The sequence below is a fragment of the Myotis myotis genome, unplaced genomic scaffold (assembly GCF_014108235.1).
Source record: "Myotis myotis isolate mMyoMyo1 unplaced genomic scaffold, mMyoMyo1.p scaffold_m19_p_2, whole genome shotgun sequence".
NCBI classification, from domain to species: domain Eukaryota; kingdom Metazoa; phylum Chordata; class Mammalia; order Chiroptera; family Vespertilionidae; genus Myotis; species Myotis myotis.
In genome coordinates, this window is record NW_023416324.1 from 89,095,486 (window position 1) to 89,383,843 (window position 288,358).

General features: G+C 45.3%; 1 protein-coding gene and 1 pseudogene across 15 annotated transcripts; both read right to left on the reverse strand.

Moving 5' to 3' along the window:
* Positions 1 to 13,337: 13,337 nt before the first annotated feature.
* Positions 13,338 to 208,154, reverse strand: RREB1 (ras responsive element binding protein 1). 15 transcript variants are annotated; one of them, XR_004973991.1, is made up of 14 exons: positions 159,738 to 160,296; positions 97,704 to 97,821; positions 91,509 to 91,631; positions 90,684 to 90,896; positions 85,491 to 85,580; positions 84,345 to 84,508; positions 63,733 to 63,877; positions 63,062 to 63,198; positions 42,401 to 42,590; positions 38,095 to 40,993; positions 23,886 to 24,050; positions 17,887 to 18,696; positions 14,576 to 16,623; positions 13,338 to 13,875 (listed from the first exon to the last, which is right to left on the reverse strand). XR_004973991.1 is itself a non-coding variant. In XM_036349141.1 (14 exons), exons 5-14 carry the CDS (start codon positions 90,852 to 90,854, stop codon positions 16,115 to 16,117), a joined length of 5,280 nt encoding a protein of 1,759 aa, XP_036205034.1. In that variant the 5' UTR covers positions 90,855 to 90,896; positions 91,509 to 91,631; positions 97,704 to 97,821; positions 157,919 to 157,994; positions 159,738 to 160,296; the 3' UTR covers positions 13,338 to 16,114. The 15 variants fall into 15 exon arrangements, 13 of the variants coding, with proteins under 13 accessions (XP_036205034.1, XP_036205037.1, XP_036205035.1 ...); XR_004973990.1 differs by having other exon boundaries at positions 14,436 to 16,623; XM_036349141.1 differs by adding an exon at positions 157,919 to 157,994 and having other exon boundaries at positions 13,338 to 16,623.
* On the reverse strand, positions 171,977 to 172,850 carry LOC118675990 (annotated as a pseudogene).
* Positions 208,155 to 288,358: the final 80,204 nt, after the last annotated feature.

A 288,358-nucleotide genomic window follows, 5' to 3' on the forward strand; every position in this document is an offset into this window, starting at 1 on the left:
GGTCTGTCTCCGGGGACAGCTCATGGTATCAGTCAAGGTCCAATCAAGAGAGAGGAAATCACTAATTAATTTGAACAGAGAAAGCCTGATGCAGCTATACCAGGGGGTTAGAATAATGAGGTGTTGGCTAGAAATCGGAGACCTCCAAATAACAGGAATAACAGCTATATGAAGCCTCTCCCTCCGGCTGAGTTGGGCACGCGAGGAAGCCCCACCCGTGGGTGAAATCTGCTCAGTGGAGAGAGCACGCTGCAGTCACTGAATGGCCGACAAGCTGCTGGTGGTGCCATGCTGGGGGGTTGCTGGAAATCCAGCCTCAGGCTCCCGGGAGGAGTCTTCCTGGAGGGAGGACTGGGTGCACTGCCGGAGCCTGGCGCTGTAGGAACCCGCTGCCCCCTCTCTCCCCACAGGCAGCAGTCAGCTGAGTGAGCGCGGGAGCCCTCCCCTCTTGCAATGCCTCTCCACTGCCCTCTGCTGGCAGAATTTAGCATTGTGCCAGCCAGCAAAGGACAAATATTTAAAGGGGCAGGCCAGGTCCTCTTTCTCAGAGCAGCCAACTGGAAGGAGCCTTAAGAACGTCTCTGTCAAATCCCTCACATTACAGATGCCAGATGACTTGATTCAGACCACAGGGCCTGGGAGGGTGGGAGCGTGGGAGACGGCCAGCTAGCTCCCCTTCTCCCTGCCCCACAGGGCTTGGCCATGTAAATGGGCAAATAGACATTAACACCCACCTTACAGCCAGGCACCCCGAGTCCAAAACCTCACCCCAAAGAGAACTCGAGTCACAGGTTGTCTAGTTATAGGCCAGGGGAATAGGCTGACTTTCAGACAAAAACTCGCTTTCTCGTTTTTCTCATTCTGTAAAGATATTTCTAATGAATGTGAGGAAAAGACAGTGTGAGCATGCAGCCCTCTGCCTGCCGAGCTGGGCACTGCAGGCCCAGCGGCTCCTTCGGAACTGGGGACATGCGCTCCCCTCCGGTGTGTATGTGGGTAACCGGTGACAGCAAGGCTAGTACCGACCCCCAGCATCTGTCGGGCGCTTCCTGAGTCCCGACCCTCCGCTCTGTGCCTTACCGCAGGAGCTCCGAGCCTCCACTTCCTTCTCTGACCCTACAGTAGCCCGCTTGTCAGCTATCAAGTGCACCCTAACCACCGAACCAGGGCCATCTGCTAGGGCTGCCATAACAAAGCCACCGACAAGCAGGATGAACAGCAGGCATGTATTTCTCTCAGTTCCAGAGCCGGAGGTCCTGGGCCCAGGTGCCGGCAGGGGCAGCTTCTCCGAGGCCCTCTCCTTCAGCGCAGCTGCCCTCTCCCTGTGCTCACGGCCTTTCCTCCCCAGGCACATCCTGGCATCTGTGTGCCCACACTCCCTCTTCTTACAAGGACACCAGTCAGGCTGGATTAGGGCCCACCCTGATGGCCTCATTTCAACCTAATTACTTCTCTGAAGGCCCTGCCTCCAACACAGGCACATTCCGATATATGAGGGGTTGAATTTTGGAGGCATTTGATGGGTCAGGATAGGTAGACCATGAACCCTTTTCTCTACATCAGAAGTGAAACTAAGGCTTATCCTGTCCCAGCTCCCTGAAGTGACCACAGCAGCAGCATCTGATGCTTAAAAGGGCTGTGCTGTCCCCAAAGGTCCCTAGATAAGGAAGACTGGCCATCTCCTAAGGCCTGGGGACGGTCATTTTAGGGGGCTTCTACTTTTTTGAAGCTCTGTATGCACCTTACATTTTGGAAATGGGCATTTTATACCCATTTTGGAGACAGATACAAGGTCCAGAGAAGCAGAATTGCACACCGAGCGCAGGGCTGGGATTTGAACCCAGGTCCTGTTTGGCTCCAAACCCCAGAACCTTTGCACTGCATCACCCTCCAGGATACCTGTCAGTGGGCAGGTTCTGGCCTTCTGCACGACAGAAAGCCAGGGGCGGGGTTGGGGGTGTAAAACTCGCTTTGTGTTCCTAGCTCCTGATCAGTTAGTGGGAGTGTCGTCCCAGTCAAGCTCCAGTAGAGGGCGTGGAGTCAGCCAATTGATTCTCTCTCCCCTTCTTCTCTCTAAAAAAAAATCAATAAAGCCCCACTGGTGTGGCTCAATGGTTGAGTGTTGACCTATGAACCAGAGGTCATGGTTTGATTCCCAGTCAGGGCACATGCCCAGGTTTCAGGATTGATCCCCAGTAGGGGGTGTGCAGGAGGCAGCAGCCAATCGATGATTCTCTCTCACCATTGATGTTTCTATCTCTCCCTTTCTCTTCCTCTCTCTGAAATAAATAAAAACATATTTTGAAAGGAAAAAAGCAATAAAAACATATCTTTGGCTGAGGATTAAAAACAACAACTTGCAGCATGTAGCTGAGCTTCAGAGACTCTGAAGAAATCGGCCTGAGTGGAGCCCGTCAGGTGGCATCGAGCAGTCCCCTGGAGCGTGGAGGAGGCAGCGAAGGCATGAGAGGCGCTGGGGAAGGCCGCGGCGCAGCGTGCCTCCTGTGAGTGAGCGGGAGTCACGAACTGAAAACCCGCCTATCAGCTGGGCTTGTGCATACACACCAGTCCTGCCACTGGCCTGCTTCAGGGACGAGCTAAAACCTGGTTTCCACCCACTGCCCAGACCATGCAGCCCCTCATGGACCACAACTCAGGGCTTTATTTCTATATGAAAGTAGCTACTATTGAGTAATTACATGTGCAGGCACCGGGCTAAGTTTTGGAGGGGACACAAAAAAGAATAATTGTCCTCGCCTTGTCCTTCAGTCTATCTGAGGAGGCCCACCTCAGTAAAAAAGAGAGAGAGAGAGAGAGAGAGAGAGAGAGAGAGAGAGAGAGAGAGACTATCCCAGTGTATGGCAAGAACCAAGGGAGGATCTTTCAGAGCCAGAGTAGTCAGGGCAGCCTCCAGGGCGGGGCTGCAGGCACAGAATCAGATTTGGGGAACCTGGGGGCAAGGTCACCGTGGAAGGTCCATCAGGACAGGGGCTTGCGAAGTAGAGTTTAGAGGCCATTCATTCTCCAAGCCCAGTCGCCATGGGAGAGATGTGTGCCAGCAAGGTCCGGGGTGCCAGCTTCCCTTTGTCAGCGTCCCATCCACAGGCCCCCAGCCACGCGCTGCCCACAAGGGACAGGGGCGCTGGGAAGGAAAACGGTGTTCGCGCTCAGGAGCAGGTGACTGTGACACGCTCTCGCCAAGCTGCAGTGGGAAGTCCTTTTCCTTCACTGCCGCTGCTCCTGGTGGCTCTGCAGGAGGGGAGTGTCCCCCCAGGGGACCGGGCAGAGCTGCTTCCAGTGCTGCCCTCTCCCTGAGGCGGGGCTGGGGCACACAGATCACTCTCACACCTGCCCTTGCCCCACGTGGAGCAGCCGGGCCCTGCTTCAGTGAGGCCTGTCATTGGTGGAAACAAGAGCTGCCTTTGGACCTTCAGCCTCCACTCCCCAGGCAGCCAGCCTCCCTTTCCTGGAAACATGCAAACACTGGGGGTTGAGTTCATGGCTTGCACCTTGCCCCTGCCCATAGCTGATTGATCTCTGGTCATGCCCTGACTCCAGCCAGGCCAATCAGGTGCGCCTGCCCAGGCATTCAAGAGGTGGCAGGGAGCCCTAACCGGTTTGGCTCAGTGGATAGAGCGTCAGCCTGCGGACTGAAGGGTCCCAGGTTTGATTCCGGTCAAGGGCATGTACCTTGGTTGCGGGCACACCCCCAGTAGGGAGTGTGCAGGAGGCAGCTGAATCGATGTTTCTCTCTCATCGATGTTTCTAACTCTCTATACCTCTCCCTTTCTGTCTGTGAAAAATCAATAAAATACATATTTAAAAAAAAAGAAAAAGAGGTGGCAGGGAGACCCACAGTCCCTGAGGTGCCCTAGAGAGAAGGACCTGCACACCCCTGCCCTGAGCCAGAGTCCACTGCTGCTTCCCATTCAAAGGAGCTCACCACCCCCCCCCCCCCCCCCCCCCCCCCCGCCCTCCCCTCCCGGTCCTGCCAGCTCCTCTCCTGCCAGATCCCTCAGCCCCTCCCTGCGCTCCCAGCCTGTCCTGGAACCTAGGCCTGTCCTGCCTCCGCCTTGCTCCTCGCAAGTAAGGGGGACTGTGGGGAAACAAGGGAGCCCTCACCTGAACTCACCCATCGGGCAGGGGCCTGCGTGCTCTCTCCTCCCGGGCCCCCATGGCAGAGGAGTCTGGTGCCCGGTCTTTAGAGCCAGGTCATCCCCTCTCTCCTTGCTGCCTCCCTGGGACCTTGCTCAACTTCCACTGTTGCCTCCCAGTGGGGAGGGACTTTTCCTTACTTCCTCCCCCAAACCATGCTCTTTCTCTTGATCCTTAAGTCTCCCCATGTCCCTGCAATCCCCTCTGGGGACAACCTTACCTCCTCCTTCCTGTCTCTGCCAAACTCATCTTTACCTCTTCACCTCCACCCCCGCCACCCCCATCGGGTCCAGGGCTCCCATCAGGCTCCTGCCTCCACTCCCCTCCTTACCTGCGGGGGCACCGAGTCACTAAGCCCCAGGGTCTGTCTCCATCCTCAGGCCCTGGTGGGTGCAGGCACCCTGCCCCTCCCTCTTCAGGCACTACTGTTACTCTGCTCACCCCTTCTCTGAGCTTTTCATCCTCCTGTCCTCTGACTCTCTCTTCCCCGGGGTATTGTGTCTCTTTCTGGTCTCTCCCCATCCCTCCCATCCCGCACCCACTTCCCATTGATGATCCATTCTCTCCCACAGCTTCAGCTCCCGTGTGATGTGACGCAAATCCGGCCCTAGCTCCCACCTGTCTCCTCCTGGGGCCACCCCAGATCTGTTGGGGGGCTTTCCATTCAGGCAGTTCAGGGACACCTGACCCCTCCCACTGCCCCAAAAATGGCATGTGACCCAGAGATGGGCACTGACTAGAGTGGCTCAATCCTGGTGCTGTTAGAACTCCCAGCTGGCTTGTTAAACTGTTGAATGTGAGGGTGAGCCACTGGGGACAAAAGCAATACAGAGAGCAGGGGAGAAGGCATGAGGCGATCCCAGCACCACCTCCAATGTCTGCATCTGCTGGGCGAGGTGGGCCCCTGGTCCCATCTGTGCCCGGCGGGCCTGGCTGCACTCCGCCCCTCGCTGCCAGAGGCCTCCTGCGGGCCAACCAAGGCTGGACCCAGATCTCCATGGCTGGCGGCAGCTCCTCGCTGGCTTTCCTTGCTTCATTCACGCCCAGGCACTTCCCCCTCTGACCCATCACTTCTCCCTCTCCAGCCCCCTGCTCTACAGCCGAGACTATGTTAACACCCTCTTCCCTGGCCTTCCTGCCTCCGCCCCGCCCTCCCCTGCTGCTTGGATGTTTCTAGATTGCAGGTCTGACCTGCTACCTGATATGCTCCCTGACCTTCAGTGACCCCACTTGCCACCAGAATCTGGCTCCATATGCACAGCTCTCCCGGCTCCCGGGTGCACTTGCTTGGCATTTCCCCTGTCCACGCGTGGGTCAGCGTGTCCCCACCACCCTTCAGCACTGGCCCAGCCCACGGGCAGGCTCCCCCTGCATCTCCCTATCCCCCACCCGCATCCCCCTCCCTTACCCCACACCCCCAGGCCTCTCTGGCCCTGGTGCCCCTGCCCCCTGCCCAGGCTGTGGAAACTGAGCGCCCAGCCAGGAACGTCCTCTGGCCCCCGAGCTCCTGCACTTTGACCACCGTTGTCCAGCTGCCAGGCCCTGTGCCTCACGGGTATTTGCCGGATGGACAGAGGGATGGACGCGCCTGACCACGCTGCCCCTGGCCCCAGCTCCCTCCTCGCCCTCCTCCTTCCAGGTGATTCCAGCTCGGCAGAGAGCCGCTTGCCGTCCGCCGGCCAGGCTCCCACCCTCCTTCAGAGATCACGGGAAAGCCAATCCGCAGACACTTTTCTTGCTCCTTTCCCCCCAGTTAAACATAAAGCTTGCTCCTCTGTTCCCCGTGTCCTCCCGCCTCCCTGCACGCGCAGTGCTGGGACGCCCCGGTGGGGGGCGGGGGTGTTAGGGCAGCGAAACCCCTCGGTGTGAGCCGTCCGCGCCGACAGGAGGCCTCCTCCCGCGTGAGCCCGAGGCAGCTGTGGGTCTGGGAGACCAGGGGTGCCTGGGGCCTCATCCTGGTAGCAAACATCCCCTCTGGCCGGGGTGCTGGTAACGGGGCCTGGCCGGTGTGGCAGGCGGGCAGGGGAGCTCTGTATCTCCCGCTCACTTACGCTGTGAACCTGAAACTGTCCGACAAGGTTAATCTTATGAAACGGAGACAACACGTAACAGGAGAAACGGGCACCACAAAATTCAGTTCCAATAAGAAACTGCTAAGTGTCTTCCTGTTTTTGCTTTTACTGCCCACGTCCTCGCTGGCCTTCGCCGCCACTCCCGCCCTTCGCCCTTCGCCGGCAGGGCCCCTCTGTGCCTCGCCTTCCCCTCCGGTCGCCTCCCCCCCTCCCCACGCCGCAGAGCCTTTCCCACGCCGCCCACCTTCCTCCCTGGATCCAAACCCTTGAGAGCCCCGACTTACCTCACGAGGGAGGCGGGGCAGTGCCCGCTGTTGGGTCCTGGCGGCCTGCAGGTGCCCAGCGAGTGGAAGGGCGCCATGGCGAGCAGGCGCAGGCCAGAGTGCCAGTCTGCGCCCTCACCAAGCGCTCGGGCAGGGCTTGGCACGGCCCAGGGGTGAGGATGGGCAGAAGGCACACCCAACGCTACCTCCGGCGTGGCTGAGCCTCACTAGTTCTGATCATGAAACTAGGTACCGTTTTCCGAAAAGCAGCAAATACCACCGTGTGCTGACCCACGGACAGCAGTTAGCTCTGGGCTTGAGGTAGTGGGGGTACAGCAGCCCCAGACACAGCAGCCTGGCCCGAGGCGTGAGGCGGCGCTGGGCACCGGCGCGGGGCGATGGAGCCAGTCCTGGGTTCTGGACCTCGGAGGTGGGGCCCCAGGAGAATGGTGTCGTGTCACCCCCTGTGCCAGATCACAGGGCCCAGTGCTCGGAGCTCGTGCTCTGAGGAGCCATCTTCAAATCCTTGGTGACTTTAAGTTTGAGCTGGGTTTGGGGGTGAAGTTGAGTAGCGCAGTGTAGCGCTCTGGGGCTCGGAGCCTTGGCTGCACAGTGGGAGCTGTTTCTAAGGGGGCAGCCTTGAGAGAGTGAGGTGCTATTCAGACCATCTGTGACCGACCCCCCTAAGGCCTCTTCGTAAGATTCTGGCAGGTGGATGCTGAGATCCACGCATCCTGTGGCACCCAAGACAAGCCTCCTGGGTAGGTCCCCGGCCTGTTAGACCTGCCACCTGCCCGCCTGGAGTGGCCTGCCCGTCTGTGGCCTCTCCCGACCCTCTGTGTACAGGGGCGACTTACCAGTGAGCACTCCAGCCTGGCCCTGGCCGGGTGGCTCAGCTGGTTGGAGTGTCGTCCGTAAACCAAAAGGTTGCGGATTCAATCCCCAGTAGGGGCGCATACGGGAGGCAACCTATCGATATTTCTCTCTAAACAAATCCTGGGGTGAGGGTTATAAAAAAAAAAAAAAAAAGAACAGCCCCACGTGCTCCTCATTTTCTGTAGCGGCCCTTTCGGTGGACAGCACACGTCACAGACACCCCACACCATCCACGCTTGGATTTGGAAAGTTTCAGGTGGGCAATTTCATCCTAACAAGGCCACTCATTAGCTGGCAGACCTGGGAAATCATTTCACCTCTCCTCTCTGCTGTGAGGTGATAAGGATGTTTTCCTTCCCAGCTTACTGGCTGTGGGTGATTCAAAACCTACAACCACAGGAAAACACTCTGCCATGTGCAAAGTGCTGTAAAAACATGCCTGGGAATGAGGAAGGAAAGAAGCTGGGCTTAATTAGCACAGTGATGTTCAATGAATAAAAACGGTATCTGAGCCCTGGCCGGTGGTCCAGTGGTTAGAGCATTGGCCGCCCACTGAGGGGTTGCAGGCTCGATTCCTGGTCAAGGTTGCATACCTGGGTTGCAGGTTCAATCAACAGTCCCAGTCAGGGGCGTGCAGGAGGCAACCGATCGACCTCCCTCTCTCCCTCCTTCTCTCCCTCCCTCCTTCCCACTCTGTGAAAATTAATCAAAAATTATACTCAGGTGAGGATTAACAAAAACAAAGAGTAGCAGGAGAGGGAAAAATATGTTATAAAAATAGTATCTGAGAAGCAAGATGATGACTTAAATATTTTTCTTTATAGTTTCTGCAGCTCCCAAATCTCTAACCAAGCAGGCATCCCTTTTATGTAAGAGCCGGTGAGAGCTGACCCAGGCCCAGGCCCCGGCCCAGGGCTGCCCTGCGCCTCCCGCCGGCCTGACTGACCCTGGACGGCCGGCCACCGGGTGCATCGCGCCGCATTTGGCTGTGGCTTCCTTCCCCTACGAGTGAGCTGGGAGCGGAGCGCCCGCTGGTTTCTTATTTAGGACACTGGCTCTGACAGCCTAGACTCGGAGGGGACTGTGTTGTTGTTGTTGTCAAAGAGCAACCTTCAATTTTAAGTTTAAAATAAACCCTTGTCCTCCCTAGTTCCTGGGGGAGCTGGGGACGGACAGGGAGGGGCCCTGGGCACTTGGCACAGTGGTGTCCTCCTCGCGTCTGGGGTCCCCTCAAGGAGCCTTTGGAGTGGGGGGCGTGAGCAGCGGGAGGGCAGACACGCGGAGGTGCCGTGGCCGCCGCAGGCAGTGGCTGAGGCCGGAGCTGGGCAGTGGCCACCAGAGGGCTCAGACCCACAAGCTCCAAAGCTTCTCTGGCTTCGCACTCCTCCTGCTGAGTTGGTTTCTCTCTTAGAGGAGAATCTACAGCTGTCTCTGCCGTGGCTGCCCGGCCATCTTCTTAGGAACCCAGCTGTGGGCTCTGCACCAGGCTTCTCCCTATTCACCGTGTGCAGGAATCCTGGCTCCTGCGACCCTCATCCGGGTGGGGCTGCCCCCACCCACAGGCCCGTCCTGCAGTGAGGAGCTGAGACGGGGGGCTTCTGGGACGCTGCCCAGTGTCAGGGAGCAGAGAGAGCACGGCGCCTCCCCCACAGCCCAGGGCGGGTGTCTGATGAATGCCGAGTCCCCGCGAGGTCCTGGGCCCTGGAGGCTGGTGGCTGGGAGCGGTTGGCGGTGGAACCACAGGGTCAAAGGAAGCCTTGCTCCCTGGGACCCTCCTCGCTTGCAGGGAGCCTTTGTGGTGTCGGGCGAGGTTGGGACCCCACGCTTCCCCAGCCCCGGGCAGGCAGTGAGTGTGTGGGAGGCTCCAGAAGTCTCTTTGGGCCCATTCCTCTCCCTCAGCCAAACTGGCAAAGGCCAGGGCCCGTGTGTTCTGAAGGCCCCGGCTGACCTGGGACCCTGGGCACTGAGTGTGGTGCCTGCAGCTGGCCAGGACCGGGGCCCTCCGGGCAAACGCCCCTCCCCTGCTCCTTTGTCTCCCGTCCCCGCCCTGCGTCCAGGCGGGAGGAGGGGCCTGAGCCTGGGGGATGAAGGTGCCCACTTGCCTCCCTGGGCAGCAGGCGCCGCACCCAGTGCGAGCGAGCCGGCCGCACCCCGCGTGCCCACTGGGCACCAGGTGCTGCCCGAGCCCTTCAGGGTGTTCCCGCATCTGGTCCGCGGGGCAGTCCGGAGGCAGGCGCTGTGGGCCTCCTTCTTAGAGATGGGGAAACGGAGGCCATTGCTCGGGCACAAGAGGCAGAGCTGGGCTTTGCGCGCAGCCAGCTGGCCCCGAGACGGCTCCTGCTGACGCTGGAGACCCTCCCCGGCGGGCGGCCAGGGAGTGGGAGTTGGGTTTAATGGGGACAGAGCTTCAGTTTCATTAGGTGGAAAGCTCTGTGGGTGGATGGGGTGATGGTTGTACCGCAGGGTGGACTGTGCGCTGGAGAAGGCTACGTGTGCACCTGGTGTCGTGTGTTTTATCACACACACAACATGTGCTGGCCCACTGAGACCGGCCGCAAGAGGCAGGTGCTTGCTCAACGCTCTGCATCTCCGTATTTCCGGGGGGGGGGGGGGGGACAGTGATAAAAGGCCTGCTTGGGCCCACAGCTCACAGCACAGAGGGACTGACGGCCGCCTCGTGGGGCAGGCGCACTCGCCTGGCAGTCAAGCAAGTCAAGGTCAAGTCCAGCCCCACGTTTGCTGGCCGTGGCTCCTCCGCAAGGAAATCAGAAAACGTGTGGGGGAGGGATTGTTGACGGGCACCACCAGGCGCCGCCAAGCTCACCGCTGTCATCACGGACTCGTCTCTGCCTGGGACACAGGGATCAGGAAGGAGGGCAGAGCCACTTAGATGAATGTCCACTCAGCCCATCAGAGCCCACCTGGCTCCAGCAGAGCCACCAGGCCGCAGCCACGCGTGGGAATCCTCAGGCTTCCTGCCCCTCAGGAGAGGACAAGGCCGCCCCCCTCCCCGCCCCCCCCCCCCCCCCCCCCCGCCTCTGGTCCCTCCCACAGGTCCTCAGGGAGTGGCCCGCCAGCTGTGGCACAGTGTGCCCAGAGCCTCTCTGAGGACAAGAGTATGTAAGGAGGAGGAGCAGGTGCCAGGGTGCAGGACAGGCCCAGCAGCCGCACTGGGAGGAGGTGGCTGCTTCTTTGGGACCCGCCACAGAGAGATTCCCATGGCCTGGTCCCAGGGACCTAGCAGCTCCTGTGGGAGTGGGGACGGAGAAGGGGATGGATGGAGGCGGGGTGGACAGAAAGGTCCAAGGATTTCTTTTCTTTTCCTTGGCAACATATCCTCTACCAAGGTTATTTTTCAGGAAGGAAGCCCCCTCTTCCCGTGTGGCTCAGTCGCTTGGGCGTAGGCCTGAGCACCAAAAGGTCCCCAGTTTGATTCCAGGGCAGGGCGCATGCCTGGGTGGCAGGCTCCAGCCTCAGTAGGGGTGTGCAGGAGGCAGCCAATTGATGTTTCTCACATCAGTGTTTCTCTCTCCCTCTCTCTTTAAAATCAATAAAAACATATTTTTTAAAAAGTTAATTCCAAGCATCTAGAAATCACAGCCAACCTCTGAGCCTGTGTTCTGGGTGGACTCGCAAAGCGCTGACTTCTCTATAGCTCTGATCTGTCATGCACTCCCGTTGGCGCTCCTTGAAAATATACCTGAACTCAGCTCCTTCCCAGCACTGTCACATCGCTCTGCTCCAAGCCCGCCGCCATCTCTTGCCTGCATGACTGTGGCTGCCTCTTGGTGGCCTCCCTGCATCTGCCCTTGTCCCCATCACCCCACTGTTATTACATAGCTAGTGTGTCCCTCTTCACCCTCATCCATTCTGGCCCCTCCCTTGCTCACCCCCTCCAGTCATGTGGCTTCTGACAGGCTGGACATATTCCTAGGGTCTTTCTTGCCTGGTTCTCCCAGACATCTGGGAGGAGGGGAGCGGGATGGAGGAGGAGGGGAGCAGGGATGGAGGAGGGGAGCGGGATGGAGGAGGGGAGCGGGATGGAGGAGGGGAGCGGGGATGGAGGAGGGGAGCGGGGATGGAGGAGGGGAGCGGGGATGGAGGAGGGGAGCGGGGATGGAGGAGGGGAGGGGAGCGGGGATGGAGGAGGGGAGCGGGGATGGAGGAGGGGAGCGGGGATGGAGGAGGGGAGCGGGGATGGAGGAGGAGGGGAGCGGGGATGGAGGAGGAGGGGAGCCATTCTGGAGGCCCCAGTGGGCTCACACCAGAGGTGGGAGAGGCACCTGACCGATGCACCTGCTCATCAGCTCTCTTCCCGACAGGGAGAACTGGCGATTCCATCCTTCCACCTCCTATATGCCTTCTCCCAGCACAGGCGTTGGTAGGTGCGTGGAGCATTCCCCTAAGTTCCACTCCCTCCCGTTCACTCCTCACGTGGACCAGGGACTGTCCCAGCTCCGCGAGGAAGATGATTCCATCCAGTGGGGCTGGAAATGGTGCCCACTGGTGGCCAGCAGCACCCACCCCAGAGGAGGGGAGAGGCAGGAGGCTGCTTGCCTGTGGTACCACCATTCCAGATTTACTTGTTTCACTTAGAACAAGTCGGGAGCCCGCACTGGCATCTGGGCCCAGCTGTCTCCCGTGTGGGGCTAGTGTGCATGTGGCTGTGTGTGTGGGGCTGTGTGTGTGGGGCTCTGTGTGTGGCTGTGTGTGGGGGGCTGTGTGTGTGGGGCTGTGTGTGTGTGGCTGTGTGTTGGTGGCTGTGTGTGTGTGGCTGTTTGTGTTGGTGGCTGTGTGTGTTGGTGGCTGTGTGTGTGTGGCTGTGTGTTGGTGGCTGTGTGTGTTGGTGGCTGTGTGTGGGGGGGGCTGTGTGTGTGGCTGTGTGTGTGGGGCTGTGTGTGTCTGTGTGTGTGTGGCTGTGTGTTGGTGGCTGTGTGTGTGTGGCTGTTTGTGTTGGTGGCTGTGTGTGTTGGGGGCTGTGTGTGTGTGGCTGTGTGTTGGTGGCTGTGTGTGTTGGTGGCTGTGTGTGTGGGGGGCTGTGTGTGTGGCTGTGTGTGTGTGGCTGTGTGTGTCTGTGTGTGTGTGGCTGTGTGGGGGGCTGTGTGTGTTGGTGGCTGTGTGTGTGGGGGGGCTGTGTGGGGGGGGCTGTGTGGCTGTGTGTGTGTGGCTGTGTGTGTGGGTGGCTGTGTGTGTGTGTGGCTGTGTGTGTCTGTGTGTGTGTGGCTGTGTGTGTGGGGGGCTGGTGTGTGTGGGGGGGCTGTGTGTGTGGGTGGCTGTGTGTGTGTGTGGCTGTGTGTGTCTGTGTGTGTGTGGCTGTGTGTGGGGCTGGTGTGTGTGGGGGGGGCTGTGTGCGGGGCTGGTGAGTGTGGGGGGGCTGTGTGTGTGTGGCTGGTGAGTGTGGGGGCAGCAGGCCCAGCAGAGGAAGCCTCAGACCAGAGCCCTGCAGCTCTCATCCTGCTGTGACCAGCCCTCAGGGCCCAGCGTGGTCAGTGCACTGAACATCCTCTACAATTAGCTCCCCTTGAGCTCAGCTTCCTCCACAGTTGCTGTGTGAGAACAGCTCCCGGCTGAGAACATTCAGGACTCTGCCTACTCGCTGCTTTAAGGGCAGAACTTCGGACCTGCTGTCCCCAAGGCCTGGGATCACGCCGTCCAGCCCCTCCCTTGAATCACAGGCCCTCCCCCACCCAGGGGCGACTGGCTCCCTTGTAACTGGCGAGAGAAGGAAAAGGCACAGCGCACGTCTCAGGAGTCGCTGCCCAGAAAACAGAGTCCCCAGCCTTAGCTGTTGCTAAACCACAGGGCAGCCCCTGGCCTGGGAGGGGCCATGTGCACTGGGGGTTAAGTCACATCAGCAGCGGGCTCCTCCAGACTCTGTCACCAGGCCGCCCCACAACTGAGCTCCAGGGCCACCAGGTACCGGGAAGCAGGACAAACTGACAGGGTTACAGCAAATCACAGGACAACCGTGTGGCAAGCAATCTGTCGTTTTTAAAATATGACATTTATTGCTTAGATGGTTTGATACAGAACAGCGTTTCTTCTCATTTTGAATTTGGAAGTATTATACAACTGAATACAAAGAGGAACAAAAGTACCAAAACTAATCTTGTGATTCTGTTCATGTGGCATAAACCAGTTTTGCACATAACATGTAGCAGCAGTTTTTAAGTTCCCTTTAGAAAAATATGAACTCTACATTTATTATTGTTTCCTGTGTAATGCATGGGCTGAAATCACTAGGATCACTTCCTTCTTGAAGAAAAGAGAGGAGAAAAGGGGCGAACAGAGAGTTGAAGGTACGACGAATCATCCGACTGCCACAGAGCTCCCCCGGCCGCTGGGAAAGCAGCCCTCCGGGGTTTTGCTGTTTTTCACAGCCAGAGTTTCATGTAGTGACTGAATCTCAGCATTGCGTCCACAAATCAAAGAGAAAAAAAAGAGAAAAACTTGCACCTCAAAAAACTTTTCAGAAGATCCATATATATATATATTTTTTTGTAAAAGCCCTGAGAGGAGAAAGAGAATCAAACAAAATGAATAGAAACAAATTAGCTGGACATGCAAACTAAGCTATGATTCACCCAGAGTTTAAACAAATCACAAATTTCACAGTTTAATATTGGGGGAGGGGCAGAACAACAAACAATCCATTTCTCAACCTCACTAATAAAACGTGGCAAGACCATACTGACTACAGGGCGCAGAGGCGGCTAAATAAAGCTTTAAATCGATCGTGATTCCTGCGAGCTGCACAGCGTGGCGCCTCGCTCTGCGGCCTCTCGCTGCAGCGTACTTGTGTCACGGCCTCTCCACATACTGGGAGTTTTAGTGTGGAGAGTTGCAAAGGAAAAGAAAACACTAGAAACCCCAAATAATAACAACAATGAAAATAACAACTATCGTCATAAAGAATGAAGGGATGCATGAACTGGTTTAACTAAGCAGGCCCCACCAAGTGCGCAGGGAAATGGGACCATCGGCTCTGACGTGTCTTCACCTAGAGCAAATGAAACCTTGTTCTGAAACTGGTTCATACATCCCTAATACAGTTAAGAATTATATATACCTCAACTTTTTTCCTTTCACATGCAAAGATACCACTTTCATTATTTCAAGAACACATAGCTTCCTTTGAAGTCTGGATGGTTGGATTTTGGCCGCCAGAAACTGGTGAGGAAGGGTCTGTGTGCCTGTCTGCACACTTACACTGAGTGTGGAGGAGGGTCCTGGGAGGCGGCAGGGCAGGGGCTCCCTGGGCTAAGGCGGAGGATGTGAGGGGTGGAGCAGCGCAGGAGGCCCAGCGCTAGGCCTCGGGTGTCCTCGGGGTCCCAGTGGAGGTCAGGATGCTGAGCACGGAGCACGGGCTCAGCTACAGTAGGAAGTGTATTGCCTGCTTAGGATGCTCACAAAAAAAAAAAAAAAAAAAAAAAAAAAAATCCTGCCTTTTTGCACTCAGGGGTTCAGTTTATTTCAGAAACTGGAAACAAGTCTATCTTCAAGCACCAATCCCAAATCGCAGGAAGGTCAATATAAATCAATTTCTCATCTTCAATCTTGCACGTGCAGTTTCATTACCAGTAGTATTTCCTCGCCTTGCAAATGACAGTAGCACACGAGGGGAGGCCTGGCTGGGTGTGGCAGAAGACCGGTGAGTGGGTCCTCACCACCTGCTTTCTCAGGAGCCGGGGGCATGCACCCTCTCCCCTGAGCTGCTCCTCGGCCACGCGCGGGAGGACCTGCACCTGCGGGCGCTGCAGTCCGGAAGAAAGGCTTGTCTGAGTACAGTAGAACAGCTCCCACCCGAGGGTGGCAAGGAAAGCTGCAGGCAGACGCTTACACAAGGACCTGGGGCACCCAGGTCTCCAGGACAAATATTGCCCATTTGTTTCTGCTTATTGCAGAGACCAGCAAACTGATGAACTAAAAATAATAATAATAATAATATTAATAATATATATACCGAAAGGGGGAAATCAGATACATGACACCTGTGTATGTTCTCCATAGATTAAGTTGCCATGGTAACTCTTCTCTCTAAGTTAAGAACAAATGTCTTGGAACTTGAACAGGAACTAGCATGTCTAATGCTGAAAGAGCAAAACATGTATGAGGTCGAAGCTAGAATCTGTCCTGGTTTTGGCTTGAACCAAATTGGAAACCTCCATCCACCACATCCTCAATATCGAGGACCAAATTACAGCTCCACCACATAGCAGACAAAAAAAAAAAAAAAAAAGAAAAGAAAAAGAAAAAGGTCTATATGAGAAATGAGCATCTCATCCATATTTCCTCTGGTAATTTACATGAAAATTCACATCATTTTCTTCCAGTTATTGGCTATGAGTATCCAAGGGCATGTTTTTCTTCTGTTTCCAGCTCACAGAACAAATGCTACCATCAGATTAACAAGAACAAGCTCACACACACCAACACAGAAGTAATGTTAATGCTTAAATGAAAAGGTCCTTTCCAATAATTCATTAAAATATTTGCTTTGTTTTTAAAGTCATTTTGGGACAACACAACACCCAGGACGACACTGAAGGACTGGTAAGTAGTTAAGGCACTCGAATCGTCCGTGCTGCTCTCCCGCACGGGCGCGTGGTTAAGGCTATGGCACCGAGAGACGGCCCTTCCTGCTCGTCTCCCTCTCCAACAGCTGACAGGCACTGAGGAAATCTCATGAAACAGACTCAGGACACGGTTCTGCGGGCCTTGTCGGTGTGCTGGGGGCAGGAGGAGCCGTCATTCCACTCCCAGCAGCGGCGAGGCAGCCTCGGCGGCCAGGATGGGGTGGGCGGGCCTCTTGCCGTTCAGCTCCAGCAGGTCTTGCATAAGGGCTACCGGGCTCTCTGGGTCAGCGTCACCCTGAGGCGCCTGCTCCGTGGGGCTGCCCGGGCGAGCGGCCTTGGGAGCACTCCTGCCGGCCTCAGCCTGCCCGGCACCAGCTGTCCGGCCCGGGGCCCTGTCCTCCCTGCGGCCGGCATCCTTGGCCTGGCTCTCCTTCCGGCTCCGGGTGACGGCCATGTGGTTGCTGGCTAGCACAGCCGCGTCCGCCTCGTTCTCCGAGACGGGGTTGTTGCCGCTGTGGGTGGACTCGCTCTCGCTGTCCTCCTCACCCCGCTCGTCCTTGTCACTGTCCTTCCCCTGGTGTTTGGCGTGCCTGGCCTTCTGGTGGACACGCTGGTGGCGAACCAGGCTGTGTTTCAAGGTGAAGGTTCGCTCACAGGTCTGACATTTGTACGGCCTTTCTCCTGGAGCAATGAGGGAAAGAAATGTTTGTTAATGGTAAGGCCACCAGGAACCACCTCTCAGCTCCACACTAAAGCAGCCACGAGGGGAAGACGAGGGGTGGGGTGGCAGGGTCAGGACGCCCTCCTTTACAGGGAAACCCTCTTATTCGTCTGAATTGGTAAAATGGGGAAGCAGGATCGCCAGGTGCCACCCCGGGATTCCTCCCTGTCATCCTCAGCCCGGGTTTCCACACACTGATCCGGGAACCAGAGCCCCATGAGGACAGCAGTGGCACCTCCCACAGGGACAGGCACGTTTCTGAGGCTCTACGGACAGGGCACCTCCCAAGTCAAAGGCAGGAGACACTCCGTGTTCTGATATGCAGCAGCTGGGGCTTCTCTCAGCTCACAAGCCGGCTGTGAGCAGCTGAGACCACCACCTGCCAGGAGCCCAAGAATATCTCTCTGTTGTGAGGACCAGCCCAGAGCCTCCAACCCCCGCCCCCAGGCCAGGGCAGAATGGCTGCATGAGGCGGGGCAGTGTGCGGGGAGCAGAGGTGTGCACCCGGCCGGCCGGGCCGGGAGGGAGGAGGAAAGCCGAGACGAAGACCAGGGCCTGGGTTGGGTTCTTTGGGCGGAGGGGGTGGCGATGTGCTTGCATCTTTTGGCTTCAGGAGTGTATCCAGGTCTCCTTCCTACTAAACAACAGCCCCTGCTGTGGGGTTTGCAGCCTCAACCGCCGGTGAGTCCCAGGAGTAAGGGCCTGTGCAGCGCAGACCCGGACGGCCATGCAGCAGCCCAGACAGACAGGAAAAGCCCCCAAGGTGCCCCCTTCCCACCTGAAGGTTAGTAAAAAGACAAACCCAGGTGCCTCCAAAAAGAGCACCTATCCCTACTGCCTGTCCCAGGCCACACCCCGCAGTCCCCTTCCAGGCTCAGGGCTTGCTGAGACCACGGGCCCAAACGCCCAGCACGCATATTCCCCTCCTTATCTGAGGGGACAGACATCGCCCCCATTCTAGAGACAGGAAGACTGAGGCTCAGAGGGACTGATCAACGTGCTTTCAAGGACAGCACTGCTGAGGGACCACTCCACTGCCTCCCTGCAGGAGCCCATCCGTTTCGGGTGCTAAGAGAACAGCCTGTTAAATCCCCCGTTTACAGGGCTCACAGGCACGAGCAGGCTTGTTAGTCCTCTGTTTTGGCTCCGGGGGAGGGCGGCCTCCTTCGCAGGCCTGGGACCGGGTCCTCCCTGAAAGTGGCCACGGCCGGGCCTGCCCTTACCCGTGTGGGACCTCATGTGCCGGGTCAGGTCCTGCAGAGACCAGAACCTCTTGTTGCACACAGTGCAGACCTTCTTCCTCTTGTCCGCCTTGCTGGTCACACTTCTGGAGGCGTCTGTCTTCGGCTTCTTGTCATCGTCGCTCCTCTCTGAGGACTTCTTCTCGGCCGCACCCTCCCCGTCGGAGGTGCCCTCGGCCTCCTCGCCCGGCTTCTCTGCTGGGCCCTCTGACACGGCCTCCCCCTCGGCTGGGGGCTCGGGCTTCTCCGGCTCCAGCGCGGGGGCCGTGGGCAGAGGCACCGGCCCGGCAGCCCCGCTCTCGCCCTGGCCCTCCGGAGGGAGCGGGCTTTCCTCCTGGGGCACCTCACGGCCATGGGCCTTCCTGTGGCGGCTCAGGGTTCCCAGGAACTTGAAGCTCTTGCCACAGATGCCACAGGTGTGCTTCTGGTCCTGCGGGGAGCCCTCACCGCGCACGGCCCCGGCGTCGCCCTCGGCCAGCTTGAAGCCCATCAGCTTGCTGGCCAGGTTGAGGTCCAGGCTCTTGTTGCTGACCGTATCTTCCTCGGGGCCATCTTCTTCATCCTCCTCCCGCTCCTCCACACCACGCTTCTCAGGCTCTGGGCTCTCCTCGGCGGCCTGCTCCTCCCCCTCCATGGGCTCAGCGGCTCCCCGAGTCAGCTCCTCTCCGGGGACCTCTCCTCTGACCTGACTGGGCTCAGGGCCCCCCTCTGACCGCGGCCGCTCTTTCTCCCGAGAGGTGAGGTCCAGCACTTCGCCTCCTGCAGCTGATGTCTCCACGTCTGATTGGCTGTCTGTGGGAGCAAGCACAGAGCATGGATTGAACCAAACGCCACCTCACCTGCCCCTTCCAAGGGCTCCTTCGTGAATCTCAGCTGGACCCGCCCTGAATCATCACCCCCTACATCCATCCCCGAGGGCCCAAAGAATCTGGAGTTAATTTATAAAAGGCAGAAAGAGCCTCCACATACACACAGGCCAGGGTCGCAGGGCTGGCTGTGCCTTGGAACCCCTGCCCCCGCTTTCCTGCGCTGGCCACTGGCGCCCGGTGCCCTCCCCTGCCACACACAGCGATGTTCAGGCCCCAGGGAGGTGTGAGTGACTGAGGGCAGCACAGAGAAGGAACAGAGAGAGGAGAGGTGGTGCATTCCAGAGATTCACAGCGCTAGGGAGGCTGAAGGAGCCGAGCTGTAAAAGCTATTTTTGAATGCAGAGATCATATAAACATGCAACATACACGGGACTACCCCCAACATGGTGTCTGATGACAAAATGGCCCAACGCACATACTGTGCACTATGGTCCACACTCTCACCTGATGCCCGATTTCCAGGTGGAGTTCCAAGGCAAAGGAGACACAGGCACACCAGTGGACCTCCCTGGCTGCTGTCAGGACCCCACGGAGGGAGTGGAAGCACTTCCCGTCTCTCCATTTATTCCTACCTGTTCACTCGCCATAGCAAAATCAGATGTGGACTGTCCATCAGTCTGTAAGGCCTTCTCGAGGGAGGGCACTGTGGCTATACTAACGGCACCACACGGTGGTAGCGTTTATCAGAAGCACTGTCTTCCTTCAGCTTACACAAGGGCCTAATGACCTTCACATTGTGTCTACGACAGTGAAGCTGTCTGCTGAGACCTACTATTGACTATAACCCAATGGCCAATTTATTAGGCCGATGAAACGCACTGTTTCAGAGCACACACGTTAGAGGTGCCCCGCACAGGAGAGCCCGACGGCAGTGTGAGCCAGCACTCACACCGCCCTGGGCCCTCACCTGCTGTGACCACACGTACAACAATGTCCACCCCCCCAGCACTCTGAGCCACAGGCTTCATCATTTCAGCTTACGTACCACCTTCGGCTTACGTACCACCGTCTGCTCAACACTCCAACTTACACCCTTTCACTGGTTTCATTCTGCCTGTATCTTTTGGCAGCCACTGTCTATCTCAAAAGGTTTCAGAAGAAAACAAATCATTATGCTGTGACTAAAATTTCTGACAATGATTTTTGAGAATTATTCACAAGTTTAAAGAGGAATCCTGAGCTATACACCCCAATGTCGAGGCTACTTCCAAGGATAAGACAGATGCTCATGTTCTTGAATCATTCCAATAGGGAGCATCTATTAAATGGATTGTGGTATAAACTCTACAATAAAAAAAAAAATCACAAAGTGCTCAGTGTCATATTTGCTGGCTTACTACTGTAGTAGTTACATTTTAAAAAAGAGGCTTAGCCCTAGCTGGTTTGGCCCAGCAGATAGAGCGTCGGCCTGCGGACTGAGAGGTCCCAGGTTCGATTCTGGTCAAGGGCATGTACCTGGGTTGCGGGCACATCCCTAGTGGTGGGTGTGCAGGAGGCAGCTGATCGATGTTTCTAACTCTCTATTCCTCTCCCTTCCTCTCTGTAAAAACTCAATAAAAATATATTAAAAAAAAAAAAGAGGCTGAAATTCTGGCTACTTCCTACTTGCCCCAGTACATTCTAGGTTTTCTTAATTGTTAATATTTTTCACCAAAGAACATGGGTTATTTTAAAGTTTAACTGGAAAATATATTAAGACGAACGTGAAAAAAATCATAATGAGTTCTGAAACCAAGCCCACGTAAATATTCTAAGGTCAGATCATTCTCACTCCTGGGCCCTTCCTTCGTGTGAATAAGGGAGCGTTCAGCCCTAGCTGGTTTGGCTCAGTGGACAGAACGTCGGCCTGTGGACTGAAGGGTCCCAGGTTTGATTCCAGTCAAGGGCACATGCCCGGGTTGCAGGCTCGAGGCGGGCAGGAGGCAGCCAATCAATGATTCTCTCTCAACATTGATGATTTTATCTCTTTCTCCCTTCCTCTCTGGAATCAATAAATATACATTTAAAAAAATAATGGAGCGTTCACCCTTAAGTCAATGAAAGGCGGACTGACTCACTTCCTCTGGTGGACAGAGGCGGCTTGGCTGTGCTCCCGCAAACTTCCACTAGGGGGAGATTTTTAAAGGACAGCCCAGGCCCTTCAAGTTCCAAGCAACCCCAACTGATTTTTATTAGTGATTCTTGGAAGCAATAGAACCTCTTCTCATCATCTCATGAATACCAAGATCATAATAGCAGATCCTATTTTGATCTCTGCCCTCCTCAGCCACCCACACTTCTAAAGACAGGTAGCTGATGACTTTTTTTTATAAGCGATGCTACCTCCCTTACACCTGCAGTTCTCTGTCCTCATCAGTCCCTCATTTGTGATGCTAAATCTAAAAAAACTGCCATGGGAAAGTGGAGACTTTCCATGCCAGCTCAACAATGAAATATCTACGGCCTCCTAGAAGTTCCAAGTTACTCAGCCAAAGTGAAAAGCGACCCATCTAAACATTGCATCTGACTGGGCAGGGGCGAGGCTGTTGGAGCTGCTGCCTGTACTCCAGGCTGCACCCACGAAGGCCGTCCTGTGCTGTATGTCTTCCCACGGGCACCTGGGCTCCCAGGTGGGCAGGGCGGCCACCATTAAGAAAGCATTTGAGAACTTTCACATTGAGCTGATTTAGAAGTCGTGTGCAGGCGCCCACAAACAGAAGGCCCTATTGCCTGAGGAAAAACCTATTCCCCAAGGGCCAAGTGGGCCAGGGTACCTCTGCCCACAAAAAAAAAAAAAAAAATTAAGTGGAGTTTGTGGAACTCTGAATGAGCAATATGCCCTTTAAGCAGAACTGCCCCCATCACAGCATTTCAGCATTCCTTTGGGGGAACCTAGGTGTAGTTTCGTGAAAAACCTTATGTGATGGAAAAAGTCAGACCCTCGTTATAAAACACGTTTAGGGATTTTAAGAAAATGCAACCCAGGCATATAAACCTAGAAAACCCCTCAAGAACTTCCCTGGTCATTTCCTGCCTTTGTTTTTTATGGTCTTCCTCTAAGGCCCTACTTGCAAGTTCATGGGAGGGAGCGCCCGAAGGAAACTCACCCCTCCATTACGCTCACCTGGTTTTAAAAATGCTCCCTGAAGCCAGTCAACTCCACCGCCCCAACCTCTCCCCTCCCCTTCTTAAATCTCAGTCCTCTTTCGCAGCATGGACTGGGACCACAATTAAACCAACCATATATTTTCTCTTTGCTGGTTTCACATTACAACTTGCAGTGAATTCTTTTTCCAGAGGCTTTTTCCTTTAAAGAAAACCTACAGGGCGGAGATGAGGAAGGACTCTGACAGAACTTGGAAAAACAAAACTCTTAACTGCAAATTTAAAAACTAAACCCACCACAATGTAAAACCTGGTGCTGAATGGAAGCTAAGACACACACTCCAATTCGCGGGGTGTCTGCACCTCAGACTGCAGCCGGAGTCCCAGGCTGGCTCTTCAGCGCGACCCGGAAGGAAGGGGAGCTCATGTGCATCTGCCACTCGTTCTTAGACTTTATGACCTGTCTGCAAACCCCGAAACCAAGGGCACCCCTCCACCACCTCCGTTATCCCTTCTCTCCCTCCTCCGGCACCACTGTGGGCAGAGGCACAGAGCTGCTGCTAAGCCAGGCTGCCACCAGGCCCCTCAGCGCGCACTGCTGAGCATTAAGAGCCATCCTGTGCAGCTAACTCGAGTTCTGACAGCGTTGCTGGGGCTTCCTGGGGGCCGACCAGCAGGTCATCCACTTCCTTTTGCTCAAGGGGATCCAAGTCATGGCAGAATTCCGTAGGAGTCCACAACTTTACTCAAAGATTTTGGCAAATTATGTGGGAATGGAAGCTGGCCAACATTTTTATACCCTTTAGAGGGGTTGATTTTAAGAAGAGGGCCTAGCCGTTTAAGGGCTGGTTTCACTAGGGATTGGTGGGAGGTATGGGGAGAAGGCAGAGGGTTCCGGGTCACATCCTCTTCCTGGATAAGCTACCCATCCAGATGCATCCCTCCCTCAGTAACTGAGACAAGGATGAGGGGGCCTGGGATTAAAGGCGACCCCTCTAGTCAATCTGACAAGCGGGGAAGGACTCCCGGACACCACAGCTCCCCATCCCCACCGAAGTCTGAGAGAGAGCAGCACAGGACACAATTACAACTCTAGAAAAATAAATACATTTTGAGGGAACAGTCATCTGCTTCAAGCAGTGGGGGAACCTCAAGCTTCCAAGATTTGCAGAACTGAATCCATACCTGTGAGACTGTTATCAACCAACGGCCAGCTAGCTGTGTCTCAGTGACCTGCAGCAGCCAATTTTTTTTAGTTTGAGGGGATGAGGGGTGCTAAACCCCAGTATTTGGAGATGAAAAAATGTACTGAATAGAGGACATGAGTAAATGCAGAAGCTGTAAGGGGAAAGGGTGGCAGGAGAGCACTGGGCAGTGTTAATTGCTCTGTGGGGGGCTGGAGGAAGGAAGCGCGTATCAGCACAAGAGAATCACCGGATCCAGGTCAGGCAGAGATGTGATTAAGGAAAGGACATGCAGAGTGCTTTTTCAAACAAGACCAAGTTTTGTTTTACTGGGAAGAGAGTTAATGAAAAGAAAAACACCCACCCTCCCTGCCAAGGGCTGGGCATCCCTAGTTCCTGCCATGCCCTGACATCTGTGTAGCCCATCCCTGCTCTGGAGAATTTGGCAGTAGAGGCTGGGGCTGGAGAAGACAACACCCCAAGCCTTTAAAGTTTCACATCCCTTTTAGAAATGTTGCTACCAAGAGCTAAAACTGTATACCCTTCCTCATATCCCACATCCAGCAGGGCCCACAGCCTGAACAAAGGGGTCTGCTGGGAGGGGGTGGGGGAGGGGTGACAGCTCTTCCCTGCCAGCTCAGCAAAGCCTTCCAGGGGCACTGCCCTGGTCTCCCACGTGGTGACCCTGCTGCATGCTCTGCAGGGCCCCTTTCTGACTGGAGTCCTACAGGGAGGAGGGAAGGGCTGCCCTGCATGCGCCAAGGGCCAAAGTTTGCTAGGAAGTTAACGGGCTACCAATGGGCTCTCCTCTGTCCCTCTCCTCTCCATCACCTGGAAGCACTACCTGTGCTATCATGGGGTCCAACATCACTCTCTTTTGCCTGGGGAATAAGCCCGTTTCTTCTCAGGGAACAGTTGGTAACTCCATGTTTGCGCAACTGGTGGCGTTCACAGTTAGATTTGGTAGAAAAGAAGGCATCGCATTTTTGACAAGGGAAGGGTTTCTGACCTGAAGCAGGAAAAAAAATAGATATTTATCTGGCTTTCTACTGCAATGAAAAAGAAAAGTCGCTTTTGATTCATTCTTCTGGGATTACTGGCATTTGCTTCCCCCTCCTCCACCCGATTCTTTAAAGAAAATAAACAAAACACATTAAAAAAAATACTGAACACAAACAAGTCAATGATCATCTTCCCTTAGTCTGAGTGGGATGGAATGACTTCAAAGTACTACAAGTTAACAATGAGACCAAGACACACATGTTTAAAGTAAAACGACAATATCACAGTTAAAACCTTAAATAGTAACAACAAAGAGTGAGTGCAGGGATCTTAGGGCACAGCAAGAAACAGCTGGAGTTTGTCACAAGGAGAAGACACAGCTTTTCATAACTTCTCGCAACGCAAGTGCTACCCATGCTGGGAAATCGGAGGGACGCCAGGCCCTCCTGCAGGAATCTGGAACCCCTGGTATCTTTGGAGGGGTCTCCTCTTCCTGACCTACATGGGCCTGGCCTCCCACAGAGGAGGCAGGTGGGGAGCTCTGACTCTGCAGGTCTCCCCCTGGCTGACTGGATGAGCCATCCTGCAGTGACCTCTGCCCAAGTTCACTGTGTCCCTAGTCAGAGGAGGTCTGCTCACGTAAGAAAGCTTCTTTGTTCCTGCTCTAAGATCCTGCGAGTTGTGAATAAGTGACTAACATATCCTGAGTCCACACTAGAAGACCATGTGCTCCACTCAACAGCCCCTCCCCACCAACTCCACCATGGGGTCACCTGCTGAGAGGAGCATGCCCATCTTTCTCCCCAGGTCATCTGCTATGGTTTTCCTATCTTTTCTTTAAAAATAATAAATAAATAAATAAATAAATAAATAAATAAATAAATAAATAACTATATCTTATTTGTTTGCCTATCCTCTCCTTTCATTTGGATTCCTTTTGTACTGTAAACATGATGTTTTAAAATGCGAGCCAGGCCCCTCTGCAACTTGTTCCTTGTTTGCATGAATGACAAAGAAAGCAAGAACCAGAGCAGAAAGTGTGGACAGAAAGTAGGAAGGAAGGAGGAAGGGGAGAAGGGAAAGGATTAGGTGACCTCAGGATAGAGAAGATGGAGTAAAGCATTGACTGCATCACTGGATTCTTCTGTTTTCCCCAATCTCCAGATTGTAAGGTCCTAGTTTCTGAGTTTAAAGGTTTGTGTACTAAAAAACAGGACTTCAGACCTACAGCCCAGTATGCCTGTCTTGTAACCTTGGGAATGCCACAATGAGATGCACATGTTAAGAAATGATAGCTCAGCCTGTGTGGCTCAGAGGTTGAGCATCGACCTATGAAACGAGTAGGTCAGGGTTTGATTTCCTGTGGAGGTACATGCCTGGGTTGTGGGCTTGATCCCCAGTAGGGGGCATGCAGGAGGCAGCTGATCAATAATTCTCTCTCAGCACTGATGTTTCTCTCTCTCTCTCTCCCTTCCTCTCTGAAATCAAGAAAAATATATTTTAAAAATATGACAGAAAAAGTAAAAAATAGTGTTGCCATATGATCCAGCAATTCCATTTCTGGGTATTTATCCAAAGAAAATAAAAACACTAGTTGAAAAAGATATATGTACCCCTATGTTCAGTGCAGCATTACTAGTAAGCCTGGATATGGAAGCAACCTAGACATCCATCAATAGATGAATGGATAAAGAAAATGTGATATATATATATGGTGTACATATACAGTGGAATATTATTCAGCAATAAAAAGAAGGAAATCTTGGTATTTGTGACAACACAGAGGGAACCTAGAGGGAATTTAAAATAAAACAAATACATAAACAAAACAGAAACAGACCCACAGAAACAGAGAATAAGCTGATAGTTGCCAAAGGGAAGGAGGGTGAGAGGATGGGAATAAAAAATAATAACCATAAAATAAAATAAAAATAAAAACCAAAAAGGCATGATACTAAATGCAATGCATGAATCCAGACTGGATTAGACTGGGAAAAAGTAGCTCAAAAGGACATTTTTGGGTTAACTGATGACGTGATTATGACTGTGGATTAGGAAAAGAAACAAAAAGAAGAGGCAGGAAAGTCAACCTGCACACTTCTGCTGAAACACCAATCATGGGCCTTTCCGTCTCCACTGAGACAGCTGTGCATGGAGGCCTGGATTAGTGCAGGGACCAGCCCAGGCCTGCCCCTCGGGCCTTGCAGAGCAAGAAAGGACCATCATCATCATCTCCCAGTCTCACAACTCTGGGGTGCCATTCATGCAGACCTCAGATCAGGGGTGTATGACTCAGCACCACGAGAATCACTGCCCCGCCAAGTTCAAGCATCAACACTAACCAAAGAAAGGGGCGCTCATTCCCTCCCGAGCTGAAAGACTCCTTCAGCAATGGTCCAAATCACCATGGAGCTTTTTAAAAATACAGATGCCTGCACAGGTGATGTATTATAGAACTGTACCCCTGAAACCTATGTGATTTTACTAACCAATGACACCCCAATAAACTCAATAAAAATAAATTAATTTTTAAAAAAGAAAAAAAAAAGAATACAGATGCTTAGAACAACCAAAGCCCAGGGAATGTGAAACCTGGGAGGTGGGATCCGAGACCCAGGAACCTGGCACACACACTCGTAGGAGCTCCACCAGGGCCCACAGCCTCAGCAGAGCCCTCCAACTACCCTACACTTTACCTTCACAGAGCCCAGTAGGTGTTTCTGCTAAAATTAGAAAAATGACCTAAAAAAAAAAATCACACTTTTAAGTAAAGACTAGTTTTAAAAGTATGTTAATGTTAACTGTATACCCTCCCATTATTCCTGCTTTTCACTAAAAATTGAAAATATTTAATAATTATTTGGACTCTGTTTTAAGTAAGAAAAATACACTTTTCCTTTAACATTTTATTATCAAAATTCAGGCCAGATGAGAGGGAGAGAACTGGGCCGAGAGCAGACAAGTCAGAGCTATGACTATTAACTGTGATACGATTGTTGCTTTTAAATAAAACAATTGGTTTCTTGCTTCTACCTAATTCCATGCTTTACTCTGTGATTTTCAAGTGGGTAAGTGTCTCACTGTTAAGCTGGGTTGGACAGTCAGGCTGATGTCCCATGATGGCGCTTTATATTAATGCTAAATTCAGAGAACAAAATAATGACACCAAAGTTACTGTATCGCATTATGAAGATTCCCAAAGGGACACTAACGGGAGTCTTTAAAGTTCACATTTCACTGCCAGTCTTACGTTTCGAGTAGCAGCGTGCTTTCCGGGCTGCACGGACAGAGGAAAACACGAGCCCTCCAGCACTTACACTGTACAGGTTTCAAACGTGTTCCCTGGTAAGCTATAGGGAAAGCATCAAATGATTTCATTTACTTGGTAACTGCCACAAATAAATGCTTTAGGAGGGGTGTTTTAAAATGTACCTGTAACCACAAGGAGTTACCTATGTGCCCAAGACTTGAGATGACCCTCCACCCCAACGTGATACAAACCATCGCCAGCCAGTTTCCACTCTCATAGAACAGTCAAAACAAGAGGAGAGAAATTTTATAGTCAACAGTACTATCTGACAGGCACTGGAACACAGAGCAGAAGAATAAACACCGAGAATAAGGTTCATGATGTGACCTCACACCCCACACTTCTCTCCACCACCTCTCCACCCCTCAGTGAAGGTCTTTCTCTCTCTGAATTTGGCAGAGGCGTGCACAAGGCTGGCTCCGTTAAATGGCCAGAGCTGCCACTTAAAAGGAAAGTCATAAGGAGCCAAACACACCTGGCGTCAGAAGTGATTTACACACCGAGGTTTGCACATCTTACTGATTTTAAATGCAATGCCTGTGGCCCATGAGCAGCAGGTAGGAGAGGTGAGTGGGAAGGGCCCTAGGCTGGTAAAGAGAAGGAGAAAGACCCATCAGGAGGAAGTGAGGGAGCCGGAATCCCTGCATGCAGGAAATGGAGGGCAGCTGAGACCCACAGGTCCCAGCACCTCCGCGCTCTGAGGAGGAAGGAGGAGGACCGGGTAGGAGTGGCCTGGCGGTGTTTTTCTGGCACTCACTCCCCCACCTGTGGCCTAAAAGCACACAAAATGCTCACAAGGGGAAAAAGGAAGGAACTGTGACCCAAAGAGGCAACACTGTTCAGACAGAGAAAGGCAAGGAGCCAGGAAATGTCCCTGATCAACAGGACCCGGTGGCAGGGAGAGGAGCAGAGGGAGGAGATTCAGCTGGTGTGGAGAGCACACCAGGGGACATGAAATCTGACAGCTAACACCAGCCTCCTCCTGAGACACAATTCCTAGAACCTGAGCTACGCAGAGAGAAAGGGCGAAACCAGATGCTCCTCGCCCACAGCAACAGTGACCCCTAGGTCATCCCTGAACACCTGGTCTACTCAACGCTGCCTGTTCGGGGGCTGGGGTGGACTGGAAACACGTCTACGAGACAACAGACACGATGGTAGTAATTCTATGCATCTGCCCAGTGGTCAGGAGAAGGCCGACTCTCAAGATACAGACACAGTCGCCTAAATGTAACCTAAAATGGGACGTTCCTCGAAGCTGCTGGCTGAAATGCAGCTCGATTTTAATGTTCCAATAAAAACCCACAAAAACCTCTTTTCTGTATGACACTTGTTCACAGGGTCATCCCAGAGCCCACGTTTAATTTCTCTTATGTGTGAGCCTTAGTCTCATTTCAAAGTTCCTGGAGGGAGACATCATAGAAAGCAGGGGAGCAGGGGACAGACAGCTCGGCTTCTTCAGCAGCAGAGCCGCCTTCCAGAACACTGCTGGTCCGCAGGGGGAGGAGGGGGCGCGCGATCTGACCAGCTTCATCCCTCACTTGATGGATGGGGAGTGTTCAGTACCAGGCGCAGCCAAGGGCTCTATAAAAGAACTTCACAAAGGGAATGCCGAGACTGTTGCTTGAAGCTGAGGCAGTGCAACAGCAAAGAAGCTAACAGCCCAATGGGCGCCGACCTCTGTGAGTGTCTGTGCGTGCGGCTAACACCATTCTGTGGTCACTATGTGTCTGATATAGAGTATTCTGGTCCACATCTGTCTTCTAACCTTTCCTCAAACATCTTCCCAATCTCCTGCACTGAGACATTTGAGGATACAGAGAGGGAGGCGGCATGGCCTATACAAGTTCAGATAGAGGACCAGCGGCCACACCACCCTGACGCTGGGGCAGCTGCAGGGATCTGACCCTAGCCCTGAACTCTAGCTCTCTTGCTCACTGTTCATTACTCATTTGATCAAAACAAGTTACCCTTTCTAAACCTCCATTTCCTTATGGCACAATGTGGGCAGCATCGTCCTCAGGGGACAGTGAAGACTAGCTCTGAAAGTTTGCTCTATCGGCCCTGAATGCTCCCCACAGGGGTCAAGACCTGCAACCTGGCCCACTACAGGAACACAGTATATAGGATGTCAGGGAGGGGGCCGAAACAGACACTGCCACAGGGCACAGGAACTGTGAAGGCAGAAGTGGCAGAACATGCTTGTATTTACACCCACCCCACACCACCCTGTCTTCAACAAACCTCCCATTCTCTTTGTTTGGCTTCAGATGCTACCAAATTTTAAACCAACTAGAAAATTTTGATATTCCAAAGCCAGGCAATCTAAATGACTGGATTCACAAATGGTAACTTTTTAAAAAAAATTCTTTATTGTTTAAAGTGTTACATATAGTATTACATATGTCTCCCTTTCCCCCCACTGACCTTTCCCTGGCCACCCCCACCCCCCAACACACTCCCTCACCCCTCTAGTGTCTGTGTCCATTGCCCTTTGGTTGATCTCTTACCTGTCCCCCCCTCCCCTCCCCTGCCATCCCTCTGAAGTTTGATGGTCTGTTTGATGCTTCTCTGTCTCTGTATCTATTTTTGTTCATCAGTTTATGTTCATTATATTTCACAAATGCGTGATATCATGGGTTATTTATCTTTCTGACTGGCTTATTTCACTTAGCATAATGCTCTTCATGTCCATCCATGCTGTTGCGAATGGTAAGAGTTCTTTCTTTTTTATAGCAGCGTAGTATTCCATTGTGTAGATGTACCATAGTTTTCTAATCCACTCATCTGCTGATGGGCACTTAGGTTGTTTCCAAATCTTAACTATCGTAAATTGTGCTGCTATGAACACAAGGGTGCATATGTCCTTTCTGATTGGTGTTTCTAGTTTCTTGGGATATATTCCTAAAAGTGGGATTACTGGGTCAAATGGGAGTTCCATTTTTAATTTTTTGAGGAAACTCCATACTGTTTTCCACGGTGGCTGCACCAGCCTGCATTCCCACCAGCAGTGCATAAGGGTTCCTTTTTCTCCGCATCCTCGCCAGCACTTGTCGTTTGTCGATGATAGTCATTCTGATGGTACCTCATTGTTGTTTTGATTTGCATCTCTTGGATGATTAGTGACTTTGAGCATGTTTTCGTAAGTCTCTAGGCCTTCTGTATGTCCACTTTCGAAAAGTGTCTAAGTCCTTTGTCCATTTTTTGATTGGCTTATCTTCTTTTCGTTAAGATGTAGGAGTTCCCTACAAATTTTGGAAATTAGGCCCTTATCGAATATAACATTGGCAAATATGTTCTCCCATGCAGTGGGCTTTCTTCTTCTTTTGTTGATGGTTTCTTTTGCTGTGCAGAAGCTTTTTATTTTGATGTAGTCCCATTTGTTTATTTTCTCCTTAGTTTCCATTGCCCTAGAAGTTGTATTAATTGCTATGACATATGTTTGCTATTTTGCTGTCTATGGATTCTTTTAAGATGTTTATGATTTCCCATCTTACATTTAAGTCCTTTATCCATTTTGTTTATTTTTGTGTATGGTGTAAGTTGGTGGCCTAGTTCAATTTTTTTGCATGTATCTGTCAATTTTCCCAACACCATTTATTGAAGAGACTGTCTTAACTCCATGGTATGGTCTTGCCTCTTTAGTCAAATATTAATTGAGCATAATAACTTGGGTTGATTTTTGGGTTCTCTGTTCTCTTCCATTGGTCTATATGTCTGTTCTTGTGCCAGTATCAGGTACTTTTGAGAACAGTGGCTTTGTAATATAGCTTGTTATCTGATATTGTGATCCCTCCAACTCTGCTGTTCTTTCTCAAGATTGCTGTAGCTATTCAGGGTCTTTTTTTTTTATCCCATATTAATTTTTGGAGAGTTTGTTCTAGGTCTGTGAAATATGCCATTGGTATTTTAATGGGAATTGCATTCATTCTATAGTCTGCTTTGGGTAGTATGGACATTTTAATGATGTTGATTCTACCAATCCATGAACACAGTATATTCTTCCATTTGTTTATGTCTTCTTCTATCTCTTTTTCCAACATCCTGTAGTTTTCCGAGTATAGGTCTTTTACCTCCTCAATTAAGTTTATTCCTAGGTATCTTAATTTTTTTGGTGCGATGGGAGAAGGGATTTTTTTTTGTTTCTTTTTTCTGTGAAGACATTATTGATGTATAAAAAAACCCATAGATTTCTGGGTGTTAATGTTGTATCCTGCTACACTGCTGAACTCATTTAAGTCTAGTAGTTTTTTGATGGAGTCTTTAGGGTTTTCTATGTACAATATCATGTCATCTGCGAATAATGAAAGTTTCACTTTTTCTTTTCCAATTTGGATGCCTTTTATTTCTTCTTCTTGTCTGATTGCTAAGGCTAGCAATTCCAGTACTATGTTGAACAGGAGTGGTGAGAGCGGGCATCCCTGTCTTGTTCCTGTTCTTAGGGAAAATGGTTTTAGTTTTTGCCCATTGAGTATGATGTTGCTGTGGGTTTGTCATATATGGCTTTTATTATGTTGAGGTATGATCCTTCTATTCCCACTTTGCTAAGAGTTTTTATCAGGAAAGGGTATTGGATTTTGTCAAATGCCTTTTCTGCATCAATTGATATGATTATGTGATTTTTGTCTCTCAATTTGTTTATGAGATGTATCATATTTATTCATTTGCTAATATTGTACCATCCTTGCATCCCTGGAATAAATCCCACTTGGTCATGGTGAATGATCTTTCTAATGTAATGCTGGATCTGATTTGCTAAGATTTTGTTGAGGATTATAGCATCTATATTCATCAGAGATATTGTCCTGTAATTCTCTTTCTTTCTAGTGTCTTTATCTGGTTTTGGGATTAGGGAAATGCTGGCTTTATAGAAAGAGCTTGGAAGTGGTTCCTTCTTCTTGAATTTTTTGGAATAGTCTGAGGATAGGTTTTAGTTCTTCTAATGTTTGGTAAAACTCCCCTGTGAAGCTGTCTGGCCCCGGGCTTTTGTTTGCTGGAAGTTTTTTGATTACTGCTTCAATTTATTCCACAGTTATCAGCCTATTCAGATTTTTTGATTCATCCTAATTGATTTTTGGAAGGTTGTACTTTTCTAGAAATACGTCCATTTCTTCTAGGTTGACCAGTTTGTTAGAATAGAGTTGCTCATAGTATTTTTGTTACAATCCTTTGTATTTCTGTGGAGTCTTATTTCACCTCTTTCATTTCTGATTTTGTTTATTTGGGTTCTCTCTCTTTGCTTCTTGGTGAGCCTGGCTAGAGGTTCATTAAGCTCATTTATCCTTTCAACAATCCAGCTCTTGTTTTCATTGATCTTTTGTATTTCTTTCTTTCTTTCTTTGGTCTCTATGTCACTTATTTCTGCTGTGATCTTTATTATTTCCTTCCTTCTGCTCACTCTGGGCTTTTCTTGATGCTTTCTTTCTAATTCTTTAAGTTATAGAGTTAGATAATTTATTACCAGGTTTATTTTTGTTTGTTTGTTTTTTTTTAGGTAGGCCTGGAATGCCATGAACTCCCTTCTCAGGACTACTTGCACTGTGTCCCATACATTTGGGATTGTTGTGTTTTCATTGTCATTTATTTCCAGAATGTTATTTATTCTTTGATCTCTTGGTAACCCAATCATCTACACTAATAAAAGAGAAACATGGTAATTGGCGTACGACCGCTACCCTTTTCATTGGCTAATCAGCGAGATATGCAAATTAACTGTCAGCCAAGATGGCGGCCGGCAGCCAGGCAGCTTAAAACTAACATGAGGCTTGCTTGCCTCAGTGATGGAGGATCGTTGGAGGAAACCAATGATCCCTGCCTGCGGCTGCAGGCCTCTGAGAGGGCAGTTTAAGAAACACTGTAACAAATACCGCCGGACTTCAGCCAGCAGATTCGCAACATTGTAAGCAAAGGCCAGAAACCTACTTTGAGCCGTGGAGGCCTAAGAGCTGGAGCCAAGCCTCAAGGTAAAGCTGGCCCAGAATAAAAAAAAAAGAGAGAAAAAAAGGAGCGGTTGGGAACTTCAGTCACTCCCAGCCTGAAAACAGCCCTCAGCCCCTCACCCAGACTGGCCAGGCACCCCAGTGGGGACCCCCACCCTGATCCAGGACACCCTTAAGGGCAAACCAGCCGGCCCCACCCATGCACCAGGCCTCTACCCTATATAGTAAAAGGGTAATATGCCTCCTGGCACCGGGGTCAGCGTGACAGGGGGCAGCGCCCAAACCCCCTGACCGCCCTGCGGCTCTGTGTGTGACAGGGCACGGGGCCCCAACCCCCTGAGCAGCCCTGCTCTGTGCCTGATAGGGGGGAGCTTCCCAACCCCCTCCCCCCCACGGGCCCTGCTCTGTGTGTGATGGGGTAGAGCCATAACCTCCCCATCGGCCCTGCCCTGAGTGTGAGAGTGGCGGTACCCCAACCCCCTGATGGGCCCTGCTCTGTGGGTGATAGAGGGCGGTGCCCCAACCCCCTGATGGGCCCTGCTCTGTGTGTGACAGAGGCAGCGCCCCAACGCCCTGATTGGCCCTGCTCTGTGCGTGACAGGGGGTGGCGCCGCAACCTCCCCATTGACCCTGCCTTGAGTGTGACAGGGGGCGGTGTCCCAACCCCCCAATTGGCCCTACCCTGAGCGTGACTGAGGGTGGCATCACAACCTCCCAATCTGCCCTGCTCTGTGCATGACGGGGCGGCGCCCCAACTCCCCAATTGGCCCTGCTCTGAGCCCAACCAGGGGCTGCACCTAGGGATTGGGCCTGCCCTCTGCCACCCGGGAGCAGGCCAAAGCCAGCAGGTCATTATCTCCTGAGGGGTCCCAGACTGCGAGAGGGCACAGGCCGGGCTGAGGGACCCCCCTCCCCCCCGAGTGCACAAATTTTTGTGCACCAGGCCTCTAGTTGTTTAATAACATGCTATTTAACCTCCAAGTGTTTGAATTTTTGTGATTGTTTTTATTGTAGTCATTACTAACATTATGCCATTGTGATGTGAGAAGATGCTTTATATGATTTCCATCTTGAATTTGAGGAGACTTTTCCTGTGTCCCAATATTTGATTTATCTTAGAAAATGTCCCATGTGCACTTGAGAAGAATGTATATTCTGTAGCTTTGGGGTGAAATGTTCTGAAGATGTTGATTAAGTACATCTGATCTAGTGAGTTGTTTAGTGTTGCTATATCTTTGCTGGTTTTTTGTCTAGAGGATTTATCCAGTGATGTCAATGGGGTATTAAAGTCCCCTACTATGATTGTATTGCTGTTGATCTCTCCCTTGATATCTTCCAGAAGTTTTTTTTTTTTTTATGTATTTGGGTGCTCCTGTATTGGGTGCATATGTTTACCAAAGTTACATTCTCTTGTCGTATTGATCCGTTTAGTATCCCTTCTTCTGGTCTTCACTTTGAGGTCTATTTTGTCAGATATAAGTATTGCTACCCCAGCTTTTTAAAATTTATTTCCATTTGCCTGAAAAATATTTTTCCATCCCTTCACTTTCAGTCTGTATGAGTCCCTTGTTCTGAGGTGGGTCTCTTGGAGACAGCATATATATATGGGTCATGTTTCCTTATCCATTCAGCCACTCGATGTCTTTTGATTGAAGCATTTAGTCCATTTATGTTTAAGGTTATTATTGATAGGTACTTATTTGTAGCCATTTTTATCCTTTATGACTGTGTTCCTTCTTCTCTATTTCTTCTTTTTACATTAGTCCCTTTAGCATTTCTTGCATTGCTGGCTTGGTAGTGATATACTCCCTTAGCCTTTTTTTGTCTGCAAAGCTCCTGATTTCCCTTTCAATTCTGAATGATAGCCTTGCTGGATAGAGTATTCTTGGATTCATTCCCTTGCTTTGCATCACTTTGTATACTTCATTCCATTCCCTTTTGGCCTGATGTGTTTCTGTTGAGAAATCACTTGATAATCTAATGGAAGATCCTTTGTAGGTAACACTCTGTCTCTTGCAGCTTTTAATCAGTTAATTGCCATGTGTCTGAAATGGAAACCATTCCCACATGCCATGATATTTTGAATTTAGTTTAAAAAATCAATTTGCAATGAATATTATAAAAATAAATATACTACTCACAATTCAGGTGTTCTTGAATATTTTCAGTTGAAAATTCTCACAAAAAATTACTTTAAAGCTGGTCAGGGCTGCCACTCAGGGATACATTTTTTTTTTTTTTTAACAGATACACATGGCATGTGGGGAAGGTCTGCTGCTTCTGTCTACAAACATTTATGGCATACAATGGGTTAAGATTCTTTGTCATTAATGTTTCCCACTGTAATTACAATGTGGTGTGGGTCTTTTTTGGGTTCATCATTTGGGAACTCTCGGTGCTTGTGTGACTTTTTTCTTCCCCAAATCAGCGAAGTTTTCTGTCACTATTTCTTCAAACAGGTTCTCTAATCCTTGCTCTTCTTCTTGTCCTTCTGGCACCCCTATCATACATATATTACTTTGTTTCATGTTGTCCCAGAGCTCCCTTAGGCTCTCCTCCTGCTTTCTGATTTTTTTCTCCAATTGCTGTTCAGATTGGGTGTGTTTCTCTGCCCTATCTTCCAACTCACTAATTCGGTCTTCCAATTCTTCTAGTCTACTGTTGAAACCTTCCATCATGATTCTTATTGTGGCTATAGCATTCTTGATTTCCTCTTGATACTTACATAAGTTGTGGACTTTCTCATTTATCCGGTTTATGAACTGTATGACCATTACTCTGAATTCTTTACCTGACATATTACATGCTTCTGTTTCATTTAGTTCCCCCTTTTTTTTGGTTTCCTTTTTTCTTTCCTTTGGGGGTTTTCTTTGTCTTCCAATTTTTGCTATCACCAAAGTGTCCAGGTGCAGAGCTGCATGGGGCTTGTGGCGGAAGCAGAGGGCTTGGCGGGTGGGTCGTGTACCTTGAGAGTCATAGGAGAGCTCAGGTGCCAGACGTGTGAGGCCTGGGGCCAAGGCGGTGGGCCGGTGGGGAGGGAAGCACACTCCAGAACTCACAGGAGCCTGTGTACGGAAAGGCTGCAGTCCTGGTGGTAGCGGGAGCTACCGTCTAAGAGAGCCTGGTTGGCCAGCCCCCGAAAGTCCAGCAGGATCTAACTGTCCCTCACTCACATCCACACACACCACACACTTCCCTTTTGCTCCCTCATTCACACTCTCTCTCTCACTGCCATCCTGCTGGCCGCCATCTTGACTGCACAAATTGGAACATTTATCAGACATCTTTAAAGACATGGGCACAACTCGTGAAAGGAGTTCCTGGCCACACCAGTCCTATTGGGGAGACTGATGGCTCACTAGGAAGAGAATGGCCAGGAAGAAAGGCCTCACCCAAGGACAATGGCATGGGCTTCACCAACTGAGCACTGGACTCCCAGCTGGAAGAATGAGCTGGGAGGCTGATGGGGGGCAGGGAGGCAGGGTAAGAGCCACACTGTTCCTCAGAGCCAGACCATCTGCTTTCTAAAAAGCAGGAACAGAAATTCCCCTCCAGACTCCACAGGGGACCATAAAGTGTCACCCAAAAAGGACAGCAATAGAAAGTGTGGGGTCACCTTCTCTTTAAGATGCACCTCCTTTTCTGAACTGTCCCCTTCGTCAGAACTGTTACTTTACTTTGTCAGGCTTACATGACTTCAAATGGAAAGAAAACGATGGTTTGAAATGCAGCCTATACTTTACAAACCTAGAAATTCTGCTCCTGGCAATGAGTCCCCCAGGGACAGGCATGCCTGACATGCCAGCATGGGATTCCACCACACTGGAGAGAGGTGTCACATCTAGGTGGTCACCAGCCTCAGAGACCAGCAGCTTTCACTCCCCTCCATCCCCTCTCACACTCTCTTCGACTTCCCCTTTGTAGAAACAGCCTTCCTCTGTGGGTTTCTGCGGAGCTTCAAGTGATGATCAGCCCTGAACGAAGTGTTTCCACCTGGCACAGAGCATGGCTCACACCCAGTCAGTCCCACCACCTCCCTCACCACGCTGCCACCACCTTAAGCCTCCTAATTACCCAGGGTTGTCAGACTTAGCAACTAAAATTACAGATCACCAGTTAAATTTGAATTTCAGATAAAAACCAAGTAAATTTTTAGTATATCTCAAATACTGCATGAAAAACATACAAAAATATTGTTACTTATTTGAAATTCAAATTTAACTGGTATCCTATATTTTATATGGCAATCCTATACTGTCTAATTCTTTATTCAGTTTTAGGTACTACCTATTAATATTCAGGTTATCAAAATATTATCTAAAGGTTGAAGATCTCACCCAATTTGTCCTCAGTTCAATGACATACATCCTGTATGAATATTTAGTAAATTATAATTAAGAAAACAGTTGCATGGTCATTAACTTAATACAAAGCTCCATTTCTCCCTCATTGCCTCCTGTGGGTAACCAAGAGTTTAATCTTGCTGCCTTTTCCAGAAGGGACCAGAGGGATGGCAGTGAGTAACTGATTGGTCTAGGACCATTTTTCACCTAAAAACACCTTACTTTCAACACTCTCCTTTCACCAGCAGCCCTCAGAGGGATCATACAATAGCAATAGGTCGTCTGGTTACCTGAGCACACGGCCTCAATAGGCCAACCCCCTGCTTCTGAGACAGAAGGAAGGGAACCTAGGAATGGAGCCATGGGAACAGGACCCCACACTTTCAACTCCACCCTCTTTCTCCCCCTGGCCGGTGGCCAGTCTCCCCACTGGACGTAGTGTGTGTGAGGCCCTCTTACCAGTGTGTGTGAGCATGTGCCTCTGGAGGGAGCTGGCCCAAGGGAAGACGCGAGGGCAGTGGGGACAGTTGATCTTCTGCAGGCAGTTGGCATAAGAGTTCCGCTTTGTCCTCAGCAGCTTGTCTTCTGGGGGGCTGCCCTGCTCTTCATCACTGGGCCCATTGTGGTCAGCGGGGGCACCGGCCAACTCGTCCTGAGCATCGTCCTCTGCAGTCTGCAGAAATGGACTGAACTTGTTGGTGTCTGTGGTAGCCAGCATCTTCTCAATGCTGGCAAATTCCCCACTAGAGTCCAGGTCTACCCCACCACTGCTGGCCCGGGGCCGGCTCCTCAACCCCTTTTTTCGGCCCCTCTTCTTTGACAAGCCAGCTGGCCCCTGCCCAGTGGGTGAAGCCGCCTCTGGACTGTTGGCAGCAGGGGGTGGGTCGCTGGATTCTTTGGGGCTGGTGGTCTCAGTGGGGGCAGTGGTGCCTCCTAAGCTGTCTGAAGCTGTGGTGTTACTGCTGGTGCCTGTGGGCCCTGGGTCAGCCACCTTGCCTTTGAGCAAGGTGGGGGCTGAGGACACGGATGAGATGATCTGGGCAATGGAGGCCAGTGGGGGCAGCTCTTCTGTCATAGGGGGCTTTGGCAAGAGCAGGGGGGGCTTGGGGCGTAGAGGCCTCAACAAGGCTGGGCTGCTTATCAGGGTGGAGCTGCCCAAGAGAGGGGAGCTATTGATGAGGGCTGAAGAGTAAATGGGGACAGCGACCTGAACGGAGCCCTGCAAGGGCTGAGCATGGGCTTCCAGAGTAGTGGCTGTGGAGGCTGCTGCCGAAAGGGCCAAGGGTTTCTCTAAGATCCCACTGGATCCCAAGGGCACTGGCAGAGTAGGGCACGGTGGTGGACAGGGAGAGAGTTGCTCCCTGCTCCCTGGTTCCTGCTCAGGCATCTTGGCTTCACTGGGAGCAGCTGGGTCCTTTTCTCCTCTCCTAAAGTTCTTGGGGATGGACAGGTCAATGGGCTCCATGGAGCAGTCATAGGGGGCCGAGGAAGAGGGGCTCAGGAACACGGCTGCGTTTTCCTGCTTCACGTGGACTAGAGCCAGGCCCTTCTGGGAGAAGTCCAGAGGCTCGTTGAAGTCCACTGAGAAGTTGCTGGCCGGCTCCAACTTGACAGAGATGGGAGGCGGAGGCTGGGTGGGGCCGGCATGAAGATAGCCATTCTGGGCCTCCAGAAAGGTAGCAAGGGGTTTGTGCTCACCAAAGGTTCCGCTGCTCTCCTCCACCCTCCCTGAGGCCTCAGCTGCAGGGGCCTCCTTGGGGCCCAGGCCATCTGCCGCCAGGATGTAGCTCTCGATATCGTGCTCTGGCACATGTAGGTGCTGCTTAAGGATGTGGTGGACGCAGTTGCGCTTGGCTGAGAAGGTGGCACTGCACTCCTTGCACTCAAAGGGCTTGTGGCTCTTAGGGCAGCCGCCCAAGCCGCGGCCACAGTGCGTGCGCATGTGGATGCGCAGAGCGCGGTAGTGCTTCAGGTCTTCACCGCACAGCCGGCACACTGTGTCTGGGGAGCAGAAGGCGTCCACCATCTCTGCCGCGCTGCTGGTCACATACTCGATGTTCTTCTCGATGTCCTTGCGGGTGGCCTTGAGATGCTTCTTGCGCAGGTGCCGCTCGCAGTTGGCCTTGACGGTGAAGGGGTAGTGGCAGATCTTGCAGATATAGGGCCGCTCGCCACTGTGCGTGCGCAGGTGGCGGATGAGTGCGGCCTTGTCGGCCGCGATGTAGTCGCAGATGTTGCACTGGTATGGAGAGATACCCAGGTGGGAGCGCACATGAGCACGCAACACCCCGGAGAAGGCGAACACCTGGTTGCAGAAGCGACAGGGATAGAGCACCTTACGCATGGCTGGAGATTTCTTGCTGCTGGGGCCCGTCATGATGGCCTTGAGGTCTCCCTCTGTTATCTCCTGCTTGATCTTGGCTTCCATACTCAGGGGCAGCAGGGCTTCGATGATGCTGTCCTGCTCCAATTGCGTCTTCATCTCGGCCTGACCTGGCAGCTCTACCCGTGGCTGCTGCAGGAAGAGCTGCATGGCCGCGTGTGGCTGGGCCCCGGACTTGGACTGCAGCAGGTTTGTGTTGGAGGCCACCTCCACAGAGCCTTTGAGGAGCTTCAGGGCCGGCGGGGGCAGGCTGGGACTGATGCAGCCAGGGGAGGCCTGCTGGGCATTGAGGAGAGGAGGGGGTGTTGAGGTGGCCACCACTGTCCGTGGTGTGACCAGAGGCTTTGGCTTCAGAGGGGGCATGTGTTTGAAAATCGCCTGCAGAGGGGTGACAGGGGCCTTGGAGAGAGGCGGAAGACTGATCTGAGGGGGTGCTGAGGCTGCCATCTTGAGGATCTGCTGGATGTCAGCCAGCTCAATGGCGGACTCCCCGGAGATGGGCTTGACCACAATACTACTATCAGGCTGGATGATGAAGCCCTTTTGGAAAGGCTGCAGGGACAGGTGCTTCATGCTCTCCTTGGTGGCCGGGAGGACTGTGAGAGAACCGCCCAGGGAAGAAGCTTCGAAAGGAGATAGCCTCAGCATGTTGGTGCAGCCGGGTTCCTGAGGTAGCTGACACTTGAGTGCCTGGAACTGTATTGCTTGGTTGTCATCCGGCGGGGGCTCCTCGGCTGGGACAGGCCTGACGTCTTTGGTGTGCTGCAGGCCCAGCAAGGCCAGGAAGACCTTCTGTTCCATGGCGTCACCAGGTAGGGTCTTGGCTTGCAACCTTTCCCGTCCCTGGTCCACAGCGACATGGGTCTGCTTGTGCAGGGCGAGCGAGGAGAGCATGGGGAATGCCTTGTCGCAGATGTCACAGACAAAACGGTGTTGCTCGCTGATGCACCTTCGCAGGTTTGTTTCACACCAGCCCTGCAAAGCGAGGAATCAAAAGGAGGATTTAAAAATCATCACTAAACTGAGATGCAGAACGGCTGCAGTACCCAACTTTCTCCATAACGTGTAGGAGCTGACCTTTCCCTGCTCACTAATTGCTGGAGTGAATAAGGAAACCCACAAGCATGTTTTCTTGATGAATGATATCATCCCCAGGTATCTCAGCAGTGAAGCAAGTTAAGTAATAATATCACAGTGGTAGGATTTTCTTTTTAAAAAATGGGTGCCTTGTAAAACTAACTGATGGTGGAGAACCCCTGTGCTGTCAAGGAGAGAGGGAGCACCATCCGGGATTACATGAGTACACACATATGGGTGCCTACATATGGAATTGAGCTTGAGGCTTATGCACTGGAAGAATTTCACTGTTGCTATCGTCTATCAATTTTTTAAATTTGGAAAAAAGTAGTTTTAGCAGGTACTTTATCAGCAGAGAACAAATATGGCTCAGGTTAATAATGACCCAAAACATCTATCTATATATAAAAGGCTAATATGCTAAGTGTCTCTCTGCCCGTCCGACCGGTTGCTATGACGTGCACTGACCACCAGGGGGCAGATGCTCAATGCAGGAACTGCTGAGCTGGAGTGACTTGGCAGCGGCGGTTCTCAGGTGATGTACCCCAAAACCAGAGAGGAGGGAGCCCAATTCCTTGTGGGCCCACGTGATTCCACCTTCGGCTGTGGGTTATGTTGTTGCTGGGGCACTGTTGGCCTCGAATATGGTTTACTGCACACTTGCTTTTGCGTTCCACACCCTATACGACACCAACTTAGCAGAGTGCCCTCTCGCACTCTGGGACCCCTCAGGGGATGTCGGAGAGCGGGTTTCGGCCTGATCCCCACAGGCCAGGCTGAGGGACCCCACCTGCCGGAGGGACCCTGCTCACTCCTCAGACACCGGAGGGAGCGCGGAAGGTTGGTTCCAGGGCGTGTCCGGCCCTTCTCACCCAGTTCTGCCTCGTCAGCCACCTTCTAATTAATTTCCTTTCAGTGTGCATGAATTGCAGGGGGTCATTAGTTTTAAATAAAAACTACAATGCTGAAAATATTTAGCTGTAAGGCTAATTAAAACTATAAATTGATGTAATTAAAAATACAAATCTAATTCTGATAGGGCCTAAAGAATGGGCAAAAGCCCTGATGAGCTAGACTCAGATGTAAGTAACTATGAAGAAAAAAAAAAAGAAAGGCCACCTACACCTCTCAACACAACAACCCAAAAAAGACTAAAAAGGACAAAACTGAATTTCAAGAGGAAAGGTGTTAAAAACAAAACCCAAGGGACCTCATTTGAAGGAAAGGAAACCTCAGGGTGAAGAATTTAAGTCCCACCCTGTGGACCACGGAGGAGATGGCCGCTGGTTCTGCCCATCAGCATACCTGAGAAATCCGAGGAAACTTCCTACAGGAGAAGTCGGTGAATCCCAAGTCATGGAAGCCAGCAGGAATGGAAGGGTTGTTCTGGATGAAAGGCCTTCCCGTTGCATCTCTGGGAAGCTGTTTGTGGACAAGCGCATTGTGGCGTAGCAATCCTCGATGTGTCCGAAAGGTGACACAGCAAATGTCACATCTGGGAAGAAAGTGACAGAATATAAGGAGACAGCGAAGTCAGAATTTCCACCTGTCCATTAATCTTATTGTATTTTATTGTCCTTTGATCTATAAATAAATGAAAATAAAATGATAAAACAATTTATTATAATAATGAAAATAGGAATGATGTAACATCTAGAAGCCAGATTGCTCACGGTCAGCAACAAAAAACTCTTCCTTAAAAAGAAACTATAGCCTAACTTCTGGGTTTCCCATCTTTGCAGACAGCACAGGTGTGCACACTGTCGCAGGCCTTTGTTCTGTTACACTGAGTGATCCTTCCAAAGGATCCTCTCATGGTACACATAAACTAGTTACTAAAATTATGTGGCACACCAAAAAGTGGTGTCCTCACTCCCTCTGCTCAGTGTATTCTAGTCATAAAACATTTTGAAAGTCAAAAAGCACAAATTTACACAGCACCTCAGGCAATCACATCAGCATTCCTGGTACCTGATCAAGATAAAATGATAAACTCTTCAACCAAGGTTGCAGCATGTGACAGAGATTACGATTTATGTGTTATATTCTGATATTATTGCCACTCACTGTCTGAAGAATAACCGCAGTTCCCGCCTCTGAGCCCACACCAAGGGCAGTGGCACGACCCCGGCAGGTGGACCGTTATCGCAGAGGAGAACACTAAGGCTGAGGGCACACGCCTCGTAAGAAGCAAACACAAACCCCCACGTGAGGGTCCCACCACGAGGCCGTCTCCCTTTCCTAGGAGCCCCCACGAATGCTTTACTTTAGAGCAGCCCTCCTCTTTCACCCTAACTGTCCTGGGACACATGGATGCGTCGGAAGTGCCGTTGTTAAATACTTTTCTCCACTTTCACACGAGTGCTGTCCTGTAGGTCTTTGCTGAAAACCACCATCTTAAAATTTATACAATCATTAGGAGGTTGTCAACATCCCCTATCCAGCGATTTTCAACCTTTTTCCTCTCATGGCACACATTACTAATCACTATAATTCTGCGGCACACAAAAAGTGTATTTTTTGCTGATCTGACAAAAAGTAAAGGTATGTTTTGATTCATTCACACCGGATGGCTATTGTTGTGTTGGCTGTTGTCTTTTTTTCATTTGACAATCTAAGAAAAAAGAGGTCAGTGCCCCTGACTAAATACTCAGTATTGCATGTTTTAAAAATTCTTGAGGCACACCATTTGAAAAATCCCTGGCCTAAGCCATCACTAGAGCTACACATGGTTATTTACATTTAATTAATTAAAATTTCCTCAGTCACATTAGACTAATTTCCCGGGCACATTCCTATGATCACAGTACTGTGTGCCAAGCGTCATTCCAGTACTTACACATGTAAGCACATCTGCCCCTTACAAAACCTCTACGGCAGTTCCTATTATTGTTTCACAGAGGAATAAAGTTCTTAGATTGTTAAAAAAAAAAAAAAAGACAATAGCCAACACAACAATAGCCATCCAGTATGAATGAATCAAAATTATACCTTATTTTTTGTCAGATTGGCAAAAATTGTATTTTTTGGTGTGCCACATAATTTTAGTGAATAGTTTATGTGTACCATGAGAGGAAAAAGGTTGAAAATTGCCGTATTAGATGATAATAATGTCTTGTCTACATTTCTTAAAAGCCCTTTTTCTTTACAGACATATAATGAGATATTTATAAATGAAATGTGTTGCCTGGGATTTGTTTTGAAATTATCTGGGGCAGAGAAGAGATGAGACACAAGTGCCTGTGGGTGGTTAATTCCTGAAACTTGAGTGACGAGTGAGGGGTCATTAGAGTAGTCTCTGTACTTCTGCATGCATTTGAAATGTTCCTTATACATCTAGAAAAACATCTCATTACAAACGGCTAATGACAGTGGGCTTTTTGCCTCTTTTTTCCACGGGTCAACAATGTCCAAACCACTATTTGCAGTAGGTGTGTGTGTGTGTGTGGCGGGGGGGTGGGGGGGGGGGTGGGGGGGGTGGCAATCTATACAAACTCCAGAAGAAAAGCCTCTGCACTGAGTCTCATGTGGTGCGGGTAATACAAAGGAGCCCATTTATCCAGGAGCGCACTGGACAATCAGAGGGGCTAGGGGCCTACAGGGAGGTGCAGAGCCCAGGGCTCAGGAAGGCCCCACGATGTGTGATTTACAGGCTGGCAGGACGGGCTGGGTGGTCAAGCCTATGGCCTATCTGGTTTGGTACTTTATGAACTAGAGATAGTTCACATTTTCTCTCTCCCTTCCCCTCTGTCCTGCCTGGGGCGTACGCAGGTATGGTTTGGGGAACTGTGGGAGATGGGCACTGGTCCGTGCCTTCCCTGGAAAGTGAGAATAAGAGAAGAAGTAAGAAAGATTGGAGCAGCCCTAGCTGGTTTGGCTCAGGGGATAGAGCGTCCGCCTGTGAACTGAAAGGTCCCGGGTTCGATTCCAGTCAAGGGCACATACCTGTGTTGCGGGCTCGATCCCCTGTAGGGGGCGTGCAGGAGGCAGCCGATCAATGATTCTCATCATTGATGTTTTTACCTCTCTCTCCCTCTCCCTTCCTCTCTGAAATCAATAAAAATAATTAAAAAAAAAAAAAGAAAAAAGAAAGATTGGAGCAAGCTGTAGCCCAGTGGGCCCCTACAGGCATCTTTCACTTGAAGTCTACACTATCTCGAACTTCCCGAATTCATATAGCACTGCCTACATACATTTTGTGCAGTGTTTTAAATTCATTTTTACTAGTGCCAGGAACTGTCCTGGACTCTGGATCACTATATAGTTGAGTAAACCATAGCCCTGAGGACTAAGAAGGTGGCTGGCTGGGATCAAAAAAAAAAAAAAAAGAAAGAAGGAAAGAAAGGAATAAAGGAAGGGGAAGGGGAAGGGGAAGGGGAAGGGGAAGGGGAAGGGGAAGGGAAGGGAAGGGGAAGGGAAGGGGAGAGGAAGGGAAGGGGAAGGGAAGGGGAGGGAAGGGGAAGGGTAAGGAAGGGAAGGGAAGGGAAGGGCAGAACAGCCATTTCTGCACAGGGATCTCTCCACAAACTGCACTTAGCAGAGAAGCCTCCTCAGTAAACTACCTACCTCTGCACTGAACTGCCCTCTGAGCCAGCCCTTATAAGGGTTTCCTGGAATACTATTTCAACCAATAGGACTGAAGCTTTCCCCAGCCAATCAGAGCTACACAACTCTGACCAATCAGGGACCAGAGGTGGGGACTTCTGTCTATATAAGCCAGCTCCCCTATGGATCTGGGAGCACACTTTCCACCAAAGACTGGCTTTCCCTGGCTGCAGCTGAAACACTGTAGATTTCTCAGACCCAGCATTGACCAGTGGGAGGTGGGGCAGAGCAGAGTGGACCATCACAGAGTGGACCATTACATAGCAGAGCTGCCTAGCTGAAGAGGGACCTAGCCTCAGGACTGCCTGGCTCCCAGGCAGCTTCACAGGGAGCTGTTCCACAACAGTGCTATTTTCATGGCCATGTTGTATTACCTCTGAGCTGTTTGTACTGAATAAAGTTTCCTTCTTTACCACACCCCAAATTGGGGACTCCTGTTTCAGTTTGAATTGGCAACAACAACCATTGGTTGACAAAATACATTCAGTTGATCCTCATTATTTGTGGATTCTGTATTTATGAATTTGCCTATTCATTAAAATTTACTTGTAAACCCCAAATTAGTACTTGCAGCACTTTCTGGGTCATTCATGATTGTGCACAGCACTGTGAAAAACTTGAGTTGCCCTAGGCACACATTCCCAGCTGAGATCTAAAAAGGAGACACTCTGCCTTCTTGTTCAGCTGTCATACTGTAAACAAGTGTCTTTTTTGCAGTCTGTTTAGTGCCACAATCTATCTGTAGTGCTTTTTGTTGGTGGTTCTGTGTATAAAATGTCCCCGGAGCATAGTGCTGAAGTGCTGTTCCTAAGTGCAAGAGACTGTGATGTGCCTTATGGAAAAAATACCTGTTTTAGATAAGCTTTCATCAGAGATGAATTGCAGTTGGCTGTGGCTGTCAATTTCATGTCAATGAGTCAATAGTATTTCATAAATAAGCTGTATTTAAATAGAAACACACATAAAATGAGGTTATATATTCAGCTGATGAAATGTTGTGACTGTGTCATTCAGGAGCAATGACTCAGTATTAATTCTGTGTTCATGGTGCCTCTATCTATATGTAGAAAGGCCTAAGTGACCATTATGATGGAACGATCAGTCACTATGACGTGCACTGGCCACAGGGGGACAGACGCTCAACACAGGAGCTGCCCCCAGCCTGCAGGCCCCGATCACCAATGGGGCCTGCTGGCCAACATCCTGGTCCCTCCTCTCAGCTTGCAGACCCTGATCACCTGATCCGGGCCAGGCCCCCGGGCTGGGACAAGGAACCGAGGGTGGGTGGTGGTGGACGCAGCCCCTTTCCCAGGGGTGTCGAAGGCCGGCTCCCTCCTTGTGGCCAGCGGCCAACCTCCTGGGTCCCTCCCCCAATTCTGCAGGCCCCAATCGGCCCACCGCCCACCTGCCACGGTGGTAGTTGGCCCCTCCCCCCGGCCAGCAGGCCCCAATCGCCTGATCAGCGCCCGCTGCCAACCTCCCAGTCCCTCCCTCTGGCTGACAGGTCCCAATTGCCTGACTGGGGCTGGGCCTGGGCTGGGGAACCAACTGGGGGTGGGTAGCAGCAGACACGGGCGGTGAGGGGAGGAGGAGGCGGGGAGGCAGGGAACCTGATCAGCCCTGATCACCGGCCAGGCCTAGGGACCCCAACCATGCAAGAATTTCATGCACCAGGCCTCTAGTAGAAAATAACTACAGTGAATAACAAGAACTGACTGTACACTTATTCACCCATCCTATCTGTGAGTCCATGTTGCTGTCATTGCATAAATCATTCTTATAACATCTTTGATTTCCAGTTTAGATTCTTTAAGGGAGAGCAAGAACCTACATTTTTACAAACCAAACTAAACCAGAACCCCATATTTTTATGATTATTTCTCTATTTATAGGTGTCTTGCCCACCCTAAATATGACAGCAATTTTTTACAAAACAGTCCAATATGGCCAATAACCAAGTCTGCCCAACTTAGACTATTCTTTTTTTTTTTAATCCTCATCCTAGGAGATGTTTTTTATTGATTCTAAAAAGAGGAAGAGAGAGAAACACTGATGTGAGAGAGAAACACTGATTGGTTGCCTCCTGTACACACCCCAACTGGGAATTGAAACCTTTTAGTGTACAGGACCATGCTCTAACCAACTGAGCCACCCAGCCAGGGCAAGACTATTCTTTTTTTAAAAATAATATTTCACTGGTTCATACAAAATTTAATGAAATTATAGCAAATAATTACAAGTATTGCTGAAACAAACAGGTTGGGAAGAAATAATACTGACTCTTGGTAGCATACAAGTCAACTGTGAAAGGTGAGTATGTGTACCTGAGAGGTGGGCTGCAAACTCTGTGAACCATACACCACCTTATAATTAAGACATTTAAAAAAACATATTTTTATTGATTTCAGAGAGGAAGGGGAAGGGAGAGAGAGATAGAAACATCAATGATGAGAGAGAATCATTGATTGGCTGCCTTCTGCACGCCCCCCATTGGGGATGGAGCCCACAACCGGGCATGTGCCCTTGACCAAAATGGAACCTGGGATGCTTAAATCTGCAGGCCATCACTCTATCCACTAAGCCAAACCGGCTAGGGCTAATTAAGACATTTTTGAGCATGCATCTCATATCTATTTATTGTTTAACTGAGAAATATGTACGATGTGTATTTATATAAACACACAGTCCTTGGGTTATGTTGGACTTGACGTACGTCATTTTGTGGTTATGTCACCACTCCCATCCTATCTAATAAAAGAGAAACATGGTAATTGGCATACGACCCCTACCCTTCCCATTGGCTAATCAGGGTGATATGCAAATTAACTGCCAGTCAAGATGGCGGCCGGCAGCCAGGCAGCTTAAACTGAACATGAGGCTTGCTTGCCTAAGTGACGGAGGAAACCAACGTTCCCCGCCTGCCTTGCCGGCCTCTGAGCTTGCAGTTTAAGAAACATTGTAACAAATATAGAAGCTAAACAAAACCCCAGAAACCAGCTTTCAGCCGGCTGGGATCTCAGAGCTGGAGTTGATACAGAGTTTTGATTATAGAACCGAAACAAACCAGATACCTGCTTTCAGGAGTGGAGGCCTAAGAGCTGGAGCCTCAGAGCTAAAGGTGGCCCAGAATAAAAAAAGAAAAAAGAAAAAAAGGAGCAGTTGGGAGCTTCAGTCCCAGCCTGAAAACAGCCCTCAGCCCCTCACCCAGACTGGCCAGGAACCCCAGTGGGGATCCCCACCCTGAAGGGTATGTGACCAGCTGCAAACAGCCATTATCCCCTCACCCAGGCTGGCCACGCACCCAGTGGGGACCCCCACCCTGATCCAGGACACCCTTCAGGGCAAACCAGCCAGCCCCCACCCATGCACCAGGCCTCTATTCTATATAGTAAAAGGGTAATATGCCTCCCAGCACAGGGATCAGTGTGACAGGGGGCAGCGCCCAAACCCCCTGATCGCCCTGCGGCTCTGTGTGTGACAGGGGGCGGGGCCACAACCTCCCTATCTGCCCTGCTCTGTTCCTGACAGGGGAAGGCGCCCCAACCCCCTGATCAGCCCTGCTCTGTGCCTGATAGGGGGGAGCTCCCCAACACCCTGATTACCCTGCGGCTCTGTGTATGACAGGGTGCGGCGCCCCAACTCCCCCACCCCACGGGCCCTGCTCTGTGTGTGATGGGGTAGAGCCATAACCTCCCCATCAGCCATGCCCTGAGTGTGAGAGTGGCGGCGCCCCAACCCCCTGATCGGCCCTGCTCTGTGGGTGATAGGGGGTGGAGCCCCAACCCCGCCCCCGCCACGGGCCCTGCTCTGTGTGTGACGGGGTAGAGCCATAACCTCCCCATCAGCCATGCCCTGAGTGTGACAGTGGCGGCGCCCCAACCCCCTGATTGGCCCTGCTCTGTGGGTGATAGAGGGTGGCGCCCCAACCCCCCCAACCCCACGGGCCCTGCTCTGTGTGTGATGGGGTAGAGCCAGAACCTCCCCATCGGCCCTGTCCTGAGTGTGACAGTGGCGGCGCCCCAACCCCCTGATCGGCCCTGCTCTGTGGGTGATAGAGGGCGGTGCCCCAACCCCCTGATCTGCCCTGCTCTGTGTGTGACAGGGGGCGGTGCCCCAACTCCCCTATCGGCCCTACTCTGTGAGTGACAGGGGGTGGCGCTGCAACCTCCCCAATCAGCCCTGCTCTGAGCCCGACCAGGGGCTGCACCTAGGGATTAGGCCTGCCCTCTGCCACCTGGGAGCAGGCCTAAGCCAGCAGGTTGTTATCTCCCGAGGGGTCCCAGACTGCGAGAGGGCACAGGCTGTGCTGAGGGACCCCCCTCGCCCCCCGAGTGCACAAATTTTTGTGCACCGGGCCTCTAGTTTATTTATAAAAGAAAAAAAAAGTTCTTTCATTTCAACGTATGTACATATGTGCTTTATGTTTTTTATTATTTATTTACCATAAGTAAAGGTCAGGAATTGTTATCTTTCTTTTAAATTTTTTTTACTGTTTCACTTCATTACTGCTGTGTATGTGCTCCATGTGAGTGACATAGGGGCTTATGTAGGTGGGTTCCAACTTACGGCAAAAATTGCGTTACGTTGTGCCGTAGGAATGGACCTCTGACATAACTCGAGGACCTACTGTACATATATTTGTACGCACATATGTCAGGTACATTATAAATTGTAAAAACAGAAAAATTTAAAGGGTGAGATAAAAAAGTTCTATTTTTTTCTTATACCTTAAGAGATCTTTCTGAACACCCTCCATGTTTGAGACTACCACACCAGCGCACACCTATTGGCCATGAATATTCAATGTAATAGGCAACATAAGCAGGTTTTATAAAAAAAACAAACAAACAATTGGAAAGCCCAGCTGGCGTGGCTCAGTGGATGAGTGTTGACATATGTACCAGGTGGTCATGATTCAATTCCAGGTTGGGGCACATGCCCGGACTGTGGGATCAAATCCTTAGTGGGGGTTGTGCAGGAGGGAGCCGATCAACGACTCTCTTATCATTGATTTTCTATCCTTCTCTCCTTCTCCCTTCCTCTCTGAAATCAATAAAAACATATCAAAACAAAACAAAGCAATGGACAGTCTCTCTTAATAGGGCAAACAGAATTTGCTGCACTTCTATTATAGCAATTAATGACACTCTTTCTCTAGTCCAGTGGTTCTCAACCTTGGCTGGACATTAGAATCACCTGGGAATCTTTAAAATCCTGATTTCTGGGCCTCATCCTCCGGAAATTCTGTTTCTTTGTTATGGGGTGAGGCCACAACATTAGTAACAAAGAAACAGAATTTCCAGAGGATGAGGCCCAGAAATCAGGATTTTAAAAAGATTCCCAGGTGATTCTAATGTGCAGCCAAGGTTGAGAACCACTGCTCTAGTCTCTTATCCTAATATATAAAAACCCTAGGTCGTAACGACCTCTCCTGACCGAGAATCGACCAACCGGAAGTCAGTCCTGCAGTCAGTGCTGGGTGTAGCAATCCAGCGCAGACCGCTTCCATTGCAGGCGCCATGCCCCAGCACTGACTGTTGAGGGGGCTGCGAATCAGGGCCAGAGAGAGGCCTGAAGAGAGAAGCAGGGACTGATCCGTTGCCTCTGTGGCAGCTTTTGATCAGCACTTGCCTCTCTCTCTCCCAGTCTGGCCAGCAGCCACGCCTCCATTTCTCTCCAGGCCTCCACTGGGGCTGCTTATCAGCCCTGCCTTTCTTATCAGGCCCCATTAATAGACCCAAAGACGCTGACTGACATAGAAACCGAACAATCAGAACAGAATCTGGGTGCTATGAGGAACAAATGGCTGCCTAGAAGGCGGAGCTTTTGATGTTGACTGGCACAGGAACTGACTAATCAGAACCAAATCTGGGTGCTGTGAGGAGCCAATGGCTGCCTAGAAGGCAGAGCTTTTGATGCTGACTGGCATAGAAACCAACCAATCAGAACCAAATTGGCCAGAAGAGGAGGGCAGTTGGGGGTGAGATCAGGCCTGCAGGTGAGGGCAGTTGGGGGTGATCAGGCAGGCAGGCAAGCAGTTAGGAAGGATCAGGCCTTAACTGGCCGTCGGACATCCCCAAAGGGTCCACAATTGGAGAGGGTGCAGGATGGGCTGAGGGAGTCCCCCCATGAACGAATTTTGTGCACCAGGCCACTAGTCCTATATAATAAAAGACTAATATGCAAATCGACCAAACAGCAGAACGACCGGTCGGTATGACATGAACTGACCACCAAGGGGCAGATGCTCAACATAGAAGCTGCCCCCTGATGATCAGTGTGCTCCCACAGGGGGAGCGCTGCTTAGCCAGAAGCTGGGCTCACAGCTGGCGAGCACAGCAGCGGTGGCGGGAGCCTCTCCTGCATCTGCAGCAGTGCTGAGGATGTCTGACTGCCGGCTTACGCCCACTCCCCGCATCAGCTGGACATCCCCAGAGGGCTCCTGGACTGCGAGAGGGTGCAGGCTGGGATGAGGGACCCCTTGCCCCCGCCGCCCCCAAGTGCACAAATTTTGTGCACTGGGCCTGTAATTCAGTTTATAATCCCTCCTGTTCCTGGCTTCTAGGACAGAGGTTCACATGTAGTAGGTGCTCAATGAACTCATGGCAGAATAAACCAGTGCCACCCACAGCTCTGTGTCCTCTGTGGAAGGCAGCTGTGGAACAGTGCGGGGATGGGCCCAGGGATCAGAGGCACTGGGCGGGTAAGTTCAGTGGCCTTGTAGAATTTACTTTATCTGCATTTTAGCTGCCTATGTAAAATTTCCCAAACATGCCTGAGATATGAATCCCCTCAGGACCTTCTTAAGAAACCATAATCCAAATAAGGAGAGCATAGGCCTAAGAATCTGTATGTGAACAAGCACACAAGGTGACTAATAGTTAGACAACTTTGAAAAACAGATTATAGTGAGAATTAAGTGAGAGGATCTTGAACCTGTAAGATCACTCTATAAGCTACAGGCCTGTGAGAGCTCTTTCACCTTCCTTCTCCAAGCTTGTTTATTTTCTGTGTATGATGGGGATCTTTAGAGCTATGATGAATAACAGATAATAAAATCCTTGAAAAACTGCAAGGCTGCATTACAAACTTAACCATTATTTTGAATTGCTAGGAGCATTAAAAAAAAAAAAAAATCAGGAACAGCTCATTTTCTGGCAATCAGAGCAAACAGAAAATTCAGGAAAAATTGGAATTTTAATTTCAAAAGGGTGTGTTCTCTCTTGAGAACTTCATAATATTCTCTGCTACTTCTGTTTCACTTTGAGACTCCTGGGGAGAGGCATGTGTTCTTTGTGGTCAGCCTCTGTCCTACCTACAATACCTGCTTCCTCACCACTCCCCCACCCTCCTGGAGCCACAGCTCATGCAGAGGAGCTTGCACACACTCAGAGCCTTCTAACAACATCTAAATAAGGCCCTGGATCTACAGGTTCACACCTCTGTTTTTCATGGGATTTCAACCAAGGGGCTCCGGTTTCACTTCTGAAAAGATATAGAATGTCATCTCACAAACAAGCTGCTTGAAAGTGGCAGAGAAAAAAAATCTGCTTTGAAACCAGAAGTACTTCGAGAGGCTGGTTAAAGGCAGAAAAAAAACAGCCACAGAGAAACACTGCCTCCCCCTCACACTCGGCACCTGGTGACAGACCTAAATAAAAGCAGTGTGGAAACCCATCACCCAGGACATTTGGATTGGCCTTTGTTAGCCAGAGACACCCATTCAACCAGCCCTCCCAGGGAGAATGCCCTGCAACTTTGTTTCTAAGCAGCTCTTCAAGGACAATGAAGGTCATAGTAAATTTGTAAGCGATGCTGATGTTGTTGGATGCAGAGCTGGCGCAGGCATGATTCCTGGGGTATTTGCTAACCTCACTTGGGCTTGTCAGTCTTCATTAAGGCCACAGCCATTGGCCAAGTGGTTCCCCCAACTCTCCCCTTACCCCTAGTTTAGGGGATCTCTCAACTCTGCCAGGAACTTGTGAACAGCACGACTGCAAAGTATGTAGATGGAGTAGAACTGTACTTAGAGTCCTAGGAGAGGGGAGGCTGTAGTACGATTCCATTTTGCAAGTGATTTTGACGATGTGCCAGAGGGAAGTTTTACAAACCCAAGAGGCTGTTTCTGATTATCTGGTAGCAGAGATGGCCCTACATAGACAACTGAGGGTAACTTTTCCAAAATGGAAACTATGCTCTCAGTAGGACAAATGAATTTGGGAGAAAGTGTATCTAGTTGTAGGATTTAAACAAGCTAACAGAACTCCACCAACTCTTCTAAAAACAAACCTGCTTCCTTCCTTTTTAAATCTCACACAGAAATAGGTACTCTAAGGAAAACAAAAATCCATCAGTGGAAAAACCGCAAAGGACAATTTAAGTAAAGGTGAGATTAGATTCCAAGTGTTACACAGGGATGAAAGCTCACGTGTCCTCAATTTATAAAAGGAGGATCACCTGTATGTGAACGCCCATCATTCTATTCACAGACACAGTGTTTCTGTACCCTAAGGCACCTCACCAGAGCCTATTCACCCAGAAAACACCTGAACTCTAGCACGTTAGCAAATGCCTCTATAAGAGAGTATGAAACTTAATTTAGAATACTGGAGTGGATTTCAGCATCCCCCATTCCTCAAGGAGGATCCTCGACCAGGGCAGGGATCTAGCAGCTCTGTTAGGGGTGTGTGGAAAGGAGCAGCTACAGTGTCAGGGGCATGCAGAGTTGAGCTCTCTTGAACAGCAGAGGGTTGCAGCTGCTTGCAACTTCTCTCTCCCTTAGCACCACTTGTAATGTCACTGAAGGGCATGGGTAGGTGTGAAGCACACATAGGAGAGGGCTGAGGTGGGGGGGGTCCCAGGGCAGGAAAGTGCCCCCAGGGAACATGTGGGGTGAGGGGGTAGGTGAGCCCAGTTTCCACTGTGGCCCCTGGTATTGTAGGATTGAGGGCTCCCAATGCTGGCAGCTGGAAGGAGGCACCCATGATCCCAGAGAGCCTTCAACTCATACTTTAGCCCTTCTTGTCCCTTTCTTTTGGAAATCAAACAAACCAAGCAAAATCCCACAGCACACTGGCTCTGACCTTGGCATTGGCCAGGCTAGAAAGAGCACATTGTTAACATGGTAAAGACATCTGACTCCCACAAGAACAGTGAACTGGCAGGGTCCTGAAACCATGGAGAGACCTGGACCGCCAGCCAGTGCCCAAGCCCTGCCCCGGCTGCCACAGGCAGAGGGACAGCACAGCAAGGGAAGGGCTGCAACAGCCAGCGCTGTAGGCCAAGGAAGTACTCGCCTTAGTTAGCTGAGGTTTGTCCTTGCAATTCTCAAAGGACTTTATGGCAAATAAATGATATTCTTGTTCATAGCCAGGTCCCCAACTAGTCTTAAAAAGAAAAAAGTCAAAATTTTAAACTCATTGAATTGAGAGCTGACATGTACCACAGCTTGCTTAATGAGGCAGGGCACTATGGTATCTGTTCTTTTTCTTTTCTTTTCTTCTAAGAACACAGCACACAGGCAATAGGGTGGTGAAGACCTGGAGATGGGGAGACAGGGGGAGGGGCGGAAAAGGGGAGAAAATGGGAGGTTTCTGTAATACTATCAACAATAAAAAATATATTAAAAAATAAGAACACTGCATAATTCTGGGCAATGGGATTTACAGAAAAAAAAATAAGGCTTTAAAAAAAAATAAACCTTGTGGCTAAACAATTTTGGGATTAGCTCCTCCCTGGGTAGAAATGCAGTGTGACCCCCGTGGTGTCATGGTCTGGCATTCTGTGTAAGGCGTGTGGGTACAAGAAGCCCTGAGCAGAGCCAGCAGTGCTGATGGCTCACAGTAGGGCTAACAGGCACTTATCAGGAACAACTATCACCAGGAAAGGTATCAACACTGATAACCACTAACAAGCTTCTTGGGGTTTTTTTGTTTTTAGTTTTTAATATGACAGGGATATTAAAAGTATGATAGCAAGAAACTATTTTTTAAAAATATGTTCTTACTGATTTTTTTTTTTTTTTTTTTTTTTAAGATAGAGGGGAAGGGAGATAGAGAAACATCCATCAGTTGCCTCTTGTATGCACCCTGACTGGGAATCAAACCCACAATCTTTTGGAGTGCAGGGACAACGCTCCAACCAACTGAGCCACTGGCCAGGGCCCACTAACAAGCTTCTAAACAACCTTCCCAAAACACCCCAAATGGGCAGGAAGCACGGATACACATCAATGATTAAGAGTCAGGCCTGAAGGCAAATTTATCAGCCATGGGATTTACACAAATGAAAAGTAAGGCTAAAAAAATAAATGAACCTTGTAGCTAAACAATTTTAGGATTAGCTCCTCTCAGTGCTTGCTACGATAATATTTTATTCATCCGGTGACCTTAACTCTCCAGAACAAGAGGAAAATCCTGGAGTTAACAAAAAAGCTTCAAAGTAGCCCAAAGCAATAAACCACAGGCATTTGACTTTGACTTTCAAATCATTCTACCATTGTGTCAGGTAACGGACTGATGGGTGAACCCATCATCAAGAAAGGGTAAAAAATATATTTTTTCCCTATACTAAACGTATTTTCAGAGAAATGCTTTGGTAAATTTCAAATATCAGGAAATTTCTTTAGCATCTCAGATTTCTCCAAAAATCCAAGGAAAATGATGTGTGGCTCTATTATTTAAAGGTATCAAGTCCCTTCAAGCTTTTAAGTATGTGGCTCTTGGCACAGGTGTATTACAAAATTTCATTGTTAGGACTCAAACCCAATTTACTAAATAGCCACTCGGTTTTCCCAATATTCACAAAAGCAAAATTAAATAAAAGAGGCTCTTTATAATCCTATATAATAAAAGGCTAATATGCAAATTGTCCCCTCTGGAGTTCGACCTACCGTGTGTTCAACCAACCAGGAGTTTGACCACTTACTATGATGTGCTCTGACCACCAGGGGGCAGTGCGGAATGAGGTCAGGCCTTGGCCGGCAGCCGGCAGCCGGGGGAAGGAAGGCCCCAATTGGCCCTGATTGCCTGCCAGGCCTAGGGACCCTACCCATGCACGAATTTCGTGCACTGGGCCTCTAGTAATAAATAAAGGACAATCCGCTTTCATGTTCTCTGTCAAGTAAGCAGTACCTGGGAGATGTTCCGGAATTTCACTCCTTAATGTCATTGGAATGGGGTACCCAAAGAGTGTTATAAAACCATAACTGTAAATGTTGTAAGGTTTAAAATACTAGAAATGACATATTCTAAATATAGTATCAGAGGTAAATGTTCATCCAGCATTTGTTACAATATAATGGAATGTGGATTGTCCCCTTCCCCCTCACATTAGTCCTGAAATTCATTTTGCAGATGGAAAAACTGAGTCTCAACTTGCTGGAAGCTACAGAGCTGCCAGGCAGCTAGGATGGAGCCAATGGCTTAATTCCTTCTTGCAACTCTGTTATGCTGTCAGTTCCGAAGACAGTTATTTGCAGGTGCTCAGCTCCTTCTACAACTCATGCCACTGGACAGCGGCTCCACTGGGAGCCCTTCTTAGCACTAACACTCGCAAGCAGCCAGCAGGCCCAGGCCCTGACATCAGAACCTGTAAAAACCTAGCTAAGAAGGCTGCTGCTCACCCAGGCCAATTTCCTGAGATACTGGATTTCTTGCTCATTACAGTGTTTTAATCGAGAGACTGACATTATTTTTTAAAGGGATTTCATGCTTCATTTTTCCTGCTCTGTCTCGGGAGGCAAGAAGATTAAATGCAAACAACCTCTCCTCGGAGTCCTGCCTGGCTCAGACATTCCTCTCCCCTTGAGCCCACTCTCCCCTCCAGTCCTGTCCCAGCTGAGAACTGACATCCAACAGCTGCACTAATCTCTCTCGGTTGCTGGGAGCAACAGTGCAGGCCCTGTGACAGGGCCTGGCCAGCAGTGGGCGGCAGCCTGCCCTCCCTACGCCCAGGAATCCTCCAGGCTGCACACCGCGTCCCAACACCCTGCTTAGACTGTTCAACCGAACCAGTGTGGCATGAAGCCCAGGCAGATCTAGGGTGGGGTGAGCCCAGAAGCCGGTGGCTATCCCTGCCCGGCACAGCCCAAGCCATAGAGAAGATCCTCAGCAGGGTGGAGAGGGGGCAGTCCTGACAAAGGTGCCTCCAGCTTCTAGGCCCGCTGGGAAGGAGGAGGGGAGAAGGGAAGTGTACTCCCCTCCAACCTTGCCACCAACAACATTTTAAATCTGCCTCCAACGGGCCGAGCCTCAGAACCCTGAGACTCAAATACAAAATGCTGACCAATATTTTGTTATCCCTTTCCCTGTTTTTAGAATAGCATGTAACAAGTGTGGGACCAACGCCATTAAATGCGTCTGAAGGCCTTCCTGCAGGCCATGGGTGTGTGTGCGTGTGTGTGCAGTACAGGGAGTGGAACACTCTTTGGAACACTTCAGAATCCCCAGGAAAGAAGGTTCTGGCACCTCTCCACTGCCAAGACGAGGAGGGCCCAGCCCATCCACACCTACAGCAGTACTCCCCTCCCCGCCCACATCCTGCCTATTGGAGCCCCCTTGGGTTCCAGTGGACTATTCCCTGACAGGGATTTGAGGGCACTGCCTTCAAATGTGAAATCACCTCACAGACAACCAAGGCCATACCCACTCAACGGAGGAGGGCCTCCAGCAGAGGGTTGCGGGGAGCACTACCACACCTGATGTGAAATGCCCAGGGAAGCTCCACCCAGCGGGATCAGCTCCCTCTGCTTGAACAACGGGCACCATGCCCCTCAGGTCCTGAATCTGTCCCCTTTGCTTTTTTTACTCCTCATTTACTTTCTAAAATCCCTTGAGGGGTCCTATCTCCAACATCACTATTTTTTTTCTCAAGTCTAGTCAATCGCCTAAAATATAATAAGCACTCAATCATATGCTAAAATGATTGAAAAATCATTTATTACCTGATTTCTTTCAATCAAGAAGCCATGTAAGCCCTAGCCAGTTTGGCTCAGTGGATAGAGTGTCAGCCTGCAGACTAAAGGGTCCTAGGTTCGATTCCAGTCAGGGGCACATGCCCAGGTTGCAGGCTCAATCATCCCCAGTAGGGGGCGTGCAGGAGGCAGCCAATCAATGATTCTCTCTCCTCATTGATGTTTCTATCTCTCTCTCTCACCTTTCCTCTCTGAAATCAATTAAAAAAAAGAAGAAGAAGCAGCCATGTAAGATTGTACAATAACTTTTGCCAGATTGTGCCCCCAGCTGCAGCCACATCACCATGGTGACCACCCTGCTGTCACTGGTCCAGGCCCAGCCCCAGTCAGCCAGACATAAGTCATTCAGACACAAGACCAGGGGCCCACAAAGGAAAGCCGCTGCCGTGGCGCCATCCCTGCTATCGGTGGGCTTATCCTAGGCCTGCACCTGTGAGGTGGTTGCTGGGCACTTGAAACACGCCTGCTTAAACTGAGATGGGCTGTGATCATACCACACACTGTGGACTGCAGACTTGGTACATAGACAAGAAACTAAGACATGTCGCTGACAATTTTTATATTGTACTTATGTTCACATTATATTTTGGACATATTGGTATAATCAACAAAGCACGATCAATTTCACGTTTCTTTTTTATTTTTTTAAAACGTGGCTATTAGAAAATTTAAAATGATATCCATAGCTCCCTTCCTACCTGTGGGCACGGAGCTGCACTTCCCTCCCAGCTAACTTTATTCATGGAAGTGTACGGCCTGTTACTCTGTTCTATTCTTATAACCAAGCAGGAAATTCAACACCCTGCAACATCCTCACACAGGGATGTCCTTTTTGCATCCACCTGCTCGCTGAACACTCTTGCCCATCACCTCCAATTCCAAATGCCAGGTCTCCAGAAGCCCCGCACTTCTTGTCTGGGAGCCCCATAGATGGCTGGTTTACTGCTAGTCACAGGGCCCAGGCAATAACCAGCCAGAGCTAGAATCACTAGAAGCAGCCTCATGTCTTCCTGTCGTTCTACACTGACACTTCGTTAATTTGAAACACAGGGGAGTGGAGCACAACGGCCTCAGCGTTTATATGAGTTTAGATTTCCAACATTTTTTTTATTAAGAAACAATAAGCATCTTTCCAGTGGGGGTGGGGGTAAGGGCAGGAGAGACGAGAAGCCAACAGCTGTTTTGAGTTATAAACTTTCTGTCTAAACTGGTAGCATCTATCCCACTGTGGTTCTGCTGCCTTTGGTGTTTGCAAATGGAGTTGGTGCCTATTTTAGCTCTGGGTTAACAAGCAATTTCTCCCACCAGCTACTGTCACAGTTCACTGCCTGGCTGGGCCCTGCTGGCTCCTGCCTGCCCCCATGGTCTCCTTGATAGCAGGCTATTATGTGGAAAGGCAGAGCAGTGAGGAGAAAAGGGAAATTAACTATGTTCTGTAATCAGCTCCTTTTGGTTTCCAGACACAAGCCCCACCCCAACTAGCAATAACCGCTAGACAGGGCATGGCCTGGTTGTCCCACAATGGAAGCAAGGCAAGCCCTTCTTATGGTCATTGCTGGGCACTGTGGATGCAGCATCCAGGGGCTCCGGTGGGAGGGAGGACTTCCAGGAGGGGCTGAGTCCCTGCCAAGCTATAAAACTTCTCCAGTCAAGCCCTCACCAAACAAAGGGTATTACACCTGAGTAGGCAATGAAAACAGGCAGGACTTGAGGTTCAAATCACAGCCGATCGGTGGCCCTAGCGTCACGGTGAGTGTATTACCCTCTGAATTGTGCAGAACAGAACCACTGTGTCCAGTGCATTTCCCATTCTAGCCTCTCGGAGCAGCAAGCCCAGCCTGCCCTGGAGAAGCTGCTTGTCTAGAAGGCTCCACCAGGAGAACCCACACCCTGGTGCAGGTCGGCATTTAAGAAGGGGACACCTGGTCTTTATCACTGCTATACACTGTGCAGGCTCCAGCCACCCACAATCTCTACTGAGACTCAAGTTATGTTCCCTGCAGGGCAGAATTACACAGAAGGGGGCAAGTGGGTAGTTCCTAACGATATCTAAACACAGAATAAAGCATGAAGTGAAACAAAACGTGTAGGGACTCATAGACTAGCAGTGTGTTTACTTTGCAGTGAAAGGATTTTGGGGTCCCACGGCTATTACTGTCCCTGCCCACGACTTGCCATGTGACTTCAGGTAACTTCACCTCTGTTTGCTCAGGTCCTCAGTCTGGAGAGCTAATTCAATATTCACCACCCACCACAAGCCCACATCCTGGGAATGCTGTGGATGTTAATAAAACCACGAAGTCAAGTTCCTGAATCTCTCAGAACTACAGGGCTTATAAGAGTCAAATGCTGTTTCTTGGTAGACAAAGAACAACTGTTAAGAGACAGGTTTCAGCTTCACAGAACTGAAGGCCTGAAAGGGCCCGCAGGGGTCGTCTGGTCAGCTCTCCATCAAGGTTCAGATGCAGCCGGTCAAGTCCCCTGTGAGCAGACAGGAGGGGGACCCAGGGGTTGACCGCTCCACGTGTCATGCAATTTCTCAAAATGGGGGAGTTATGGAGGGACATTTTACAGCACTTCACTGCTCAGCAGTTTGAACTTGTCATAAATCCCTTTTTCCCCTAATGAAAAAAATGTCAAGCTAATGTGATTAACGATAATGATACCTGACACAGCTTTATGTTACCATACTATTAATTAGACTTCTCCCGCAACACAAAAGTCCGGCTTGTTCAGACCCCTTCACTCCTCAGTCACAACCAAACACGTATCTCAGGAAGGCAATGTGGCCCATACACAGACGTCCAGATTTCCACAACCCCCACTGTCTCCTGAAACCCGAAGCCACAGCCCTGCATGCGGACACCTGCCCTGGGTGACCCTGGCAGACACGCAACTTTCCAGCGGCACACGGCACCAGAGGCTCCCCCTGGCACCGAGTTGATTCCAATGCTTACCAATTTAAAAAGTGGCAGCTGCATAGGAAAAGGTTCCAAGCCTATCTGCTCACTAAGAACACAGGGCTTTCTACCGGATGAAAGTTCTCAGGGAAGGTTGGGAAAGAAAGCTGAGTGCCCCGCCCCCCAGAACCCCAAATTCTGCTGGAAGTCGTATCAGCACGTGCACTTTCTGCGAGGAAGGGCGGGGAGACCTAACCTTGAGGCTGACCAGCAGGACTATCACCCATCACTGTTTCTCTGGGACGGGCTTCACTTTAGGTCAAATGTCGCACGAAGTTGAACTTGGTCTCACACCAAAATACATTTTCCGTGTCCTGTGCTACCGTCAGTCCAGTGCCACCTACCTGCACCTACAGCACCTGCTCGGCCTCTCCTGCCCACATCGCACACTCCTGCACAGCTAGTGTCATCTGGGATGCAACACCTTCTGTGAGGACAGTGGGTCTGCTGCCTAAAAGCTGTGAGGAGACGCGTGTGCACGGGCCTCCCAGGAGTGAAGGACGCAGGGAACCTCAGTGAGCACGGCCTGTGACCACAGCACCTTCTCTCTAACACAGTGGTTCTCAACCTTCCTAATGCTGCGACCCTTTAATACAGTTCCTCATGTTGTGGTGACCCCCAACCATAAAATTATTTTTGTTGCTACTTCATAACTGTAACTTTGCTACTGTTACGAATCGTAATGTAAATATCTGATATGCAGGATGTATTTTCATTGTTACAAATTGAACATAATTAAAGCATAGTGATTAATCACAAAAGCAATATGTAATTATATATGCGTTTTCCAGTGGTCTTAGGCGACTCCTGTGAAAGGATTATTCGACCCCCAAAGGGTTCGCGACCCACAGGTTGAGAACCACTGCTCTAACACCTTTCAGCCCGTTGTCACACACCATTCTTTTTATTTATTTATTTATTTATTTATTTTATTTTATTTTTATTGATTTCAGAGAGGAAGGAAGAGGGAGAGAGAGTCCCCCACTGGGGATCAAGCCCACAATCTGGGCATGTGCCCTTGACCGGAATCAAACTGGGACCTTTCAGTTCCCAGGCTGACGCTCTATCCACTGAGCCAAACCGGCTTGGGCACACCATTCTTTTTTAATATTTTTTAAAATTGATTTTAGAGAGGAATGGAGAGGAAAACACCAATGATGAGAGAGAATCATTGATCAAGTGCCTCCTGCACTTCCCCCACTGGGGATCGAGCCCGCAATCTGGGCATGTGCCCTGACCAGGAACTGAACCATGACCTCCTGGTTCATAGATCGATGCTCAATCACTGACCCACACCGCTGGCTCACACACCATTTTTAATGGCCTTGCGAGCATCCTCATACCCAGGTGAAATCGTTTCAGCCCGGTGTGTAGTAATAGGGATGGGAAAGAGCTCCGAGTGCAGGCGCACTCCACCCTTCCTCCTACCTCAGTGGGTTATCTGAGTGGGTCTCCATGTGGCTCTCCAGTCCATACTTGCAAACGAACTCCTTGAAACACACTGGGCAGTGGAACACTTCATCTGCCTTCTTCTCCAAGTCACCTGACTGCCCGTCTTCCACCATCTTAGGGGAGAGGAAAAAGAAATCATGAGGGAGGCTCCCACATGGGCTGACATCTAAGGCGTTGCCAACACTCGGTCCAGAGGCCATCGAAAAGGAACGGGGGCCACCTCCTGGGTATTTAGGATGCACCTGACCAGTCCTTCACTCATGCAACGAACAAACACTCACCAAATATAACATCCACCCACCCACCCACCCAGCATCCACCCTCAGCCACTCATCCATTCAACACGTATTTACAAAGCACCTAGCGCTTGACAGGCACCGGGAGTAAAAGTCCCTAACACTGAGGCAGCTGCCACTCTGGCTGGAACAAACAAGCAGAGGAGCAATGGAACGGGCTCTCCCTTTCCTTATGGGCTCCGGGGGCTCCACAGAGGAAGCACACACACCCTCTTCTGCAGACACCTTACACAGCGTGGGAAGCACAGGCCCGTGCCCCCCGCCCCCCCCCCCCCCGCAAAAATAAAGACTAGGTGTGTTTCTACCAAGAGTCCCGTGGCTAGGCACATCGGGGCTGGGAGCAGAGAGGACCTTTTTAGCAGGTGCTGGGTCTTCTTTCTCCGACTCGGCGTCATGACTCAGTTTCCTTTTGGAGGACAGCCGCCGACGCTTCAGTGGGGACGGTGGGGCGGCAGCAGCAGTGCTGTTCGGGTCCTTCTCGTGGATCTTCATATGTCTGGAAAGCGCGCATGCACACACACACACACAATTTGATTTAGCAAAAAAAAAAAATAAATGCATTGGTTTACTTCTTTTAAATGTTTTACGTTTTATATTTAGACATTGGTAAATGTTCTTAAGAGATATGACGTATAATTTATACAGTGACTTCTCTCTTTTTAACCTCCCTGAACCCTCCTTGAACCCTCTTAAGTCTCTTGCAACTGCTACCCAAAAAATGTCACTTAATACCTTGCTGTCTGTTGGGAGACATTCATGAACTTCACTGGCACCAATGAGACGAAAGCAAAGTATCTGATGACCTGTTCTTATTCAGGCAAAATGGACTATTTTAGGACACATAATTCTACAGAATACAGAATTCCCAGAGCCCTGGCCGGTTTGGCTCAGTGAATAGAGTGTCAGCCTGCAAACCAAAGGGTTCTGGGTTCAAGTCCGGTCAAGGGCAGGTACCTAGGCTGCAGGCTCCTCCTAGACCCAGACTCTGGTCAGGGCACATCCAGGAGGCAACCAATTGATGTGTTTCTCTCACACTGATGTTTCTCTCTGTCTTTCCCTCTCTCTTCCACTCTCTAAAATTCAATGGAAAAATATCCTCAGGTGAGGATTTAAAAAAAAAAGAATTCCCAGATACCACTAGTTCACAAACCAAGTAATCACTGTATATTGACCCTCAGGACCCAGCCCCCACCTACCAGTACTGCATTTTCTCTCTTCTGCTTTCTGAAGAATGTTATGGGTCAAATTTGGGAAGTGGTGACCGAACAAATATCTGGGACGCTTATTAAGACCCAAAAGCCTTTCCATGTTGTTCATGGTATTGCATGGATTAATAGCTCATGGGAATAGCTGGGACAATAAAATGAGTAAGTTACATGTTGCAACCCTGACATCTATGAGACTAGAACTATACATATAAGTATTACATATTCATAATATATATACAATTACAATACAGAGTTTTATGGGTTCCAAAAAGAGAGTTTTATGGATAGCTGATTTATAGTGACCTAACTTTATCAAGTTCTAAAACAAACATCCTAAGAACAAGGTATCAAGACCAAGAGGGAAAGAATGACATTATATAAAGAGAGTCACTTTCAATGTCCTTGCACTGTGACATAAAAGGCTTAGTCTTTCTAATGACAATTATCACCACCACCACCACCGTCGTCTCTGACGGGTTCAACTGTGCCCGACGCCAGAATGCAGCCACAGCTTTGTATAAATAATTCCTTTATAGGGTTATTGTACTGGAGACGTTCGTAGGAATGGGAAGAACAGCAGAGTTTTCATAAATGATCCTACCACACTTGTGAAAAGAAGTTCAGTTCACTTTTGGGGACGCCTTCTTCAGGGAAGACAGGCTGAGGATGCAAAGGTGAAGAAGTTCTCGAGCCACGAGCACCACAACACAGGCCTCGGGCCACCCCACCGACTCATTGACACAGCTAAGACAATGCCTTTCCCTCACATCACCCGCCCTGCGACACCCGCGAGTCCGTGCTGAGCATGTGGGGGTAAGATGCGGACTTCCCTTGTTCTGGTTCTACAGACACGTTCTAGAAGACGGAGGGGCCTCCACATTAGCCCCTGCCCAGAGAGCACCAGCCCAACCAGCTGCCGGCAGCTTAGACATGGCCTAACCTTCAAGGAAATGGGCCTCAAGGAAGGCGGTTCAGGCCAAACCTGTGTCCTTAGGGGAATCGGTGTGGTGGAGCAGAGAGACTCAGCGGCAGAGAATGGAAAAAAATCCCAACCATAATGCCCACTTAAGAGTATCAGGAAAGGGTGCTTTGGTATTAGTCCTTGGTCACCTAAGCCTTGGGAAAGTTCATGAAAACAAACAGCCTTCCTCTAAGTACCCGTTCTGTTCTACAGGGATTTAAGGAGACCACCACTTAGCATCAGTATTTGGATGGAAAAGGAAAGGCCAACAAGCTTCTTTCCACGTTTATTGGATGGTACATTCCAACTTTAGAAATGTAAAAAGAATTTTTTCATAGCATCTAAGCCCTGAGGAAGTATAACACTAAGGGATGCGAATTAGTACCAAACCCACCCTTTCAATAAGTAAACTCAAAATTAACTTAAAAAATGAATACCCTTTCAACAGTCGACAGGTTACCTCTGCAGATGAACATGAGGCCATAACCCTGAGAAAATGAAATCAGACTGACAACTGTCAGCAGTTCACTGGGTGCCCTCTCTATCAGGTGATACTAGCATGTCTAGTTCTTAGGATTTACGACAATTGTTTCCACAGAGAGAGAAAGAGGAGGGGCGAGAGTGAGTACTCAGTGAGGATCTGGTGGGAATGTTACATAGAATATTACTGTCATTTTGCAGCTGTTGAGGTGTGGAGAGGCTGACACACCCGGGACCTCAGCTAGGACAGAACGGTCCTTGGTGTGCTAACACCAGAGTCCATGCTTTTCCTCCAAATCACTTCCAAAGGCCAGGCCTTTGGATCTGGGTTCTGGATCATGGGCTGCATTCTTAGGGATTGAACCTGAACCTGCACACTTCCATTTTGAGTGACTGTTGCCCAAGGCCTAGCAGCTGATAGCAAGCGCTAACAAAATTACAACAGGGAGTGAACGCTCAGAGGTCAGGCAAGAACATTCCCCACCTCCAGTCCTGCCTCTGTCTTATTCTGAAAAACTAGGACTGCCCTTGAACTGCATCCCTGTCACAGGCAGGGAGAGGAGACCAGATCACAACAGTCTTGAGGGGCTGGTAGGAAATATGAGGCCGCTGAACACATCAACCCACTCCAATTTTCCCATAGTGCCCAGCTGGAGCCCTGGGTTCAGAGCTCAAGCAATACTCCATAACAGGGTTAAATCTCTGGGTGATGGACAAGACACAGGGTATCCCCAATCCATCCTTTCAGCTACATGGTAATCAGCAGCTGCAGGTTCATTTAAGAACTTAACTCAGGCAATAGCTGAGCTGCCAGGGTTGGGAGTTCCAACCATTTCTGGAGTTGGCTGAGATCTGTGGTTAATGATATCCTTCTCTGGCCTCGGATAGCAGGAGTGGCTGCACTGGCTGTCCATTTCTTCCCGAACCCTCACCATAAGTCGGGCGAGTCGTCATGATGAGCCAGTCATGGCTTCTTTCCCGCAGAACATGGCCAAAACAGAGAGGAGGGCTGGTAGAGACGAGATAAAACCTTCTTTAAAAGGTTTGGGTCTATTTTTCCCTTATGTTTTATCTAGAGGGCTAATTCATCTAATTTCCATGTACCCTAAGAACCAATAAATTGCAATGAACCTCAGAACTGGAAGGGAGCTGAGATGCTGTCCAGCTTCCCACTAAGCACAGGAAGTTCTCACTACCATTGTTCAAATATAAACACAGTAGACACACCATCACTTAGTTCTGTGACTACTTCCAGCACAAGAACTTCTCCATTTTCAAGTGCTAATTGCTAAAATCATCTTCCCCATGAGAAGCCAAAAATTCTGCCCTTTGTCTATCTGTCCTCGGGGCAACACAGAATCAGTCTACATTCAGAATGATGACTGCCTTTCTCCAAAGCTTCCTTAAAATTAAACAACTCCAGCTCCTTCAGCCAGTTCTCTCATCTGTCGAATGATGCCAATCACTATTAACCTTGGAATACTCTCCAGTGTGTGAGCATCCTTCAGAAAATGTTGGGTCAGAAGTGAGTACCAATGTGGATGTGGTCCGAGAGTGAAGGCCACAGGGCTGGGACCACCACCTCCAGAGGCTGTGTAAACAGACCTGGGGTTTCCTTGTGTGTGTTTAACAGCAACGCCACAACTTTAGTTCCTAAGAGCCGTCTCCTCCATTCTGCACCTGAACAGTTAACATCTTTTCACACTTTCCACATTGACCAGGATGAGAAACATGCAATGTTCAGGTGGTGAAGTACACTTCCCCTTCTCTGCACTAGCCCCTGGTGGCACATAGTAGGTGGTCAATAAATATTTGCCAAAATGGCTGAATAAAGGAATGAATAAGTATTTATTGAATCATTGAATGGAGGACAGGATGAAGTAAATATGCAGAAAATCTGTTACACCTGCAATATCACTACAATGTATGTCCTCAGTTTCCGAGACACCTTCTAATTTTCCTTTAATAGGATTTCATGTTCGCAAACTCGATAGGAGACTATACAGTAAACAATGCTATACTGAAGAGCCTTTAATAAAAAACACCCCATTGTGAACACTGAGGACACATGCTAATGTTTTCTCTACTAGAATTAACCTGTATTCATGCATTAAAGACTGTATCTACATTCACAGTAGAGAGAAGTTAATGCAAACTCAAGGTAAGCATCTGCTTTTTGCATAAAATTCTAGAATTTTCTTGGGAGGTATGCCACTTCAGCCTAGGAATCCTGCCACACCTGGTCTGAGGAATGAATTTTATCAGAGCTCTTGCTTTCTCCTGTTCATAACACCCAGAGGGGCTTTTACAGTAACAACCAAACAAATGCTGCAGATGTTTCCTAAACCAGGAAAACAGTCTAAAGTGGAGTCTTTTTAGCACTGATAAGAGCCTACTTTGAATTTTGAGACGATGCTGATTTTCAACTCCAAGTTTTCCTCCCATAATCATTTATTTTCTAAAATGTGAAAAGATCCATTGTATCTAGGGTGTGCTGTCCAGAAGAGTAAGGAATATATCAGAGCTAAACCAGATACACCTAGTACAAGAGCTGAACCCAGAAACTCAAAGGAGACAGGCCCTCCCTTACTCCCTGAACTTCCTCGTTTCCAGTTCCAAATACGGGAACTTTCTGCTGACCTTTCTTAGGTATGTAAATCTGTAGATTTGGAAACACAGGTAAACTCTTAACCTTTCAAGCACTGGCTTGCTCTGAGAAGCCAGCAGGGATTGGGATAGATGAAAAAAAGCAAATTTGAGTGGGAAGACAGTGTAGGAGGCAGAGCGACCACGTGATGGCACTGAAGTCTTACGCAGTCTGGGAGCTGCAAGACCTGCACAGGCCGCGTCCTGGCTCTATCACCTGGAAACCATGGAGACTCCCCATGGTGAGTCTCCTCAGCTTCAGTTTTCACATCTGTAAAGGTACCGGGAGAATACTACCAGCCTCCTAGAGCACACTAGTTTTCAAGCTGTGGTCCTCTGACCAGCAACATGAGCGTCACCCGGGAGCCTGTTACAAATGCACGTTCTCAGGCCTGGCCCCCGCACCCTGGGCGTCCACACACCCTCCAGGTCAAGTGTGAGTCACTAGATGGCAGGGAAATTCTAACCCTTCATACGGTTCAAGGATCTGGTTAACTTTTTGACTCAGATACTGACATTTTTTGGGTATAAGCATTAAACCTCTCCCTGGCTCACCAGCAGACCTTGCACATGTTTACTGTACACAAACTGTACCCAGTACCGCTCGGGGCCGCCAAACTCAAGTCAACACGTTTAAAACGGGGTTTTACAGCCTGATCACAGACACATCTCCCCTCCTACCACGTGTGCTCGCTCTGCTTTTCCAGCAAAGTCTTGTGACAACCAGAGAGAATGCATGAGATTCAGAAGCACCACAGCTCTACAACCTATATGTGGGCCAAAGAAAAGAAAGACTGCAGAAAGATTAGTGTATGTTTCTGTAACAAGTTTAGAGGGAGAGTTTAGGGTGGGGAGCTGTGAGAGACACTTGTAATGTCCACAGAGTCCTGTGCCACCAAATGAGGGGATGGGGAGTGAAGATGGAGGTGAATGGGGTGGGGGGTGGAGGGGTAGAGGATGGCATCAATCAAGCCATTCCCAGTGTGGCCCCACCTGTGAGCTCAAAGGCACCTTCTAGCAATTCGGGTGTTGTTCAGGCTCAGTCATGCTTATCCAGAAGGCAGGTCACACCAGCTGTGCCTGGGTGCGGAGGAAGGTTGGACAATGGTGTAAGCAGCCTTGCTGACCCAGGAGACAGCACTCTCAGAAAGATCTAGAAGTCAGCCTAGCGTGAAGTGCAAACCGCAGGGAGGCGTTCCTGCTGTCTGCAGGCTGGTTGTGGAAATGCCTCCACCAGACTGCTCCCAAGGCTCTCAGGATGTGCTTCCTGAAATGCCGGGCTGCTGCACCCACCCCAACATGAGCCAGTGGGATTCCACGTGCTCTGACACCGGCAATGTGACCAGCACAGGCGAGGGCGAAGGCAAGGATTGCATCTTAGTGCTAATACTTAAGTTTAATCCTGCTGCCTTTGCCTCTGCTCAGGGGCAAAAGACCATGTCCCACTTATTGCCTTGTTGGCTGCAGCCCGACACTCTGGTGGTGCCATGAATCGAAACTCCATACAAAGTTAAGGAATATTAATTCAAAGTAGGGGTGTGCCGGGGGTTCAGTCTCACCATCTCCACGGCTCCTCAGCCAGAGCTCTCCACCCCGATGCGAGACTGCATTTCTGGCTGGACCCCCAGGCCTGCTCTCCTGTCCCATCAGCTCCTGTCTCCTTCATCACGAGGGAGATGGTAATTCCTACTCCATCTTGGTCTCACCTAAGACCTTGGTACAAACACTACCCTGTTGATTGACAGAGCTGAGAGGATGATGCCTGAAGAATATTTTCCCTCAATGTTCCCAATCTCTTAAGCCATCCTTCAGGAAGGAGAAAGGCAACCTTTTGGCTACTGCCTTCCTTTCCCCCAGTGCCATGCTGATACTGGAAGCTGCTGACCACACATCAGAATCGAGGTACAAGGTCTTCCAGTTACTGTCTGCTGAGGAAACAGCGGGCCCTTCACTGCTCACTCTGAAGCTCCGTCCCCCTCTCCTGACTTTCAAACTCAGCGTAGGAAAGCCTGGCGGGTGACCCGTATCAATAAATATCAACCTTAAAAAAAAACAAAACGCAATTCTAGACCCTGTTCCTAACTATCATGCTTTAGAATCAGTACACCCTAAACCCTCATGTACTACTTTTCCTAGTTCTGTTAAAATTTTCATTTGTTATAACATGCTTCTGTCACTATCTGGCTCCCTGGATATCTTTTAATCATATATATTGCCATATAAAATCACAAATTCTTAAAAAACAAACAATAGACCTCAGAGGTAGGATGAGTTGACCTCTATCACACCCAAAGAGAACTCTCTCATCCGTGCAGAGATGACATGGCCTTGCCTGACTTTCCTTGTGCTAATCTGGAGGAATAAGTAGAAAGTTGCCACTTTTCTTTAGGCAGCTTCCCAGGCTACGCTCCTTCCCCAGGCTATGCTCCCTGCATTTCTGCCACCTTCCCATACAGCTGGGGTCCCAATTCCACACTCAGAGCTGGCCCTGCAGCAGGACTCGGGGACCTAAGGTCTCAGTGAGAACGCCACCATCCCTAAGGGAAGCCACCACCAGCCCCTCAGCTGGAGAGTGCTTCTGTGGCAAACAGCTAAGGAACGGCAGTTAGGCCAACCCCCAAACCTCAGTTTCATGGCAGAATGGAAATGCTGAAGTCACTGAGACCTTTTCTCACTCCAGCCCTGAGGGTATCCGCTTTAACTTTAAGATGGCAGAAGCTAGTTCTTCACATCCTCTTTCTCCTTGCAGAGGAGGAAGAGATGATTATCGCCACAGTAAGGTGGTGCCAAGTCACTGTTTGCTGCTGCTCGGCTGCTTCCAGAAGAGGAACAAGTAGTGCTTAGGATGGCCCTCCCTGATGGCCTGCCGCCTCAGGGGGAAGGGAGGGTGGGCGCTGGGAGCAGGGAGGAGTGTGGGGGAAAGGAGTCACCCACCACTGCGGGGACACCATGTCATATTATTAGGGGCCGAGAGAAAGAGCAGAGAAGGAACGGGGTACCACCATCAATTCATCTCTGAGAGAGAAATCACAAAAATGAATCCAGAGAAATGTCACCTGTGAGCACCAACCAGCGACAGAGCCCCTGCATGATGGTAGCAGTGCAGTCACCTTTTCTCTAATACGGGATTAAGGAGGCACACACTGGTCTCTGTTGGCCACAGGTGACGCATCGCCAGGTGATGTGCTGCAGGGAGAGGAGCACGCTGTTCCAGCACTGGGAGCCAGGGAGAGAAGGAGCCAGAAGGAAGGGGCCAAGGTTTGCTTCCGATCTTAGCTGAACCCCGTAACATTGCAGACCTCAGTGTTCCCACCTGTAGAACTAGAACAATCCCTTTGAAGAATTAAGTGCTGATACCACATACCAATGAACCCCATTTAGGAAATACAAAATCTCTCTACACTGAAAGCCAATAAGCTCTCCATCAACCCAGTGTCTTAGAGGATGCCAAAGGAGACAGACCCACGGGTACAGTGCACACGCCCAAGAGGAGGTTGAGTAGGACTCAATGTGCTACGCGTGTATCCTAACATTTCTGTGCTGCTGGTTTACTTTTTAGTAGAGGGTGAGGGCACATTCTGTTGCTAATCACCTTCCTTAACAAATCAGAAAAACGTTGACAGTGAGTGGGCACGTTTAGATGTTTGCTAGCACCAGCTTGTTCAGCCCAAACAGGTTGGACAGGTTGAATATTTAAACAAAGGCGGAAAAATGCAAGGCATAAAGCAGGACGTGCTGTGGTGGGACTGCGGCCAGCACCTGCAGGTTTAAGTCTGTGATCTGACGCAGGTGACCAGGCTCGCCCTCCTCCTCCTCCTCCTCTTCACTTTAATACTATGGTATTATAACACTAGACTGGACACACTCAGGATCTGCTCAGAGTTGTCAGGACAGCAGAGAGGGCATGGTGGGAGAGGAGAACAGGGCACTCCAGAGCAGCGGCCAGCTCTCCACTCCTCCTCCTATCCCCAGCAAACACATACCTTCCCTTCTGTGACCTAATTTCTAGCTCTCACAAATGCCAGGCTGTTCAAGTGTGGGCAAGCAAAGGTGCTCCAGACTGCGAAGCCATTCATCAGTCTTACTTGGTGCAACTGAACTTTTGAAATATTTCAACAAGATATGTCAAAACCACCATACTGCCTGCATGCAAGAGAACATTTTTTCTGCATCTGCTTAATCTCCAAAACAAATGAATAGACCATCACCGCCTCTACCAAACAGAAGAGAACCTGTTATAAATATCAGCATCCATCCAGCCAAGTGATAGTCAACTATTTAATTATGAAGCAGATCGTAAATTCGAGAATCAGTTTCAGTATGAAAAAGGCTTCCCCGGTGTCCCGAGCTTGGGAAGTTTTATGAGAGAGCTCTTTGGCATAACTGTCCTCCAGAAAAAATGCAGAACAAAAGTGAGCACATTTTTGAAATATCCTTTTTAAAAAATACCCCAATTATTTTGACTGTTAAGGAATACTGAAAGAGAAAAAAATACAAAGTAGAAGGGAAATGTTTTAGAAAATGTCAGCAAATACGATAAGAGTCTGCTCTGCACAAGAGACTGTCAACTGAAATGCATCAACTGTCAGCTTTGCTATTTTCTTATGCTTTTTATCTTACTTGAGTAATACAATTCTGTGGTAGATCTCTCTGACCGGTCCTTATTTTTAAGTTGTGGTATAAGGGACATACATTATACTAGTTTCAGGTGTGCAAGGTCACAATTCCCTATTTCTACCAACCTGTTCTTTTTCTCAGGGAATAATGATAGCTTCCTACGCTGTGAACATTTCTAAGATGTAAAGAATTCTGAAAGGGACCATAAATGCTCATCTGTTGGTATATATGCTAATTCACATGAGAAATGTAAAAACACCTCAGAACAAGAAATCCCTCCAAAAGGCATTCGAATAGTACAGATTTGCACACTTTGGTAAAAGAAATTTAGGCATAAGGCACACACTACTTCCCCAAACAGTCTCAGACTGTTGGGTTCTTAGAACACAGCCTCTGGACCCTCCAGGTTGAAGGGTACTACCGCAGAGTCTACTTCCTGGGTTTTGTAAGTACACTGGCTACCAGCATGTGGAAGGCACTGATGGGGTAAGTTTTCCTAGGGAGACAGGAAAGGAAGGAAACTATAATTTGTTGAACATCTTATGTGAACCAGAGGCTTGGGTGTATATCATAGCATTTAATTCTCACAACAACAAACTCTGTGAGCAAAATGTTACCCTGCTAAAGATGAAGAAAGGGAGGCTCCCTTCGCCATCCGTGGAGCATCGTTCTAGGCCCTCCCCCGAGAGGAAGGAAGTGCTCTGAGGACACACAGAGAGGCCACCTTTAAACCACTACTGAACTTAAAATCAGAGCAAACAGGTTTCAATTCCAGTCAATGAGATGTAAAGAAAGGCTAACAACATTTAAAAATAATCAAACAACAGCCTAGAATTATTTTTTATAGTTAAAAACAGTTTCAATGCTTATTAAAGAAATGTTTTTTAAACTATACCCAAATTGTGTCTATTTCAGTACACAGAGTACTAAATGTACAGAAACTGCCTGGATGCCCAGCACACTACCAAGTACTCATTGAGCACCCACCATGTGAGGGTCGTATGTCGAGGCCAGTTCACAGGGTTGGGCTGTGTCTGTAGCATTAACACCTCATGTGCACAGCCCTCAACCACCTTCACAGAGAGCTGCATGTGTGGTCACAGAGCACTGGTCACCGTCAGTGGACGGAATGTGCCAAGGCCTCTGAGCAGTCTGAAGAGATATTTTCTTCCAGTGTTGTAGGTAACTGAAATGTTATTATATAATCATCTTCCCTTTTTAAACAGGTATTTCAAAGGAAGCAAATGTTCATATTGTCCTGGGTTGGTGACACACAGATTTTTATCCTAAAAATAATTTCTTCCCATGTGAACTAGCACGACACCTTCCTTCCCTCACAGGAGTTTGTCAGGGGAGCAGGCACCTGGTGACTAAGACCTGTTTCAAGATGGACTAGCTGACTCTGAGTGGTAACCTCCACTCCCGAGCAGGAGACAGGCACTAAAGCTAGCTACAGTGTGCCTTTAGAAATTCGATATTACCACGACACAAGTTCACGGGGCCTTCCTCCTGCTGGGCTCTGAGGGTAAGGAAGCGACTATCCCCTTCCAAGACACTGTCCTGCCTCTGCTCCTCTGTCCTTTAATGCTGGCCACCTGTTCAAATACCCAAGTTGGGCTGTGCGTGCCAAGGCTGGCTCTGCCCATGCATTGGAGAGTGGCGCTAAATCCAGAGCCTTCGTGGTCTCATTTGTCACGAGCAGGTCGTGTTTCTGTGCAGCGAATGTTTTCTTCCAGCACAATTGGGATACATAAGCCTCTGCTCCTGAAGACTGTCTACCCAACGGCATCCTCGGGTCTGTCTCCTGCACTCAGCAACACAGAAAGCCGCGGCCGCTGCAGAGGAGAGCCTGTGGCAAACAACTAGAGCAAGTTCCAGCGATTTCCCTCCCTCATCCTCACCCTCGTAGTGCCACAGAAGAAATGAGAACACATCCCTGCTCTTCAGAGAATAAATGGAGGAGTTAGGAAAGTTTGCTCCTGCCAGGGACTTCAGCGTGTTCTTACCGTCACATACACTCCATAGCTTAGGTCTACAGTTTGTAAAACAAGGAGCAAAGTGGGAGTTAATTTCCTATTTTCCCAAGGCAATCACAGTTTGTAAAAACAAACAAATAAAAAAACACCTATTTCAGAGATAGGATTTCTTCCGAATGAGGGCTGTTTCAATTCTCTCTTTTCAAGTATCATTACTTCTTCGAAGCTCTGCAGCCCAGCACTTTCTGGAATCTTTTGCAAAGCATAAAGCTCCATGCCCTTTTTCCTACATCCAGCTCTCCCAAGGGCGGGTCCTGGCTCAGTTTCCCAAGTTTGTTTTGGAAGACAAGCACCACTCAATCCAAATTTTCAACGTGGGAGCAACTGATAAAGCGTTCTGGGAAGTTAAAAGCTGGAGCTGCGGTGATATTTCCGTGATACATATTTTGTACTTGATGGCAACCTGTTATTCTGACCAGGAACTAAGCTGTGGTTAGAAAGGTTTGGGATAAAGAATTTTCAAACCTCAAAAACACAAAAATCCGCAGACAGGGAAGTGGCAACTTGAAATACTATACCAGATATGCTAATAAATTGAGATCGTCTCTTCGCCAACCTTTTTTAAAATGAGCTCGAATTTGCATCAACTCTAGTCTCCCTAGTTACTAAATATGTTTACTTTTAAAATGTCATTTAAATTTATTTACTAGAATTAAATTATAAGTTATGGGCTTTATCAGAGCTTACAGTGCAACTGTCAACATGATTAACATAACTTAGTATGCCACCTGATTCTATGAAGTTTATTTCCTTTTACTAGCAATTCTGTTGGGATGAATATGTGCTGATGGTCCTCTCATAAAACGAAGATAAAGAAAACTCTACAAAAAGACTGACTCGTGCCCAGCCTGGGTAGTTTAGTCAGAGCACCGTCCTGATACGCCAAGGTTGTGGTTTTGATGCCCAGTCAGGGCACATACAAGAATCAACCAACGAATGCATAAATAAGTGGAACAACAAATCAATGTTTCTTTCTTTCTTTCTTTCTCTTTCTTTCTTTCCTTTTCTTTCCTTTCTCTCTCTCTCTCTCTCTCTCTCTCTCTCTCTCTCTCTCTCTCTCTCTGTCTCTTCCTTCCCTCCCTCCGTCCCTCCCTCTTTTCACCCTTCCTTCATCTCTAAAATCAATCAATTTAAGAAAAAAAAAGACACACCGTATAAATAAAGATAACTAACATATCCTCATGACTAGTGCTTAAAGGAAATAAAGTGAGTTGTTCTATCAAGGGGGTGATTACAAGTACATAAATATCAGTTAAAAATCACCCGAAACTGAAAAGGATGGAGGTCTTGGGGTCCTCATTGTACATGCTGTAAGATGCAGAGCGAGCTTCCTGAGTGTTGCAGCAACACAGGTCTGGGTGGAGCCCAGACCCGTCTCCCACAGCAGCTGCTCACAGTAAACACCAGCAGGCAAGGCCGACCTGGAGGAATGTGCGCACGCGGAGATACGTGTCACATGTGCATGTGCAGATGACCTTCAGAACGGGGGAGGGGTGAGCAGGAGGCCGGGGCAGGTGAACTACATGCTCCTAAACCAGCCTTATGGAACTGAGCCTCAGAGAAATGCATCTTCAAATCCACACACAGGGAATCCTGTCAAAGCAGGGGCCCTGCACAATCCTCGGCACTTAGAGCAAGGGAAGCGCAGCTGGAGGGTCCCTAGCCCCGCAGCCCAGCATGGGCTCCGGCGCCCCGCAGGCAGCTCTGGCTTTACTCAGTCCTGCTGGTCCTCAGACTTCGGGCAGCAGAAGCAACAGAAGGAAAATGAGAACAAGAACTCTGGTCTTCAGCACAAAACTAATAGTCCACTGACTTCCTTCCATGCTTTCAAAATCAAGCCAGGATGCAGGCTAATCAGTTTGGGTTTTCATGACTCTGTTTCATTCCTGCACACACATCCCGGGACAGCTCTGGCCCCTGATTAATGTAACAAAGGTATGTGCTTAGGAGAGATCTCAGCTCACCATTCAAGTTTCAGATTCTGGAACAGATCCACCGGGACAAATAAATCTAACTCTACCCTCTGTGGCACATTTTTGTAACTGTTTTCACATTTTCATAATTTTTTTCCAAAAGTACAGTTTCACCAACAAATGAAGATGGTAATGATTATGACTGATTACCAAAAACCAAATATTCTTTTAACCCATTATTTGCAATTTTCTGCAGAGAACATAAATGTCATGTGATAAACTCAAATATGCTAAATAAGTGTTGTTTTTGAAATTACAGATTTCATATAGCAAGAAGTAAAGCAAAGACAAAACCACCTCTGTTTATTCTCTGGCATTCCATGAATGCTTACTTGGTGTATTTTCCCTCAGTGGCACAAACAACATCAGCGGCCATTTATTTATAAGTATTATTTAACAAACGTTATCCTAAGTCAGCCGTGGGCAAACTACGGCCCGTGGGCCGGATCCGGCCGTTTGAAATGAACAAAACTAAAAAAAGAAAAGACCGTACCCTTTTATGTAATGATGTTTACTTTGAATTTATATTAGTTCACACAAACACTCCATCCATGCTTTTGTTCCGGCCCTCCGGTCCAGTTTAAGAACTCATTGTGGCCCTCGAGTCAAAAAGTTTGCCCACCCCGTCCTAAGTGCTCTGCATGGATTAGTTCATGAATCCCCACAATGTCCCCAGGTGAGGACAGACACCACTGCCTTCTACAAATGAAGTTAACTGAGACACAGAGAGGGTCCAATAACTTGTCCAGGGTCACACGGCTAAGGGTGGCACACCGCCCACAGATTATCACAAGGGAGCCTTGCACGCTAACAATACAAACTCAGAAACACCCCCCGCCCCATCAGAGACATTCCCATAGTATACTGTAGGCCTTCAGAATGCTTTCACAAACATTACAACATTTTTTAGCACAAGTTCTAAATGAGGTTTTACTATGGCATTTTGTTAAAGTATGGAAAAATTAAGCAATTGCTACAAAGTTCTGCAGAATTAGGACTAGCACTTGGTCCCCAACAATTAGTCCTCTCCTCCAAACCAAGGTGATGCACAGTAAGTAAAATCAGCACAAAACCCCAAATTACACAAACAAACATCCCTAGGGCCTTCTTTAAAAAAATATTTATAAACAGTAATTTACCAACAACTCCAATATATGCTGTTCATAAATGAGAGATGTATATTAAGATAATATCAAGGGCTGTGCTATAAAACATTCAAAATCATTTTTAAGTCTATCCATGTATAGCCAAACAACACAGCACACAAAAACTTATGGGATGCAACGAAAGCAATGTTTAAAGGGAAACTTATAGCTGTAAATGCCTATGTTAAAAAAAAGTTCTCAAATAAAAAACCTTATCTTCTCTACCTTAAAGCACTGGGAAAAGAACAAAGTAAGCCTAAAACAAGCAGAGTGAGGGAAATAATGTTTATAGCAAAAAATTAATAAAATAGAACACAGAAAAGTAAGAGGAAAATCAACAAAACCAAGTTATTTCTTTGAAAAGACCAATAATGTTGACAAGTGTTTAGCTAGACTAAGGAAAAAAAATAGAAAAGACTCAAATTATCCTATATAATAAAAGCCTAATATACTAAGTGTCTGGTTGTCTGGTGACTTGTCGACTGTTCAACCAACCAAAGCGTAATATGCTAATGATATGCTAAGGCCGCTCAACCACTCACTATGATGTGCACTGACCACCAGGGGGAAGACAGTCGACTGGTTGACCAGTTGCTATTATGAGCACTGACCACCAGGGGGCAGAGAGTTGACCAGTTGCTATGATGTGCACTGACCACCGGGGGGCAGATGCTCTGACTGGTAGGTTAGCTTGCTGCTGGGGTCCAGCTGATTGGGACTGAGCGAGATGGGCTGGACATGCCCTGGAGCCCTCCCATATCCCTCCCTGGCCGGTCCCGATCAGGACTGGGCAGGATGGGGTCAGACACGCTCTGGAGTCCTCCTGTAGTCCCTCAGTGGTCTAATCATGCACTGGTGGGGTCCCTCGGCCTGGCCTGGGCCCTCTCGCACTCTGGGACCCATTGAGGGATGTCTGAGAGCCGGTTTCGGCCTGATCCCGCAGGCCACTCCCTTCGGGAGGGTGCCAGACTCAGGGCACCTCTCCTGATTTGGGCTGATTGGGCGTGAGCCCACAGCAGGCACAGTGGGGCCGGGATGAGCGGGAGCAGCAGGTAGAAGCTGCAGGTGGCGTTGTACTGCGGGTTTTGGCCTGATCCCTGCAGGCCACCCAGAGGGGCCCCATCCATGCACGAATTTGTGCACCGGGTCTCTAGTTAAAATCATAAATGAAAGAAGATACAACACCACTCACTTCACAGAATAAAAAGCATTATGGGGGGGATACTATGAACAACTGTATGCCAACCAATTAGACAACTTATAGAAACACATAAACTACTAAAACTGACTCAAGAAAAAATAGAAATGTGAACATACCTATCACAAGAGACTGAATTAGTAATTTAAAAACTTCTCAGAAAGAAAAGCCCACGTGACTTCACTGGCGAATTCCACCAACTATTTCAAGACTTAATACAACTCTTCACAAAGTCTTTAAAAAAAAAAAGGAGGAAATATATCCTGACTCACTCTATGAAGCTTGTATTAATTACCCTGATACAAAAACCAGATAAGGGTATCATAAGAAAAGAACACTACAGACCAATCTCTCTCATGAATACTGGCAAAAAAATACTAGCAAATCAAATCCATCAATATATGAAAATAATTATATATTGTGACCAAGTGGGATTTATCCCAGGAATAAAGTTAGTTCAACATCCAAAACTTGACTATCTCAGTAAAATGCAGAAAAAGCATTTGACAAAATCCAACAACCTTTCATGATAAAAACATTCTGCAAACCATGAAAAGAAAGGAACCTCAAACTGATTAAAGGGCATTTATGAAAAACCCACAACTACCATCATATTTAATGGGAAAAGATTGAATACTTTCTTCCTAAGATCAGAAATAAGACAATGATGTCCATTCTCTCCACCTATATTTAACATTGTGCTGGAGAATCTAATGAGGGCTAGCAGGCAAGAAAAATAAATGAAAAGGCAACCAGATTAGTTTCAAAGGAAGAAGTACAACTATCTCTATTTCCAGATGACATGATCTTGTATACAGAAAAGCCTAAGGAATTCACTAAGTAACTATTAGAATGAATCAGCAAAATTGTAGGAAATGAGATCAATATAAAGTCTGAACGGTACTTTTATACACTAGCAACGCACAATCAAACAATGAAATTAGCCCAGCTAGTGGGGCTCAGTGGTTGACCGTCAACCCATGAACCAAAAGGTCACCGGTTCAATTTCCAGTCAGGGCACAGGCCTGGAGTTGCTCAATCCCCAGTGGGTGCAAGCAGGAAGCAGCCAACTGATGCTTCTCTCGCATCGATGTTTCTATCTCTCTATCCCTTTCCCTTCCTCTCTCTCTAGTTGAAAGAAATCCAGTAATATCTACGTAAATGGAAAATATTCCATGATTAAAAATTTAATATTATGATGGCAATGCCCCCAAATTGATCCATACATTTTGCAATCCCTGCAATTATTTCAGTTGCCTTTTTTGGAAAAAACAAACAAAAACGAACACCTGACAAGCTAATCCTAAAATTCATATAGAAATGCAAGCAACTCAGAATAGCCAAAACAATCTTGAAAAAGATCTAAGTTAGAGGATCCATACCACTAGATTTCAAAACTTACCAAAAAGCAACAGTAATTATTATCATGTTAGCCTCAGGGAAGACATAGAGATCAAGGGAACAGAACTGCGAGTACAGATCTAAATCCTTGTATTTATGGTCAACGAGACAATTCAACAGGGAAAGAAAAGTCTTTCTAACAAATAGTGCAAAAGACTGAACTTGGACCCCTTCCTTACACACTATGCAAATATTAACCCCAAATAGATCATAGATGTAAGCGTTAGAATTAAAATTATATAACTCACACCTATTCCATTTCACACCTATTAGGATAGCTATAATGAAAAAGACAGAGACAAATAGTAACAACTGTTAACAAAGACACGGAAAAATTGGAACCCTCATCCACTGCTGGTGGGAATATAAAATGATGGTATAGCTGCTTTAGGAAACAGTGGGATAGTTCCTCAAAATGTTAAACATGGAGTTACCACATGTCTCAGTAATCCCACTCCTAAGTAGCTACCCAGGAGAAATAAACACATGCTTCCACATGAAAAACTGTTCAATGTTCATAGCAGCATTATTCATAATAGCCAAAAAGTGGAAATGACTCAAATGCCCACCAACTGAAGAGATAAGTAAAATGTGGTACCCACACAATGGCCTATCATCTGACAACAAAAAAGAATGAAGTACTGACACATGCTACATACAACATACAGCAAACTTGAAAACATTATGCTAAGTGAAAGCAGCCAGTCACAGAAGACCATCATTATATAATTCCATTTATATGAACTGTCCAGAATATGAAAATCCAAAGACAGAAAGCAGATTAGTGTTTTCCCAGGGTGGAGGGTGGGAAGTAATGAGAAATGATTGCTTATAGGTATGGGTTTCTTTTGGGGGTGATGAAAATATAAAATTGATTAGAGTGATGGCTGCATTAATTCTGTGAATATACTAAACCCATTGAATTGCATACTTTAGGTGGGTAAAATGTAATGAATAGTATATAAATTATATATCATAAAGATGTAAAAAAATAAATAGAAATTTAGTCCAGTGCCAGATGCATAGTGCACTGTAACTTTAGTTATAATTAGAAATTTTTAAAATCAGGTGTGATTGGGCCTAAGACCAGAGATGGCTCATGGAGTATCATAAGCAGTAAATAGTTAGGGCTAAAGCAGCCAGGAGGAGGGAATGCACCCCATTGCCCACTGCCAAATAAGAGCTGGGGAGTCCCCCTGAGCAGGAGATTCAGTAGGACAAAGCAGGGGAACTGCCCCAGAAAGCGACAGGCAACAACACTCTAAGCCCAGATTTTAAGATGGCGAATGTATGAGGGAGTCCTTTTTGGGAGGTATGAGGTAGATAGAAACTGCAGGAAAAACAAAATAAAATGGCAAAGAGAAGGCAAAGTCACCAACAGGCTGATATGGTGACAAAAAAGCTAAAAGCTAAAAGGTAATATGTATTTTAAAATAGCAACAGTATTCACTTCCTTCTTTATACCCAAAACTCGAGAAGAGGAGGAGCAAAGAGAGAAAACTGAACTTTTTATGGGGGAAAAAAAAGTAAAGCACTTTGTAAATATTCTTTAAAATATTGATACCTTTCAAAGAGTCATACTATATTCTAACTTCTAGTGCAGACTGAGAAATTCCTAGGCTTTAAATTATTGCAGTTTTACTTAGAAATGTAAGTAATAGACATGTGCTGAACTCCGTATTTCCTAATCCTCATCTTAGTACAATGACGTGGATGATATTAAAAATCTTGTGTTAAAGAGGAGGTAACCGAGGTACACAGGTTAAGTAACTTGTTCAAGAATGGGAAATTTACACGTGGCAGAGCTGAAATTTGAAACCAGGAGCCTAATTTCAGAATCCAGAAATTTACCATTATGTTTGTATGTTCCAAGTATACCATCAGTAGCTCATGAAATGATTTTAGGTGGAATAAATGGACCATATCATATTAGTATTTACATGTAATAAAACATCAATTTTACAACGTATTTTTTTGAAATAAATATGAAAAACAAGATGCTGGTCAACTTTTAAAAAGAAAGCAGTATGCCCTGGCCGGTTTGGCTCAATGTATAGAGGGTCGACCATCAGGCTGAAGGGTCCGGAGTTCGATTCCAGTGAAGGGCACGTACCTCAGCTGCAGGCTCCATCTGTGGTCCTGGTTGGGGCACATGTGGGAGGCAACCAATCGATGTGTCTATCTCACATCGATGATGTTTCTCTCTACCCCTCTCCCTCCACTCTCTAAAAATCAATGGAAAAAATATCCTTGGGTGAGGCTTAACCCCCACCCCACCCCCAAAAAAGAAAGCCTAGAAGAGAATACAGAAAAATAAAAATAGCCTGATTTTCTGAGAAGGTAAAATTTTGAGTCCCTTTAAAAAATCTTCCTAGAATTCTAATGTTCCTAAAATGTTTGTGCTAAAACAAAAATATTTAAAAAGTCTGTTCTGCTCTAGCTGGTGCTGCTCACTGGTTAGAGCATTGGCCCATGTGCCCCAGGTTCAATCTCTGGCCCCAGTCTGGGTGCTTTCAGGAGGCAACCCATCATATGACTCTCTTACATCAATGTTTCTCTCTCTCTCTCTCTCTCTCTCTCTCTCTCTCTCTCTCTCTCTCTCTCTCTCCCCTCTTTCACTCTGTAAAACTCAATGGAAAACATAACCTTGGGTGAGGATTAACAACAACAAAAAGTCTATTTTAACCCCTCAAAACATATGTAATCATTCTATAAAGTATACTTCCCATGGACTCATACCACAGAATTTTAATATGCCCACCACTGAGCTCCCTCCCACTTCTGAGTGAGCCTCTCTCCCCGTCAGAAGCAAATTCCTGACATTTATTAGATTGTCTATTTCTTCTTTTATCCTCTCTTACCCTAAAGCTCCAGGACCAGGCAACTTAACTATTTATTCAAAGGTCCCAGAGATTTTTCGTAAAAAAAACACCCGCAGGGAACCTAGGATGCATATGCAACTAGTTTTTAAAAGGCAAAGGTTACTGTGCTATTCCTTGAGGGTTCCTCTGTATCTGATAAGCTGCCCACCTCTGGCACCTGAACAAAGAAATAGCAACTGGCAAAGGGGAAGGACTTGGTGTTTCACCCTAATCCCCAAAGGGCCAAAGACCTAGCCCAGGTACTTCTGTTTCCCACGATGAGACACCTTTAATGCTCCGGAGATAGTATGCACACGCAAAAACCATCTCTGGCTTTTCCATACAGTGAACAGGATTCAGAACTCTTAATGTTTCCAGGCAAGTCCTCTCTCTGATCATGGCTGAGAGGCCACCAGGCCACAGCGGCCCTCACCCACCTGTGCATGTTCCCATTGGTGGTAAAAGACTGGCCACAAACAGTGCACTTGTAAGGCCTCTCGCCAGAGTGCACCAGCATGTGGCGGTCCAGGGAGCTGGCCGAGCTCAGAGACTTCCCACAGATGCTGCATGAATGGTCTGCCCCTCCGGTGTCCGTGTTGTGCTGCAGAAAGCAATCACCACAGTCGTCACTTAAGATGAGCCAAGACTCAGTAACACAAATTCAAAGCTTTATAATAAAACCAGTAAAGCTTCTCAGCTTTTTTTTTTCTGTTTCATTTTAAATATCTTCCTGAATGTCAAGACTGATCAGCAACACAGGCAAATAAAGATTCTGTATGATCTTCTTCTACTTCCATGTTTTGGTTTTGAAAAATACTTCTGCAAGACTCAGAGTTGGAATCTTTGAAGGTCTTTCTTGGAGACACATATGGATGAACTGACCACTCTATTAACACGAACAGGAAGACTGTCAGCTCTACAGCAAACAGGTGAACTGTGGTCCTCACATTGTCAGTGTCCATTCTTCAAGTCTGATGACTCAGTCTTGCTGCCAGGGAAGAACTGAAATCTGCACAGTTGAGAGAGGTCTGGCCTCTGAAACATGTTAAGAAGGAACATTTCCATCCAAACCCAACTTAGTAAATGATGTTATTTTTTAGCACCACGCTCTAACTTGAATAATGACACTAGAGTCATCAGTACTTTGTCATGAATCAGTTATAACAGGTGAGGGAGAAGGGAAACTCTCATAATAAAGAGGAAAAACCAAATGAGATCCCAAATCAAGTTAATGCCCGGCTGCACGACATGAGGCTGGAACAACATAAAGAGCAGGGTGTACACCTACAATTTCCTGTTCTGTAAGGGGTTTGGTTCATACTGACGAGTCACATACCATACAGTCTTCTGCTACATGTGGTCAGTGAACTCGGTATTTGCTAAATTCTGAAAAGGAATTCTGTGTTGATCTGGGACTTTGACACAATCACACACACAAAAATTATTTCATAACTACCTCGCAAAATAATTGAAATATTAAACTGAAATTAAACACAGCCACAATTCATATACTGATACCAAATCACTTGGTCCTCTCTTAATGAAGAATGATTTAAAACAAAAATATAAAAGCAGTAGCAAACCTGACGAATGTGCATAGTTAACTGGTGCTGTGTAGTGCAAATCTTTTCACACAGGGGGCAGTTGTAGGAAGACTTCTCTTCTTTCATTTCCTGAAAAGACATAATAAAAGGGAGAATCAATTGCACCTGGTGCCTCTTCTGTCTGCCATGAGCACCTGTGATTCATGGGCCGTAGCAATGAGACGGCTAAGAGTATGGGCTCTGGAGCCTGTCTGGTATGCGCTTGGACAAGTCACCGTCCTGTTGGCCCTCAGTTTCCTCATTTGTAAAATGGGAAAGTAACAGCATCTACCACATCACATTGTGATGAGGATTAATTCAGCTGACACACATAAAGTGCTGGACTAGTGCCTGGCACAGGGTAAGTGCTCAATAAATATTAGTATTCTTATTAGACATATACCCTTTAATTAATCATCAGTAATGGCGAAAAATTAAGCATTAAGTCAAGGCAGAGCTAGGAAAGGAATGTATTTCTCCCCAAATCCGACCCAGGCTCCAGCTACTCTTCTCAACCTGTTCTGGGGCCTCCCAAGGACACATGAGAGGTAATGAAGCTCTCATGACACCTCCTAATGGGGAAGGCCTCCCGGCCCAGATGTGTGCCTAACAGGCACCAAGTTGGCCCTTTTACTCCCTGCTAGCAACTGCTTGACACCGCTCATAAATAGTAAATAAGAATAAGAATGCTGTGATAGCGACTAAAAACCCAAAATGAAGACTCCCACAGAGGCGACAAAAGAACAAGCTCACTGCTTGGGGAGGTGGCCCATTTTATGTTCTCTCAAAACACACAGGACAGGACAAGCTTCCTTGAAGCAATATATTTTACCTTTTTAAGGAAAATGACAAGCTCCTTTACTACCTACACAACTCCTTTCAAAATAATTCCTGGAGCTTTGTCATGGACATGCCTGTCACAACCTTCTCAACACACAATCCCTGAGCACCTCAGGTCTGTCCTCATCCCCAAAACTAACGGGATCAAGGCCTGGATGCCACTCTCAGGAATGTGGAATTGAGATGCTTAGAGACTAAGATCCATGGGTTTCCGAAGATCAGCAGAATCGCCTAGGAGCTTCCTGAGATTTCTAGATCAGACTCACAACAGACTGAGTCAGAATCACTGGGGTGAGGGGAGCTGAGTCCCAGGAATTTGTTTCACAGGCTCCCGGGAGATGTTGGTATGTGCCCAGGTGTGGGGTTGACTAGGTTACTAAGTTAGGTGATCAGCAGCACTTGAATTACAGTGCATGTAGGGTTGGGGCCAGACCCAGCAGCACGGCGGGCCCCAGCCACAACGTGCAGCTGGATGTGCTAATGGAGTGGGAGACCAAGCAGCCTGTGAAATGAAAGAGGGGAGGGCTGGACCTGTGGGCATTTTCAACAGACCTCTTTTTCCTTGTGCTCATTTGAATGAGTTTCTGTTCCTCGCAAATAACACCAATTATTGAACACTTACTATGTGCTAAACTCTGTAGATATAAAAATATCAATTTTTTTTACAACCACTAAAAAAAATAGCCACTATAATGGACCCCATTTTCTGGATGAGGAAACTGGGATACAGAGAGGCAAGTAACCTGCCCCAAATCAGGGAACTATTACATAGATCCAGAATTAAAACTCAGGCCAGCTGCTCGACAGCCCATGCCCTAAACCACTGTTACAGAAGGCTGACAAAAAAAGAAAAAAAAAAAAAAAAAGATGAGCTCCAAGGCACAGAAAAGAAACGCCATTGAGGCTGGCTTATGAGAGATGGTGAAAATACAAGTCACCCTGAAGACTATAAAAACAAATGCACCATAAGCCAGACGAGGGAGGTGAAGTGCATGCATGATGTCTACTGTACAGCTGCCTATAGTGGTTCTCTGTCTCTCTCTCTTCAAAGACTAGCAGGCCTCGTTTTAAGCACAGTAGTCCCCCCTTATCTGCAGTTTCATATTTCATGGTTTTAGGTACCCATGGGTCAACTACGGTCCAAAAATATTAAACATAAAATTTCTAAAATAAACTATCCATATGTTTAAATTTCCTGCCGTTCTGAGTAGTATGATGAACTCTCATGCCATCCTGCCCTCTGCTGGGACGTGAATCATTCCTGTGTCCAGCATCCCAGGCTGCATACACTGTCACTCAGTGGCTATCTTGGGTATCCGATTGACTGTTGAGGTATTTCAGTGCTTGTGTTCAAGTCGCCCTTATTTTACTTAGTGATGGCCCCACGGTGCAAGAGTGGTGATGCTGGCAATCGAATGTGCCAAAGAGAAGCCAAAAGATGCTTCCTTACGTGAAAAGGCTTGTATGTATGGGGAAAGTCATAGTAGATATGGGGTTTGGTACCATCTACAGTTTCAGGCATCCACTGGGCATCTTGGAAAGCAGCCCCTGTGGGTAAGTCACCTTTTTCTAGTCTGTGGCACTGGGTCTGAGACCTAGGTATGTCATATACATCTTTCACTCTCAAATTTAAAAAAAAAAGTTACAGCTATCAATTCTAAGGAAGTTGATTAACCCAGAGATAGTAAAAAGCCTGCAAGTGTCACTGAGTCCAGCGACTTGCACTCCTCATAGGGGTATCATGTGTGTCTGGGGTGTCCTACGTTCTCAGCCCAGGGCTACTACACTTAGAATGGAGCTGGCCAAGAACCACCAAACGGAAAAACAAAAAACAAAAGTAGCAATGACAAAATACGAGCACTCACAATCATAATGAAAAATGCCTCACAGCCAGGCCAAAATTCAGTCTTGGGTCTTTTTGATGAATTATTAGATTAGCAATACAATATATTAAAATTTTTTAAGCGAAAGATTCATCAGTAGGATATAAATACATGTTAAAAAGCCAAGTCTCCAAGAGACCAGCTCCTTGAGGAGGCAAATAAATAAAAAAAAGAAATCACCTTTCATTCACCTTGAGGGAGAAGCAGACAGAGCAGCTCATGGGGCTACCTGGCACTGCTTCTGGGGCTTATCATGAACTCGGGCCCAAACGTGCTCTGAGCCTGGCGGTGGCATGCCGCAGCCTGTGACTCCAGCCCACAAAATCCACGGTGCTCTGGGGGAAGGAAGGCTGTGAACGCGGATTTAGTTTTCAATATAAAAGGCAGCATCATGATGCTGGGAGAAGCCCTACTGGAGAATTCTGAACCCAGTTATTGGGGCCACGCTAGTGGAAAGAGCACACTTCCTGAGCTGACAGATAAAATTAGCAGCTAATGTGATAACTAACCGTTCCATAGCGAAATGCTCTGTCACCCATGCCGGTGTCCGGCTGGGGCTAATCTGCCCTAGAACTTGGTGCTATCGTTCATGGGACTCCTCCCAGGGCTCCGTGGCAGCCTTCCCCGCTCACTCCCAGGTGAGGATGAAGCGCTCTCTCCCCACTGCATTCTGTTTGTTTTTTCTCCTGTGCACTGTCTTTCCCTTTTTACCTCTGGCCCAGACATCCCCTTCAAAAACTGAGCCAGTGCCCCAAAGAACCCAAGGAACCCTGGAGGCACAGGGGGTAGATGACAAATAGCCGAGGCACACACCTGTCCCATGTCCTGCACCACACTTACACAGTCACTCCCAGTTACCACCCAGGGACTGAAGAGCCGTGTGTCCCCTCCTATGGCTCTACTTGTCGTCTCTGAACCACTGGGAAAGGACTGGAGCCCACACTTGTGCCGACTCTGCCTGAGCGGGGCAGTGCCGGGCTACTTAAAGAGGAGGTGATCCCTACCTACCACTTACTCCTGGTAGAACAGCAAAGGAAGACAATGACCTTTCTATCTCATTCATCCCGAAATGCCTGACACCATGGTGCAGTACCTGGCTGGAATTAGGAGCTGGCATATACCATGAAACGAGTGAATGGATAGAGAGACAAACGAACAGACGGATGGACAGACAGTCATGTGAGAGTGAAAATAAACCTTTTCTTCCCAGAGCTAGCACTCCTTCTTGACTCAGGCCACAGTCATGCAGGCTGAGTATTTTCTCAAGGACCCATAGGAAGAGAGGCACGCAGAGACAAGGAAAAAAAAAGAGAGAAAAAGGTATCAATGCTCCAACCCTAAAACACTGTTTAATTCTGCCAAGTGTTCAGCCTTGAGAAAGGTGTGGAGAAACAGACACTCTCGCATGCTACTGGAGGGATTTTAGGCTGGTACAACTTTTTCTGGAGGGCAAATTATATAGAAAGCCTTAATTAATGTTTTACTTCTAAGAATTGATAGAAAGCCATCATAGGTGTACTCAGACAATTCTGTATAATAACAGTCACTGTAGGATTGTTAATAAAAAAAATTTTAATTTAAAAAATCCCAGCAAGTTTACTTTCATCTCCATTTCTGGTATCTAGACAAATTTAAGACTGCCTGCTCCCTGTGGGTTTGGTATAACCCCATTAAATCCGATAAACCAAAAACTAAATGTGGAGGAATTTGTTCATATCATATGAATTCAGAGAAGAAATGAGAACTGTGTACTCTCTACCTCACTCCTTGAGCTTCGTTGAACATGCTGCTTAACAGGATAGCAACCACTTTGCAAGTGCCCCCTTTGTATGTCAATTAAAAGATCCATCTCATTTCCCAACGGAGGGGACTGGACTTTGACTACATCATTAATCCTCTGTATTCCTGCCCACTCATTTACTCTTTCCTTCTTCTCCTGATCTAATGCCCACTACAAGTTCAAAAGGACTAAATTGCCTCTTATGTGGAATTCTCTGGAGCCAAATTCTGTGCTTTGTCGAGGATGGGAAGCTGGGTAGTAGCCCCAGGACAACCAGTTCTTATTTGTTCCGTAATCTGAAGACACTTAAAAAGTAATCAAGGAGGTGGCTTTAGCAACCAGCTGGGTAAGGAAAGGAACAACATCACAATAGAGAACTAAGTTAAGTTCTTTACCTTGGCCATCAAATGAAGAAAGCTGGCAATCAAATAAAATCACAGGGCAGAGAATCAGGGCATCTTTACCAATATTGACACCACAGCATAGGAAACTTTCTCCATGAAAGGAAATGGAAATAAGCTATGAAAAGTTCGCACTTGAAAAATGATGACCACCTCTGGGTATGTCTGCTTACATCTCAATACACCCACAGGTTTATCCGAGCAAGCTGAGGCTAAAGGGAACATCCTTCTCCCAACGTCTCAGAGACCGAAGTCACCAGACGTCACCACCTCGCCCACAGAAGCTTACCTGGTTCCTTCGGCCAATCCGGTTTGGTCCTGGAGGCTTCGTGGGGGACTTGATGCTCTGGGGGCTCCCGCCATTCTCGGCAACCTTCCCTACACTCATTACCGCTGACATCATGGTGTTGATGGAAGACAAATCTGAACCTTCCAAGCCAATGGGCGAACTTGACGTCATTGGGACAAGGGTTTAAGCTTCTAAGAAGCCTCTGCCATAAAACTGAAAATCGGAAATTGCTGATATGATCATTGGGAAATTGAGGCTTCTGTCAGAGCCAGGTGGTACTGGCCATGGCTACCACAACTGTAGGTTAGGCCAAAATACCTAAGACCCTCTGCCTTCAATTTAAGCTGACACTCACACCCATAACGACTTAAGCTTTCACCTAAATGGAGTGTTGTCATATCAAAGAATAACCTTACTTCCTTTCTAAGTGTATGCCACTAACACAACTCCCAAAGTCACCTGAGGCAGGTCTCTTTGCCAATACTAATCTTTCATTAGGCAGAGTGGCAAAGGCTGACCAACAATTAGGAAGCCCAGGGAGCTGCCATTTGACCAGCACCTTCCCAATAACCTAACTAACTTATTACTACAGGGATGTTGTAGACCTGACAACTAAGAACCATCAGGTTTCACTTAACTCTGCTGCCACAAGCCAGTGATTTCAATGGGCCCCAGTTGTATAAGGCAATTGAGGCGCCAACCCTATCAAATTGTGACCAAATTTCAAATCAACACAAAAAACACTGCTTCTTAAAAAATACAAATAGGAAATATACCGATACCCCAGAAAATGGACAGAAGAAAATCCAGCCCACTGCCAATTACCTCCATTTCTGCCCCAACTGATAAACTATGAGATTTTCCCTTGCTATAGCTATCATCCACGTGGAGTAGGAAATGAGTCTGTGTTTCACGTTTTTTTTCTTCTCCCGGTATCACTCGTTGACACTGGAAGGGAAGCAAAGGCAAAAAGACTCAGTGCATATATTTTCACTTAGTGAAAGATTGAAGCCATTTATTTGCTGTAATCTCAGACCATGAAATTCATGAGAACACGGAGCACAAATAAGAGGCAATTTCTAAGTCTTCTTTTTCTTCCAAAACCATATCGTGGTTGACGTCCCCTATAGTGTTGTCACCCTCACTCCCAACAGACAGAACGATTTTGCGGTATTTTACTTTCTGAAGCCTGTGCCTGTGTGTGCGTGTATGTGTAACAAATACCCTTTCATACTCTGCCCCTGGCGTCCTTCCCTAGGTCCGCTGCATTGCTGCAGAGAGACAGGGGCATGGGGACACTCAGACTCCAATTGGACTCACAGTCCAGCAGGTATTATGTCAAACCTAAAGGAAACCAGGTAATGTGAAAAGAATAATCAAAGGGAAAACTGACCCACAGCCACATCAAAACCTACCTCTACAGGCCTTTTCTAGTTACATCCCTTGCAACTGGTAGTCGATGGCTACAGGTATGGCCAGAAGTTAAGTCTACGGGTAAATGATTTCCCTTGTTTTATCTGGGAAGGTATTTCACAGCTGAAGCCTGCAGTGAGCCACACACCCTGTCCCCCATGGTGTGCATCAGTAAATCTCACAAGTCCTCAACTGCCATCAAACATCACACTCATTATTTCACCACCAAGTGAATGCTTAAGGAGAATACCAAAAAGAACATGGCTTCCTGTGGTTTCCTCCTCCAACTTTAGGCAATGTGACCGAGGAGAGGACAGTGGCAACACCCAGAGCAATTACAAGTGTGCCCAGCACCAGAGCAGGAGAGGCCTGGGAATATAACTTTATTAAATGATGTTGCCATGAGCTTGGAAATCCCAAAGCCAAAATCCCACCAGAAAAGTCAGAGAGGATGTCAGGAGCAGTCCTTTTCTTGTCAAGAGACAAAATGTGCCTTCTTATTAACAGACTTTTGAAAATATGAACCTAATGGTTTTCCAAATGGTAGGTGAAAGGACTAACTGCAGAGACATACTCCTTAAGACAACTGATTCAGCCTCATCCCTCACATATTTCCTCACAGAGGAAAGTAATGATCAAAATTAAAGGGGGAAAAAAAAGCTGTTGTCTTTCCATGAAGTTTCCCCATGCCAGAAAACCATTTAAACTTAATAAAGATTGTGCTTCAAACTTCCTATTTTTAACTGCCTTTAAAGTTTATTTGGCAGATTTCTCTTTAAGAAAGGACATGTGAAGGAAGTACATCCATAAGTGTACACACACCTCAATTCTTTTGTAATGGGTTTCTAACGACAGTATCATCAGTCCCCTAGAACTGTAATCAATCAGCATGTAATTATTTGTTTGATTCAAAGAAGTGGACACCTTCAATACCAAAACCATCTTCATTCTTTTATCTTAGTTTATTTTTATGGATTTTTATTTATTTCAGAGAGGAAGAGAGGGGGAGTCCAACTTAAGACCCTATAGTCTGCAGGCCGATGCTCTATCCACTGAACCAAACCTGCTAGGGCTAAAACCAACTGCATATATATATTTCATTGATTTCAGAGAGGAAGGGAGAAGGGGAGAGAGATAGAAACATCAATGATGATAGAGAATCATTGATCGGCTGTCTCCTGCATGCCCCCTACTGGGGATCGAGCCCGTAACCAGGGCATGTGCCCTGATGGGGAATTAAATTGTGACCTCCTGGTTCATAGGTCGATGCTCAACCACTGAGCCATGCCAACCAGGCCATCTTCATCTTAAAAATATACTTCTCCCATAGTTTTATTGTACATCAAATTATAAAATAACTGGCTAGAAATCTTCTTTACTATAATTATGCCAGTAAAAAAATTAACCTTTCTAACAATTTATAGTATGAGTTTAGAAGATGATCTTGATTTTGTCCTATGACTCAACTTAGAAAAGAAAATGTGGTAAAGTTTACTAAATCTGAAAATAGGTTAGAGTAAACACCTTTAGGACTAAATATAATATTTTAGGTTAAAATAAAAATTTAATTTAATTCTATCATTGTGTAGGGAAAGAAAGTGGAGAGGAGGGAAATATTCAATATAAAATTAACAAAATACATTCGCTAAGCAGAGCCAAATTGCCAGTAAGAATTTTTCTCACAGTCACTATAACATCAAAGACACATTCTTGCAAACTTCCTAAGTGTCTTAAATATAGAATACCTAGCAAGAGTCAAGAGAGCTAACCAGCATAGGGAGAAAAGTCAAGCAAACTTATTGTTTCCCATTTTGTCCTGACAAGGACACTTGCTAAATTGGTTTCTTCTGTTAGGATGAAGTGTGATGAAACCCACTGATGACACCAAGATCACCTACATTTACTTCCTTTTCCTGGTTTAAAGGTAAGTAAATAGCATTTTTTTTAAAACAAAGACTGCTTATCTCTTTCCTAAAGATGCAATTAACAAAAGGAAACTCTCAGCTACACCAACTGAAGAGCCAGGGCACTCTGAAGAGCTGTTTCAGAGGTACCCAAACGAGCCCCTGGAGCTACTACAAGGTCTCACTCCAGTTTGCTCTTATACTTGAACTCTCCATTGGGACAATGGTGCGAAAGAGGGAAAGAACCTGGTTCTATGATGGGGAAAATCTACTTTAACAATGAGCTCACCCCGTGCTAATTTAAACAGAGGCCAATATAGTCAATTCTACCTACCCCAGCCTGACCCTAGACCAGGGGTGGGCAACCCCTGGCACGCGTGCCAAACATGGCACGCCAGTAACTTTTGCTGGCACGTGAAACTCTGTCTTATAATCTTCCATTTACAATTTTTTTCTTAATATTGACTTTTTTATTTTTCAGATAAATTCAGTGTAGGTGCATCTTAGATAAATAAATAATCCTATCTAATAAAAGAGAAACATGGTAATTGGCGTACGACCGTTACCCTTCCCAGTGGCTAATCAGCGAGATATGCAAATTAACTGCCAGCCAAGATGGCGGCCGGCAGCCAGGCAGCTTAAACTGAACATGAGGCTTGCTTGCTTCAGTGACAGAGGACTGCAACGTTCCCCGCCTGCCTTGCCGGCCTCTGAGCTTGCAGTTTAAGAAACATTGTAACAAATATAGAAGCTAAACAAAACCCCAGAAACCAGCTTTCAATGGGCAGGGATCTCAGAACTGGAGTTATACATTGTTTCGATTATAGAACCCAAACAAACCAGATACCTGCTTTCAGCAGCAGAGGCCTCAGAGCTGCAGCCAGAGCTAAAGCTGGCCCAGAATAAAAAAGAAAAAGAAAAAAAGGAGCAGTTGGGAGCTTCAGTCACCCGCCAGCCTGAAAACAGCCCTCAGCCCCTCACCCAGACTGGCCAGGCACCCCAGTGGGGACCCCCACCCTGAAGGGTGTGTGACCAGCTGCAAACAGCCATCTTCCCCTCACCCAGGCTGGCCAGGCACCCCAGTGGGGACCCCCACCCTGATCCAGGACACCCTTAAGGGCAAACCAGCCAGCCCCCACCCATGCACCAGGCCTCTATCCTATATAGTAAAAGGGTAATATGCCTGCCAACACTGGGATCAGCAGAGCCGCGAGGCCTCCCGGCACCGGGATCAGCGTAGCTGAGAGGCCTCCCAGCACCGGGATCAGTGTGACAGGGGGCAGCGCCCAAACCCCCTGATCGCCCTGCGGCTCTGTGTGTGACAGGGGGCGGGGCCACAACCTCCCTATCTGCCCTGCTCTGTTCCTGACAGGGGAAGGCACCCCAATCCCCTGATCAGCCCTGCTCTGTGCCTGATAGGGGGGAGCTCCCCAAACCCCTGATTGCCCTGCGGCTCTGTGTGTGACAGGGTGCGGCGCCGCAACCACCCACACCATGGGCCCTGCTCTGTGTGTGACGGGGTAGAGCCATAACCTCCCCATCAGCCCTGCCCTGAGTGTGAGAGTGGCAGCGCCCCAACCCCCTGATCGGCCCTGCTCTGTGGGTGATAGAGGGCGGCGTCCCAACCCCCTGATCTGCCCTGCTCTGTGCATGACAGGGGGGAGCTCCCCAACCCCCTGATGGGCCCTGCTCTGTGTGTGACAGGGTATGGAGCCCCAACCTCCCTGATGGGCCCTGCTCTGTGTGTGACAGGGTATGGAGCCCCAACCTCCCTGATGGGCCCTGCTCTGTGTGTGACAGGGTATGGAGCCCCAACCTCCCTGATGGGCCCTGCTCTGTGCGTGACAGGGGGCAGAGCCCCAACCCCCTGATTGGCCCTGCTCTGTGCGTGACAGGGGGTGGCGCCGCAACCTCCCCATCAACCCTGCCTTGAGTGTGACAGGGGGCGGTGCCCCAACCCCCCAATCGGCCCTACCCTGAGCGTGACTGAGGGTGGCATCGCAACCTCTCGATCCGCCCTGCTCTGTGCATGACGGGGCGGTACCCCAACTCCCCAATCGGCCCTGCTCTGAGCCCGACCAGGGGCTGCACCTAGGGATTGGGCCTGCCCTCTGCCACGCGGGAGTAGGCCTAAGCCAGCAGGTCGTTATCTCCCGAGGGGTCCCAGACTGCAAGAGGGCACAGGCCGGGCTGAGGGACCCCCCTCTCCCCCCGAGTGCACAAATTTTTGTGCACCGGGCCTCTAGTTTTACATAACAAGTTATCTTAAAGACCATAGACATGGATTGATGAGAGAGGGGAAGGGCAATTTCTATGCCTCTGCCTTAACTCTCCCTGCCTCCCTAGATCCGACCAGTGTTTTGGTTTCATCCACATACCCTTGTGAATGTTTGTTCTCAGTGATGAATTTTGTTAAGTCTGATAAATAGGAGTAGCCTGACAGATGAAAGTAGTAGCTCGTGCATATCTCTGAAGGTCACAAAATATAAATCTGATGTAAAATCTCTGTCATCAGTGATGCAGCAGCAAAAGTCCCACTGATAATATCAAACGGAGTCATAAAGTTTTCTGTCAGACTATCAGTGTACATGTATACACTAAAAAATAAATGTATTTTTCATCATCATATACTGTGTTTTTGTTGCTCAAATGAATTTTATTATTTCTTCAAGGTTCTTCACATACGTACACCTTAAGAGATATCAAGTAGGCGTAACATGTTCTCAAAAAATTAGGGTTGGCAAGCAGAAGAATTTTGAGTCAGAGATTTTGCTGGTTCTGGCACGGACTCACAAAAAGGTTGCCCACCCCTGTCCTAGACTATATAAGAGTAATAAGTCAAACTAACTAACCTAAACTTACTGATACTTGATCTCTGGGAATGAAACGTAAGTTTAAGAGTTTAGCCCGGCCAGCATGGCTCAGTGGTTGAGCATCAATCTATGAACCAGAAGATCACGGTTCAATTCCTAGTCAGGACATATGCCCAGGTTGTGGGCTCCATCTCCAGTGTGGGGTGTGCAGGAGGCAGTTGATCAATGATTCTTCTCTCATCATTGATATTACTATCTCTCCTTCTCCCTTCCTCTCTGAAATCAATAATAAAAAAAAGTTAAAGGTCCATTCACAAAGCGTATTTTTCTTTATTTATATTTATAGTATTAATTTTTTATTCTCTCCTTTGCCCCATTTCTATTCCCTGACAGCATCCTGTACAGCAGCCTCCCCACTGCAAATAATAATAATAATAATAATAGGAAATTATTGGTCCCATTCTAATACAATCTCCTCCAACTAGAATCAGAGAGGATTCAGAACTCAGATGAAATTCCCAATCACAGATATGAAAAAAATCCTCATCTTCATTGACATGGCCAGGTGGACGGGCCTGGTATCCGCTTTTAGCAGTCTGGATTTGGGGGTGTGCAGGGAGAAACAGGAGATGGGATTTATGAAGTGCTGCTTTCTTGTGAGACAAACACTAGGCACCCTTTTGGAGACTTCTCATCCTACACCTCAGGTCCAACAGGTCAAGAAGTAGCGATTCAGCTACAATTTCACCCTGGCTGTGCATCACAGCCTCTGGGGGACCTGGAGAAGGGGAAGGAACTCAAAGGGAACATGGGGCGGGAGAGGGAGAGAAAGGAAGACTCAACATTCAAAGTTACTGTGACTCAAGGAAAGTCAATAAAGTTTAACCAACCTGTTTTCTTTGTCTTATCAAGCTGGCCCTCCTTACTGAGGAGCTGGTGCTAGCTGGGCCCAAATGTGGGCAGGGTCACACCTCAAAGCCACCACCTCTGGAGCAGAGTGGGAGCAACCTACAAAATGAGAAAAGGTGACATTATAAGGGAGTCAACACCAAAAATGGTCCCATCTCTCTAATTCTCCACTTAATACCACCAGGAGTCACAAATTAGAGACAACAAAACGTTTCCCACCCCCTGCCTGCACTTTGTAAGCAAGCTTCCAGCTCCTGGATGGATTCCACCTAATCCTCCATTAGCCTCTGAGCAGGAGCCACTGGGGTCACGCGTGCCTGGGACAGACAGGCTCCCACAGCATGCCCCAGCCATGCCACGGGCAGCGTCACCGGAGAATGGCTCGGACCACTAGTTCCAAGCGGAGCTTCGAGCATCTCAATGGCATGTGAATGCTGATGGATGGCCAGTTGAAAGGGTAGAGAAGGGCGAGGCATGATTAAGTGCTATCAGAAACAGGGAGGAAAAAAGAAGAGCTGAAGAAAGTGAAAAATATGGAACTAAACAGTTCCTCAGTGTAAGAGAATGGGAGTGATGGGAGAAGTGTCCATAACAGCTCAAATAGGAACAAATGCATATTTTTATTTTCTGTCAAGTAAATGCAGCAAATTATTCAAATTGCATGGGTCCTTCAGGAGCTTGAGAATGTCTGCTCTGGGGGCCAAAGGCCTCCAAAGTGTGTCTGGGGAGAAAGCCATGTTGGGCCCTCCACAGAGTGAGAGAAAACAGGGAGGCAGTACTTCCCAGAGCTATGGCGCTCGGCCACGCTCTCTAAGTCTCTGAAAAACAGCACCCCATAGCTAAACTGAAGAGTGAAAAACTGGGAAGTAAAAACTAAAGAAGTAAAATAAATGGCCACACAGACAAAACCGGTCAAGAAATACTTGCTTGGTATGTTTTCTCGTGTTTATTCCCCGTTGGAGTCAGAAAGGCTGCCCCATCATGTGAATGCCCAGTTATCATCTCGACTCTTACTTTGTCCGCATGGAGTTACTGAGCACTTGAGGTGGCAAACCTCTGCCCGCCCCGCAGGGTGGCGGGGAGGAAGCCTCCCAGCCCTTTCTGTTAGAAGCAGCTCCTCACGGTTTCTGACACAGTGAACAGTTTCTCTCTTTACACCTCACTGCTTCAATTACTCATCTTTTTACTTTGAACCTTTCTCTTTTGAAAAGTTCTTTGCATTTTGAACAAGCCACGGGAACCGGAACCTCTCGTTCCCCTGTAATTCTCAAAGTTTCTTAGAGGCAAAACCCTCCTTGAGATCTGATGCAACTGTGGCCCCTCCTACAGAAGAAGCATGCACATTCTTTACACTCAACCTTTTTCTTTTCTTTTTTCGTTTGGGTCAGTATCAGGAAGGCCAGGAATCCCAGATACCTCTGCAGGATAAGTAAGAAGAATCTTGGTTTCACTTGATGTATAACCCACCTTCCTCTAAACTATGAATCAAGTCAATTTTATTAAAATTCCCATGAGATTTCAGAAATATAGGAACAAAACATCCTTTTATATCATCCCCACCCATCTAAACTTAAAGCTGCCTAGGATGAAATTAAACACTGTAAAAACAACAACAAAAAACAAGCAAGGTTTTCTTGTTATTCGTTTTTAATTAATGGCACATTTTTAAGAGGAAGAAAGTATAGAGAGAAATGGCTCCATACTTTTTTCTAGGAACTATCAAGATCTCTAAATACGTAAACTATATGTAGAAACACACAGAGACAAGTCTCTGGAATTAAAAAATTTCAAAATATAACTAAGAGTCTCAAAATCTGGACATATGCCCTTCCCCTCAATTAAAAAAGATACTTGTAACCTCTCAGCACACACTGGGAACTCAGGGGAGGAACGGGCCAACCTGACAGATTTGACCTTGCAACTTCCATCCTCTGATTCTGGATGTAAATGATTTGAATATTGAGAATGTCTTGCAACCAAGCTGAGTAATAAGAGTCACTACCCTGTTTACTCTGGGTTCCACCAGGCAGGAGGGATTCATAGAACTCAGAGAGCGGAAAAGTACAGGACAGTTCTTGGAAGAAAACTCAAGATACCCCTTACCTCTATCAACACTGCCTCAAGGGGAAGGGAAAAAAAAGCAGTGAGGGAGGCTGCGCCCTAGATGATGCCTGTAGGGGAAATGCAATAAGCAGGCTGGGGAGGCTCCTGCCCCAAAGGGAAGATGCTGAGTTTCTGGCTTTGCATTCCCACACAGGCCTTGCCCAGGTCTAGTGGAAGCAGGATGACTTGGAGATGGCAGAGTTCCATCTGTGAGGATGAGGGGGATAAGGCTAGCCCCCACCCCTGAGGAGATAAGGGACAATGCTATGTAAAACCAGAAAGAACCAGGTCCCAGAGATAGCAATGAGATGGAAAGATGGAAAATGCTCTAGAAACAAAGCTATCCAGCTTCTAGAAGCCCTACAGATTCTTAAGGTGGAATCTAAAATCTTTCCCAAGGACCCCAGGGAAGATGGCTAAGTTTAGATGCCTGGGATGACAGAAGACGCCCCCCCACCCTCCCCCAGCCCCATACACACATAACAGTGAGCTTTACAACACCACCAAACACCAAACCGGGAGAGCTGCTGTGCTGAGCTTGTTTTGCTTCAAGTCCCATCCAACCAGGAAAGGCTAAAAGAGTTTCAGAGGAGCTCAGGTACTAAGATGCTGTGAGCTGCTACGGAGCTTAACAAGCAGCAAGAACATCTCCGGAAGGATGGGCTGAGGCAGAAAGGAAACCTTCTTCCCATCTTGGCTAGCTGGGACAGAACCAAGCCAGACTAGATGTCGCAGCATGGCACTGCCTGTTCTCCCCTGCCTGCCAAGCACAGGACAAAACCATCTCCTCTAACCAGGACAGCCTCACGAGTGCTCTGAGGCCCAAGACAGCTGCGATGACGGCTCTGAGTTCCAGGAAGTGGATGTGTTTCTTGGCTTAGGGTGCACTCTATGCCTTGGATAGGGCGACACCCATGCAAGTCACCCTCCCCCCTTGTTGACATGAGCTTTGGTCCAACGGGGCCAGCGAGTGTCACACTGAGCAGGCCCTGCACAATCAGGCACTCAGAGCTGCTCAAGGGGACCCCTAAGAAGAGGGGGACGACCTCTTGGCCCACGTTCAAGAAAACAAAGTGTGCAGGGGTGGGGGGACTATACCTATAACCAGGTACAAGAGCCTCCCTGTGGGTTGTCTTCTGACCTCTGCCTCAAGACTGCAGAAAATAGACTTTCTAACCTGCAAGTGAAAGCCCTCCATGCTCTGCCCTCAGTTTACCTTCTGGCCTTCTTGCCCACAAGTTCCCATGGTTACTCTCTGTTCAGTTTCTTCTGAACATTCTTCTCCCCACCCCATCCCTTAGGGACCACTTTCTACTACTAGATTCCCACTAACCCCATTCTTAGTTCCAAACTTGAACTCTGAAATAATAGCAGCAGCTAATACTTTTTTTATCCTCACCCGAGGATATTTTTTCCATTAATTTTTTGAGAGAGTGAAAGGAAAGGAGAAAAACATCGATGTGAGAAAGATACATTGACTGGTTGCCTCCTGCACACTGCCCAAATGGGGGTGGGATGTGACACGCAATTGAGGTACGTGCCCTTGACCAGGAATCGAATCCGAGACCCTTCGGTCTGAGGGCCAATGCTCTAGTCACTGAGCCAAACCGGCCAGAGCAGCTAATACTTTTTGAATACTACGTCGCCTGCTTTCATCTCATAACAGTCTATTAGGTGTACAGATGAGACAACTAAGGTGTTGGGGTTAAGCAACGTGCCCCCAAGATCATGGGGGGAGAGCAACGTGAATCCAGTTTCTAATCTCTGTTAAGTTTCTTTTGCACAAAATTTGCACCTCCTAGCACAGGGCTAGAGAGAACAGATGTGTTCCCCTCAGTCACATTCTCTGACTTCTCACAATCATATTCTGAGTCATTTCTGCCCTTCCAGGCTGCTCAGCGCCTGGCCTCCCATTTCCTCCAGTTTCTAGTAGGAAAAAGGAGTTCTCCCCTCCCACCTTCACCTTTGCCTTCTTCTCTGTGCAGGACAGGGCTGGACTTCCACCTCAGACTAAAAATTCACTGCACAGGGCAGGAGTCTGCCACAAGGGGATGGGGAACTCCACATCCAACGCCGCTGCGTTCTAGAGGCACCCAGACAAGGAGACGGGAAGGAAGCCCCCAGGCCCTGCTGAAGCCACACAGCCCAGTCCTGTCCAATGGCTGGATCCAACCGACCCCCGGTGCTAGCTCGAGCTCAGAAGCGACCCATGTACTCCGGGCCACCTCTGCTTCCGTGAACGTGGAATGCACACCTGGAGCAAGAGGAAGCTCTGGTGACGTGGGGAGTGAGTAGCCAGAAGTGCACAGACCCAAAATTAAGCCAACACCACGGGAAGGAACTCTTACAGTCCCAGGTGAGAAGTTACCGGCCACTGGAGAGCCAGCAGAGCCACCCAGCAGGTGCAGACCTTTGTAGAAGCGCGATTCTCAATGCGCGGAGGTCCCTATGTGGTGCACCTTAAATGTACTCTGAAAATGCAGCTTCGTGGGCCTTGGCCAGGAGCTGCTGCCTCGGAGACTCGCCTGCGTCCGTGTGCCAGCTCCCCGGGGACCGTGGCTCAGCCTGGGGAACCAGCGCTCTTCTTCCCACCATTCTGGATGAAAGGCAGCACAAAACCAAGGATCTCCCCGAAAAACGTCCTTCCGTCAGGATTTGGAAGGAGCCACTCTCAGAATAACCACCAAGGCACCGATTCTGACTTCAGCTTTATTTACTATAATCTAATAAAGCAGTAATATGCAAATGGACCATCACTCCAACATGCAAGATGGCCGCCCCCGTGTGGTCAAAGATGGCCTGCAGGGGAGGGCAGTTATGGGTGATCAGGCCTGCAGGTGAGGGCAGTTGGGGGGACCAGGCCTGCAGGGGAGGGCAGTTGTGGGGAACCAGGCCTGCAGTGGAGGGCAGTTGTGGGCAATCAGGTCGGCAGGGGAGGGCAGTTGGGGGCAACCAGGCCAGCAGGGGAGGGCAGTTGTGGGGGAGGGGACCAGGCCTGCAGGGGAGGGCAGTTGTGGGCGATCAGGCCTGCAGGTGAGGACAGTTGGGGGGACCAGGCCTGCAGGGGAGGGCAGTTGTGGGCAATCAGGCCGGCAGGGGAGGGCAGTTGGGGGCAACCAGGCCAGCAGGGGAGGGCAGTTGGGGGGGAGGGGACCAGGCCTGCAGGGGAGGGCAGTTGGGGGCAATCAGGCTGGCAGGCAGAAGCGGTTAGGGACAATCAAGCAGGCAGGCGAGCGGTTGGGGACAAGCAGTCCTGGATTGTGAGAAGGATGTCCGACTGCCTGTTCAGGCCTGGTCCCACCGGGGAGGGTGAGGAGGAGGGTGAGGAAGGGGAGTCCAGGAGGACAACCCCAATGAAAGCAGGCCTCTGCACGGTTCCCCCTGGGCCTCAGAACTACCTCACCACCTACTGTGGTTTGTCTTAATGGGACTCACAGCTGGAGGAAGAAAAATGAAACTGAGTTCATCCCAGCCGCCGAGAGCAGTGGGTGTAGGACCACCATGAGCTGCTGACACACCCTCTCAAAAGGCTCGGCTCTCTGTCATGGGTAAAGGGACACTGATATTCAGGAAAGAGGGGGAAGGAGTGGCTCATGGGAAAGTGACAGGTTCCATGCTGGAAGCAGTTTCTCCCTTAGAAATAATTTGGGCATTTTAGTTGTTACAGTGCATACAATTTCAGCAGAGGCAAGGGCTGATTTTGAAGCCAGGGTTTTTGCTTACCAAATGTCTCTATGAAGTCAGATTCCATTCACTACTTAAAATATGAACTGCTGGTAAGGTGAAGAGATTTTTCTGGTATGTGCTAGATAAAACTATCCTATGACACCCCATTCTTCTTCCTGCATCTCTAAGGGCACCTGGCTTCCTCAGATGGAGGAAAAGGAGCAAAGCCCTGATTATAAGCTCTTCTGTCTGTAAATAAGACTATGAAGAAGCAGACTCCAGTCCTTGCAGCTCTCCTGGGGGCAGGTCTTACTGACAGGAACTAACTACTGCCAGACTCACGAAACCAAGATACAGCTGCCACATGGCAGCCATGTGTCACCCTGGGCCCTACTCTTCTGGGAAGGGCCATGTCCCTCTCCCCAGGTGAGCCAGTCTTTTCCTAAACATTGCTTTTCTGCCAGGCCACCAGGATCTGATTACTTCATCACCTTCTTGCCCAACTTAGCAGAAACCTCTATGGTTCTCTATTCTGCCAAAGAAGCCGGTGAGGAAGAAGGTGGGCAGCCAAGGGAGCCTAAATAAGGAAGCACCCATGCTGGGCAGAGGGCCTACCACACCCTCACCTACCCCCAGGGCAGGGAAGGGTTTTTCAGGCTCAGGCAGAAGTCTCAGGAGGAGGGTCCTGCAGGGGACTGAGTTTTTAAGTCCACAGCCCACCCCACCCTGGGATCTGCTCTGTGGGCTTATCAAAAAGGGTAGGGAGAGGCCTCCACATCACTCCCTGCCTGAGGAGTTTAAAAACAGAAAAGAAGCGCAGCTGGTTTGGCTCAGTGGACAGAGTATCGGCCTTCAGACTGAAGGGTTCCAGGCTCGAATCCAGTCAAGGGCACATGCCTGGGTTGCGGGCTCAATCCCCGTCAGGGGGCATGCTAGGAGGCAGCCGATCAATAATTCTCTCTCATCATTGATGTTTCTATCTCTTCCTCTCCCTTCCTCTCTGAAATCAATAAAAATATATTAAAAATAAATAAATAACAGAAAAGAAGATGTTACTATAATAGAAAACGGAATTTAAGTCAGAGTGTATCAGAAGTCTAGTGTATGTCCATTTCCCAGTAACTAGGGGTCACAGACTATTTGTGACATAAACTGAGTCAGAAAATTTGTTAGGCACTTTACATTTATCCCCAAATCCTCCCCCAAAATCTTATCCTATGCGGTCAGATTCAACCAGTGTCTGACCGTTCAACCAGCTGCTATGACACACACTGACCACCAGGGGAAAGATGCTCCAACTGGTAGGTTAGCTTGCTGCTGGCATCCGGACGATCGGGACTGGGTGAGATGGGCCAGACATGCCCTGGAGCCCTCTTGGGGTCCCTCACCGGCCCCAATTGTGCACTGGTGGGGTCCCTTGGCCTGGCCTGAGCCCTCTCGCAATCCGGGACCCCTCTGGGGATGTCAGAGAGCCGGTTTCAGCCCGATCCCCGCAGGCCAGGCCGAGGGATTCCACCGGTGCACAAATCCGTGCACTGGGCCTCTAGTAAGGTAATGATTAGATTATTTGCGGGGTATTACACAGCTGTTAAGGGGGAGGGCTAAAATTCTTGTACTTTCTGCTGCATCACAAAGAGGACCATTAAAAACCTATTCAGAGAAGGGTGATTGGAGAACTAGAGAATTGGGAACCAAGTCAGAGGGAAAATAAGAAATGTCTGAAGGAACTAGAGATGCTCAGCCCATTGAAGATAAAGAAATGGAGACCTGCAAGGCTGGCTGTAGACACCTGAAAGCCTGGGGTGTGGAACAGGGGTGCACCCTTCCCATGTGTCCACAACGGCAGGAATGAGGTTTGGGAAAGAGACACAAAGAAGCAGGTCTGGGACTCCAAAATTCTTTACACCAGAGCTTTGAACAATTAAAGCTGCCCATCATGGAATGAGGCCCCATAAAAAGTGAGCTTGCTGTCCCTGGGATATTAAAGCAGAGGATCCTGCAGTTGGGTGGGAGACCAAATCGGATCATTCTTCTAACGTCTAGATTCTGGGCTTCTAAAAGGATGGTCCCTTGTCCATAATACTTTAAGATTCCAAAGTGTGCAGCAGAGGACAGACCACGGTAGTATAACTTAAAAAGCACTTCCTGCGGTGTCTAAATCTTGGACTAGAAACTCCGCTGGCCGCCAACGGAGCAACTTTAAGTCTCTGGCCTCAGTGCTCTCATCCGGAAAAATGAAGCTAATAGTAACTGCCCGCCATACCTTGCAGTACAGAAATCGATCAAAGGAATTAAAACGCTTACAGTGCGCTCTTCCTCTGGGGAGCACGCCCATGCCTTTCCGGCCCTGTTTTCTTCCCCTCGGTGCTTAAGTTACCTCTGCCTTTCTTCTCCCTCCTAAGCTCCAAGGGCCCTTCTATTCCTCTGTAAATTTCTAAATAAAACTTTATCTCACAATTTGAAAAACAAAACAAAGAAATGGTCCAGCACCCCCCAGGATGAGCTATTGATGTTATGCTCTTTACCTCCCTACATTCCAATTTATTTAGCCTCTGGGCCAGTTCTCCCCAACCTTTTGATTCATCCACGGGATCCCCTATCAGATTGCAATGCTTTGAGGGCAGGGGCCAGTTTGATGGTCTTAAAATAATTTCGGTTCCAACCCCTAAGTTTAACAATGAAATAGAAATATAATTTAGCTTATCACAAATGCAATCCCATTGACAATAAGGAGTAGAACATGCTGTGATGAGCAGGAAATAAAACCCCTCCTGTTTCAGTTTGCTGCTGAACAAACCCTGGTCAACTTCACACAGTCTTAGTAAGGAAGGTCCCACTGCTGGCTCCCACAGGACGAGGCTCTCTTCCAGGCGCTCCCACACCTCTTCCCTCCCGGCTGTAGAACTCCATACAGCACAGCTGACACCCAGCACCCAGAATCCCAGGCAACTGGACCACAGTGATGGGACTGTTCTGGACACTACTCTGAAGTGGCTCTGGTGCCTTGGGTCACATTTACAGCCCAGGGGAGGAAGCTGGGGTAAAGTTCAGTAGCAGTTTGCTGACGATTTTAGGCAATATCCTGCAACTCTTTCATAGGCCCCGGGGTTGTGGCTGGCCTTTGTGACATGCTCTGGTAAAGGGTCAGCAGCTGCAGAAACAGGATTCTCTACTTTCTTCCTGAGGAGGAGCTGGAAGGCAAGCTAAGTGCCCCTAGGGCAGGTGGTCAACCTAGGATCTGGGCTTTAAATTCCCAGAATTCAGGGTGTGCACCACCACAGCCTTTATAAAATCAAAATTGTTTTGTAAAAGACAGCATTGATTGAAATGCTTCTACCCTAATAGCTCAGAGAAGGCAGTGGAAGGAGGAGATGAGTTCTTTCCTCGCCCACTGGAAAAGCCGTCAGCTGTGGTCAAAGTTTCACAGTGGGTAACCAGACATTACAGACCGTCAGCTGAGAATGACTGTGCTGGGTGCATTTACCAGGAACTGGATGGCCTGCCCTCTATGCCTTCTAATGGATAACCTTTTCCCCCTCTAAAAAAATTATTCACCACTGTATCTATGAAGAAAAAACAAATACTCCAAGATATAAGTGGGGGATGAGTGTTTATCACAAGCCAACCAATTGAAAACACTAGCAAGTCAATGGATTTTCTTAAAGTAAACTGAGGAAAACCCAAAAGCTACTGTGGGATGGGACGGGCATTGGAGGGAAGGTGGCACGTGGGCAGGTTTCTGTCCCCACCCACAGCACTGATGAGCTGACCAGCAGAGGCACTTGGAGGAAGTCTGAGGCACTAGGGCCCTCTCAGTTTTTCCCCTGACCTGGTGAGAGGAGGGTGACTAGTTCAGGACCACTGCACCCCCTCGGGTAGCTAACTACACTGCTGCTACACCAGCACAAAGGGCTGAGCCCCCGCCCAGCAGGGTCTGAAACAAGCATAATGTGTCCAAGGCACATCTGTCCTTTTGCGGGTTGACTGAAATTACACAGGACGCTGACCATGCCTAGGCCTTTCAATGTGGGTTCACATGTTACAAACCCCACCCTGAGAAACAGATACCTGTCTACAAGCTCCTAAATGCTTCCCCGACCCATCCCTGCAGGTTATAAAGAACAGGATGGAAAATCTAAAAGGGGAGATCAACACCAGTTGGACAGGTCCCCTTCCCATAACCTCTGGTACCTGCGTGAGAGTTCATCCAAGTAACAGAAAGCTGGCCTGCGTTCCCACCAGCAAGATCGCTGCTGTGCGGGGCTGTTTTGTTCGTCTGTTCGGCCCATGGACAGCCTGACACTGCCACCAGGTCCCTGTGGGTCAAACACTGCACAGGGAAAATCTCTGGACCACAAAGATTTGAAAACCCAAGCGCAGGCCCATTTCTTCAGCTGTATGTAATGCAAACACTCTGTCCAATGGACTATTTTGGGTGAAAAAAGGCTGGCCACTACCAGTGTTTTCATGGCACGAAATTGCTTTAGTGCATTTGCAATCTAAGTGGAGGACCTCTTGCTCACCCCCTTCATTTTACTTGAATGCCTGTGATAAAGGCACCCTCCTGTTGTTCAAAAAGAACATCCCTGCTCTTTCCTTTTATCTTTCCTTAACAGTTTGCCATCCACTGATAGGAGGGGCCTTGCCTCCAACAGTCCACACTTTTATCTCCCGCTGACCACGCAGCAACACCAAGCCAAGGGCTGGATTTCCTGCAGCTTGCCTAGAGGGGCTGTTTGACTTGTTTAAAATATTACTGGCCTCCAGAACCTTGGAACCATGCCCGAGCAACACCTACCCAGCATCCATTTCAGCTCCAACTTTGAAAGTCTCCAAGTCCAATGTACCAGCAATCCCCGTGCCTCACTGTGGGAGAGGCTTGGCCACTTCCAAGAAAGAGAACTCACTTTCCGGGCTCACCTACATTATTTAACTTTCCGTCTGCAGCAAACCTAAGCGCTATCTTCATCAAAGTCCACATACCCCAGAAGTTAGTTACGGTAGCTCAAGTAAACTCTGAGTTTATACAACAGCATTAAAATAATTCAGTAGCATTTAATAACACCCTTTAACCAACGGAGCACAGAACAAACAGTACACCATGTGCTTCCTTGCATAAGCAAATGGCCTGGAATACAATGGTCCCCTCCTCGGCACAGTGATGAGGACATGATCTTTGATGTCCCTCCCAGGCCTGAGTCGGCGTATGCATTCAACTATGCTGGAATGCTGGCATGTTTTTAGGTCCGGTGTCAAAAGCCCTTTCCACCTGCCTAATGCTATGAGCACTCCCGTGAATATCCAGGCTCGAAAATAGCATCAAACTCCACTTCTTAATCAAGGCAGTTGTGGGACGTGTGCCACTTAAGGGATGTGACGGCCACAGGGAGGTGACACATCAGAGCAGAGGACCCTGACTCCCTGCCATTCAAGGCCAGGAGTTGCATTTTCTTGGCATCACACCGCATCTGTGAGGTTAACGGGTTCAGAGAGTGATAAGACCAGATGTTTAAAATTACAGTCCCCCAGTGTTCCTTTTCTGGAGTATAAGGAATCTTTCTAAAGTCAATTCAAAAGAAGAATGTCCTTGCCTAAGTACCCCCGAGCCCCTCAAATCTCAGAGGTAAGAGGGCTGGGTGAGAGAGAAGCAATGGTGTAATGAATGACATTGGAGATGACAATAGAAAGGCAAGGCTGTGGAGAAAATGGTGGCAAGTAAGTGACAGAAACCAGGTTACAGATTAAATCCACAACTCCAGTCTCTATGCCAACACTTCAAAACGAAGCCGATAAAACAAAACAAAACAAAACAACAAAACAAAACAAAAAAAAAACGGAGCCAACATTTTTAGGATCTCTCTTTTTTTTTTATGATGCTAGATAATGGAGTAACAAAGGGTGATCAGAGACCTGAGCAGCCACACTGTCTCCATGCAAAACCTAGAACGTTGCATTGTGTGTGGCCCCTCTCCTATAGCCACAGGACTTGGCCCTGTCACTGGCTCATCTGAGAACGGGAGCCAGCTAACCGGTTCAGCCCCACTGGCCAAACAGCAAGCACTCTTCAACATCCTCAATTTCCTCCCAGCCATGAAGTCAGGAACAACCTGTACAGACAAAGAAAGTAGAAAACTTGCGAAACAACGGCATCTACCGTGCTCACTAAATATGCCTGAGGAAACTTCCAAAGCCCTTTAAGATGCTTCATTACAACTCGGGAAAGAAAAAGCAGTCCACTACACCCAGGCACATGTTCCCACAAACCCAACTTCACACTCTGCCAGCCCCACAAGCAAAACGCAGAATTCAAAATACAACTCAAGAGAGTGGCCCTGGTTGCTTCACAGATTTGGAATTGTAACTGACACTTCTCCATAACTCTATTAAAGACCAGTGACATCCTGAAATGTTCCCAATCTGGAAAGAGAATTTTCCTAAGGGAGAAAAAAAAAATCTAATGGATTGTACAACAATTTGCTACCTGGCCATGGTGAAAATGCTGTTTGCAGGATGTAAGGAAAAACCCTTAGTGTACTTTTGCTCCTTGTAGTTAACCCTAATGCTGTGCTCTGGCCAAGGCAGGAATCCTTGCAAGGCTTCACCCACAGAAACTACTAATTGTGATGATGGCTTTTTTTGTACCCTACTACCCAGTGTTCATGTAATAGGGTGAGAATTTGGAAGATAGATATGGAAAGTAATTCTGGTTCTGCCTATTCTACATAGACATCTCGAAAGAACCGTGCTACTCATATATGCTGTACAACCCAAATTTATAGTCAAATATTATTCTCATTCACAACATTAGGCAAATGCTCTGTTAAATTTTTTAGCTTGTAGAAAGAGAAAACAAAGGAACACATTAATCCGTCCAAGTTGCTAGGCCTTAAAACTTGAGCAACTTTTTGTACTTATCATTTTTGTGGCTTCAGCTACCAAACAGGTTTCATTTCAGAAATGGGTCTCTCTAGTTTCCTGCAGCTTGAGGTCCAGGGCCATCCTGCTGCTTTCAGTGTGCTCAAACCAAAGCCTAGGAGAGCGCGCAGAACAACGTGTACTCTCTGTGAGGGTTAAACACAGTTGCTTAAGATGTTCTATACCATTTTTGTACCCTTGACATACGGCAAGATTTGGTATCAATGTGAAGACCTGAAATAGGATGACGATCTTCCTTGGGCATCGTCTATTGTCTCAGATGTTAGAACCACCAAGAAGTGAATGACAGAGCCGGTATCTCAAAGGCTGACCCTCAACTGGGGAGACAAAGGAGACCTGACACAAAGAACTAAATTCCAATCCAACGGAAATGGATTATGAGTCAAACACTTTAAGGACTGCAAGGCTCCCCGAAGGTAAGTCATTAAACATGAGGGCAGTAGAACAGTGATTTTCAACCCCTTTCATCTTATGGCACACATAAACTACTAAAATTCTGCAGCAAACCAAAAAATATATTTTTTGCAAATTTGACCCCCCCCCAAAAAAAGGTATAATTTTGATTCATTCACACTGGATGGCTGTTGTGTTGGCTGTTGTCATTTTTTTATTTGACAATCTAAGGGAAAGAGGTCAGCGCCCCTGACTAAATAATCAGGTACTGTGTGTTTCAAAAGTTCTTGTGGCACACCAGTTGGAAATTGCTCCAGTAGGGCAAAGGCAAACCTGAGCTTGAAGGAAAGATGCGGCTTTCAGAGGACGGGGCATTCCAGTTAGAAGGAAATGCACGCGGAAAAGGTTTGGAGACTCAAGAGGTACATCTGGATGGAGCACAGTGTTGCAAAAACATCAGCTCCTAAATGTCTATTTTCACTCTTCTCAAGTGAAATGAAAAAATTCATTGAGAGTCTCACAATGCTGAATTCTTATTATTTTTTTTAAGGTTAAAATGCCCTTTTAAAATGAGATGACGAAGTAGATGGTGGAGACTGTTTTAATGTGCTTACTGGGCGTGGGGGGGGGGGGGTTGCGGGGGGAAGAAGCAGCAATCCCATGTCTAACTATGAAAGTTTTGCCTTAGGTTTCTGACCCATGAAAACAAAGACTTTGGGAGACCCAACTATACCAGTCATGTGTGAAAGGAGGGAGAGTGGAATGCAGGAAATGGCAAAGATGGGCTGGTAAAATTATGCAGAGGTCAAGGTTCCATCTCACAGGATAAACTTTATATCCTGTGGCCATAGAAACCCACTGAAGGGTCCCACACTTATTTTTTTAAACCTCAGAGTAAAATAATCACATTCATATTTTTAAAAACTCTGGGCAGCAGTTTAGAAGATGGACGACTAGAGAGCCACATACCCCGTTAGGAGGCTATTGCAATACCATATAAGGGACAGACATAAAGAGTACAGGGGTCCAGAAAATTTCACCAAGGGACCAACCTGGCTGTGAGGAATGAGGGCCAGAGAGATGCTGGGCTTCCTGCATTACCAACAGAATGAGTGGCAAGGCAGTTAACAGGGATGCAGAAGAAATTTCCCACACAGGAGAGAATACAGCAGGAAGGGACAGGGTATGGAGAAGTAGGATTAAGATAGTTCTGTTGAAAAGAAAACCTAAGAATGTCCATAGACAGAAGGAGCAGAAGGGAAAAGAAGGTCCTGGTGGAGATGGGAAAGGAGGGCCAGGGTCTCCCAGGCCCAAGAAGATGAAACACTTGTGATTACAAAATACATAACACACGCGGCCCTGTAAACACACGCACCATCGTCAAACCACGAAAACTGCTAATGAAGACTGACCATCATAAGCAGTTCACATGGGGGAAAGTGCTTAAAAAGCCTAAACTTAAGGTTAAAGTCTACAAAAAATTTTTACCAAATATAAAACAAGAACAAAATCTGTCCTCTAACTTTCAAAGAGTCTACTACATAAAACTAACATGTTAGACACTGAGCTGAAACATTTTGTGGAATTGATTAGTTCTGGAGCAAAGCTGTCCGGTTGAAAGTTCTATAACATGAAAACAGTCTCTATACGTGCTGTCCAATATGGTAGCTGCTGGCTACACATGACCAGTCAGCACTTAAAATAAGGTGAATGTGACTAAGGAACTAAATTTTAAATTTTTACTTAAGTTTAAGTTAAACTTAAATGGCTACACATGGTCAGCAGCTATTTGGCTGTTGTACTGGACAGCACAGCATTTATTGTAGTTTTTCTTTCCCCAGTAACCTGGATTACAAGATCGTAGTCCTTGTTGGGTTTGGTCCTTGGACTTTAAAGCCCTAAGGCAGAAACAAAGATAGTCCAGTACAGTTTCACCTGCAGGCAGGGGAGGGGATCATAAGCTGATCCCAGGAGTAACTTACTTCGCTATGATTCTTCATTCTTCCAGGTGTTTATCAGAGTTTCAATGTATAAAGGGAAACAACCCATGAAACCAACAACAGAGGGACATCTAAACCAGACTGACTTCTCCCAGGTGAGTCATCACCACCCTGCCCCATCTACCCAAAACCTGCTCAGGCCTGGTCCCACCTCAAATGTGAAGGTCAATGTATGAAAACATGAGAAAACATTTTTAAAGTAAGATCAAGTTTAAAAAGCAAGTAAGTACATTTAAGCATTCTATGTTCTGATAATATATGGGTAAAGTCTGGAAAATGCAACCTGAAGTGAGATATGTGTCACTGGAATATGGTGATTTTCAAAACAATAAAAGCAATTTAATGTCACTGTACAGTTGATTTTTGTAATTAAAAATTATTTAACAAAATATACAAGAAAGAAAATAATCAAGCTGCGTTCCTTCTTAAGATATGAAACTAGCTCTAGCCAGTTTGGCTCTGTGGATAGAGCTTTGGCCTGCAGACTGAAGGGTCCTGGGTTTGATTCCTGTCAAGGGCATGTACCTCAGTTGGAGGCTCGATCCTCGAGGCTTGATCCCTGGTCCTGGTCAGGGCAACCAGTCCATGCTTCTCTCTCTCTGTGACTCTCCCCCTCCCTTCCACTCTCTAAAAATCAATGATAAATATCCTCAGGTGAGGATTAACAACAAAAACAAAAAGATATGTAACTGCTCTCCTCCCTTTCTCCCCCAATTTATATCTAGTTATAGACAGTGCCTGGCACTTGATTACTAGTTCATTCTATAAATATGAGCCTCTTATGTGCTACCTATTAGGGGCAATACGCTCAGGTTCTATAAACATGTATGAGATTCATACCCTTGAAACTGTATGTAAAATTTATGTGGTATTCATTTTTTTTGGAGAAAGAGTCCATAAATTTGATCAGACTTTCAAACCTTCCTTTTTCTTATGAAAATGAGATCAACCATGTAATTCACTTTAAACAGTATCTGACACATACATGGCAATAACTCAATAAAAGTTAGTGAAATCAATCCTCTAAACAATCTCCCAATTCCTGCTACAAACAGTTATAATTCTAGAACAGAACATCCTACAGAAAGGAAGGTGGGGGTGGGGGAATCCTTGTGAGCCCCATCTATGTCACTGTGCTTCCGTGGTTTTGTTCTATTCCTCATTATGCCAGGAATAACGGTTAGAAGACTAACAAGAGTTAGCTTCTTGATACTATTAGCTTAAAACTTCTGAATGCATGTACTATCACCATCTCTAGGCCATCAAAGGCACAGAGGTGGTTTCCTGTGAATCCACCTATAGGTGTAAATGTGGCCCAAGCACTAGCAATTCCTGGGAATCTCAAAGGGGTCCCAGAATAGTGTGTGGTCTTGTGGAGGATGTTTGTTTTGCAATTAACAAAAAGTAATAGGGGCGTTAGTGAGCCTTTTAAATAGAAGCCAAAAATTAAAATTGAGTCTTCTATGTACCCAGCAGTTCTTAAATTGCAATGCATAAATAAAATAAATTGTCTATAAAAGGGATTATATTAACTATAAAATTTAAGAATCATAACGAGGAGAGTGGGAAAAGTGACTGATTAAAAGGTGCTTGGGGGAGGGGCTGGCCTGTCCTTGTTTACTCATGTGTCCTTTGAAGGTGAAAACAAACAAACAAAAAAAGCCTTTCTGAAAAAATAAACAATGGGCCCTGAAATCTCTCTCCCTTTTTTGGGAAAAATATTCTACTTAAGGCTCTCAAATATTTATTGATGATAAAAATACATCTGTCAGTTACCTCTATTAGTAACTATTGATCTACTACTAGACTGGGGGAGAGGGGTCCAGGAGCTCACCACCTAGCTAAGGAGAAAAAGAAAACAAGAATTTAAGAGAACTGTGCTATCTATGCAATACTAATTGAGTCCAAAAAAACCCCACTGGCCTGTGTAAGTGAAGGGTATCAGGTGGAAGGGAGGGTGGAGGAGACGAAACCCAGTAAGGACCACCAGAAGCCAGGTCCTGATTACAGAGGCTGGGGGAGGGGAGGAGACAAATTATGGGGAACTGGGGCAGTGGGGAGAAATAACGTCAAATTTTAAGGAAACCTGTTTGAACATGGTATGGGAGTGCAGGAGAAGGAGAACTGACTAAAATGGGAACAAAGGGAATAGAGAGGGAAAGGTAAGCCTGAACATCTTTCAAAGAACTTTGCGGACCTGAAACAAACAAGAGGGAGCTATGGAGTAAGTTGCTTCTGACACAGGCTCGATTTCCTGGGACACTAGAGTGGTGACTGCTAAGGAGGGCGGGTGAAGTGCTTTTTTAGAGACTTGGAAAGTGAGGAAAAGGAGAGGACTCGGAAGGGAAGGTCTTGGTACTATGGGATTAGTTTATTGGTGAAAAATCGGAGATACTGAGTGCATGTGGGACTGGCCCCTCCACAGAGAGCTGAGGCCTGAGCTAGGTGAGCTGACATTCAGAGATAAGAGGGCAGGAAGGAACATGAGGAACACCCATTTTAAGCTACTGAGACAGCAATAAGGCCTTTTAGGAATGAGGTCCCCAGGAAGGAGGAGAAAGGGCAGTGTCCAAATAAATGTGACAGCATTAGCAATGAAGGGGGCATAACCCTTCTGAGTCTGAAAACAGGAGAGTAAAGATATCTGGAGGGGTGCTCAAGGAAGCTCATGGTTAAATGGTCTTAATCTTGAGCACACAGTAACACTCAATTATTTTATTGATTAGTAATCTCAAGAAAATAGGCAGCAGGTCATATGCTGTGAGTAGGAGGAGGAGAAAAGGGAACTGATGGTGTAAGGAGCAAAGGACCACAGGGGAGCTGGCGGCAGGATAGGGGTAGTCAGTGATAATAAGGCCTCCCTGGGGCCAGGGATGATGAAGGCGTACAGGGGGGACTCTCGGTTGGCTTAGGTATCACAGCCACATGGTCTCATGGTACTCTGCAACAAAAACGAGCTCAGGGCAGCAGGGAGGCTGCCCTCTGGAACCCTCTCCTCCTACTCAGAGTGAGTCTGTTATCTGTTTCCTACTCTGGCTGGCTGGCTAAGGAGAAGGGAGGAAAACTATGTGATTTCAAATGGCTGCATCTTTTATTCCTGCTATTTGAGGCAAGCCTGTTATGTTTCTTCCAACAGATGCCCAATTTACACATGTAGCTGCTCTCATAAACAGTAAACTAATGGATTCTCTCTACAAACACCAAGGGCGCCAGGTCTCAAAACGTTTCCCAAATACCCAACCCAAAGTGGCTTTTGCTTTGTTTTCAGGCTGAACTCTGTAGCTCTAACCCAGATGCAGCTCAGTGCAGAATGCCGCTGGGACACCACACAGGACTCGCAGGGGTTAGTTCTTAAGAAAGCACAGCCCTGCGCCAGCCCAGGGTTCCCAGGGCATGCTGGTCTGGCAAATTCATGCTCAGCGCTCGGTGACTCAATTAGTGTAAGTTCAGTTGCTCTTTCTTAGGTCAGTTCTTTCTTCTTTTGTTTAGATCTGACTCAAGATTTACTTCAATTATCTACACCTCTATTAAAGTACCTAAGTAAATTAAACCATTGTATGAGATGATGGGAAAGGAAGTGATGAAGGAAAGGAAAGGAAGAAACTGGATCTTCAAAACAACACAGGCAAATAATCTTCACCTTTCTCCTCTACATCTCTGTGCTCATAAATTACTAAACTCTAAGACAAGCAACTGTTTCTCAAAGGCAAATTCTAGACCCTAAAACCTTATGGTTAAGCACTGGCTTGCAGAAAACTAAAAATTTCAGCAATTCTGGAATGAAATGTTATGTTCATAACTATACAAAGCATAGCAGCTGTTCCCAGCCAACATGAAAACCGAAAGGGGTGATGCTATCTTTATCCTTTACCTAGAGTCAAAGCTGGTACCGTCTTGGGCAGAGCTGCCAAGAAGCTGTCTCAGTTCTAGTCTGCTGAGCACAAGAGACAAAGAAGGCAAGGGAATGAATACATGGGCCAGCAAAGTACACCTAAACAACAACACATAACAGACCCACCTGTGAGAAAGAAAATGCAGTTAATAATTAAAATTTTTTAAAGGATGCAAGGGAAAACAACTGCTTGAAAAGTAGTTCTCAATGTCATTTGGAAGATCCTTTTCAACTCAATCCGTTCAAAATTCAAAAGATTAGATCACATCTAACTCTACCTGAATTTCCCAAATGGAAGAGGAAGAACCCTTTTATCAATTTCCTTGGAAGTAAAAACACATTTTATCTATTAAACTCAAGTCCTGCTCATAAAAACGTAACAAAAACCTTCTTCAGACAGCCTCATGGAATCAGGCCTCGGATGAGCATCTCAGAGAGGACAGGAAGATGGAAAATGAAAGATCTGAGAAGAATAAAAAGAGAAGCTTATGAGAAAGGTTTCTTTCATAAGCCTAAAGCTCACACACAGGCTAAATGAAGAAAATGTTTTTCTGATGTTACTGAACTACCTCACTCTGAGAAAACACTTCCTACTAGCAACTCCGTTCTACCCCAACAACCCCATTCTATTTACTGTTCAGTTTTAAATGACTGGGCAACTGCTGCCTCGCCATGCATCCTCAGGATTGGCCAACACTGTTACCCCCCCACCCACATAAACCACCAACGAATGAAGCTGGTGGGGGGGGGGAATGAGCTTGTAATGTGAACTGCCACCGACACAACACACTTCCTGCTAATTCTGAAATGGTCTCCATTCAAGAAAACGTGAATAACCAGTGCAAGGCCTGGTAGGTTTCCACCCTAAGCTCAGCAAGCGGACTACCCAGGTTCAAATCTTGCCTCTTCTACTTGCTAGCTATGGTAAGTAGCCTGGCCTTGTGGCACCACTTGCAGACAATTATGGAACCGCTTTCTGCCTCAGTTTCCTCATCTGTAAAATGGAGACAATGATAATACCTACAACATATGGTTGCTGTGAGAAACAAGTTAAATCAGCAAAATGCTTAAATACAGTCTGGGACATATAGTACAAACCCCCCAAATGCTTGCTATTATCACATATGTGCTCATACCTGAACTTAGGTTTATTACACAAATACACTAGCAAGTGCAGGGTTGATTCACTAATTATCAGTTCAACAGGTGATAAAGACATTCCGTTCATCTAGGGCAGTGATTTTCAACCAGTGTGCCGTGGCACAAGTGCTGCAAGAATTTTTGAAACATGCAATACCGGACTAGTCAGGGGCACTGACTTGTTTTCTCTTTTTCAAATTAAAAGAAAAGAAAAAAGCCAACCAACAATAACCATCCAGTGTGCATGAATCAAAATTATACCTATTTTTTGTCAGATTGGCAAAAATATAATTTTTAGTGTGCCACAGAATTTTAGTAAATTTTAGTTTATGTGTGCCATGAGAGGAACGTCGCAAGTGGGGCTTACGAATCTGTATCACAAGTTCCCAGGGGATGCTGGTCTAGAGGTCAAACTTCGAGAACCACTGCTCTATGGAAGAGTTAACTCCTTATGTTCTATGTTTCAGGCCTAAGCCTTACCTAGTTTATTTATGTGCACCGAGAGCCTTAAGGAGATAAAATAAGAAAGGAGCGTGGCAAATATGCCTGAAAGAGGTTAACTGCTCAGAGAATCTCCATGTGTTCCTCCACAATGCCTAGCACCCCTACCGCTCTGCATGTGGCAGACCACATGACAAGTTCTGGCCAATCAGCTGTGAGAAAAGAAAGATGTGTATCACTCCCAGTCTGAAGCTTTTAAAAGCTTACATGTGACCCCCTAGCCTAGCCTTTCCTTACTGTGGTGACCTGAAAGCCAGATGACAGCAGCTGGATCCTTGGGCCACAGCTTGGAAGGGAGCTACACTAGAGAGCTGCTGAACCTATAGCAAATTTCACATAAACAAGCAATGGCATTTTATGAGCTGAGACACAGATTTTTAGGTTGGTTTGATGCTCCACATAGCGCTTAACCCAACTAAAACAATTCCTATCATCTTTATAAAAAAGAACCTCCACATCAGTCTTATTAGGTCCTACCTATCAAACATTTATGTGAGGTTAAAATCAGTTAGCTAGGATTTCTACCCTATTTTTATTCACTTCAATTCATTAAAATAGATTAGGTATTTTTAAAAATTATCTTTATTGTTGAAAGTGCTACAGATGTCTCCCCTTTATTTCACTCCCCTTCTCCTCACTCCTGGCCCCTCCTATTTGGGGTCTGTTTCCAACCAAACATAAAAATTCTTTACTGCAACATGATTATGTAACAGTTGCCAATAATTTAGAAAGCTAAATATGCTAAGAAGTACTGAAAATGTGAAAAGTAAATACACTGAAGGACTCAGATCAAGAGCTCCATGAAACAAAGCATATGGGCACGCACATGCACCCCTGGACTCCCTGACTCTCAGGCAGCCCAGAGGAAAAAGGGTTGCACTTGATTTATTAAATCATGTCAAACTGATAACGTATTTTGCCCAAATGGGAGGTGTTCTCTATAAGGTAAAAACATCACCATTTAACCACAAACTGCTCTTTAAAACATATAATAATTTCTGGGCAACCTAGGAAAAGTTTGCAATTTACCTTCCTGGCCATGTGTATAAACATAAAAAAAAAGACTTTCTTCTCACAAAAATTACCCCCACCACACACACAGAGCCAAAACAAAATATAATCTAGAACACCTCAACAACTTAAACTAGGAAACTTATGAAATACAAATTAAAAGAATTAAGGAGAGAATTTTAAAATATGTACTTGAATCACATAGGGTCCTTCCTGGTCTATAGAGCAAAACAGGCTTTTTCTGCAGGGCCCTCAATGAGGAGGACTTCAGTTGAGTGGGAGCTACAGCTAATCTCACAGGTGAGGAATTCTCCCTAACTCTTCCTACGAAGGGCAGGAGAACACCATGTGTAACTGAATGCGTGCACATGCTTTCAAACTCATCTTCGAAGGAGCTCATGGCTCTCTGCTCCCCAATTAGCCCTGGCAAAGCTCAGTGTTAATATGAGGGATCCTGCTGCTTTTGGCCTTCTCAAGTTTTTAGGCCCCGTGAGTGTCTCATTCTCTGGGTGTGTCACATTCCATCTCTAGGTACTTCCATTGTGGCCAAAAAGAAAAAAGGTAAATACTCATGTAATGCATTTGGTCACACATTACAACTCAGCTGTAGTCAGAGTTCGAAAATAATAAAAATGCCCCAATGATAAAAGCTGAATTTCTCTAATATTCAGCAACTGTTGGGTTTTTTTGGTAAGGGCATTTTTTCTTCTTTTTTTCATTTCTTTCAGGAGACTTGAAAATGTCATTTTAAAAAATGAAAACCTGAAACTTTGAACATCTCTATTTTTTAAAAAAATCATATGACACACTACCTTTAGGACATCAAGGAGACCAATAATCTCCACGTGTGCCTTAAAACAGAGTTACCTCTTTACTTTTCATTAAGGAGCTACCAGAGATAACAGGGATAATGTGCAATTAGATCACAGGTGGATATATTAATAATCACAGAGCTAAAACAAACAAACAAAAACAATTCAGCATCACATCTTGCTAGTACTCTCCGGTAAAACCCCTGAAAACTTCCTATTATCTAGCAAGTTGATTTTACAACGCTCATGATGTATCCTCAGATCAGCATCACTGTTTGCATCTTTAAGAAGCGTAATAGGAACATCCACACTTAGAAAATGAAAGCCAGCCCTGGCTGGTTTGGCTCAGTGGATAGAGCATCGGCCTGCAGACTGAAGGGTTCGTTCGATTCTGGCCAAGAGCACATGCCCAGGTTGCGAGCTCAATCCCCAGTGGGGGGTGTGCAGGAGGCAGCCGATCAATGATTCTCTCTCTCTCCTCACTGATGTTTCTATCTCTCTCCCTTTCCCTTCCTCTCTGAAATCAATAGAAAATATTTTTTAAAAAAGAAAATGAAAGCCATATAAAAGCGATCTCATGTGATTTTTGCAGTCTAACTTCTTCAGTTTAATTCTTCCATAGTCATGTTCATAATGAATCAAGCTATAAGTCAATTCCTGGGAGTTCATTAACATTATGCTTTATTTAGCCATAAGACCCTTTCATTTATTTATTTATTGCCCAAAGAGGTTTGTGGTTGCAGATGTCTACATATTGTCCACATGTTGGTAATTACTTTGGGAGCTTAACAAGATGGTTTTCTCTATCCCCAGGCCAGCCCAGCAGGGCCTGCCACCCTCTCCCAGGCATGCAGGGAACTGCAGTGGGCCCATCAGCAGAGCTGCTCCCACTGCCCTTACTACCACCGCCTCCTCCAACTTGCACCCAAATCAGTTGTAGGCCATACAGATATCATGTCCCTGTGATGTGCAACTTTCATGCAGACCTAAGAGCATGAGGAAAACCAACTCTTGACTAAGTGACTCCCAAACCAGCACATCCCATGCATTCTCAAGTTCCTCCTCTCCACAGACTCCTCAGCAGAGACCGCTCCAGGGGGCTGGTGTGCAGATCATATGACTACTGAAATCCCTTGGATAAAAGCAAGCATTGTCTACTTTTCTTAACATATCGAAATCCTGGATAAGATCAACAATCAAGTAACATTTCAATCCTCCAACAGCCTTAAATCAATTGATCAAACTCTTCTCTTTGGTTCTCAATCCCCCACCCCAATAAATAACAGTAAAAGCCATTTTAGTCAGCTTTTGGAGCAGACTGTGTCAGCATTTACTTTCAATAAAAGATTAGGATTATGTGAAGGGGAAAGCTTTTAACTAAAACAAACAATGCACGTTATGAACTGAGATACTAACAACAACTGCCCAACACATTTCTGTCATGCCTTTCAAGTGCTCCTGGGGCATCAGGGTATTCACTGAAAACATGCTCCCTGCCTTCTTCATGCTCAGCCTCCAGTCACACAGATGAGTGCTCTGTGCCTGTGATTCATGGAGGCTGATCTCCAGGCAGCCAGCAGCTGTTCAAATCCTTGCCTGGATGGATGTCACCCCCCATCCCCCCTGCCTTCCTCGCACCTCCAGCTCCAGTTGTCCTTGAGGCCCGCCTACCCAGTGGATGCTGGAAGCACATCGTCTCAAACTGAACCAGTGCAAGGAGTTGCAGGTGGCTTCACAAGCTACATACAGAACGAGGCACAAGCTCTTTCACCTCTGCTCCATTCCTCCTGCCCCATTCCTCTGCCCTGTCTCTACCCAAAAAGTCATGGCAAAGATCTGCTCCTCACTTCCTAGGACAGTGATGTCGAACCTTTTGAGCGCCACGTGTCAGCATTTTGAAAAACCCTAACTTAACTCTGGTGCCGTGTCACATATAGAAATTTTTTGATATTTGCAACCATAGTAAAACAAAGATTTATATTTTTGATATTTATTTGATATATTTCAATGCCATTTAACAAAGAAAAATCAACCAAAAAAATGAGTTCGCGTGTCACCTCTGACATGCGTGTCATAGGTTCGCCATCACTGTCCTAGGAAGTAATGGTTTTTATGACTTTTCCATTTGCTGTGAGCGTCTAACACCCAGATAACGAATGCCTATTTCTTACATGCAATTCACATACATTTCCCTTCCCTGACAGAGGCACAAATGTCTAACCATAAGAAAATACTTTCCCTCTTCGGCATGGCAATCAGGAGGTACAGTTTCCATGGACACTCAGGAGACCAAATTTCAAAACTAATTTACATTTTCAATGAGAACCATTTCTCTTAGTTAAAAAAAAAAAAAGGTATTTGATTCAGGAGCAGAAAAGTTTATACCAGTTTTATTCATATGTTAACTATGAATTATAGCAAATCTAAGAGCACAAAAGACAAATTTAATACTATTATAAGCTAATATGTAAATAAAATGCATCTACAGGTATGATTAAAATAGGGCCAGCAATGTTCCATACTGAAGCAGATAAAAAACAAAATGCTTAAAAATATTAGCTACCCTGGGGAGTTTTCAACCATATGAAAATGTCCAAAATACTTAATAATAATGGAGGAAGATTTTGGTGTCCCACCATGAAATGCTGTAGTTAGCTCCATGTAGCTACTGAGAATAAAATTAACAAATAATCAACAAATATAATAAACTCTGCCAAACGAACATATAAAAAGCCACGTGGACACAATTCCAGGTGGCATGTTCAATTCTGAGCAGATATAAATTATGGGAAAATATTGAGTAAAATGAGGGCAAACTCGTAAAAAAAGACCAAGAGACTACTAAGTCCCTCCCGGCTCTAAATTCTCTGATTCTTAGAATAAGCTTATAGTAGGCATGAGGGAAACACCATTCCTTCCTTTTATTGGTCATGATGGCTTAACGTTAACTTGTTTAGATATTCAAGTTCTCTGAGGCTTCCTTTAAGCTCAGAACTCCTTTTCAACAGAGACTGCGTTTCCCAGGGTACCCAAGACTTCTCTGGTTCCCAGCAGACTGAGGAGAGGGTCTTCTCTATCACCTGCTATTTAAAATTCATGACACTTTGTGTATTATTTTAGTTTAAAATATGAAAATATTCTCATTAGGAATACAGATAAACAATCTAATAATAATTGGGACATCATTTGAATCTGTTAATGAATCATTTCCTTTTCTTGCAAATCTGAGTTTTTAAAATACATTACATTTTAGTGTCCACCTGAACACACTGGAAGGTTCATCCGAACCTTTCAGGTTAACTCGTAAAGCAGCTGCACATCACTGAGGGGCGCTGTGGAGGGAAGTATTCAGAAGTTAATTTTCCATATAAAACTCCTGGGTGTAAATCATTCTAAATTATCTTTCAAACTTCCCCCTCTCCTTAAGCAGAGCATGGTGAATCAATGTATGATTAATCTAACCTTTTTGGGCAGTGACTCAGGATCATGGTGATGAACAACTATTACACAAGGTGCCTTCGGAAACTCGGGTAAATATCCCTCCTGCTTCAGTTCTGCCTCTATCCCATAGGCCTCAGTGGACCGTGCTTTTTTTGTTGTTGTTAATCCTCACCCCATGGATATTTTGTCCACTGACTTTATTTTTTTAGAGAGAGAGTGGAAGGGAGGAGGAGAAACAGAGAGAGACATCGATGTGAGAGACACACATCGATTGGTTGCCTCCTGCAAGGGCCCCCGACCAGGGCTGGGGATCGAGTCTGCAACCACAGAGGTATGTGCCCTGACCAGAATTGAACCTGGGACCCTTCAGTCCATGAGGTGATGCTCTATCCACTGAGCCAAATCGGTTAGGGCTAACTGAAACTTTTATTGAGAACACAGGCAGTTGTAAGAAATAACAGAGAGGGCTCCTCTGTTCACTTGACCCAGTTTCCCCCAATGGTAACCAGCCATACTGCTAGCATTCTTCTGCCTCATCCCCTGAAGCCCTTTCTTGTTGCTATCAGCATTATCTCCTGCTGATGGCTTTTATCCGCTTCTAACCACCAACTTTGGCCTCTAACTTATTGTTGCTGGACATGGGAGAAACCAGGTGGTCATGGCCATGGCCATATCTAAAGTAAGAATAAATAGTGCTAAAGTGTGGACCTAAAAGATCATCATAAATCAAGGCTTCTGAAAGCTTTATTTTGCATAAACCCACACCTCCTGCTGGTTCTCTCTGACTCACATGATGAATATTCTGGACCCAAGAATGTCAAATAAGTGACCTCCACATAAGTGTTATATTACTTTGGAGCCCATCAAATACCAATTAGTTGCTGTTTCCATACTAGCAATTGGTACTCTGGCAGTATCCAGTGTTGTACTCTTTTTTGTTTGTTTGCTTTATTTTTTTTTAATTCTCACTGAGGATATCTTTTCCATTGATTTATTGATTTTTAGAAAGAGAGGGGAGGGGAAGAGAGGGACAGGGAGAGACAGAAACATCATGTGAGAGACGCACATTGATTGGTTGTACGGCTGGGGGTGGGGGGGGGGCGGGATCAAATCTACAACCCAGATACATGCCCTTGATCACGTTTTGAACCCTCAACCCCTTCAGTGCACTGGCTGATGCTCTAACGACTTAGCCATATGGGCCAGGGCCCCAGCGTCATACTCTTAAATTTTCCACCAGGCCTCATTAATAGTTTGAAATAAATACACATAGCCTTAAAAAAAAAAAAAATCAATTTTTTTTTTCTGGAATCTCTGTTTTTGAGGAAGTTTTAACTCATCAAATCACTTGCACTACGTGGAACAACTCAATTATATGAGCTGAAGGAATAAAATTCTAAAAAAGAGACGATAAAGAGCATACATAATAAATGTGCTTTAGAGACTTCAGCAAGTAAGAAAACTGTCACTTTGTTCTACTGCATTAGGAACTTCTCAAACAAAGAGGCCTGATGGAGGCAGACAGAAGGGGCTTAACAGCTTAAGAAACGGGAAGGATGGTACAATTAACTGTCACATAGTCAGATATAATACACTCTGATGAGGCCAAAGAAAGAAAACAAGGCAAAGAAAGTGCCCATCTTGTCTCTTTATATGATATCCAGATATCCAGGACTGCAGATCACCTTTTCGTCAAAGGTTATCATAATATACATTTGGCCTGAGAAGAAAGGCATAGCCTTTGGAGGGAGGGGGACGGAAGGGAAAGAAAAGAGGAGGAAGAGGAAGAAGCCTTATCTGAACCAAAAGGCTCACTCCAACAAGCTGAGTGCTTATCCTTAGGTATTCCAACGAAAAAAAAACAGCTGCATTTCTTATTACTACGTCCTCCCCGCTCCACAGACCCAGCCCTGCCAAGTGGAAAACGGCCACGGTCAGTCCTGCGGAGAGCTGCATGCTTTGCCCTGGCAATCCGAGGGCGCAGTGTTGTAAATGCAGGGCAGCCCATGGAGATCTGGGAGGAAAACAGTGTCGGGGAAGGGGGAGGACGACACGAAAGCAACTTCTCTAAGGGTGCCAATAATGAATGTTACAAGGGAGAGCTCACCCTCACAGTGTTAAAAGATGCTCCAAAAACAAAACAAAAAAACCAGCTCAAGACTAGGGACCATAAAACAGAAAACGTGTGTGGTGTTAAAAATACTAAGAAAAACAAGGTTTTTATTCTAAAACAGATGTACAAAGAGGATTCAGTTTCTTCTCACGTGACAATACAGTTTCATTAGTTTTCAGAGTGCCAGACACACTAGGATCAGGCACTGTGAAGATGGCGAGAAAAGAACCCTCTTCTCCCTCCCTCCAGGAAAGAAAAGGAAGCCACAACAGAAATAGCTGGGGCCTGCTGCTAAGTACCGGACAGTCTGTGCACTGGGAGAGGTTCCCCTGCAACATGTGCTATAGTGAGCTGAAGCATGCCTATATATGGGCTGTTTACGCAGGGATTAGATACAAACACCATACAGAACTTACATGAGACCAGACCTGGCTTGTAAAGAGCTCAGTTTCTCCACATTTATGGCCACAAAACATCCCCTAAGTCAAAGCTAACTTCAGATGCTTCAAAAAGCAACGTCTCATGACTTACTGACACTTGGAGTGCAGGGACCCCCTCACTGCCTTCCACTCTCCATCCAACCTCGCCTCCTGCCCTCTCCACCTCCTACTCCTCGCACAAGGCATCCACCCCATGGTCCCACAGAAGCATAACTGTGCACTGAATAATGTCTGCTGAATGGGGCCTATGTTACATGATGAAGGGCATGGGCTAGCACACCATCGGTTTCTGGAGAAACAGCTGGCAAGGCTGAGGCCTCTCACATAGGCTCCTCATCAGCACAAAGCATTTTCATCACGTCAAATGTTCTGCTCAGGAGAAGGAAAGCCAGACAGTGAGGCCGGTGGTGGAGGTGTGTGTGGGGGGAGGAGGGGCGGGGGAGGGGGGAGCAGTAAGGGTACAATCTGAAGATGCTTTAAAGTCCTGGAGAGGAAAGGGGGAACAGAGGAGGAAGGAGAAGGAGAGGGAGAGAGGAAGACAGAGGGAGAGGGAGAGAGAAAGAGACAGACAGGCTGGGGGGGGGGGGGGAGGAAAGGGGAGGCAGGCTTCATCACTGGCTTAAACAGTCTTGCCCAACCTGTTCTGTGGTATGTTCTGTTAACTCCTTTCTGGCAAATGGATGCAAACAGCAACTCCTTTCTTTCCTCTTCTTTTCCCACAGCCATACTGCAATTTGAGGCAGACTTGTAGTGAAAGGTCCCAAAGAAAAAGGCTAAACACATTACTGACTAGTCTCAAATCCATAATTTTTATCATACAGTATGAGACCTTCACTACAAGCTTTTAGGGCTGTCATCTTGCTGGACAATATCAACTCCCCAGCCCGCTCCAACTCCTAACTCTCCTCCTCCCTTGAATATACCTAAAGTGAGGTTAGGTCCTCAAACATAGGTAAGTGCAAGCCAGGCTGAGCCAGGCCCAGTTTTCATGCACTTGAACAAACCACTATGTACGACGGAAGCATAAGGTTAATGATTTTTCTTCTTGTTATTTTTTTGCCTGACATTAGGCATTTATAGGGTTAATAGACAGCTTGCAGACCAGAAATCTACCTGCTTAGCAACAGAAGCATCAACTAAGCCACACTGGTTGTTTTGACACAGGAAAAGCAGTTTCTACCTGGTGAAAATACCTGGTGATGTTTCAGTTGCCATTTTAAGCAACACACATATTAATCACAGGAAAAGAGCAGTCAAGGAACAACATAAAGGGAGAAATGTCCAATGAGCGTTTACCCAGCTTATGGTACAGATCAAACCAAGCATGGAAATGCAGGGCCGCATATGGAAAAGGCCCTCCACAAGTTAAGAGCAGCCTCGTGGTTGAGAAAACTGCTCTGGAATCAGTAAAACCTGGGCTCACTTTCCTCTGAACCTGTTTGTAACTGCGTAGGCTTTCCGTGGACCTTAAGGACGCTTCGGGCAGTGGGAGATTTAATCCTTACAGAAAGGCAGATTCCCTCCTCCAAAGAGTGAGGTGAACAGGAAAGCACGAACCTCACAAAAGGTTGCACTTTTTTCCTTAAACATACTAGTATGTCTCAATTTTAACAAAATGTAAATGCAATCCAAGGCCTCCATAATCTACGAAAGAGAACAAATATTCCTTGAAACCTAAATATCTACTTTAAAATTCAACTAAAGAAAGTTTCTTCATTTTCAGCAAATGATTTGTTTCCTTTTTGGAAGCTCCAGGACACTGAGGTTGCAGCGTTGGTTGCTGTAGGATGTTTACTGCTGTTTTAACACAAATTTGTCTCCCTAGCCAGAACAAAGAAGGTCTAAAAGCAGTTAGAACCGACCATTTGGCCCAGTTGTTGAATATGTAAAACACAGCAGAAAACTATGTTAATACACACTTTTAACTAAAATACAATTAGAAAGAATACTGTCTAGGTATGTATGTAACATAGACAGGGTGTCCCCAAAAACTGTATACACACTTTGAAAGATTATAAAGTCAGTGTTTATTTTCAAAATTTAAAAGAGTCTACAGAAATGAATAATTTTTTTTTTTTTTGTCAATGCCTGTTTTCAAACTGATGACTGCTCTGGTCCAGGCACTGCTAACACGAAGTAATGAAATCGCAGACATCAAGAATCATTTTGTTATGTATGTGTGTTCCCTCAATTCATCGACTGTTGCCAGTTTTGTACTATAAACTTTATCATTATACATCCCCATTAAAAAAAAAAGCCTAGTGGCACTTTAGGATAAATATTCTTTGTTCAAAGCTTTGTCTGGCTTCACCCATTATTTCAAATCAGTTAAACCTAAAAAGAAGTGAAAATTAAGTGAGTTATCAGCTGTTAGTGTATATATTTTTGGGGGACACTCTATGTACTTACAGAGCCCAAGAATGAATATGTGAGAGAAACAAAATAGAAGTAAAAATTTTAGCATTAATGGTATCAATTTTGGAAATGATACCCAAATACTCTAGAAAACCACCTTGAGAGTTTGATTATGATAGCTTCTCTTTTAACTAAAGACAATACTTGAAGACAAAGAGATTGTGTATAAAGTTTTAAAAGAAGGAAATATAATGACCCAGGAAAAACAAAACTTTCTAACTTCAATACAATTTAGAAACACAATTTCAAAGTCACATGGTTGAGATTATTAAAAAGCATATATGCAAAACCAAGCCACAAAAATAATCTTCTCTTTTAATGCTTTATAAAGTAAAATACTTGCAACTTATTCAGAACCCCTATAGCAACAATTTGAGCAAATAAAACCTTATTTCTGAAACTTATATTTCAAAAATGTAAGCTGGGTCAAAGAAACTGTAGTGTGGACAAAATGGTGGTATTTAAAGCAAAAATCTGGCCTATGCAGGGAAAAAAAAGAAAGAAAGAAAAGGGGGAAAAAGGCAGCAGTGATGCACTCTGCTTGCAGGCAGAGTGGGCTGCAAGGCCAGTTGTATCCAACAGTTGTGCTTGAAACAACAAATGGTGCATTCATAAACTGCAAAAGCCATGGCTGTTAGAGGCTGTAAAGTCTGCACACGAAATGATGAGCAGCCGACTTGCTGTTGTTCCACAGTAAAGGAGTGAAACAAGGAATGAATTTAGTTAGAGGCACAGGCTGTCCCTTCAGCTGTGGCAAAATGGTGAGCAAGAGGGTCAAGAGTCCCCAAGTACCACATACCCTCTTCTAACAAGAACTGGGCCTAATAATAATTGAGTAAACACCTCTACATAGATAATACTGGGAGAACCTTGCAAGGGAAAAAGGATGACTAGAAACCAGAGAGTACATCCTCCTCCTACCCTTTTTAAAGAAAATATTCAGGATTCCAAAATCCACAGCTTCAGATCAAGGCTGTTAGCCTTATTACCTGTGACATTACCTATCCATGGCCTTAACAAAAGAAACATCTGGTACCAGCTACTCAGCATCCCTGATCATTCTGTCAGAGCACCAACTTCTTAAAAAATTAATTAGTGGCATTTACACTCGCCAATGCAGACAGCCTATTCTAGCAGAGGTACCACAATACCTTGCTTAGTAGAAAACACAGGGTTGCAATGAGCAAGCATCAGATGAGAGAATTTCAAGGTTTCTGTCATTTCCTAAATCTATTTTTTTTAAAATTCCCAGTGGCTCAAATGTATTCATCTGTCTCATTTGCTATAAATGTAACAGTAACCTGTTTGAATCACCCAGAAAGCATTTTTAAATGGACAAGCCTCAGTCTTACATTGGAATCTCCTGGAGTAGGCCCTGGCAGGTGTGTTAGGGAAAAGTTTCCCCCTGGCTTGAGAATCACTGGTTTGGATGCTGTGGCCCAGTGAAAAGTGATCACCACCCCCCCCCCCCCAAAAAAAAGTACATAAAAAATGAGAAAAGTCACAAAGTGAAGAGGCTGTGTAAAGTAAGTCACTGAAATTGTTCTATGTCGTTCCTGAAGCAGGAGGAAGTCTCCCTGGAGCCGACAGTGTCCCTGGTTCAGTTAGCCAGCCACCTCGGGTTCTGCCCCAGCCACATGACCGAACAGAGAAGCAGGCAGGAGCCTGTGCCCTGTCCACTGTGCCAGCTCACAGAGCAGGGCCTGCCTGGGGAAGATAGGGCACACTCAGCAGGCTGCCTCTGCGGCAGCTGGCCTTCAGCCATCAGAAATAGGGCTGCCTGCCGGTTACCAAACGACCTGTTGTTCTCACGGGTAAGGTACCTGAAGTACAGAACATCAAGAAACTGCATCCCAGCTGAATGGGATATCATTAAAATACTGATTCTGAAGGCAGGATCGGGTGGCCCACTTTCAGGAGAATTGCAAGGCTAGGAAGCGGTTGAGATTTAAAACCTGAAGCTACGGTCGCTTGTTTGGTTCTACTTTGCCCCTTGGCCTCAGTTCTCAGAAGGCGGGTCATATCAGAAAGAAGAAAACGGTTGCCCAATACTCTGCGTAAAAGGACCACATGCTGCCCTGCTTCCAAGCTCTACCCCCCTGTCCTCCCCCCCCCCCCCCCCCAATTCTCCTATCCCTTTATACATAAGCTGCTCTCCTCTCCTGCCTTTTAACTTCCAGTTCCAAGGTTTGGTGCTGGTAATATCCGCACCCCTCCTCCTTGTAATAAAGGGCTCTGCGGGTAATTCTTTTATTTTTTTTTAATCTACCTGCTGTTTTCATTTTTAACACAGCAATCAAGTAAACAAAATGTCTTAAGCAGACTTCTTCTGGGAAATAAAAACAAAATGCGAGTGGGCTAGCTCACGCCTATGCAAACTTCTGAAAATTTAAAAAGTGGTCACAGGCTGAATAGTCTCAAATTAGCGCCCCCCCCCCCCCCCAAAAAAAAAGCGCGCGTGCGAGAGAGAGAGAGAGAGAGAGAGAGAGAGAGAGAGAGAACTTCACTCAGAGCGCACACATTTTCTGATCTCTCCCTAAGGAGAATTCATTTTTTAAAAACCAAGCGCAGTTCCTGAACGGGCTCTTTGAAGATGTGTGGTAGTTCCTTAATCGCTCCTGGGGCCTAGGCGCTGAGAGCGACAAGGTCTTCTTGGAAGAGGAGCCGGCGCTGCCCACCGGGAAGAACAGCCCGGGCCCCGCCCCCGCCGGCCTGCTGACCAATAGGCGCCGGCCGCCCTGACTGACGGCCCCGCTGCCCGCTCAGGGGGCCGCCCATCGCGGCCCCGGGTGGGACGAACGGCCGAGAGGGCCCGGGCTGGACCAGCGCCCCAGCCACCCCCCTCCGGCCAGGCCGTCGCCGGCCCGCCTCCCACTCGCCGCCTCGTCGGAACGGCACGGGCGAGTCCCCGGGGACCACGGCTGCCGCGCTTTCAGCTGCGCGGACACATCTGCTTAGACAGCATCCCCTGTGTACGAAGGCTCCCCGGGCCCGCCAGCCCCCCCCCCCCCCCCCCCCCCCCCAGCTCTGCCGGCCGCACGCCTTCCTGACGGGGAGTCCCGGACCCAAATCCAGCCTGACAGCCTCAATCCAGTGCCTCCAGGGAAGAAACACGACCCTACGCAGCAACTGGTGCTTTCTCTTCCCAGCTTGAGCCTTCAGAGTTGCCTGAGATAGTCGCCAGGCAGATGCACAAACGACCATGCAGCCAGGGAGCAAAAAGGGGTGCCCAGTGGCAAACTTTATTTGGATTCTTCCATACACGCTGCACTGAAGGCAGGAAGAGGATAATATCTATTGTCAGTAATTTTTAAAAAAAAAACCACTCAAAAACTTGAATGCCCTTTTAATTAAAGTGCACAAATTACATTCCTATTATGGAAAAGGATAGAGAGAGGCAAGAATTTTAGAATATTACATGATTTCCGAAACAAGCATGTTTATTCTGTATTTAGCAATATTTCATTCTAGCACTTGTATTATGACTTACTGTGCTAACTCCGGAAATGAAATAAGTTATCAGAGGGCAATCCCAAATAATCTTTAAGAAGAAAAAAAAAGGGAAAGCCCTATCAAATTGAAAGATCTTCAGAATCACTTTGTTACAGTTCTTTGCTGAAACCTTGAGAACCTTTCATCCTAGAAGGCAGCCTGAATAAAACTTTTTTTTTTAAAAAAAATATTTTTATTGATTTCAGAGATGAAGGGAGGAGAGAGAAATAGAAACATCAACGATGAGAGAGAATCATAGATCAGCTGCCTCCTGCTCACCCCACACTGGGGATCCAGCCCACAACCTGGGCATGTGCCCCAACCAGGAATCAAAAGGTGACCTCCTGGTTCTTAGGTGGATGCTCAACCATTGAGCCACGCCAGCTTGGCACTGAAATTATTTGTTTAAACGAAAGAAAAAAGTTTTAAAATCACTTGCCTTGCCACTCAGAGAGGGAACATCTGAAGAAATTTGCTTTAACCCCAGTACATAGAAATGCTAGGCAAAGTAGCCTTGATAGGCCCACAAAACTAAAGAGAAGAAACTTAGTGTGAAACAATGTCTTTTTCCCTAAGTTCTAAGTAATTTTTAAATATTCAACATCCATGTGACCTTGGACTCTCATTTTCATCTGTCTCTTGCAGTACACTCTCTTTGCTAACCATTCAGCACACTGCAAGCTCTGATAAAAGTAGTTAATGTTTACTGAAACCTGCGCATGAACTGTACTAAACCTGATAGCAGTGAAAAGGCAAAGTTCTGTTAACAGCATCCATGTACAATAAAAGGAAAACAAGAGGGGGTGAGGGAACAAGGAGAATCATTTTTTTCTGTCTGGTTTGAACTTAAAATTTCTCACTGATGAAATGTTGGTATACATCGCCAACAATGCCTTTAATCTATTTTTTTCTCTTGGGGAAAGTTGCAATACAAATATACTTCAACTACTTAACATTTTTCTTTTCTTTTTTTACAGAATTAAAAACTGAAACCAGTCTCTTTATAGCTCATGTTCTCTCTCTTTTTTTGAAGGCTACCTGATCAATGGTTTAAATTATATTCTTAAACATTTACTCATTTGAATAGCTGCTTACAGGTTACAGTTAAAAAACTACTTCACGCACACATTTAACATTTCAATGGTTACCATCTAAAATGGTTTTCTACCCTTATGCCTTTAGTTTTTCAAATGTGAAAACAGTTCACTTTAGTCTAATCAGATCTTTAATTCCAACACTCAATATTACATTCACTCTAAGCATATTGAATTAAATATCAGAACTTATATAGATATTTTAAACTTAGTGATAATATGTTTTTCTTCCATTTCCACAGTCCCCTTTTCTCCCATTATTTCAGTTAAAATAATATTTCAACTTACACACATATACACACAGAGACTGTATATATCCAGAACAGGATGCTCTCAGGTGTTTAAAGGCAACTTTCTCTCTCCCCATCCCCCCTCTTGCTTAAAGGGCAGCAATAGAACCAGTCACCTTGGAAACAAACATCACCCAGTGTTTGCAGAACAAACAATGGTACCTTTTCAGCCAGTACCAGGCAGGCAGGCCAAGGGGCAGCCGAGCAATTCTGGGCCTTACAGGAGTGTTAACATATTGCATTCATTCAGTGCACGAAAAAGTAGTTCAGTACTAAAAATGAAGTGTTCTCAAACCTGTGAACCTTTGGCTAGAAACCATAGACAAAGCAAATAAGGTTTAAAGTCAAATGAGGCTATCCCTAGTCAGAAAAAATATATATTTTTATTGTTTTTAGAATTGCTTTATGCGCCTTATAAATACAATAAACTACACTTTTTGTCACTGAAAATTACGTTCTCCAGCAACTGGAAAGAAGTTGCTAAAAATATATTTTTTTTCAAAAGAGCATGTTTCATTTAATTACTCCTACAAAACCATCATGGCATTTTTCTAATGTGCCCCCACTTAAAAACATGTATATTGCTGAGCACCTTAACCCCACTTGTGAATTTTTGGTGGTGATAAATCTGACTGTAAGTTAGAAAATTCAATTTTTAAAAATAGCACCAAATAGCTCCATAAATTTATAAGGGCCCTGAATAACAATAACCACTTTTGACCTTGGATAACAATAATTAAGCTTCCATTTAGAAGACTTACAAAAGCTAATCATTTTGGGTAGCTCAAGTTTTAGGGGAGATTCCTGCTATGGTTTTTAAAAAGCTCAACTGAATAGTTAATAAAAAAAAATATGCAAGTGTTCTTCAGATCCTTTAGAATGAAATTTTTCAATGTTAAAAGTAAGTTTCCTCCTTGCTGAAACCGGTTTGGCTCAGTGGATAGAGCGTCGGCCTGCGGACTGCAAGGGCATGTACCTGGGTTGCGAGCACATCCCCAGTAGGAGATGTGTAGGAGGCAGCTGATCAATGTTTCTAACTCTCTATCCCTCTCCCTTCCTCTCTGTAAAAAATCAATAAAATATATTTTTTAAAAAAAGTAAGTTTCCTCCTTATTCTGGTTGGGTACTGAAGTTTTCCTTTTCACCAAGTAAGAGAGAAGGCTGGGCCCAACTGAATTATTTGGATGGGAGTTTGAAGTCAGTTAAATACCACAGTAACTGGCATTTTCTATCACCTCCAGACTAAGGGAACAAATGCCTAATTAACATGGACCAACATGCAGATTAAACTGGAAAAGTGCCTGTCCTTTTTCTTTATTTTCTTTTTTCTCAAAGATGTAAGTCTTTAACATCCTTAATTACACAATGGGTGTATGGCCATCTGACTGAGGTGTAGCAATCTAATTAATGCTTTTTTTTTTTTCAGCGACAGTAAGTCAGTTAACTTTATTAATCTTCCTGACTGGGCGGGAGTCAGGAGGACTACTGAAAGGGAGCTAAACTGTCCTACTGGGTGCCCTTGAAAATGAAAAAGGAACTCTGCAAGTGATGACTGATAATCCTGGAAACTACTGAGAGACACTTAAAGCACAGCCGCTGGGCGTAGCACCAGGCCCGATACTCTGAAAACTGAAGCTGTGGCTCCAGGGCAGGGAGAGGAAGAGGAGGAGTCAAGCAGCAGAGAAGTGACCGCCATCCTTTCCTTCAGCATCAGAGAGAGAGAAAAAGGAGAGAGAGAACAGAGTGGGCACCCAACAAAAGCAGAACTGGAGCCTTCCACTCCTTTATCTGATATTACACCTTTCCAAGTAAATTTTTCAGTAGACCAAATAAAAATTCCTACCTGGAGTAGTTTGGGCAAATGACTATCAGTTTCACCAGATAGGCTAGTTTCAATTAATCAGTAAAACAACTGTTTTAACATTTGGCTTCTTTTTTATTGCCTATTCTGTACCCCCAAAAATGTACACGCATGTCACACGCATACTAGCAAACCATAGAGTTATGGAATGTATTCACTGAATCTGCAGACAAATGCCAATAGCCAGACAACTTCTGAACCACAGCTTGGTCTGTACTGAAACAATGGCAATAACTGCAGGCAGTTTCTCCACCCTCAGCTCTGGATTCCAACTCCTTCTACCCTTCTCAGCACCCATTCCTGAAGGCAGCTCCTTCCCTGGTGGCCCAGGAGGCCTTTGGGGAGGCAAGGCCTGAGGAAGGCACTTTCTCAGTCCCTCCCTGCTCCTGCCTCCCCCTCCCAGGCCTTCCTGGAAAACCCAAAGACAGGACTGAAAGTGGAGTCAGTTGCTGGGCTTTGGAGAAGGAACTTCACTTGCTGAGCCACTCCCTTCCCCAGATCCAGAGCAGTGCAAGATCCAGGGTGGTGACCCCAACTGCAAGCAGCTTCCTCCATCTTCTAAAAGAACATCTCAAAGAGGCAGAGTTGGAAAAGGAAGTGAAAGAAGGAGGCCCAGGTGCCAGGGTGGCTTTAACTTTTTTCCTCTCTTAGTATTTCTATCTGGTTTTTGTTTCACTGCTCCCTCTCCCCATAATGGGTATATGAACTGATATGTGCTTAACTTTTAAATGAAATTCTGCAGGAAACCCAACAGGTTTGATTAATGACAAGCTTTTACAAACCACCCTGATAATAAAAGCACTCTTGGAAGTGTCAGGGTACAGAACTCAATCCATTTTAAATAAAGATATTTATCCTCTGTTGATTCAAATTTAAATGTCTTTAGAGATTGGTATGTATTACTTTGTGCACTGTTATGCCCAAGTCATCCTTTCTCCTGTTCAAAAAGTAAGAGAAAACTCTCCTTATGTATTCCTAAGTATATTATGTATTCATAAACCCCTCCTCAAATAACATCTCTTACAAAAAGCTTAGTTATTTGCTATTATTGCCTAATCACTGGGACCTGAAGCAAGCTACTAAAGTGGAAGAACCCCAGATGATTAAACAATTCTTCAAAATAAACTAAATTAAAATTCTTAAAATATAATTTATAATTCATTTCTATTTTTTAAAATGATAATAACAGCTATAAAACCAAGGCAAGAGAAGGCATTGATGGAGTCCCCTTTCAAACCAAACCTTTTAGAATCAGAATTGTAAAACTGGAATACTTGAAATGATGTTTAGAAGTTTTTTTCCTTGGAAACCTTTGTGAGGTCAGTGTCCCTCAAAAATAACCATCACCTTCCATGCGTGCACAGGAGCTTCATGGTGGCTAAGTGCACCAGTCATGGGAGGTACTGGTCCCATTGTACAGATGGCCACCACCCTATAACTAAGGTCAGCTGATTAAAAAAGAAAGAAAATGCTGCCTGGGGCATTATTATGTCACCTCCTGATAAAGGAAAAAGATTCTGTCCATTTCACAGAGAGAAAAACTGAGGTACAAGGTATAATATCTTTTTGTTATCTTTTTCTTTTTGCTAATCATCCAAGGATATTTTCCCATTGCCTTTAGAGAGAGTAGAAGAGAGGGGAAGACAAACAGAAACATCAATGTGAGAGAGACACATCAATTGGTTGTGTCCCGCACACGACCAGGGCTAGGAATAGAGCCTGCAACTAAGCTATGTGCCCTTGACTGGGTAGGACTATATCTTTTCATTAACTATTATCAAGGTTGGGGCTTGGGTTTGGGGCCTTCACCTCCTAGCTAACAAATCCAGCCCTCCCTAACCCTATATAATAAAACCATAATATGCAAATCGACCAACCAGCGGAACAACTGGTGGAACGACCAGTCACTATGATGCGCACTGACCCCCAGGGGGCAGACGCTCAATGCAGGAGCTGCCCCCTGGTGGTCACTGTGCTCAGCCAGAAGCTGGGCTCATGGCTGGTAAGGAGCAAGGGATCCCAGACTGCGAGAGGGCACAGGCTGGGCTGAGGGACCCCCTCCAAGTGCATAAATTTTGTGCACCAGTCCTCTAGTAGATTATAGGAAATTAATTAAAAATGCCAAGGAAAATATGTCATGAAGTATGTTGAAATGTTTCTGATTTAATTCACTTCTCCAACAACATTCCTTCCTTTGAAATGATGAGGAAAAATTGGTAAAGTGGGCAGCTCTAGAAACTTCAGTAGTAAGCAGGTGGGAACAAAATGCATCTTCGCAGCTTGTCAAATAATGGCCTCAGATCCCCCACGTGTTAGAGGATGTCACTAGTCCTTCAGTACTGATCTAACTGTTATTTTCCTAACATTAAACCTTAGAGTTATTCGTATGCAGAATCTATCTTCCTCCAGGGCAGGAGCCTCTAGGGAGCTATTTCAAGGGTCCACTTATTCAAATGCTCATCAAACCAAACATCTTCAAACCAAGTAAACCATACACATATATGTACCATTATTTGGCAAGTATATGAAGTAATTAATAGAGATATATTCCATTAAAAGTTTTCCTTTAAAGAACTTTCTGTAAGAGCTGCCTAAAAATTCTAGAAGTTTAACTATAAAATTGTTTGCCTTGGAAAATTTTTTACATTAAAGGAGGTCCTTATATTGGAAAAGATTGGAAAGAACTTCTCTTAAATGTCCAAATAACATGACATTGATTAAAGCAAAAATACCCCATTAAAAATGACACCACAGGTTATTAACAAATCACATCACCCATAATATGCACAACACAGTTTCTTACAAGACAGAAAACAGCTTCTTCTCAAGAGAATTTGACCCTTTAGAACAGTGGTTCTCAACCTGTGAGTCGCGACCCCTTTGGCAGTCAAAGGACCCTTTCACAGGGGTCGCCTAAGACCATCCTGCATATCAGATATTTACATTACAATTCATAACAGTAGCAACATTACAGTTATGAAGTAGCAACGAAAATAATTTTATGGTTGGGTCACAACATGAGGAACTGTATTTAAAGGGCCAGAAGGTTGAGAACCACTGCTTTAGAAGGACCTTTTAAACTGCTCAGTTTGTTTTTCATAGGTAATTCTAATTTGTTTGGAGAAATAAGATGATAGAATATACACTAATCACAAAACAACTACATTTTGTTGGCTCAGTCTTTTCCTCTTTAGAATAAATCAATTTATGATTGGCTATGTATTCATATATTTACAGTTAAAGTTTTAATCCTAGATTGGCTTCATTAACCTAGAAAAAATACACTTCCTCACCTTACAGAGTGAATACTCAGAGAATGCAAAATAATTAAAACAATAATAGCTCATGACCCACCCCCCCAAAAATTATGTCATATCAAAATAATGTGATTTTCATGTCTAAGAACACTTGGATGCATAATACTTATCACAGATTTTTAACAAATATAGTATAATTTAAAGGCATATACAAATAGGAGCTTTTTATTGTCCACGCATGTAATAAATTGCATTTCTGTAATATGAGTAATATCTCCATAGAAAACCATGTTGAATGAGATATATAATAAAATAATCTCTACTCAGGAGAGTAAATAATTTTACCTTTTCTTTTATGCTTTATAAGATTTTTCTTCCTTTTTGTTTATTTAAAATTTTTATGGTCAATATGAGTTATATGTGCAATGAAATAAAAACCTAAGGGGAAAACAATTTTTATGCTTAGGAACACCTCTCCTGGCCTTATGTTCCTCACCTGTCAATTAAAGGATGTAAGGAGAATAACTGGACAGTGATCCCTAAGGCTGCTTCTTATTGCAAACAGAGAAGATGCAAATATAATTTAATCAAATCTTGCCAATCAACCACTTGGCCAGGGTAGATTTAAACAGATTTTATTAATTTCACTACTTGCATTGCTTGATAGATAGTATACCAAAGACAGGAACATTAGATAGATAAAGAACGCTTTTAAGTTTCAGTCCCTAGCAAATTTTCAGCTTGCTGATTTGAACAGCAACCCTGCCCAAAATGAAGGCATATGCAGACAAGAGGCCTGAAACCCAACAAACGCAAATGCCACTCATAGAATGTTTACACTATGCCAGGTACAAGTATTTATAGTGCTTTACACCATGCTCTACGATCCCATGACATAGATCTGATTACTCTCTAAATTTTACATGTGTAAAAAAGATGTTTTGTTTTGTTTTTTAAAAAAGCTAACATTTTCAACTGTGATGTATGCCTATGGGCAAATCACCCAACAACCCTGTCTCAAAGCCTCCACCTCTAAAACAGGTATATTAATCCCTACCACATTCATTCTCTCAACAAATACTGACTGCACATGCAGGATATGCCAGGCACTGAGGCAGGTGCTCAGGATCACGGGCGAACAAAAGAGATAAAAAGGGACAAAGAACTCTCATGGAGCTTACATTCTAAAGCAAGGAAAACAGGTGCCTAAACATAGTGGGTGCTTGATGACTATTAGCTCCTTTCTTCCCTCTTCAGAAATGGGAAAGGCATTAGAAAACAAATCCAAGAGAAGCCAATGAGCTTTAAGTCGGTGCCAAATTAGAAAATTTTGTTTAATAAATACAGAAGAGCAAAGATTAAGAGCACGTGTACTGGAGCATGTGTCCTGGGCTCAAATTCTAAATCTGTTCATTTATGGCTTGAGTGACCTTGGTCAAGTTATTTAAACTCTCAAAGCCTCAGCTTCCCTGTCTGTAAAAAATGGAGGTATCAACAACCTTATAAGATAGATTCAACAATTAAATGAGACAAAGTACAAAAAGAAGGGGGTACAGTGGCTCCTATATATTAAGGGCACCTGGTATGATCAGGACCATCTCTTCAAATCCCATCTTCCATATCTGCAAAATGTGGACAATGACCCCAGCTTGGTAGGGGTGCTGTGAAGACTACGGAGAAAATGCACAAAAAGCACTTCACACAATTAGCATATAGATGGTACATATGTGCTTCTTAAAAATGACTATTAAGCCCTGGCCAGGTAGCTCAGTTGATTGGAGCGTTGTCCCATACACCAAAGGTTGTGGGTTTGATACTGGTCAGGGCACATACATAGGTTACAGGCTCGATCCCTAGTCCAGGCACATACAGAAGGCAGCCAATGGATATTTCTCACATCAATATTTCTCTCTCTCTCTCCCTTCCTCTTGCTCTAAAAATCGATAATAATAAAAAACACATATCCTCGGGTGAAGATTTTAAAAAATAATATAAATAAATAAGTAAAATGACTATTAACACGCATGAATGGGGAAAGGGCAAGGATGGCACCCCCACAGACAGAGCTCCAAAGAGCAGGAGCTGGGCGGTTAGGAGCCAGGGAAGAGCACTTAGCTCTTAGCATCGGTGTCTACTGTGTCTAGAGTAGATGCAGGTGGCTGTGAAATGACAAATCAACCCAATCTGAGTCACCGGGGTGGCATCCAGAATGTGTGGATCATGTGGGCCGTGACTCTGGTCAACTCTGCTTTAGGCACTTCCAGCTTTCCCAGAAGTTGAAGGAGCAGAGGGAAGAAGTGGGAAAGGATATCTACTTTGCAGGTTTCTAGAAGAAGGCAAGTTGGTTATAGAAGGCAAAAATGATTTGGGGAATTACCAGTAAAATTCAGACATCCAGACCTCCTGTTGCCTTCACTTTAGGGCAGGAGAGGGCACCCCTTCGCTCCTTTTGGGCTGCAGCAGACAATACCAGCTTATTTGTCACCGCCAGGAATGCCAAACACCAAAGACTTGAAAACTAGGTGTGTCTGTGGGGGGAGGGGGGGGGGGCGCGCAGGGGCGGTGGAGGGGGGGGAGGCAGGTTGGGCTCAAGTCCCATCTAGGGCTGCGGCACCTGGGCAGGTGTTGGTAGTACTGCAGACCAGGTCTCCACATACCACAATGCAGAACACATATGAGCCAGGAGAGCTACAGTAGTGCTATTAACGCAGAAACCAATACGTCAACATTGTAAACATGAGACAGTATTTAAGTAAACAAGTCCCCAAAGAGATATACCAGACCAAAAGGATCTGAACCCAACCTTTCTGTGTCAGGGCCCAAAATGGAAACAGGACTCCCGTTGCCCTACGTGCCTTACCTACCCCACATCACCCTCTCGAGAGTGGCTCACCAGGAGCTGGTAGCTAAGAAGTCAAATACTGAGCCAGAGTATGTGATTCAGCTTTTAAACAAGTCTATGGCTGTAAAGAAATAAAGCCTGCCTGTGTGTATGCATTATTCCAGTGGCTTTAGGCAACTCGGAGATCCTGAGTGCTGCTTGGTTCATCTTGTACCAGCTGCTGAGATGCGCTCTCAGCCTCAGGCCAGAAATAAACAGTGAAGTGAGCCACAGAAGCCACGCAGGCACAGTCACAGCCATGCTCCCCCCACAAGGATGTCTGCAAATCCTCCTCAGGCTATCCTGCTCAAAACCTAGGACTCCCACCTACAGGAAGAAAGCTCCAACTCTGCCCCAGCCCACCCTGCCCCTCCCCACTTGGACCTCACCCCATGCTTTTTCCATAAGCCTGAGCCTTCCCAGGGTACCTGGCTCAGAGTTCAGTCTGCACTCCCACAGACAAGAACCACCATGCTTAAAACTAGCATCCGCAGGAGTTGCTCAATCATGGATAGTTCAGACAAATTTTGACGCATTTAAATAATGTGTTATGCTCAAATCCAAGCAAACTGTTAAAAAATCAGGACAAATGAACCAAGTCAATGTTCAGAATTGTTGGGCTAGGAACTCTGCAAGTACCCAGGTCTAATGAGATTTTGTATAACAAAATAAATTCCCAAAAGCCAACAGTGATGGGCCACAAAACTTCCTGGTAGCCTAACTAGCTGCAAGATCTCAGAAATGTGGACATCTCTAAGCCTGTTTCCTGTCTTTAAAAAAGGAGAATAGTGCACCCCAGCCATGCAATAACAGAGGCAACCCCAGCACGCCCCTGGGCATATGGCGCTTTCCTTCCCTCACCAGTATGCCCTGGCTGGTCACACGGGCACAGGGAACCACTCTGCAGCACTTTCAGAGGCTTCTCCACCCCAATTTCCCTCCTGGGCCCCCAAAGCCCCACAACAGCTTACGGGCATCCCACTTCCTCCAGCATAATTCTAACTCAAATGAGAGAACAACACTGAATAAAAAAAGGTTGCCATCAGTTCGTTAAATCATAACATATAACAATTTTAGGTGATGAAAATTACCGAACTATTGAATCTACAGGGGCCTACCCAATTTGTCACAACCCTCTCTGCCAGGCCCCCTAGTCTGTGGGTATAGGCTTTGAAGTGCATAAAGTCACGCATACAAAAAATGAACACATCCTCCCCGAGGACAGAGGACTCTGAAAACCTAAGAGTAAAGGCAATATTGGGCCTCTACAATAATTAATAAATCACTAACTGTCTTTGAGGCCTGCTATCTGACTCCCTTCACATCCCCTGCCCCAGATTTGTTAAGCCTTGGGTGGCACACAGCACCCCCTTTCCTGGCTGAGCTCCAGGGAGGGAGCTGGAATCCCAGCAGAGGCCTGGGAACATATGAAGTGCAGAGCAGTTACCTGGGTAAATGCAAATGCTACGCAGGTGAGCATGGCCTGAACAGATTCTATTTCCACCAATGGCTTTCAGCTCCTAAAGCAGCGGTTCTCAACCTGTGGGTCGTGACCCCTTTGGCGGTGGAACGACCCTTTCACAGGGGTCGCCTAAGACCATCCTGCATATCAGATATTTACATTATGATTCCTAACAGTAGCAACATTACAGTTATGAAGTAGCAACAAAAATAATTTTATGGTTGGGTCACAACATGAGGAACTGTATTTAAAGGGCCAGAAGGTTGAGAACCACTGCTAAAGCCTCCATCCACAGCGTCATCAAGACCATAAAAAGTCCTGGCTGGGGGCACAGTTGGTTGGAGTGTCGTCCTATAGACCAAAAGGTGGCGGGTTCGATTCCTGGTCAGGGTACCTACGTGGGGGTTTGATACCTGGAGTGTGTATGAGAGGCAACTGATCCATGTGTGTCTCTCTTTCTCTTCCTTCCTCCCCTCCTCTCTCTCTCTTCCTCTCTTTCCCTCCTTCCCTCTTGTAAATCAATAAAGCATATCCCCAGGTAAGGATTTAAAAAACAAAAAAAACTCACAAATAGCCCTCTGCCTGCTCCCTCTCCAAGCCACATTCACTCCTGACAAAATTGTGCTTAAAATGAATAAACAGTCCCCTTCTGACAACAGTGTCCACCCTCCACACAGGGCAGGGTAAAACAGGGTTGTAATTGTTTGTATGGAAAATACTACAGTAATTAATAAATAATAATACAAGAATAAACTCCGTGCTGTGTGTACTCACAACTGTAAACCTACCTTAGCCCTACCCTGTATTTTTGAGGGGGGAAAAAATCGAGTCTCTTTTCTCTAACTAATTCCACTACCCTCGATGAGCTTAAATAAGTACTAATGAGGATAACACAACTAAGGAAGTTTATACATTGTTAAACTGAATTCCATTTGCTGAAAATAAAGGTCCACTTTTCTAATCATTTAACACTTCAGATGGCTGCCCACAGGTCCTGGGCTGAAAAATCTGGAAAATAATGGGGAGGGGGAGAAATTATTCTGCTAAATATGGCACCAAATTCCAAGTTTATTCTGCACTTTGCTTAACAAGTCTCCTCTACTGCCTAATTTTTCTAAAGGGTTAGCGGTGTTCTCTCTCTGAAACAGAGCAGCTCACATCACACTCTACTTCAAAGCATTTGATGGCCTACCCGACAGAGCTGTCTGTTTAGTCACCACCCCTCTCATCCTAACTCAACACAGCACCCTCAACCCTAGTCACACTCCTGCCCTATCTTGTCCCCAAATAAACCTCGTATTTTTGTACTCCAGGGCCTGTATTTACAGTTCTTTTGCCTAGAAGTTCATTTTCTCTTCCCTAACATGCTTCTCCACATGGTCAGCCCTTCACATCTGAAGACATCATTTCCTCTTTCCCTGGCCACTTCCCACTTCCAGGTCCTCTGCCTGTCCTGGTGCCTCTGCTGGTTTGATGCCTAGTGAATTTTAGGGCAGGGACTAGGCTGTACTCATCCTTGCGCTCCCAGATCCTGGTACCTGGGGCACGTGGCAAGAAGTGGTTTCCAGTACAAGGAAGCTGATGGCAGTATTCATACCTAATAAAGCACGGACTGCTGGTCTCCCAAGCTAGACCTCTTTTCTCTCTTCTGATGAAACTAGCAAACTGTCATGAGCAAAACAAGTCGTAATAGCAGTAGCAGTAAATAGAAGATAGCTCAGTTGTAATTGAACTGGTGGCACACAAGGCTGAAATTTCCTGTTTGTTAATTAATTTCAAAACAATCCTTCTCCACAGACTCACCAGAAACAGAAAATAGACCATTAAGTACTCATCATAATTCAAGACCTGCCAGTTCTGTAACTTGCTCAGGCACCCCCACAAAAGGGGAGGAACAACGCACACTGGTAAGTAAGCCCATCCCCAAAACATCCTAAGACTGGAGATCCTCCAGTGCACATGGCTCCTACTGCTTAAAAAGCAAAATAAAAACAAAAAAATACCTACCACAGGCTGTCTCCTTTAAATAAGGACACCTTTTCAGATTAGGTCAATAATTAGATCAATCCCATTGCTGCGCCTACTTCACTAGCACCACAGATCGCTGGGCCTCTTCCACCGCCAGTCCTGCCTCCAACACAAATTTCAAGGCAAAATCTTAAATTTATATATGAAATAAAATGACAATAACCCATTATAACATAAAACAACAACAGACCTGTTTTCAAGGCACAGAAACCCAAAGCAATACTCAATCCCCCAAACGCTTACAGAACTGACAGTTTCCAGGCTCCTCAAAAGTGGCCAACACACTATTCTTACTTGGAAACAGAGCTCAAGCATTCTCAGTGAGGCTAACAGGGAGTGTCCACAGAAAGCACTTGAGGCATGCACCCACTGCCCACCACACACAGGACCAGCAGAAGCCCCCCGTCCCAGCCCACTTTCTCCCACCGTGTGAAAGACAATCTCCCTTCCACTGGAACCCCTTGAATGGGAACTTGGGGACAATTTTACCCTCCAGCAGGATGTGTGCAGGGCCTCACCCTACCTCTGCACAGGGTCTCTCCTACAGCGCTGCCCGGCCACTCTGGGGTAGCACTTCCCGGTGGCTCCCTGTGAACCAGCACCACCTCTGCAAGTCCCCCTCCTGATCTCCAAAGCATTTGATGGCCTACCCGACAGAGCTGATTGATCTAACTCAGAGAATCATTGATCTAACTCACTTTGTCAACAGAGAATGACCTATTTGATAGGTAAGTTTTAGCCGACTATCTCCAGAAGCCAGCAACCCCATCACGCACTTGTTCTTGCCCACCTTTCCCGAGATGTGTACCATGGGGCTCTGCACACAGCAATTTTTCAGGGGATGCTTACTTAGTAAACATACCATGCCATGGGAGGTAGTCTGGCAGGGCTCCACACTCAGGCTCTGGAGTCAGGCTGCACTGTATGACTCCTACTAGCTGCCTCTCTGGGTCTCAATTTCTTCATCTGAATAATGAGGATAATAATTATACCTACATCACAGGGTCAAAGGGTTGTTATGAGGAATGAATGATGACCCATGTGAAGGATTTGGGACCGTGGTAACTAGAACTTGCTCAATAAATACTGTTCCCTCTCCTCTCAGGCTAAGAGTTTTTCCACATGAAAAGCCTAACAACCAAAAAGGGGTGAAAATTAAAGTGGAACAATTTAAAATTACCAGACTGGAGTCAGATGGATTAAGTCCAGCAAGGGCAGCAGAGAAACTGAAAGACTTAACTTCTGATTTATCTGATTTAAAGCAAATACAAGCGGTCCTTGACTAATGATGCTTCTCACCAAAAGAGGTTTGTAACTCAAATGCACTCTGCTGAACATATTTAAATGCACCCTGGGTAGATGCCTTTATAATATGAATCACCACATTGTGTCTGTGGTTTATAGCTGGATTTCCGTCTCCTTTTTCTGTGGAGATATGGGAGGCAGCACGAGCTACCATCAGACTTCGCAGAGACAAGCAAGCCAGGGGTACCCCTCCAAAGTTCCACTTACCACAAAGAACACAAGTGAAATAAAGCTGGGGGCCATGTGATCACGTTCTCTAAATATAATCATGTGGCCAGTGCTATCCGCACTACCTCCCCTACACACACACACACACACACACACACACACACACACACACACACTTTTTTCTTGACTATACCACAACGGGGACACATGACCACCTACCATCTCCTCTCCAGTGGATTGATAAAAACTCAAAGCAAGCTTCACAAGACACATGCCACGATTATTCACTCACATCAACATCAAGGATTGCTCAAAAAGAGCCAAAAACAACAAAAATGAGAAGAGGGGTATGAGAAGAGGGGTACCCCCTCCCTGCCCATTCTCAACACTTAAAAGCCACAAAAGCACTCACCCATTCTAAGGTAGAGCAGCCATTGCCCGAGGAAAAAGTAATCTTTACAGCGTGTATCCAATGTCACACTCTTAGCAAGACCACAGTGGCTTTGGGTTCACAATGAAGGAACATATCACAGAAACCCTTAAGAAGCATCACAAGACCTGGCTTGACTTATCCACTTTGAACTTCTTTGGGGAAAGCTCACTAAAAACAAAGCATGTATTTCTTTCCTCTCTCTTTTTTAAATATATGTTTACTGACTTCAGAGAGGAAGAGGGTGAGAGAGATAGAAATAACAATGATGACAGAGAATCATTGATCAGCTGCCTCCTGCAAGCCCCCCACTGGGGATCAAACCCATTACCTGGGCATGGGCCCTTGACCAGAATTGAACCTGGGACCTTTCAGTTCATAGGCCGATGCTAGGGCACATGTATTTCTTTATTAACTTAGTTCATTAACCTCTTCAAGAGCTTTACATAAAATATACGTAGTCAATTTTTGCCCTGGCAGGTGTGGCTCAGTTAATTGAGCATCATCCCCTGCATGGAAAGGTCGCTGGTTCAATCCTGGTTAGGGTGTATGCAGGAGGCAACCAGTAGGTGTTTCTTTTCTCTCTCTCTCTCTCTCTCTCTCTCTCTCTCTCTCTCTCTCTCTCTCTCCTTTCTCTTCCTCTCTCTATAAAAAAAAAATCAATAAAAAAGAAAAAATATATATACTAGTGTGTATATATATATATATATATTTTCAAGTTTCATTCAGTTGATCTTAACACAGTAGATGGTCTAACATATCCAGAAGGCAGCCACATAGAAGACATTCCAACACCCCAAAGGCTAGGGAACTTAACACCACGAACCCTCAGAAAGCAACAACAAGGACACAAGTACACAACTGTTTAGATAGAGTGCATGGTCACCGTTATCGAGCCGTTATGGATGGGTTTTCCAAAAGTGGTCACTGACACCAATCTTGGATGTTCATTAAAAGGGCCATTATCTAGTAAGCTATATTTGTAACAAGCTTCTCATTAGACCTACAAATCCACATTTCTGCTTGGGTGAAAGACTGGGTTGTTTACACAATACCTTAAGATTACAATTTTCAAAAAACATGTTTAAATACAGTTTTAAAAGCTTTTCTTTCCAGCACCTCCTTACCAAGCTATTTCAGTTAGAAAAAAAAAAAAAGTGGGAGGGGCAAGGTCTTTTCCCCTTATCAGTTAGTCTTATCAAATACAGGGTGACCTGCTCTAAGGGGATTTATGGTGGCAGTGATGCAGGAACACCTAAGCTCCTAAGCAAGAGACGGAAAATCTCATTCTCCCTAATGTGAGCAAATGACCGAGGCTCACTGGCGCCCAGTGAGACCTTCAGGTGACGTCAGGACTGACGCGGTAAAGAAGTGTCACTGGGATGACATCAAAGAAAAGCATTACCCAAATCTGGGAGGGCTGCTAAGACCCTCTTCTGAGACATATTAAAGGATGGCGCCCCAGCTCACACACAAAGGGATGGCTATGCAGGCAAGTGAGGCAGTCACCCTTCAGAAGCAGGAGTTGGGTAGAGGAGAAAAGAAATGAGCGAGGGTGGCCCTCACTGAGCCGCGCAGAGCACTCACAAATGGAGCTCTCAGAGGGTCAGATTGCACAAGGCAGCATGCCTGCACTCGGCTTCTGGTTTTTACCAACTCAGCGGAAAACACATCACTTTCTATCTCTTTCCACAAAGATTTTGTTTGCCTTGAAAAAAAAAAAAAAGAGTTAATTAAGGCAGTAAAAACCAAGGACTGCCTGGGGTCGCAAGTCTGCCATCACCAGAGGTGTTCAAATACAGGCTACACAATCGCTCAGTGGGGACAACCTCCATTCCTTGTGAAAGGGATTAAATCTTTTTCTTTGGCACCCACAGATCTAGTGTAAAGCCTGGCACACAGTAGATACACAAGTTTTGTTTACGAATGAACTTTGTTTTCACACAGATTACTGGTCAAGCAAAATACTGCTGTCGGTCTGAGACATTCGGAGCGTCAGGTGACCACTGAGCAACTAAGAAATAAACTGGAAAATCAGGTCATGAAAGGAGTCCTAACACTAAGGAAAAGAGGCTTGAGCAATTCTGAGAGTCCTAAATTGTTCTTACCCAAAGCCTCTTCCCCTCAGCCCTATGCTTCAGTCACAGATAAAGCATCAATGAAACAAACAGCAGCCTAAATGCCCTTCAGATTCAGCTGCATATCTCATCTGAAAATCATGCAGAAGCTCAGGCTATCTACACGAAACCATCCATGTTCCTTTTGGCATCAGGAAATTCAAAGGAAGAAGGAAAAGGAGAGGGGAGGCAAGGAGGAAGCCATCTGTTTGTTTCCATACGGAAGACCGTAACTTCCCTTTTTCACTTTTATAAACACTTTTTGTGCTTCATCCATGCCAGGTATATAATTTTTAACCAATAGAAAATAATACAAGTAGAGAAAATGCTGGGGAAAAATTGGAAACATAAATATTTAACTATTTAAAGATACTTTGTTCATAAACCTTGCTTAATCCTGCTTTCTGATCTCAAAGAAAGGCGTATCACCATCCACCTGCTACAAAAGCCAGAAACCTGAAAGTCCTCTCCCTCTTCCCCACCCTACCCCACCCCACTCCACCCAGCTGTAAGTCCTTCCTACCTCTTAAATCTCTGTCAAACCCAGAGGCCATAGCCGGTTTGGCTCAGTGAATAGAGCATCTGCCTGGGGACTGAAGGATCCCAGGTTCGATTCCAGTCAAGGGCACATACCCACCAGGTGAAGGCTCGATCTCCAGTAGGGGAGTGCAGGAGGCAGCCCATCAATGATTCTCACTCATCATTGATGTTTCTATCTCTCCCTTCCTCTCTCTAAAATCAATAAAAATATGTATTTTTTAAAAAAACCATTGCCACCATACTCCAAGCCACTACTGGTTTTCAAAGTTTTGAAAAACTAGCCTTCTCACCAATCTTGAAATGGAAGGCAAAATAGTTGCCTCCTTCTCCAGTCTGGGCAGGAGTAATCTTTCCAAATGCAAACCTCATCAATGCCATTCCTAGGCCTAACACCCTCTGTGGCTTCCCAGAGTTAAGAAAAAAAAAAATTCCAAAATGAAGGTGAGCTACAAACAGCATGCTCTAGCTCCTATCCACCTCACCATGCATGTCATTTACTTCGTCTTTTCCCTCTACACACACACCCACATTTCTCACCTCAGTGGCCACAGGTCCTCTCCAACCTCAGGGCCTTTTGTATTAGCTGTCTGTCCTCAAACACACTCTCCTTCCCTTCACCATCCCCTTCAGCTATTAGCTCAAATGCTAATTTTGAGGAATGCCTTCCTTGATCTGCCTCCCACAGACTCAGAGGACAAATTTCACTTCACATGTTCTTGTCATATTTAACTTTTAGCACTTAGCACAGAAAGTCTATGAAGCAGCTAGCAATTGTTTCTCCTACGAGTACCCTTGGTGCTTAAAAACATAGTAGGTATTCAAATATTTATTGAATAAATAAATATCAATAACTAAAGACCTATAAATGTTTTATTTTAAAAAGCCACTATGAGGTTGGCAAATTTTGGGTTGGGGAAAAAAAAAATCTTTTCCGAAAGGATATTGATCTGATATTGATTCCAACTTGATATAATATTTAGAAGTAGGGGGTTAGGAAGCTTTATCATTTAAGCCACAAATAGATCTCAGAAATCTTATTTTCACAATTTAATCACAAATTAAATTCAGAGATATAAGAGGTAAGCCTTCTTTAAATTACATTTGGTTTAAAATTTTAAGTAGGACAGTTTAATCCAATGTAGGTTTAACTAGCCAAATTGTGGGGAAACCTATTTGAGATGTTCACTAAACAGTTTTATGCATTTATCCCCCAAAACAATTAAATGCCCTAAAGTGGAGGAGAAATGGCTTTTAAAATGTGTTTAATTCCTTGCTTGAAAAGGAAACTCATTCACATGGCTCAAAACGTAAAGGTACAAGAGTGTCCACAGGCAAAACGCCTCTCACCCCATCTTCTTGGTACCACCTCTATTTCTGGAGATATTTGTGCACTTCTAAAAGAAAGTTAAGAAAAGATTTTGATTTGATTTTGTATATTCAGAAGTAGGTTTGGCTTTTTCTAACAATAAAGTCTCAGCATAAATGAAGCTCCCCTAAAACAGTGAAAATTATTCTTTGTATAAATATTATGTATTACTGACCTCTATCAAGTATGTATATTGTACATGCACACACACAAAGAAAGCAAGACCCATATCCCGTAGGTTTCTGGCTTGGTATTTTGTTTTAAACCCAAGGACTAAAGGAAAAAAAGAAAAGTTAAATTATACACAGACCACCACTCCTATTAACTCATACCACTAATGAAACAAAAATCTAACTAAGCAGAGAAAATGGGCCCACACACGGGAGCTCTGAAATGATTTTGTTCTTTGATCTGTGTGCCCATCTCTCCCATTTAATATAAACTTCAAACCAATAGCCAATCAAAAGTGGTTATAATTAGTAAGGGCCCGAGTGTGACAGCTTTTAGTGCAATCAGGCATTAACAATGATCTTTTTCTCTTAAATTTCAAGTAAATTAAGCTGAGCAAACTTTTAAAGTGTCTGTAATTCAAATTCTTTACCACCAGTGTGCACTTAGCACCAAATCTCTGCCTGATTGGTGTGCTGAAGATGTTAGTTTATATCTATTTCTTCCTCTTATATTTTACTGATATTTAGGACTTAGCTTCCAAATTACCTGTGCTCCAAAAATAACGTGCAACTATTCAAAAATTCTAATTTTTGTATTAGAAAATGATTCAAATCAACAGTTATTATCAAATAAGCACCAACTTGAGCTAGGTACAGAAGATGGAAAAATAGGAGTAAAAGTCCCTCCCTAATCTTTTTTTTTTAAATGATTTTTAGAGACAGAGGAAGGGAGGGAGGCAAAAGAGACAGACAGAGAGAGAGAGAGAGAGAGAGAGAGAGAGAGAGAGAGAGAGAGAGAGAGAAATATCATTGTGAGAGAGAAACATCTATCGGTTGCCTTCTGCACAAGCCCTGACTGGGGATTGAACCCAGAACCTGGGTATGCACCCAGACCAAGAATTGAACCAGCGACCCTTTGGTGCACAGGATGATGCTCAACCAACTGAGCCACACTGGCCAGGGCTCTCCCTATTCTTGATGGGGGGGGGGGGGGGTTGGGTCTGGGGGAGAACATGTGAACAGGTAAAATACAACTGGCAGGCTAGACAGATGGGGGTATGAGTTAATCTGGGTGGAGGATATAATTCTCCCTGCAAGAGGTGGAATTTGAGATTTGTCTTGAAAGATTTAAGAAATGCTGTTTATTACAAGTGGATGGGGATAATACAGAATGACCAATCCATGTAAAAGCAGAAGTAGTGAGAAAGTATTCAGTGTAGCAATGGTGTATAGGAGAGAGGGGCAAGAGCTAAAACTAGAAAGACAATTTGGAAGCAGATGATGAAGGTCCTTGTGTGCCAAATTGAGGAGTTTGGATTTCTTCCTGTGGACAAAAGGAAGCCAAGCGATGTTTTTCAGCAGGCAAACACCATATGCAGCTTTAGCTTTTGAGCAGAACAGAGAATGAACTGGAGTTCCGACCCACTGGTGATAGGAAATTAACTGAGGAGGCATTTGCGGCATGATGAGGGCCTTAGGTCAGGAGCAGTGGGACACTGGGTTCCAGAGTTAGACTAGAGAGAAGTTTCAGGGAGGTCTGCTAATTGAACCTGGGGGCTGAGGGTTGAGAGAGACTAGAGGTAAGGACTGCAATGCACTTTCGGGCCTGGAAAACTGGGTGGATGGTGAATTCCAGATCAGATTCTAGAAGGGAAGGGATGACTTTTATAAGTTACCTCTGAGGTACCTGTAGGTGATCAGGGTGACAAAAGGCCCCAGCTTGGGGAAAGTTGTAAATGGAGATAGAGAACAGGAGGAGAGGCAGAAGAGCATCAGAATCCATGGCTCTTATTACTGTACTGGAGGGTGCAGGTGGCTTTAGAACCCGCCACCGAGCCCCATCAGCACCAACGGATGCGAACTGGATGCTGACAGTCTATCCACTGATTTAGGATGTGCAAAAAGCTACCTTCAAGAGTTACATATTTCTAGAACAGTGATGGCGAACCTATGACACGCATGTCAGAGGTGACACACAACTCATTTTTTTGGTTGATTTTTCTTTGTTAAATGGCATTTAAATATATCAAATAAATATCAAAAATATAAATCTTTGTTTTACTATGGTTGCAAATATCAAAAAATTTCTATATGTGACACGGCACCAGAGTTAAGTTAGGGTTTTTCAAAATGCTGACACGCCGAGCTCAAAAGGTTCGCCATCACTGTTCTAGAAGGTAAGTGAGAATCCAGGACAAGTGGCACCTGTGCTTAAAAGATTACTCCTGTCCCTAACTGAGACATTTCTGGTCTGAAGAATTCAGTTTTATATTTGTATACTACTTCCCCCCTCCCCTTTAAATCAACCACGTTTGTTGTGTATTTGAGGTCCTGGCATCCCAAGAACATAAAAATAACCACAGTCTCTTCCCCATGTTCTCTCCCTAGCCCTTCCAGCCCTGGCAGCAGGTCTGCCATCCACCCTCTCAAAGAGAAGACGTAGGAACCGAGGACCAGACTCCAAAACATTGCCTTGTAAAAAGGGTGAATAGTTATGTAAGAATTTTGCAGAAAATGTAAAAAAACAACAACAAAATAAGGGTGACTAGGAGTGCAGAAGCATTAACTGCCAATCGAGTAAGGGCTAGTTCGTACACTTTTAAAAAGGGGGGTGGTGGTACACTCCACATAAGTTACACCGTGAGGGAGGCCTGGCAGATGACAGCCCCAGAGCAAGTTTCCTAAATGACTGAAGAAGCGACTTGGAACGCTGAGCCACCTACCAGAACAGCTTCCTGGTGCCAATGAATCTGGTTTGTTTTAGAAGCAGATGAGTTCTAGAACTTTTATTTACTAAGAGGTTTTAAAATACATTTGATGCCACTTCATGTTTTCCCCAACTCCAAAGTTTCTGTGAAATCTTGAACTTGCCAACCATGTTACCTTACAGGCCTATAAAAAGAGCTTACTTGCTTTATAAAATTTCAGATGTTCAAATATATCACATGCAACACTGTGAGTACACCCAGGCTACCTGCACATAAGACACAACTATAGTACTTTAAAGCACACTTTCTCATCCTCTACTGACATTTGGGATTGGGTAATCCTCTGTTGTGGGGCCACCACCGTGGTTTGCCACCTATGGCTTCCACCCACTAAAGGCCAGTAGCACCCTCCCCAGCAAAGGAATAAAAAATGTCTCCAAACATTGCCAAATGCCCCCTGGAGGCAAAACCGCTCAGTTGAGAACCAGCTTTAAAGGGAGAGCCTAAAGCTTACAACTCGTCTTTTCCTTATTGAACTATTCTTATTCACTAAGAATAACTTGCTAGTTCTATTTGTCTCTCGCACTCAAAGCAAAAAAGAAAGCGCTGCCTTCCCTGATTTGGAAATAAAATCCTAGGCAAAGTCTAAAGTAATGGCATTATGCACCATTCTGGAAAGGAAATCCAGATGGGCACCCACAAAGTTTCCTGAGCTCAAAATATAATACTTTCTTCCATAAATAGAATTTTACTTTCTGGGACATTTATTTCATCCTTACAACAACTCCACAATATAGAAAACCTGCTGGGAAAAACGTGTATAATCGTATTCATCAACAGAAATGCTGCCAAAGGCTAAAACGTTTCTTTTTTAATTGCTTTACATCTTCAGATTCAACCACAGAATTATTTTTTAAATGATATGGTCCCTTTTTAAACACATACACACACACATTCACACACACAAATAGAGGTACTGTATATTTACTGCTCAGTCTTCTGAGGCCACGCGGACTTTTAAAAGCAGGTGTTGTACAGAGCTAGGCTGGGGTTAGGGTCCTACCTAGGCTTGATTTATGACCAGCCACTGGGTGGAAATCAACACAGTTTTAAAATGGGTTAATATAACCACCCAATCATCACCGTGTTGCTCTGAGGATAAAATTGGAATCTTATTAAACGCCTTCTTCACAAAAGCAGGGTGACGTTAACTTTGTCCAAGGTACACCCTATTGAGAAAGGAAATTTTCAAAGTAATTAAACCACTAAAAGTCTCAAACATTTGTATAACAATCCTACCCCACAGTTTCTGAAAAAGGGGGGAAACTAGATGAGATACCAAGCAGCCAGGGGAAAAACAAATAGAGCCATTTAAAAGCTTTATCTAATTACCCCCACTGAGACTTTTTCTCTGCAGTCTGGCTGGCTGACAAAGAATGCGGGGGTTTTCATTGGGCTTTCTCCACCCTATCAGGACCACCCGCCCTCATGGAGTCTGAAAGGCCTCAGGTGAATCCTGCAGGAGCAGTCAGTGCCTCGTCCTGGGGATTTTACAGAGGCTTTCAAATTCTCTTAGCATTACTTGCTTGAATCACACTGAACAAACAGTCTCCACCCTCTCCCACTTCTTTTGTCTGAAGCACCTATTCACTGGCAGCCACCTCTACTGATGGCTGACTGGCTCACCTGTATCCTGAAGTACCATCAGAAACAAGATGCACCAGTAGCTGGAAGAAACAGCTCCCCTTGTCCTCCTCCAGGGCCTCCCTTCCTCTCCACCCCACCCCATCTCCACCAACTGACGATACCAACAGTCAATATCCAGGGAAGGTGAGAAGAGAAACTGAGACCAGCACAGTGGATGACACTGTCCACAGGACAGCTAACGTAACAGGGAAAAGTCCATCCCCTCACTCCCATCTTCCTCATTCTTCTATCCCAGTAGTAATGCAAACATTTCAACCGGGTTTCCTCTGTATTCTGCCTCCTATTAGAGTTGGGGAAATTAAAAATAAGTGATGCATTTCAGAAAGCACATCGTATGCCTCCCTCTGTTTCATACGGTACAGCTTTTACCTCTGATTCATGGGGAGGCCACCTAAGGCATGGAAACCACAATCTGACCCCTATGTTTTGAAGAGGGCCGGGGCTATTTCTACTCAAAATCATTTCCTAAGTCAGACAGAAAAAAAAAAAAAATCATATACCCTGCCTCCTCAAAGGAACCCATCCAATTTCTTAATTATATTTGGATATAAAAATATTACTCAACTTTGCCTGTTCAGTAGGTCATATGTACACAAGTAACCTTGAGGCAGGGAAACTTTTGACTTACAGAGGACTTGCCTTTCAACCAACCACAGCTTCAGTTAGATTTCAACCATTTTATCTCACTGAAAACGCTAAGATCCTTGAACATAGTTATGGCAGAAATGTAATGTATATCACATCCCGCCCCCTAACATTTGGTCAGTCCTTCCAAAGATATTCTACACCTAATATAATTATTTTTAAAAGGTATTTAGAACTGGGTTGAGTAAACTGAGAAGAAGAAGTGGAGTAAAAAGGAGGAGGAGCCCTATCAAAACCTAAAGGAATGATAATCTCAGTCAAGGGGTAAGAAAATGATGTCCTGTTATTAGGGGAGACTATATTGCATACTTCCTACTGATACTATACTGCATTTCTATCTTTTAAATGCTAATCTGTTTAATAAGGAGTAAACTAAGACATTGCTTCATGTATTAGGTAGATTTTCCAAAACAAATTAAAATTTCTGCTACTAATAAATGAAATACAAGTGATGTTACTCACACATATCCTCCTGAATGTAAGGTTTAACCTGAATACACAGGTAATATACAAGAAGTCCCCCCAGACGAACTGTCATTTGATACCAGAATTGGTCAGAGAGCGTGAACTTCCATTAAAAGACACTTACAAAAGAAAGAGTGCTTATTTAAATATGATAACAAAAACAAAACAAACTTAACATCCTACCTTCCTGGGTCAAAGGACATGGAGAACCCAGAAATTAATTAAAGCTAGTAAATAATGTAAACCAGGGAAGGACTCCTTTTCAAAAACGCTTTGGTTAATTTTAGCATCCTTCTGTTTAGCTGCTTAGCAACCCTTATCCTATGACCTTTTGAGCATCACCTACTTTTCAGAAGGATAATGAATAGAAACATCAAAAGGGATTCACATCTGACTCTTTCTAGTGAACACATTGAACCAATTTCTGTAGGAGTTAAATTTATATTAATTATGCCATAAACCTAAAAGAGAATTTTTAAAATTTTATTAATCAGGAAATAGCCTTTGCTGAAGGTAGTAAATGATGTTGACAACTGAGCATAAGGTAGCAAGCAAAGATTTCCAAACTGACCTAGGAAGTGGACCAACACAGCAATTCAAAATTGAACATAAAAAATGAAAGCTACATAATAGCAATCAGCTACTACCTGACCCACAGCAAGTAACTAATAAACATCTGTACATCAGGTGCAGGACTAACAAGGTTAGGTTTATTTCCCTTCTTCAATATTTGTACCTGTCTTGGATGCAAATAAGACCTCAGGAATCGGCCTGAAGAAATCTAAAATAGAAGACCCTTGAGTCAAAAGGTCATTTGTTGGATGATGTAAACAGTTAGGAATGGATGCACCAGTTCTGCCAGCTGAGTCAGACCCATCTTCCCCATCACATAACAAACATGACGGCGTAGATTCTTGATTTTCTAATGAAAAATTAGTATCTAGAAAACTCAGAATCACATGCTATAGAACAGTAAGCATCAGCAGCACTTACGAGTATCACAGTCAGGAAATCCTCCTTAAAAACAAAATATCCTAAAGTGCAATCAGCTTAGCAGTATTTTTAAGAATGATAAAACAGTGCAAGTTCATTAACAATCTAAAATGGAGCGCAAGCTAAACAAATAACTAAATCAAAGGGATCTCCCTTTCTTTTGTAAAAAGAGGGTAGGAGAGAAAGTATTTTTTCACACATTTAAAACTTGATAAAAGCCATTCAAATGTTTAATTCATCAGTGTAACCAAAGCTCAAAACACATCAAAGCAGGATCCATCAGCCGGTACCCAGAAGGCTCCCTCCAAAAGCAGCAATAAAAAAATAAAAATAACCTTAAAATTAGTGGCTCACCTTTGCATAAATTTGAAGAATAACTTTGAACCCATTCCTTCAAAAGTTCTTTGTGACTCTTGAAGGAAGCATAGAACTAAACGTTTGCAAAAAAAAGAAGAAGTTTCAGCCAAGACTTCAGCCTCTTAGACTTCCGGGTTACATTATGTCTTAGAACTCGAAAAAGCATCAGATCTGGGGGATGCATTTTAAGGATTGTGAATGTGGTGGTGGTGGTTGGGGGCACCGCCCCCCAAACACAAAACAAAAACCATTCCTTTCGCTGCAGTTCCTGTTTCTCCACCTTCCACTTCAATTAAACTTATTTCAGAATACACTCACATGCATGCACAGACCACTGAATATTTAAAGAAAAAAATATCTCAAAATTATGGGATGTACATTAGCAACTCAACCTTCGCAGAAATCATCTCAAGTCTCTTCAAGACAGAAATACCTCCCTATTTCCAGCATCCCTATCCAACAAGCAACCTTTCTATGCATTGGTTTTCAAAAGGCTAAGCCTAAATCTAAACTCTAAAACAAGCATGAGGGGTAATACTGCTACTGATGAAAACCTTCGGGCAGGTTTTTGCAGCACACCAAAAAGTTGTACTTTTTATTCACCCTTCTACCCATCTCCACCGCCATCACCACCACCACCCCAAAAAAGAAAAAACTCCAAAGTGCCCCGAATGTGTGCTGCTGCTGGCTCTGAAGCCGTGTAGAATTTCGTAATGGAATGTGAACTGCTCGTCCGGATCTGGGCTCACGTTCTATCTTCTAACCAGTAAGCAGCGAGGGAGGGCAAATCTGCTGAGCAAGGAGAATTACTTTCCTCCTCTTTTATAACCCATCACGGATGCACCGCGGACGCTGGACGCGAGCTGCACGCGGCGCCTGTCAACCGGCCGGCCCGCCGGCGGGTCCCCGAGACCCGGGGTCCTCGCCCCCGCTGCGCCCTCCTCTATACCCCGCCCCCCCCCCCCGCGCCGTTAAAGTAAAGTAGCTCGGCCGCCGCGTCCCGCACTCACGCGCCTCGCCCGGCCCCGCGAGCGGCAGGGGAGCCAGTCACCACATCTTCGACGCGACCCCCGTCCGGGTTCAGAAAACACGCCGCGTCCCGGGGAGGGAGGGGGCCGGCGACGGGAAGGACCTCCCCGCTCCTTAGCAACCATTAAGGTCGCAGTTTCCTAAGAGACCGCGAACGGGGAGGGGGCGCGGGGGGCTGAGCCCGAGGCTGGGCTGGGGGGGGGCGCACTGGGTCCCCAACCTCTCGACGCCGCCCCTCCCCACCCCTGCTGGGCGTTGCGGGGCCCGGATGAGAGGAGGAAGGGAAGCCCCAGAACTCGCAAAAAAAAAAAAAAATTGGTCCAGCGGGCAGCGGACAAAAGTTTCCGAGCGCGCTCCACAGCTGGGCGGCGAAGCGGGCCCCGGCAGCCGGCCCCGCCTCGGATGCTCCCGGCCTCCTTCCTGTGCTCGTGACGGCGCCGGGCGCCGAGCCCCCCCCCCCCCCCCCCACCGCGATGCAGGCAGGCTCCGCTCCACACCGAGGGCTCCCACGAAAACACGTACACCGCCAACGGAAGGGCCGGGGAACAATACGCGGACAGAGCTCCGGCCCCCGCCTCCGCTGGTCACCCGGGGCGGTGGTCGCCGTGACCCCCAGCCACAAGCCCGGAGCGGGCGAGGGCGCAGGGCTGCCCGCGGCCGCCTCCCGGCCGGCGCCGTCTGCCAGGGAGGATCAAAGTCCGCAAAGCAGGGCGCGGCAGATGCTCCCACTGCGCGGCCCCGAGCGGGCACCCCCGAGCCAGCACCCTCAGCGGGTACCCCCGGATACCTTGCGGCAGCGGGCGGGCGCCGTCATCTCCGCGCAGCTCGGCCCGGGAGGGACTCGAAAGTATGTAGGAGAAAAGTTTCCCCTCCCACATGGGGGGGAGGATGTCGGGGGAGCGAGGGCGGAAGATGGAGAGCAGCGCTGGGAAGATGTTTCTGGCCGGCGGTGCGTGCACCATCCGAGGCCCCGCGGTGCTGGTTAAAAATAAAGTGGGTGGTGGGTGCGGCGCGGGTCGAGGCGAATTCCAGCGCTCGGACGGCTAATATGGATGCGCATCAGGTCCTGGCGGCGGCCGCGGCGGCTCGCGCTGGGAGCTGGTTGGCAGAGCCGGCGGCTCGGGAAGGGGAAAGGAGCGGAGGAAGGGGAGGAGGAGGGGGAGGAGGAGGAGGAGCGGCCCGGCGCGCAGCCCGAGGGGAGAGGGCTGCCCGGCTCATCCCGGTCCGGCCCCGCCGCCCCGAGCGCACGTAGCGCTGCGTGGGGCGCCCGGGTCCTCGGCTCCGGGGAACGGCGAGTTTGAAAACTACCACACGCTCCGCAGACTTCGCCCTCCCCATCCCCAAAAGTTCTTCAGAAGGTCGCTCCCGCTCAGCCCCAGACATCTCGCTGCCACCCGAGTCCCGAGAGCCGGAGCCCCGGGCGCGTACTTACGGCAGGGCAGGGCGCTGGGCTCCCAGGCATGATGCCGTGGGGACCGGTGGGCTTGGGGGAGAGAGAGAGGAGAGATGCAAACTTGTTCCGGAAAAGGAATCAAAATGGCGTTTCTGGATGTGCAAAGTTCATCAACTCCGCAGTCACTTCCCCTCCTCCTCTTCTCCCACAGGGAGGGAGGTGGGCGAGGAGCTGGCGACCCCGGCACCCCAGCCGCCGTCCCGGCCCCCGCCTCGGCCCCCCGCCCCGCTCCCCTGCCCGCACGCTCGGAGCCTCGCTCTCCCCCTCTCACCCTGATAAGTAGACACATCACGTGTTGCTCCTGCCAGTCTCCTGGGGACGTGTTACTGAACAGCCGCGGCGGCGGCTCCGGCGAGGGGGTGGGAGGGACCGCGGTACCCGCCTGTCCCCTCCGCCCCGATTGCAGCGGGGTGAGCGCGGTTTCCATCCCGGGAGGGATGGAGGTGAGGTCTACCCTACCCCCACCGCAGCCCCAGGTTTGCCCCACGCCCTCCGCAGGCGCCCCGGGCCAGGGGATGGGTCGGGCAGCCCCAGGGACAAGGTCTCGGCGGCGGCCGACGCTGAGCCTGATGCCGATCATCTCAGCGCTCGCTGGCCAGCCACCTTCTGGGACCACCGCGCCCCCTCCCCTCCCGCCCCTCACTGCAGGCGACTCTCCGCCTCCACTTTTCCATCACTTCACTCCGTGTTTTTTTTTTTACTTCTCACTATTTTAACAGAGGAGGGGGGAAAGGCAGCAATGCCCAAGAGGCAAGAGAGGGGCGCCTCGGGGTGGCGTGGGGGGGTCGAGGTGCCTGACCTGGCGCTCTCCTTCTGGGTCTTGGAGGTAAATGAGAGGGTGAGTCCCACCCGCGCGGTTCTCTCTCCACGGGAGCCTCGCTCCGCATCCAGGTGGAGCGAGTAGATGATTAGGCAGGAGATTAGGAACTGTTGCTGCACCGCCCCCGACTAAAAGCCGTTTCTCTCCCAGGGTGCGGTCCTTCTAGCTCTGGGGCTGCCATCCGGGAGCGTGTTCTTCCAACCAATGGAACGCTGACTTGGCCTTTGTCACCTTTTCTTCACCGCACTCCACAACTGATGCCGAACTATGGCTGTGGCCCCCAAGGGGCCGATGAGGGCAGAGGCTTCTAGCGGCCACAGTGTCCCCACCCCCCAAGGAACGGCTGATGCTGTGTCATCCACTTCGCCCTCCGAGGCATCAGGGAAGCCACATGCAATATCTCTTTCTCTCAGAGGGCTCCTGTTTCAACTCTGAAAAGCAGGGGCCTCCTCTGAGCCGCTCTCCATCTCTACAGTTCCCACCACCGAGCTTCGCCCTGGCTGCTGCAGCCCAAGTTATCACGGAGCCTAGAGAAACCAGGCCTGGGCTGTGCTTCCTCCATAAGGCAGCTAACATGTTTCCAACTGTTAATACTTTTCCTACTGAGGTTCTGAAAGGGCCTGTTCTCAGCCTTTGGAAACAACTTCAGACAGATAACCGGGTAACTGGTTGTGGAAAATATATGCCTCTTAACTAGTTGCAGACAATACTACTGTAGAATTACTTGAGACTAGTTAGGCGAGATGGTGTTATACATACAGAAAGCCTGCTACTCTACTTACTACTGACTCCACCACAGCAGCTCCTCTGAGGACACCATACAAAGTTTTAAGCCCAATCATGCGCCTTTAATTTGCAACCTTAAGTGGAACTCTAGTTTTCAGAGCTACAGGCAGAAGTGTCTGTCCAGGCCTTGACTAAATAGATGGGTTTTGGCCAAGATAGAACTCTCTAGAACCAAGCAAAAGTAGTTGGACCATTACCTCTGACTTGAGATAAGAAGGCTAAGCCACTGCCCGAGAGGGAACTGATTCAGCTGGCTGTTTCTCTAACGTCCAGATTCATCAAAATTAAGTTTTCAGAACCTGTTATGTTTCCCATGGTCTACTGTTTACTGAGGAAAACTCTACCCAAAGAAGTTTTAGCACTTGCATTTTTCTTACGTCTCCCCCTCCCCCCAGCCCATGTACCCAAGTGTACTATCAAATGCTTTTTTGAAGACAGGCCTGCCCAGGAGGAGGCAAGTCTTTAAACAAGAGTAATAGTTCACACAGTCACCACAGAATTGGTGTCTGGAGCTTCCAAGCTGTAACGTGTTCCAAAGAGAAGGCAAAGGAAAGGCCATGTGGGAAATGCTATTTTATTCATTTGCTCTGTCTTGGATTCAGGAATTAGCCTTTCCTAGTTTCCCCATTCATTGGTGGTGTTTGAGTAGGGACAATATCAAAAGTTGGAATTCTGGTTGGAATTTAGCTTATTCTGTAAAATACATTCAAACCTACAAAGCTACATGAATTTTCATGATGAATCACCACCTTTATAATGTCACATAGATAACACTAGCAACTAAAAAAAGAGAGAAAACAATATAAAAAAAACTTACAAATTGAATTATAATCATAGGCCCTGTGCTAATCTTTTCTAGCTAGTTAATAAACTTGCAAGTCAAATGACCTGTTGAAAGGTCTGTTTGTTCATGTTATATATAAATATAATTTATCTGACAAATATTTATCAAACATCTAATATTTATCAAAACTACAGTGAAATGCTACTTCACATCCACTAGGATGGCTACAATAAAAAAGACAGATAATAACAAGTGTTGGCGAGGGTGTGGAGCAGGGGTCCTCAAACTACAGCCCACGGGCCACAAGGAAATACAAATGTTGTATTTGTTCCCGTTTTGTTTTTTTACTTCAAAATAAGATATGTGCAGTGTGCATAGGAATTTGTTCATAGTTTTTTTTTTAAACTATAGTCTGGCCCTCCAACGGTCTGAGGGACAGTGAACTTGCCCCCTGTTTAAAAAGTTTGAGGACCCCTGGTGTGGAGAAACTGGAACCCTCATGCATTGCTGGTGGGAATGTAAAATGGTGCAGCCACCTTTAGAAACAGCTTGGCAGTTCTCAAAATTTTAAACATTGAGTTAACACATGACCCAGCTATTCCACTCTTAGGTAGATACACAAGAAATGAAAACATATGTCCACATGAGAACTTGTACTTGAATATTCATAGCATTCATAATAGCTGAAAAGCAGAAACCCAAATGTTCATCAACTGATGAATGGATAAACAAAATGTGATCCACTCATGCATGGAATAATATTCAGCCATGAAAAGGAATAAAGTGCCATTATATGCTGCAGCATGGATCAACTTAGAAAATAAGCTAAATTAAATAAGCCAGACCCAAAGGACAAATGTTATGTTTCTGTTGCTATGAAATGTCTAGAATTGGTAAATCTACAGGAACTGAAATTAGATTGATGTTTGCCTAGGGCTGAGAGTTTGGGGGGAAATGGGGATTGACTGCTTATGTGTGCGAGGTTTCTTTTTTGGGCTGATAAAAGTGCTCTAACGCCCTGGCCGGTTTCTCAGTGGTTAGATCATCAGCCCTGTGACAGAAGGGCACATACCTAGGTTGCAAATTTAATTCCCACCCCAGTCGAGGCTCAAACTGGAGGCAATCAATCAGTGTGTCTCTGTCACATCCAAGTTTCTCTCTCTCTGTGTCGCTCCCCCTCCCTTCCACTCTCTCTAAAAATCAATGGGAAAATATCCTCAGGTGAGGATTAACAACAGCAGCAAAAAGTGCTCTAAAATTGATTGTGGTGAAGGCTGCACAACTCTTTATTAAAACCATTGAATTGTATACTTTAAATGGGCAAATATGTAACTTATCTATAATAAAAGCATAATATGCTAATTAGACCAGACAGCCAAATGACCTTCCAGATGAAGCCGGGGCTGCAAGGGCCGAGGCAAGCCACAGCGGCTGCAAGGTCAGAGCCCCTTGCACGAATTTCATGCATCGGGCCTCTAGTATCTCAATGAAGCTATGTATATACATATATGAAGTTGTGTTAGGTTCTATAGTGGAGAAGTGATACAAAAATGGATAATTTATAACCCATGCCTTAAAAGAGTTCATAATCGAATCTCTGTACATGAAGTAATCGTGAAATGCAAACCAACAACATATGTAAGAACCATTAAGTAGGTACAAATTTCAGGGGTTCAGAGAAAAGAGGTCACTTCTAATAATAATTGGGGAAAGCTTCATGAAAGAGAAAGCAATGGAGTTGATCCATGGAGAAGGACTAGTAATTTTGTAGGTGGAGGATGGGATTAGAAACAGCAGGTGCAAAAGTATGATTGTCATGAGTCCTATTCAGAGATCACTAAGGATTCCAGTGTGACTGGATTATAATATACCCAGGAATATACAGATGATGAGACTGAGAGGTAAACAAGCTGAGGCTATCCCACAAACAATTTTGAATACCATTCATGGAAAACCTTAGGTATGAGGGCCTGAACTAGGGAGGAGGTAACGGGAATGGAGAATAGATGATCAAGAACCACCTCAGAGGAAGAAGTGACAGAAAAACAACCGGTGGGCTGGGAATGTGGGTGTGAACAAATGAGGACCAAGATAATGCCTGGGTCTTAGCCAGGTGACTGAGAGAATGAATGACAAAATGAGAAAGTCAGAGGTTGGAGCCCATTGAGATGGAAGGTGACAGACAAGACAATACAGAACTATATGGAAAACATACAGTTCTGCCACGGAAGAGAATTAAGAAGAAAAAAAATGTGGACATTGGAAAAGGCCACTTGGATGACATGCCACATCTGCTGAATCTCACGAGATGTGTAAGTATCTCAGAGGCAGAGAAGAGGGCACAGGGCCCTCCAGGCAGACGGAGCAGTGAATAGTAAACTCAAGGGCATGAGATGTAAAACAAGGTCAGTTCCCTGAACTGCAAATACCTCTGTGGCTGGAACAGAGGGAGGAAGGGATGCAGCAAGGGATGAAGCTGGAAAAATAGCCAGTGGGCCAGACCACCTAGGTCTGTGCACCTCGCAGCTGCCATGGACTTTATCCAACAGCAAGGCCCTGAAAAGGCTTAAGAAGGAGGGTAGACAGAGCCTTCCTCATGGTACTGTGGAGAAGGGGCTGAAGGACGTGAGACAGGAAGGCTAGTTAGGAATTAATAGAAGAGTCCATCTAAGAAGTGATAAGGATCTAGTAAGCCACTGGGTTGTAGAGATAGAGAGGAATGGATTGATTGGAGACATAATTAGGACATAGATTAAAAATTTGGCCAATTTGATACGAGAGAAAGGAAAAAATCCCTCTGGAGCACTGACCAAGAGGTGAATCACCAAAAGAAGGTAAATCACTGCAGCAGTGGTGAATAATAACAGTGCGGGGCCCTGACCGGTTTGGCTCAGTGGATAGGGCGTCAGCCTGCGGACTCAAGGGTCCCAGGTTCGATTCCAGTCAAGGGCATGTACCTTGATTGCGGGCACATTCTCAGTAGGAGGTGTGCAGGAGGCAGCTGATTGATGTTTCTAACTCTCTATCCCTCTCCTTTCCTCTCTGTAAAAACTCAATAGAATACATTTTTTTTAAAAAGAATACATTCACAGAAAAAGAGAATTTTAAAGTGAAAACTGGGATAGGCCAAGGGACTAAAGGTAGGAGATGTTAGAGATGGAATCAATTGGGCTTGGACCCAATTGGTTGTGGAAAACAAGGAAGAATGAAGGAAGACTGCTTCTCTGTCCCAGGTTTGGGTATCTGGATGGGTGGTGGGTCCATTTACCAGTGGCATGAGTGGTGTGAAGAAGCAGATGGATGTGTTGAAGATGACAGGAGATTGGACCCAGGAAAAAGGCCTGGAGAACATCTGAGAAGAGTGAAGAGCTAGAGGTTGAACCCAGGGAAATGCCTGCAATTAGGTGGCAGGAGAAGGCAAACCAACCTTCTCTCTAATGTTCCCCTAAAGAAGCAGAACAGTCAAGGAAGTAGGGGTTGCCAAGGGAAAAGGTGTTGAACAGTGTTCACATACAGAGAAATCAAGGCATGTAGCTGAAAATAAGGTCAGATTCAAGAAAGTAAGTTGATTTGAGAGTGGAAGGCAGGGGCCACAAAACAAGGAGTTAAAGAGTGACTGGAAGAAGAGGAAGTGAAGGCCACACTCTGTGAGAAGTTAGGTGACAAAAGGGACAGAAAGGAAAGTACCAAGAACATGGATAATAGCAGCTACCATTGTTGAACACCGACTATGTGCCAGGCACTGTTCTGAGAGCCTCATGTGTATTATCTTGCTTCACTCCACTCCACCTCCAATCTGGCAGGTGCTATTGTCTTCCCCATTCTACACCTGATGAAACTGAAACAGAGTCCCAACATCATACAGCTGGTACACAGAGCTGAGCACACAGGCAGTCTGACTCCAAAAGTTGTTAGTCAGTTGAGAATTAGTTTGCCAATAACGATGCCTACTTGACTGTCTTGACTCATCCCAATAAAATGCTCTGGGTTGGAGTTCTGCAGAAGGGCCACTGTTGTCTGAGCAGTTGTTTAACAAGGATTTCATTGGAAAGGTATGTGAATGTACAGCGATAAATATTGCTAGTTTGCTTTCTAACCTTCTGTCCTTCACATCAACCCAAGATACGTGCCATATATGCAGACTGTATTCTAAAGCTGTAGCCGGATATTCTATGTACCCATCACAGTAAGCTAGAGCTGATCTACCAGAGCCCTCTTAATGTCTACACCAGTGGTTCTCAACTGGGGTGATTCTGATCCCCAGGGGGATGTTCAGCAATGTCTAGAGACGTTTTTTTGGTTGTCACAGGTTGGGGAAATGGTAACACTGGTATCTCTCTGAGTTGAGGCCAGAGATGCTGCTTAATATCCTGCAATGCACAGGACAGCACCCACAACAAAGAATTTTCTGGCCCAAATGACAACAGTGTTGAAGTTGAGACTTCTTGCTCAACAGTGCCTTGAAACTTATCTATGAAACAGTGCCTATGAATATCAGAGTCTGGAAAGGGGTTTTAGAATGGGTAAACCACCCAGACCAATTATGTCAACGGGAAAGGAATGCAGATCCAGAGGGGAGAGAATACAAATATATGAGACAGAAACAGCTTTTGAAGGAAGGTGTGTGTGTGTGTGTGTGTGTGTGTGTGTGTGTATCTATGGCAAGAAGAAATGGTAGAGAGATCATCCTTGGGGAAAAGAAGGATAATCCATATTCTATGACAGGAAGGAAGGGTAAAAGAATAGTAGGAACATAGGGAGAAATACTCAGGGGGAAAAGGTGCATTGTGAGAGTTCCCATCTGATGGCTCTGAATGGGGAGAAGCAGCAGTGCTGAGAGCCAGGGAGCACCATGGGGCTGAGGCTCAAAGAGAGGAGAACCCAGGAATCAGTGACAGAAAAGTTCAGCTGTTTTAGCTTCAATACCATGAAGTCACAGAGGGGAAAAAAAACGCATGGTAGGGAATCCTAAGGGTTGGAAATTGAAATGAGTAAAATCCATCACAAGCAGGATGGCACCAGAAGGGGTGGGGACTGAGAGTCCTGGGCGTGGTCTAGGACAGGAAGAAGAGCAGGTTCAGTGGCTGATAGGCTGAGGCAGGGTGTGAGGAAAAGAAGGGGGCTAAGAGTGGGGAAACAGGAACGAAGACCTCAGGAGAAAAAGACCCAAATGACTCTTGTGAAATGGAGCACAAATCCTACTCATGGGGTTGAGGAAATGGAGAAAACTATGAAAAAGGGCAGGGCATGTCCTTGATATGGATGGTCCTGTCCCTAACAATGAAGAAGGGGATGGGGCTTGGAAGGAACAATGTGAAGTTGGTGTCAGTGGATGACTCGATACAGATGACAAGAAGCAGTCATAAACAGATGCCACCAACACCAGAGGAGGTATTATGGACTACATTGTGTTCCCCCAAATCCATATATTGAAGTCCTGGCCCCCAATATCTCAGAGGGTAACTATATTTGGAGATAGGGTCTTCATAGAGGTCATTAAGATGGGCCCTAATCCCACCTTAATTACCTCAGTGAAGGCCCTATATCATTAGGTTAGTTAGGCCCTAATCCAACAGAACTGGTGTCCTTATAATAAGAGATTAGGACACAGACAGAAACAAAGAAAAGACCAAGTGAGGACAGAGAGAAGGGAGCACCTACAAGCCAAGGAGACGACTCATTCATTAGATACCACCACTGCCAATACCCTGATCTCAGACTTGCAGCCTCTGGAATGTTGAGGAAATAAATATCTGTTGGTTAAGCCCCTGGCCTGTGGTACTTTGTTACGGCAGCCCAAGCTGGCTGAGACACGAAGGAGGGACTGGAAGAAGATGGTGAGCCTGGTGTGAAAAGGACAGTCTGTGTACTCCATGGGTTCACCAGTGCATGAGCTGGAAGAACTAGTCTTCTTGCAGAAAGGCTTTTGGAGGAAGTGGTATCTCTAAGAAGAAACCAAGTTCCACTGGGGGTGTGGAGGTAGGGAACGTGCAGTGGAGAAGCCCGATAATTAGAGTTTCTTAGAACACGGGGTTCCACAGCCTAAATGGATGGGACGTCTCTTGAAAGTAGGAACATGTTTTGGCTAATGATTTTTCTATCCCAGAGGCACAGGACTGGCGCATATTTTTAAGGAATATATTTTGCAAAGTGTGCAGAGGTGGAGTAGGCATATAGGAGGGGTGGGAATGACCTGAAAAGGGTTGGGGGCCTAGGGGAGTTGCTGGACGAAGGGGTTTGCCTTGGAGTGGCAAGTAAAAAGAAGGCTGAGAGGGGGTGAGGTGTCATTTAGAATTTCCAAATCGCTGCAGTTTAGTTAAGCTCTCCCTCTCAAACAAGCAGTGCACTTATAAGAATGGGCTACTGAGAACACCTTTATACAGCTCTTATCCTAAATACATCATTACTTTACCAGATAATTTGAGGAATGCATTATTTCTGATGGCTGATGGTTTTCCCTTTAATTGTTAACCATTTGGAGTAGAAATTTTTTCTAAAATATATTATGCACTGCCTCATTTTTTTCTCCCTTTTCTAAAAAAATCAGAAAAACAATATTATCATAAACTTCAACTATTACATTGGATTGTCATGCAAAGGTTACTTTTTATAAACAAGATTTATATTAGGCCACAAGATGATCACATCCCCAAGAGACTAGACATACTTGAGGTAGCTATTTGCTAGCACACCCTAGAACTCCACAGTAAATTCCAACTTGAAGTTTTGTTTGGTTTTGTGATTTTTCCTCCCTCACTATTTGGACTATGGCTTGTCACTTCTTCCTGAACTCAGTGTGCCTGCCAAAAGCAACCTCCTCTTCCCTTTCTCATTGATCGTTTCTGATCCACAAAGGTTCGCCCAACCAGATAACCAAGGTAGCTAAAAACATGCGGATAGTAAGCATGAGCACCACATCTCCTTTTGTTGCCCAGAAGCCAAAAGTTGCTTATTTCCTGATTGTCGGTTGGGTTTTAGAATGATGAGTTGTTTGTTATACTTCTAAAATATTATTTTAGATTTATTAGAATATTAGGGAAGGTTAAATAACTCTTCTAAAGCAACCTTTCCTCCATGACATAAGTTCATTGCTTACTAGCATTTTTAAATGAGTTAACTTCAGGGGACATGGAAAGGGCCAGCTGTCCCTTCCTTCTGACTTCAGACAAGAGCGCAGAGACTGGAAAAAAATTGCTCTATTCTCATTGGATGAAGATTATTTCTTTACCTAAAATACTAGTACTTATAATTCAATATTTGTTTCTTTGTAAGATAGAGCTCTTCAGTCACAAACCAGAGTACAAATAAGTGAAATAAAGACTTCTTCAATAAGGATTATGTATGTGTACCTCTGTGTGTTCAATGAATGGGGAATGCATAGAACCAAAGTAAAATTTCTGCAATTTCAGGTAAGTAGACCCCCAAACAGTACTTATAAGTGGAGACCACTGACAGTGCTCTAACATTCCCAAAGACTCTGTCCACACTGCCTGGCCACTGGTCATCTTGCTCACAGAATAGGTCCCTATGTTCCCAGGTCCAAGGATCAGACCAGAGTTTTCAACTATAAAAAGTGCTGAAGACGTTGCAGTAAATCACACTAGATAGCCATGAAAACCTGACCATATGTAAACACTGAAGAGAACATGGGCATATCCTAGTGGACAGAGAACTCGCTCTCTCTCTTTCCCTCAAAAGAAAGTCCCATCTAGTGCTTGTGTGTCACTTCATGGTGAGCAGGGTATTGGGGTGATTTTACCCACTGCCTCCGACTTCAATATGGCAATGGATTTGGCAATCTCAGACACTACATCATATGCACACCTCAGGTAAGTAACGAAATACATGCTCAAAAAATAAGTATGTAGGTTGACTTTACATTACTTTATGCTACTAAAGAAACTTGACATTCATTTACTCATTCATTCAACCAGCAGTTGGTAGACACTGATGATGTTCCAGGCTCTACATACAATAATAAACAATCCCTGCCCTGATGAGTCTTACAGACTAAGGATTTGTTATGTGTTAAACAATAAAATGTCATGGAAACTTAAAAAGCCTTACTACAAATTGCCTCCTTGGTGGGACCTTTCTCAATAAAGCTAGTGTATACTTCTGTTGTGGGCTGCATTGTGTCCCTGCCAAATTAATATGTTGAAGTCCCAGCCCCCAGTACCTCAGAATGTGACTGTATTTGGACATAGGTCCTTTACAAAGTACTTAAGGTAAAATGGTCTTTAGGGTGGGACCTAATCCAAATGGTGTCCTTATAAGAAAAGATTCACACACACACACACACACACACACACACACACACACACGCACATGGCCATGTGAAGACAGAGGAAGAAGAGGATCAAGAAGAGTAACAAGCCAAGGAGAGAGGCCTCAGAAGAAACCAACCTTGCTGACACCTTCATCTTGAACTTTTTGTCTCCAGAAGTGTGAGGAAATAAATGTCTATTGCTTAAACCACCCAATCTATATGACTTTGTTATGGCAGCTCTAGCAGACTAATACAGCTTCGAAAGCCTCAGCCTTATTGGCCCAAATGTAGGGAATATTTGTAGGCTAGAACAATTTCATCACAATTATAAGCTAGGATGTTGGGATGTAATCACCTATGTGTAGACACAGTGGAATGAAAAGAGCCTAAAAGAGTAAGACAGTATTAGATGATATTATGGTAAGACAAATTTGTGATGATTCTACGAGTAAAGGCAATTGGAAGCAACCTGCTTAAAAATCTGAAATTAACTACTGAAACTGTCATACATCCATGGAATGAATACTTTACACCTATTAAAATGACCCTGGACAGAAACCAATTGGGGGAGAGGAAGAGGGAATAGGTAAAAAGGTAAGGGAATATAATCAATAATACTGTGATAAATTAGCATGGTGATAGATGATTACTAGAATTAGTGGGGTGATTGCATTGTAAGGTATAAAAATGTTGAATCACTATATTGTACAACTGAAATTAATATAATATTGTATATCAACTATACTTAATTAAATTAAAAAGTGAACCTGGAGAATACTTAATTTCATTTTAAAAGTTCATTATATATATTTAAACGGGCTTAATTCACTTTATTTTTCTTGTATAAAATTATGTGGTGGCCACAGCTGAAGCCCGGATCCTCTGCACAAAAACTCTGGTGTGGGTCTTTACTTATTTATTTATTTGGTGTGGATCTTTACAAGATGGTCAGTGAGTTCCTGATAGGGAGACTTAGTGAACATGGTCTCTTTCCAGAGGTTGGGGGTGAGATAGCTGTAGGTCTTGGAGATGGCTTCAAAGGTGGCCTCGGCAAAGTTGCCCAGGGAGGCAGTGCAGCACCTGGCCGAGGTGTAGCAGTTGTGGATACTGGCCAGAAGCAGCAGCTTCTTAGGCACAGAGGCTGTGTCAATGCCAGTGTCCCTGGGGGAGGGATGAGGCCACCAGTACAGAACCACAGTGGCCAGTCACCTTGCAAGGGACGGTGTGAGACTTACCGATCTTGTTCCCCTGGTAGCCTCCCTGCACAGGGACAACAGAGAGCTTAGCCAGGATGATGACCCCACAGACAGCAGTGACTACTTCCTTGGAGCACTTAACACCCAGACTGACATGTCCATTTGTAGTCCACAAAGACAACAAATGCCTTGAACCAGGTCCTCTGGCCAGTGCGTCTGCTTCTGCATGTACATAATCTTCAAAGCCTCGACCTTGAGCAATGCCTCCAAGAAAAAGTCAATGATCTGATTCCTTGATGAGCAGGGAGAAGTGATAGATCTCCTCCAGAGACTTGATCATGTCATTGACCAGGCGGTCTGGCTTGGTGATAGGGGTCCAATCCTTGATCTCTGCTTACCTCCTCAACTCCCTGGCCTCAGCTGACCCGTGACCTTGGCCCAATACACTGCCAAATCACCAGGGCCTCCCATTCTAGCGTCCCCTCCCACAACACCCATGTCATCATTTGGTATTTACTTGGAAAAGATGCTCATGATATATATTTTTTTCCTCCTTGATTTTAGAAAGAGAAAAGGGGGGGTGGGGAGAGAGAGAGAGAGAGACAGACAGACATTGATGGCCTCCCTCTGGCACCCACCTGACCAGGGATCAAAACCACAACCTGGGTATGTGCCCTGACCGGAAATTGAACCTGCAACCTTTTGGAGCATGGAAGGATGCTCCAAACAACTGAGCCACACCAGTCAGAGCTCATGAAATATTTTTTGATGAAAAAAAAGGTTTTCTACAAATAGATAATCCCATTTTTGTAAATAATAAAAAATTATATTCACATATAAATTTTAAAATACATATATTTTATTGATTTCAGAGAGAAAGGGAGAGGACGAGAGAGAAATAGAAACATCAATGATGACAGAGAATCACTGATCGGCTGCCTCCTGCACACCCCCTACTAGGGATCGAGCCCGCAACTCAGGCATGTGTCCCTGACCAGAATGGAACCCGGGACCCTCCAGTCCATAGGCCGATGCTCTATCTACTAAGCCAAACCAGCTAGGGCCTCTCATATAAATTTAAAGAGGCAAAGGGTGGACCCGTTGGCGTGGCTCAGTGGTTGAGCATTGACCTATGAACCAGGAGGCCACGGCTGGATTCCTGGTCAGGGCACGTGCCCAGGGTTACAGGCTCAATCCCTAGTGTGGGGCATGCATGAGGCAGCCGATAGATGATTCTCTCTCATCATTGATGTTTCTATTTCTCTCTTCCTCTCACTTTCCCTCTCCCTTCCTCTCTAAACTTAATTAAAAATAAATAAATAAATAAATAAATAAATAAATAAATAAATAACAGAGGGTGGACACCAAAACATTAAACTGGTTATTTCCGGGAAGTAGGATTATGAGGGATTTTCTCTTTCGCCATTCTGCTTATCTCTATCTTATTTCTTTACAATATAATGCAATGATTTTGTTATAAGGAAAAAAATCAAATAGTTTCATTAAATCTATTACATGAAGTGATTATCTTTAATGTCATAAATATCTGCATCAAAGTCAAGGATCTGAAGCAATTACCTACAGAATATGACAGGTAATACAGGTAATTCAAATTTTAAGACACACAGCCCTCTCCACATCAAATCCATTCCTCTTCCCCACAATTTATCTTTACAGCAGAATTGCATCAGTTCTTCATATATCCAACGGATTACAGCCATAACATTGTGTATCAGATCATGTTTTATTCCTGAATTGAAACCCAAGTTCAGGCTTCAGCTAAAAGAAGGGTTTTTCTTTCTCCTCCAGTCTCTCAGATGTTGGATTTTATAAAGCAAAACAAGGACTGCAAATATACTTGGATGTGGCAGATTACACGGAAAGAGCATTGACTGGGACATGAGACGGCTCTGGGTTCCATCCTGGCTCTATCAGTTACTGGCTGTCACTAATACAGGTGTCCAATCTGGCAAACTTCAGTTCCTTCAACTACAAAACAGATGTAATTACCACCTGGGTACTGTCATGAGGATTAAAAGAGATGACATGCATAAGGCATTCAAAAAAGGCATCTGGCCCATGGTAGGTGTTCAGTAAACTGTAACTGTTATACACTTATAAAATTGATGCTTGCCTTACTCAGTGGCTCAGTGGTTGAACGTTGACCTATGAACCAGGAGCTCATGGTTCAATTCCAGATCAGGGCATATGTCTGGGTTTCAGGCTCCATCCCCGGTAGAGGGAATACAGAAGGCAGCCAATCAATGACTCTCTCTCATAATTGATGTTTCTCTCCCTCCCTCTCCCTTCCTCTCTCTGAAATCAATAAAAACATATTTTAAAAATTGATGCTTAACATTTACATTTTATAGCCAAACACATATATATTTCTTTACAATAAAAGTGTTAAGGTTACATCAAATTTCCTATGTAATCTTTGTTTCTCACTCACATTGATGTTTCTCCCTCTCCCTCTCCCTTCCTCTCTCGCTGGAGATCAATAAAAATATTTTAATATATAAATAAAAATCAGAAAAGCGCCACAGTAAAGTCATTATTTCTTAACTACTACATTATCATCATTCATTTATGAGTATGATTGTACAGCTGGATTTCTATATGTGTACATGTATATGTATATAAGGTGCTTATAAAGTTACGTTGCTCAGAACATCTTAATGTTATTTAAATTATATTATGGCGACAATGGACAAGATAAAACAGTTATAATCAAAATACTGACTTAGAGCCCTAGCTGGTTTGGCTCAGTGGATAGAGTGTCAGCCTAGGACTGAAGGGTCCCAGATTCGATTCTGGTCAAGGGCACATGCCTGGGTTGCAGGCTTGATCCCCAGTTGGGGGTGTGCAGGAGGCAGCCAATCAATGATTCTCTCTCATTATTGATGTTTCTATTTCTCTCTCGTCCTCTCCCTTCCTCTCTGAAACCAATAAAAATATATTTAAAAACAACAAACACACACACACACACCAAAATACTGACTTAGAAATTTTCCACAGGATTAAAACAATGGCTTATTTTATAGAATGGGATAGACCTGAGTGAGGTGACTGGTCAAATTGGTCCTGTTGCTTCAGATGAATTTAGAATAAGTGCTGATTTTCGGACACACAGATAGTGAATAATATGCCCAACTTAAACAAATAGGAAGTGGTGGAGCCAGCTGTGGAAGACAAGTCCTAGGACTGTACAGCCCAAGTTCTTTCTACTGCACTGAATAGAATGACAGAAAAATTTAAATCTTGAGTAAGCTATAAGTCTGTAGTTACATACAGAAGCAAACTTGCCATAAAAAAAATAGACTGGAGGGAGAGGGGACAAGTACATCCAGATATTAAACATGTACAGCCCAAGCGGCATGATTCAGTGGCTAAGCATTGACCTATGAACCAGGAGGTTATGGTTCGATTCCCGGTCAGGACATGTGTCCAGGTTGCGGGATCGATCCCCAGTGTGGGGTGTGCAGGAGGCAGCACATCAATGATTCTCTCTCATCATTGATGCTTCTATCTCTCTCTCCCTCACCCTTCCCCTCTCTGAAATCAATAAAAAAATATACATATATATTAAAATTGTAGAAACTTTCCCAAAGAAATGCAGACGAAGATATTTGTATAAGGATGGTTGTCATTAAATTATTTGCCATTATGAAAAGCTCAAAACAAGCTAAATACTGGTATATACTATAGGGCTTTAATGCATAAATGGTAAAATATTTCAATGATGAATAACATGCTAACCATTAGCAATCATGAAGTAGAAAGCTACTTAAAATTGGAATTATTCAAAATACAATAAGTGAAAAAAAATCTAACAAAACTCTATGTACCATTTTTAATTTTTGTTTTTGTGTTTGCCCGTATTTTTCAAATTTCTATAATGAATATAATTACTTTTACATCAGAAAAACTATTGTTATTTTAAAATACCAATAAACTTTAACCAGAAGAATAGCTAGTTTAAGATTATAGAATGTAGCCAAAACCGGTTTGGCTCAGTGGATAGAGCGTCAGCCTGCGGACTGAGAGGTCCCGGGTTCGATTCCGGTCAAGGGCATGTACCTGGGTTGCGGGCACATCCCCGGTGGGGGATGTGCAAGAGGCAGCTGATCGATGTTTCTCTCTCATCGATGTTTCTAACTCTATCTCTCTCCCTTCCTCTCTGTGAAAAATCAATAAAATATATTTAAAAAAAAAAAGATTATAGAATGTAAATATAGTTTCTACTTAAAACTTAATTGTTTCAAGTTTTTGTATATATAAGAATTCAAAGTAAGAATCAAAGATAAAAAGTTCCTGTGGGCCCCAAATCAGATATAAAATCAAGGTACATATTTCTATATAAAGAAACTAGTGGTTAGCCAGCCGTGGGCAAACTACGGCCCGCGGGCCGGATCCAGCCCGCTTGAAATGAATAAAACTAAAAAAAAAAGACCGTACCCTTTTATGTAATGATGTTTACTTTGAATTTATATTAGTTCACACAAACACTCCATCCATGCTTTTGTTCCGGCCCTCCGGTCCAATTTAAGAACCCATTGTGGCCCTCCAGTCAAAAAGTTTGCCCACCCCTGGGTTAGGCCATTAAAAGGAAGATGTCCAGCCCACCACAACAGGCTCACCCCCCAGGAGATTAACTGATTTTCAATATTCAAATCCATAAGAGGACTCATAAAGACCTCATAGACAGGTATTTTTAGAAGAAATAACCTGTATATTCAAAATAAGATTGATTCTTAATTTCTATCTTTCCTCTTAGTTAATGTTAATATTGCAATCTGTAAATAAAGTTGTTCAAATTGTATGAACCTTCCAAGATAACTGATTTCTAATTTAAAAACATTTAAAAGGTAAGAAATTAAATCTATTTCTCCAACATATAAACAATATCCATTTCAAACCACAACCAGCCTTATACTTCATAGTGAAAATCTAGAGGAATTCCTTTAAAAATAAGAATAAAAATCTCCCCCAAAGAAATTTTATTTAGCATTGTTTTGCAAGCTTTTCTGATCAATGCAGTAAGACATAAAACAGATAAAGAAATTTAAATATTGGAAAGAAAAAGTTTACATTATCATTAATTATAGATGATATCACTAACTAGAAACCCCAAAGAAATGAATGGAAAACTATATTCAAGAGAAATCTAAAAGCTATAGCCAACATTTATTAAAATCCTTTATGTCCAACACTATAGCACTGTATTCTCAGAGCCAGGCATCTCGTAAGTAGTAGAGCTGGGATTCAAACCCAAGTCTGACCAATCCAAAGACTGTGCAGACTGTTCTTTTCAATACTTTGCTCTGTATAGTGGATAGTTATAATACTCACGTATACACATTTCCTATATGAAAGCAATAACCATCACAAAAGTTCAATTTAAAAAACCCCATTCACAAAGCAACAAATTCAACAAGGTTTGGGTGCAACTAATAAAAGGAAAAAAACCTACTTAGACATAAACTAAATATATATAGAAATAACAAGAAATAGAGATGAGACAAAATTTAGATAGGAAGAATAAATTTTTATATTTAAAATGTATATTCCAAATTAGTTTATATTTTAAATGTAATTCTGATCAAAACCCCAACTGAATAAACTATACAGAGAAAAAACAAAATTATCACATGTGTCTAAAAGAAACAAACAGGTGATAATAGCAAAGAAAATTTTGCTAAAGAATTATAGGCAAAAGAGGTAGCATATATTAAAATTATTGTAAGTCCATAATTAAAAGAGCCTGTGACAATGCAAGAAAAAAACAAATAATTAATAGAACATAATAGATAAAATAGAAATAGATCTGTCTAATATACTTATTAGAAGTTAGTTTACGATAAAGAAAGCACCAATAATCATCAGAGATGGAAGGAATTAGTAATTGCTGGAATAACTGGCCACCAATTTGAGGGAAAACATCAAGGTAAATTCCTATCTCACACCATACACAAAATAAATTCCTTAGGATTAACTAGTTAGAAATGTATTTTTAAAACAGAAAAATAAGCCCTAACCAGTTTGGCTCAGTGGATAGAGCGTCAGCCTGCAGACTCAAGGGTCCCAGGTTCGAGTCCGGTCAAGGGCATGTACCTGGGTTGCGGGCACATCCCCAGTAGGGAGTGTGCAAGAGGCAGCTGATCGATGTTTCTCTCTCATCGATGTTTCTAACTCTCTATCCCTCTCCTTTCCTAAAAAATCAATAAAATATATTTAAAAAAATAAAAATAAAACAGAAAAATAAGACAAAAAGCCCGGCTGGTGTGGCTCAGTGGTTGAGCATCAACCTGTTGAACCAGGAGGTCATGGTTCGATTCCTAGTCAGGGCACATGCCCAGGTGGCGGGCTCAATCCCAGTGTGGGGTGTGCAAGGGGCAGCTGATCAGTGATTCTCTCACATCACTGATGTTTCTATCTCTCTCTCCCTCTCTCTTCCTCTCTGAAATAAATAAAAAAATATTTTTTAAAAATGGACAAAAACAAAATTTGTCAAATTTGTCAAATGTTTTAAATTTGATAGAGAGAAAGAAATGTATCATACCACTAGAGGAGAAAGAAATTTTAAAACTTGAATGCAAATAAGGAATCTATAATAATAAAAGCATAATATGCTAATTAGACCAGCTGTCCTTTCCAGGCGAAGCTGGGGCTGTGAGGGAAGTCGGGCTCCCAGGTACCTGCGGGCGGCTGGAGGGAAGCCCAGGTCCTGGGTGCCCGAGGGAATCCGGTGCCAGCAGCCAGGGGAAGGAAGACCTACTCTTGCAAGAATTTCGTGCATCAGGCCTCTAGTAGACTATATAAAATTAGGAATTAAAGAAACAACAAAAAATCCCTGACCGGTTTGGCTCAGTGGATAGAGCATCGGCCTGCAGACTGAGAGGTCCCAGGTTCGATTCCAGTCAAGGGCATGTACCTTGGTTGCCAGCACATCTCCAGTAGGAGGTGTGCAGGAGGCAGCTGATCGATGTTTCTCTCTCATCGATGTTTCTAACTCTCTATCCCTCTCCCTTCCTCTCTGTAAAAAATCAATAAAATATATTTTAAAAAAAAAAGAAACAACAAAAAAAGAAAATTCATAAACCAAAGAACTTTTTTGCATGTATGCATAACCAATGAACAGAGGCGACAGTGCAGTGAAGCCTGGGGGGTGGTGATGGTTGGAGGGGGTCAATGCGGGGGAAAAAGGGGACATCTGTAATGCTTTCAACAATACAGATACATTTAAAAAAAATAAGTGACAGGGGGAAAAAAAAGAAAAACCATAACTAGCTTAACCCAGTGATTTTCAACTGGTGTGCTGCAAGAATTTTTAAAACATGCAATGCCTACCCTAGCCGATTTGGCTCAGTGGATAAAGCGTCGAAGGGTCCTGGGTTCGATTCTGGTCAAAGGCATGTACCTTGGTTCCCGGCTCCTCCCCGGACCAGGACCTGGTCAAGGAGGCAACCATGTGCAGGAGGCAACCAGTCAATGTGTTTCTTTCACATCGATCTTTCTATCTTTCCCTCTCTCTTCCACTCTAAAAATCAATGGAAAAATATCCTTGGGTGAGGATAAATAAATAAATAAATAAATACACAGCCTTCTTAAAAAACAAACAAACTTGCAATGCCTGACTATGTCGTCAGAGACAGTGACCGCTTTTCTCATAGATTGTCAAATTAAAAAAAAATGACAACAACCAACACAATAGCTGTCCAGTGTGAATGAATCATAATTATATCAATTTTTTGTCAGATCAGCAAACAATATATTGTTAGGTGTGCTGCAGAATTGTAATAATTAGTTTATGTGTGCCATAAGATGAAAAGGTTGAAAATCACTGGCTTACCCACACAGAAATATGAACCATCTCAGTGGCTCTCTATGGAGCATGCCTGCACCCATCCCCACCCTCTTCCCCAGGTGAGTTTTCCTTGCCTCTCTTTCTCCTAAATTCCAAAGGCCCTTCAAAAACAAAACAACAACAAAAAGAAATATAAACCATCTCTATGTCAAAAATAAAAAAGCAGTCCTAGCAGGGTTAGCTCAGCAGATAGAGCGTTGGACTGCAGACCAAAGGATCCCAGGTTCGATTCTGATCAAGGGCATGTATCTTGGTTGCAGGATCCTCCCTCGCTCGTGCCCTGGTCGGGGCTCCTGCAGGAAGCAACAATAGAATTCACATGGATGTCTCTCTGTCTTCCCTCTCTCTAAAAAAAAAAAAAAAAAACCAATGGAAAAGTATCCTCAGATGGACAAGGATTAACAACAACAACAACAACAAAAAGTGGAAAAAATATTTTGTAACAAAAATTACAAAAGAAATATATATTAAGCAAAGTAGTTTTTAATTTTTCTCTTTAAATGAGAACAAAATGCCCAAAGTCCATCCACCAAGATATAATAAAATGTGCAAATACATATGCTGTATTGTTAATGGCATTGTAAATGGGCATATAATCCTTTTGGGAAGCTTTATTCACTATATATATTATTAGAGCTTTTTGTTTTTAAAAAAAGTTAAAAAGGACTGGAAAGAAATTTACTAGAAAGAAGTGTCAGTAATGGGAATGAGTTATATATTTTTTATTTCCCAAATTTTATGTAATTGCTTTACTTTGTTTTACTAATTTAAGTGGATAATCTTGCAGATACTGTTATCTCCTTTTATTACAGAGTCTGGGATTGGAGACACAATTTTCAAAATCATTTAAAAAGCAATCATTCACTTAAAACATAAACCTGAGATAAATAGGCCTTGCAATTTTCCATTTACCCTAGAAAACTAATGCTTTTGTTATAGGTGTCTTTTTAAAAAGCAGTGGAAGGAGTAGAAGATCTCTGTAAAAACGAAAGAATGTGTCAGTGGTGAGTTAGTCTTCGATGAAAGCACACCCCTCTGCAGACCGGTCAAATTAAGTGCCTTGGCTCCTGCCCACATGCTTGGAAGAAAGATCTTCAGGGAACCCTAACCCACCCCAAGTTACTACAACCTCCTTTCAAAGAGCAAGTCCTGATCTCATGTTTCTTATCTGTAGTTGCCCAAAGGAGCCTCTGAGATTAGCTAGAGCAAGCAGAGCACACGGTTACAGCTATAGACTCCAGGAAACAAAAAGGGCAAGGAGCCCCCCTGCATGCCTTGTCCCATCACACAGAAACACAGCAGGGGGCTCAGCTGTGCACACCACCAAACACCAACGTAAAGCACCCACTGTCCAAAACCACCCTGAGATACTACCTTAGGCTCATTAGGGTGCCTTGTATAAAACAAACAAACAAACAAACAAAAAACCAGAAAAAACTGGTGGCAAGGACGTGGAGAAAATGGAATCCTTGTACTGCTGGTGGGAATGTAAAATAGTACAGCCTCTATGAAAAACAGTATGGCAGTTCCTTAAAAAATTAAAAATAGTTACCCCATGATCCAGTGATCCCCCTTCTGCATGTCTAACCAAAAGAATCTAAAGTCCATTATTCACAACAGCAAAAAAGTGGAAGGAGCTGAGATGTTTCTAGATGATGAATGGATAAACAACTTGTGGTGTATATGTAGAATGAAATATTATTCAATCTTAAAAAGGAATGAAGTACTGACACATGCTACAACATGGATGAACCTCGAAGAAAGTATGCTAAAATAAGCAGACACAGAAGGACAAATATTGCATGATCACTTACATGAGGTACCTAGAGTAGTCAAATTCATAGACAGAAAGTAGAATGGCGGGTGCCAGTGGCTAGAGGGAAGGGAATGGGGAGTTGGTATTTACTGGACAGTTTCAGTTTGGGAAGATGAGAAAGTTCTGAAGATGGATGGTGGTGATGGCTGCACAACAATATGAACGTACTTAATGCCACCCAAAATAGCTAAAGTGGTAAAATTTATATAATGACTATTTGACTGTTATCTATCTATCATCTATCATCTATCTATCCATCATCTTTTACAATCGTAGCCAGTTCTGGTAACTGAGAGCAGAGTGACGCTTGCTTCTTAGGCTTTTCATAACTCAAAGAACATGGGACACGACAGGACACTGAATGCTGGAACCATAAAGCAGTGCTGAGCAATTTCCTTATCGCTGGCTCCTCAACTTAGAATTTTTTACAAAAGTAATTTACAAAGGGCAAAGTTCTCAGCCATGGGACTCCCGGGGTTTGGCTCATGTGGTGCTGACAGAGTTCTTTCATGTTGCATAGAGAACACCTGAGAGGCTCTGTCTGTGGCGATGCACAGGATGACACCATGCTATGAAATGAGGCTAAAATGAGGCCGGCTGCGAGCTCTGGTCTGAGTACTTGCTTCAACTGTCTGAGCGCCAGTTCCAGGGATTATTTTGAGAACTTAATTGAGCTATAGGCAAACATGTCAATTTGTAATTTGCCTAAATATGTCACCTGTCCCCAAGCTGGGGTCCTGAAGCACCATTCAACTCCTCTAGCATTGTTTGCTGGTCAAAGATCAAGCCCACTTTTCTTTTTAAAACCTGGTCCAATGGCTCTCTGAAGCTGTCTTTAGTCTCATAAAGACTCTTTGGCCACCTACTGGATTTTTTCAGCGCCAGAACCAGGCAGAAAAAGAGCAACTTACTGCCCTTGTTCAAAGGAAAGAGAGAAGAGTTGCAGACTAGAAGCTAGCTAGACAGACTTTATTATTCAGTACTCACCGGGATTTGCAAGAGAATAGCTCAGACACAGTCTGTTACTACCCTCCTCTCAAGGAAAAAGCCAATTATGTCTCCTACCTAAAGAGTTTAGCAGGAGTGTGGGACACAAAAGCTTCTATGACATCTTTATCCTGGGCACAAGGAGGGAAAAATAAAAGGCGACACATTTCAAGTAACTTTGCTATTTTTTTTCTAAGTTACCAGGAGGAAAAAGGTTTAAATCATTTGCCAGTTTCTTCACATAAAAAAGGATTATCAGCTACTTTCACTTTCTAACGAACAGCTCTAGTCTTCGAAATGAGTTCTGTCTGGGTAAGGCATTTCATTTAAACCCAAGTCATTCTGATTAACAGAGAGATATTGAAAAACACACACACCCCTCCCCCTTTTTGTTTTTAACACGAACATTCTGTTGGATGTAACTCTTGAGATTAGAGAGCAAAACCAGAAAAAAATGGAAGTTACAACTCACTCAGGAAGAGCACACCCAGAGGGAAAGATTCATTGATGAGCTAGAAATTCTGGGCTGTGTGGCAGCTGTGCAGCAGGCTCGGGGTGGAAGCTGAGAAAGGCTGGACTGAGGGGAGGCAGCAGGGCCGCTGGGCTGCAGGGGGGTGCTGGGAGCTGGCGGTCATTGTTGCAGCAACCTTAGTCACAGTGGTGTATAGGAGTCCAAAAACTAATTTTTCAAAAGCAAATCAGGGTGTGAGAGGTGCTGGTAGTGAGAAACTGCTCTTCAGGTGCTAATCCTGCCAGGTGGTGCTGCTTCTAAGGAGGCCCAGAGACAGGGTTTCGGATGCACACCCACCAGTGCGGGAGGGTCTCAGGCCTACCGAGTGCAACACACACATTCATAATACTACTCACATAGATCTGGGCTCAGAGAGCTGACGGGACTTGCTAAAGGGCCAAAGCTACACAAAGATGGGATTTGGATTCAGGCCTCCTGACTCCCTGGAATGAGAACACACCGGCTGGTGCTAGCGTGCTCGCATCAGTCAGAGGCCACGTCGCCCTGCCCTGTGCAGGCACCACCAGTGTGGGCTCTGCCCTCGGGAGGCGTGGCATTGGTACTGATTCCCGGAACCCTGCCAAGCTCTCCAGTTGTCTGGTGGCAGCCTGTTCAGTAAAAGAAGTCAGGAAAAGAGGGGAAAGCACCTAAGTGGCCAGCAGGCTGGGGCCCAGACACATGCAGATGGCTCCCCAGCTTGCATCTGTCCGCGCTTTCATCTGCCTCGTCCTTCTCTCCAGCGGTTCTCCTGGAGCCTCGGGTTGCTTGAAGCATGGCTTTTACTTGTCACTCTGTTCTGTTCCCCTTCCATCTCTCCAAGCAGCTAAGGACGCCCTCATGGACACAATGGCCTTATTAACGCTCATTGTTGGGGGGGGGGGGTGAGGGCGTGTCAGATCAACAACAACTGGCACTGTAAACAGGTTTAGATCATGAAGCTGAATACAAATAAAAGTGCACATAAATCAAGAGGGCAGACTCAATCTTGACCCAGAGATGTGCCTACAGGATCCATTTAACCCTCACTACTGCCGTTGGAGGCAGGTATATGCCCCCAGTGTGAGAAGACAGGTGTACAGAGGTTAAATTGCCAAAGGTCAGAATGAGCCTGGCTCACTCCAAAGTCCCCACGTTGCCACCACTGTTCTGAAAATCACACCAGGGAGGGTCCCTCCGACTGGGTTGTCCTCTGCCTGAAATAAGGATTCTGACTCTCCTCAAAGGGCCTGTGGTTAAACTAGACCAACTCTAACTTGCTTTGTTCAGACAACTCTGAAGGCACCGGTCTGCGGAACAGCACCCTCAGGGACAACATGCCTCACCCTGAGGATGGGACGTGAGAGGGCTGTAAAATGCCAGCTGAAGCACAAGCTGACAACCCATTTCTGAGAAAGGGGAGGAAATTCACGGTTATCCCTGGCCAGTGGAAAACACACTTACCGGTAGCTATAAATTCCCTACTGGAACTGCTTTCCCCCATTTCCCCAAATGCAAGCCAAGCTCCGGATTTGAGAAAGCTGGGGACGGGCCCTTATTTAGAACATGGTCCAGAGAGTTACAAGTGGTAAGGAGGACGGGGCAATGGGGGTGAGGGGGTTGGCTGTTGTGAGCACAGAGGCATTGTTTTCCTGCCTGCCCTGTGAATGTACTGAAAGTTCACCAAGCTAACAGTACAAAGGTCAGGGAGCGATTGATAAGTTGGGCAAGAGATCTGCAGCTGAGACTGCTGTAGTGTTTAAACGCTATGATGAGCAACCACAGGGAAGGAGAGGAGAGTGAGGACATGAAACATGGCATCACAGGTGAGAGGGCTTTGTTGGGAAGCTAACTATAGCATGTCATCTTTCAATGGAGGACACCATCCACAGGAAACCTGCACGTTTCAAACTGAGTTATATAATAAACGATGTCCCTCTCTGCACAATCCACCATTACCAGCTACCCTCCAGGCTTCATCAGCTACACTTACCATAAGTGTTTCAAACTGCATAATGACATGCATTGGAGTTAGGATGGATCTCAAAAATCTGGCAAGTAGAGACCCTGATTCCATCCCAAAATGAACATTATTTGTGGGTATGCATGCATGTGCACTCTCCATTTAGAGGACTTATTTCCAGTTCCTGAAATTTCTGAAAGATTTCAAAATTGGGCACAGACTTTGGACTGTTTTCTGAAGAGGGTGACACACAAAGCAGAACTACACTGGGCTCTGACGTGGGTGACAACGTCCTCTGGCTGTTCATGGAGAAAGTTCTGGGAGGGTGGAAGTGCTGGGCAGGGGAGTTGGTGCATCAGAAAGCTCAGAGACTCCTCCAGGACCAGAAGTGCCTGCCTTGGCACCTGCCAGCAAAACTCAAGTGGATGAAACTCAACTGGCTTTGAAGCCAAAGGTGCTCCTAGATTGGCACACCACATCCATGAGGGTCCAAATTAAACCATATACAGGTCCAGAATGGTCACCTCTAGGAGAGACTTAACAGTATTCTTCTCTGGCAAAGAAAGAGGAGATTGCAATCTTCCCTGGCTATGGCAGAAGGTGGTATGGGAGAACAGGCCTTGTGGTGGTTACTGCATTGGCTGCTTTGGTGCTGGAAGATTCCCAACCTGGATGTGAAGGTTTCTATACCATTGCTCCCTGCAACTGTATAAGAACAGACACGCCGCCTTAGTATGGCAAGGCCAGTCCCTCCTCTAACATGGATGTGGGGATTGTTAAAGGGGAAGTCTATTGTTTCCTTAAAATAGAAAGACTACCTAAATCAAAGATGCCATAATCCCTAGCCAGTTTGGTTCAGTGGTCAGAGCAGTGATGGCGAACCTATGACACGCGTGTCAGAGGTGACACGCAAACTCATTTTTTTGGTTGATTTTTCTTCGTTAAATGGCATTGAAATATAGCAAATAAATATCAAAAATATAAATCTTTGTTTTACTATGGTTGCAAATATCAAAAAATTTCTATATGTGACACGGCACCAGAGTTAAGTTAGGGTTTTTCAAAATGCTGACGTGCCGAGCTCAAAAGGTTCGCCATCACTGGGATAGAGCGTGGCCTACAGACTGAAGGGTCCTGGGTTCAATTCTGGTTAAGGGCACATCCCCAGGTTGCTGGACCGATCCCCAGTAAGGGAACTGCAGGAGGCAGCCGATCAATGATTCTCTCTCATCATTGATGTTTCTCTCTCTCTCTCCCTTCCCCTCTGAAATCAATAAACATTTATATTTTTAAAAAGATGCTATAAAAATGCACAAATCCTGATTTGATCTCTTATTAGCTGACAACTTAGACACATTATCTTACCGAGTTTCGATTTTTTCACCTCCAAAGGCACAGGATGCTCTACACTATATAGGACTGCTATGAAATTAACCCACACAGTACTCAGAACAGGGCCTGGCCCACAGTGAAGAGAGGCATTCATTCAATCAGAGGTCCACTCTGTACCAATTACAGAGTCATAACTGGGTACCAAGTGTATATATTTATCTGTTACATACAGTATTGTAAATGCTTGACAATTCTGCTCTATCAACACACATTACACATAAGTTCCATGAAGGCCCAGACCTTTTCTGTTTTATTAATTATCATAACCCCAATGTTAACTAAATATCTGTTATATGAACACACTGATAAACAAAGTGAAGATGCGACACTATTTGGAACAATTATATGTATTTACTTGTAGGTTTGTGCCCAGGAAGTGATGTAAAGGAGCATTTCTGAAAACTTAGGGGCCACACTGCTTTGTGTGCCATTATTAACACCTGGTCGCTGGTACACAGACTCCTAACCCAGGGGTTCTCACACGTCTTGGTCTCAGGACTCCTTTGATGACCCCAAAGAGCTTTTGTTTATGTTAGTTATATATAACTATATATATAAATATATATATCCTATCTAATAAAAGAGAAACAAAACCCCAGAAACCAGCTTTCAGCTAGCCGGGATCTCAGACCTGGAGTTGATACAGAGTTTCAATTGTAGAACCTAAACAAACCAGATACCTGCTTTCAGGAGCGGAGGCCTAAGAGCTGTAGCCTCAGAGCTAAAGGTGGCCCAGAATAAAAAAGAAAAAAAGAAAAAAAGGAGCAGTTGGGAGCTTCAGTCCCAGCCTGAAAACAGCCCTCAGCCCCTCACCCAGACTGGCCAGGCACCCCAGTGGGGACCCCCACCCTGAAGGGTGTGTGACCAGCTGCAAACAGCCATCATCCCCTCATCCAGGCTGGCCAGGCACCCCAGTGGGGACCCCCTTCCTGATCCAGGACACCTTTCAGGGCAAACCAGCTGGCCCCCACCCATGCACCAGGCCTCTATTCTATATAGTAAAAGGGTAATATGTCTCCCAGCACCGGGATCAGTGGAGCCATGAGGTCTCCCACCCCAAACCCCCTGATTGCCTGCCCTTCAGCTCTGTGTGTGACAGGGGGCAGGGCCACAACCTCCCTATCTGCCCTGCTCTGTTCCTGACAGGGGAAGGCGCCCCAACCCCCTGATCGGCCCTGCTCTGTGCCTGATAGGGGGGAGCTCCCCAACCTCCTGATCGCTCTGCGGCTCTGTGTGTGACAGGGTGTGGTGCCCCAACCCCCCCACCCCACGGGCCCTGCTCTGTGTGTGACGGGGTAGAGCCATAACCTCCCCATCGGCCCTGCCCTGAGTGTGAGAGTGGCGGCACCCCAACCCCCTGATGGGCCCTGCTCTGTGGGTGATAGAGGGTGGTGCCCCAACCCCCTGATCCACCCTGCTCTGTGCATGACAGGGGGGAGCTCCCCAACCCCCTGATGGGCCCTGCTCTGTGCATGACAGGGGGGAGCTCCCCAACCCTCTGATTGGCCCTGCTCTGTGCGTGACAGGGGGCAGAGCCCCAACCCCCTGATTGGCCCTGCTCTGTGCATGACGGGGGTGGCACCGCAACCTCCCCATCAACCCTGCCTTGAGTGTGACAGGGGGCGGTGCCCCAACCCCCCAATCGGCCCTACCCTGAGCGTGACTGAGGGTGGCATCGCAACCTCCCAATCGGCCTTGCTCTGTGCATGACAAGGGGCGGCGCCCCAATTCCCCAATTGGCCCTGCTCTGAGCCCAACCAGGGGCTGCACCTAGGGATTAGGCCTGCCCTCTGCCACCCGGGAGCAGGCCTAAGCCAGCAGGTCGTTATCTCCCAAGGGGTCCCAGACTGCGAGAGGGCACAGGCTGGGCTGAGGGCCCCCCCCCCCCCGAGTGCACAAATTTTTGTGCACCGGGCCTCTAGTATATATATATATATATATATGTATTTTCCATGTTAGAAATTAATCTAAATCTAATTTATCTAAAATAACAATGATAAACCTATCACATGTTGGCATAAATAGCATATTTTTATGCAAAATAACTATTTTCCAAAACAAAACTTTATTAGAAGTGTGCATTTGTTTTACATTTTTATAAACAATCTATTTGAATGCCAGGCTCTAGAGAAGATGGCTGGATACTACACATCATGTATCCTCTGGGTTAGTCCAGAGAGTAAAAAGGTAAAAAAAGCAAATCTTATTGTCATAAAAACAGTCTGACCTCCCTCATGTACCCACTGAGAAGATATCAGGGATCCCTGGGAGTCCCCAAACTAGACTATGAGACCCACTACTTGACCATTGTATTTGTTTCTATTATTAGTTTATTTTACAAACATCTAAATTTCAAATTTCAAAACTGAACCCTATTGGTAATCATTTGCCTCAATGAATATACCTTCATTCAGTTGGCATCTACTGTAATGTAAAAACCAATCAGTGGTGTAAATTATCTGAATTTCATGCATTTTGTGTAACAACCTTACCACAAGCTTTAACTTACATTTCTAATTTAGCCTCCATTCACCTATTTATTTGTTTTAAATACTGTTGTATTATATGAATTTCTGTAGTCCCTTTTTTGGGATGAAGCAGGATATATATGAATAAATACATAGTGTGTATCTTTACCTCCAACCTAGTTTCTCAGATAAACCCTTGAAAAGAATGGGCCAAAATCAGTTGCAGCAAAGTAGGAAGTAGTTAACATTTAGCCATTTGTTTTCTATAGTTCATGTTATTAACTACACTTCCTGATTCATATGAGCTGTTATTTAACATTTAAAAATTTCAGCTACCACACATCTAATCCACGTAGAGGGTGTTTTGCAGAAGATCTCCTAGGGCTGGGGAAAGGAAGAAGAATGCCAGGTAAATTACATGTATTACCATTTACTCCACACAAATATCTATGAAATGCTATTATTTCTTTCCCATTTGATAGGTGAGAAAACGGAAGCTTAAAAAGGTTCAATAACTTGCCTAAGGTTCAAGATGGTAAGTGAAGCCAGACTGTGAAACCAGGTCTGTGGTACTCTGCGGTGTGTTCGTTACGTGAAATTCAGGGAGCCGTATATTTGATATGTGCAGTTTTCTGTATGAATATTACGCTTCAGTAAAATGTTGGGGGAAAAAATAAAAATACCCTGGGCCTTTTCTACTCTGAGTGGGAAGTCAATGGGACAAAATTAGTATGAAGTAGAGCAGAAGGGCCAAGTAATGAGTTAGGGGCAGGGGCCCTGATGTTACTGCCTTAACTCTTCAACACTGATGGGATTATATTTAATGAATGAAATACTGAATTTAATGAATGGACTCTTTATTAGGTCTCTCCCACTCTTATGCTCATTCTCCAAGGACACTGGGTCAGAGGGATGGTGTAAATTACAACCCACGCCTGTGTGTCTGAGACCTCCACAATAAGGCAGGAGGCCTAGAGTAGATTAAAAACTAGTAACGATGATAACAATATGTACCTCTTCATTTTATTATTTTTTTTGTTAGGTTTTCTTCTTCACCATTAAAAATATGTATAAGCAAGTGGAATATCCTTAAGTAGGTTTTCTACTTTGCTGGGTATTAAATCCCCCTGCAGACCTGATATTTTAGGAGAGCTTCTCCCAGAATCTACCGCTGTATATTTAGAAATCTAAAACAACTTTATCACTAGCCTTTAAAAGAAAGCCCTACTATATGAATCATTTTGAAGTTAAAATTCTTACAGCTTACTCATGATATGATTGAGCTTAAGGCAGTGCCAGTATAAAACCAGATTAAAGGGACAGAATAAAGATAATGTGCTGGCTGTCAGGAACTAGTCTTGCCACTAACTAGGTTACCTTGTACAAGTAACTTAATATGTAGGTATTCCCTTCTCTTTTCAGTAAGATGGAGAAATTGAGCTAGGTGATTTTTTAATTGACTTTATTGGGGGTAATACTGGTTAATAAAATTATATAGGTTTCATGTGTACAATTCTATAATACATCATCTGTATATTATATTGTGTGTTCACCACTCAAAGTCAAGTCTCCTCACCATTTATCTCCCCTTTACTCTCTCCTACCTTCCCCTAACCCTCTTTCCCTCTGGCAATCACCATATATTATCTGTGTCTAGGAGTTGTTTTTTGTTTTGTTTAGTCACTTTTACCTTTTTCTCCCAGCCCCCTCCCCTGTGACAGCTTTCAGTCTGTTCTCTATATCTATGAGTCTGGTTCTATGTTGTTTGTTAGTTTATTTTGTTCATTAGATTCACATATAAGTGAAATCATATGGTATTTGTCTTTCTCTGACTGGCTTATTTCACTTAGCATAGTATTCTCCAGGCCCATCCATGCTGTTGCAAAAGGTAAGATTTCCTCTTTTTTTTATGGCTGAGTAGTATTCCATTGTGTAAATGTACCACAGCTTTTAAAAAATATATATATATTATTTATTTTTTACAGAGAGGAAGGGAGAGGGATAGAGAGTTAGAAACATTGATGATGAGAGAGAAACATTGATCAGCTACCTCCTGAACACCCCCTACTGGGGATGTGCCCGCAACCAAGGTACATGCCATTGATTGGAATCGAACCTGGGACCTTTCAGTCCACAGGCCGACGCTCTATCCACTGAGCTAAACTGGTTAGGGCACCACAGCTCTTTTATCCCCTCATCTACTGATGGGCACTGGGCTGCTTCAAAATCTTGGCTATTTTTTTAAACATGTTTGTTTTTTTAAATTGATTTTAGAGAGAGAGGAAAGGAGGATATAGAAACATCAATGATAGAGAAACATCAACATTGATCTGCTGTCTCCTGCATGCCGCCCGTAGGGGATTGAGCCCACAATGCGGGCATGTGCTCTGACCAGGAATCAAATCAGTGACCCCCTGGTCCATGGGTGGATGCTCAACCACTGAACCACACCAGCCAAGCAAAATCTTGGCTATTAAAAAAATAATGCTGCAATGAACACAGGGGTGTGTAGTCTTTCAAATTAGTGTTTCAGGTTTCTTTGGGTATATTCCCAGAACAGGACCATTGGGTCAAACGGCAGTTCCATTTTTAATTTTTTGAGGAAACTCCATACCGCTTTCCGCAGTGGCTGCACCAATCTGCATTCCCACCAGCAGTATATTAGGATTTCCTTTTCTCCACATTCTTGCTAGCACTTGCTGTTTGTTGATTTATTGATGATAGCCATTCTGACAGATGAGATAATATCTAATTGTGGTTTTAATTTGCATTTCTCTAATGATTAGTAACATTGAGCATCTTTTCATATGTCTATTGGCCAGCTATATGTTCTCTTTGGAGAAGTATCTATTCAGGTCCTTTGCCAATTTTTAAAATTGTATTGTTTGGGTTTGGGGTGTGTGTGTGTGTGTGTGTGTGTGTGTGTGTGTGTGTGTGTGTTTTGGTGTTGAGTTGTATAAGTTCTTTATAAATTTTGGATATTATCACCTTATCAGATGTGTCTTTGGCAAATATGTTCTCCCATTCAGTGGGTTGTCTTTTCATTTTGTTGGTTTCCTTTGCTGTGCAAGCTAGATGTTTCTAAGGTTTCTTCATGACCAAACACTCTACAATTCTGAGGTGCCTCAAAAATAATTTTATTAAATTCTCACCTACATAAGGCCCAATACTAGACACTGAAATCCTCTCATGAAAATTAAGGAGCCCAATTAGGGCATAGAATGTGACCATCTTTTTAGCACAGTGGTAAGCAAATTGAGTACTTATGGGCAAAGTTATGATGTTCCTTCAAAAACATATGGGCCTCCTCCAGTTTCTAGACATCTGTCAATCTTGTTAGAGGCCATGAATCTGGCCATGATAACATTAGCTCTGATGGATTCTTACCTGGCCAAGTGGTCAGGCAAAGACAACAGAACCAGAGAACAAAACAGGGAAGCCAAGCAAGTGATGTATGACATTATAAGCCACTGAAAAGGTCTCTTTAAAGCACAGAGTGCTCTTTCATCCACTCATCTACTGGGATGTCTGGGTTACTATGACATAGATAGCAATTCTCTAGAAAACAGAAAATCCTATTTGATTATTGATTGAGTCAAAAGCAGACAAGACAGTGAAATAAGGCTAATCTCTGGAGAGGGAGAGGCATTATCTTCGTATCACAACCACGATGTAGAAGTTGTATGACCATGAATGAGTTTCTTCGCAACACTAAGCCTTAGCTACCTGTTCAATTGATTATTAATAGAAGTTAATGAAGAGAGTTCTCATGAGGAATAAATGGGAAAATACATGTAAAACACTTATTACAGAGCCTGGTAGGAGGTAATATTTCTATTCTATCCCAAAGTCTTTTCATCTCTGCATGGGCATCTGCTAAGAAGTTACCAGTGTGTCTAAGAAACTATGATTACCTGCATATGCCTTCCTTTTGTGGAATTCCTACCCTAGGCCATGGGGTCTCTGAATGCTCAGAAAGGAATAATAAGTCACATAACACAATACCAAGGTACAGTTATGATCCAAGTAGACCTTTTGGGCCCATTTCTGCTGTATGCCAGTTTTTTTGTTTGTTTTGTAATTAACAAAAGGCAGGATTTTGCTCTGAGGATCAACAAAAACAATGACAATTCTGCATCAACTTTTTCACTCTGGGCAAGTTATTTAACCTCTCTGTGCCTCAGTTTCCTCTTCTATAAAATGGTGCTAATCACAGTACCTAGTTTTAAATGTGAAGTGCCTGACACATGGCACTTAATTGGTGTTGGCTATATTATTTTAAACCTCTTGTGTAATTTTCCATTAAGTGATCTGTGATCAACGAAAGCCTGAGCCTACCATACCGTAACTTCAGCATTGTTACCCGGTCCTAATGACTGTCAGGGTATCTTAAAATATTAAAATCCCTGCCTCACTGTCTTATTCCCTTGGCCTAGGTCAGGCCATGGAATCTGCATTTTCAGTGAAACCCTTGAATGAGTCCCAGCCCAGGTTCACTGAACTGGCAAATACTACCCTGGAACATGCTAAAGAACCGGATCAAATGCTGGGTGATTCCCCTCTCCCTCCAAGAAACAGATTTATGGTTTGGGTAAAAACCATTAAGAACACATTGGTTTTTTTCATTGGTTTCACTTTGAGTTTCTGCCTCCTGCAACACAAAGTGAAATCACACAGAGCCTGGCAGTTTGGGTCTTCACCTCCCACGTGAGGTGAAGTACCACGTGACCAGAAAGCTTAGACCTGAGACCAGAGGAAGACACAAGTCAAGGGGAAATCTCTCTGCTTTTTTCTTTTCCTTTTTTTCTTCTTATTAAAAGAAAGAATTAGAACCCCATAGAGATGTGTGTGACAAGTAGAAAAGGAACAACATGGGTTTCCTCCAGGGAAAGCTTACTTACCAGATGCGAGTCAATGTACAAAGTCAGAGCTCCAATCTCAAAGGGTGTGGCCCTTTCAGTACAGAATTTAGGAAAAAATAGGACCTGAAGCACACTGGGGATGGTCTATAAGCAAATACTGATGTATAATGATCTCATACATTTAAAAAGAGATAATGAATGGAAAGTAGCCTGCCATACAAGATAAAATGAACTAGACCACCAACGCTCTCAGACAGGCTTCAACAACAGAAGTCAATGAGATACAATGCTTTAAAATTATGCAAAATTCTTAATATGTTCAATCCCATGAAACCAGAGCAGCAATTGTGATGGAAAATCACCCAGATGGAAGTGTCCATATTTCTTACCTACTCCTAGCAGCATTTTATGCAACACAAGCACTTAATAATTATTAATCAAACATTACTATAATCAACTCATAAGACATACTAATAAAAACACAATAATATTGTACACCCCCCCAAAAAAAAACTTTAAAAATACCATTTACAATAGCATTAAAAATTTTAAGGTTCCTAGGAATATATATAATATATATTTTTATATGTTATATGTATACATGGAAATATATTTTATATCTGTCATATATATTTTTTAAATATATTTTATTGATTTTTACAGAGAGGAAGGGAGAGAGATAGAGAGCTAGAAACATCGATGAGAGAGAAACATCGATCAGCTGCCTCCTGCAAACCTCCTACTGGGGATGTGCCTGCAACCAAGGTACATGCCCTTGACCAGAATCGAACCTGGGAGCCTTTAGTTCGCAGGCCGACGCTCTATCCACTGAGCCAAACCGGTTAGGGCTGTCATATATATTTCTATAAAGAAAATTTAAAAACTTTCTTGGGACATTGTAAAGTTTGTAAATAAACAGAGAAATCAATGTTCATGCACTTACTATGTGCTAGATCAGTGATGGTGAACCTTTTGAGCTCGGCGAGTCAGCATTTTGAAAAACCCTAACTTAACTCTGGTGCCGTGTCACATATAGAAATTTTTTGATATTTGCAACCATAGTAAAACAAAGACTTATATTTTTGATATTTATTTGATATATTTCAATGCCATTTAACAAAGAAAAATCAACCAAAAAAATGAGTTTGCGTGTCACCTCTGACACGCGTGTCGTAAGTTCGCCATCACTGTGCTAGATACCATTCTAAGTGCTTTACACATATTATTTGTAACCATTTAATCATTTAATCCTCTCAATTACCTTATAAGGTAGGTACTGTTATGATCCCTATTTTACAAGTAAGGAAATTGAGGCACATTAAGGTTAAATAAATTCTCCAGGGTTATGCGGCCAATGAGGAGTGGAGCCAGGATCTGAACCCAGGAAGCTGGATACCATCCTCCTAAAGATTCTGGCCCAGCTGCATGGCTCAGTGGGTGAGTGTCAACCTATGAGCCGAGAGGTCACTTCAATTCTTGGTCAGGGCACATGCCTGGGTTGTGGGCTCAATCCCCAGTTTGGGGCGTGCAGGAGGCAGCCAATCAATGATTCTCCCTCATCATTGATGTTTCTATCTCTCCCTCTCCCTTCGTCTCTGAAATCAATAAAAATATATTTAAAGAAAATAGGGTAACCAAATGGCCAAAAGCCTTATTATTAAACAGAGAAAAGCAAAATAAAACCACAATGAGACTGGCCGGTTTGGTTCAGAGGTCAGAGCGTTGGATCACGGAACAAAAGGTCACTGGTTCGATTCCTGGCCAAGGGCTCATACCTCAGTTGCAGGTTCAATCCCCGGCCCTGGTGGGGGTATATGGAGGAGGTAATCTCTCTCTCTCTCTCCTCTCTCTCCCTTCCATTCTCTCTCTAAAGATCAATGGAAAAAATATCCTCAGGTGAGGATTAAAAAACACACAAAACATAATGAGACACCATATCACATTCACCAGACAGACAACGATTAAAAAGCCTAACAATATCAAACTGTGGTGAAGGTGTGGAGCAAACTGGACACTTTGGAAAACAGTTTGGAATTATAGCATCAAGTTAAGCACTCAAATACCTTATAGCCCTACAATCCATCTTCCACATATACCTGCAAAATCTATTGCACATCCATATAGGAAATCATATATATGTGTGTGTGTACATACACACACACACACACACACACATACACACACACACACACACACACACACGTTCTTACCAGCCTTTTTCATAAAAGTCAAAAGCTGGAAACAGTTCAAATACCCATCAACAGTAAAATAGATTAATGCACCAATGCACCGTCGCAGTACAGAGGAATACTAAACAGTGAAAACCCATAACCACAGCTATAGGCATCAACGTGGTTAATTAAGTCTTGCAATCATATTGTTGACAAAAACAAATAAGTAAAAAGTGTTACATACTAAACACTTGCAAAACTAAACAATGTAATCCTATATAACAGAGGTAATAGGCAAATTGACCCTCACGCCCTCTCATCATAAGATGGCTGCCCCCATGTCACCACAAGACAGCCACCCCCACATCATACAAAGATGGACGCCCCCATGTTGTCACAAGATGGCCACCCCACATCATCACAAGATCGCCGCCACAAGATGGCCACCCACATGTTGTCACAAGTCTGACAGGGGAGGGCAGTTGGGGGCAACCAGGCCTGCAAAGGAGGGCAGTTGGGGGTGATTGGGCCGGCAGGGGAGGGTAGTTAGAGGTGATCGGGCTGGCAGGGGAGCAGTTAGGTGTCAATCAGGCTGCAGGGAAGCGATTGGGGGAAATCAGGCAGGCAAATGGTTAGGAGCCAGCAGACCCGGATTGTGAGAGGGATGTCCGACTGCCCGTTTAGGCCCGATCCCTGTGGGACAGGCCTTGGACAGCTGGACATCCCCCGAGGGGTCCCAGATTGGAGAGGGTGCAGACTGAGCTGAGGGACACCCGCTCCCCCAGTGCAGGAATTTCGTGCACCGGCCTCTAGTGTAAGTATATCCATATAACTGTAGGCTTCCTATGGAGAGAAGAGGAAGGTGGTTTTGAAAGTAGAGAAGGTTCTAAGGCAATGTTTTATTTGTCAATCTGGCTGGGGTTTATATGAGTGTCCACTTGCCAGTTATTCATTCAACCACAGACATCCATCTATTTTCTACATTCTTCTTCATGTATGCTATAGTTCTGAATTTCTGATTATCTTCTTAAGAAAGTGCAAGTCATCTTCCTGAATAGAAGATGTTGCCCACAAGCTTCCAAATTTAAAAATATATTTAAAAATATATTTCAGAAGATAATCCATTAAAGACAGCTAGAATGTTCAATTATAAGGAATCCCCCCAAAAAACAACAACTCACCAAAATCTGATTTTACTACCATTTCTATAAAAGTTAAAAGATGGAGCCTGATAATTAACATCGATGTTGGGTGGTAGCAGATGCAGTACCACTGAAATGATTAGAGAAGCAGTAAGAAATGCAGAGCAGAGCCAATACTGATGGTGTTTTAGTCATGTTTTAAAGACAAGTTATAACATTTAAATAAAGCAATATAACAATACTTTTTATTTAATAATTCTAAATTTCTTGATCTTCCCAAATGTCTACACTGACACTAAGATGGCAAATAGATTTCTACTAGCAGAGTTTTCTAAAATCGGTTCTGCATTTGTTTTTACCAGGAAGCCACTTAAATTTTACCCACTTGTTTAACTCCAAAGGATTGAAACAAAATGTTTACTGGCCAAACAAAAACAGTGGTTTTAAAATTCTCCACTTGGGCTGCTAGATAAAACACTTGTTTACTGAATCAAATGTTTTATTTGGAAAACGCCTGCCAGAGTGGACACTATCCAAGGAATACACCAGGATGTGCTAGGATGGTAATGTCACACCCTTAACAGAAGCCGGCATTTTAGGGCAACTTCACAAAGTTTACTTTCAAAGAATAGAACAATAAAAAAAAACACCTATCTGTTAAAAAAAAATCAACCCAAGGCCTAAAATGCTCTTACTAGGTCATTAAATTAGGGCAGTTCAATCCCTTCAAAAGCTAATCTCTTTCTATAATCAAACAAATCTTATAAATAGCACTCAAATCATAATTATTATTACTATTTTAGAGCCAAGCCTCTCCCTTTAGCTTTATTCTGTACCTTCTGGTTCTCCTATGTGACATGGCATGAAAGACCATTTCTATCTCTTACTAAGATACACTAGAACCCTGGAATGCCATTATTGGCCACAAAATAGAATTGAACATAAGACAAGTCTAACTTGAAAGCCATCCAAGAAGATTTACTTTCTCAAGTACCAAAAGGAAACATCCTAAAAGATAGCCTTAGGACCCACCCTGTGGTTAGTTTCATATGGAGACTCCAGTAAATGAATTATATTTGCCCAAATCAGATTCACTTAAGAATTTTCATCAATAGCTTCCTGCTAATATTAGGCAAATAAATAAAACTTTTAAAAGTATATCCCTCATGTTTAAAAAACATTATGCATATATCCAATCACATGTGTATTTTTATTTATTAACTATATACTGCTATTAGACATAATAAAACATATATTAGGCTCTGGTCAGGTATCTCAGTTGGTAAGAGTATCGTGCCGATGTGTCAAGTTGTGGGTTTGAGCCCCGTCAGGCACATACAGGAAACAACCGATGAGTGCATAAATAAGTGGAACAACAAATCGGTGTTTCTCTCTCCCTCCCTTAAGTAAGTAAGTAAATAAATAATTTAAAAAATATATAAAATGGACAATCAAAGGATTTAATGAACAGTTCTCTCAAGATGACATACAATTGACCAGTAAGCACATGAAAAGATGCTCCACATCATTAGTCATCAGAGGAATGAAAATCAAAACCACAAGTAACCACTTCATATCCACTAGGATGGCTATGATTAAAAAAGAAGAAGAAGAAAGAAAATAACAGGGGCTGGCAAAGACGGGGAGAAACTGTAACCCTTGTCCATTGTTAGTGGGAATGGAAAACAGCGTGGCAGTTCAGAATGTTAAACATGGAGTTACCACACAACCCAGCAATTCTACTCCTAGGTATAGACCCCAAAAAACTAGAAACAGGGATTTGAACGGGTACTTGTACAGCCATGCTATATAAATTCACAGCAGCATTATTCAAAATAGCCAAAGTATAAAAACAACCCAAATGTCCATCAACACAGGAATGGACAAACAAAATGTGGTTACAGAGACAATGGATTATTACTCACCCACAAAAAGAAATTAAGTATTTGAACACATTATGCCAAGTGAAATAAGCCAGATCCAAAAGGACATATATTGTATGATTCCACTTACATGAAATATCTAGAGTGAGCAAAAAAGAAAGAATGGAGGCTAGAGGGTAAAGGTAAGCATGGGAAGTTATTGCTTAATTGGTATAAGGTTTCTGGTGGGGTCATAAAATTTTGGACATAGATAATAGTGATGGTTGTACAAAATACTGAATGTAACCAATGCTACTGATTTGTATTCTTAAAATGATTATAACACCAAATTTTATGTTATCTCTCTATTTTACCACAATTTTAACAAAGTAGAAAAAAAAAAAAACAAGCTAGAAATACAATAGAGGTTCTAATATTTTCTTTTCTCATTCTAGTGGGTTACCTTGCATGCTACAGACTAGGGTGGGGTGAGGGAAGAGCTTCCAAAGCCAAGCCAAGAGTTAGTGAATTGGATATAGGGTAAGGGGAATTTGGAGATAACAGGGTCTGAGTTTTGGTAATGCCTACAACTCAAGAAGAATTTTATTTTTAATCCTAAAGGAAAGAGCACCCCTTTCTGTAACCTTTCCATAGAACTAAGTCCAGACCATATGTGAGTTCTCACCATACCTCAGGCGGCAGAGGGGGAGATCAGAATTACTGCAAAAATACCAGGAAAGGCCTCTTCCATTCTACTACAAAGTGTTCAAGCACCACCTTACAAAACAGACTGTGTGCTTGCTCAATCGTTTTATGGACTCAGGTAAGACCCAAGTCCAACTTAAAATACTCCTTTTCAGACCTGTTTTCAAAGTCATTTCCATCACTTTTCCCCCTTCAGGCTCAAGAGCATCAATCATGGCGAAAGTGACAGGAAATAATAAAAAGATTAACAGCTCAACATCAAGAAGCACCTATGTACTGCCTATGCGGAAAGTGTCGAATGTGAGGCTGGCTGAGGACCAAGGTAATCAAAAGCAAAATACACACGAGTCTGAGGGCTGACATTTCAGGAGGCAGAAGGCCCTGCTAAACACAGAAATGACAAAGCAAAAGGGAATGAATGGCTGTAGAACCATCCATGTCTGTACTAACATGCAGCACAGAAATGTCCTACGTTTATCAGAGTTTCATCGCAAAATAGGTCCATGTTGATGGCGGGATGGTTTGATCTTAAAAGTAGGAGTTTTTTTCTAGTAAAATGTAAAAATTCAGTTTTAAAAGAAATCAAAATTGAGATATGCTAGACTTCCAGGATCATCTGAACTTGCATGTTTTATAGATTTGTGATGCAGGAATATGAATTAATGGCCACTTTCTTTTGGGAAATCAGTTGAATGTCATGGCTACACTGCGTTGGGAAGGCCAAACCCCTTCTAAAACTACCCTATGAAATGGTTAATTCATAACCCTTCAAATAGTTCACATGATTGACTCCCAAATTAATCCTTTAGAGAGGACCCTCATATGAAATACTGTATTTCTATATCAGTAGAGTACAAAGTATTCAAAGTCTGCTTCCAAACAGACTCAGTCATTGTCTAATCCAGGGGTGGGCAAACTTTTTGACTCGAGGGCCACAATGGGTTCTTTTTTTTTTAAATATATTTTATTGATTTTTTACAGAGAGGAAGGGAGAGAGATAGAGAGAGTTAGAAACATCGATGGGAGAGAAACATCGATCAGCCGCCTCCTGCACATCTCCCACTGGGGATGTGCCCGCAGCCCAGGTACATGCCCTTGACCGGAATCGAACCTGGGACCCCTCAGTCCGCAGGCCGACGCTCTATCCACTGAGCCAAACCGGTTTCGGCGCCACAATGGGTTCTTAAACTGGACCGGAGGGCCGGAACAAAAGCATGGATGGAGTGTTTGTGTGAACTAATATAAATTCAAAGTAAACATCATTACATAAAAGGGTAAGGTCTTTTTTTTTTTTAGTTTGCCCACGGCTGGTCTAATCACTATGCTGCACAGCTGGAATCAATACAAAATAATCTTCAAAGTAATTGTTATTGTAAAATAAAAAATTTTAAAAACGCCAAAAGAAAAAGAACCCATTCAGAATGCCAAAAAGTCAAATATATCAACTTACCTTGTGCTATCAATATATTTTGATTTGTGTACAATGAACAAAATTGCTCTAAAAAAACAGAATTAGTCAATTACATTGGGAGGGCATGTGTGCAGGACTGTGAATATGCCAGTATTTATACAAAAGAAACGTCTTATGAGTTCATGGGGAAACTCTCAATGGCCCACGCCTGGTATTACTTCCATTGGTAATTAACTCTCACCATGAAGTCTTGGCTTTTAAAAGATGAGTCCTCTAAGCACAGAGAAACATATATCATGAATATTCTTGCTTTAAAAAAAAATATTCAGTTTTAGTTCCAACACTGGGAGTATTTCAAAACTCTTTTCACAAGGCCCTCTAGCATGTTATATTAAAAAAAAAAAAAAAAAAAAAAAAAAGTCGCCAAACTGGTTTTAACACATCTTCTCAGGACCGATAAGCATAAGTTTACTAAACCAGCTTTGAATAAGGAAAACTCAGAAGGATTCTATACGTTTTTTTCAAAGTTGACAGCACTTTTTAAGTGGAGGGTTGTTACATAAGCTACAAACCTACAAAGCTGGGAGGGATGAATGAAGGCATGACTCCTTTAGTAAAGCACGAACCCACAACTTCTTTGGAACTGCAGTTGACATCCTGTTGGACCGACTAGCTTCAAACCTGTTTTGTGGGTATTATGAGTGACTGAGTGCAAACAGTAAGGGGTTGTGAAAATAAATTTTCTAATGTAAAAAAAAAACACAACGGAGTGAGCTATAGATTTGGGTCTATGAACTCTGATGAAGAGCAAAAATGCTTCCAATTTTTCTTGTTAATCTTAACCTTAAAAAAGGTTTCGTTTAATGATGTGATCATTCATATAGTAATAAATTTAGAGGCTCTTGCTCATTTAGAATCTTTATTGTTGTTTATAATCATATTTTCATAGAAATAAGTATTTCACTAGAAAAACTAGGATAACAGCAGCAAATATTACCTGCCCCTGAGTGTACATCAGGAAACTATTTCCACAGCATATACAACAAACTCTGGAAACTCCAGGAAATTGTGTACATTAAATTCTGTAAATTCACATTTGACTGAGCACCTTCTCTCATTCCATACTCACAGCTTCAAGAAAACTTTAAAATTTGTATCAAGATACCAGCACTACTTCTGGCTTCTTAAAGAAATCTCAAGCACAAAATTATCTTCTCCTCTGCACAATTAGCTGCTGTGGATGGGTGCACTTGGGTAAGCCCATAGTGCAAGAGCCATCTACCTGCCTTCTTTCAGGAGAGAATGTGAATGCGCTGTTTGCACTTAATACTATTCTCTCTCACTCACAGTGTTTTGTATAACCTGGGTTTCACTTTCTGAATTTTTAGAATACCCCCTAATATTCTAAACGAATTAAAAAACTTGGATTCTATTACACAACAAAGTGATTGTCTTAACTGTACTGAACTGCACACTTAAAAATGGTGAAGACAGTGAATTTTATGATATGTATTCTACCACAGTGAACTAAAAACAACTTAGATTCTATCATCTTCTACTGTTCTTTGGGGGCGGGGGGGGGGCAGGTAAGAACAACAACAAAAAACACCCCCCTTAGCTGCAAGAGTTAGAGACCTAGAAAAATGGAGAGATTAAATTCTGTATGGGGGGCGGGGGGGGGGGCTGCTGCCCCTACAACCTCCACCATCAATTTTAATCATTACTTTCTGCCTGCTGGTCCGCCAGACATGTAGTAATATGGACATGTGAATTTGTCTCTTTGCAGGTTCTAAACAAGAAAGGAAAAGAGCAAATGATCTTTTGTAGCCAGATAATTAGCATCAGGCGAACTGAATTTGGCCGTGACAAAATGTTTGCCGCTGCTCAGGAGAGACTTTTGTTTTTCTGACAATAAAGCAATATACAGATACACAGACAGACAGGTAATCCTTGAGAGAGGTGTGAATAGTCATCACCCTTCAGAAATCCAACTCCACTCCCCTGACTATTCATTTCTCTCTAAACTAGAACACCTGTGGGGTTTAAAGCCCAGAGCTTGCCTTCCCTTACCTCTGACTACTCAGCTCCCCTGGAGAGGATCAGCCAGTCTCATCCTGAGAATATTGCCAAATGCCACACCCTGGGTCTGCGTAGCCAAAGGTACAGGAAGTGGTCTGCCCAGGGCCTGGGATATTGCATCATCCTCAACATGCTTCGATGGACACAGCGTGAGTCACTCAGCACACACATGGCACTTCAACCCCAATCCTTCCCACCTAGCAGGGCAGAGAACTTTTGACACATCCATCCAGGCTTCCAAACTAGTGCTAAATTTGGAAAGCAGCAGGTCATCTGCATATAAACAACTTCAAGCACTGCCTATCAATGACTGTCCATCCGATAAAAAGCAAAACAGCAGGCTGAAACCAAGTCATGAAAAGTAAGAACTCTTGCTCTCTCAAGGGGAGACAGAAGGTTCAGGGGGAGGTCCAAGCTGGCTAAGGCACTGGTTCCCCCGAGGAATTCACACCAGACTGATTTGTAAATCCAGTCGGCATTGAGGCATTGCTCAGTGGATTGACCATTGTCCCATGCACCACACAGGTCGCTGGTTCTATTCCTGGTCAGGGCATATACGTGGGGTTGCAGGCTCGATCCCCAGTAGGGGGCGTGCAGGAAGCAGCTGATCTATGTTTCTCATGGATGTTTCTAACTTCTGTCCCTCTCCCTTCCTCTCTCTCTAAAAAATCAATAAAAACATATTTTTAAAACTTTTTTTTTTAAATGCAGACTGCCCCCCCCCCCAAAAAAAAATGCAGACCGCCAGCCCAGGATATTGTGATTCAGTGCCTGTGGGGGGACCCATTAATCTGCTGCACCAGGTTAGGGAGCTGCTCGGTTAAAGCACTTGGGTGAAACAGTGCTGATTCAGTAGATCATCTCAAACCAAAGCACCAGGAATGACTACCTCCTTGTACTTTTATGAGGAAAGAGGAGAATTTTGAAAAAGTATATATATTATAATGTTACCTAAAACTGGTCCTTTGCCATCAAGTTCAACTTCAGTTCATTCTGTACCTCTGACCAACAATCACCTACTTCTATGTAGATGACTCATATCTCTACTTTCAGCCAGGACTCATGCATTTTTCCTAAACCCAGCTGCCAGTCTCAGCTTCGAATTCCATTCTCAAATCAGCTCTTCAGTTCACCTTGAACACTAGCTTCCTGTTCCATTTTCTGTTGATAGTACCACCCCTCAAGGCATTTCGATTTAAATCCTCAGTCACCTTGAGCTCCAAGTCCATTGCCCTCTATATCTAAACACTATAAAATATGGTCAATTTTCCTTTTATAGCAACTCACCAAGCATTGCCTTCCAACCAATTCCCATTGATAGTACCCTTTTCCAAGCCCCCTTAGATCTCTGCAATAGCCATTTGTGGTCCCTAAACTCCCACTCCATTCTACCTCAGAAAATTAACTTCCCCCAAATCTAAATTTGTCTATTTCCCTTGCTCAAAATTCTGTCACAATTCCCCATTATTTGCAGATCCCTCATTGGTCTGTCCCTAATCTACATTTAAATGACATAATTTCACATTTAATCCATCTCCTGCAACTTCCTGCCTCTTGGCTTACCTCACTTCTACCACTAGGAACGCCTCTCTCTCTCTAGCTTTAAAAACTGGGTACATCCTTTAAGACCTAAGTTCAAGTTCTGGAGCACTTCCTGGTGGCTGCCACGTGACAGCTACCCTCCAGAACTCGAAGAGCACTCTAACATCAAAGCCTTTCTAAAGTAAGGGTGTGTTCTCTCTCTCACCCTCTGCTCTCTCTGCTCCACACTCCTCCCCACCTCCCAGGAAGTTCCTGGGAACTTTATGACTGGACTCCCATTGACAGCCAACCACACAATGGATGCCTGGCAACATCTCCCTAAAATAAGCCAACTTCTATTCTTCCACAGAAGCAATGCAGTTTATTGTTAACATTTTAGAAAATAAATAGAAGAAAAATAATCTTTTAATCTCTCATTATTCCACTTTGCAACTCATAACTTTCACCTATGAGTCCGTCATCTCTTCTTATGCATATATTGGTGTTTTTATTTAACTTCTGAACAGTTAAACTTCTTATATGTGTCATCTAGTTGTCACCCCCAACTAAACAATATTAGACTTGACTCTTTCAGAAACATGAATGTTCTTCTCTGTGATCTCCTGACCCAAGTGCTTAACACCATTCCACATACAAAGTAGGTGGCTGTTTAAAGCATATGTTCATTCAAAAAAGTGTTTTGAGGGCGGCAGTAAATGCTTACCAATGCACTGTCCAAAATAACCCATGTGAAAACGTGCTTACGCATACATGATTTCTTGAAAAGTGGCCCCAAATTTATGTAACAAAGAAGGAAATCATGCTCCTTAACAGAGTGACAAAATCTAAGATCATGAACAGGTTCATTTTTTCCAAGTTTCCAGATGACTGTTGTAGAACTCTGCCATTTTCATTCAGAATAAAAGACTATTCAATATATGAAATTTGTCAGTTTCCAACCATTGTTGTTCTACAGTTTAGGCAAACAACATAAGTGAAAATAAGTAAATAGAGGATCTTCTATCTAGAAAGTAATGTAAAAAATCCAGTCTACCACTCCAAAGGCCAACTGTTGTTGTTGTTGTTATTATTATTATTATTTCACTAATGAGCAACTTAGTGAATTTTTTAAAAAGGGGAAAATTGGAAATGGTTAGATGTTTTCACAACAAAATGACCTCTTTCATATATTTAGCATGTGATTCAATTTATAAAAGTTCAGCTTGCTAGTTTTTGCTTCCTCTGAAAATATACTCTTTAATTCAAAATAATCTCAGTGTTGCCCTGGCCAGGTGGCACGGTTGGTTAGAATGTTCTCCTATTCACCAAAAGGTTGTGGGTTCAATCCCTGGTCAGAGCAGGTATGGGAGGCAACAGATGGATGTTTCTCTCTCACACTGATGTTCCTCTCTCCCTCCCTCTCTCTCTAAAATCAGTAATAAAAAAAAAACACCTGGGATGAGGATTAAAGACAAACAAAAATACATCTCAATTTAAATTTCTTTAACTAGGGTTACCTTGGACACAGAAGTTTACATTAGTTCCTAAATCAGCTTTTCCCATAACTCTTAAGATCTTTTCACAGGCTAACACACCCTTTTAACTTCTGAATAAAACTCCAGCAGCTACACATTTCTTTTGAGTTTTCAGCCATGGCCGTTTAGGCCTTGCTTCCACAGCCCTGTCCTGCACTGTGTGACTAAAGCCCACGGGATGAACCCAGCAGAAGGGCAATGGGACCAAACTTGGGAAAGGTGCTCAACAAGAGCTGGCTGCCACTCAGCACGGCTAAGCTTTGTCTTTGCAGTCTCATTTTTAAATATTATTTCTTCCTTGATTCTGCCTGTCACCAACATTCAAACCCAAAGCCCCATCACTTTTAAATCTGGATCTCTCCTTCTAATCACGTTTGGGAGGGAACTAACCTGGCTGCTCTCCTCCTGCTTTGAGGAGAGCTGAGGTTTTGGTTTTTTCTTCTTCTTCTAATAAAACTTTCCACGTTTGTTTCTCAGACCTTCCCCAAATACAAAACTGTCACTTTCCCCTGTTCTTTCCAACGCTAGAGTACAACTTCAAACCTTTGTGTCAACTCAGTGTTAGAACTCGGGTAAGTTTATGGCAGCGTGTGCCTGTATTTACGGGACTCAAACTCAAATGCAAAAACTTTTCTGCTCTCTGAAACAGTAAAATACAAACATGAAACAGGGCAAAAACCCACCTCCTTGCCAGCTTTCCTTTCACGTTTTGGTTCAGTAATAAGTTAATCCACCCCCTAGTGCAACTGCAGCCTCCTCTCCTCTCGGCCAGGCTCACCTAGAACATTCACTGCATCATTGCATCCAAGCCAAACTCGGTTACTGAGGCAACTAAGTTTTTCTTCCCAAAGGGTCACAGGAAACATCCCTCCGGATCCCCTGGTAACCGTCCACCGATAATGCTGGGGAACTACAACAGCAAAGACTCGCTTTCCAAGGCTGGCGGCGGCCGCCCCTGCCCGCAACGGAGGCGGAGAGGGGGGTGCGTGGTGGGTGCGCAGCGTCCAGTTACATTCCTGACCCACTTTCGCAACCCCTTTCTCCCCCTCTTCTTCCTTCCCCTCCCAGGCAGGCCCCGAGGGCACCGGCGCTCTGAAGAGCCACCCGCCAGCAACCCCGAGCCGCTGCGGGCCGAGTGCACCCGCCGTCGGGCTCCACGGGGGACCGGGAGGGAGCCGGCCCGGCCCCCACCCCACCCCCGGTTTCCCCTGCGCGGCCCCTCCCTGGTCACGTGGGCTCGCGAGCACCTGTGTCCGCGACTTCAGCCCCCGGCGGAGCCCCTCCCGCCGCCCCCGGAGAAGCCCGTGCCGGAGGGAGGGCTGGAAACACCGCCCGCTCCCCTTTCCTTTCCGCACACTCCTCTGCCCCGGGAGGGGGGGGGGGGGGACGCTGGCGGGTGAAGCGAAGTACAAAAGCTCCAAGGCATCCTCCCCCCACTCCCTCGCCATCTCCTCCTCCCCACCCCACGGCGGCGCGGGGAGGTGGCGTGTGCCCGCCCCCAGCCCGCCTCCGCTGGAAACCTGGGCTCCTCGCGGCGCCGGGAGGGATGCTGCCGAGTCTGGGCGGGGGCCACAGGGGAGCGGGCAGGTGGCGGCTGGTGACGGGCGTGTGTGTGTTCCGAGCCGCGAGTCCAGGAAGGGGGAGGAAGCTGCCGTCTCAGCTGCAACTTCTGAGCGAGCAAAGCAACTCAGCAACTTTGCGTGCGCCGCGCCCCTCCCCCGCGCACCCGGCGGGGACGGGGGCTGCGCTGCGCCTGGGGGCCCGGCGCCGGGCCCGGCGGGGGACAGACCTGGGCGCGGGCGAGTGGGAGGGAGCCTGGCTGGAGATGCAGGAATGGCACCGCTACCGTGGGGTGGGACTAGGGGTGCGCCTCCCCGCGATTCAGTCTTGGAAACGACCCGTGGTCCCCGCGCCGCGCACGCCCCCAGCGGCCCCCACCGCTCGGCTGGGCGCGAGGCAGGGGGCGGAGGATGGCGGCGGAGCCCTGGAGACTGTGCCTCGCGGGTAAATCAGGAGAGGGCCGTGAGAGGCCTTCCCCTCGCTTCCAGCATCTTCGCGGCGGATGCAGAGCCCTGGGAAGTGCGGCGGAACTCGCACAAGTTTTTCCTGCCCCCCCCTTCCCCCAGGCCCCCCGTGGGTAGCGCTGGGAGGCAGGCCCCGGCCGGGGGAAAGCTGGCGGGGGAAACCAGTCGCGGGGCAGCGAGGTGCGGGGCAAAGGCGAGGGCGAAGGTGACCCGGACATCAGGAGGTCATGGGCTGTTCGTTCTGGGCCCGAAGGAGGGCGCGAAGGCCTGGCGGGTCCCGCCAGCCCGGAGAGCTTGGGGGAACCGCCAGATCCTAGTCAGGAAATGTGGATACATTCAGTTCAGACTTTCAAGGGACTAAACTTGGGGGTGCGGGGGAACCTGGGCCAGCCTAGGGTGGTACACGCTGTCCCCGAAGTCATGCCCACACCCGCTCAGGAGTCGGATTGGCAAAATGGAGAGGCATGTAAGTGGGTAGACTTGGATCAGGCTGTGCGCTCATGCACAGGGAGCCTGAAGAGCTGGGCCGTCCGCCGCACCCTTTCCCTGTAAACGGATTTACCTATATCCTCCAAACTGCCCCCAACATTCACATCCTTCATCTGACTCACTCTTCGAGTTACTGATGCTTTACGCCCAAGCCTATTACCTGTAAAATGCTAGAGATTTTAATGATGATGTTAGGAAGTTGAGTCACTTAGGGATGTGGGGCTTTTCAGAGGCAAAGGGGTTCATTACTTCAAGTGAAAGGAAACTGCCTGTGTGGAGAAGCCTGTCAGCTGGCTGAATGATTTAATTACATTTTAATTTAAAGAGATTTACGTGCTCGTTGAGGACAACTGGACAGTTACATTCTGATGTGGACCGGGAAATAACTTAAAAAAATATTTTTATTGATTTCAAACAGAAAGGGAGAGGGAGAGATAGAAACATCCATGAGAGAGAATCATTGATTGGCTGCCTCTTGCACGCCCCACACTGGGGTCTAACCCTAACCTCCTGGTTCATAGGTCCATGCTCAACCAGCGAGCCACACTGGCTGGGCTGGAAATTACTTTTTAACTGAACCAGGTCTATTTCACACCAAAAAACAGGTGACCAGTATTTCTTTTTTAACTTTAAAAATTTTATTTCTTTTACTCCTTACTAAGAAGAAATAGTCTTTACTCTATTTCTCTGAAATAATTCTGAAAGCTCTAGACTAGAGTGTAGTTTTCTAGAGTGTTATTCCAGAGAACACTAGATTCTCATTATGTCGGGGAGGTGGGGTGGGGGTCTGTGGCCATCTACCACATTTCATCTATTCCAAGATACAGATAAATACTTTTGAATGTTAACATCTCTGATGTCATCTTAGCATTAAGTCCTAGTTTAATTGCCAGTTTTTCTTTCTTAGTGGTACATAAAATAAGGAAGTTTGAGAAATGCTGAGTCTAAGTTTATATGTTACACAATAAAAATGCAATATATAGCTTAATAGCAAGGCCTTTGAGAATCTTCTGTGTGCTAAAGGTGTTCTTGAATCACCAAAAAGAGGTTATGATATGCAAACTTTCCTAAATGTGTCTGTGCAGTCACCAGTTTTTGTGAGCACAAGCTTAGGACTAGTACTCCTTTTAGGAAATGTTACCTCAGGAAATTCTACCCTGGGGATTGTGCTAGATTTGAACACAGTAAAGGGAAATGGTCATCTTTCAAAGTAGTACCCAAGTGCAATCAGGACTCATTAAATGATAAACTAAATTTAGTGTCATTACAAAAAAGAAAGAGACCATTCAAGAAAATATTCAACAGCAGAGCTGTTCACATTCAGCTGTAGAAGAAACTAAATTAGGATCATCTTTAGGGAACTAATTCCAATGAACTTTAGATCATAAAAAAATGTATGTGACCCTAACTGGCTTGGCTCAGTGGTTAGAGCATTATCTTGCAGACTGAATGGTGAGGGGTTCAATTCCGGTCAAGGACACATGCCCGGGTTTCGGGCTCAATCCCCAGGAGGGGCCGTACAGGAGGCAGCTGATCAATGATTCTCTCTCATCATTGATGTTTCTATCTCTCCCTCTCCCTTCCTCTCTGAAATCAATAAAAATACATTAAAAAATTTTTTATGTGTCTGATGTATTCAGTTGCCGTTACACTACCTCCTGCATTATTTGGATTTGTAGAAATTAATGCCTTATTTAAATTAGACTGACACTAAGCTACCAACCAATTATTTTTAGAAAATTCTTCTAAAAGATTATGGGGAAAAAAAATGGTGAGTACATAAAAAAGGAAGAAAGAAGCAGGGTTGGAAATAAAAATGTCCAAAGAGAGATAAAATATAGCATAGGAAAGAAAAAAGTGCCTGTCATTCATCCCTTACCAAAGGTTAGAGGCAAGGTCAGATTTTTATAAGTGAATAAACTATTCTACTTGGACTGTTTCAAGTACAAATAATAAAATGCATAGTATAAAAGGTGCATTTTCATATATTAGGTCATTTCACCATACAATAATCTTGTAGACAGAGCAGTTATTCTTACCCTCAGGTTGCTTATCCATCCATTCGTTTATATAGTAAGTATGTATCAAGTACCTACCAGATTCCAGAGATGAATCTGAGAAAACATCACTCTAGAAGTTCATGTGTTAGGAGAGATGAATACATAAGATAAATAACTGTAATATAGTATGACAATGAGGCTTAGAAAGGCTAATGATTTACCCAAGGTAATGAGTTCGGATTTAACTGGTCTTACGATTTCAGATACTCTGCTCTCTTCTATAATAGTAATGCTCTCATCTTTGCAAATAGCATCATGTAGGTATAGTATTTGAAATTAAACATGTAATCAAACATGTTGAACCTAAGAACCAGAAAGAAATTTAGAGATTATGTAGGGTAACCCACTCATTTTACAGGCCTGGAAACTGAGAAACAGAGAAGAAAATGGATTTGCTCAAGGTTACACCAGTATAATGACTGAATTAAGATTAGAATCAAGCTTCCTGACTCCCAGCTTTTGGTACCATAGGACCTGCCCTACAGTAAGAAATAGCCATAGTGAGGTCTGTTTCTCCAGTTGTACAACATGTGGGCCCATCTCGGTAAAGGCCTAGAGTGATTGTTAAATTTATGATAAAATGCCCCATGACTAAGCACTTATTTAAAGAAATATTTCTAAGAGGAACTGCAAGGGAATTTCAGCTATGTGAATGAGTTCCTTAAAAACAGCCACTATTTTTAAAAGTTGAAGATATCGCTGATAAAAAAATAAATATGGGACATTTGGGGAAATTTGAACACTGATTGTCTACATATTAGAGATCATTAAGGAATTATTGTTGCTGGTTTAAGTATGAGTGGATTTGTGATTATGTTATTTTAAAAAAGGAGTTCCATGTCTTAGACATGTCTAGTGAAATATTTGCATTGAATTTATATGATGTCTGGTATTAAAATAATCCAGGTTTTTTGTTGTTGTTGTTGGGGGGTGGGAGGAAGAAATGAATACTATAAATGACATACCACTTCATAGGCTGAAACTAGAAGGTAGGTATGTGAGAGTTCATTATACTATTATCTTTAATATTGTGTATTTTCAAAATTTCTAAAACAAGACTTCTTTTGTCTATATGAAATAAAAACGTATCACTTCTCTTCCCACCCTCCTTCCTCCAACCCAGGATAAAAGCTCCTCACAATGTTGGAATACTTCTTGTTGAAAGTTTCAGAAAGTCATTTTTCCTAAGGTTGAGTCAAGGTTAGGAAGAAGCATAATTAGTCATTTTAATTGCTGACATTTGCATAGGCCAGCACCTTATAATTTACAAACTCTATTCACATCAATACAGACCTCTCTTCACTCTTCTGATTTGTTTAGGCTTGAAGTTGAAAGCTGAATGTCTCAATTGTGTTTTGCACAGAACAAATAATTGTGTTTTCCCCTTCACTTTAGGTACGCAGAAGGGATGTGCTAGGACCTATTTCAGCCAGCTAGCATTCTTACAGAATATTAAGTCACACTCAAAGCCACATCATCATGGAATCTATAGTATTATTAAGGGCCTCTTTGTGGCTAAAAAGAGTTGGTGTGTTACTGTTTTTATTATAAGATTTATAGAGCTGGTTTATAATACTGTATTCTTAATTGTATGGGCAATGTATTTAAAACACATGTGGCAATTACAGTTCTGGTTCTATTTTGAGTTATTTTGGGTCTTCCCCCTTTCTATTCATATAAGATATACCTGCATCTGGAAACTATTAAAATATCACAAAGACAACGCAATGAATGTGTTTAATTAAAGGGATAGACATCACAGAGGTTATAAGCAAGATCATTATCATTCAATGAATATTTTATTGACAATACTTCTTGTTTTGTAAAGAACTGGGAAACTGTAACATGGGTGGCATTTCCAAGCATGTAGAAATGAAACTAATTTCAAGACGAGACTAACTTCATGGGCTCAGATGGTTATGGGGAAGTAGTTTTATCTCACCTTGCTTACATACAGGAAACACTTAACGGATGCATTGAGCATCCCTTCCTATTTTCACATCACACTTCAGCTCTTAGTCAGTGGTTCCCAGTTGGTGGCTGAATAGCACCTCAGGGACACCAAGTTCTCGCAAGGGGTCGGGGTGCTTTATGTGCACCAGACACTGAGGAATAAAATGACTGGCATAGAGATGTACTCTGTCCAAATGTATGTGTTTGTCAATTGATAAACTAAAAAGCCACTTCAAAGTTTTTCTAATGTATGCTATCACATTGTTCTTATGTAGCTTTTAAATCAATGAGTACTGAAAGCACAACTGCAGTTGACCCCTGAAAAACATGGGTTTGAACTATGTGGGTCCACTTAAACGTGGATTTTTTCAATTAAAACAGTACAATCCTGGAAATGTATTCTTTCTTCCTTATGATTTTCTTTTATTAAAATATATTTTTATTGACTTCAGAGAGGAAAGGAAAGGGAGAGAGAGATAGAAATGTCAAAGATGAGAGAGACTCATTGATCAGCTGCCTCCTGCATGTCCCCTACTGGGAATCAAGCCCGAAACCTGGGCATGTGCCATGACCAGGAATAGAACTGTGACCTTCTGGTTCATGGGTTGACCTTCAATCACTGCACCACACCGCTGGGCCAGGCACCACATTTTGAATACTTACCTAATATACTAATTTTAGTGATAAAAGCTTAGAAGTTTTCACAATCTATGTGTACAGTCAGACCTGAAATACCCATAATACAGATCTCTGCAGGAACTTTTTACAGTAATAAAAACTTAAAATTAGGTGATACTTGCCAGAAATGCAAAGGTTGTTCAGAGTGGCTCAGCAGGCTGTTAACACAATAAATTTGTATTCTCTAAATTTCTCTACTTGCTCTTTATGCACTGTCCCTCCAGCTGATATCCTGTTGTTGTTTCAGGGGACGCTAGTCTTAAGTTATTATAGCAACCAGGCAGATGGCATCATTGCTGAGCGGGTCCAGCATGGAGGATGTTACACTATGCTCCCAATCATAATTGGAGGTGGGATTAGTTGGGAGAGTCTTGCTTATTAACAAATCCTCTTCACTTGATTTATTTTCCAATAATTATTTGCCACTTATTAAGCCCTTACTCTGCATCTGGCACATTATGCTAATCATTACAACAACCCTACAAGGTAAATGCTATTATTCTTCCATTTACAAATGAGGAATTTGACACATGAAGAGGTTAAGTAATTTATCCAAGGTCATGCAGCCAGTGACAGGAGTAGAACTTGAACCTAGGTCTATGAGTCCAATCCCTTAACCAATACAGAATATTCACTCCTCCTCAGGGAGGAGTTAAAATTCTTGTGGGGCCTCCTCTCCCGGAGCTTAGGTTTAATGCCTTAAGCACCTGCCTATTCTTATCTTTAGAAAGGCAAGACTTGCTGTAAACTGAACCAAGACAATGGCAGCTGTTTCCTTAGACCATCCATCATTAGTCACTTTTTCCTTCATCACTTCCCAGTGGATAGTAGGTTAGCAAGTGGTTTAACTATTACCAAGATCATCCACACATTTATGCACAGATGGCACTGGGCTAGTTATGACTTAACCTAATTACTCTGGCCTTTCTAACATTTCACATCTAGTTACAGTCATCAAAAAAGAGGAGATTTTGAAAGACTTACTTAACTATCTTAAAGAAGAGGGAAAATTTTTTTTTGAGGCAAATGAGTCCTAGCTTTTAGAAAGGGGGCTTATTTATTATTTGTCTAAGCAGAAGTTAATTAAGAGGATATTGCATACAATAGCTATTAAGTCAGTAAGGACATGTGAAAGCTGAAGGATCCCACTCATCAATCAACACATGGTGGCTAAAACAATGGGGCATCTTTTTTTGTTTTGTTTTGTTTTGAATAATTCTTTATTGTTGAAAGTATTACATATGTCCCCCTTTTTCTTCCCATTGTCCCCCTCCAGCCCGCCCCCGCCCGCTGGCCCCAGGCCTTCACCGTGGGACATCTTCTTGATATGACTTCGCCTTGAGCCTCCGAGTGCTCTGACATGGAGCTTGCTTTCTCACCTCCTGGACTCATTTCAAGACCCTAAGCCATTTTGCCATCATCAGCTGAGGACTTTATCTGGTCATTTTCCTCATTTTGAGATAGATGAAGATGAAGCCTTTCTGACCACCCCTACTTTAAGTCCAATAGAACTGTCTGCCAGATAGAAACTCTTGCCCCTCTCTTATTAGGAAGACCAAAACCAAATGTAGGCAGTAGTACAGGCTGGCATCTTATAACATCTTCCATGCATAGCATAGGTCGTCACCAATCCTTTGGCACAGAAGTAGGAGGAAGTCACTTCCGTTTGGGAGTTGGGAAGAAGGGGAGTGTCTCAGCAAGGCCAGACACTGTGGTTTCTGGATCCTAGGAAGCAGTGAGACAGCACAGCTGAAAGCATGTGCTAACTGTCAGGTCGCGCTGGCCCTGGGCCTGTGGTGGTGATGGTGGTGGTGGTGGTGGGTGATGGGGAGAGAAGGGGGACAGGGCAGCAGAAAGACCAGCACTGCCTCCTAAAGCAGCCAAGTCCCCTCAGTGAGACTGAGAGGCTGCGTGCTTTGTGGAAATAGCTGAAAATATAGCGTGAGGGGGTGGGCAAACTTTTTGACTCGAGGGCCACAATGGGTTCTTAAACTGGACCGGAGGGCCGGAACAAAAGCATGGATGGAGTGTTTGTGTGAACTAATATAAATTCAAAGTAAACATCATTACATAAAAGGGTACGACCTTTTTTTTTTTTTTTTTAGTTTTATTTATTTCAAACAGGCCAGACCCGGCCCGCGGGCCGTAGTTTGCCCATGGCTGGGTTAGGCCCTGAGTACTGGCTGCCTGCCAGTGGCGAGGAGAGAAGCCAGGGTCTCCCATATGCAGGGTCAGACAACGTCCCCTGCGCACCCGGGGCCCAACACGCCTGCCTGCCTGCCTGGGATTCCGGCTCTCAGTCCTGCTTTGTGGAAAGAGCTCAACTTTTTAATACTATTTGTCCTCTTGCCTGGATAACCAAGAAGTTAAAATAAAAAGGCGTGTCTATGTCTTTTCCCCCTAGTTGGTTGATTTGGGTTACAGTTGTAGTTTCACTGTGCCTCTAAAGTTCATGTTTAAGAGAATGTGGCATTTCAAACCACAAATTCGGCTGTTGAAACACATTTGCTGTGGCTGCTGCTCTCGACCAGATGAGGCAGGTTAAACCCTTGTCAGCCATCCATTGATTTGTTAACACTATCCATGTCCCAGGTAGGAGGCTCAGATGGGTCTCAAAATAGAGCAGGCACACATGGCAGATAAGATGCCAGTGGGCAGAAGGTAATGTTACACCATCTATGACATAACTTCTAGAATAATCGCTGTTGCCCTTTGCTCCAGAATCCAGCCCCAGTGCATTAAAGAGTGGAAAGTCTTGAAGCCGTTGGGGGTTTAGTGTGTGTGTAGTTTCTCTGAAGTTGGTTAAGCCTCCACTGAGCTTTGGAAGCTTATAATAAGCAGTGCACAGCCTTTTCTTTTCTTTTTTTGGCTTTAGAGGGACAGATGGACAAACAAACTCTCTGGTGGCCATTAAGAAGGACAAAATTCTTTGCCGAAGCACGTGCCAGCGTTTTACAATCACGGCACACGCTGGGGCACGAGCGAGCCCTGGAGCTGGCGGCCTAGGAGCTCCGTGATTTGTGCAGCCGCTGCTTTAGAATGTGAGCGGAGGACACGGGTTAGGAGCAGGAAGTCAGGGTCTCGGGGGAATTGATTTTCCAGGCTCAGTAACACTGGGGAAGGAAGGGAAAAGCCCCATCTCAGGAGCAGTTCAGGATCTGCTGACCTGTGTGCCTGATGTCAGGTAGCCTGCCTCTCCCCAGCATGACCTGAATCTCCTCTTCCCTCCTGGAAAGCTGCCTCTCTGAAGGGAACAGACTCTAATGTTTATAGAGGAAACCGGGAAGTGACAGTCTCAGCCCCGCTTCCTGGTCAGGCCGCTGACTCACACTGTCATCCTTTAGGCCATTTCCTTCATTTCTCGGTACCTCAGTTTCTCAGTTAAATGAAGGATGAAAATGGAATTCCCCTAGAGGCACTGGGAGCACCTAATTAATGTTTATGTTTCTTTGAGATAACTGGGATTAAGAAGTCCTATTACAGCAAAGCATCATTACACGGAAGATTACATCTTTATTGTCAACTCCAGGCGTACACCGAATAGCTGCAGCCTTTAAGGCCATCTTTCTGATTATCCCCTCGTGACATTCCCCCTCTCCTTCTATCCTTCCCGGCGTGGACTTCGTGTTGTTTTGTGCATGAAATTTTGTTTTTAAACAGGAGACTTTAATTTCTCTTCAGTCATTCCAAAACCAAGATGAGAAGAAAGAGAGAGGGAGAGAGAGAGAGAGACTTTTTTTTTCTTTTTATCACACACATACACACTGGGAGAGACGTGTTTGAGGAAAGGGATGGATGGTAACTGCAGACACAACCTTCCATGTTCTTTAAGGAGTTCTGCTATGCCTTAGTACTTGATTTTCTTTTCTCCTTTCAAAATATTGGCTTCATTGTTTGCCTGGGGTAACTATATCACTTCCTCTTGTGTGTGGGGGGCGGGGGGAGAGGGAAGGGGGGGGTCTGTGTTCTGTCTCCTGCTGGGACTGAAATGTCATGTAATTTGTTGGGTTTTGCTGGGTTATGTTGGGGGTTCATTTGTTTTTTGTTATTCCCAGATCATCACTGGTCACCAGAACACTCACCACCCTGCCCCCCGATCCTCAGCACTGACCCAGAGATCTGTGTTTGTGTGTAACTGCTTTCCTGGTTCTGTTGCCTATAAAGGGAGTTCCCCTGCAAGGGCAAAACCCAACAAAACCCACACTGCTTTATCTCTTCTTCCTGCTGTGCAGGCAGGCTGCTCTGTCGCTTTGCTCATTATCTGAACTTCACTGAACAGTGGATCTCCATGCCTCTCATCCAGAATGTGGTGCTAACTTCTTCAGACTTACCAGCCCTTCCTTGGCTCCTCACAGATGACTTTGCCATTCCTGGCAGCAGTGTTTCTCTGCTCTCATCAGTACATTTTGGTAGATACACTTGGAATTTATTGACTGCATGTGCCAGGCACACTAGACCCTGGGTGTGTGATGGGAATTGTGAGTCCTGAGTGCCTGCTCTCTGAGGGCAGGGTTGTGGGCAGGGCAGGGGGTGGAAGGTTGAGAACGACAAACAGACTCATAAGTTACAGTGCAAAGAGAAAGATTTCTGAAGGTACCTGGGATCTAGTACTAATAATATCCCCAATATTCACAGCATGATGCTGTTATTTATTATAATAAAGCTGATGTGCTTATCTGGGTCATCAACAAAGACCTTGTTGTTATATTCAAGGGACATATCACAGTTCTTACTATTTGGCTTTTAGTATAATTTGCTGCTGACTGCAATTTTTTGAATGAACCTATTCTCTTGATTTCCTTCCTGTCTCTCTGAAAATGCTTTATTTGTCTCTTCAGTGTTGGTGCTTCATATATGCTTTTGTTCCGGGGGCACCCTCGTTTTCAGAGATCTCATTCATCATCAGGGCGTCAGTTTTATCAGCCTGATGGGAAGGTCAGTGTGATCAGGACCAGCACCAGGCGCTGGCCGTGGGTGCAAACGGAGCCAGTGCTGGCAGTGGGTGTGAGTGGCAGCACTGGCACTGGCAGCTGCAGCAGAAGGGGCCAGGCAGGGGCATCGAGGATGGGCCAAGATCCACCCCTGTGCCCACCGCAGCCTCACTGCCCATAGTTCCCTTCAAGGTGCATGAATTAGTGCACTGGGCCTTTAGTTATAGAATAAGAAACAACAGAACTTGTTGAAGGAATAGATGTAGTGGGGAGATGGAAAGGGAAGAATTGAGAATGCTATCAAGGCCCCTGGCTTAGGCAAGTGGCACCTTTGATAGAGAGAATGTGAGAAGAGGGTTTGGGGGTAAAGAGGACAAGTTCAGTGCTGGACCTTTTGAGTTTGAGATGACTGTGAGCCACACAAACTAGTTGGGCATATGTCCCCTACCTTAGAAGAAAGAGGCAGCCTGGACACAGAGCTCTGCAAGCGGCAGCTGATTGCCCCTGAGCGCTTCTCCACCTCCCCCTGCTCCTGAGGGGCAATTGGGACAGCAGACGCCACTCATACCTGCTGCCGGTACCAGCCCCACTCACACCCGCAGCTGGCAGCAGTCCCAATCGCCCCTCAGGAGCAGCGGGAGGTGGAGAAGTCCTCTGGGGAGATAAGGGCTGGCAGCCGCCTCTCTCACTCACTGATGGCGCCAAGTGATTGGGACTGGCGCCGGGTGCGAGCGCTGGGCAGGACTGTGGTGTGTGGGAGCAAAGAATTTTCAGTAACCACTAGAGGCTTGCCCTGATGACAGCAACCAGTGCCCCGCCTTGGTCTGGCGCCCCCACTCACCTGCTCCACCATCCCACTGTGGCCAATGCCCACCATGTTCCGTGCACGCCCCTGGTGGTCAGCGCATGTCATAGCAGCCGGTTGTTTGGTTGTTTCAGTTGTTCCACCATTCAGTCTATTTGCATATTAGCCTCTTATTATATAGGATATTACTTGAATCTTTTACTTCTTGCATTTAATTGCTACCATCTCAGTTCATGCTACCATCATCTATTGCTGGCTTCTTGCAGTAACCTACCAGTCTTCCCTGTGTGAATTCTTGCTCCTGCCATTCCAGGCAGCTAGAGCAAATTTTCCAAAAGGCAAATTTGATTATGTTACTTCCCTACTTAAAACTTTCCAATGGTTGCTACTGCTCTTGGGATAAAATTTCAATGCTTTAACACGGCTTATAAGGCCCTATGTGATCTGGCCCCTGTTTATGCTATACTCCCTCACTTCACACTCAGTTCTCCAATTTAACATGCCACGGCTTGCCTGTGTAGTCTTTAATGCATGCTAATCTGTCTGCCTGGCCTAGTCTCTCCTTTCCTGATATGCTTTTACCTGGTCTCTCCCCACCCACATTCCCCCATTCATATGTTGAAGTCCTAACCTCCAGTACCTCAGAGGGGACCTTATTTGGAGATAGGGTCTTTAAAGAGGTCATCAGAGTGGCCCTGATCCAATATGATTAGTATCCTTATAAAAAGGGGAAATTTGGACATAGCTAGGCATAGAGAGAAGACAGGGAAAAGCCACATGGAGAAGATGGCCATCTACAAGCCAAAGAAAGGGGCCTACAAAAGACCCTTCCTTCACAGCCTCACCTTGACCGTAGACTCCAGCCTCCAGAACTGTGAATGAATAAATGTCTGTTGTTGAAGCCTCCCAATCTGTGAGACTTTGTTACGGTAGCCCTAGCAGACTGAGACACCTGGATACCTGCTTATCCTTTAAATCTAAAACTTAGTTATCACTTGGCTGTGACCTCTTATACTGGGCTAGATGACCCTCTTCTATGTGCCTCCGAAAATCCTGCTCATTGCTATCTCATTCTTTCTATTAGAGCACATGTCACTCTACATCAGTGGTTCTCAACCTTCTGGCCCTTTAAATACAGTTCCTCATGTTGTGACCCAACCATAAAATTATTTTCGTTGCTACTTCATACCTGTAATGTTGTTACTGTTATGAATTGTAATGTAAATATCTGGTATGCAGGATGGTCTTAGGCGACCCCTGTGAAAGGGTCATTCGACCGCCAAAGGGGTCGCGACCCTCAGGTTGAGAACCGCTGCTCTACATTCATTTTTTTAAAAAAAATATATCTTATTGATTTTTTTTTTACAGAGAGGAAGGGAGAAGGATAGAGAGTTAGAAACATCGATCAGCTGCCTCCTGCACACCCCCCACTGGGGATGTGCCCGCAACCAAGGTACATGCCCTTGACCAGAATCGAACCTGGGACCCTTTAGTCTTCAGGCTGACGCTCTATTCACTGAACCAAACCGGTTAGGGCTTCATTGTTTTTTGTCTGTGCTGCCTCAAAGGCTGAGCTCTGTGAGGGCAGGGACGGAACTATCTCACATACCATTGTATCTCCAGAGCCTGCACATAGAAGGGTAGAGGCCTCCATGAGCTGTTAATTGCTGCTTAACCAAAGACCCACAACATACTGGCTTAAGACAACAGATATTGACTATCTTCTAGTTTTTGTGGGTCAGCGTTGGGGAGCAGCTTAGCTGGGTGGTTCTCTCTCTCATGAGGTTGCAGTCAGTGTCACCCATCATCATAGGCCTGACCAGGGCTAGAAGCTTTCATTCCAAACTGGCTCCCTCACATGGCTGTTGGCAGGAGGCTTAGCTACTCACCCATGTGAGCTTCTCCAAACACCCTTTTGAGAGCTCTCATGACATGGCAGCTGATTTTTCCCAGAGAGGGTGATTCAAGAGAGAGAGCATGGAAACTGCTGTGTCTTGTATGTCCTAATCTTAGGTGAGCCATTATTTCGGCCATGTTGGCCACATTATATTAATTAGAAGTGACTAAATACAGTCACACTGCATTTAGCATACTTTGATAGGCAGGAGTATAAGAATTTGTAGATATATTTAGAAACCACCACAGGACTTGTTGAATAAATGAAACATTTTGCATAAATGCACCAATATAAGGCCCCCCATTCATTAATTCAGCCAGCATTTACTGAGTACCTTCTATTGCAAAACTTCCTCTGGGTAGAAGAAGGCTGAAAATTCCCTGGGAGAGTGGGACACATAAAAATAGAGGTAGCGCCACCAAAGGTGGTAGACTGGTGCCTCATCTCTCAAAGACGGGTGTGACAAAGATCAAAGGGCTCTCTACCCCAGAAGCCCCGTCGTTGCTGCCCCCAACTATCCCAACTCCTGGTCCTCTTGCACTCATCTCCACTCCTTATTTCTCATTACCCCTGAGCTTTTCAAGATAGCTCTTTCTTGTTTTTATTTTTTAATGTACATTTTGGAACTATTTTCATGATTATTTGTCCCATATCTCCTCAGACCATACGCTCTTCAAAGACAAAGCAAAGGTGTACCATATTTGGTACAGAGCTTCGCACACATTGGTTGCTGAATAAACGTTAACAGACTATGTAGGTATAATCCGTCCTGCACGAGCATGTGCACTTAATAGTAGCTTCGGTTTACACAGCACAGGGGCTGCTGCTGCTGTCACTGATTGGAGAGTTGGGGAACCACCCAGGGCCCTTCTCTCACCTCCACTCCTGCCCCTCAGGCCCCATGTACAGAGTCAGAACCTTGACTTCACTTTTTGATAGGTTGCCAACCTCTGCCGCAGCCCTTTCTACTTTTTAACACTCTTTTGCAAAGATTGCCTCATTTCCTTCCCTAGCAATCCCTAATACTCAAGGAAGTCAAACTTGTGGTTTCTGGAAAATCCAAATGGAAGAAAATAGCAGTAGAGCATAGTTTGGCCAAACATTTTTAGATCCTTCTCCATGTTACTCAATGTCTTGAGCTAGTGCAAGTATCAGAAGTCATACTTGAGCCAGTCTGACTCCTATCCTGTGCTCTGTCACCACTCTTCAACAAGGAAGCAGTAGTTAAGAATATGGGCTTCATAGTAAGGCTGTCTGAGTGAATAGCTTGGTGCTGCCACTTGCTAGGTGCTTTAAGCCTCAGTTGATCATCTGTAAAATGGGAATATTAATGGTACCTACCTCATAGAATGGTTTCGATGCCTAAGTGAGATAATCCATGCAAATCTTGGCATATAAGAGCTCAGTAAATATTAGCAATTATTATACCATCCCTGCATATATTTTATTTGGGGGTAGGCAAATAGAAAAGATTTCATATTACCCATGTCAGTTAAGAATCTACATTTCCTCATTTTTGTGTCCTAAATAAGCAACTCCAAATCATTCTTTAAAAAATTTTATTCATTTTTAGAGAGAGGAAGGACAGAGAGAGAGAGAAACATTGATATGAGCAAGAAACATCAATAGGTTGCCTCTCCTCACATGCACCTGGCCTGGGAATTAAACCCATAACCTGGGTATGTGCCCTGACTGGGAATTGAACCCACCACCTTTGGTGTACGGGATGACAGTCCAACCGAATCACACCGGCCAGGGTTCAGTTATTTTTTTATACACTATATTTTTTTGTTCCCCTGAAGTAGAAAGCTTGCTGAGAGCAGTTCTGACAATTTAAGATTAAGGTGGTGGTGGTGTGCACCCTATTTATGTGATAAATTGCATAAAGTTTCTTACTGTCAGCATGTCAGCTTTTGGTTATGACTGTATTGGTTGGGCCAGTCTACTAAGATCAACTGATGGGAGACTCCTATTTCATAGAGATTGGCTGTTTGTTGCACGAGTCATGGAGAGTGAAACATGAAAGGATGGAGCACATCCTCCTTAACTACTTGGATAAGGAAAGAAAGGGAAAGGGAATTTTTTTAAAGGTGGGTATCAGCATCTGAGGAAGGAACCATAAAATTAGCCAATAATTCTCAAATATTTTAAAGTTCCTTTGTCATGTTGCTTTCTGTTTCATTAGTGACTTTCCCTCTGCCAATATATTGTTTAAATAAAGCAAATTGAGAATAATTTTATTTGAGGACAAACAAATATCACAATTCCCATAGGCAATCTATACTAACAAAAGGGTAATATGCTAATTAGACCGGGAGACCTTCTGGGAGACCTTCCGGACATCCTTCTGGACAAAGCCATGGTGGCAGGGCAGAGGCAGAGAAGGTTAGGGGTGATCAGGCCATGAGTGGAGGGCAGCTGGGGGTGATCAGGCCAGTGGGGGGGGGCAGTTAAGGGTGATCAGGCCGGCAGGGGGGGCAGTTGGGGGCGAGCAGGCCAGAAGGCAGAGTGGTTAGGGTGATCAGGCAGGCAGGCAGGTGAGCGGTTAGGAGCCAGGGGTCCTGAATTGTGAGAGGAATGTCTGACTGCCAGTTTAGGCCCAATCCCTGTGTTGGCAGTCGGACATCCCCCGAGGGATTCCAGATTGGAGAGGGTGCAGGCCCGGCTGAGGGATATGGCCCCCTACCCCCATGCACGAATTTCATGCACTGGGCCACTAGTGATTAAATAATGAGATATATTTAAATGAGGCCAGGAATGCCTGGGCAGCTTCCTCTGCCAGGTGTAGTTGCCCGAGTGACTGAAGTGGGCTCCCATGCCCACTCCTGATGCCCTTTCTTGAGCTTCATTAGTTCCCAAAACATTGGTGCTTCCCCCCACTCCTTTAATTCTTTCAAAGGGAAGTTTACTCTTAGAAGATTCCCGGTAGCTACTTTATTTTGCAGAAACAGAGTCCAACTTTCTACATAACCCCAGTAGCTTAAGCATGTAGTTTAACTTTCTTTTGATTCTCTTATCCCCAGACTGATAACTTAAGACAGAAGCTTCAGATAAGGTCCTAAGCAGCAAATGGATTATTTGCGACATAGACCCAGAAGGAGGAACTTGGATGGCTTTATTTAACTCCCACTCCAACTTTATTTTACTAAGGACTTTTAGAGATGGAGCGAGGAGGGTGGGGACAGTGGTTTGTTTTTCTGCGTTTAAAGTGCTGAAATGCTCTTCCCCCTCTCCTTCCCCTTTATCCCTTGGCAGTGATTCTTTTTCTCAATCCAGAATAGCTTTGCTGCTCACAGTGCCTCCTGTATGCTGCACACTCCTGTTAACAGCAGTAAAAGCAAGGGCTGCTCTTCTCAGAAACCCAAATGCATTCATTAGAAAGGAGTTTTTTTGCCCTAACTGGTTTGGCTCAGTGGATAGAGCATCGGCCTGCGGACTCAAGGGTCCCAGGTTTGATTCTGGTCAAGGGCATGTACCTTGGTTGTGGGCACATCCCCAGTGGGGAGTGTGCAGGAGGCAGCTGAATTGGACACATCCCCAGTGGGGAGTGTGCAGGAGGCAGCTGAATCGATGTTTCTAACTCTTTATCCCTCTCCCTTCCTCTTTGTAAAAAATCAATAAATATATTTTTTAAAAAAGAAAGGAGTTTTTATTTTGGAAGTTCCTTTGAGTAACTTTAGTTGTGTTTTCCCAGTTTTGCCTTCCTTTTATTTGATACATTCTGGGTCTGGATTCTGGAAGTCAGAGCTATCTGAGTGAGTGCCAATAGAGAGGAATGGATTTTAAACAGAGGAGCAGGGCGATCCAGTGCCTAGAACTTGGGCAGGGGAAACTTGCACGTGGTGCCCAATAAATGTGTGAAGTGACTTGGGCCTGACGGTTTTCTCAGACTCCGAGACTTGCCTCTCTTACTGGAGGATACCAGTCTCAACAGTTGGCAAAGCACGTTTTCCTTTTACGCCCCTTATGATGTTCATTTCTTGACTTTTCTGCCTTGCACTTGCTCATTTTCCTTTTGCTTTTTGCCCACATCACTGCTCAGCACTTCATTTTCCAGACTCAGGCAAGAGAGCACAGAGCCAGGAGCAGTAGGGGAAACTGCTTGGAAAATACTGGCCTAGAGGGCCTAGAATTCAGGGTCAAGGCTCCCCTTCTTGTCCTTCACTGACAGGCGATATCAAGCATGAGGGAGCTGCTTGCTGTGCACGGGGTGAGGGGAGGTATTTTTCAACATTACTACTTGCAGAAGTGAGGGCTGCCTCAGAAACCAGACCCCTTGCTGTGCAAACTCATCAATATTGTTTAAATGCACCTCAATCTGCATAGCATATCAGACTATTTTCTTGAAAGGTACCTCCTTCTAGAAATGCACAACAAGCTTGCAGTCCCCAAGTACCAGAGAATGACAAGGAGAATCATGTAAAATTGGAACACACGGGACAAACAGACAGCAATGACACCCTGACACAGGCACACATGAGTTATGCACACTTCATACCAGAGTGGAATATTTTTACAAAAGCAAAGAAACTGTGCTATCACAATCATTAAAGAGACAACATTGTTACTTTCCATGATCTTTCTTCTTTGTAAGCATTGTGTTTGTGTGTTTCCCTCCATCTTCTTTAAGGTGTGTTCATTCACGAGGCAAGAATAAGATGCATCAGAAGGAAATCTCCTTAGGGCTTTAGAGTAACTCTCTAAGACACTGCTGGTGAATTAAATTTATAAAACCAACAACTTCTTTGGCTCATATTTATTTTATCTATTACCTGGCAAGACTTGTGAAGAAACAGATGAAACCAAACAGAGGCTCTGCCATCAAAAGCTCAAAAGCTCTTGGTCTAATAAATTGAACCATATGAAATTGCTATTTCTTTAAAAATATTTTTTTATTGATTTCAGAGAGGAAGGGAGAGGGAGAGAGAGATAGAAATATTAATGATGTGAGAAACTCATTGATCAGCTGCCTCCTGCACGCCTCACACTGGGGGTCAAACCTGCAACCCAGGCATGTGCCCTTGACCAGAATCAAACCCAGGACCCTTCAGTCCATAGGCCGACGGTCTATCCACTGAGCCAAACCGGCTAGGGCCGAAATTGCCATTTCTGTGGGACAAACACAGTGGACTGTTGGCAGTCTTATATGGTTCGACCTGGTGATAGGAGAGAGGGAGGGAGATGTTTGTAGCTTCCGATCTGGGAAAGCTTAACTGAGGGGTGGCTGCTCAATGTGGCAGACAGCCCTTAAGTGGCCACCCCTCCGCGTATCAGCTACCAGGTGGTAGGGGCACCATTGCTATGCTCACGGGCTTCCTTCGGAGCTGCTTGCTCACACTGCTCACACTGCCTGCTCTGCCTTTTTCTGCTCTGGAGTCTCAGCATTACAGCCTAGTCCTTGGGGCAGGACACAGCCTGTGGGCACTGACCTTGGTCTCCTCTCCAGCTGGCTCGGCTCCTCCTCCCTCTGGACTGTATTAGGAAAACAAGCTTCTGGTTGAACTTGGCCTCAGAGCCCCATCCTCAAGGTCATTCATTTAGGTATATGTGGGACCATTTTAGGTGCAAAGGACAATATTCTCAAAAGTGAGGGGCATTTGGATATGGCCTAGGGTCCAGCTGGGCGGCAGTGCTGAGCCCTGTCCTGGGACAGGCCTTATGGGATCCCCTATGATCTCTTACTCAGAATGGGGTCCACTCTCAGGCCCCTCCTGCCCAGTGAGACACCTTGTCCCTTGCTTTGGGCTTCCTGCTTGCTGACTACACTTCCATCGCCTCTTGTCACACTTGCCACTGACCATCATCTCTCTGAGAGGGCCTCCCTCCCTCCCAGCCACTGCAATGGGTCTGCCTCTCCCAAAGCCTGCTCCACCCTCCTGCTGCAAGACTGCCAACCTCACCGCCCCCCCCCCCCCCCCGAAAAGGGGTGTGTTGGAGACCAGGGAGAGGCAGATTTGGTGTCTATTTGTTCACTTGTCCCTCAGTTACTGAGTTCTTCTCTGGGCTGGTTGTGATGGGGAGGAGCTCACAGTCTGGCGGGGAAGCTCATTCTGTGAGCATGTGATCCCATATAGAATGCTAAGTGCTAGGAGTCAGACACACACAGACGAGGGGATGTTTGACAGACAACACAGAAAGGCGTAGCTTCCATGAGCAGGGGAATCCGGAGGACGGAGAAAGGAATTCATGTGTTGTCTCAAGAGGCAAATATTGACTGGCCCTATTTTGTGGAGTACTGGGGGATGCAATAGCAGAATCAGATAAGGTTCTGGCCTTGTGGAGTTTAGTTCTGTTGGGGGACTATTAATGAAATAAGCACAAAAATAAATGAATACTTAAAAACTGTAGGAAGGATGGGGGAGCATGGGGAGAGCTGTTGGAAGGGGAATTGGCTCATCCGGGGGATGGAGGAAGGATTGGGATCTGAAGAATGAATCGGAGTTAACCAGGCATAAAGGTGGTGACTACGAGTGTTTCAGAGAGAAGGCTAGGGCTGGTAAGGGCTCCGTGGTTGAAGGAAAGCCATACATCCAGGGAGCCATGGTGGAGCACAGCAGCAGAGGAGGGGAAAGGTCAGGATAAGGATTTGTTTAGGCTTTCTCCTAAGAATGATGGGAATCCAAAGTTAAGTTTTTTTTTGTTTTTGTTTTTTTAATATATTTTATTGATTTTTTACAGAGAGGAAGGGAGAGAGACAGAGAGTTAGAAACATCGATGGCAGAGAAACATTGATCAGCCGCCTCCTGCACATCTCCCACTGGGGATGTGCCTGCAACCCAGGTACATGCCCTTGACCGGAATCGAACCCGGGACCCCTCAGTCTGCAGGCCGACGCTCTATCCACTGAGCCAAACCGGTTTTGGCAAAAGTTAAGTTTTAAGTTGGGGAACAGGGTGCACACAGGGCTGGTGACAGGCTCAGATTTGAATTTTGCAAAGGCTTTTGGCAGCAGAATAGAAGATTACAGAGTAGATGAGCAGAGGCAGGAAGTCAGTATTTATTTATTTATTTATATATAACTAGAGGCCTGGTGCATGAAATTCGTGCACGGGGGGTGGTCCCCTCAGCCCAGCCTGCACCCTCTCCAATCCAGGACCCTTTGGGGGATGTCCGACTGCCAGTTTAGGCCAGATTCCCAGGATCGGGCCTAAACGGGCAGTCGGACAACCCTCTCACAATCCTGGACTACTGGCTCTTAATCGCTCACCTGCCTGCCTGCCTGGTCACCTCTAACTGCCCCCCCCCAGCTCCCCTCCGCCAGCCTGGTCATCCCACGCAGCCTGCTTGTACAGTCATTTGGTCGTCCCTCACTAACCCCCCTGCTGGCCTGGTCGTAGGCAGCCATCTTGTGAGGGCATGAAGGCCAATTTGCATATTGCCTCTTTATTATATAGGATGGAATTCTATTGTATGTATTGTTTTGTAACTTGCCTTTCAAAAAAACTTACTATTTCATATTGTCTCATTCAGCTTAATGATGCTTCCCAATATTCTGTAGTATAGCTGTACATAGTCTATGCAACCATGTGTAGTTTATTCAATGATTTCTAAGTTGCTCCTAATTTTTCATGGCAGGAACATCCTTGAGCATGGGTGTGGCAGGCAGGCTTCTGAGACAGCCCTAGGATTCCCACCGCTGTGGCACTCACCTTGTGTAATCCCCTCTGCTTGCGTGTGGGTAGGACCTGCGAATAGGGTGGGATGTAACTCCTGTGACTGGGTTGATGAAGCTGTATTATTTAGGGTGGGCCTGGTTTAAACTGGGGATCCCTTAAAAGCAATCTCTGAAGGGAAAGATTTGAAGTGTGAGGGGCGGAAGGAGGGGGGTCACATGGCAAGGTCCTGAAAGTGGGCTCTAGTTGCGGGGAGTGATCTGTCTCTGCCAGCTAACAAGCACACAGGACCTCCCTACACAACTGCAAGGACATGAATTCTGCCAGCAACCTAAGGCAGCTTGGAAGCAGCTCTTTCTCCTATTCAACCTCCAGATTATAACACACTGGGCCGACATCTTGACTTCAGTCTTGTGAGATCCTGAGCAGAGGACCCAGCTAGAACCTGCCTGACTGAGATAACAATTTTGTGTTGTCTTAAGCTGCAGAATTGGTGGTAATTTGTTATGCAGTAATAGCAAATGAATACCATGACTATTTGAATACATTTTCCAGTATTTCTCTAGGGTAGATATACAGCAGTGACTTCCTGGAGTTTGAAGGTATGCACATTTACATTTTAAAAATATATGTATTTTTATTGATTTCAGAGAGGAAGGGAGAGGGAGAGAGATAGAAACATTAATGATGAAAGAGAATCATTGATTGACTGCCTCCTGCATGCCCTGCACTGGGGATGGAGCCCACAACCTGGGCATGTGCCCTGACTGGGAATCGAACTGTGACCTCCTGGTTCATACGTCAAGGCTCAGCCACTGAGCTACAAGGCCACATTTACATTTTTAATAAGTATCTTCAAATTGTCCTCCAACTTACATTCTCACCAGTGGAAACTAAATGTATCTATTTTTCTACACTCTCACTGATTATTATCAGTTTTTAAGTGTTGCCGATCTGGTGGATAAAAATGATATCCCATCTTTTTTTTTTTTTTATGAAAATATTCTTTGTTTTTTTACTCTATAAAGTTGTTCATTTTTTTCTTCTATGACCAAAAAAAGGTATAGAAAGATCCTGGTATATGCTAAGGGCTTGCTAAATGTTAGTGATCATCACTACCATTATCATCATCATTATTGATTCACAGGAATTAAAAATATAAATATCTTATTACTCTCTTATTATAATTGTTGCATATGTTTTATTTCAGTGTGATTGTTATGAAAAAAATCCCATTTTTAAAATGTTGGCAATGAATTCAGCAATTAAAATTAATAGATAAATAAACTATATTTCAATTTAAAATTGACAGAACCAATTTTGTGGGTCAAACAAAACCACTAGTGTACTTACCTTCCCTCCTTTCTTCCTTTCCATTTTGCTGTCCTGACTCATTTTTAGTACAATGATATTTATTCCTATTAAATGAGTGGGGATGCCTTGGGTAATTTCCCATGTCAAGAAATAGTTTATAAGTAAGATTTATCTGTTTTTTTGAAAAATTGGAAGAACTCACCTATAAACCTATCTGCATTTGATGTTCATTTTTTGGAGAGGAGTGAGGTATATTTTTGTCTATTTTTTAAATTTCTTGTCTGTTCATTAGCCTGGGCTGGTTTTCTATCGTTACTTTAAGTCAATTTTTAACATATATATTTGCATAAAAATTACCCTTTTCATCTAGATTTGCATATGTATTGGCACCAACATTTAAATGAGGTTCTCTGAATACTTTTTGAATTTTTATCAAATCTATAGTTATGCCACTGCTAATGTAACTTCTTTTTATTTATTTATTTGTAGATTGATTTTTAGAGAGAGGAGAGAGATATTGATTTATTATTCCACTTACTGATGTATTCATTGGTTGATTCTTTTTTTTAAATCCTCACTTGAGGATATGTTTATTGATTTTTAGAAAGAGGAAGGGAGAGGGAGAGAGAAACATTGATTGGTTGCCTCCCATAAATCCCAACTGGGCATCGAATCCAACCTCGGTATGTGCCCTGACCGGGAATTGAACCCACAGTCTTGGTGAATTGGAATGACTCTCTAACCAACTGAGCCACCTGGCATGGGCGCTAATGTAATTTCTTGTAAAATATTATTTTACTTATTTGTGAATAGGTTATTATACATGTGATACAAAATGTGATTCAATATGTACACAGGATATACAGTAAAATATATGTGTCCTGGGACACCCCTGTCCCCTAGCTGACAAATCCCTTTCCAGAAGCAACAACTGTAGTCTGTTTCTTGTGTAACCTCCACCACAATCAATTTTAGAACATTTTCATCATCTCAAAAAGAAACCTTGTATCCATTAGCTGTCACTCCCTATTTCCCCCTAACTTCCCCTCACCCTCCAGCCCTACACAACCACAAATCTACTCTCTGCTTCCAGATTTTCCGTTCTGGAAACTTCACATAAAAGATATCATAAATATGTAGTCTTTTGTGACTGGTTTCTTTCACTTGGCATAATATTTTCAAGGTTCATATTCCATTGCATGGATATAGCACACTTTGTTTATCCATTCGATTGATGAATATTTGGTTGTTTCTACCTTTTGGCTATTACAAATAATCCTGCTGTGAACATTCTTATACAACTTTGTGTGTGAATATGTTTTCATTTTTCTAGGAGTGATATTTCTGGGTCATGTGGTAACTTCTTGTTTAACATTTTGTGGAACCACTAAACTGTTTACCATAGTGGATGCACCATTGTACATTTCTACCACCAATGTACAAGAGTTTCAATTTCTTCACATCCTTCCCAACACTTGTAATTTTCCATTTTTTCCCCAATATGGCCATCTTAGTGAGTATGAAGTGGTATATTATTGTGACTTCAATTTGCACTTCCTTAATTAGTAATGATGTTGAACATTGGCCTTCTGTATTTTTTTTTGTGGAAATATATGTTCACATCCTTTGCCCATTTTTCCATTGGGCTATTTGTCTTTTCCTTGTTCTCTTAGGAACAATTTCTGAACAATTGCATTAAGTGTCACAGCCATACTATTCCCAATTATTTATGCTGTCCAATTGAAATACAATGCTAGCCACAAATGCAAGCTGCTTATGTAATTAAAATATTCTAGTAGCTACAGCCATGGCCACATTAAAAATAAGCAAGAAGATGCATGGCCAATGTGGCTCAGTGGTTGAGCATCGACGTATGAACCAGGAGGTCACTGTTTGATTCCAGGTCAACGCACATGCCCGGGTTGTAGGTGTGGTTCCCAGGAGGGAGCATGCTGGAGGCAGCCAATCAATGATTCTCTCTCATTATTGATGTTTCTATCTCTCTCTCCCTCTCCCTTCCTCTCTAAAATAAATAAAAATATATAAAAATAAAAAATTAAAAAATAAACAAGAAGAAACAAATAAAATTAATTTTAAGTGTATATATATTAAAAGTCCTTTTTAAAGATACATTTTTATTGATTTTTTAGAGAGAGAGGAAGGGAGAGAGACAGAGAGAGAGAGAAACATCAATGTGAGAGAGAAACATCTATCAGTTGACTTCTGTACCCACCCTGACTAGGATCAAACCTACACCTGAGCATGCACCCTGAACAGGAATCAAACCTGCAACCTTTTGGTGCATGGGACGATGCTCAACCAACTGAGACACACAGGCCAGGGCTTTAATGGTATATTTTAACAGTATTTATTACTAAACCCAATATATGTAGAATAGTATTCTTTTTTCTTATATAAAGTCTTTTAAGAACATACTTTACATCTACAGCATATCTCAATTCAGACTAGTCACATCACAAGTGCTCAATAGTCTCAGGTAGCTATTGTCTACCATGTTGGACAGACGTGCTTAGATTTTACCGTAAGTTTACAATTGTAAAACTATTGTTTTGCTTGCTGCTGTTTCTTGTATTCCACATTTTCATCTATGTTGGCTTCACATTTTGGGATGGGAAGTGAGAAAATTCAAACCTAGTGGCCTCTTTTTACTCTGAGTGGCATGAGGCCAGTTTGGAAATGGTGCTGGGACTTGAGGGGAGCACCTAGAGACAATGGAGAAAGAAGTGCTGTAGACTAGGACACCGAGAGTGAGGCACTTACAGCACTGTAGAACCATAGTTAGAATTGGGATGGTGGCTGTGGAAAAAGAAAGGAGGGGACATATTCCAAAGACATTGAGGAGAAAACATAGAAAGGGCTTAATTGATCAATTGGGTGTGGAGAACCAGGGAGAGGAAAGAGTTGAGAATGACTGGGGACTCTTGTCTGGGTGAATGGGGACACACACTCAAAGGGGACTTCAGAAGAAGGCAATGGTTTGGGGAAGATGCTAAGCAGTTTGACTCCACAGAATCCGAGAGGCCTCTGTGCCATCTAAGGGAGCTGCAACATGGGAAACCTGGGTGTGGCACTCAGTGAGGAGGGGGATGGGAGAGCCACAGAGGAGGGTATGGGACTCATCCACAGAGAAATAATAGCTTGAGACGGCCATTGGGGTGAGGCTGCCCAGGAGGGATGGAGGCCAGTGCTTTTAGGAACTCCTCAGGAGTGAGGATGAAGAGGAAGCAGGAAAACAATCTGAAAAAGAGCAGCCAGGAAGGAACAGTAAAGCCAGAATGGAAGTAAGTGATTAGTGTGAGATGCAGTAGGAAAGTAAGTAACAACAATAATAAAATACTGATATTAATCAGCATGGGGATTATTACTCTCTATGCACTGAACTCTGGAGAATGAGACAACTATTGCTTTTCATGCGTAAGAATGCGATGACTACTAATACATTTTGGTAACTCGTAAAGATAGTGTACATTTCGGGCCTTTGTTGTTTTCATCCTCACCCGAGGATATGTTCATTGATTTGAGAGAGGGAGGGAGAGAGAGTATCAATGTGACAGAGAAACACTGATCAGCTTCCTTCCACATGTGCCCCAACAAGGGATTGGACCCGAAATCCTTCCATGCACGGGACGACGCTCCAACCAACTGAGTTGACTCCACAGAATCCTTGTTGTTTGGGGAATCCATGACCTTAACACCGCCCACCAACCCACAAGCCATTGGGTGAGCTTAGTACATCCTGATTATGTCAGCCCTGCTGCAAGGCTCCAGAGCCTGCCTAGAGCCTTCAGGATGAAGCCACTGTGTCCAGCATGAGAACCTGGGTGATCTGGCGCTGGCCTGTGTCTCCAGCTTCTCTTCTCCCCAGCCCACCTGGTTTTCTGCACCCGCCCTCACATGCATCCCTTGGAATGGGCTGCCTCTCCAAGGGCCTTTGCACATGCTCTTCTTTCACACTCTCTCTCTTCCCCACTCCCTCGCCCGACCAAGCAGCTGGGGCGATCACTTTAAAACACAAATCTAATCATGTCACTTTCTAGCTCAAAACCTTTTAAAAATTTTCCATGACGTATATAATAAAATTCAAACTTGTAACCCTAATCCATAAAGGCTTGTGTGTGATCTGGTCTTTGCTTATCTCACTGACCTCAGTCAGCCCCTTCGCAATGCTCCTTGCACTAAATCCTAGCCACACTGGTCCATTTTCCTCTCCGCTCCAATAGCACAGCAAGCCTGTCCTTGCAGCCATTTCCTCTGCTTGAACATCCCCTCACTCCATCTAATCACTGAAGTGTTGGCCTCAGCAACCCCATCCCCCGCACCTCCTTGGCCATGTGGTTGCTCGGTCACATTCTTCTGTGCATTAGGGGGTCTCTGCCTCCTGGAATGTAAGTTTCCAGTGAGGAGGACCTAGTGTGTGGGGGCCACTGCTCCACCTCAGCACTCAGAGCGGCTCAGAGCCATGATAAGCACTCAGTATCAGCAGGAGGGATGTAGACACTAGGGTCACCTCCATCCCAGTCTGGTTTAGGCTCTGCTTGCATGGAATCTGCTTCTCTTGGGCCCAGCACCTTCTGTATTAGGTTGCAACTGCCTTCCTGCCTGACTGCCCCATTGCCCAGTGAGCTTGGAGGCCCCGGATAACTCATCTTGGTCTTCCCAGTGTGCCGTAGAGCTCCTTGGCCAGCACAGACCTGCAACCAGTGTCCATTAGATGAACAAGGCAGGGGTAAGGGTGACTCAGAGAGGAGTCCCTCTTCCTGCGACTCCCGGAAAACATGCGGGTTCCTGTGGCTCCCCGCTCCTGGCTCAAGCAGGAGGCAGCCATTCTTGCAAAATGAAGGCCCTGACACCCGTGGCTCGGGGCATCGGCAGAGGCGGAGGCATGTGGAGGGCTTTCTGGCTGCAGCGAGCGCACCAGTGTATGCAGGCCGGGCGCCACCGGCAGGGGAGGCTTGTGAGTCGGGGTGACGGTGGAGACCAGCCCGGGTGGATCGGGGGACAGGCGTGCAGGAACCGGGCCTGGAAGAGGCGCCTGAGAAGAGTAGCCGCTGGTCTGGCGGCCTGTGGCGGGGTGGGGCAGGGACAGAGACGGACACTCCGCTGACCCTGCAGGGGCAGGAGGGGCCAGAAGTCTTCGATTGAGCATACCCTGAAACAAAAAGCTGGAAACAAGAGCATCCATGGAAGAAAAGCCTAGGAAGGAGGTTTGGCTTCAAACCAAAAGGCCACGTGTCTCATGAATGATTTTTGCACCCCCCCCCTTGGCATTGCATGCAATTGCGGTAGATGATCATGGATTTGAGCTAGGGTAAAGAAACCTGGATTCTATGCTCACCAGGTTACTCAGTTATTCTCAGAACCCCAGGTACTTTAGTCATCCCCAGTCTTGAAAAAATTTTGCAATAATATATTTATATTCATTGTGTAGTTTTACATTTCAGTTTTTGTATTTGGACAAAATTCAAATGTTCAAGGTTGCTCTATAAAAGCTTAAAAGTAAAAAACAAACAAAACAGCAACAACAAAATTAAGTGAAGGCCCTGCCTGCACCTTTGTGTATGTCATTCCCTAGTGTGTCTGTTCCAGACAAATCTTCCCGGGAGAGCCAGGTAGTCGGGGTGTTCCTGGGGGAGTGGGCCCAACGCTACAGATTGCCTGGGAAGCTTGTCCTGCTGGGGAGAGGGTGAGGCTCAGAAACTGGCCTGAGTGATTCTTATCAATCTGCCTTTGAGTGCATTTGTATGTGAAATGTAACAAAACAGTTACTTACCAATCACTGTCTGCAAAACCATGTCAGGCAAAAACAGTTTTACTCGACCTGATCTTGGTGAAGTAATCATAAAACTTTAAAAGTCAAACACCTGGATGTAAGTGGCAAACATTATTCAAGAATTAATGTTCTAAAACCGCTTTCGTGTGTGTGTGTGTGTGTGTGTGTGTGTGTGTGTGTGTGTGTGTGTTTAATATCACCCTGAGGCATTAACCCCATTTCCTTTTCATAGGTGCGGTGCTAAGGTTGAGGTGCTGAAACGAAAGAGAGTGTGGTGGGAGATACTGGGTTCTTCTTGATCAGGGGAAATGTGGTAAAGCACAGCACACGAAAGTCAGAAGGTAAGGAAAGTAAACCCAATGAAATGAATGTCCTCTTGGCTTTCTCATTCCTCTTCTCCTTTCCTCCACCAATTCTTACCCCAACTCCTCAAAAAAAGTTTTCCAAGTCACACTTCCTTGTTCAAAATTAGAGCCACAAGCACTGCCTCAGAAGGCTGGAATTCAGGCTGTGAATCTCCGTGACAAAAACAAGGGAAAAAATGTCTGTGGCAGATCAGATTGGAGACTTGAGAGAGAAAACAATGAGCTAACTATTACTTACTAGAATTACATACAGGTACACTACGGTCCAGTGACAAACTGACTACCACAAGGCAAGGCCCTCCCACCGCGGCATCTCCATTGTGGCCAGTGGGACAAGTGTCCCAGAACTCTGGGAGACCAGCTGTTGGTCCACAGGATGCCTGTCTGTGTTTGTCGACTCCTTCAATGCATCCCCCAGAGTGTAGGCAGCAAAGGAACTTAATTATGATTATTATTTTTACATTGCAAACACTTCCAACATTGCCCCTCCACCTCCCATATGTTCACTTGTCTGTTTTTGAGAAACTTGTACTGTTGTTTTTTGGACAGTTTGGGGGCAGCGGAGGGAGGAGGGGGAGTGGGGGGGGGGGGAGAATGAAGGTTCCCAGAGGCCCTAATTCTTGCCTCTGGCAGTCTGTTTTTTTTCTGGACAACTTTTTTTACTTCATCTTTGCTCCTGACTTTCTCCATTCCAGGCCTTGACTGAAATAGATGTCCTTGCTGCCTTTTGCCAGTAAATCAGCCTGGCTGGTCAGATGAGCCACCTGGTTGACCTTGAACCCAGGTCCCTCCAGGAACACCTGTGGAATCTTCTAGGTTTGGGTCTGCACCATGCCACTCAAGATCCCAATTTAATCTACTTTATATTTGCTCCGGTGCCAATAAGGAGTTGCAGTATTTCCCAATGTTTTCATGCAGCTTCTAATCTTGCTAAACTACAGGGATTTTGTCTCCCATTTCTTTTCTCCCCGAGGCACAGCCTCCACTTATATTTTTGTAAGGCTTTCCATGAAGATGAACTGGAATTTCCCATTTCTGTGTCTTCTGCTCTGACCAGGCAGGGAATCAAGCCTGAAACCAAGATACATGCCCTTGACTGGAATCAAAACCAGGAACCTTCAGTCTGTGGGCAGGCACTCTATCTACAGAGCTAGGGCCTCCATCTTTCTTTTTGTTCCCCCTTCCATCCTGTGGCTTGGCTTTTACTAGGACATCATGGACAGATTGCACCCCCCTGTTCATTGCTAGGTTCTTCTCCCAGAAGCCTGCATCTCGCCTTTTCTGAGAGAGTGGCCTTGGAAAGCTTGGGTTGGCTTCAGAGCCTCTATTGTTCTGACCACAGTGCAGATAACATGCTAAGTTAGGTATGAAAGATGGAGATTTTTCAAACCTGAAATTTCCTTTGAATTCTCTATGAAGTATTACAGGTTGAGAAGGGCAGATGGGCTTTCTTAGGGAACCCAGAGCCCAGTAGGGGATAAGAGAGGTTAAGCAAGGATGATAAACCAAATAATGGTGGGCTGTGGGCTCTTCAGGGAGATATAAGTAACCTACTTTCTCACTTAGACATGCCTTTCCTTCATGGGCTCACGAAAGTAAACAATGTCAGGGAGGGAAAAGGGACCAGAGGAGAAGTGTTTGTCTCATCCATGCTTCCAAAGCTACCCAGGCCCTGACTTCCCCATTTCTGTGCCTGCATCACCTTCTCCCTGTGGTGGGACTCCTTGCTGCTCTCACTCGCCAGAGCCTGCTGGGACAAGTCCAGTAGATGATCTCTCACAGCTGTCTTCTTTCCCCACCTTCCTGTCCCCTTCCCCAGCTTCCTGTGGTCTGCACTCTGGTCTGTCCCATTCTGGATTCTAAACCTGGCTGACCAGCCCACACATCGTGCCCTTGCCGCATGATTACACTCCACCTCTCCTTTTGCTCTGGGCCCTTGGCTCTGTACTCCACCTTGGTCTAGCTGTCCCTCTCTGGCCTACCTAGGAATGGCCCTTTATCTGGCTTGCTCCCTTTATTTGGATCTCTAGTCTCCAGCCTGCTTTCTGGTCTGGCCAAAGCCAGTCCCTCTGGCACAGCATTATATAGAGACAGGCAGTTCCTTTGCTTTTATGTGATTTTTATTCAAGCTAGAGGGGCTAGATTGAAAGAACAGAATCAAGGGACAAGTTCTGAGGGGGCACTGTAGAGGCCAACCCCTCTCACATTTCTGCTAAAAAGCCTACAGAAGACCTAGGATCTGAGCCACATTTGTTGAACAAAATACACTACTGTAGTTGTAGAACACAGGACATGTAGAAATGCTTAGAAAAGGTGCTAGAAGAATATAGTATACTAAACTGATGGGAGGAATATTCTGTCTTTCCTCCTATAATCTTTCATGTAAGAATATACTAATAGCCTTGGCCGATGTGGCTCAGTTGGTTAGAGTGTTGGCCAGTGTACTGAAGGCTCTTGGGTTCCATTCCCAGTTAAGGGAACATGCCTGGGTTGCAGGTTTGATCCTCAGCCCCAGTCAGGGCATTGGTTGGAGGTGACCAATTGATGTATCTCTCATATTGATGTTTCTCTTTCTCTCTCATCCCTCCCTTCCTTCTACTCTCTTAAAAGGGAAAAAAAATCAATGGAAAAAATATCCTTGAGTGAGGATTCAAAAAAAAAAAAAAGAAGAATGTACTGATATAATGTGTTTTGTATGTATAATTTTTTTTTAATGGAAAAGTAAAGCCCAGTCTACCAGTGCTGGAGAGAACAACCTATATTAGCATTTCTGACCATCCTAACCTGGTTCTTGGTGGTGGCCAACACCAGGACAGGATCCCCAGGGAGGACTGTGTCTGGGCTCGGTCCGTGAGGGGTTAGCTGAAAGCAGTCCATTGTGCCTCTTAGGCTGCATGAGGCAGAGGATAAGAAGACCTCTGGGAAGGATTTTAATAGGTAATGTGAGCTTGGCCTCCTGGGAACTGTGAGAGGGCAAAACAGATGTTGACTCAATTGACTTGTCAATGAAGCAAACCAAACATCACCACAGTGGGAATTAGATTAATGTTGCTATTTTGTTTTTATTGCTTAAGTTAATTTAGTGTGAACATATTTGGTTAGTGTGGACTTTACTTATCAGATACTATCACATCCTAATGGCTGAACCCTGGAAATACTGTGTCCTGGATTTTCAAGAGAGCATGATTGATTCCTAGTTTCATAAACTACACAGATAATGTGTATAAACTTCCCTAATTACTAATATCTTGCTCTGGTTTAATTACTCAATTTCAGTATCCTCTTGACTGCTCTGAAGATATAAGAATAAATTTTATGTCCTACTGCCTTGTTATTTTAACAAGTAAAAGGGTTTCTGGTGTCGCTGGCCTTGCTTTTTAAGTGTGAATATGCTTTACGTGGGCTACCATAATACTCTTCAAACTTCTTACACAGGCATAGTGGGACCACTACACAATGTTGGATGGATGTAGAAATAGCACTACCCGTAGGAATCAACCTTGTTATTACGGAGCCAGTATACTTACTGTGCTTAGAGTGCACACTTTCTGACCTGAGGAATGTTCAGATGCTTGTGCTAATGAGCTGTGTTATAATGAAGTTCTCCTGGTCTTTGAACACTACCTTTTACAGACAGAGCTACTTCAACTCCATCATGAAACACATTTGGCAGCTAGAGAGATTAAAATCTGTTGCAGTTGCCCTGGCTGGTGTGGCTCAGTTGGTTGAGCATTGTCCCATGCACCAAGATGTCGCCAGTTCAATTCCAGTCAGGGCACATGCCTGGGTTGCAGGCTGGATCCCAGGAGGCAGTGTGCAGGAGGCAGCTGACCCGTGTTTCTCTCTCTCATTGATGTTTCTCCCTCTCTCTCTCTCTCTCTCTCTCTCTCTCTCTCTCTCTCTCTCTCTCTCTCTCTCATCAATAAAAATATGTAAGAAAAAAACCCATTGAGGCAAAATGACTCCTTAGTGATACATTTAGGCATTTTTCATTTTTGTTAAAAGGAAACAAAAAAGTCGTTCCTTATACGGCTGAAGAAACCTAGCAAAATGTTTCATTAACATTTAGAGTTGACTAATAGCCCAGAGTCATTTACAGAAAACCTAAACTTTGGCACAGAGCACAATATACAGTAATGAGCAAGACAGAGAGAAATGGTGGTTGCCTGAGTTGGTCTTTAGCCTTTTCTAACTGCACTTTTCTGGATCTTAAGACTCTCAGCAGTGGTGTGGACTACCGTGGCTGCTCGAGCTCCTCGGGGGATGACGTCAACATGAGAGGAATCTACCTTACAAGTCTCCATGAGCCCACCTCCTGTCCTCTCACGGGGCTCTCCTGTGCAGGCTCTGTTTCCTAAGAACCCCACTCTAAGCTTCTTGTTCTGTGGAAAACCAGTCTTTCAGGACAAGATGTGGGGGTCAACAATGACTTTCCCTCAGAGCTATTTTTATTTTACTAGGAGATTCCTGTTAAAAGTACCAGTGCCTTCATCTAAGTAAATAAACCTCTGGTGTTGGGAATTTGAGGTATGTGGCATGACAAGTTGGGTAGATATTTTTGCTTGGGAGAGGGGTTCTCCAACTAAACATGTGTAGGAACCAAACATTTTACAAACCATCATCACTAAGTCACTTCTTTTCATTTCCTCACCTGTTAATAGTTTCCTGCTCTGACATTTTCTGATTCCATGAAATGAGTGATTTCTTGGTACTAGTGAGATAGAGGTCACCTGCTTAATTTTCCTGGGTGTAAGTGGCTCACCAATTCTTAAAACTGTGTGTTGACTATTTGTACAACTAATTCATAGCAGCATTATTCACAATAGCCAAGAGAGGGAAGCAATCCAAGAATCAATCAACAAATAAATGTATAAATAAAAAGTGATAGACACAAACAATGGAATATGATTCAGCTTAAAACGGAAGGAGATTCTGACACAGGCTACAACATGCTAAGTGATATAATCCAGACACAAAGGACAACTACTGTGTGATTCTACTTATATGAGGTTCCTAGTGTAGTCAGATTCATAGAGATAGGAAGTAGAATGGTGCTTGTAGGGGGCTACATAAGGATGTTAGTATTTAATGCAGCCGTGGGCAAACTACGGCCCGCGGGCCGGATCCGGCCCGTTTGAAATGAATAAAACTATCGCAAAAAAAGACCGTACCCTTTTATGTAATGATGTTTACTTTGAATTTATATTAGTTCACACAAACACTCCATCCATGCTTTTGTTCCAGCCCTCTGGTCCAGTTTAAGAACCCATTGTGGCCCTCGAGTCAAAAAGTTTGCCCACCCCTGATTTAATGGGTACAGAGTTTCAGTTTGGGAAGATGAAAAAGTTCTGGAGATGGATGGTGGTGATGAATGCAGAACAATGCAAATATACTCAATGCCAGTGAATTATACACTAAAAAATGGTTAAATTTTATGTGTATTTTCTCACAATAAAAATTTGCATCGAACCTAGAGTGAATACTTGATAATTGATCAATACATGAACACAGTGCAGCACATTTCAATTTGTCGTCATTTTATTTCACCATATTGGTTTGTACCTGCTAAAAGTAGTTGAACCATGTTACCACAACTCTTCAATTGGTTTTATTTTATTTTATTTATTTATTTATTTAATATGCTTTCATTGATTTTTCAGAGAGAGAGGAAGGAAGAGGGATAGAGAGATAGAAACATTCATGAGAGAGAAACATTGATCAGCTGCCTTCTCCACGCCCCCTACTGGGGATGGAGCCCAAAACTGCATGTGCCCTGGCTGGGAATTGAACCAGTGACCTCTTGGTTCATGGGTCAATGCTCAACCACTGAGCCACACCAGCTGGGTTTATTTATTTATTTTTAAATATTATTTTATTGAATTTATTGGGGTGATGTTGGTTTCCACTGTTGTTTTTTAAATTTTTTTTCCCACTGGTTTATTTATTTTTTATTTTTTAGATTTTTTTTATTGCTTAAAATATTACAAAGAGTAGTACATTTGTCTCCCTTTTTTCCCCCTTGGCCTTCCCCCAGCCTCTCCTACCCCCCGTGTCTTGTGTCCATTGGTTATGCTTATATGCATGCATACAAGTCCTTTGGTTGTCTACTGGTTTTTAAAGAGCAGCTCTGATGTGGTTCCATGGTCAGTTTGGAAGGCAGGGTCTGAACAGTCGTGACTTGGCCACATCTTGGTTTTGCAGATCGTCAAACAGGAAGGGAGAACACGTTTTGCCAAGTGTTATCACTCATCTAAATGAAACAAATGTGACGTAATGTAGGAAATTCACAGGTAATCTGACACTATCCTCAATTTCTCTTTCTTGTGAATATGAAAAACATTTTTATAAAAGGCAAGTATGTCTTCTACCCCAAAGCACTGAGTTTAAATTTGCAATTTCCTTTATCTCCCTTCCTCCACTTTCTCTCCCCCTTTTTCTTCCTGAGGGGAAAGGGGGGGGGGAGAGGTTAATATCTATAATAATAAAAGTGTAATATGCTAATTAGACCAGATGTCCTTCTGGACATCTTTCCGGCTGACCTTTCAGACGAAGCCGGGGCTGCAAGGGAGGGATCCAGGCAGCCGTCACATGGCTGCGAAGGCCTACTCTTGCACGGATTTCATGTATCGGGCCTCTAGTTTAGTATAAAACATAAAGCAGTTTATTAAAAGGAAATAGGTTTAATTCTTTCAGTTTAAATGATAGCTTTCCTGTGCATCTGGGTTTGAGTCTGAAGATCCCTCTGTAGGGATCTTCAGCCATCAAGAGGGCGGGTGATCTTGGGCACCCTTGATGCTGAAGCTGCATGGTGAACCTGGTGTTAAACAGGGAAGGTTGCAGCTGGAAGGGAGACCAGCTAGTCAAAACGAGCATTTTCATATAATTTTTTCTTAATTTTAACCCCCCCCCCCCCCCCCCCGTGTATCAGAGTAAGCCACATACTTATTATAACTATTCTTCTTTAAAATTTCCTATTTTGGTAAAATATACATAACATAAAATTACAATTGTAACCATTTTAAGTGAACAGTTTAGTAGCATTAAAGTACATTCACACTGTTGTGCGATCATCATCACTGTCCATTCCCAGAACTTTTGCATCTTCCCAAACCGAAACTCTTCACCCATTAAACACTAACTCCCCATCCTGCCTGTCCCCAGCCCCTGGCAACCACTCTTCTATTTTCTGTCTCTGAACCTGACAACTTTGGGAACCTTATTTAAGTAGACTGGCTGAGTTCACTTGGCAGAGTGTCCTTGAGGTTCAATCACGTTGCAGCCCATGTCAGAATTCCCTTCCTTCTCAAGGCTGAATCAGACTCAGTTGTACATATATATCACACTTTGTACATCCATTCATTATGGATATTTGAGTTGTTTCTCACCAAAGATAATTCTGGAAAATACAGAGGCACATACAGAAAAAGAAAAAAATAAAGTTCTGTCACACCCCCACTGCCGAGAGGCAATCACTGCACACAGTTGGGCATGTTTTCTGTCAGTAGTGAATACTGACATTTATGGCTAACTCCTCCCCATCGCAAGGGAAGACAGCTTCTCCAATGTTTCTTTGTCTGAATTTCTGATAATGTTTCTTAGAAAGGAAGTCAGTCACGGGGCCAGTGGGTGTCAACATTTTTAAAGCACTTGATGGATAATGCCAAAACGCCTTCCAGAAATAACTGCAGTTTTAACACTAGAAACCTGAGTAGCAGAGAGGCTGCCTTTGTGTCTCTCTTAACGGCGGAAAAATATTCTGATAAAAACCCAATTTCCACATTCAATGGAGTAATTTCACAAGTGCACACTATTGGTACCATACAAACCAAATATCCAATCCTTGACTGATTTCCTTCCCCATGATCTATCAGAGACTTGGTCCTTGAACATGTCTCTCGATGCAGGGATAGAATGACTGGTTCTATGTGCAGGCCTGATTGGGATCTGGCATCAGGGACTGAAAAGGGGTCAGGGATTTGTACTCATGTATAGGAGGTGATGATAGCCAGAGGGAGGCTGTGCGATCTGGGACGTCACGTGGGTTATGTGTAGCTTCACTTCCTGCTGCCCTGAGAGTGTCGCTCGAATGCTTGTGTGAGGTCCTGTCCTCGCTGCGTGGGGGAGAGCTGGGCGCTCAACCCCATCCTCTCCACGCAGGCCTCTCCACGCAGGGTTACAGAGAAGCCCAGCCGCAGCCTGGTCCTGATGAAGTTTTGTCCACGATGGGCACCACGTTGAGATTCTGGTCTGCCCAAACTCGCCAGTTTCTTTGCAGAGGCCACGTGGTTTTGTCGACAGCGCCCCAGGCAGCTTTGGGAGGTTTGTCTTTCATTAATTTGGTGACCTTGGGGACACTGCTCGCTTCTTTGAATTTTGGTTTTTCCCTTGGTTTCCTCAGTGAGAATCAACTCAGACTCCTCTTTTAAAGGGACTTGGAAACCAGAAAAGGTCTAAGTAAATATCTTGTGTTGTTATAAGTCCAGGGGCCATTACTTGGTGCTGCAAAGATGGTGGTGGTATCGATCAACTCTGAAAACAACCAGCTCTCTCAGATTTTATTTTCATCATAACAGTATCACTTTAGAAAATACATGACTTACATCATTGCTTGGTGCATTTCATTTGCTGTCATTTGTATTTGCACAGTTGTTACATTTAATCCCTACAGCACCATGGAGTAGCTACTGACACTTCTAATACAGAGGAGCATGCTGTCCCATGCGGTGTAGCGATTTACCCCAGGTCACGCGGGAGATTTACCCCAGGTCATGCGGGAGATGTACCCCAGGTCACGCAGGAGCAGAGCTGGGGGGAATGCTCCTGCATACAAGGCCATTGTATTTCTACCGAATCCCCAGCATCTGAATGTCCCTCGATGGGAAGATTCCATGGGTATTTCCTGCTTTCCTTGTGTGAACTTGGGCAAGTTACTGCAAAGTAAGGACGAGGCAGCCTGGAGTTCAAGGGATAAGAAGGTTCTTTCCAGATCCAGATTCCGAAGTTCAGGCAGTGTTTACTCTGCAGGCTCTGCTCTTGCCGTGACTTTAAGCGGCCCTGCCTCCCCTGTATGGGAGTAATGTGAGGACAAGAACTGAGGCCTGAACACCCCCTTTCAGCCCCTCCCCTCCCAATGAAAGCCACTTCTCACCGTAGCGCCCAAAATAATATGCTTCTTCTCTGTTGTTAATTTTGAAGGCAAGATGCTTATTATTTATTAGTCATTCCGAGACAGTCTATTTAGAGCAGTTATTGCCTATTTTGCAAACACTTTAGTGATATGTACATATTGTGGTGTTTGACCCTGTAAACAAGAGTTTATTATTATCCTCAAATGTTCACACTGCCATATAAAAAAGTGACATTAATATCTTACATTTCCCTTCCCTGTGGTTAATGCTAACTAGCAATCTGTGTTAACCATTTTCAGACTGCTCTCATGGGAGGAAGAGAAAGGACTTCTTATGCTGTTTGTGAGTGGAAAATGGCAGACAGTGGGAGGGGAGGTAAGTGGTTAAGGTTTTAGTGCGTTAGCCGTTTTCAGATGTGTGGAACCCCTGCGGAGATCCTTGCTGGGCACAGAAGTGGGCGGGACCCAGCTGTGGTGTGCTGGATCTGATTTTATGCAAACCTGTAATGCTGCCCAAACGTGGTTTCCGCATGAGTCCAGACAGCCTTCTGAGGACTGTGGCTGTGGAAAACCGTCTGCTGCGATGAGCAAATCCAGAGTCTACTGAATGCCAGCGATTGTCCTGCCGAGACCAGTTCTGTGCTCTGTGGGGATGGGTGATGCAAGTCAAGGAAATTATAGGCCGCCCAGCCACCAGGCCTTCTGAAAAGATTACGGGGTGACTTACTGATCTTTAGGTGGTCAGGAGTTTAGGGGAAAGGTTAGATTTAAAGCATGTAGTTAGAGTTGAAAAGACTGGGCCTGGAATCTCAGAGATGGAGATAGACTGGAGAAGGCTTCAGGCAAAAAGAGATCTGGGCTCTAGTCCCGTTTCTGACCGAGCCGGTGGGTGGACCGCTCGGAGCCCCAGCCGCTGCTGTGCATCCCTCCACGGTGCTCACACATCTCCAGCTGCTTGGAGTCGGAACAAGGACTATACCCACATGCTTCACCGTCCAGGCACGATGCTTTCTGTGCCTCACCGTGATTTAATTTCAGTGATTCTGCATCAGATTTTCTCCCCTAATGCTTCCGATAGTCCACTTTTAATTCTTTTCATATTTAGTGAAAGAGGCGTAACTACAAACAGCTGTCAAGAGAGTGAGTCTAAGAGAACGAGTTTGGGAGGTTTCAGTGTGAGTACTGTCCTCTGCCCCTTGTTATGGGCTGAATTGTGTCCCTTCAGATTCATATGTTGGAGCCTTAATTCCCAGCCTCAGGATGGGACCCTCTTTGGTACTGGGTCTTGCAGATGTAATCAGTTCAGGTGTGGTCATTCTGGAGCAGGCTGGCCTTCATCCAATATGACTGGTGTCCTTACAAAAGAGGAACTTGGGCACAGACACCCACAGGGAGATGCTCCTGTGATGATAAGGGCAGAGATCAGGGTACTAGTCCCACACCCCGAAGCGATTTCACTACAGCTCACCACCTGGAAGCCAGGAGAGCGGCTGGGCCTAACCTCCCTACAGTCCTCAGGAGGAAACAGTCCTGCTGCCACCTCAGGCTGTGAAGCAAGACACTTCCGTGGTGTAAGCCGCCGCGTTTGTGGTCCTCTGCTGCGCGGCCCCAGCAAGCGAACACGCGCCCCTGACTCAGTGCTCTGGGTGGATGAGCACCTCTCTGATGCCTGCATGTGATCTCTGTCAGCTTTTTCTCTCACCCACATATTTAATGCTCCCTAAAATGTTTTTTTAGTACTGAAAAAAGCGTGGTAACAGGGCAAAAAAAATTAAGGAAATGGGAAGCACCCCATTTAATTTTAAGACTTAGTTTTAGTTAGAATTTTTTTTTCCTCACAAAGTGAAAAAACATTTTCTAAAGCAACTTATTTGACAATTTTTCTTGGGGACCATCCTGGCATTTTTACCCAGGTCATTTATCCCTCAATCCAGTCCCAGAGTTTATATTGCCTGCGAGATTTGTGTCAGACTTGACCTAATAGAGAATGTGCTCCTTTTCCTTGGCCTAAATATCGCCCATACTTGCTGGCCATGTCAGAAGGCCTACCAGGGTGCCAGGATCACCAGTCCTACTTCGCACTGTGGGTCCCTCTTAGGTCCACTCTCTGAGCATGTGTTTGGCCCACACTGACCACTCAGAAGCCATGTCACAGACAAAGTTGAGCTGCCTCCTCCACAGCCAGGTCCTCACAGCTGTGGACTTGTGTGTGACCCTCACACCCTTCAGGGCTATTGCATGTGACCCTCACACCCTTCAGGGCTATCCTCAGCTTTAGAGAGCCCAAAACTTCATTTTGTCCATTCATCCAGACTATTCTGTGACAATGAAACTTTTAAAGGAAATGATATGTAAGCCTGCCTGTCAGGAGGTGTGTATCTTTCTGGGAATTGGGGTACCCAGGCTCCTCGTCCAATGATGCTTAATGAGGAGGGGGTCAGGACACACAGAGCTGGTACCCCTGAGAAAGCCTCATGACCACTGCTGCCCCACAAACCATCGAGTCTGCATACTCTGCACAGACCACCCTACACCTGTTACCAAACTTCTCCAGATAGGTTCAAATCTAAGCCATTAGGTTAACGCTTTCCTTAGATTAATTATAGAGATAGCTGTAGGAAATCTGCTGTTTTTGTGTGTCAGAAACATCCCAGTATTGACAAGTTCATATAGTTTAATCTAATAGGTTTTTGAACTTTTTATTTTAATTTCATTATAGATGAGCAAGAAGTTTGGAAGACAGAAGTCCCATGTACCCATCGCCTAGCTTCCTTCCCCTAATGGTGGCAGCCTACATAATATGGTTCACTATCAAAACCAGGAAATTGATACTGGCACCACATAATTGACCAGTTTACAGTTTTCTGTGCCACATTTTCGTTGATCCTCATTTCACGGAGTGAGAGACGGTTCTGAGAGTGATTGCCTTGCCGGCTGTGGTTCTCTCCCCCATCGGCTCTCTCCCAGGCGGCCTCCTGCTCCGGGGAGGCTGTCTTCCTTGCCTTCTGGTCATTCCATTTTTCCAAAATGATTCGGTCCTCTACCTCCAGGGTCTAAATTTTCGGTGTGAACTCCTGGCCTCCAGTGGATCTGCTTCTCTGCTTTCCCTCGCCAACCTGCTCACCCTCCCCGGCACGGGGACTCCCGACCTGCGGCCCCTTCTCCACCTGCCACGCTTGTCATCTAGCATTTCCCGTTTGCAGGCCCGTGTCTCTCCCAATATTACTCATTTGAGCACACATTCATTCTTTATGGATTCTGTTTCCTCATCAGTAAATGGACTGGGCTGGATCCCCTATAGGCTGTATGGTCCAGAGCAGGGTGGGCAAGCTTTTTCTGTAAAGGGCCAGGTAGTAAATATTTTAGACTTTGGAGGCCGTACGGCTTGTCACCACCACTCAACTCCCCTTGTAGCACAAAAGTAGCCATAGACAATATATAAATAAATACATGTGGTTACATTCCAGTAAAACACTGAATTTCACATCATTTTATATGTCACAAAATATTCTTTTTTTTAAAAAACAACAACAACAACACACTGTTTAAAAATGTAAAAACTAGGATTGAATTATAGGTAGTATAAAATATAGGTGGTGGGCTGGATTTGTAGTTTGCCAACCCCTAGTGTAGTGTGAAGAGACTGAATTTGGGGGCCAGACAGATAAGGGTTTGAGTTGCTTTTGTCACTTGCTGGTCATCCCAGGTCACACTTACACTGTAGGCCGTGCAGAGGGCACCCCATTTATATCAGTTCCCTTTTTTATTTTTTCCTTGAAGATCCCTCTAAAACTGGAATTCAGGAACCAGAGTACAAAGTCCCTTTATGTCATGACGCCTCCAGGCTGGCTTCAGCGCTTTCTCTGCCCTGATTGAAAATGTACATATGTGTGACCAGAGCTTTTATGTTTATATCTGGGCTCCATGCCTCGCCATGGCAACAGGGAGAAATTACCTAACATATACCCACTTCCAAGAGGTCCCGAGTTTTAGATTGCCTGTGAAATGCCTCAGTTTTGCAATTCCTTAATCTTTAGGAATTTTATAGCTCTTTATGGTGTTTTTTTAAATCAGGAAGTTTTAATAAAAAAAAAAGTCAATGTGTTTTACATATTTGGTAAAAGAGACATTTCAGGAACTCAAAAATCCTATTATCTCCAAGTGCCCTGCCACAAAAGTTCAGAGGTCATGGCTTCCGAGTGAGGAATCTTCAGGCCTCTCCTGGGCTCTACTCACTGCCCTGCCCAGCCAGGTTCCATGCTTGGATATTTTAACCCATTATAGACCTGAAAGTGATTTACCTGCACTATTTCACTTGACACCCAGGACCAGTTGTATCAGTATCTTTTCTCATGAGGAAACAGGCTCAGAGAGGTTAAGATAATGGCGCACACCACACGGTGGTGGAAGGACTAGAATGAAGGCCCTCGGACCCGGGGCTGGCTCTCTGTCGGCTACAAAGCCTGCTTTAAGCCTTGTGTTTGCTTCGTTCTGCTCCTTCATCACACAGTTTTGGAAGGCGCAGTCTACATCTTTTTTTGTGTGTTCTGTGAGACATCCTCAGTACCTTTATACAATGCAGTTTGTCAATTGGCACGTAATAACCATTTGTGTATTCAGACATTCAGAAACTGTCATTCAGCGGTTTCCCTTCAGTGAGTTGTCTGGAGCATTTGCTGAGAGCTTTTGGGAGCCCAGGGATGATACCATAAATGCTAGGGAGGCTGCACAGAGATGGGTGTCTGTCAGGCGTTTTTGATTTGGTAGTTGTTGTAAGTAAGAGCAGGAAGGAGCTACGGTGTTAAACGGACACAGGTCCACATCTCAACGCTGGTTCAAGCCAGATGTCGGGTTCCGTGACCTCCACAGGTCTTGGCCCTCATCTGTAGAGTGGAGAATGAATATTCACCTCATAATGATGTAAGAATTAAATGTGTGGCTTCTAAACAGTGCTTCAAAATAGTAGCGATTATCAATAATAAGCAATTAATCATCCTATCAGGCGTCACAAGCGAGGTTACACTGTGGCAGAAGGGGCTCCAGATCTCAGTCTTACCACTGTGTTTCTACGTGTTTGTGCTCTGGGCCCATCGTGGGTGAGCTGTCCTCTGCTCCGGGGCATCATTCCCTGGGCTGCAGGCTGGCTGAGAAGCGTCCATCGGGAACACCAGGGCGGAGGAAAAGAGAGCGTGGCAAAGCCCAAACGGGCGCTGAGGGCTGGAAGTGACATACATTACTTCTCACCTTCTGCTAGCCAAAGCAAGCTCCACAGCCAAGTCTGGCATGATCAGGAAGAGAAAATACAATTCTCCCCCAGGTAGGGGCAGAGAGCATTTTTGATCACTGTCACAGTTTACCACAATGCACAATAACCTGTAGGAAGGATGAGGAAGTGCGCTACGGAAAAGACATGTAAATGCTGAATAAACGTTAACATTGAGTGTGCTTTCAGGCTTAATTGCTTCCAGAAAAACGATTCTTTAAGAATTTTCTGAGAAAGGCTTGTCATTGTAACTCTTGTCAGGTTTATATAAAACAAAAGATTACTGTACATACACTCCCAACAATTGTCAAATACAGAGTTCTATGAAAACCAAGCTTCTGTTTATCTTCTTGAAGGCTTTCAGAGGCAAACACTGATCAAAGCAAATAGTTCTTTTTGTCAGCCAATCTAGGCTTTTAAAATGAATTTAGAGAAATTAATGGCATTTGGAGACTCATTAACTTAAACACACACACACACACACACACACACACAGTTGTGAACCCTTTGGACCCTGTATCAGTCAGGGCCTGCTAGTTACAAACAACAGAATCCATTCTACAGGGGGTAAATCTAGAAACAGCAATTAGGTATTTCAGAAACTTTCCAGGAGAGTTTGCACTTAGAAACAATGGTTGAATTACACTGATTACATTGCTGGCTGTTCCAGTAGAGATGTGACTGCTGCCAACATTGGGCATGAGGTGCTGTTACTAGAACCTCTGCCAAGCTGCCCCTGAAAGCTCAGTGCCTCCCTTCCCAGGGCTCTATGGATTCTAGGTGACTTCCTCCTTTTTTGTTAAATTTTAATTTTTTAAAATCTTTTCACCTTGAATACATGATCAAATTTTGCATTCCTAATAGTGAGAAAATCTGACATAGCATGTCTCCTATGTGATGCATTCTGACCTATGACAGTACCACCTATGAAATGTTCTCTTATCAGGATGCATATGATGTCTGGCTATCTTTATTTTTGTGATGGTAGCATCTATTGGTAATGGTTGCCTAGATCCATTCATTCATTGGGGGTTATTCTATTGGGTGATATTCTAATTTTACTATTTTAAAATAATTTTTAGTTAAAATAATTTAGTAACAATACCCTTCCCCTTATCTGCTTTTTGGTTACCCAGTTGTTCAGATCACAGTGGAACTGCAGGATAATATTTAACTTTTCATTCCCATTATTTGTTACTTTTCAAGATTATGAATTGGCTCCCTAGCACCTATAATTCTCTAAAGATGACCAATTAGTTTTTTTAAAAAAATTATTATCATGACTTCTTGAATAAAAACATCCTTGATGAATTTCAATCAAATTGAAGTTATCATTTTTGAAGCTCAATTGGTTTATCTCTAGCTAGTGGGAGCCTATTTAATTTGATGCCTGCGGTCTTTTGATGTAACCCTTGTGGTCTTTCTTTTTTTTAAATTTAAATTCTTTATTGTTTAAAGTATGACATATGTCTCCTTTTTCCCCACTGACCTCTCCCTGGCCACTCCCACCCCCCAGCACATGCCCTCATCCCCCTACTGTCTGTGTCCATTGGCTTTACTTATATGCATGCATGCAAGTATTTTGGTTGATCTCTTACCCTCCCCTCCCACCCTCCCCTGCCTTCCCTCTGAAGTTTGATAGTCTGTTCAATGCTTCTGTGTCTCTGGATCTATTTTTGTTCATTATATTCCATAAATGAGTGAGATCATGTGATATTTATCTTTCTCCGACTGGCTTATTTCACTTAGCATAATCCCTTATGGTCTTTTATAGTTTCCTCACTATCTGGTATGACAAAAAGTTTCAGGCTTATTTTGTACATTTTGTACCTTGAACTAAAACCAGTCATTTCTTCAAGAAGCCCTGGTTTCTTTTAGTGAGAATTAGTATTTCAAGACCATGATCTGGTCACTAGTGTCTGTTGCTGCTAGGTTGGCCATTGTTTCTGGGTATCTTCAGTGGGCAGAGCTAGAAGATCAATACATGTAATATTACACATACATAATATTACATATATTTTAAAGATAAAATAAAAGGTATTAAGATAAAGTACTTCATGGGTTTATAACTGGTACTTCCAATTCAAATTAATGACTAGTTTTTTAAATTTAACCGTTTCTAAGTTAAATCTACATATCCTTTCTTTCATACTGAATACTGAAAACCCTGATTCTAAAAAATATAGGGGATGATATAATTAGAATATCCTATGATTATTCATTTTTTTTCTCATATTGACCACATAATAGTTTTAAACTACTACTACTACTACTACAACTACTACTACTACCACCACCACAAATGGAATTTTGTGTTTTCTTTCAATTTTTAAATAGTTGATCTATCTAATTTACCTGAGTATATGGGCAATACATACTGTACTCTTTTCCCTTTAAACCTCATTTAGTCTTAGTTCTACAAATAAATATGTGTTTAAAGCTCATCACCAGTCTCTATGGCTATTTTGGTTGTCTAAACCTTGCTCTCTAGTATATTCTTCAGAAAGAACTATGGATGGCAAAAATATTCCCTGATTTTTTTGCATGTTAACTGTTTGTACCCTTTATATTTTATAGTCAGTTTTTGAGGATATAAAATCCTTAAATCACATTTTCTCCCCCTAAGAATATTTATACATTATTTTAGTTTTTTCTAGCATACAGTCATGTTGCCAAAATGTTTTATGAAAATTTAATTTTCTTATCTTAAATATCACTACCTGTTTTGCCTACATGCCCCAAAGGACTTTTTTTTTAAAGTTTTTACTTATTTTCATAATATATTTGTATTGATTTCAGAGAGAGGAAGGGCGAGAGAGAGAGAGAGAGAGATAAAAACATCAGTGATGAGAGAGCACCATTGATTGGCTGCCTCCTGCATGCCCCACGCTGGGGATTGAGCCTGCAACCAGGGAATGTGCCCTGACCAGAATCAAACATGACCTCCTGGTTCATAGGTTGACACTCAACCATTGAGCCATACTGACTAGGTCCAAAAGGACTTTAACGTCCAGTAATTTTTTTCTAGAATATATTTTGATGTTGGTCATTATGACTTGGTATTTTTAGATACCCCATGTGCTCTTTCAATATTGTTTCAATTTGTTTTTTCTTTTTCTTGCATAGTTTTTGAAGTAAACTTTTTAGTATTTGTTCTGTTCCCTTGCTTTGATTTTCTTCTTTAGTGTCTCCTATTATCCTATGTGTTGGATCTTCTTTGATTATTGTCAATATTTATTACTTTCTTCCATATCCCTTTTATTTTTGTTTGTTTCTTGTTTATTTGTAAATTTTATTAAAATTTTTTTCTAGTTATCTTAAGGCATTATGTATTGTTTATTCATGATAATTTTCTCTTTATTTTTACAATGATTTTTTTATATACAATTTTTTTCTGAGTTCTGTCATATCATTTCTGAGTTTTTATTTTTTTTTTAAAAATATATTTTTATTGATTTCAGAGAGGAAGGGAGAGGGAGAGAGATATATAAACATCAATGATGCAAATTATCGATTGGCTGCCTCCTGCATGCCCCTTACTGGAGATTGAACCCAAAACCAGGGCATGTGCCCTTGACAGGAATCGAACCCAGGACCCTTCAATCTGTAGGCTGATGTTTTATACACTGAGCTAAACCAGCTAGGGCCCGAGTCTTTATAACTTCTAATTTATGTTGTCCTTTTATGACTTGTATCCTTTAAATTTATATTTTAGTGTTTTGTTTGTTTGTTTGTTTTAAATGGAAAGTACACAGTATGAAGATGGCCAGAGGGAGGGAGACAGGGCTGGGTGAGGGCTGGTAAATGGGGGGGGGGGGGGGGGAGCGGACATCTTTAATAGTGTCAAAAATAAATAAATAAAAAATAGAAGCTACACTTTTGATCCCTTTTTTAATAGATATGCCTTTTATACATGTGGGTTTTTGTGATCTAGAGAGAGGTTTTTCAGTTTCCTGATCTCTTTTTTCTTTATAATAACTTCATGTGGTATTTGGTCTTGAAATTTTTATGTTGCTTATTTTAAACATTAATTATCCTGTATTTTTAGAAGGAGGCATGGTTGAAAGTACTCTTTCTAATTTTTATCTTCTGTTTTCATGTAATGTTTCTGACTCTGTTCTTTTCCTTTACTTGTAACTGAGCTGTCTCTTTCCTTTGTCTCTATCCACCTCACTTTTGATTCTGCTTCCAGAAGTTCTCCTCAGTGGGGAGCCCTGTTCCGAAAGAAAGGCCTGACTTACCACTTCCAAAATTCACAGGAGCTTCACTTCTCCAGACCCTTGAGTCCTCAAGAAAAGCCTCTTGTACTCACCCACTACTGCCTCGGGAAAAGCCTTCCTGCTTCAGCGGCTGTTCTCAAATCCTCCCATGGAGCTCTCCTTTATGCACCTGTTGGCTGTTTGGGAGAACTCCTGATCGCAGGTCCAGCAGACACCCTCTTGCTTCTCTCTGATTTCTCCTGCACCGATGTTGAGACCATGCAGATTGTGTGACAGTTGGTGATCTTGCACCCCAAATGTTGAGGTTTGTGGAGGAAATGTTGTCATCTAATTTTGTTGTAAATGTTGTACATGGCAATTTGGTTTGCTATCTAATTACTTTACCTGTTTTTCTGTGGGGATTCTGAGAGATTAAAAACCTCCTGCCTCCATCCTCCCAGAATTCCCTCTGTATGTATTCTTCTTTGAAACTTCCTAACACAATTAAAAAAAAAAAAAAATCTCGTGCAGGTATATCTGATTGGTTGAGTTTAAGTCACATGTTTTGTCCTAATTTCAGAAGGGGCTGGGAAAGTATTTTCTGGCTTCCACCTTACGAAATTGGGTCTTATAAGATCAGAAGTGCCCTAGTATAGGAAGGGTATTGAAAATGCATTAACTATATCCATTATGGATCTATAAGCATAGATAAGCTGGGTTGATTCCCTTGCAATGTCATTTGGGCTGCAAAGGTCCCAACTGCCCATATTTGTACTAAAGACTTGTTAGTGCCTGGCTGGAATGGCTCAGTTCGTTAAGTGTTTTCCTGTGGACCAAAAGGTTGAGGTCTCAACCCCTAGTAGGGGGAGTGCAGGAGGCCCCTGATGGATGTTTTGCTCTCAGAGATCAATGTTTCTCTCTCTCTCTCTCCCTCTTTCTTCCTCTCTCTCTAAAAATCAATAAAAATTAAAAAAAAAGACTTGCTACAATTAAGGGGCATTAAAATTAATTCTAGGATAAAGATATTGTCTATTAAAGACTCCAAATTTCATTTTAATACCAAAATCATGATGTTTAGGAAGTTTAGGTCAATTTATCTGACTAGAGGACTAGGGAAATGGTTGGTTTATCTCAAAAACCAGTCATTTGAACAACTGGTTTTTGAATTGACTTAATCATTATAAATTGGCTGTGTATGTACACAGAGCTTTTGTTTCTAGAGATCTGTTGCAGCAACTCAAATAATCTTGTCCATTTTGGATATTTCTGTGAACCGAGGACAAGCCAGCCTGCTACTTCTCTTAGGTCTTGTATATGCTACTGCTGAGAATCTTTTATCTGCGATAGTACTACAGTTCAATTGGTTTTGACCCTTTCCTGGTGTATCCCAACTTGTTTACCTTCCTACTGGCCTGCCACAGAGGTCCCAGCTTGCTTTGGAGTGAACTCTTAACAGCTTATAAATAAAGACATTCAGGAAAAAATTTTAAATCTTGACACATCTGCTCATTAATTAAAGGACACAGGTTTCTTTAATTCTTTCATCACAATGGCCCGAGAGGCAGATGAAGTGGACAAATTTGTGATGGACAACATCTGTCTAATCTTTTCAGTAAACGGACTCCTCATTTCTGTACCAGCCAAGGGTTCCTGGTAGAATATGTTATTTATAGCACCACATACAGTGCCTAGCAATGCAGTGTGGGCAATGAAACCTGACAACTGGTTGACTCCTAGGGGAGGGAAGCTTCCTTTAACATCGCCTTGTTTCCTGTTTTTGCTGCTATATTTGCTAAGAGTGTCTGAAGCATGTCATTTAATGAGTGTCTAGGCTGAATACTTTTTCACCCAGACAAGCCAGGAGGACTACCACTGACTACTGTGTTTTCCTTTTCTTTTTCTAAAAAATACTAGTATGTTTTCATTGATTTCAGAGAGGAAGGAAGAGGGAACGAGAGATAGAAACATCAATGATGAGAGAGAATCTTTGATCAGCTGCCTCATGCATGCACCACACTGGAGATCAAGTCTGCAACCTGGGCATGTGCCCTGCCTGGGAATTGAACCATAACCTCCTGGTTCCTAGGTCGACGCTCTAACCACTGAGCATGCTGTCTGGGCCCACTGACTATTTTCAAAGGAGATGTTGGTTATCAGCAGTGGAAAGCCTGCTGAGTAGATCCCACTATTGATTCTGAGGGCAAATCCTACCTGTTACTGAACACTTACTATGAGGTAGGCTCCTCTCACATGTGTATTTATCATTTAAGCCTCCCAAGAATGTCGCGCACAGCATTCAGTTTACAGAGAATTTTAAAGTTCAGAGTGACCAAGCTGTTCAAGCTCATTGGTGTGCAATCTGGGCAGTTGCACTGGTCCCCATGCTGAAAAGGGTGAAAAGGGGCCTGTATTTGGTCTAATGCTCTGTTATTACCATCATGAAATTCTTAATAATTTTTTTAAGTAGGAGGCCCCGCATTTTCGTTCTGTAGTGGATCCTGGAAATTATGCAGCTAATCTTGTTTAAAAGCACTAACGCTTGTCCTTTTCAAATGCCCATGTCTCTCTCTGTGGAGGTCACAACTGCCCTCAACTTCCTAGACCTCAAGAGGCAGGCTGGGTGGCCCTGCCAATGCTGAGGGGCATTTCCCAGGTCCGGGGAAAGAGAGACAGTGGGAGAAGGGGGTGGAAGGAGCTCCCCATAGGTGCTGGCAACACCCCACTCCTGTCTGGGCTCTTTCTCTCCGCAGGTTCATCCCTCCCTCCCAGTGCTGCTGGCCTTCAGCATACGCACAGTGGATGCTGAGATCGGAACCCAGGTCTGCTGCGTCCAAACCCCATGCTGTCCTTGCTAACCCTGCCTGTGGACAGACAGGTGTGCTTCTTAGTTTCAAGTGTTTTAGCAACTCTCTGATTAGTCCAGATTCACACCACCCACATCCACATTTTGTGTTCTGGCTGGACTTATTTGCAGTTGGGAGGATGACTCTCCAGCTTCAATCTCTATTTGTCAGCTGGTTTCTGAATTTCAGGCACCAACTGGACAAATGCAGCTGGTATTTCTGCAGGTACCTCAAGCAAATCATCCATTCTCTCACAGCTTGCCCTTCTCCCACAGTCTGTTCTCAGTTAGGGAGGTCACCTCTGGGCCAAATGCCTTCACTGAATGTCTTAGGTTGTCTCCACCCCTTCCCTTTTTCTTATTCTCAACATCACTAAATCCTATGAATTTGTTCCTCTCCCTGCCCTCCCCCCCACCCCCCTGAAAAGTCCTATCCCCTTTGCTATTGCCTTAGTGTGTTTCTTGGTTATCTTTGCCAGATTTTTACAGCCATGGTAACTGCTCTCTCTCTCTCTCTTTAGTTAGTAACACTTTAATTTGTAATTAAATTTACAAAATATATTTGATGTGTCAAGAAGGGGAACCTTTTTTAATTTTTAAAATCGAAGTATAATTCGCATATAAAATTACATTAGTTTTAGGTGTACCACATAATGATTCAATATTTGTATACATTGCAAAATGACCCCCACAATAAGTCTAGTTAACATTTGTCACCTTACTAGTACTTAGGGTAACTAGTGTCTTTGCCCTATCAGCCCTTCTAGGCCATCCCCCTATTTCCTATTTATCTATTGATAAAACAATCTTGATCATTCACTCTCTTGCTTGAAACCTCCACAGGCTCCTTTTTTTTGGCCACAGGATCAAGTCAAAATGCCTTTCACTGTCTGGCCCCAGTCTGTCTTCTCAATTTCACCTTCCTTGTTTCTCTCTTGCACTCCATGCATCAGCTGCCCAGGTTCCCTGTTCTCCATTAAAAGTAACTTTATGCCTGCCTTTTTTTGCATTTGCTATTTCTTTTTTTTTTCTTTTCTTTTCTTTTTTTTTTAGGACAAAACTATAGAACATTTTTTATTTTATTTTATTTTTTTTATTGCTTAAAGTATTACAAATGGCATTTGCTATTTCTGCCTGGAATTCTCCATCTTGCCTTTCCTCACCCTCCTGCGATGTATGCATTCTTCAAGACGTTGCTCAAATGTTGCTGGCGCTAGAAGGTCTTCCCAGAATCCCAGCACTTCCCAGTCTCCCTCTTATTCTCACTCCTTATCACACTGTATTGTAAGCATTTGGTCATGCATCTATCTGTCAGTGGTAGGAGGGTAGGAATAATGTTTATCCCTCTTTGTATTTCCAGTGACTAGCACAGTGCCAGGCACATAGGAGGGGCTAATGAGATATTTTTCTGTGTATAAAATCTTGAATTATTATATTGTTTTTATAACTTATTTTGTTTTCCAAAGAGGACATACAGATGGCCAATAGACATATGAAAAGATGCTCAACATCACTATCAGAGAGATGCAAATTAAAACCATAATGAGATATCACTTCACACCTGTCAGAATGGCTATCACCAAATCAATAAACAACAAGTGCTGGTGACGATGTGGAGAAAAGGGAACCCTCATGCACTGTTGATGGAAATACAGACTGGTGCAGCCACTGTGGAAAGCAGTGTGGAGTTGCCTCAAAAAATGAAAAATGGAACTGCCTTATAACCCAGTGATTCCACTTTTGGGAATATATCTGAAGAAACCCGAAATACTAATTTGAAAGAACATATGCATCCTCATGTTCATTTCAGTGTTATTTACAATAGCCAAGATTTGAAAACAGCCCAAGTGCACATCAGTAGATGAGTGGATAAAAAAGCTGTGGGACATTTACAATGGAAAACTACTTGGCCATAAAAAAAGAAGGAAATCTTACCCTTTGCAACAGCATGGATGGACCTGGAGAGCATTATGCTGAATGAAATAAACCAGTCAGAGAAAAACAAGTACCATATGATTTCACTTATATGTGGAATTAATGAACAAAATAAACTTGCAAACAAAATAGAGATAGACTCATAGAGAGCAGACTGATAGCTGTCAGGGTAGTGGTGGAGGGATTGAGCAAAAAAGGAGAAAAAAACTCATGAATATAGACAACAGTGTGGTGATTTCTGGGGGAGACAGGGGAGGGAGGTGAAGGAGGGTATAGGAGGGTTAAATGTTGATGGAAGGAGACTTGACTTGGGGTGGTGAACACACAATACAGTGTACAGATGATGTGTTGTAAAATTGTGTACCTGAAACCTGTATAATTTTGTTAACCAGAGTCACCCCAATAAATTCAATAAAAAGGAAAAAACTTATTTTGATTTTTTGAAATTTTAAACAGATAATTTACATGATATACATTATTTTTGAGTTAGAAAATGACATCAACAAATGTGTTTTATTCTTTTTTGATTGTTGACACTATTACAGATGTCCCCCATTTTAAATATGTTTTTAAAACTATTTTAAATGGTATACAATTAATCCTATCTAATAAAGCAGGAATATGCTAAATGGCCCTCACGCTGTCACAAAGATGGCGGTGCCCACAGCCAATAAGGAGGGAATATGCTAATTGACTGCCCTGCTTTCAAAGATGGCGGCGCCACAGCCACAAGATGACCGGCAGGGGAGGGCAGTTAGAGGTGACCAGTCCAACAGGGGAGGGTAGTTAGGGGTGACTGAGTCAGCAGGGCAGGGCAGTTGGGGGGGGACCAGGCCAGCAGGGGAGGGCAGTTAGGGGCAACTAGGCCAGTCAGGGAGGGCAGTTAGGGGCAACTGGACAGGCAGGGAGGTCAGTTGTGGGCAACCGGGCTGGCAGGGGAGGACACTTGGGGGCAACCGGGCTGGCAGGGGAGCAGTTAGGTGTCAATCAGGCTGGCAGGGGAGTGGTTAGGGGGTGATAAGGCTTGCAGGCAGAAGCAATTAGAGGCAATCAGGCAGGCAGGCAGCAAGTGGTTGGGAGCCAGCAGTCCCGGATTGTGAGAGGGATGTCCCAGATTGGAGAGGGTGCAGGCTGGGCTGAGGGACACCCCCCCCCATGCACAAATTTTGTGCACCAGGCCTTTAGTATACAATAAAATGCACAGGTCTTAAGTGTATAGGTTGATACACTTGACAATTTGTGGAACCACCACCCCAAGCAACATTTTGGCCACTTTGGAAAGTCCTTTCTGTGACCCATTTTTGGACTTTTATCATCACAGTTTTGTTTTGCCTGCCTTAGAATTTCATATAAATGGAAACATATAGTATAAATTTTTCTGTACCTCCCCTTCCCCCTCATATCATAAAGTTTTTGAGATGAGATTGTTCTGCTTAACAATAGTCATTCCTTTCCATGGCTGAGAAGTATTCCGTTGTAGGAGCGTGTGCCACAATTCATTTATCCAATTCTCCGAACATATGTGAGTGATCTTGAAAACCTGAGAAGGCATAAGCCACCCTGTGAAACTAACGGTGACATCAGTCAGAGTAAAACAGCCCACTTGGTTCTTGTCATGGAGCCTCAAGGTCAGGTGTTACGTATGGTAAACAGCACCAGGCTGATTGTTCTTTCTATTGCTTTTGTTCTCTCGATTGCCATTAGACTGATGGTCGACACATCTTTCTGCTCACATTGGGCCTGCTCATGGCATTTCTCTTGTTGATTTGGGGCTTCTGTGTGGCAATGGAACACAGACAACCAAACATCTTGGAATCATTTTTTGAAAAGTGGTCTGAGAAGGGCTCTGTTATGAGGGTCAGTGTGATGTTGATTTTTGCTCCTCTGAGGTCTTTTTCCCCTTCATAATTTTTAGCTTCTTAGCCATGTTCCAGCTGAATGGAATAGCTCCTGGGTTGTACCCTCTGGCTCAGTTTGGGTCTCTGAGCTCCAGATTCCTTTACTCTGATCACAGATGTCCTGTGCTCACTGCTTGCCTTGCATCTCTATTGACTGGCCCAGCCTGCAAGTCCTGTAGGCACTGCACCATATGACTCTCTTGCTTAAGATTTGCAACACTGACCCAGTCTCCTACTTCAATATTGAAACTTGTCTGGGGGTCCCTGAGCCCAACTTTGTGTCCCAGACCTGACCTCAGCTTTACTCTCATCACTCACTATATCACACACCCTCCTGGCATAGACACCTTTCAAAGTGAAACTACATAGGTGCCAGGTTATGAACAATGGGGACAGCCAACTGCACCTGTATTCATCACACCTGCCCACAGCCTTTCCTAACACTGAAAAGTATTTTTTCTCTGATTAATTTATTAATTATTATTATTATTAATCTTTACCTGAAGATATGCTTGTTGATTTTTAGAAAGAGGGGAAAGGAGAGATCACACAGAGATAGAGAGATAGTGATAGAGAGATAGAGAAGCATTGATGTAAGACAGACCATTGATTGGTTGCCTTCTGTACTCACTCTGACTGGGAATTGAACCCTCAAACTTTTGCTATATGGGACAATGCTCCAAACCAGCAGTCACCAACCTTTTGGATCTCATGGACCACCAGTTGGCGACCACTGCTCCAAACAACTGAGCCACACTGGCCAGGGCTCATTTTTTATTTTTCAATTATAGTTTACTTTTAATATTATTTTGTTCTACTTTCAGGTGTGCATCATGGTGGTTTGACAATCATATGCTTTCCCAAGTGTTCCCCTGCTATTTCCAGTACCCACCTGGCACACTGCAAAATTGTATACTTATACAAGTACTAAGTACTTAGCTCTCAGCAGAACTGTGAAGCTCACGAAAGCGTCACTGGGTTAGGACAACTGTAGGAATGAGTAAGGAACAATTAAACAACCAAAAAGAAACCCCTCGCCTGTCCCAGTTTGCTTAGGACCCGCCCAATTTAACAGTGCATCCTGCATTTTGGGAGGCCCCATGGTTGTAGGCTAAACTTAAAAGCAACGTTGAAAACAACCGTTTTAATCAGAAGACCCTCTTGAATTTAGTTTACCTGATGAAGCCATGATATTGTAATCTCAAAGTACATTATCAACCCCCAAAAGATAAATTTTTAGAGTCTGGCTTTTACAGAGTATTCCATTCTCTAGGATTAGCTAGCTACATGTCTGTTTTCCCCAGTGCTTCAGGTTTGGTATAGACCCGATTGAGGACAAGCACTCAGGGCTTACCTCCCTGGAGAGCCCAGATACTCATGAGTTCATGTCCAGTACTGAACACATTGCCAGGTCACTAATGCTTCAGGCACTTTGTCCCTAGAACGTACACAATCACACAATATGCACTGTGGGAGGGAATATTTACTCCCTCTCCGCATACTCAGGAAGTGCCCGCTTGCAGGAACTCTTTATTCTGAGAAATCTCCTAGAAGAAAGCAAAAACAAAGACCAGGGACGCTCTCAACGCTTCTCACCCAGGAGTGCATGCCCTGGACAATGGAGACCACAGCATCCTGACTCAACCTGGTGAGAAGGACATGGTACTGTCACGGACATTTACACTGTTTTCAATAAAATAATTTTTTTCAGAAGATAGTCGAGATTCAGGGAATACTTTTAAAGACAAATTTATAAGTGTTGCCTTAGTGGGGTTGCACAGTGGTTAGAGCGCCCGCCCAGGGACTGAAGGGTCTCTTGTTCCATCCCCGGTCAAGGGCATGTACCTTGGGTGCAGGTTCAATCCCCAGCCCATGTAGGGGCCTGTGCAGGAGGCAACCAGTCAATGTGTCTTTCTCACATTGATGTTTCTCTCTCTCTGTCTCTCTCTCTCTCTCTCTCTCTCTCTCTCTCTCTCTCTCTCTCTTTCTCTCTCTCCTCCTCCCTTCCTTTCTCTCTCTCTCTAAAAATCATATCCTTGGGTGACGGTTAAAAATAAAAATGAATAAATAAAACTGTTGTGGTAGGTCAAGCTGCAGAACAAAACTGGACTCAATATCCAGGGAATGGCCGAGTCTGGGCAGAATGAGTAAATCCATAAAAATTGGAATCACTCTCTAGGCAGAAACAAATTCATTTTCTTTCTTTTTATTTTATTCCTCACCTGAGGATATGTTTTAAAAAATTTGTTTGTTTGTTTGTTAATCCTCACCTAAGGATATTTTTTTCCATTGGGGAGGGGGAGAGACACAGAAAGAGAAACATCGATGTGAGAGAGACACATCAATTGGTTGCCTCCTGCTTAAGTCCCGACTGGAGATTGAGCTTGCAACCAAGGTATGAATCAGTGACCCCTCAGGCTGCAGGGCCAATGCTCTAACCACTCAGAAAAACTGGCTAGGGCTTTAAAATTGATTTTAGAGAGAGAGGAAGGGAGAGAGAGAGAGAAAGGGAAGGAGAGAGAAATATTAATTGGTTGCCTCCCCTATGCACCCAGATCAGGGATTGAACCCGCAATCTATTAGTGTACTGGACAATGCTCCAATCAATGGAGCCATCCAGTGAGGGCTCATTTTCAAAAGAGTGATAGACACCAACATCTCAGAGGAGGGCATGGTCACTGTGAGCTACAAAGCTTTGGGGGAGCTACAAAGCTAGGTTCCGAAGGAAAAGTAGTGTATGAATGAGTGAATGACAGGCTGGACACATGCATATGCACGCACGTTTCTGAGTCCCATGGCTACATGCTTTCACTCTGTGTGGGGCCTCTCATTTTTGCAATTTTCCCAGCAAAGTGCCATAGCGAGCACTAAATATATATGCTTTTAATTGAACCAGTAAAGTTCTTTATTTTTATTAAGAGCCCTGGAGTTCTACAATGATGGTTTTGAATTCTAGCTCAGCCCTGGGTGAGTTGTGGGGCCCCCAAACCTCAGGGTCCTCCTCTGTACAATGGGGTAACGCCTGCCTGGTCTCTCTCCAGGTATGTTGTGAGGATTAAAAACAAGAATGCACATGGAAGTGCTTTGAAAACTGTAGACTTCTATGCAGATAGGGTACCAAATTGTTATGGACTGAATAGTGTCTCCCCCTCCCCCCTCTCCTCTGCAAATTCTCATGTTGAAGCCCTAATCTCCAATGTGACTGAATTCGGAGATAAGGCCTTTAAGGAGGTAATTAAGGTTAGATGAGGTCATAAGGGTGGGCCCTAATGCAATAGTACTAGTGTCCTTATAAGAAGAGGAAGAGATCAGAGATCTCTCTTCCCCTCTGCGTGAGCACCGAGGAGAGGCCACGTGAGCATGGAGTGAGAAGGTGGCCATCTGCAAGCCAGGAAGAGAGGCCTCACTGGAAACTACTGCTGGCATCTTCATCTTGGACTTCCAGAACTGTGAGAAGATAAAAGACATTGTTGAAGCCATCTAGCCTGTGGTATTTTCTGGCAGACTAGTGCTGACGAGAATCAATGTTTAAGTGGCAATTAAAATTTACAGAATGCTTTGCTGTGCATAGTCTTTTATTTTTGGTTGACAGGGTAACAAAATACTATCGAGCAGTGTGTTGAAATTTGATTTAAATAAGTGCATATATTTCTTGCATCACGAAGTGCTATCTTGCCTTCCTTCCTGCTGCTTTGCATCCCGTGAAGCAGATGGAACTGTGACTGACAGTTCAGGAGAGCAGCTGAAAGTGCAGAGCCATTAGTATTATTTGGAAGAAATCTCCTTGCACTTTTCACCCTAAATTTCCACCCTCTTGTTCCTGGACACGTTGTTGGAACTGCTGGGGCTGAGATGATGTTTTTGCTGTTGTTGTTTGTGGCTGTGATAAATGGTTTAAGATAAGAGGCTACTATTTTGTGGAAAGAATTTTCAGAACCATGAACTTCCTCCTTCCTCCCTGCCACCCTGACCTCTTGGACTAGCAAGTCATGGACACAATTGCTACACTCTGGTTCCAGTTTGTTGTTCCGACTGGTCCACTGCCTCCCCTGTCCTCCCCCCCGCCCTCCTCTTTGTTCCCTACTAACTTCCTTCCTCTCCCACTCCCACACCAACACCCTGCCTCTCCCTCTTAATTTAATAAGGACTGTAGAAAATTGGAGTTCAGAGGCCCCATCTTATGTTACCTCAACCCAGAAGGGCCTGGGATAGCTCGAAAGAAAGCATCACCTTTGTCCTGTCAGGAATATAGACTAAGTACTCAAATATTTCGACTCTATGGGCACTGGGGTTTCCTGATCTACTGATGGAAAACAAGGCTTCTTCGGGTCTTTTCTGTTTCCTTTGTCAAATATGTTAAACTTGTGCAGGTGTGTAAGTTCCCATCTTCCAAAATCTTTGAGCACCTACCTGTAGCCTGTCAACGAGGGTGACGATTTTCGAGGTCTGTCTGGGAAGGATCAGGGTCAGTGTGGCCACAGGCATGAAGGGTTTTGTGGGTTGGTCTCAATGGGATGATTATCCTTAGAGTAGGCACTTTTCCTTCTTTTTAAAAATTTCAGTAGATTATATATAACATGAAATTTATCATCTTAGAGATTTTAAAGTGTATAGTTCAGTGGGGTTAAGTACATTCACATGGTTGTGCAACCACCAAAATCATCCATTTCTAGAACTTTTTCATTTTCCCCAACTGAAACTCTGTACCCATCAAATATTAGTTCCCCATTCCTCCTCCCCCCCCCCCCCCAGTTGCTGGCAACCACCATTCTACTTTCTGTCTCTATGAGTTTGACTATCCTAAGTACTTTATGTAAGTGGAAAAAAGACAATATTTGTCATTTTGCATCTGGCTTATTTCACTGAGCATAATGTCCTCAAGGTTCATCCAAGTAGCCTGTGTCAGAATGTCCTTCCTTTATCAGGATGAATACTATTCCATTGTGTATACCCTGTTTTGTTTGTTCATTCATCTGTGGATGGATGCTTGTGTTGTTTCCACTTTTAGCTATTGTGAATAACACTGCTATGTATATTGGTGCATACATATCAGTTTGAGTCCCTGCTTTAATTCTTTTGGGCATATACACCAAAATGGAATTGCTGGATCATATGATAATTGTATGTATAACTTTTGGAGGAACGGCCAAATTGTTTTCTACAGCAGGTGCACCATTGGACAGTCTTACCAGCAATGGTAGGCATCTTTGTAATGGGTGCAGTGATGTATTAGGCACCTTCAGATGCTTAATTAAAGCTATAAATAAACAACAGGTACACCTTCTAAAAAGCACTATGGCAGATGGGCCAGTTGTGCCAAATAAAGCTGTATTTTCTTCATGTTTTCCCACCAGCCAGGTAGGAAGTAGCTTTGGGTTTGTGAGGTTTAATATATGAAAATGTTTGATCAAAGACAAACCAAACTCCTCGTGCTCTATTAAAAGTGACCTTCTTTTCTAGTAAATAAACTCCGTGGACACACTTGCAGCTGTTTGCTCACACATGATGTGGCATTTACGTACCCAGTAACGAAATCTGTCTCTTCATTTGTTCCATAGGAGTTTGTTGAGCTTATTGGGGCCAATTCTTCCTTAGTTTAAGTTTTTTTCTCTTTGCCCTTGAAATCAAATCAGTATATACCTTCTCTTTAATTTAAACTTCTCTAAATTGTGTGAGCATCTATAGGGTCCCATGTAGAAGATGCTGAGTGAGTGTTTTCTGGAATGGAACAGACGCTTTCTGAGTAGGTTTTACATCAGTGATGGACTAGCACTCTCCTCCCCCGACAATGGTCCGGGGTGAGGAGGGAGAATGGACTTCCATGTGCTGTTTTACAGAGATGTTGGCCGGGTGACTGCTGCAGTACTTGCCAGTGACAAGCAGACCACTAGTCTTTAAAGTGACCTTTGCTTTGCTCCACATAAGTCTCCCCCACCGTGCTGACCACATTAGGTTTAATGGCTAATTAAGCAGCAGACTCTCCTATTGGACTAGAGACGATCCTCAAGGGCCGGTTAACTGGAGGGTTACTGATCCTGTTGGGTGAGCCTCAGGAAGCTCCTAAGAGGGACACTTGTCTACCTGACAAGACAGATAAAAGCCAGTGGGAGAGGATTGAAGGTCCATGAGGAATGAACACAAGTGCTGGGCTGGCTGGGAGAAGAAATGGCAACCTTCTCTACCAGCTGCTGCTGTGTCCCTGACCGGCTGCCACACCTGGGCATTAGACTTGTTCTCCAGAGTGCACGTGTGCAACCTCGATGCCCCAGTGCAACACTGCACATTAGCCTCTTAATCTTCAGGGGACGTTATCATCTGATATGGTTTTCCTGTCCAATGCTATTCAAACACAACAATCACAGCATAACATGGGTCTCTCTCTTTTTTTTAAAAAATTCTTTATTGTTGAAAGTTTTACATATGTCTCCTTTTTCCCCCATTGGCCTCTCCCTGCCCACTCCCACCCCTCCCTCCCAGCATATGCCCCTACCCCCCTATTGTCTGTGTCCATTGGTCATGCTCTTATGAATGGATACAAGTCCTTTGGTTGATCTCTTACCCCACCCCCCATAACATGGATCTCTGGCTAACACACATATTCATCCTAATGGGGCTCATGGTGGCTTGGGGTGGTTCCATAAGCAGAGTCCTTGGGTGAAGATGCATTCCTCGGCAATGAGAGCACGTGGTTTCCTTTGTGGGCGCTGGGGGTCAGCAGTAACCTGGTGGCTCTTGACACACATGCTTTGGGCATGGGCCTCCTGATCCCTTTGCAAATGGAACAGGAAGTCCATGTGTGGTGAAAAGAGGAGCTTCATGGGTTCTTATTAGCTTCTTTGGTGTTGAATCTTTTTCTTTTTCTTACAGCCTGTTCATGGAGCCCAGCCTTCCTTATGGTGAGTTTCATCCCTCCGGCTGCTGAATGGTGGTCCCGGCTCTTGGTTAAGAGCCTCCTGACACTGACAGTGTCTGTGGGGGACTTGCCTCTTGAGCATCCTTTTGGTGGTATCAAGAAGACACTTGGCTGAGGGTGGGACTAAAACATTTTTTAAAACGTTTTTCTCACTTTTTCACACATGTGCTTTCCTACTGCTGACTTTTGGTAGCCTTCTAGTATCTGGTTCTTAGCTACATGGAGGATGATTTACTTTGATGCAACTTTTAACTTTTTCCTCCCACACATTTTATACCTAAGTTTTCACTGACTGTGGTCAAAAGGGAGGGTAATAACTCCTGGGTTCTTTCCTTTTTGCAATCTCTCCACACATTTGTTCTTCTGACTGATGATCCTTCTTCTATTTCCTCACTTTTCCCAAGGCAGTACTGAGAGTTCATATATATATATTTGTTTGTGATTGTTTAAGAGCAATTGTTACTATTTGAAATACTCTTTTGATCTGATGTACTGGCTTGCCAGCAAATTTGATTGTGTAAGTGAAAAACAAGCCATGTCTAAAACTTATGTTCTCTGTGATACTTAGCATACTGTGGTCTTTATATGTTAAATGTCACTAAAGGTAGTATACAGGAGATGATGTGAATCTTGGGGATAGACATTATTTTCAATACATTGTATAACACTTTCTGGCCTAGATCAGGCTCAGTTACTTTTCTCTTTGCATGTCAGTCCCGGAGACCTTACTGTGTACCAGGTTCCAGTGGTAGAAGAAGAAGACGACAAATTCCTTGTCCTCAAGAAACTTCAGGAAGGGCCTGAGAAGTAAACAGTCACTTGCAACATGGTCATGGCTGGAGCTGAGGCAGGGAGACTACTTCTCTCTTCCGTGGAGGAAGGAGAGGTTTGGGGGGGCAGGGGGAGTGAGGGTTGAGCTAAGTCTAGACCAGGGTTTCCCATCCTGGCAGCTGCTGACCTTTCAAACCAGATCCTTTGCTGTAGGCTCTGTCCTGTGCACTGTGGGAAGTGGAACAGATTCTGGCTACTGCCTACTAGATGACAGTGATAGTGACCTCCTCTTTCCAGTGAAAAGTGTACCCATCCAGAGTCAAATGTCTCCTGGAGGACAAAATTGAATCCCTGAGTCACCAGGGAAATCTGAGAGGAAAGGGCCTTTCATGCCCACTCGGGCACCCTCAGTGGAGCAAAGTGGGTGGAACTCAGGACACTTGGAGGTCGGAAGGTAAATGGGCCTGGGCTTGGCAGTCTCACATGCAGAGCACAAACTAACCACTTAGGTGCAGGGGCAGCAACAGGGAATAGCGCTGCACAATCAACTCAGGATGTTACTGGGTGGCTTACCCATGGGTGTCATTAACAACATGTACCATTTGGCAGCTCCTATTGTAACTAACCAGTCTTGCTAAGTACACTCTGAGCTTTAAAAAATCATTATTTTAAAATGCTGTACACTAAAGTTTGGTGCCTTGGGGCAAAGTCCAGGCCTCTGTTGATGGCCATGCACATACCAGGAGCCAGTGAGGAAGGGTTCAGTAGAAGACCCTGTCATAGCAAGACAACCTGCCATGGGACATCCGAGGGCACCAAGACTGGGGTCTGGGAGAGCTGCTAGGAGGCAACAGAAATAAGGGGACCTGAAATGAAGACAGTGCACCTGGGGTGGGAGGAGAGCTGACTTGAGAAGGTGTCATTGGCCTCTCAGGAGCCTGGGGAGGGGAAGGAGCAGCCAGAGCAGCATGGATTGCCTGGTTGGACATCTCCCTTTGGTAGGTCACAGAGATGGGAGCTGAGAAAAGAGCTAAAGCAGGTAAGGGGAGGACAAAGATGGTAAGTCAGAGTGGGGACAGTGGGGCAATTACCTCACAGACCATCAGAATCTGGGGAGAAAGGACCAGGCTGAAGATAAAGGTTCGTGGGCATTGCATGAGGTGGTAGTTAAAGTGTGGGTGAGACTGCCTGGGGGAGTGTGTAGCAAGAGCAAGCTGAGGAGCAACAGCCCATTCCATTTCTATCAGATCCACTCCAAGGCCCTCCTCCCACGATCCCTTTCCAAACCCACAGCCCACTGTGATTGTCGCCCAACCACCCCCTCTTTTAAATCTACACCACTGGTGTTCTACCTAAACAATTACGATTCTGGAGAAATTTTGAGTGCAACAGCTCTGTATTTCTGTGAACATTTTCTGTGTTTTGCTCTTGTCTTTCCGACTCCACTGGGAGCTTCATTTTTGTATCCTTTCCCCCCTATTCTAAAGCAGTTAAACCTAGTAACGATTCTCCCATGAGGGCTGTGGGAGCCTTAGTTGAAGATTCTGGGTCCAGTTAAATATTTTGACTAGAGGACAAAGTTCAGTTCCCCTCGGAAAAGCCCTACGCCATGTGCTTCCTGCCAGCACCTGGCTCAGGACTGACTCACTGAATCAACATTTCTTGGGTCTCTTGGTGGATTCTAAGCCCTGATTCTACCAGCAGCCTGAGTGGAGAAGAGCCTCCTCAGCCTTAGCTCTGAAAACACCCCTTGAAAGACTGGCGGTTTATTTTACTAAATGTAATAAATGGGTGAACCTTTTTTTTTTAGTTTAAATAAATTGAATAAAAAAATAAGCTGGATGTTGAAGCAGCATGTTGAAAAATAAAGTGCTGGGATCATTGTTTATTTTGGAAAAAATATTGAAACTCTGTTAATCCTGTTGTAGTTGGTGATCAGCACCAGAAAGACTGGTTGGAGGCCTTCCTTAGCCAGGCTGCGGGAAGGACAGCTCGGAGGGGAGGATTGTGTTCTCTCTTACTGGGGTTATTGGCCAGGAGAGATGCCGCTTATCACCAGGGATGTTTTCACAGGCCACCTCTGACCTTTAACCCACTGTCGCAACTGGGGTCACGGCCGCAGCCACGGGTTCTGGGCCCCATACAACTAACCCGGGCTGCTAGCCTTCTGTCAATGCGTGCCCCGACCTGCACAGCGGGCACAGGCTGCTGAGGGATGTGGGCGGCCCAGGGGGTAGTTCTGGTGCATTAAAGCAGGTGTGCCGGCGTGGATGCAGGACTCCCTGGAGAAGCAGCCGTGGTCCAGGGGAGCAAGGCTTCTCTACACTGGGCTCCCTCTCCTCGGAGGGCAGGGAGCAGTGCCGGGGCAGAGGCGGGTCAGCAGCCACAGCACAGGCAGCCCAGGCTGATTCCCCTTCTTGCCCAGGCTGCCGGTAGTAACGGTGTGAATCAGAAGCGGCGGGTCGCCAGCACCTCAAGCAGGCGGCACCCAGGCATGTTTCAGCGGCGCAGAGGCATCGGGAGCTCAGCCTCCCCAGAGCCAGGGCTTTATTTCAGGGCTGCGCCCTGGGCTGCATTTACTGTCGCTGGTGCGTCAGGCCTCCCTCCCTCCACTGAGCCGCGCGTTCCCACGTCCCCTCTACCAACAGCTCAGGGGTGGAGAGGGGCTTTCCTGGGACCAGTGAGCTTTCAAATCTTTTTGGGGAGTATCAGAGCTGAGAGGATGGGAATACTGGGTTCAGCGTACCCCAGTCTCTCAGCATCTTCGCGATATTTTTAGGTTTAAAGGATTTAGGAGCAGCGGCAGGCATGAGCACTTCCATTCAGATAACGTAATTTAAAATTTGAGGGTCCTACAATGTCTCTCCTTATTTCCATGTGTGTGCTAAGTTTGAAGTTGTCAGCTCCAATACCTCAAAGGCACATAATGTTTTCATTTTACCTACTTATCTTTGTGGCTGGAGGCCCACGGGGCAGAAAGCGAGGTGTGCCAAGCCCTGCTTCTCCGTCCTTATCCAGAGGTTGGCTGACAGCTGGGGGTGGGTGAAAGCCTTGGGCATCTCTGACTTCAGGGCAAAGGTGAATTTGGATTAAGGTTGGGGGTGAAGTAGAGAGGGAGGGAGGCTGGGGGAGGCCTCGGCATTCTGCAGGCATTTTACAGGTAGCCTTGAACCCTTGCTGGCTTGTGCGTGTGCTTTTATAACTCATCCCACAGCAGCCCTGCGGCCCTTTGCATGTGAGCTTGTGTGATTGGGGAAACATGGGCATACGCTTTGGAGATGCGGAAGGCAGAGGGAGCAGTGCCCAGCCGATCAGGGGAGCGTTTTGGTAAATTCTCCCTCCATTGCTGACACACCTCCAGCCTTCCTTCTTTGATGGAGACACTGAATGCCAGCCACGCTTCCCCCTCCTCACAGGTTGCCTCCACCAGCTGCGGGAGCTGCGGAAACACGTGGCAGCCCATCGGCAGTGAGTCAGCATCCCACCTTTCTCAGGCCCCGGGAACCCAACAAGGGCACTCGTCACCTGAGGTTGATTTTAACTGTCCAGGCAGGCCCACGGCAAATCCGGGGAGAAGGGTGCGGCATCCTCAGGGTGGATGGCTGGGTGGAGGAGGGGAGCCAAGAGTCCTCTTCACCTAAGCCCTTCAAATCACCCGGCTTCCCCACCCTGAAAATTCATTTTCTCTCTCCCTAACACTCAGGTTTATGGGTGCAACTGGCTTGGCCCATGTCAGGGAGGGGCCCAAGGGCCAGAGTATGGTCATCACTTTTTAGATGTTAAGGATGATTTAGGGTCAGAGCAGGGTTGGAGGTCAAAGTCCACCATCTTTAAGCCTGGGAAGTGTTATTCTCTAAGCCTTCGTTTCTGTTTCCTTATCAGAGGAAGACGGCCACGGTGGTGTGTACAGCGAGTACCACATGGACTTGATGGTGGCGATTATCTTCTTATGAATGGCTGTTTCCCGAAGGGGCGCAGAGTTGGCCCAGTTAGAGAGAGATCTTTAGTGATGCTGAGTTCACTTGGGGCCTGAGATGTGTTGATTGTAGAGTAACATCAGGTCTCTGGCATGTGGGAGATGGATTCAGAGTGATTGTGAGCACTCTAGCCTTGGGATTCGGGCAAAAGGGTCATTAAGTTGTCCTTGTCACGTCTCCCGCCCTTGGAGCCTTATCATCATCTGCTGACAGATAACCAGTCTTGGCAGATGACTCAGCAGGGTGGTTTAACTCCTTCTGGGATTGTTCAAGACCAGCTCCAGGGGGAAACTGGGGAAAAAAAAGAAACAAAGAAAGGAAGATTTATTTGTTTATTTGACACCATTATTGACGGGCCTTTTCTAAGCAACAGAAATGCAGAGTCCTGGGCAAGACAGACAAGTTCCCAGTTTTCATGCAGCTTCCATTCCAGCAAGGGAGAATAAAAAAAAATAAAGCATTTAGATAAACAAACAAGAGAATGCAGTAAGCACTGTGAAGATATCGAAGTAGACTGTGGTTCTCACACTTGCATTGTATATACCTGGAAGGTCAGTTAAAACACAGACGGCTGGGCCCACCACAAGCCTTTCTGGTTCAGTGTGTCTGAGGAGGGACTACAATTTGTCTTTCTGACTAGTTCTCACACTTTGAGAACCACTGATAGGGGAGTCAGATGAAGGAATGAGGGAGCTGAGGTCAAGGTCTGAACATTGCATCTCCTTGTAGTTGTCTGGAGGTGGAAGGGACGAAGGCTGTACTTTATCTGCAATTCTTCTGTGGAAAGAACAGCTGCAAAGCAAAGGAAAACAGTCTTGCTCCCTTCTCACTTTACTTTATTCCTATTCAGATTAGCATTTGGAAACCTACTGCTCAGGCAAGTTGTGGCCTAGAGCAGTGGTTCTCAACCTTCCTAATGCCGCGACCCTTTAATACAGTTCCTCATGTTGTGGTGACCCCAACCATAAAATTAATTTCGTTGCTACTTCATAACTGTAATTTTGCTACTGTTATGAACCGTAATGTAAATATCTGATATGCAGGATGTATTTTCATTGTTACAAATTGAACATAATTAAAGCATAGTGATTAATCACAAAAACAATATGTAATTATATATGTGTTTTCCGATGGTCTTAGGCGACCCCTGTGAAAGGATTATTCGACCCCCAAAGGGGTCGAGACCCACAGGTTGAGAACCGCTGGCCTAGAGTATTTTCACCTATTTGTTAGTTCTCATGAAGCAGAAGTTTAAAGGCCAGATCTGAGTCTAAACACTTCAGGAATGTCTCCAATACCAAAGAGAAGGACCTTCCTGTTCTAGATGTGACCAGCTCCAGGGCTCACCGGGCCCCTTCTCACCAGCTATTCACTGGGTAGTGTTTTCTTATTTAACCTATCTGTATGTAAATAAAGATAAAAGTCATCACGGAATAATAGATTATAATTTATCTGAAGGCAGAAGACATAGCGTCTTTATCTTTTTACTCTCAGTGTCTACCAGCATGCCTGACTCTAATGGTAACCCATACATATTTGTTGATTTCAAATATTTATTCAACTGTTTATTTACAACTGGGCACTATGCTAGGTGCTGTAGGTACGATGGCAAAGGTGACAGACCCAGGCCCTGCCCTCATGGAGTTTATGGTCTAAACAGGCACTAAAAGTTAATGGGTAATTGCCATATGGAGTGGGACAGGGAGCTATGAGAACTTATAACCTAAGGAGGTCAGGAAGGCTTCCTGAAAGAAGTGACATATAGCACGAGGGCTGAGTGAAGTGGACAAAGAGTGGCGCAGATGAGGGCACCAAGCAGAGTTTTCTGGATAGGGACATGGCATATGCAAAGGCTTAGAGGTGAGAGAGAGCACAGCACAGACCCTGACAACTGGGGCCAAGACCTGGAACTTGATTCTGATGGGCCCTGTAGGGCTGCATGAGCAGGCAATGTTAGGAGACACTGAGAAATGTCTTAGGGACTTCACTGGTGGTTGCTGTTTGCACCAAGTGCAAAGGTTCTGACTTATGCCCAGAATGGGAATTAACCTAGTGTCCAGTTTGGGGAAACTTGTGGTGATGATTGGATTCTATTTTGAGTTGGCTCTGTTTGCAGGTCCCGATTCTCAGATTTTCACTTCCTCCCACCTGTTGAGCAGGGAGGAACCAGTTGGGATCAAGGAAGAGGCTTGTTGAACTCTCCGCCATCAAAGAGCACTCTTGGAACAAAAGTGACAACTCTGTTACAGTGTGGCTTGGGAAAGATCATGTCCAAAACGGTTGTTGAAATGCTAAAATAGAATTTTAGTGTCAATGGCTTTGGCCCCGAGAAGCACAGATATTTCCTGTGAACTCTGTCTGTCTGGCTCATGGGCCTCAACTCCTGACTCCGTGACCTGGGGTAAGTCAGTAAGCCTTTAGGCATCTCACTTTTCATAGTTACAAAGTGAAAACAGTCTCTGCCTCTAGGACTGTCTGGGAAAGATGTGCATAGAAATGAGATGGAGTTTGTGAAAACACTAGGCTCTTGGAGGGAAAGTTCAAACATCCAGGATGTTGATTTGTTAAAGGCATTTAGTTGGGGTGGCAAAGGCCACTGCTTACTGTGTGTGTGTGTGGGTGTGTGTGTACTTAATGTGTTAACTATTCAGCCTAAAATCTGTATCTAGTTTTTTTCATAAAAGCGCTTTCCACTTGCTTTTTTATATATATCACCTTCTGTTTTATTTATATAGAGAATAGTATGTTCAGAAACTTTAGGTTAGTAAAGCATCCCAAATATAAAGAGAATGAGCTGTCTACAACTTTCCCTTTTTCAGTTAATTTTTAATGTGCTTGGGAAGCTGCAAATTTTTAGCTACCAATTTGTGTTTTGTGTGAGAAGTGCTTCATCTCTAAAACTCGTTGCATCCCTTCCCTTCCTTTTTGAAATGCTTTTTCTCCTAACGATTGAGATTCCGCTGAGCACAAGCTTCCTTCTTCCCAGGCAGCAGCGCCTTAGATGCTCGGGTCTTACTTAAAGGTGACGCTGGGATAACACCCTCTGTCCCAGTGGCCTTGTGCCTGGACCAGCTTCCTCCCGCCGGAGATCACCTGCATCTCCTCCCTTGCACTTTGGCTTGTTGACCCTGTGAAATACTGAAGCTCAGAGTGAGGTTACATGGATGAGACGTGGAGTTTTGTAATTGTTCAGGATGTCCTGTTTTTCAGGTTTACTCACACACGTGTTTTGCAGACAGAAAAGAAACTCTCAACTCTGAGAGAAAGAGAGAGCCTTTTCATGGGGTTTCTCTTTTTGTCCGATTTCCTTCTGATTTCTCGCTGCCATGGTGAAGACTCCTGTGGATGGTGGAGCAGTGAGCTTCCACCTTGAAACATGAGCTATGCATGTGCTTCATCAAGAAAAATGGAAGCTACTAATTCTAAGTGGCTGGTTTTAGTTTCCGGCAAGTTTTAGTTTGTGGCTGAGAGAATAGTTAAGTCCAACTTTTTTTTTTTTTTTTTTGACTCTGAAGTCCAATGTGCAATTCCTAAAGGAAAGCTAAGTGTCTTTAACCAAACCAAATGAAGGATATCAAGCCAGCTTCTGTTCTGGTTGGTGTCTAAGAATGAGTCATTGGAACCAGAGTTTTAAATGTCTATATTCTCTTAAAATACAAACTTGGCTTTAAGTGGAAGAATATTGAAAGATCAACGCAATGCATTTCTTTCAGATTACACAAGGTAGGCTCACCTTGGAGCATCATTTCTTGTTTGAACCTGTCAGTTTTTAAAGGCCATGTGCCCAGACTAGCTGGTCTTCTAGATGTTGGTCCTGCTTCCTTAGGTCATCTTTCAAACCTCTCCCATGGCTATATTAAGAAACAAATGAACAACAAGAAAAAACAGAGCTGTTGTACTTCTCCCCCATTTAATTTCCTGCAGTGGCTCCCCATGAACTGTCAAATCCATTCCAGGCTCCTCTGCACACAGTCAGCTCTCTCCTTTCTTTCCCCAACATCTACTGCTCTGGCTACAGTGTACCTTTTACACACCTTCCAAGAATCTCCCACCTGTGTTCCTGCCTATCCTTCAGCACTCAGCTCAGTCCTAACAGCCTTTCCTCTCTGAAGCTCTCTTGTCTTCCAAAAGGAGACTTCTCCTCTGGTCTGGGCAGCATTGTTCTTGCACTGCCATGTTACCGCCTTGACTCCCAATTCTGCGTTGACACCTCTGTGTGCCTGACCAGACTGGGAGGTTTGAAGGTAAAGATGCATCTGGTCCAACCAGCAGATGGCCTGGTTCAGAGCTAGTGATCAATAATTTTGTGTTAAATTAATGATCAAAGATTGGGATGGGATGGAAGAGGTGTGGAGTAAGAATTCATTAATACTTTAAAAATGTCTCCTTAGAATGGGGGCCTTGGGTATGACAGCTGAAACGATAAGAATAGTACTTAGGTTTCTGGCGCCTGACGTGATGAGTCCTTGGAACTAAGTACTTTCAAGGAAGCTTTCTGTCAAAGATTGTGGACTGGCGAGGAGGGAGACTGGGTGGGGAGAACAATGGAAGAAAATTTGAAGTGTGGAGAGAAGGGTTATAGGAGATGTGGGAAGACTTTGGAAAAAACTGTGAGAATAAGTGAAATTTCAAGATATAGCTGTCTGGTTTTTGTGATTTTAAATATATTTTTATTGATTTCAAAGAGGAAGGGAGAGGGAGAGAGAGAAACATCAATGATAAGAGAAAATCACTGATGGGCTGCCTCCTGCACACACCCTACTGGGGATCGAGCCCTAAACCCAGGCATGTGCCCTGATTGGGAATCGAACTGTGACCTCCTGGTTCATAGGTCGACACTCAATCACTGAGCCACACTGGCCGGGTTGGTTTCTGTGATTTTAAAAATTGCGAGTTTCCAGAACTGGAAGAGGTCTTCAGAAAGCAAGGTGGCTCAGAAGGAGTAGGTTAGAAGACTTCTTTTGGTCTTTTTTTCTCCCAGTTTTCCATCAAATTATTAGCTAATTGAAGTCAAAGTCAATGTGCAATTTTTCCAATTATTTTCCAATTATTTTAATCATAAGAATGATGATGTTTTACAAATAATCCACAATATACAAAATAAAGATGAAAGTTACCCTCATAGGACTGCCACTAGTCCATATGATATGTTTTGTGTGAATTAGAAAAAGCACTCCTGCTTCTGTCAGAAAATTTTATAACATTAAACATACAAATCCACCATAAAACTGTAAAACCGTCCTATGCTCCTCTACATACCCACATGAGGCCACCCAGCCTTTGCATGCCTCTCTTTAGCCATTCCCCTCCTCAGAGGGGACCAGATCTTTATCTGTCCACAAATTTACCTACATGTATGTGTACATATGCATATATAGACACACATTTACACACACACACTCACATATAGAGAGAGGAGAATGAAGAGGAGGTTTGTAAAAATGGGACCATATTTTACAGTTTGGTCACTTGCTTTTTATCCATTGACCATGTGTCTTGGATACAATTTTCTATCAGTTTATGCGAATTGATCTCATTCTTTCTAGTGGCTTCACAGTATTCCATAGCACGGCCGTACTGTATTTAACCATCGTTCTGTAGAAAGACATTCAGTTTGTGTCCACTGTTGTTTTATTACATACAATGATGTAACATGTATGGATATTCTAAAGTATAGGTTCCTAGATCCAGGCCAAAGGATCTATGAACTTTCCCATTTTTCTAGATAATGCAAAATTGTCTCCCAAAAGTTTATGCTGAGTTATGTTCCTGTTTCTCCACATTCTTGCCAGCAGTTATTATTAATTCTTTACATTTTTACCAGTTTGATGAAGGAAAAATGGCATCTCATTAAAATGCCATTTCTGATTACTACGTGAGGTTGAGCATCTTTTCATGTATTTGTCAGCTACTAGTTGATAAATAGTTGATAGTTTTTTCTCTGAAATGCATGTATTTATCCTTTGTATTTTTTAATTGACTTGTTTAACCTTTACTATGCATTGCATTATAATCATTTATTACCTTATTTTGTTTTCAGCATACATTCAACTCTTGTTAACTACATTGGAAATAAATGATGAAGGATGAGTGAGAGAATGCAGTCAATTAGAAAGATTGCAGCATTTTGGAGTAGAGAGGGGTCATGGACATTATGTTGTCCAAATGCCTTCTTTCACAGATGAGAAAATTAATATTGCAAGAGGGCAAGAGATGTCTCATAGCTGGTTTGTGGCAGGTCTGAGAATTGGTTCTAGTTCAAGTATTTTTTTCTCTTGTCTCCCCTTCATTAAACAGTGGTTATGAAGAATACCATTGGTTATTCTTTTCTGGGTTCTGTGTTTTCCAAGTAAATCTCGTTTGATTTAGCAGAAAGCAAATGCAAACCCATCTATCAGGAGGAGAATATAAGCTGTGGTATTAGTCACATGGGAATGGCTCTCTAGAGCTCCGTTACCAGGTAAAGCCAGATAAAGTTTCTTACACATATCACCTAATAATATAAGTCAGTTTTGTGGGTAAAGGGGCATCAGTAGAAATCATCTGATTTAAGAACCTTCTTCCTGCAATTCTTTAAAAAGTACTCCACGTGATCTAGGGGTGTATTTTATGATGTGAAACACTGTGGTTTGCAGAGTAGACTGCATGCGAGCCCCCTTTTAAGGAAAGGAAAAGTATGAAGGGTCTGGTGAGTCAGTCTTCAAGTCAAGTTAGAGACTAAAGCTGGACCCACTTTAGACCTGCACACGAAGACGAAGAGTTCCCTCAGGGTTGAGAAGAGAGGATGGGGTGAGAGTGATGGTAATACTGTATACATGGCTGGGAATTTGAGGTGGATGAGTTTTCTTGGTTCTCACATAAAATTACAAAGAAGGGAGGCGACATGGACAAGACTAGAAATGTTCTCGTGTCTGTGTACCATTACTGCCCAGGGTAACCTGGGTCTGCCTTTCCTGCATACGTTGGGCAAGAATTTGGGGAAGGGAAAGAGAGTTTTTATCTAAATCCTTGTCTGTGACATGGGGGCTGGAGGCCTCCTGGAATCCTCAGCAGATTCCAGACCAACCATCTCCTTTCCCTAAGTCATTGGCCACCAGACTATCCTAGAGCCTTATGATCATTCAACATCCGCTCAGTGTTTACATTTTCTCCATTATAAGATGGTGATGATTACCATTAGTTATAAGACAGTCTGCTTGTCTGAATCAGCTTCTAAATAAGATTGTATAGTGGGGTTGGTTGATATGCTTCTTTTAATCTATAAGTTTCCCTTTACGTTTTTTCCTTGAAATTTTTAGAATTTTTGATTTGTTTTGAAGAAATTAGGTCCTTTTTCTTGTGGAGTTTCCCACAGTTTTAATTTTGTTGATCACATCCCTAGGGTGTTGTGGACCATGATGCTTTGTCACTTATATTTCTGAACCTCTGAGTTGGTGATGAGATTTGACCACATCCGAGTTAGATTTTTGGGAAGCACACAACCGACCTAGGAAGTGACCTTGTCACCTGTCTAACCTCACTTACCCCACTCCTTCTTGCTTACTTTGTTTCTGGCCCCTTTGGCCTTGAACATGCTAGGCTTGTTGCCTCCATAGGGCTATTGCAGGTTGTCCTGTCTGTTTCTCACCTCCTTCAAGTCTTGGCTCAAATATTCTTTCCTTGGCATGAGGTATGCCATGGCCACCTGTATCCTCAGACCAGCACTTCTGGTTGTAGGAAAGTGCTTGGCACATGGTAGTGGTCAGTATATATGCATTGGATGAATTAAAGAAAGGGGAGGACTCTTCTTCCAATTCTTACTCTACTGTGATGACAATAGCAATAATAATTTACAAAATACCCATTCTATGCCAGGTGTGCTATGTGCTAAATGTCTAGCTTATTTCATTCAGAATAAGGTAGGGTTGGTTCTATTATTAGCACCCCCTTCTACAAACAAGTGTCGTGGGCATGGAGATGCACTGCCAGGTCCTCCTTGAAGGGAAGCTTGTACTTCCAGAGAGGGAAGGCTGTCAGCAGACAGCCTCCAGCAGCCAGCCTCTTGTTCAGTGTCATGTCTATTCTGAGCTGTTTACATAGATGATGGATCCAGGCAGGAGTATAAAGGCCTGGCCACCCTGGCCTACAAGGACCAACTCCGATGTATCATGTAAGCTCCAGTTTTCCCCAGGGGGCTGGCTGAGGCTTTGTTGGAGTTTTGCTTCTTCCCCCTCTGCCCAACCTTGATTCCTCCACTTCCTCTGTCTGCAGGCATTGATTATTAAGAAATGCCCACAAGCCAACTCCATCTCAGCATCTTCATACTGGAAACCCTAACTTGTGATGCCAAAGAAACAAAAGTTTAGAGAGTAGTTAACCTGCCCCAAGTCACAGTGTGGTGGGCGGTAGGGCAGGGATTTTACTGAGCTGTGGTCTCATTGGTGTGATGTGCTGTTTCTAGAGGTACAGCACACCTCCCCAAACCCTGAATGCAGGGAAGGACCATCAGCACTGTGGTTCAGCTCTGTTCTGGTTTTCAGCTGTTTTGGTGAGGCAGCCTGTCAACATCTAACATGTTTCCATGTGAAACTGGGCTCTTAGTCACAAATGGTTAACTACATTGCATTGTAGAAAGACAAGTTATAGATTTCCTGCTTAGTAACTAGGAAAGGTTCAGCAAGGAGCTCAAAGTGTAATGCCTTGAAGGAATGCACTGTTGGCTGAAGAGTCAGTGGGAAGAGGGCTGGGAAGATGTTAAAAGAACAGAGAGGGGCCCCTTTGTGAAGAGCCCAGAAATCTAGCAGAGGACCCCATCCTTGGGCAACTGGTAGCTTCTGAGCTTCTTATGGAGACAGTGATCTGATGAAAGGGATGCTTTAGTGAGATAAACAATGCGTGGAATGGGCTGGAGGAGGGGGAGCCACGTTAGGGCAGGAAAATAGGGGAGCAGTAATGTGGGCTTGACCTGGGTTGGGGACATCAAGATGGAGAGACAGAGACAAAGTAAAGAGACACAGTTAAAGGAAAAATAACATGGTTTTTGAGTAGGGGATAAATAAGGTAGAAGCAAATGAAGGTGACTTCTGTGCCATTAAACTTGAAAACCTCCTTAATTTTACTAGTAATTAAAGAGCTATAAATCAACACAACCATTTGGTTCTATTTTCACCTGTGACAGTGACATTCTCATTGCTTCAGGGAGAGTGCCTGAGCGTTTTAAGCTTTTGTAAAAGTTCTCCAGTGGGATCAGTATATCCTTTTCAGACAACTATGTCACAATTCTGACGAGAAACCTTTAAAATGGTAGACTCTGATTTCTTAATTTCAGTAAATTATAGGGCATGAGAAGAAGATGCGAAAGGGCTCACATTTCATAAGGTGGGGCTCCTCATGAGCCTCTGCTTTCACCTTGGAGCTTTTGGTGTCTTCAGGCCCATAAACCTAGCGCCTTGCCTCCTGGCCCCACAGCTGGGTTCTTCCCCTGTGGCCCATAATATTGGTTACTTTCTTTTCTTTTCTTTCTTTTTTTTTTTTTTTTGCCACTGGCATCATTTTGTAATGTTTCTTCTTTCCCTCCAGACCAGTGGTTCTCAACCTTGCTAATGCCGCGACCCTTTAATACAGTTCCTCATGTTGTGGTGACCCCCAACCATAAAATTATTTTCGTTGCTACTCCATAACTGTAATTTTGCTACTGTTATGAATCGTAATGTAAATATCTGATATGCAGGATGTATTTTCATTGTTACAAATTGAACATAATTAAAGCATAGTGATTAATCACAAAAACAATATGTAATTATATATATGTTTTCCGATGGCCTTAGGCGACCCCTGTGGAAGGGTCATTTGACCCCCAAAGGGGTCACGACCCACAGGTTGGTGACCCACAGGTTGAGAACCGTTGCTCTAGACTTTGAGATCCTCAGGCCAGGAGCTGTGCTGTGACCATGTGTGTTTCTCTCGCCAAGCATGGAGAAGGAATCAATCACATATTTGATGAATAAATGATTAAAGGCTAAGTAGTGAGCCATGGTTTATTTTCAAGTCAGACTGGCTCCTGAAATTCAATACCTGCAAGCTACAGGTATGTGTGTTTGAGGGAACCACACAGGGAAGAATTGTCCCTGCAGCTTTATCTGGTTTCAGTCATGACTCCTAGAGCAAGGACTTCCTGATTCCTTTATTCAGCACTGGGATCCAGCCCCTGGGGCTTTTTCCATGTTTCTTAAGAAGATGTACATTCTCCTGGTCCTGTCTGGATTCTGCTTCAGGTTCAGGTGGAACTCCTTTGGGCTCATTTGTCACAGAGGGAAAAAGATCCCTTCAGTTCCCCAGGCCTAGGGCCGGTGTTTCCCAGGTGGGACTCAACCAACCCTTTCTGCTTCCTTGGCATATTTGGGCTCCTCTTTGATCTATCGCTTCATGGACACTGCAGGACCCTTGAAGACTCCTCCCTTGTCTACCCAATAGCAATGAACTCATAACAACCTTTTACTAAGCGTTCTCCAGCTCTGAGCAGCCAGCCTGAGGGCTGTGGAGGACATGGAGGCGGCAGGCAAAGACCATGTGCTTGTTGTGGCCTGGCCAGGAAAGAAACCAGGGCAGCATGAGTTGGAAGGAGGATGAGATCAAGGGGAGGTTTCCAGCTGCAGAGATTTGTCCATGTGTGATGTTAAAAATCCCTGTCAATGAATATATTGAACTCTGGCTATGTGAAAGCCACAGGGCACAGTGATAGGAGCCAAAGGGAAAAGTAAGCAAGCTGGGGGTGAGGATGAAAAGGGGATGGGGATGTGAAAATTCGGTGGATAGACTAGGGGTGGGAGTGAGTGGAGAGGCTGAGATGAGGCAGATAGTGTGGCAGCAAGTGCCCCAGGAGACAATGCTATGGAACAGCAGTGTGGTTGGCTGGAAAGGTGTTCCAACCCTGGACCCACAGTTGAGTCATCTGTGAAATTAAAAAAAATATACTGATATGGGCTTTTCCCCAAGATTATCTAATATAATGTGCCAAATAGTTAAGAAGGACTGCTTCAGACCTAGGAGAGGGGTGGAATTTCTTCGGGAGTTAGGGAAGAGAAGGCAAATGGAGAAACTTGAAGATAGTAACACATGGTATCTTATGTTTTCTTGGTTCTTCTAATCACCTTTCTCAGACTCTGAAGTGCAGATAAAGCCCCTGGGGGTCTTGCTAAAATGCAGGATCTGATTCTGTTAGGCTGGGTGGGGCCCAGGACTCTGCATTTCTAACACACTCCCAGGCAATATCACTGCTGCTGGTCTACACTTAGGTTATCGAGGCCTAATGTTTACAAAGTGCTCTCCTGTTGACCATCTTGTGCATATGACTTATGATATGGCCGATGTGAGGTACTTACCATCCCGACTTTACAGCTGAGGAAATGGAGATCAGACCAGGGAAGCGGAGCCGAGAGCGGCCTGGGCAGCGATGTTCTGTGATCCTGCTGAGCACAGGGCTGGATCCTTGACCTCTGCTGCTCACTTACCCAGCTTCCTCAGCTCCCCAGCAGAAGTGCTAGACACGGTCTCCCAATGCCAAGCGCAGGGCCCATTATTGTGACCCTCGGCAGCATTCTCAAAGACACAAGAGGATGTTAGTAATGAAAGGGAGAGTGAGAAGGAATGGGAGCTTAGGGAGAAAGACGGGCATCTAGAGATACTACTATGGGAAATCAGCCAAGGGACCGGGAAAGAGGCCGAGCAGGGGTGGCAGCTAACCCCCTGGCCTTCATAACTCGGCAGTGGAACAGATCCTTCTGTTCCATTGGCGTGTCTCCAGCCATGCCCCAAGTGGAAGCCAAGAAGGCGCATGGTGGATTGAGAAAGTTTATAATCTAGGAGAGGGATTCTCGTGCTGAGTGTGCAGCAGAAACATCTAGGGGGCCCTACCCCAGAATCTCTGGCTCAGGAAGTCTGGGATGGGGCCTGAGAATGTGCATTTCTAATGATGGTCCCCTAGATGGTCTGGGGATCTTGCTTTGAGAACCACTGGTACAGCACCTGGCCACAGACCCCCTGAAGGTCAGTGAGGTCAGCTAGAGCCAGAGTGGGTTGTTTATTCAAGTGCCTTTTAGTGATGAAGTCCAGGGTGTGAACTTTGAAAAAAGGGGAAAGGGGCCCTAGTCGGTTTGGCTCAGTGGATAGAGCATCGGTCTGTGGACTGAAGGGTCCGGGATTCGATTCCAGCCAAGGGCATGTACCTCAGTTGCAGGCTTCTCTCTGGCCTGGGCCCTGGTTGGGGCGCACTGCAGGAGGCAACCAATTGATGTGTTTTTCTCACATCAATGTTTCTCTCTGTCTTTCCCTTTCTCTTCTGCTCTCTCTAAAAAACAAAGGAAAAATATCCTTGGGTGAGGATAAAAAAAAAAAAATAGAAGAGGGGAAATAACAATTTGATGGACTCAACTTGCTATAAGTTGGCACAGTCTGAGCCCAGGTTCTCTTGTTCACCTGTTACATCTGTTGGTACTGGAAGAGGTTGCTGGGTCTCTGAGTGGTATTGGTGGCCCCAGGGAAATTAGACATTTTTGAGGGAAGTTCAGCTTCCTCAAAAGTGGAGAAAAGAAAGATGCAGCAAAAAACAAGGTTTTGGAGTTTGCCCTGATAAAGCAGCTGCAGAGGGCTTGTACACAACAGCACGGCAGACGGGCCTTGTGGGTCAGAGGTGCAGGAGGAACCCACAGAGGGCAGGGGAGGTCGGAGGAGAGAGCCGCACAGAGCACCACGTCAGCATGGGCAGGCCAGAGGCAGACCAGGGAGATGGGAATTTATCACGAATGTAATGCTACTGTCCACTTGCAGGCAAGTGGTACTTCAGATGTCTTGCCCTCCCATCACTGCATCTGATCCTCCAGCATCCCTGTAAGGATGTGGAGCAGGTACTATTGCTTTCAGTTTACAGTTGAGGAAATGACCAGAGAGAAAACATGGAACTTGCCAGAAGAGGCTGAGACAGCTGCAGAGCTGTGTTCTTCCCGTTCTGGAGCATCGGCTGTTTCTGGGCCACGGAATGGGCCACCGGCTGTGTGCTGAGTCAGGCCTGGGCAAGCCTCAGTGGACACAATGGGATGGGGAGGCTTGGCCATGGCTCAGGGATGGGATCGGTCCCTGGGAAAGATCCTTGCTGAGTTAGTCGGGCTATTTCAGGTGGTGAAAAGCAGAGACGAGGGCGGACTGCCTCAGGTGCTGGGGGTTTGGTGTAGGGATACCCAGGGAAGGAAGGGAGGTGGGGACATTCTCATAAGCCTCATGGAGAACAGGACGGTTGTACAAGGTCTAGCAGCCAGTGGTTCTTCCCTTGAAACTGGGGAGCTGGACACCTGGCTCCTGCCATGAATCTCCCACTGTCCAGCACTTCCACTGTCTCTGCCTCTGCTCTCTTGCTGCTTCAGACAGGCTTTTTGTTCTGCCTCCTTGTGGCCCCTCTGCTGCCATTCCTTGTACTGCTCTCTGTGTCCTGTCACCACGCTGCTGCTGTTGATTCTGTGTGTACTATATTTAGAAGTCCTTAAGAATAAGGACGTAGTTTGAGACTGGACAAGGGGATGGGTCACCACCTACCTCTCAGGCTGGTCTACAGGTGGCTACTTTGGGGGAAGGCCTGGCACCTGGCTCAATAAGCAGAGCCCAAGGTGGCAAGGTGACCTGGTGCAGAGCAGGTGTCCCGAGCTGCCGTGGGCCTGGTGGGCCCTCAGAGAAGCATGCCCCAGAACTTGCAAAAGTAGAGAACCCCTGCCTGAGGGGGTTTTGAGACGAATTGGGATACTAAGCAGATTTCCAGAAATTTCCAGAACATCCAGACAAGGGGAATGAGATGAGATTTCATCTTTCAGAGCTAAGATGTAGGGCAGGGCTGTGGTGTCTGGAGCAACCCACAAACTCACAGCTGGGTGAAATATTAGACAGTTGGGTGAGGGAGAGGGAGGTGATGATAAGTGTCAGCAGGTTGGGCTACAGTCTTAAACCCCTCCTGCCTGGGTGTGTGTGTGGGTGGGTTGTGGGGTGGGGGGAGGTTGATCCTGGATACTAGAGCCCAGCTGGGCTTGCAGGGAAGGGTCCATAACAGGGGTTCTCAAACTTCCTAATGCCGAGACCCTTTAATACAGTTACTCATGTTGTGGTGACCCCCAACCATAAAATTATTTTCGTTGCTACTGCATAACTGTAATTTTGCTATTGTTATGAATCGTAATGTAAATATCTGATATGCAGGATGTATTTAGGTGACCCCTGTGAAAGGGTCATTTGACCCCCAAAGGGGTCGCGACCCACAGGTTGAGAACCGCTGGTCTATAAGCTTCAGTTGTGAGAACAGGCAGGCTAGGGGCAGCCATGGACCGACAAGGCCATAGTGGTCAAGTAAAAATGATGGAGACACCATGTCTCCGGGGGGAAAAGGGGATTTTATACAGAACATGTTATTGGGATCTGTTTTTAAATGCAGAGAATTCCATTCTCAGTTTCAATGCCCAAATGCTGGCAAAGCATCTAATCCGTCAACACATTGCTAAACCCAGTCCTGAGGGAATTCCCACCCAGGTGTAACTAGGTTTTGTGGTCAGACGCCACAGGAGAGGGTACAGGAGGGGCAGATGGGTAGTGAGTCCCCTGAGGATATCCTTCTAGGGGCTGAAGGCTCACTAGCCAGCTCTCCTGTTCTGGGGCTGCAGGCATGGGTTTGAGGCTGAGGCGGGAGTGAGCCCCATGGTCTTTGGGGCTCCTCCTCACTCTGACGCTGTGTGGCTTAGACGTCCTGGGTTCTGGCTCTGCCAGGCCTCCAGTCACAGGGCTGCCGCTCCCTCCTCCCAGGCGCAGGAGGGGCCTCCGGAAGACAGTGCTGTTGGCCCCAGAGGTAAACGACACTCATTCAGGGTCCATAGCTGTCTGAGTAAAACACTTCAAAGCAAACACAAAGACAGTATAAGAATGTGTATGCTGTAGCTACTTCTCAATAGCCTCTCCTGCCAAAGCGAACTCAAGTCAAA

What these genes read in the sequence shown, in the direction of transcription:
- RREB1 (XM_036349144.1), bottom strand. Translation starts at nt 90,854, where the DNA reads ATGACGTCAAGTTCGCCCATTGGCTTGGAAGGTTCAGATTTGTCTTCC. An exon ending in GCACATGCTCACACACACTG is followed by an intron (nt 24,051 to 38,094) that starts GTAAGAGGGCCT and finishes TTCCTGCTTCAG; the next exon opens with GTCAGAAACCCTTCCCTTGT. An exon ending in GCACATGAGGTCCCACACGG is followed by an intron (nt 16,624 to 17,886) that starts GTAAGGGCAGGC and finishes TCATTGCTCCAG; the next exon opens with GAGAAAGGCCGTACAAATGT.